Consider the following 265,245-nt stretch of genomic DNA (forward strand, 5'->3'; position numbering starts at 1 on the left):
AATCAACCAAGCCTCCTTTCATGAGATATTTAAAATTTGTATAGTTTAAAAGAGTGTTTTTCTACAAAACAAAGACTCTTTTTCTAATTACTCTTCTTGAAAAGCATTTCTAGCTAAAACTAGTAGAGTCTAACAAATCGGTCAACCCATATGACCCCTTAACAGGATATTTTTGCTTCCATGTGGAGAAGTAATAATCCAGGATTTTTCCTTAATTATATTCAGTTATTATCATTTCATTTATTTTATGGTTTCTCATAATAGATATATTAAATCCTAAAGTATTAACTTTATTTATTTATTGAATTTAGAGGGAGGAAGTGAGGGAGAGAGAGACATCAATTTGTTGTTCCAGGAATCATTGGTTGATTCCTGTATGTGCCCTGATCTGGGATGTAGCCCACAACCTTGGGGTATGGGGACGACACTAACCAACTGAGCTACCCAGCAAGGGCCTACAGTATTAACTTTAAAAGCACTACAGAGTTATAAAGAGCTTGAGAGAAAGAATTAATGAAGGCTTATTCTACCCACAAGAAAGTAGACCTTAGTTATACTGTCATCATTTTCCCAGGGCAGCAATTATCACATCTGCCTCATCAATATCAACTGTTTATCTGCATGACCAGTAATCCTGCCTATGGTTCTAGCTTTTGAAAGTTTTTCCTTGTTCCACACATCCTTGGTCATTAATTTCTCCTTCTAAAAGCTGGACAAGCTACAGTCAAACAGGACATTCACCTTCTGTGGAGTTCAGGACTCTTTTGCTCTCTCGTACCTGCCTCAATCTATATATTCTGAACAATGCCATTCACTCACTCATTCATTCATTCATTCATTATGTTTGCTTAATACTATTCAAATTTATTATTTTACAATTCTGGAGGTCAGAAGTCTAAAATGGGTCTTTTGGGCCAAAGTCAATGTTTTGGCAGAACAATGTTTATTCTGGAGCCTCTAGTGAAGAATCTCTTTCCTCATCTTTTCCAACTTCTAGAGGCCGCCCATATTTCTTAGCTTGTGGCTGCTTCCTCCATCTTCAAAGCACGTCACACCAACACCTGATTCTGTCTTCTTGTCTCTCCTCTGCTTCTGACTCTCCTGTCTCCCTCTTATAAGGACTCCTGTGATGACATCAGGCCCACCCTGGTTAATCCAGGATAATTTCCCGATCTGAAGATCCTTAATAACACCTGCAAAATCACTTTCATCATGTCCTATAGGCTGGTTGTTTGTGCCCTCCCCCCAATTATTCATATGCTGAAACCTCATCCCCAGTGGGATGGGGTCAGAATGGGGCCTTCTGGACGCGATTAGGTGATGAGAGGGGAGCCCACATGAATTTGGAGCTCCTATAAAAGAGCTCCCTCACTGTTTCTCCCACGTGAAGACTCAGGAAGAAGACAGCCGTCTGTGAACTAGGAAACAAGTTCTCCGAATCGGCCAGCCTCCAGAACTGTGAAAAATAAATTTCTGTTCTCTGTAGGCCACCCAGCCTATGGCATTTTGTACAGCAGCCCAAACAGACTAAGACACCATGTAAGATAATATATTCACAAGTTCCTGGAAGTCGGGTGTACACTTCTCTGGCGGACCACTATTCAGCCTACTACAGTGAGATTTTATACTGTAAGCTACCTACAATAATGCTTTTACAAATAAATAGAAAAGGCAATTTTACTTCCAGTCTTGATATTATTAGCTCAGCTCTTGTTGCCCAATTTGGCCAGAGCTAACCAGTCATGGGAACCTCCGAGAATCTGCAAATACCCCCTAGGACTGAGATGCATAAATATCACTTGAAAAGTTAAAATGGATGCCACAGCCTCTCTGCTCTATGAGCTGAGCAAGGCATGGCTTGCTTACTTCTCTGGGATGTTTCCAACTACACTCCCAGGATCAATCCCAAGGTCATCAGAGTCTATAAGGGAAAAAAGAAACTATTATAATAAAAATGATAGTCATCTTTTTATAGCCACCCCTGTGAAAATAATAATGCCTCAAGGTAGAATGCCATAATTTATATTCTAGCTTGCATTGCTTTTAAAGAAGTATACAGAATTTTAAAAGCTACCATATATATAGAATTAAGCAAGTATAAATTTTTTTACATTTAGTAGTTTGCAGAATAGATTATTTCAAATGTAATAGAAACTGGAAACATTTCTATAAGACAAAGATAAATCGACAATAGAAATGGGCTATCTGAACTCAGAGAATTTGGTAATCTCCATCTTTAGATTGGAAATACATTGCTTAATAGTAGAGGAAATAATACAGGTTACTTTGAACAATACCTTTACCCAAAAGCCCCGAGGCCCTTTCCAAGTCAGTGGATGTTATTCTATGCAACTGAGTGAACAATGACTGTAGGTGCTTTTGTGTTCCAGGCATGCAGATGTCACAATCAACTTGTTGCACCACAGTATTTGTGTAAATGAGCTCTTTTCAGTGAGCTCTCACCTAGATATGAAGCAATGGAAGGGTAGAAGGTAGAAAGAGTAAGACAGGACATCCACCTGAGGCAACTAAGATGTATACCAAACACCTGTGTTAGGTGACGGATTGCCTACTTCTGACTGAGTAATATGGTGGAAAGGTAGTCCTGCATTATGGTCCCAGCTTTTCAACTGAAAACTCATCATGAGAGACACCTGCTTAATTTCTCATTGGCTACTTCTTTAACTGAAAAACATCAGTAAGAATGAGAAACTTTGAAGCTGGGTGAAAAAGGTGAAGAAATTAAGACGTACAGAATGGTAGTTACAAAACAGTCACAGGGATGTAAAGTATAGCATAGGGAATATAGTCAATAATACTGTAACAATTATGTATGGTGCCAGGTGAATACTAGAATTACGAGGGGGATTACTTTGTGAATTATGTAAATATCTATCTACTGTGCTGTACACTGGAAACTAACATAAAATAATAATGAATGCCAACTGTAATTGAAAAAAAAAGGAATGAGAAACTTGACCAGGGAACATTGCTCACCTTTTATTTGGAGTTCTAAGTTTGATTTGTTAACAAATGACTCTGAAACGGGGGCTGATGAGGTGGATACAGAAACAAAACATAAAGAGAGTAGAGAATTCAATGAGTTCTTAACAGGCAGCAGCAAGATTGGCTGCAACCCAAGTTGGGTGTAAGAGAAGAGGTACCAAATTCCGTCTTCCTAAATTAGAAAGTAAAGATAGGTAAGGATGAAATCTGAAAGATGACCAAAATGTATGATGCCCTGGCTCAAGAAATTCATAATGAACTCCAGTTCAAAGATGTGGAGTTGCGAGCCAGACATGGAGAAAGCCCTGAGCTTGTCCATCGATGGTTTGGTGGACCCAGGTCCCTGTGCTCTGGCTGCCCTTCTTGGCCAACTGCCCTGAATCACTCTCGGGTGTGGCGACAAGCTGGAGATGCTTACCCAGCTCCCCTTAAATGGATAAATTAGGCCCTGGTGGGGTGGCTCAGTTGGTTGGAGCATCATCCTGTGCACCAGAAGATGGCGGTCTCAGTCCCTGGTGAGGGCACATACCTGGGTTATGGGCTTAATCCCCAGTTGGGGCCCATGTGGGAGGCAACCAATCGATGCTTCTCTCCCCCCCGCCACACCCCTTTCTCTCTCTCTCTAGGATCAATGAACATATCCTTGGATGAAGATTTTTTAAAAAAATGGAAAAGTGAGTTTGCAATCCTAGAAAGGCATAAATAATAAACACATAGATGATGAGGAAATAAAGTTTTGGTATAAACTGTGTCTACCCTGATGTGAAAAGCTGCCTAATCATTGTACTTCTTTTTATAGGCTTTATTCCATTTTCAGCGATTTGAATGAAACTTGTCAGATAATCTGATATACTGGAGAATTTAACATATAATTTTAATTGAAATCCTTAGAATGGTTTAACTAAGTGCACGGTCAACATTTAAATGCAGAAAAATCTGATTTTCTAAATGTAGATGTTTGATTTTTAATGTATAGTAATGTTTTCAGATTTTTATCGTACTAAATATATATTCTGATTTATTGAACTTACAAGTAATCTAAATCCCTATCAAGATTTTACTGTTAGATTTGTAAGGTTCTCTCTTAGATGCTTGCAATATTCAAATTTAAGGAAAGAGCTTAACTTTCCTACAAAAGCTATATCAGAGAATAGTTCTTTATAGAATACTGGCCAGTGAATACAGAAAGAATGATAGACTTGGAATAGCATCCTTCTGCAAACCCTAATAAAGTAATGATTCTGGGCAATGACCCTCACCTGCCAAAACCATCAAGTGAAAAGCTGGGCATTATATTAACAATGGATGCATCCGGCTGATGAAACCTGAACCCATGATCATTCTTCACATCACGACAAGGGAAACAACCAGGTATTATGTGTCTCCTGATGGAAGTACACAACACGATATTGAAAGTATTCTTGCCAAATCCAAACCTGAATGTGATTAAGTTTCTAAATTACAGTTGCCAAATTTAGCAAATAAAAATACAAGATGACCAAACATTGCATGAAGCATACTTACTCTAAAAAAATGTGCATTATTTAGTTGAAATTCAAATTTAACTTGGGGTCCTGTGTTTTACCTGGAAACCCTACTCTAGATCTAACTACCATTTCACAGAAAATACATAAGAATGTTATCAGCCAAATCTAGAATGGAAAAACTCTACAAGACAAATGTTCTTCAACAAATACAACTACAAACAATAGCTTATTAGCTAATTGGAAGAAAAAATGACTTGCTCTTTGACAGATAAGTTGCAAGAATGAAAAAAGGGGAAACCCATAGATCCTTTAGATGAAAAGAGACTAGAGGCATAGCAATAAATCTGATGTGTGGACTTGGATCCCCATCCCTCAGTATCTGCGGGGAACCGGTTCTAGGATACCAAGATCAACAGATGCTCAAATCCTTTATATAAAATAGCATAATACTTGGATATAATCTATGTACATCCTCTCATAAATCATCTCTAGATTACTTACACTATCTAGTGCTATGTAAGTAGTTGTGATGCTGTATTGTTCAGGCGATGACAAAAGTCTGTACATGATCAGTACAGAAGCAATGTCTGACTACATAGTATAACACTGTACAGCAGCAACAAACAAACACCTTTTTCTAAATATTTTTGACCTACAGTTGGGTTGATTCTGTGGTTGGGGCCCTAAATGCACTAACTGAATATTTTAAAATTATTGTTAAAAGTAGTATCATGGTTGTGCTTCACAGAAGAGTTTTTATCTTTTAAAGACACATTCTGAAGTGTTATGGATGAAATGATATGTCTGAGATTTGCTTCAAAACAATCCTGTGAAAGTGGGATGGGAAAGGTGACAGGGATAGAGATAAAATGAGATTAGCAGGTGTTGACAACTGTTGAAGCTGGGTGAGTACGTGAGGGTTCATTATACTAGCCTATCTTTGTATGCAGTTGAAAGTTTTAAAAGGTGGGTGTTTAAGAAAAACTAAGGCTTACATGTATAATTTAAATAGAATATTAAGACCCAATGAACTATAAATTTGCATGCCTCATACTAATTGAAATGAATGATAAATTTAAGTTATAGTTTAGTGAAAATAAATATACTATATATTTCCCCATCTGTTTACAGACCTGTTTAATCTACCCAGGGACACCTCTGGAACCCTGAGTGTCTCAGATTAGGAACTCCAAACTTGAGCAAACAAGAGAAAGATCTTGGAAGGCCCCAGGAATGGAATTGAAATGTACATGAGTAGAGCCAACTTAAAGATGGGGGTACTAAGTGGAAAGAACATTATGGAAACAGAAAAACTGATTCCCCACATTCTTTAATTTCACAATGGCTAGAAAATACACACCTGATGTCAGAAGCCTACTAGCACTTGGTGAGAAAACTTGAAAATAATAAGAGCACACTATTGGTGCACCATCACACTGGGTTAAAGAACAATTTAGCAAATATTACAGATCACGTCCCACAATGTTTTATTTCTGATACCGTAAATTATGTATGATACATAATGATGGATACGTTACTATACATTTGTCCAAACCCACAGAATGTACGCCACGAATGAACTGGAAGGTAAACTAAGGACTTCAGGTGGTTATGGTGTTCAGTCCAGGTTCACTGATTGTCACAAACGTACCACTCTGGTGGGGGGTGCTGATCATGGGGAGGCTGTGTAGGTGTGGGGGAAGGAGGTATATGGGAACTCCATCCTTTCCATTCACTTTGCTATAAACCTAAAACTAAACTCTATTGTTTTGAAGTGAGGTTCTCTTTGATCACCACTGCCAATCTTGGTCTCCCTGCTGCTCTAAGGTAACCATAGTTATTGGGTTAATGTGCGTCCTTCCATTATGTTCTCTATATACTTATAGATATACACATGTACCACAGAAAATGCACAGCATCATATTGTGGGCTTCTGTTGGCTTGTCCTGAGTCCTTTTCTCACTGTCGTTCTTGTCGTTCTATTGTTAATTAACACTGATTCAATATTAAGTGATTATTAAGCTACTGACTGACAACACTTTGCTCTATGACCCTTTTATACATCATTTGCTGAAAACAAATTGACTCTTAAGATAAGAAAGACTACCAATATGCTAAGGATTTGGTGGCATAGATAAAAACTTGCTGTTACTTTGAAAGTGGCATTAGTCTGACAAAATGGGTCGTACCTGTGGGTGAGACAGAAGAAAGCAGGGTCTGATGCCCAAAGGCTGGCCTGGCACCCTCGGCCAGGTCTGGCTGTTCTCCTTGTGAACAAAGACAATTTCACAGGGCATCAACATCAGACAGGGCCACTCTGAGACCAAGATGGAGCAAGAGGGAAACAAGACTACTTGGGAATCATGTCTGAATGTAGATAAAACCTAAATACCATCCGAACCACAAAATACCAACCATCCCTCTCTCCCAGCCAACAGGCGTAAGTGCTGCTTCTTTACCAATTACAGCTGTAGCCCCACTCTGGCCTCCCCTTCCTGTAATTCCGTTTTATTAATATATCCAATCATAGAATTATCTTCACTTCCAACAGGAACATAACATCCAACCCAGATCAAACCTCCAGTTCCCTAAACCCACACCAAAATGACCCAATGCCAGCGCAAATCCTGTAATAAGGTCCTTGTAGCACCCTCTCACTGAGACACCCCAGGTTCCCCCGTGAGTCTTCTCCCTCTCTGCAAGGAGCAACAAGCCTGACTGTTCACCCCGGATGTGTTCCTGGTGATCTTCACCTAGGCGGTCTTGACAGGAGTTCTCTTAAAAACTTGAAAACCAACAGATCCTGTCCCCAAACACTCAAAGGTCAACCCTCATTCACAATCGCTTCCCATAGTGGATTTATGTTCCATTTCTCTGGTAATCACCACTAATTTCATTGTGCCAAATAATGGCCCCTCACTCAGCTTACCTGTTCAAATCCTTGGCTTCCAGGGGTCCCCCAGATTCAGATCCTCTGCACGGGGCCGGGGTAGACATCCTCTCACAGGGTGCCCAGGACGCCTGCACGGCCCTCTGAGCTGGCTGCCACACACCTTCCCCATGGCCCGCTGCCCAGGTCCGCACACACGGAGCAGCCCAAGGCCCTCAGCAGCTGCTCGAGGGGCAGGCGGGCTGGAGTTGGAAACGGGATTATTATTATTATTCCATGATTAAAAATGTATATATGCAGAGTTTTTGTTTTACAAAATTGAAATACTAACATAAATATAAGTTCTTTCCTATGCCTTTTTAACTTAATGTATTATCATTATTTGCTCCAAATTGTTCCAAACTTCTTGAAATTCAAATTTCATGAAATGGTCTTCAGCTAGCCAATTTGAGGTAAAATCTCTTCTTTACTTTTTTTTAAAAATTAATTTATTTTTATTGTTTTTCAGTTACAGTTGTCCCATTTCTCCCCCATTGCTTCCCCCACCCGCCCATTCCTTCTCCCGCGGTCATTCCCCACCCCGTTGTCCATGTCCATGGGTCATTTATACATGTTCTTTGACTGACCCTTCCCTTACTTATCCTCCTTCTCTCCCTCACCCCTCACCCCTGATAACTGTTACTCTGTTCCTTGTTCAATTTTGTCCATTTGTTTGTGTTGTTCATTAGTCTCCTACATTAGGTGAGATCATATGGCATTTTTCTTTCATTGCCTGGCTTATTTCGCTAAGCATAATTCTCTCTAGTGCCATCCATGTTGTCACAGATGGCAGGAGTTTCTTCTTTCTTTCTGCTGCATAGTATTCCATCTTCTTTACTTTTTATAATTGTCTTTTGAGACTATTGGAAGAAGAGTCAAGTTTTCTTGGTGGCAATATTATTCCAAGGACTACATAATATATACATAATGACAGAACTCTTTAGGGAAGGACTTTTAAAATATGATTTTAATTGTCACTACCTATTAACTAAGCTTCTAACCTTAAAGTAATGACAGGTTGATTACTTCAGACCACAATGATGTCACATCTGAAATGTAAAGCACACCCATAAATTTACCTAGCCATAAATCTGTTCAATAAAACTCTAAAAATATGAATACATATCTTTGAGTATATGCTTTTTTGACTCATAAACATTTTGCAACCCTGTTTAAAACAAAATTAAGGAAATAAAGTAGTTTGCACTCAGCTGCCTGCAAGACACAAAATTCTTCTCAGTCAAGCACTGAGCAGTCGGCAAAACTTCTTCACTTTATATTGTTAAAAAAGTTGTGCGTTTTGGCAAGGACACCTTACAACATTTAACTAGTTCTTTTTACATTGAAAAGTCAAAGCAACGTATTTAAAACTCAAACTACAAAAAGTTAAAATTACAAAATAAAACTATTTTCCACCCCAAACCCCTCTAGGCCTGTTCTCCAGAGAACATTCCTATTAATACTGTATCCTTCCAGAAATTTTCTATGCATTTATAAATGTATATGTATCATTAAAAAATAGTTACAGGGCCACACTTTATACAGTTTGTCAGTGTGTTCTTTCACTTCATATACATGGCGGCACTTGTAATCGGCATCCATGTTCTCCACTGTGACATAATATTCCATTGCATGAACACACTAGTTTATTTCATTAGTCCTCTATTTATGAACATTTAGGTTGTTTCATTTTTTCCTCTATAATAAGTGATATTAAAGTAAACAGTCCCATACAAAAATTTTTGTGCATTTGTGTAAGTGCATCTGTGGAATAGAGTCAAAGGGTTGGGTACTGAACAGTGTGAGAACTATTGCCAAATTCTTATATAAGCAGTCTGCATCTACAATGTGTTTTTTCCACATTTTTACCTTTGCCAGTCTAAGTGGAAGATGGTATTTCCTCTGTGTGTGTGTGTGCCTGCACATGCTCTTAGTACCCAAGGAGCGAAAGGTTCCTGCCATTTCTGAACACGGTGACCCAATTAAATAAAACCAGGGAGAAACAGCAATGGATACTATTTCAAAAGTGTATTCTTATTTCTAAGAATGATTAATTGGCTTTTCAGCCTAATTTGGAAAGCTTAATTATATACTGGGCAGTGCTTTAGTGGCACCTTCTGACTACTCCTTGATCTTAAAATGTCAAGCTAAGAATGAAGGGATCTCTCCACATAAGGAATAATTACAGTTTTGACTCACTTATTTAGAAATGTCAGCGCATGTCATTTGAAATCTTGATAATGAGGACAATTCATATTGTATGTTTATGTGAAAAAGGCAGTGTCAAGGACAGGCTAAGTGGAGAAGTGAGCACAGCAAATCTTCAACGTTTTCTTACCTCTTATGAATAGCTTTGGAAGTTATTACTACTGCCACTAAGAGAAATTTTAAATCCCTTACTGAAATACATTTAAATAACCTTTTTATTTTAGAAGAGTTTTAGACTTATAAAAAATTACAGAGTACCAACTGTTCCCACGCACTCCACACCCAATTGCCTTTTGTATTAACACCTTATGTTATATTTGCCCCAATTAAAGAACCAATATCGATACATTGCTATTAACTAAAGCCCATACTTTATTCAGATCTCCTTAACTGTTCCCCACTGTACTTCTTCTGTTCCAGGATCCCGTTCAGGATGCCACATTACATTGACTTATAACTTGGCTCCTCTGAGCTGTGACCATTTTCCAGTCTTTCCTTGCCTTTGGTGACCTTAACAGCTTCAAGAAGGACAGACCAGGTATTTTGTACAATGTCTGGGGTTATGGCTCTGGGGGAGGATGACCCTAGTGGTACAATGCACTAGTTATCACATCGCATCAACTCTCGTATCACACTGTCAATATGACTAATTACTGCTGCTGTTGACCTCGATCGCCTAGCCGAGTGAAATACATTTAGAAACTTCCTGTGTTGACAGAAGCGAAGATATAGGACATGATGAGTGGGGACCTCGGGGTTTCCAAATAAACCCTTTGATAGGTGATAAGGGGGCAGGAGGCCCCTAATTCTCCAGCAGACGCTGTTAAGGGAGCAGTAAGGACTCTATGCTGGAGCAGAAGAAGCTTCGAACCAACATCGGAAACTTTGAAATACCTTGTTCAGGGGATGTAAAGTACAGCACAGGGCATACAGTCAATATAATGGGATAACTATGTGTGGTGCCAGGTGGGTACTAGGCTTACTGGGCAGATCACTTCATAAATTATATAAGTGTCTAACCACTGTGCTGTACACCTCAAACTAATGTAAAATAATACTGTCAACTGTAATTGAAAAAATAAAAATTTTAAAAAAGAAATACATTGTTCAAAATAACCCCGTTGCGGTAAGTACTGTTACTCCTACTTTTGAGAGGAGGACAGGGAGGCTCAATGCAAGGGACACGGGCAGGCTGACATGTGATCCACGGGGTCTGGCCAGGGGGCCAGGCTCTCACCACGGGCATGCTGCTGCACCAATGCTGTCTTTTGTGTTCCCTTGCACTTCCCAGATTACTAGTGAGATTGGGCTCCTGTCCCTCGGTTTATTGGCTATTACTTCTTTTCAAGACCACAATTTGAATAGGTGATACAAAGGATGGGCAGTGAGAAACAGATTTAGGGTGAGACTCCAGAATCACAGCTGGGAGAAGCCTGGGGTGGGGGTGGGGTGCGCCTTGCTCAGAGTGGGGGCTGAGCGGCGTGGCTCGTGCCAGCAGCAGGGTCACCTCAGGGTATAATTTAGGCATGACCCTTGGCTGGGTTGCCAGGTTTAGCAAATAAAAATACAAGACCCTTACATAAATTTGAGCTTCAGATTAACAACAAATAAGTGTGCTCCAACTGAAATTCAGATTTACTGGGGCGTCCTGTATTTTATCCGGCAATCCTCTCCCTGACTGTGTGAGCCCCAGGGCCTGACTTTCCAGCCCCTGCTAGAGTTTCTGAGTTACTTTTTCATAAATCTCGTTCTGCTTAAAATAGTAGTGGTGGAGTCTGTTGTGAGTCACTAACACCCCTCACACTGTGACTCTATCAGTGTGGGACGATGAACAGAAGATCTTGAAGGTTGTGTTTCAAGAAAAAAATGGGATTGAATACAATTTGCTGTGTAAGAAAACAGTGCAATGTGCTTAATGCAAAATGTCTTTCTAGAAAATTCCCCTTAAGGTATCATAACGTCTGCTTGCGTCATGGCCTTATGTTACATGCCTAAACTTCATCTGCTTTGGAGTTTGCGACATGTGGAGGAGTGTGAGCCTTTGCTTCGCATATGAGTAATCAGAGATGCACAGAGGTGCTATGCCTCCCCGAGGGTCACATGGCAAAAGCTGGGGTGAGGACAAAGGTCTCCAGATTCACAGATGCTACTCCCACTACTCCAAATTCCTAACCCAGCAAGCCCTCGTTATAATAAGCTTAGTGCCCACTAAAATGTAAGCTCATAAAATGGTAGGAACCATGTTTAATTAACAAATGTGTCCCTACAAAGGGTAGGCACAATGCCTAAAAATGAAACAGATACCTGTTAAATGGACGGACGGAAAAGTAGAATCAGATGTATAAAAAGGAATCTGTTATTTGAGTATTAATGTATAAAGGCACATTCAATTCTTGCCAACTCAAAGTTGATCTTTGAATGAAAGCACATAATAAGGCAGGCAGAGGGAAAGGAAGTGAATTTCACTCATCTGGACTTTTATAGTTCTTCTGGTGCAGCCTCCACCAATGCAAGAATCCCCTCTACAACACCTTTAACACATGCTAGTGACAGGGAGCTCACTATCTTATGCTGGACAATTTTAAGTCTCCCCTAGTGTGATCCAGACATCCCCAATCCCTCCATCTTGCTGAAGTCACCTTTCTCTTGAATATCTACGTAAGGCAGTTCTGGGCTGCTTCCCCCAACATTCTCGTGGATTTCCTTGACACCAGTATTAATCTAGGCAGCCCAGGCTAGAGTTTGTTAGCTCACACGTCAGCGTCCACATTCACTGTCTTCCCTTACTGGTCACTTCACACCATCCTGAACCTTATTCCTCTTTTCATTCTCCTAAGACCCTCAGGACAAAGTCACTGTGTGTGGCAGACTTACTGCTGGGTTAGTGGCAGCTTAGGGCATTAATAGCACAGAGCAGGAAATAATGTCAAATTGAACGGTAAGGATCACTGCTCCGAGAAATTGGTCAGCCATTCCTCACCTTAGTCTGTTTCTCACGCAGGTGTCCCACCAGGGGGCTACATTTCCTGCCAGGTTGCTGTCCCCCAGCCCTCCTCACCTTTCTCCCTACTTCCCATAGCTCTCCAGGGCACGTAAAAATCCCCCTCATCTTATTACAGAGGAAAATTGAGCTGTATTTTTTGTATCTTCTCTCTGGCCACACCAGAGGCGGCTCATGTTTCATACTCAAAGAAGCTCATCAGAGTTATTTTCCTACATAGAAATACTCTAAGATGAGATATGTAAATTAGTAATGTCATTACAATCAACTTTTTTTTTCTTCTAACACCGATACCAAGCTGAATTCTATTTCCTTGTAACCTGTTTCCATTAATCCCACTTTTCACTTCTGGACCTAGAGAATAAATCTAACTTACTTTTAGCCTTTATAAGTCAGTGTTTCATGTTTTCTCTATAGCTTGTCTTTGGCAGGTCAAACCTTTTCAATTTTTATAATTCTTCACTTTATACAGTCTCCAAACTCTTCGCCATCTTTATTCTTTGAACACCGTTTCTGTAAAAAATGCCCCAGAATTGAACAAAATGGTCTATCTGTGGGCTGATGAAGTGACAAATAAGACTATTAACCTCTCTCCATCCGAACAATAAAGTCTAAGAGTTCATGGCCTCTTTGGCCATAAATGCACATTGTTGGCCCATATTGAGCACACAGCTAAAATTTCTAGGTCTTTTTCACATGAACTCCCTCAACCTGAACTCCAGAGTGAACTGCTTCTAACTACAGACTTTGCATTCATCCTTCATAAAACTTATCTTTTTTAGTCCAAGTCCATGACCATAATTTGCTGAGTTTTTTAAGATCTTGATTTGATGCAATTATCCAACATACAAATGACCCATCTTAGATCTGTTTTATCGACCAATCTTACATGGACATGTTTAGTGAGCCATCCGTGAGGGATATGCCGTACATTCTTCCTGGTAAAACAACATGATACAGTGAATCTCAGGCTAAACTACAGGAAATCCAGGTTCCAGTCACAGCTTTGTCATTCTTTCTGTCACCTTGAGCATAATGACGCAGAGCCTCAGTCTCACCAACTGTAAAATGGGCTGTTTCCCTGGTAGGGTCACGTGAAGGTCAATGGTGAAAATAGTAAAATTACATAAAAAGACATCTACCTGACTTCAACTTAACGTTTTTACTTTATTTTCTCCTTTGTTCAGCTTCTGCCTTTCTCATTCGCTTCTAGAATCAATATTGGTAGAATCCTCTGAACCACCATACTGACCAGGTTCCTAGATGTGACCTCATCTGCCTTCCTTATTAATAACTGTATTTTAACTAGGTTTCTCATTTTAAAATACAATTTAAAAGTAATGTTAAAAGCTCAGTTATTGGCAATAACGTGAGACATGTTCATACTTAAGAAGATGAGGCACAGGATTTCAAAGGGCTTTGCTTTTCTGATGGTACGTGTTTGTTCAGTCACTGGATCGATGACTCTAAGGCGAATTACAAGTAGATCTTTCATTTCACAACTAGAAAAACAGGTGCAGTCTGGATTAACCTTCATCCTCAACCTCATTTCAAACTGGGAAAAACAAAAACAAACAAACAAAAAAAACAACTATCAGGTTCACCAAATCTAGATCTCTGCTGCCACCTAGTGTAAATAATTCCTCAGTTTTAAAGATGTAAATGTTCTGTGCTCTAAAAATTCCACTTTGAGCTCCTTAGGCCATTTCTAGTTCAGGATTTCCAACTCTGTCGCAACACAGAGTATGTCTTCTAGTTGTACCGCACAAATGTCTAAGATCTGTTGGATCAAATGTGTCCAAAATGTTTACAGAAGAAAAAAAGTTTGATTTCTTTAAGGTACAGATTGGCTCAAGTCTTCTAAAGCCATCAAGCACCAAGTTTCTGGGGCATTCTGCTGATGGGAAAGAAAATCCACCTATTTTAGACACCAACGTTGATCTCTTCTCCCTTTCTTCCATTTCTGATCTCCATTAGGAAAAGAAGAATAAACAGGAGGCAGTCTTGAGGGTGCTCTCCATCAACAATTCTCTCTCCATTAAGAAAGTGAGAGAAGCAAGCCATGTCTGGGCTGGCCCCGGCCTTTGACCCAGTCATTCCCCACGTGGACACACAGGCACCAGAGCGTCCAGCAGCACGGGCCAGCACATGCCAGCAAAACCTTCAGCCTTCTCAAAGCACAGAGGGCGAGAGAGTGCTTTCCTGAATGGCAATCTGGAGCCGTGACAGCACAAAGCTGATGTCCATGAGAAGAGAGATGTCGTTTCTAATTGTTTTCTCATCCTTTACATCTCGGCTTAATGTAGCAAAGTAAAGGTAGTAGTTAGAGATTGTCTGAGGTTTAAACTACTGTAAGGGAAATACCTTCACGATACTCGTGTCTGTGCTTTTCTTATCTTTTTTCCTATTAGTCAGTCTGAAAGAGTTTACTTGTGGGCCTTCCCAGGTACAAACAGGCATCTCTCTGGTGGCAGCACTGGGGACTTGTGGCATCTGGGTTGGGAGGTAATAACCAGTCTCCCAAGACTGTATATTTTCAAAGAGATTACAGACAATCACAGGTGTCATCTACTCCTGAAAGTTTTAACTGCTTTCCAACCACCAGTATTACCAGAAAATAATTCCAACCACCACAGGAGACCAGAGTAAAAAGATTAAAATTGGATGAGAAGTAGCCATTATAAGTCCATGTCTCACGTCTTCTCTGTATCTTCTCTTTGCCAGGTCAAAACTTTCCAATTTTTGTAACTCTTCATTTTATATAGTCTCCAAACTCTTCACCACCTTTCCTATTCTTTGAACTCTGTTCTCCAGCTTTACAATTTTGTCATTTCAAGAGTGGGACAGAGTGAGAATCATACAGAATGTAACCTCTTGGGACTGACTCTTTTCACTCAGCATAATTCCCACGGAAGCCATCAGGTGGTTACGTGTATCCCTAGCTCTGCACTTTATTTAACCACTCACTTTTTGACAGACATCTGGGCCAATTCCAGTTTGGAGCTACGACAAATCTGACATTTTGGTATTTGTTTTCTGTTTATTTCCTCTCTTCCTCTTGTCTTGGCTTCCTGTGGGTTACTTGAAGATTTTTTAGAATCTTGTCTTGATTTATAGTTTTTTCTTTCCAATTTTTTATTGTGGCAAAATACATATACCATAAAATTTACTATCATAACCATTTGTAAGTGTACATGTAGTTCACTGGCATTAAGTGCATTCGTATTGTTATGCAATCATCACCATCCACCTCCATAATTCTTCATCTTGCAAAACTGAAACTATATCCATTAAATAATACCTTTCCATCCTCTCCTCCTCCCAGCCTCGGGCCACTTTCTGTCTCTATGATTTTATTTGTTTGTTAGAGGAAGGAACAGATGACATTATTACTGGGCATATCTTTAAAAGCACAGCCAAATGTTGCAACGAAATGGGACTGAGAATCCAATTATTGCTTTTTCAGCCTCTGAGAAATGTGCTCATTTCTTGCCCACTGGACAAAATGGTGAATGAAGTTTTCAGGGAAAAATCTCTCCATAATTTATTATCCATATGTAAATAATGTCAATAATTTTATAATCAAAATATCAAGATTATCAAGAGACTATAGACAGAAACACCAATTAGTGTTCAATAACCACAAAACACTTGTTCATATCTTCAGTGACCTGTAATAATGAGTTTGGGATTTTCCTACTTAACAGGGAAAAGAGAGTAAAAATTAAAATAGAATAGACATGGAACCTTACCTATCCTTTATGTTATACATCATCAAACCAAAGATACAGTCTTCGATGATGGCTGGTGAGATTGATTTAAACACTTCTACTAGTGATTTAAAAAAAATTAAAATTGGTGCTCTGTATTTGTGCAGAATATCCCTTAGGCAGTCAGTAGATAATAGAAGACTGAGAAGACCTGGCTCACAGGTCAAGCTGTTCGGGACCCACTGTGCTCTGGCTCCGGCCCTGCTCCCCAGCCTCAATTTCCAGCGCCAGCCCAAGCTTCCCCTGTAAGAAACGATGCACACTGCTTCCAAGTGCCATGCTTGCCTGTCCGTCCGTGGCTTAGCCCCTCGCATCCTTGCCTTTCCTCTCTTCCCCACCTGAAGAACATTCACCCTTACACTCAGCCAAAGTCTCTTCCTCTGTTCAATATCTGCCCTCAGTGGAGTTACTCCTTCCTTCCCATGGAGGCCAAAAGCACACCAACGTAAGCAGTTACGTAAACACTTAAACGCTTAAGTATAGTCTGCACTCGTAACAGGGTGGAGAACACATTCTTTATATTCACCTTTGTCTAAGGGTTCATCTCATGGTATATACTTGATGAATTAAATCAGACCTTCTTAGATTTAAGGAGAAATATCAAATCAGTAATATTGTGGTGAAATAAATGTGCCAGTATTATGGAATGACACATATATGAATGATATGACAGAGATGGTATGACTTTAGGTGGTGGACGCAGTGCACTATACAGATCGAGTTAACCAAAGTCACCCCAATAAATTTAATTTTAAAAAGAAGACATAATGTTTTAAGCTTTCAAGTTCTTCATACCCATTATTAAGGTTTTTTTCAGTTTAGAAGACAAGGTTTCTGCAACAATAAACTAAGACAATAAACACATCTACTTCTTGATGGGGAGAGATAGGGACATATTTTTACATTAGCCTGAACAGTGGGGAACAGGGGAAGATTGTTCTCTGCAAATAGTGTGATTTCATAGAGGAACGCAACAGATCCTTTACCTCAGTGAAACTGGTCAATCTATTCTGCAATTGCCATGACAGCAGCGTCAACACAAACAAGTGAAAGGCAAAGTGTGAACAAATTCAGGTTTCCTGGCTGCCTCCTTTGTCAGCCCCTCAATGTGCCTGCTGTACCTCATTATTCAGTTCACTCTACGCAGACACTGGCATCTGACCTCAGATCAGAGCCCAGGGCTGAATCTCTGCTCTCCCTGTACAGGACCTAGACTTTTCTTATGTCATGTTGTTTTGCGCGCAGTAGCAAAGGGATAAAGTATAACCTCATCCAAAACAGTGTTTTGCAAATGATTTGACCACAAGCCTCAGGAAGAAGTGAATTTACATTGTGATCCACTATACACGCATGCAAGTGTCTGCATACACACTCATAAACAAGTTACACAAAACAGTATTCGCCCTAACTATGTATGGTAATTCTGATAATTTTTCTTCTACTTTCATTTTTTTCATGCTGGTTTTTATCCACTAAATTGATTCTGCAACCCATTAATGAGTCCTGACCTGTAGTTTAAAACACACTGATGTACAACTCATAGTGAGACATGTAGCTGTATTTCTTAAGTTAATCAATTTGAAAGGTAAAATTCTAAGAAACAAATATAAATTTCAGTAGCACTAACAAAAAGATTTCTTTTTCCTAGCACATATAAAATGCAAAGCTTTGAAAATGATTCTGAAGAACTGGTGTGTATATCTGCCTCATGACCGGTTGGAACACAGATAAACATGGCGCAAAGCTTGTGAAGGAGCCCAAATGCAGAGTGAAGGAACTCACCAGAGCTCAGCCAACCTGCAGAACAGCAACGGAGGCTCACATCGGTGCTGTGATGCCACCTCATTTTCCTTTTGCTGAAAGAAATCATTAAAAGATGCTTGGAGTTGAGAAGAACCTTAAATGTCAAATTCTATTTTCTTCTGCCAGATGACAAAAGTCAGTCAGCATTTTCTTTGAAAATCTGAACGCCGACTTTGTTCCTGTCCAAGAGTTAACTTCAGTCAGAAGTAGGGTAAAAAAAAGATTCACTAAATCATTGTTCAACTTCCTCTTTTTTAAAAAACAATTACTAGAATTTTATTAGCCAAGGGTGAGCAACTGGAAGAGAAATAACAAACAAGAGTACATCTTAAGAATCCTTACATACATCATATATTTACAATTTAAGTATATCTTAAAAAGACCACTGTCCATCAGTTCACGAAATGTACCAACTTATAGCATAGGCCCACTTGTCAACTAAATTAATGTCCACTGTCCTTTGGCTCAGGAGACTGTCCTTTGCATCTGACCTTGGTCTCTGTAATGGCATCAGAAAGGATGCTTGCTGTTCAGTAGTTTAAGGTTAACACCTTTCAAGTTAACACGGCTCTGGAGGCAGGTGGTTTTCTTCAAGAAAACTTCTACTTCACTACACAGCTCTGCACACCTGCCCTCATCCACCTCCAGTGACACCCATGCCACCACCAACCAAACTGAAGAGAAGGCCAAGGCTCGTGCAGCTACTGCTGCAGTCTGTGAGGGGAACACATCGCAATCTAGTTAGGAATGGCTTCTGCAGCCTCTCCCCCAGCAGAGAGCTTGTCGTCCGGCACTTGTGGGGTCCTCTGGGATTTCCGAAAATTCCCACGGTCTGTAAGTTCAGAAAGTGCTTTCGAGCAGGCAGTGACAGCCACACCCGGTGGGACACACCTCCTGGGTTCGAAACCACTCCATCATGTGGCTGGTATGGCCCCCATGCCCGCAGGTCAGGCAGAAATTGGACGATCCTCGAACCGCCACGTGGCAGATGGCGCACTGGAACGTGAAGCCTTTGCAGATGGTGCACTGCGTGCCGCGAACCTCGCTCCGGCAGTGGCTGCAGTACACGCCAAACTCTGGAAGCGGTGGCGACGGCCAAAACAAGAGACATCATCAGTTTAGTTCTGCAAAAGCAAACTGGGCATTGGGAGCTAAGGAAAACCAAGGCATCTTAGGACTCTGTAGGATCCTGTTAGGGCAACGATTTTCAATTTTCTTTTTTAACCTGCAGAATGCTTTCTTTTACAGTCTCGGTAAGTGTTAGAAAGAGGAGTTGCTGCACGCACAGCAGGGTGCGGGCAGTGGGTGCGGCAGGTGCCTGGCTCTCACAGGTCCTGGTCCAACCCCCAGTGCTTGCAGTGTCTCGTTCCCCTTCCCACCCCAACGGCTGCAGGGGCCTGGCACACAGAAGGTGATGAAGAACAAACATGTGTTGCAAGAACAGAAAGAAGAACTCAGTAAACACTCAGAAGAGAGCTAATTGGTCTTCTAATCTCTTCCCTACCTGCCTGCCGATGCCCAAGCAGCAGGTCGGGCCGCCGCTGTGCCCCCCACCACTGGGGAAGCTGTCAGGACCCATCTGCTGTGACAGTTCCCCAGCCTCCTGGAAGAGACCCTGAGGGCTAGTCCCACCCCCACGCATCCCCATCCCCCAGGCGGCCCATGCTCACTGCCCACTGCCCCAGCTGCTCTGGAGGCCCTTCCGCCCCTCCCTGGCCTTCCACGGTGCAACCTCCAATGCAAACCTTCGCATGTGCTCTGTGTACTCTTCCCAGAGGAGCAGGGCAGGAGCATGGGCACCGTGTCCCATTGCTGCCTCCATACTGTCACTTTTCTTCTGGAGGCTAACGCCACCTGGCTTCACCACCTTTCCTCTTTTTCTCAGCTGTCACCTACTGATAATACTTCCAAACACTGAAAATTTCTGCTCTTGGTTATCAGTCTTCTCTCCACCTTAATTTTCAGCATGATCCTTGGTGTCTTCAAAATTCATGTCACTAACCCTCTGCACACCGGGCCTCCCAGGTCACAGTAACTGCCCTCTCACCTCAAGTCTACCACCTCCACTTTCACTTTCATCCCATCGGCCCCCTTCTGGCTGCAGTTACCCCACCCCCCAAGGCCAGCCTGAATTACGTGGTCCAACTTCATAGTCACTTTTTGGCAAGTATCCTCAACTCCTTTGCCCTTCTCTCCCTCCACGGCACTACCTGGTGAAACTTCAACCCTGGCTGGCCCCTATCACCTGCCTACTCCATGTCTGCCCCCGAGCGGCGCTGAGAGAAGGCCCACCATCCCGACACACATCTCATGGCGCCGTGCCATGGTCTGACTCTGTTTCTCTTCCACTCCCTGGGTGGCCACTTCATACCTGGGCCACATTCTCAAAACGCCCCCCTCCCACCATTGCTCCCCTCTGTCACCTGGGGCCTCCTCTCTCACTTCCTTGAGAAAACAAAAGCCTTCCAAGAGGAGCCCTTCATTCCTCTGCCACCAAATCTTCAAGTCTCCCTTGGTTTTCTCCTCTTGTCTTACTTTGTGTAACAGCCAGTTCCTCTGCTCCAAGACAACTGGCCCCTCATAAAAAAGCACCAATACTTTTTAAATACACAGCGACTTCAGAGAAAGTTTTATAGTAGTCCTAGTTAAGGTAAATTGTGAGGCAAATTAGACTGGTTTGATAATTTCGGTTTAAAAATAGCTATGCCTTGTCCTGACCGGGTGGCTCAGTTGGTTGGAACCCCTCAGGTGCACCAAAAGGCTTCTGGCTCAATCCCTGGCTGGGGTGCATTCCTAGGTTGTGGGTTTAAACCCCAGTTAGGGTGCGTGCAGGAGGAAACTGATTGTTTCTCTCTTTTTCCTTCTCTCTCTCCACTCCCCCCCACCCCCCAAATCACTAAACATGTCCTCTGGTGAGGATTTAAAAAATAATAATAATAAAAGTTGAAAATAAAAATAGCTATGCCTTCTCTCTCTAAGCAAAACTTTTTATATTATGTAAGACTTCAGTTTATATTCTCATGAAAAGCCTAATTAGTTTAAATTTCCTAACTTCCTTTTCTGCTTTTATTGGGATGACAAGATTTAACATTTAAAATTATAATATAAAAATTGTATGTTCAAGTAAATGAAATTAGTGACACGTCCTTTCTTTTATTTTTTCCATTACCATTTACCTTCCCTGTACCTTCTTCCACCTCCACTCACTAATAACATGTCTTTTAAAGAGTCATTCTTTGCCACTTGAGATAACTGTAAATGTAAACTTGATTATTCTCCATATCTACCTGGAAAAAATTACTGAAATGTCATTTCTCTGAAAAACTCAACATATCATTAGTAACTGTTTCTCTACAGTGTGTCAGCTTAAACATAAAACATCCTTATTAACTTTAAGACCTTGAACTAAATTTTCATTTAGTTAATTAATGAATAATCTTCAGGGGTGTGTATAATTTCTAAGTGGATATCAGTTCACAAAGATAGAATACTCAAAAACACTAAGTCACTGAGCATTACTTTAATACTTCTCTTGCCTCTTAGTGTTACCCATAAGAGAACGGTCATTTGTTAACAGCTGAGAGGGTGCGCAGACACATCTCTCTGGGCCATGCTGGTGTACATGTTAACTTTCTTCAGTTTAGGAGATACAGAGGGACATGGAGTGTGTTCAAAAATCACAAAGCTGTCAGGCATCTTTTACAGGAACACTGACAAACTTAGGGATCTCAGGAAAGAAGATATACAATCACAGGAACAGGCTTTGCAGGTGAAACCTGGTGGCAAAATGGCTCATTCTTGGTTCCTAATAGACAAAGTAAAAAGGCCATAAAGATATTCTGGCAAAGCCCTGACTGGTGTGGCTCAGTGGATTGAGTGGCAGCCTGTAAACCAAAGAGCTGCTGGTTCGATTCCCAGTCATGGCATATGCCTGGATTGCAAGCCAGGTCCCCAGTTGGGGTCACATAGGAGGGAGGCAACCACACATTGATGTTTCTCTCCCTCTCTTTCTCCCTCCCTTCCCCTCTCTCTAAAAATAAATAAATAAAATCTTTAAAAAAAATATTCTGGCATAGAGAATAATCAAATTACAATTTCTGAAGCTTTAGGAAACCTCCAGAATAAAGCTAACTCCAAAGGTTTAGTGTCACATGACTAGTTTGTTAACCACACAGAAGAGCTGTGCGTATTAATTAACATCACCTATTACACAAATATAAATAAAACCAGCCACACAGAGACTTTTATGGTCAAGATGAAGGTGTAGGTAGGCACACTTCACCTCCCTATGCAACCATAAGAAGGATCACACCTAACCTCAAAACAAAAAACACCCAGAACTGCCAGAAAATCGAACTGTGTGGAAGTCAGACAACCAAGGATTTAAAGAAGCCATACACATCCAGATGGGTATGAGGGGTGGAAATGGGAACCCCAGCGGAGAAGACAAGGTGTGGTGGCAGCAGTGGCTGGTGGGTAGAACAGGCAGTCCTACATTCACGTATGGTGGATAGAAATTGGGAGAGATACCTTGGGAGAGAGCAATCCCAGCCCCAGTATCCCAGAAGAGTCCAATTAAAGGACCCACATGGCCCTAGAACACACACAAACCCACCCACTCTGGGAACCACCACCACCAGGGCAACAGCTATAAGGACACCAGTAGCATATGGCAAGAAGGTGAAGTGACTAGATATGGAGTAAGTGCTGAGCAAGCCTCCAGCCACCAGGCAGTGTCACTGCCCCCTCTCTGACCCCTCCCCCATATACAGAGCCACAAAGTGGTGATGTGGGTTGCCCTGCCCTGACAAATACCTAAGGATCTGCCCCATACAATATAACAGGTGCACCAAGACAGGGAGTCAAAGCAGCACTACCCAATACACAGAAACAAACACAGGGAGGCTGCCAAATTGAGGAGATAAAGAAACATGGCCCAAGTGAAAGAACAAAACAAAACCCCAGAAAAAGAACTAAACAAAATGAAGACAGGCAATCTATCAGATGCAGAGTTCAAAACACTGGTGATAAGGATGCTCAGAGAACTCGCTGAGTACGGCAAAAGCATAAGGGAAGAAATGAAGGCTACACTAAGTGAAATAAAGAAAAATCAAAGGGAACCAACAATGAAGGGAAGGAAGCCAGGGTTCAAATCAATGATCTGGAACATAAGAAAGAAATAAACATCCAATCAGAACAGAAAGAAGAAACAAGAATTCAAAAAATGAAGAGAGAGTAAGAAGACTCTGGGGCATCTCCAAAAGTGCCAATATCCGAATCATAGGGATGCTAGAAGGAGGAGAGGAAGACCAAGAAATTGAAAACTCATTTGAAAAAATAATGGAAGTAAACTTCCCTAATTGGGTGAAGGACATACAAATCCAAAGCACAGAGAGTCCCAAACAAGGTGGACCCAAAGGGGACCACACCAAGACACATCATAATTAAAACATCAAAGGTTAAAGATAAAGAGAGAATCTTAAAAGCAGCAAGAGAAAAGCAGAGACTTAGCTACAAAGGGGTGCCTATAAGACTATCAGCTGATTTCTCAAGAGACTTTGCACACAAGAAGGGACTGGCAAGAAGTGATGACAAGCAAGGACTTACAACCTATTCTATCCAGCAAAGCTGTCATTTAGAATGGAAGGGCAGATAAAGTTCTTCCCAGACAAGGTAAAGCTAAAGGAGTTCATCATTACCAAGCCTTTATCATATGAAATGTTAAAGGGACTTATTTAAGAAGAAGAAGATCAAAACTATGAAGATTAAAATGACAACAAACTCATAACTATCAACAACCAAATCTAAAAAACAAAAACAAACTAAGCAAACAACTAAACAAGGACAGAATCACAGATATGGAGACCATTTGGAGGGTTATTAGCTGGGAGGGGGAAGGGGGCGAATGGGGAAAAGGTACTGGGATTAAGAAGCATAACTGGTAGGTACAAAATAGACAGGGGGGATGTTAAGAACAGCATAGGAAAGGGAGAGGCCAAAGAACTTATATGCACGACTCATGGACATGAACTGGGGTGGGGGGGATTATTGGAGGGAAGGGGGTACCAAGCAGAGAGGGGCAAAAGGGGGAAAACTGGTATAACTGTAATAGCTTAATCAATAAAATATACTTTTATAAAAACAGCCACATAAGGCAATAAATTAATCAATCAGCTGAAGCAGAAAATTGCTGTACAAAACTTAGGTGAACAGATGAGCACCTGTGGGCAAGAACCAGGGGAGGGGCTGACAAAGCAAAGCAATCACCTTGCTCAGCCACCATTACAACCAAGAGCACATACTGCAATGGAAGAAAGAAAAACAAAAATCATCTCATTTTCAGAAACTTTAAAAAGAATACTCTGTCTAGCATTATTGCCTCAAAATAAATGAAGCTTTGAGTCCTTTCTATAAATTTCTAACCCCCTAAACGAAAACAATTCTATCCCTCAAATTTGCTACCGATACAAGATGGCCCTGCCGATGTGATAAGCACAAGAGGAAACTGCTGGATTTCCACCCTGAGGAGACCAACAGTATCCGCGGTAACCCTGACGTAATTTTCTTTCAATATCCCCTATTTCCTGTATTTGGGCCATCTGACTCTGCCAAAGAGTAAAAACTTTAAGGATAAAAATATTTTTCTTAATGTTTCTATCTGTGAATCTATCTTTCAGAGTAACCCCCTTTCTAAATCTTCTAATAGTGTTTGTAAGGGCATAAGGACATATTACTCATTCTCAAGTATTATTTAAGTATTCACAAACTAATGTTTTATCTCTCTGATTATATCATAGACTTCCTGATGCCCCCTACCCCCATACCATGTCTTATAGTTCTTTGTACAGCCCACAGAACACTGCATGACGATTTATAATAGCAGGTGTCATGAAGAGTATAGCTGACGGATGGACTAATACATCAGTTACATAGCTCTGTGGTTCATATATTTTCCTCAAAATTAATTTTAAAAGACAAAATTACCCTGGGTCATAATTAATCTCTCCTTGATATACTTTCATGCTTTTAGATGCTCTGAAAAATACACTGTCCACATAGCCTTTTGTGTCTACATTTCTTCAGGTATACACACAAAATAATCCACGTTAAAGTAATCTTTGTTATTCAATATCTGCATCTATGTATTACTCTTTTTCTACTTGTTTTTTAAACTGAAACCATATACACACACATAACTTAAAGAGCCAACTATTCTATATACGATGTCATTTTACCAAAACCGGCATTCCCTCCCACCCCCACCACTGGCCCAGGAAAATCCTTTCAACTCATTTAACTGTTTCTTTTGTTTGTACCTCCCTATCTCTAAACAACACGTTTATAAAGCTACTTTTTAGTTTACATATCTGAGCATTATCTATTGACTTTCTGCAGTGGAAGCTCTTTCACTCCCCAACCACACACACATACCCCATGTCCCTCATCTGCCCCAGACGGTTCTATTCCCATTTGGTTAGATCGCTATTCTGTTTCTACACTATTCATCTAAGTAAACATTATTCAAGCCACATACCATAACAACTTCTCCTTTCTTGCACATTTTATTTTTCCTGCAGTTGGTATCTGTCTTGTTCTGTTCATCTGCTTAGTTTGCTATGTACTGATCAATAATTCATCTCTAAACCCTCCCTTAAATATCTGAATTTTCTATAAAGACACTGAACACTGAAATACACTAGATATTTCTTCCAATTTCCTCTTCTCGGAGACAACAGTCTGAAAACAACACTCCAACCTGGACTGGTCCACCTCCAGGTCTGCCATGTAGATCTCCCCTCACCGTCATCCCAGCTCCCAGTTTCCTGGATTGAATCTATTCCTCCTCCTTAAATAGGCTGAACATTCACTTTCACACCTGACTGATAATTTGGGTATAGAATCCTAAACCAGAAATCGTTTTCTTGAGAATTCTGAAGGTACTGCTCTGTTGTCATCTAGCTTCCAGTGTCCAGGTCACTGCTTCTGGGAAGTGTCCCTTGTACGTAACCTGTGTTCTCTCTCGGGAAGCTCCTGGGGTCTTCTCTTTATCTAGGTCTTTCTTCATTCATTACACTAGGTGCTTGGTAGGCCCTTTTGACCTAGAAATGCATTTACCTTCTCTGGGGAATGAACTTCCAGTTCATCCTTTTTGTTTGCTATAAAATACTGATCACAATTTTTAATTACTTAATTTTTCTCCCCCACTAGTCTGTGAGTCCCATGAGAAGAAATGTGTTAGCTCTGTGCCTAAGAGGAGTTTGATAGATCTTAGATGAATAAATGAATAAATATTCTGACTTCCAATCAATATCTGAGTATTGTATATAAAACTACTTCTATTACAATTAAAATTTACTCTTGTCATGAAATGCAAGGATTTTCAGAAGCTTAAAATGGACTCAAAATGCTTCAGAAGTGTCTGCTTATAAACAAGAAACTAAAACTTCACTCCAGGTCTTATGTTTTGGATAAGTTAAATTATAGAAGCTTTCAGATAATGACAGGAAAAGAAAAAATGCACACTCACCAATTCCTTTGTGAGGATCAGGGGGGCAGGAGACAAACTTTAGAACTTCAGCTCGCTTCTCCCGCAGACCCCAGCGATAGAGGATTTCTCCATAGCATTTCTTAAAGTCATCAAATTGCTGGGTATTGGCGGGGTCCAGGAGCCTGGATGAAATTGAAAAGATTTCCTGTCAGTTCCTTCAAGAAAAAAACGAGCTTAACACCAAATGGCACTTCATATACCTTTCCGAAGGCGGAAGTCCTGCTTCCGGAGAATGTAAGCACTATGAAATGACAGCTCTCACCTGGGAAGGTTGTTACCTCTTATTTTTATCATGCTGGTCACGTTCTCGCTCGCGAGGATCACTGTAGGGCAGACTCCCAAAGCGGATTTCTTCTGGTGAAGACTCTCCCCAAGGTGAAGATATATGTTCTATCTCTCTCCCTGCTAAAGAAAATCAAATGGGAAGGGAAAATGAAAATCAGAGAAGGCATGAAAAACATCTAAGAACTCTCGTAAAGCAGTGCGTGTCCAATTTATTCCCTCCCGAAAAGATAAGCTAAGTTGAAGATCCTGAGAAATATAACTACAGAGAACCCTTTCCTAGCCTAACTTTTTTGTCTAGATATTTATTATTAAGGTAACCTGATAATTAAGTACACACATAATGATTAAGCAAATTATGGCACAGTGATACAGTAGCATATTAGGCAGTCATTATTTAAAAAGACTTTTTTAAAATTTAATCTTCATTGTGTTTCCCATTACCTTTTAGTCCCCTAACACCCCCTACCCCCAGCAATCACCACCCTTATTGTCCATGAGTCCTTTTTACTCAACCCCTACACCCCTCTACTCGCCCCTCCCCTGCCAGCTGCCATCCTGTCCTCCATTTATAAGTCTGTCCCCATTTCCCATTAGTTCAGTTTTTTCATTGGATCCCACATATGAGTGAAATCATATGGTGTCCGTCTTTCTCTGACTGGCTTATTTCACTCAGCATAACGTTCTCCAGGTCCATCCATGCTGTCACAAAAGGGATGTCTTTTTATTTTGTTGATGATCCCCCTCTGCTGTACAAAACCTTTTTAGTTTGATGTAGTCCCATTTATTTATTTTTTTCCTTTTGTTTTCCTTTCCCCGGGGAGATATATCCGACAAAATATATGAACAATGTCTGAGATTTTGTTGCCTCATTTTCTTCTAGGATTTTTATGGGTTTGGGTCAAACTTTTAAGTCTTTGAGCCATTTTGAATTTATTCTTGTGTGTGGTATAAGAAGGTGATCTAGTTTCATTTTTCTGCATGTCTCTGTCCAATGTTCCCAACACCATTTATTGAATAAACTATCTTTAGCCCGTCGTATGTGCTTGTTTCCTCTGTCAAATATTAATTGACTATGAAGGTGTGGGTTTATTTCTGGACTTTCTATTCTGTTCCATTGATCTATGTGTCTGTTTTCATGCCAGTACCATGCTGTTTTGATTACTATGACCTTACAGTATAGTTTGATATTAGATAGCGTGATTCCTCAAACTTTATTCTTCTTTCTCAAGGTTATGCAAATTATGGTATAGTGATATAGTAGCATATTAGGCAGTCATTATTTATAAAAGCTTAAGTGACATGAGAAAATACTCATGATAAAATGAAAAGCAGAACACAAAGTCACAGATACAGAATGAGTCCTCCTCCACCCCACATACACAAAGATTAGAAAATATTCTGGAATATTAACAGATGTTATTTCTAGGTAGAACAATGAATGATTATCATTTTCTTTAATACTTTCTGCTGTGTTTTTTTTTCACTGTGCATGTATTTCTTTTATGATCAGGAAAATGGAGATCATCTTTAAAAAGAAATTTTAAAAATCCAGAAAACAAATACTCATCAAACAGATCTGTACGGTCAACTGGCATCAGACTCAGCTGGCAGATGGCCACGGAAGGGGCATGTGTGATGGAGAAAAGACAGGGTTAGGTTTGGGGAGTGAACGCTGGGAAGTCTCACTGTCAGTTTCTCAAGGTCATGGGATATAAGGCAACCAGAAAGGCAGAAAGACCTTCCAGGAACTGGCCTGTTCAAACATGAAAGTCCAGGCCCTGCTGACTACAGTATCACCATCCTACTAAATTTAAATTAAAATGAGAAACAAAAAAGGAAAGGGAGACTATTCAACAACTAAAGATTACATATTATTAACAATTCACATGCAGCTTTTCAAGAACCAAACATCCAGCGTGGGCTAAGTCAGTTCCATACCAACCTATGTTCCAGCCGCCAGTGTTGAGCCCTGGGTCTGACATGCTTGAGCAGGAACCAGAGGAGGTAAAGCTGGGCTACAGAACAAACAGGAGCAGCATCAGAATACCATTTCCTGTGGAAGTGTACCTTTAAGAAAACTCAGACACAAACCAGAAAACCGCAAGCTTACGTATCGACTGTGGGACACCACAAGATTGGATGAGCGGCTGGGAACGGGCCCCAAAGGGTTTGGTATTCCCTGGGGGCGGGACTGGGCTTCAAACACACTGCAGAGCATGGCCAGTGTCTGGACATCCCGGAGTTGGCAGTAATGAGCCAACCTGGAAAAAAAGGTGTGATGAGAGAAAACAGGTCAAGAGAAGAGATGGAGGAAGGATACTATCACAACCATGGAGGGCTTTTGCTTTAGGAATAGAGAAGAGCGGATGCTTAATTCTTCCTCAGAAACCCCTGTCAGGGACCAGGGCTTTCTGTAGACCCAGAGGCTTGATCTACTTTGAGTTTGGCTGAATTTGCTTTGTAATAGGATATATCAAAGTATTACAAATGACCTAGGAAACTAATCTGAAAGCTTCTGGTTAGCATCAGGCATGGGCTCAGACTTGAACACAGCTTCTCCAAGAACTAAGTAGACTAAACTAATGTCTGAATGAGGCCATACATGCTTCCTCCCAACTCCAAGGCAGAATCACAAAGCTTTCTAGAGGTTCCTCTAAACTTCAAGCGTATAACCTAAAGCTAGATGATAGTGCTCAGAGAACACTGTACTACCAGTGTGGCGAGAAGGCAACAGACTCAGGAGATGGAATGAGGGCTATGAGCTATTAAAAAAGAACAACAAGGAATAGTTTTACCTTTTAGGTACTCATATCCCCTTTGCTCCTCTGAGGACCACTATGCTGGAAAGCAAGGTAGGGACCAGAGGGATTTGGCCTTGTGATGGAATAATATTGATATTTTCCTGTCAAGCAATGTCTAATATTTCTTAGGGTGTTTCACACTCACTATCTTATGTGAGCCTTACATGAAGTGTGTAAAACAAGCATCATCATCCCTGAGTTACTCTGAGGCAACTGAAGTGTGAGTACATGAGGTCCCAGGTCTGGCTTCAACCAGTAAGTAAAGCAAACCTCCACCTGAAAAAAGCAGCTTTTCTGCTTCTCTGTCAGGACCTGGGCCTCACTGTTAGGGAGATTCAAGTGGCTTAGCTGGCTGTAAATCATTTTGGACACTATATTTCCAGTGTGCCGTATTTCAGTTCAATAAATCAAATACAAATTCAATGTTTTCATAGATTGTCTAATAGGGTGAAAGCATCAAGGCCTTTGGAAAACATAAAAGCCAACACAGAATTCTCTAATCTGCTCTCAGGGGCAAAACTCCATAGCACCCAAGAAATTTGCCAACTCCTGGGTTCAGGCTGATGTGACTTATGGGCTAAACGATAAAAAGACACACTGAGTCTCAAATCCTTGTTACAGAGGACAAATATGGTATAGTTCCTTCTGCTATAAAAAGTTAGTTGACACAGAAATTACTGCAGCGCAAAAAGGGAAGCTCTCATTTCCACCTCTCACGCCGCAGGCCTCTGCACTTTCCTCTCAGACAATAACCTTGAAAGTGGTGACAGACCTAAAATTCCCATCACTCGTTTTCCTCACTTTCAGCTCTCAACACCTACAGTGACTCCAGCAGCTGTCGCCCGAACGGATGTCGAGCCCAGGGTGTTTCCAAATCTGGATCAGACTTCGGACCAAGGCAAAGATCTGTAGCTACTGTGGCCAGAGACCAAACCTGGACAAATCAAAGAGAAACACGCAAACTCAGACTGCTGTGGACAGAAACAGGAAGCGTGAAAGAACCCCGCCTCTCCTCCACACACATTCCACCCTTGTCATTCTGAGAGCCACAACGCTGGGAACTTACTGAAATACAGGAGTTCAGGCCTCACTCCAGACCTACTGAAGCAGAAATGGCATTTTAACAAGATTCTCAGGGGACTATAACATTTGAGGAACACTAGCCTAATAAACTTGGATTAATAAACGTCAGAGAAATGACATTGTGCAACAACTTCAACAGGCTATTTAACCACTAACTCATGTGACTTTTTCTGCTGCTTCACTGGTGAATAGGCAGGGAGGAAAAAAGCATTCTGTATCACATTTAAAGATCTGTCCTGCTTTAGCAAATAATGGAAAATCTGCTGCTTTCCTTACAAAAGTTTCAGTATACTCCCTGAAACTACAGAAAAATAGGCCAAGACAAAGTAGAATTAGCTTTCTTTTTGTTGACACCAAATCTAAGGAGTATCTCCCTCAAAACTTGAAATCTCATGGGGCTTGGTGTCATCAAGAAGAAACTAATGTCTTCTAAGTGTCTATTAAACCTGAGATTTAAACCCTAGCTGGTGTGGCTCAGTGGATTGAGTGCCATCTTGCAAACCAGAGGGTCACCAGTCTGATTCCCAGTCAGGGTACATGCCTGGGTTGCAGGCCAGGTCCCCAGTTGGGGGCGTGAGAGAGGCAACCACTCATTGATGTTTCTCTCCCTCTCTTTCTCCCTCCTTTCCCCTCTCTCTAAAAATAAAATAAATAAAATATTTTTAAAATAAAAATAAAAAATAAACCTGAGATTTAGCACACGCTAAATAAATTGTGCCATCAACAGAGCGATTCCCCTCCATAAATTTAAAAATAGAATATACTTTTGGAAACTCTTTCTCAGTACAATGCATCATTGTATGTCCACTAACTGGAAAACACTATATCAGACTCTGTGAGAAACTTGAAAAGAATAAGTATAGACTTTAAATCAAGGGGTTTAAAATCTAAGAATGAGCTAAAAAAAATACTGAAAAACAAGCAGAGAAACACATCAGATGTGTAAAAAATTTAATTAAATTATGTGGCGCCAGTATTGTGAAATAAGGCACACAAGTATTGGTTCAAATGAGAAACCTAAGGTTATGTTCAGCTCTGTAATAAATGACCCACCTGCATGGTTGCCAAAGGGACTGGATAGGGTGCTTCCTACCCTGGCTGACACTCACGCATGTCATTTCCTCACTTATATTACACATTTCCTAATAGCTTCAACAGAAACAGTTGACATTCATGCTTATTTCTGCAACTCATTGCAAAATAGCAGGCACATCATCTTCAACATGTGCATGAAGAATATAAAAATATTTTTCAACCATTTGCATTGATGTCACTTCTGTTCCATGAGACAGTGTCATACCACAAATGATGGTGATAATTGCAAGAAGAGCAGTAGTAATTCTACTATTTATTGGGTAGGTACTATCTATTGGTACCTTATAAGTATTATTTCTGTTTTATAGTCGAGGAAACCGAGGTTCAGAAGGAGGAGGGGGCTGCCTGGAATCATGTAACAAAAGACTAACAGAGCCCAGATTTAAACTCAGGTCTGTCTAAACTCAAGGGAAGGGTCTTCCCACTTTACCCTGGACTAGCCTGACCCTCCAAATCAACTTAATAAAAACGTTAAAAATACAGCAAAACACTTTAGGAAGTCATTTTTCCTCAGGGACTGTTTCTCAGAACACAAACGTTGGGTCTGCCTTAGCATTGCATTTCCCAGTCTTCTCACTGACCTGATGAGGTAATTATCCTTACGGTTCCCATTTCACAAACAGTACAGAGACTCTGAGAGAGTCTTAAATAATTTGTCCAGGACCACACCACTGGGGTGCTGAGCTAGACCTATGCAACCTGTTATATATTCAACAATATTTCTACCACTTTATTTTGCTTCATAATGTTCACAGAACTTTGGGGGGCTGGGTCCTTATGGAAACAGATTACATTCATGACTTTAAATTTCACCTAATAGCATTTGACCAAAAGCTTGACAGTATTTATTAGGAACAAATGGAAATCCTAGGGAGATATTACGAATGGAAATCAAGGGAAGGCCTTAGCTCGAGTCATTTGCAGGGTTATAAGGGGGAAAACGGGGTGAATAGGGTAACAGCTAGTAGTTTCCACTGCTCAATCCAATCCTCACACTAAACACTGAAGGTGTAATAGACAGAGTGGATTAGTGGTCGCCAGGGGCTGGGTTGGGGAAGAAGGGATTGAGAACTAAGGCGTATGGGGTGTCTTTTTAAAGTAATAAAAATGTTCTAAAAGTATCTGTGGTAATAGTTGCAAAACTCTGGGAATATACTAAAAGCCACTGAATGGTACCTCTTAAATGGGTGAATTGCATGGTATATGGACTATATCTCAATAAAGTTGTTAAAAAACAATAAAGGAGCAGCTTGTTTTAATACATTGATGTATTCCTGCAAAAATGAAGATTTAAATTTTAGTAAGATCACATCATATTTTAAAACTGAACCTGTCTACTCTAAAGGAATGTTTTAGTAACCTTGTTATAAAATGAAGCATTATTTTTTAAGAAAAAAAAAAAAAGAATAAGAATTGAGAGTATAAAGTGTAAAAATACAGATACCCAAATTCAGGTATGTAACAATCACCATGGTACTGAGAAGAAAAAAGATGCAATAAAAAATACAGTAGTCCCTCTCTATATCACGGTTCACTTATGGCGGCCTCACTGTATTGTGGGATTTTAAAAAATATTATATTTAATTATTTATCACAGACTTTTCACTATATCACGGGATTTTGCAGTACTGTATACATATGTTGTTAGTTACGTAGCTTCAAGAGTGTAGAATATGTTTAAGAACATAAGTAGTGTTTATAGAAGTGTGGAAAAGGTTAATAAGGGAGTGAGAAAGGTTAATAAGGGACTGGGAACAGTTTATAAGTGTGTGGAGGGTTTATAAAGCCTTATTATATATATAAATACTAAAATAAATGTAGGGTTCCTACTTCGCGGATTTTCACCTACTGCGATAAGTGAGGGAATACTGTACTTAGTAAATACTTTTGGATTCTCCCAACTAAGTACTAATAAGAAAAGCATCCCAGAGACTCAGAAAGCTGCTCTAGCCCTGTAGTTTGGCGAAGAAAATGGGAGAGAAACTGCAAAATAGGAGACACATCTTGAAATGTCACTAAACCATAACTATAGAGTGAAAACAACCTGCTCAAAAAGAAAAATCCGGATTCCAGCAAAAAGGAAGGACAATACCTGGACAAGGTCCTTCCGTCCAACAAGCAGGGCAGAAGTGGCGTTCTTCTGACACGTTTCTTGAATATCATTTACATTTAGTCTGAAATTTAAAAAGAATTAAAAAGTTTCTTTCTAAAAAAAGAAATAATTCCTTCTAGTCTAACTTTCTAAATCAATTATTCCTGGGTTAACAAACAGACAAAAAACTGTCTCTTTAGTTGTCACCCAAAATGTTTTATTTGCATTGGCCTAAAGATCCCTTTGTACGCGACATAAAGAAAATGCTTCACTAACCAGCTGATGTGCTGTGGGTTCAGGCCCGGGGAAGGTGAAATCACTCACCCCTTTGAAGCCCGGAGAGGACAGACTCAAAAACCAATTTGTCAACCTGCTTTTCTGGGGAGTTCCCCAGGCTTGAGGGTTGAATAAAATCGGATCGAAATACATACAACAGTATGGTTTCTAACACAAAAAGTAGTATGCTGTGTATATACTACACAATCAATAGTGTACTTTTTGTTATGTGTTCAAGTTCAGGAAAAAGGGGAACCACAGGCCGGTCTCCGTATGCTTGTCACTCACCTCCCAACTCCCTTGAACCAAAGTGGCTCTGCTTTATCTGTTTTACAAATTGGGCTTGGGAGGCAGAATTCTGAGACTGTTCCCAAGATTTCTGCCCCCTGCTGTAAGTACCTTTTAAAATTCCCTCCCTTTAAAGTGGGTTAGACCAGTAACTACTGATGGGATAACACTCCCATGATTAGGTTATTATTAAGCAGTCATCTCTGAATTTGTCATAAGGGAGATTATCCTGAGTGAGCCTGACCTAATCAGGTATCTCCTTAGAAAGAAGGTGCAGTGACAGTGAGACACTCCTGCTGGTCTCAAAGAAGACGAAATTCACCTGGTTCAATGGCTGCAAGAAACTGAATTCTGCTAACAATCTGAATGAGCTGGGAAGAGGACCCTGAATATTAGATAAGCATATCGCCTGCTCAGCTCCATGACTTCAGCGTGGTGAGAACTGAGCAAGACCCAGCGAAGCTATGCCCAAACTCCTCACCCATAGAAATTGTGAGATAATAAATGCACATTGTTTTAAGCCACTGAGTTTGTGGTAATTTGTTATGCAGCAATAGAAACACTGGGCTTCTCCTCAAACTGCTTTCGAAGAAAAGGTTCCATCCAATACTTAAAACAGAACAAAACAAAACCAGTGATAGGCATGGTATACTTGAAATTTTGAACATACATGTACAGTTCTCCCAATGCCTTGTGAACAGGAAGAAGGCACGCGATATCCTGGATGATAACTTTTCCAGCAGCCTTGATGGGTCGATTGCCTGAGTCCAATCCCTCGCGCTTGCTTTTCCACCTCCTTGATTTCTGGGGGAGATGACAAGATATAACTAATGGGGAGTTTGTTGAATGGAAACCTACAGTTGCAGAGCACATCATAGTTGGGTCACTGGTAATTTGCAGAGACTTTGCATTACATCATGCCCACAATTACATGAATCAGCATCTGTAGGAAATAAAAGGATAACAGAGGGCATTGAGCGCTTGGTCCAAAAGCCTAACAGGAAAACATGCACCTACTGCAGAACTGTATGCATTCTGCAGGTGCTCAAAACAGACATCTTGAAGCCAGAATTTAAAAAAATAAAGATGAAAAAGAACAGCAGGTAAGTTAGTCAAGACCACAAAAATGTGGGAGAACAACTTTTAAGGCTAGGTTCAGTGCTAGGTTCAAAGTTCTTGCTTGAAACTAATCAAAGTTTCTTTCCTTCTAAGAGAGTTTTTATAGGATCTGTTGAGAATTTAATCCAGATGTAGTATGGACTCTGCAAACTTTAATCTATGGCAGGCAGACAGAAAAACTTAGTAGCTCAAAGAGAATTATCCTGTTTTTCCTAGTAGACTTGAATTATTTCTAAAAGTAATCATTTTATAATGTCGAAAACACTTGAGCAGAAGGGCGTGAGTAATGGACATAGAAGATCACAAGCAATTATCTTATTCCCCCAGAGCCTTGCCTACAAATGGCTATGTAGGAGCCCGTATGTGGGAAATGAGAGCTATCTTAAAAATGAAAATTATTAGACAGTAGCACCATCTGGTATCTTTAAAATGACAACCAGCCAAGGGAATGGTATTCTATTTTATTTTATTGCCAGAAATTAAAAAGGGGGCCACCAAAGGGACTCAACTCAGGAAGAAGGAGACATGTTTGCTAACAAAGGATGCAAACGGAGCTAGGGAAAGACCTGCCATTCGGAGTCAGAAAACCAAGGTTTACTGGTCTGTTTGCCATGTGTACTGGTTCAAGGTGACCTTGGGCAAATTACTTATTTGCTGTGAATTTAGTCTCATGTCACTCTCTCTTCATTCGCTGATAACGTGTGACTCAGAAGGAGCTCTGTTGTTCCAATCTCACAAGGTTAATAAGGGTACAATGAAAAGGAACGTGTAAACTCTATAAGTTGAAAAAGTACAATTTTAAAATCTATAATTTTTACAAATGTGTAGAAACCTTCAGAAATTTAGATCAGATCATTATTTAGATGACTCACAAATTCATTTTCCACAAGTGATTTCTATATAATCACTCTTCCATAAATCAGTCATGGTCTATATTCTGATGTCTTTGACCCCTGATGTCTCAGCTAATTCCCAAAGTTGCTCAAAGCATGTAATTTCCTATGGGATTAGTGTTATTGGACCTACTAAATCCAGCACACCTGGACTTAGTTCAGGAAGGTAAATGAAGAAGTTTAGCTGAAATATTTGAACTGCTTTCCATAACTGGTAACTACATATGCTTCATTATCAATTTGGACCTTAACCCATTTGCTCTTAAGAAGCAGTTCAGTTACTATTTATCTATACACAAGACATTATTCTGCAACATAAGAGGAAGCTTAATCTATTATTGTGGGGTAGCCCTTCAGTTCTCTGCTAGCCCTGATTACTTTCTAAATTTGAATTATGTGCATAGTAACAAAAAACAGTACTCATAAATAACCTGACGTGGATGCAAGTAGGGGGAGAATGTGCGAAAGAGCAAACAACCTGTCAGAGTGGACTGGAGCCAGGCAGTGCTAACCAACACAGGTGATGTCATCACGTGTGCGCTGGTGGTATGACATGACTAGTTTTAGGAGGGAGGGCAATTTGGCAGAGACAGGAACCACACAACGTCGTTAACTAGAACAGGGAGGGTGTAAGTACGCACATTCATTTCACTGTTATTTTCATCCAGGTTTCCAGGAGTTTAAAAAGCCCAGGAAATGATAAACTCACAGGTCCCACATAACTGGTGATCTCACATGAGATTCAGAGTACTGGAGGAAGGAAGGAGAAGAGAAGAGAAGAGAAAATGGATCTACACTAAAAATATTCCACCAGGAAGGGAATATGATCCATCTAATTTGGTCTTCCAGGCTTCTAAAACACTGTTCTAGGCAGTGGCTCTGGTTCCTTATTACAAAGAGAAAATGAAAAGCACTTGAACAATTGAGCAATAAACTAGCTGTTTAACTAAGTAGGGGTAATAAACAGAGGCTCACAAGGGATGGGGTCTATAGCTTTCAGACCACAGTGAAAACTACCACGATTCCCTGACTTTTTAAGCAAACCCAATGAAAATACAATATTAAGACCCATGTGCTGGAAGTGGTTCATCTGCAAATAGACTAGCTCATTTAAAAATGCTCTTTGTAGCAGACTTGAATTGTTTCTAAGAGTGATCATTTTAGAATGTCAAAAATACTTGCACAGAGGGACGTGGGTAATGGCCATAGAGTATCACAAGCAATTATCTTAGGTCCCAGAGCCTTACCTACAAATGACTACACAGGTGCCCGTATGTGGGAAATGAGAGATGTCCTGGACATAAGTCCAAATGTGGAGACATTTGGCTTAGGATTTAAAGATTTGCCTGTCATTAGCAACTTCAGCTCCTGTCATAGACTACTTACTATGTGAGCATTAGCCTTGCTACTGCTCTCTCACAAAGGGGTGTGGCCTCCATTACTTAAGGCTACACTCATTAGAGCTGAGATTCGAATACAGGCCTGTCAGGCTACTAAGCCCATATTTGTTAACCTGTTTTTAAGAGCATAATTTTAGATTGAAAAGAAAAAAAATTTAAGTCCTAAGTTACCTGTAAATATGTAAATAATTTGATCTACTTTTAAATGAACCCATTGCTGCATATAAGGGCAAGAGCATCTGATTCTAATGAGGCCTATCAACACACCAGCCTCTACAATTACCCACTTCTACTGTTACTTCTTCGCCAGGCCCTGTAACTGTGTTCCACTAAGCCAGAGCAGTGTGCTGCAGATCGGCAGAGGCTAGCAGCTTCTGCACTACGTGGCTTCACATTGGGCATGCCACACTCAGACCCAGGTGCTATATTTCAGACCAGGTTCAAGAGCCTGCATCTCATGCTGTTTAACCATCTTGATGGATTTCTTAGGATTAGATGTATTCATGGAGAAGACTCAGAGCCCAATGAGATGTCTTAGACTCTTCCCCCACTTGCAGTCTTGGGTTACAGAGATCAGTAGAAACAAACCAACGTGAGTCATCAATAAGTAACTGATGAAAATATAAAGACAGTGGTCTTGGACTACTATCTACAATTATCCTTAACTGAATTATGGGAATCACATTCTGTATTTCCTGGGACTTCCTTGTCAATTTCTTGAGAGACACCAGGCTTCTAGGTGCTTCTCAGTTTGATCTGTTTGAGGTATAGGCGATGTTTTATGAAACCGCAATAAGCTGCCTTTCAGCCTATAATAGGAGAAGCTTCCCCAACACAGACAACCTAATTATAGCTGCCACTGAGAATCAAACTATTAAAGCAATTATGGGACAGCAGTATTTATTCATTTAATCCAGCAAGGAATACTTTATCAAACATCTTTAAGCAGTCACAAAAATTTCTTTTTATATTTGTTGGTTGCTGGTTTTAAATTATGAAATATCTTCCCTTCAGTCTACAGAGGTCACCCAGTAAATCTGCCTAGTGGCCAATGACTCTGGGGATTCAAATAAAACAAGGCTGCCTGAATGAAGATATTCTAACGCTCAAATCCTTGATGCTCCCTACTGAGCATGGACAATTTTTCAGGGTGTTTCTTCTAGAGGTTTGGCAATAAAAAGGGTTCACATTCTATTTACACTTCCCCAAGACTTCCCATTTTAGGAGTCTGTTATCTGTACAACTGTCAGGTGACGACAGGCAGAGCACAATGACACACCAGTCTGCGTGTGGCTGATCTTTCCATGTGCGGGGAGGGCACTATGGCCTAAAAGCCCCCTAACCCTACTGCATTGCTCCAGTCTCACTCTGACGGGCTAAAACACAGACATTTTTCTGCACAGTGAAATCAGTATCCTGGGAAGCAAAGGACCCTGCGTTTCGCTTAGGTCTTCTCAATGCCCCATCAAGAGAAAATGCCTTCGCCACAGATATAAGCAGGGGACTGAGAAAAGAGAGACAAAGCAAGACAGACAATTATCACATAATGAGCACTGGGATGCTCCTCTGAACATACCAAGAAGGGGTTCATGGAATTACGGGAAAGAGGACAGGGAAGAAACGAGTTGGGTGGGAGGGAGAGGGAGCGAGGCATTGGTGTAAATAGCACTGAATGACAACCAACAGCCAGCTTGCGACTGTACCACCAGTGTTACTGCTACAATCGGAGGCAACATCAATGCCAATAAATGGGTTAAATGTAAAAACAGCCCAAGAATAAGTCACCAACTGCTTTGCAGCAACCTCATCAACAATGCATAATCAGCGGAACGGGCAGTGAGTCCAGATGAATTCCTGTTGAAATAGTGGCAGGAGCAGGCACTGCCAGGAAAAATCAGTGAAAATCCAGCAGTCGGGTTGGCTGGGACAGACGTTTTGAAGAAAGGTGTCCACACTGGCAGATCCACCTGCAAGCTGCTGGCAGCAGTGGTACTTGCTAATCAGTGCTCCTGATTTCAACTGGTTTTTATATGAAGAGGCTATAACTATCCCCTATTTTTTACACCAAATGAAATTTACGTGAAAGCCTCACGGCTGCCTTGCACAGCCTGAGGTCACCGTGGCACTACTGACACATAAAGGGGATGGGAGAGGAAGACAGAAGAGGGGAGATGGTCGACAGGAAGAAGAAAGGAAGAAGGGGAAGGGAGGATGTCTGTAGCACAGGTTTTACTGTCAGTGCAAAATACTGATGGTAAGGAAAATAATTTGTTACAGATAATTCCCAAAGGAGAAAAACTAGCTTACGTGTCACACCAGGGAAGCAGATGGGCACTTCCCTCTTTGAATTAGACCAAGAAGATAAAAACAGACAAAACAGTGGAAGCCTCTTGTATCTTCCTCCGTTTCCCCAAGGCCAAAGGCAGGCTTTTGAAAGCTCTGTGAAATTATACACGCGCTCCAAATGAAATCAGGTGAGCTAAAGGTTTACAATTGGGGTTCCTTGGAAGGAACCCAGTATTGAGCTTCATTTTCAAAGAAGTCCAGTCAAAATCCTTAATGGTATTGGTCTTCACCCCTCTGAAACTGCCAGGAACAAGGAGACAGTCCTTGGCACGTGACTCCCAAGAATGGAAATTTATTACTGCTGATCCTGAAACCCAGCCAGCTGGTCATTTCAGGTTCCTTAAAGCCAGGCAGGTGGCATTTTATTCTTGGGCCTTTGGGCAGAGACAGGATTAGTCAAGGAGAGCATTTGCACAGCGCACAGTACCGGGAAGTCGTTAATTGCTTGTATGGACCAACGTCGCCGGGCAGAGCGAGGAGACATCTGTGCGTGAAAACGTTACACCCAGGAGAAGGGAAGAAAAACACCAAGAAAATTAAAAGGGAAAAATATAGAATAAAATGAAAGCTTCCTACTCATCTGATGGATTTAAAGGCATCATAATATACTGCAAAATCAGGATTGAAATAACTATAAAATCTGAATGTAACATAGCAATAGATAGATTCCCTCACCTCCCACCCAACCCACCACACTCCAAACCCAGCTCCAATGTCACTGTTCTTCAGCCCAAAACACATTCCAGGATATGAGGAGGCTGACGTGCAGATCGCTCTGACAAAGGAACTATGATCAAGGTTTGTGGTTCTCTAACAAGGATTAGGATCAGAGGGCAAGTGACGTAATAGTGGAGTGGGTATGTGCAAGATTCTCATTCCTAAAAAGGAAGTTCTTCCATACACTCAGTACCACATTTTTTTAGTGCATGGCTAAAGGGCATTGGAGAAATTAGAAATCTTGACCTTGGGACTGTAGGACTATTTTTAGAGTGAGGCCATGGGGAAGCAAGAGCCCCAGAGAAATGCAGGGGAGAGGGAGCTCCGGCTAAGGTCATACGGTCATCCTTGCTAACAACATGAGCATCAGTGTGAAACTGGGAACGCAGACACTGTTTATGGAAATCAGAAGTTATTCTAGCAACTTCAAGACCTCCCCAGTTATTTACATTAGATCTATTTTAATAACATAAACTGAAGCAAATGTGGGAGGTTGCAAAAATTTTTAAATGTTTATAGGGTGATGCCTAATGTTTCTCAGAGATTCCGGGCCTTCCTCGACCCTTAGAATAAGCAATATTTCATCAACTATTAATAGTTGGTCCACCTACCAAATGAATGCTAGCATCTCTCTGTGGTTTTGAACCTCCTATAAAAGGTGTCTCACATTTTGTTAAAAATTTTGGGAGCAACCTTGGAATTCCATCTGGAAACACTGGCTTAAATATAACAACATGACCTCAACAGGGCAGGTTAAAAACACAAGAACAGGAGAAAGGGACAGTATCCCTCAATGGCTCTCAATTTTTTTGTAATTGTCAAAATATGCTATAATACCTTCATTGCTATACTTTAATGCAGTTGTATTTGTTCCCTTTATTTTTATTCATTTAAAGATCTCAGGGACAGAGATCTAAAAGAGAAGAGAAATATGTAGGAGAAAGAGCCAGGCTGAAAATAAAAACAGAAATTTTGTAAACTGGAATCATTTCCAGAACCAAAGTAATGAAAGTGATATTATTTGACCCATGAAACTAGTACTTCTTAAGGCACAAAAGCATATTGCCGTCCATAAGGAAGATAAGCTGGCCTATATACAGTATCATGACTTTATTTCATCTCTTTAATCCTCCCCCTCTACCCAATGTAAATGGGATGAACATGAACAAGCTTCAGTGAGAGATGAATTCCAGTGGGAACCACCCCAAACTGAAATACCACAATCCTTCCTTGGTCTCTTTTTAATTATGGTTTTTGCAGTAAAAAGAGGCCAGACCATCAAAAACATGAATGTAGGAATTGCAGACACTTCTGCATTAGGAGAGATACCAACTTGCAACTAGAGTTATTTTGACTGGACGTGGCCTTTACACACTGTCACAGATTCAAAAGTGCTAGTCCATGTATTTTGCACAATCTGAATCCAAGCATGAGTAGCACATGACATGATCTGAGGGAATTCAGAACTGCGTCTTTCGCTAAAAGACTTCCTCAGCCTGGCCATGACACTACAAAAAATTCCCGTGTTTATCCAACCATGAGTCTGTGTGGCTAGCATGCATGTCGATTAAAAAATGCCTTAGTTCCCATCAGTTAATCAAATCAACCAACCAGTTGCCGGCTAGCATGCATTAAAAATTTTTTTTAATGTAAAAGATTTGGAAAGATATTGTGTTCCAAGAAGGTCTGTGATAGCCAGAGGAGTGTAATTAATTTCAGCAGAGATGTGTAGAAGGGGATTATAGAAAGTCTGGCCAGAAAGGCAACAAAAAAATCATTGTCCATATTGGACTGAATGGTTTTGCTCAACTCTGGTCATGTCTTAAGCATCAGTTACTGCCACTCATTTCAGATGACAAAGTCAGAGATGGTCAACTACAGTGTGAACCAAGAAGGTAAGACAGTATACTGCAAACAAAGTGAAGACACCTCCAACACTTACTTGAAATTGGTTTATTTAAAATAATTCAATTAAAAATTTTTAATAAAAGGCAATTCATCATTTCCTAATTAGTGGAGGAAAACAACAAAGAATACTTAAGAACTGAGTTTGTGAGTAGCTCAAACATCATGTCAGTTAAAAGCCTATTTAAGCCAGACTCTCAATCTGACAAGAAAGAGTTCTCAGAGTCCTTCCTATGCTCTGCCAACATTCACTATATTGTTGTCACTAAAGGCTTCTGACAGCTTAATAGCTACTTTAGGGATGATGAGTTCTTTATGAACCCAGGAACAAAAGGACATGCTCAGGTGATTTTTATATAAAATGGTCCATTCAAATGGGTACTTCAGTGTAGACCTAGGAAAATTATAAAACCTCTTAGAGATCAACTTTAAAACTTCTCACATATACAAAGTTCCAAATATATAAAGATCCCAAACCTTCAGAAATACCCATTAAGTTGTTGATGAACATCAGAATACCAAGGAAGATCTGAAGCTAAATTCTTCTATCTGAAAAAATGAGAATCAACTTAATGAATGGGGATTACAAGAATAGGGTTAAACGGAGCTCTCTCTATGGATTATAAGAACTAACATTCCCCTCACATACAATTTACAGCAGTTAAAACCAATGGAAAAGCAAAAGCAATGGTCTTTCTTTAATAAACTACGAAGGCAAAAAACTAAAGGGGATTACCAATTCAGCTGCTGTGTGTGGCAGGCAGGGAGACAAAGAAGAACCCAGGGAAGGGATAAGAACCAGGGGCCATGGCTCCACTGCTTACCCGCTCCTTGTAGTAGAAGGAGCTGATGGAGAGCTGCTCTTTCTCACTGCGAGTGGGGCTCCCACTGTACAAACGAAGGTTCCCAGGGGCCTCTGTGCGGATCTTCATTGGCGCAATCAAGCCAGTATGATAAGCAGACAAGGCCGAGAGAGATCTGTGAAAATGAAACATTATCCATACTGACTTCAATCTTCCCACATTTCTAAGTAGTGCCATTCTTAGCACTTGATGAAAATAAGAGACAAAGATGGAGAAATTGGAGAAAAATGGAAACTCTAAGAAAGAACCAAATAGAACTTTCAGAACTAAAAAATACTTTATCTGAAGAAGTAGAGAATGTTTCTATGATTATATACTCATACATAGAAAATTCAAAGGAATCTGCAAACTACTAAAACTAATACGTGAATTCAGATACAAGGTCAATCTATACAAATCTACTGTATATCTATATTTTAGAAACAAATATTTGGAAAATAAACAAAGAATAGGGGACTTGGGGGGGTGACAGCTAAAGGATATGAAGTTTCTTTTTGGAATAAAAACATTCTAGAATTTGATTGTAGTAATGACTGCACATATCTGTGAATATACTAAAAGCCACTAAATTATATACTTTAAATGAGTCAACTCTATACTATGTGAATTATACCTCAATAAAACTACTAATAAATGTTTTTTAAGTAGTAATAATAAGAAATGCAGTCAGAACAGTGTTCTAAATGCTTTACAGGAACTAACTCATTTCATCTTCACAGTAAGTAAAGGAGGTCGTCGTAGGCAGCCGTCCGTCTTGAGAGACGATGGTGTAGCTTCTTAAGAGTCTATCTGCACCACCGAGAATGGCTGTGCAGTCCGACTCGGGAGTGACACGGTATCTGTCTCCTCCCGTGTTGAATCGACATCTTGCGATGACACTGAAGCTACAGAGCCTGGGCAGGGTAATATGGAGGGTCTGCTGTTGCCCATGCAGCAGACCCCCCCTCTCTTCGCAGCTGAAGGGTCCAAGGGAAAGACGGAGTCGATACAGCTTGGGTTCAGGTGCGCCGCAGGAGTTGCCGGTGTTGACTACAACGTCAAACCGCCTTAGGGACTCCGGCTCCGGATTTTCTGTCGGGGTTTACTCCCTTAGCCTTTCCCCTGAAGAGGTATGCCGCAAGGCAGCGGAGGTTTTTTGGAGTCAGAGTTTTCCTTCTCTGATGTACCCTGACTGGAAGATCGAACCAGCGACACTTAGCTCGCAGGCCGACGCTCAATCCACTGAGCCAAACCAGCCAGGGCAAGGAGGTAGGTGCCATTATCATCCCCAAGTTATTGTTGAGGAAAATCAAGCACAGTCCTAAGGTCATAAAGCTACAGGGCCACCCTGGCCAAGTGGCTCAGTTGGGTGGAGCATTGTCCCATACACCAAAAAGTCACAGGTTCGAGTCCCAGTCAGGGCATATACCTAGGTTGCAGGTTCAGTTCCCAGTCGGGGAACATAAGGGAGGCAACCAACCAGTGGTTCTCTCTCACATTGATGTTTCTCTCCTCTTCTCTCTCTAAAGTCCATATTCCCACTTGCTACACTACATTGCCTCTCAAAAAAAGAAAAAAAAGAAAAAAAAGGTAGAAAAATAATGAAGACTAAACAGAAAACACACACACTGAACTGTTAATAGTGGCTTTCCCTGGTATGTGTAATTTAAAAAAAGAAAGGAGAGCTTTCATAATTTATTTTAAAACTTCCTTATTGTTTGAGTTTTTCCAACATACTACTTATACTTGTATAGTTAAAAAAAAAATTAAACACATTGCAGTAATTCTAGAAGGGCGTGTTACTGTTGTGGGACTGCAGATGACTAATGTTCAAATAGTGCTTTAGCAATAGAGGAAAAGCACATTAAAAAGAAACTTGCCTTGTTTTGACAACAGCTTTTATCAAGCTATTCCTTCTAGTGGTTTGGTTGTAATTTCACAGTAGAAATCTCAGCTTAGTTGCAACTTAATGAATCTGATCTTTCTCAAATAAATCTAATAGGTATTCACTGAAGATAAAATAAATTGTCCAAAGACAAACTCAGTGGTCATTCCTAGCTGTCTGCCTACTTCATGAATATAGCTTACACCTATAACTACAAACTCACCTCGGTGTAGGTTCCGTCGGAGACACTGCTCGATGCATCGTCATAGGCCTTGTGAAATACACCAGATACCCTGACAAAGAAGACATCACATGTGCACATCAAGATCGATGAGCTAAATGTGGGATATCCTAAAGCAGCATTGGTCAATCTTTTGTCTATCTCAATATACCTGAAGGACAGGACACATTTCCATGAGGTGCAAAACCTAATGACTGCAGCCATACTTAACAAGGACAAAGGTCAGAACCTCCAGGATCTAGGAGACACAGGATGTATGTGGTTTGAAAAAAGTCTTCACAATACTTTATATCAGCCAGCGAGGGGACCTGTCCCCTGTTGAGAATCAGGACTCTGAGTAAGACTCAAATTCACACTCATCAAGGCCGTAATTCTGGTGAATATTTGTAGGATATATCCACAGACAACAGCCGGTGTCAGACCATATAACACTACTACAGAAGTCTCTCGAGTTCTCAGGAAATAAAAACAAAGGAAAATTGTTCTCTCAAAATCTAGAATCAGAAACCAAAATGATTTTATTAACTTCTGGTCAAGATGGAGGTATAAGTAAACACACTTCAGCCCCTCGCACAACTACAGCAAAAATTACAACCAGATCTCAAAACAAATAACACCCAAAACCATCAGAAAATAGAGCAGTATGGAAGTCTAACAAACAAGGATTTAAAGAAGCCACATTCATCCAGACAGGAGGGGCGGAGACATGGAGACGGGTGGAGAGGTGCGGAGATGTGGTGTGGTGCAGAGAGACAGCAGAACAGGCGGTCCCACATTCTCATGTGGTGGATAAAAATAGGGAGGGGTACCTCAAGAGCAAAGGATCCCAGCCCTAGGCCAGACCACACACACAGCTGAAGGGAGTCCAGCACCAGGAAGATAAATACCCTGAATTTCTGGCTGTAAAAACAAGTAGGGGCTAGGGCAGCAGAAGGCACTGCCAGATTTTCAGGAGACTCTGCTAAAAAGGCCTGCACAGACTTAAGACTGCATGCAGATCTACACACTCTGGGATTCAGCTCCAGGGTAACAGCTAGAATGGTGCCAGTCACATACAGGAAGTGTGTGAAGTGACTAGAAATGGGGTGAGTGCTAGGCAAACCTCCAGGAGCCAGGCAGCATAACTGTCCCCTCTCCAAGCCCTCCCCTCACACAGAGCCACAAAGCAGGGAAGTGAGCTGCCCCACCCTGGCAATTACTTAAGGCACCACTACACACAATTTACAGGCACCTTTGCTACAATGGGCCATGCTACTAAGACAGGGAGTAAACGCAGCTCTACCTAATACACAGAAGCAAACACAGGGAGGCTGCCAAAGAAATATGGCCCAAATGAAAGAACAGAACAAAACTCTGAAAAAGAACTAAATGAAACAGAGATAACCAACCTAACAGATGTAGAGTTCAAAACACTGGTTATCAGGATGCTCACAGAACTCACTGAGTATGGCAACAAAATAAAAAAGACTCAGGAAGAAATGAAGGTTACAATAATTGAAATAAAGAAAAATCTAAAGGAAACCATCAGTGGAGGGAAGGAAGAGAGGATTCAAATCAACAATTTGGAACATAAGGAAGAAATAAGCATTCAACCAGAATAGCAAGAATAAAAAAGAATTATAAAACCGAGGATAATATAAGGCATCTCTGGGACATATCCAAATGTACCAACATCCAAATCATGGAGATGCCAGAAGGAGAAGAGAAAGAGCAAGAAATTGAAAACTTATTTGAAAAAGTAATGAAAGAGAACTTCACTAATTTGGTGAAGGAAATAGACATACAAATCCAGGAAGCACAGATTCCCAAATAAGCTGAACCCAAAGAGGACCACACCAAGACACATCATAATTAAAATGCCAAAGCTTCAAGACAGAGAGAGAATTTTAAAAGCAGCAAGAGAAAAGCAGAGAGTTACCTACAAAGGAGTTCCTATAAGACTGTCAGCTGATTTCTCAAAAGAAACTTTGCAGGCAAGAAGAGACTGGCAAGAAGTATTCAAAGTGATAAAATGCAAGGACCTATAACACAGATTACTCTATCCAGCAAAGCTATCATTTAGAATGGAAGGGCAAATAAAGTGCTTCCCAGACAAGGTAAAGCTAAAAGAGTTCATCATCACCAAGCCATTATTACCTGAAATGTTAAAGGGACTTATTTAAGAAAAAGAAGAAGATCAAAACTATGAAGATTAATATGGCAACAAATTCACAACTATCAACAACTGAATCTTAAAAAAACAAACTAAGCAAACAACCAGAACAAGAACAGCATCACAGGTATGGGGATCATGTGGAGGGTTATCAGCTGGGAGGGGGAAGGAAGAAAAAGGGGGATAATGTACAGGGAATAAGAAGCATAATTAGTAGGTACAAAATAAATGAGGGGATGTTAAGAACAGTGTAGGAAATGGAGAAGTCAAAGAACTTATATGCATGACCCATGGACATGATCTAAGGGGGTTGAGATTGCAGGAAGGAGTAAGGTTACCGGGAAGAGGGGGGCAAAGGGAGAAAAACTGGTACAACTGTTAATAGCATAATCAATAAAATATATTTTTCAAAAAAGAAAACCAAAGAGAGACCAACCTGCTCCACAGAACCTGGCCCCTGAGGTCCTAGGAAAGGGAATATTGGCATCCTGGTATGACCCATAGGCAGTGGTTACCCGGGCAAACGTGGGTAAGGGTGGTGTGACAGAGTTTGGGAGTGCAAAGGGGTTGCTGGAAGCACTGTCCTCTTGATTCTGAAATTTAAAAATCAGCAGACTAAAAACCACAACCTGCCTCAAAGCTGAATTACAAAATAAAGAAACATTACCTACAAAATTGGGTTGCCCAGGAATTAAGGGAGGATGAAATGAAACAAAACACCAAAACACAGGTTGATGTAAGAATCTCACCACAAAAGACTCAAGACAGGAGACGAGCTGGCGCAGGCAGGGCTCCAAACAACTCTGATTGCGTTTCACTTTTTGCAGGGAAGTGTCTTTCAGGATCTGGAAAAGCCACGAAACAAAGTCAAGAATAGCAACATACTTTCTCCTGATTCCCTTTCATTCTTCAAAGCAGTGAAGATGCAGGGAGAGTGGAGTGTGGCTCTGCCTGAGGCTTCCCACACGACATCCTACTTCCCACCTTCTCTAGAGGCTCAGAGAGATTCATTTCTGAGCCCACTGCCAGAAGCCCTTTCCTTAGCCAGGGCAGCAGGCACACAAGCTGGTTTTGAGAGGGCACATTCCTAGTAATGGAACGAATATTCTTTATATTCACTATATTCCTCATCCCCTACGCTACCCCACTTCATGAGAAATGTCAGAAGTAATACCCTCTGGGTTAAACTGAAAATTGCTCTGAGTGATACATACAAGCCAGGGAGAAAAGATTTCATTTTAATGAAATTTTTAATGTATCCTTTTTTTAATTCTTTAAAAATAAAATCCCAAATCATTTTAAGGCACAGGCTGTACATGTCAATTGACATACACATACTGAAGACAGGCATGTAAACTAGACCAGGGCTGTCCAATATGGAAGTTCTTACCCACATGGAGATACAGAGCATGTGCAGTGTGGCTCTCTGGACTGACATGTGCTGCAAGTGTAAAATTCATACCAAGTGTTGAAGACTTAATCCAAAACAAAGAATGGAAACTATCTCAATAATGTTAATTTTCATACTGATTACATGTTGATATGCTAATACTTTGGATACAATGGGTTAAATAAAAATATTATTGAAATTAATGAACCTTTTTTTAAAAGATTTTATGTATTTATTTTTAGAGAGAAGGGAAGGAAGGGAGAGAGGGAAACTTCGGTGTGTGAGGAATACACTGATTGCTTGCTTCTTGCACGCCCCCTACTGGGGACCTGGCCACAACCCAGGCATGTGCCCTGACTAGGAATAGAACCTGTGACCTTTGGTTTTGCAGGCTGGCACTCAGTCCACTGAGCCACACCAGCCAGGGCTGAACCTCCTACTTTTAATTTTTTTGTGTGGGTGGCTACTAAAGATTTTTAAATTACATGTGGCATGTATTATATTTCTATTGGATAGTGCTGAATTCAACCTTCAAACATTCTTAAAATTTTATTTATTTTTATACTCACCTGAGAACATGCTTATTGATTTTAGAGAGAGGGGCAGGAAAGGAGAGAGAGAGGGAGAGAAATATCAATGTGAGAGAGGAACATCAATCAGTTGCCTCTTGTACGTGCCTGATTCAGAGACCAAACCCACAAGATAGAAATTTGCCCTGACTGTACCGCGACCTTCGCAGTTATGGGACGATGCTCCAACCAAATGAGCCACACTGGCTAAATCCAACCTTTGAAGATACTTCTTAATCCTATCATTTTTATAAACAAAAGAAAAATCTACTTTTGTGTATGTCTAAACAAGACAATGAAATATTCAAATTCCAGGTAGAAAATGTCAAATGCCACAAAAGCTGAGTAATTAGCATTTCAGAGATCCTTACAATATTTGAAAAATATCTTGATTACTTAATTAGGTATGGTGCCAGAGGGGTACTTGAAGCATTAAGGGGGAACACTTTGGGAAGTGTATGATTGTGTAACCACTATGCTGAACACCTGAAACTAAAACAAAATAATAGCAAATATAAACTGTAATTGAAAAATAAAATAAAATAAAATAAGCATTTTATTACAGATCACACTCCAAGTAGATTAAGTGCATATGAAACAAATTAGGCAAAAGGTGAAGAGCATTCAGGTCAATTTGGTTTTGTCAGGACAACCCAGTTACTTCACATGTGATGTCGCTCACACTGAAAATGGTGTATCACCCCCACCCATGGGGCTTTCTGATGGGAATTCTGCCTGATTTGCTTTGCATGCACTGACAAATCAAGCTTCTAACCTGTATGGTAAAGACCAGGTGCCAGGCTGCCCCTTCTCTGCTCAGGCACTGCCGTCCTCTCACACACTCAGCCTCATTTGAGAACAGCACTGTCTCTTTTCATGGAACAGATTTTTTTAAATGACCTTATGCAGTTTTTCCCCTGATTATAAAGTATCTTTTATTGCCCTGGCCGGTGTAGCTCAGTAGGTGGAGCATCATCCCATAACCTAAAAGTTATAGGTTCAATTCCCGGTCAGGGCACAAAACTGGGTTGCAGGTTCATCCCTGGTTTGGACGCAGATGCGTGTGACCCCCAGTGCAGACATGTACGATACCTAGTCCTACATGGATCCTTGATCTGGGTGTGTAAGAAGGCAACCAATCGATGCTTCTCTCTCTCCCTTCCTCTCTCTAAAAACAGCAAATGAGCCCTGGCTGGTGTGGCTCAGTGGATTGAGCGCTGGCCTGTGAGCCAAAGGGTTGTGGGTTCGATTTCCAGTTAGGACACATGCCTGGGTTGTAGGCCAGGTCACCAGTTGGGGGGGCATAAGAGGCAACCACACATTGATGTTTCTCTCCCTTTCTTTTTCCCTCCCTTCCCCTCTCTCTGAAAATAAATCTTTTAAAAAATTAAATTAAAAAAAAATAAAAAGCAAATGAAAATGTCCTCAGATGAGGATAAAAAGTTAATAATAAAATAAAATATCTTTTATCTTCAGAATACATCTTGCCTATTGTTTCCGGATAAATGAAATTGTATTGCAAGGCTCTTAACTTGGAATTAATATTTAGTGATATCTGAGCAGATTATATATAATTATAGAACTGCATATTATTCACATGCAATATTTCTGAAATTATATGCAACGTTTGTGCAGGTTTTTCTGGGAAGGGTTCATAGTTTTTAGACCTTCAGAGTGTCTACAACCCAAAAAGGCCAAGAGCCACTGTGCCAATGTTTTCTACACGGAATGGACAGCATGTGTTAACATTGCAGTATGTCAGGACAAATGACTTCCAAATCTTATCTATCAGAGTTTTCACTCAACTTTACTTACTATGCAACTCAGTCACACGCATGAGCAGAGCTGTCTTACAAACATCAAGGAGAACATGTAAATGCAGGTCCCCACCTTTAGCAGCTTAGCTTTCATTGTGGAGGTGATGGTTGTGGGATTGATAAACTGGAAGGAAGGGGCGGCGTTGTTTGGATACTGCGCAGGGAACTTCACCAGCATCTTGACGCGATGGTTGCTACAGTGCACAGACACGGTGCAGCTCCTGTCCGCTGCGTCCATCTGCAAGGGACAAATGGACAATTGTTTTGGAGACAAACCAGAAAGGGTGTTTAAATGCAAAAGGATTTAAATTAGCTAACTGAATGTGCTTAGTTCCTGAAATCTCCAAAGATGAACAGAGAAGCCTCAAAAACAAATTAATTTGGAAGATTTGGACAACTAATTAATTTTAGCTCTGATTTATTTTCTTTTCCTCTTTTTTAAATCCTTTTTTTTTCTTTTTTTTTTTTATTGTAGTGTTTCTATTTTCTTTTACGGCCCCATACCTTCTGCCACCTCCACCCACCCCCTTAGCATTGATTTAATAAATTCAAAGTATTCTGACTTAAAAAGTTTCATCCTAAAGTTGTGAGGTAGACTGAAACATATTTATTTTGAGAAAGGAAAATAAAGTGGGAAGAAGTTAAATACCTGACTCAATTTAAAAAGAACTCCTTGTAAAATCCACAGAAATGGGCAGATGAGTGGTTGCCAGGGGCCAGGGAGAGTGGGAAATGAGGAATAACTGCTAATGGGTATAGGGTTTCTTTTGGGATGATGCAAATGCTCTGGAATTAGTGGTAATAATTTCACAACTTTTTGAATACAGTAAGAACCACTAAATTATATACTTTAAAAGGGTAAATTATGGTATGTGAATTAATATTGCAATAACTTTTAAAAACCATTCCTGGGAATGGAATCAAGATTTCCTTCTTAAGCTATATCACCAGGTATCCACACTGTTTTCAAGTGGGACAAAGGTGTATAAACTAAGCTGATATAGGTAACCAATTAACCTAAGAATTCTTTTTCTGTATTGATTTCTTGTGCTGTCAACAGGAAAAGATGCCTAGAGCAGAGCAAAAAGAGCCACATGTGTGGGAATTCTGGAGACCTGGACTCAAATATTATCTCTTCCACCAAACAGCTGCTCACCTTAGACAAATCATTTCATCTTTTAGTATCCCCATTTCTTCATCGGTAAAGTGGGGATAAAAGGCACTTATTGAAGAGTTGTTTTAAGGGCCGAATGAGATAATTTTTAAGTGTACATAGCCATGCCCACTGTTAACTGAATCTGGGCAAAAGAAAAACTAATCAAGTTTTCAAACTCCTTTATAAAGAGACTCAATTCTCTGAAGCAAAGAATTTCGGTATCTGCTCAAAAGGAAAAGAGTAAACCTCTCCACATGTGAAGTGAACAAAGAGGTTTGGTTACCTTCTTACATGAATCTAAATCACCAAAGGTAGAACCAGCTGTAAGGGAAGATTGGACAAGAAAGCACAAAAAGCCTTGGTGAGTCAGGCGGCTTGGCTTCCAAACTCAGCCCTGCCATTAACTTCACCAGCAACTTTTGCCAAATCATTAAGCCTTCCTGGATCTAAGTAAATTGTGGTGTTGGAGCATCTACGATTTTACGACACATGAGCATCAGTTTATCCCTTAGTTTATCTTATGAGAAAGTAATATGGTTAGAAAAAATATTTGCATTTGTAAAACACCAATTTCTTTAGAAAATCTAGGAAATAAAAACATAAGAGACTTCTCTGTTAGAGCAGTAAAGCTATTTGCTAGCCGAAATCACAGCTGACACAGCGCCCCTCCCAACAGCGGCCATCCGCAGCATGAGAGACAATTCATTAGCTAGCAGTACCTCCACATTGACATTCCGGATCTGCACGTTGATCAGGGAGAACTCCTGTTGCAGAGTCTGAGGCAGTCCTGGTTGATCTGATTTCTTCTCTTCCAGGAGATTGCTTGGCAGGTCTTCCTTTAATACTGGCAAGAGAGAGAGGTTCAATTGTTGGCAAACATCTTTAAAATCGAGCCAGAGAGCAGCTCGAAGGTGCCTTCTACAACTCTGAAATGTGCAGAGGGTACCTCCTCTAAACCACCGGTTTGACCAATTACCTTCCTCCTCTCCATGGCTTGAGCTGTGCTGCTGATCTGTGTCTTGAGTGTGAAGGATCTTCTCTGGTTCCGGCAGAAGAGAGATGCTCTCGATGAACTCATCAACACCATCTAATATGTCATTTGTACAAAGCTGCAACAAAGAGTAGAAGATCTAGGTCTAGAGAAGCCAGTGGAAATGGTCATCATGTGTGGCTAAGAGTTCAGACTTAAAAACGGGAATCACAAAGGATAGAGATGCCAGTCAAAAACTGATATAATCAAAATAGGTTTCATCCCTCGCCAACCCTCCCTGGTTAAATATATGGGAGAATAGACTCCATTACCCTACCCTGGAATTTTTTCACCCTGTTCATAGTTTATGCAAGCCTCAGAAAACATTATTTTAAATTCTAAGCCTTGATGGAGTTATTCAGCTAACCCCCAAAATATCATAACCTTCAGAGCATTTAGAGCAAATGGCACTTTTTAGAACAAATAGATTTAAAAGGCAGTAAGGTGACGATTATTGATCAAAATGCTCAAGAATGACTTCGTACTAAGCAGTGCTGCAAATTTTACCCAGTATTTTCTCTCCATTCTGTACAGAGTGCTGTGGGGAAGGCGATACAAGTGACACATGGTTCCTGCCTTCAGAAATGTAGTCACTGAATGAGAAGACAGAACCCTGAGATGAGACAGAGCAAAGCAGTTCATACCAGGTACGGCTATGGTTCATATCAAAAACAGATACCACCTATGGGGCAAAAATTGGAAAAGGCTTCACAGAAGAAGTGCCACTGATCGACACAGAAGGGTCTAAACATTGAGTAAACTTCCTAACCCATTTAGAAGAGAAACAAAGAAGCCTACAGGCCATTTGCTCAGGATGGTACCCACACCCTTTTATACCAGGACAAGAGAAAAGACATCCAGAGGTTTTTCAGCCTTTAAGTGCTGAATACTGAAGTTGGCTCTTTGAAGATCTCAAAGCCTCAGTGTGGCACTCACAAGCCACTTGGCCAACCAGCAAGTATGTATTAAATATCTGTCACATGTCTGCCAACTTCCACAAATACCATATTTTTGTATTTTTTTTAGTTTCTAATGTATCCAGTTATATTCCTCCACAACAGCAATGAATACATACCCTCTGCATCTGGGAGTCCACCCGCCACATTCTCAAGGTCTGATCTCGGGACCATGTAACCAGTTGGTAGTCCTTGGACCCTAGAAATCACCAAATAAAAATCCTGGAAATTTTTCTGGATTCAATGCCAATTTTGCTACAGGTTGCAATGGAATGAGATTCATTCATTCATCCATCCATCCACTCAACAAATATTTATTGAACATCTATATACTAGACACTGTTCTAGCCACTAGGACTATAGCAGGAATACAATAACAAGTCTTTATAGAGCTCACATTCCAATGGAAGAAATAAACAAACAAATATATAATAAAATTTCCGGTAGTGATAGTGTTACTAAAAAAAAAAAAAAAAACCCACCACAAGTTAAGAGGACAGAGACTGATGGGGGAGCTATTTTTAGACAGGATTCCCTAAGGAAGTCACATCTGAGCAGAAACTTAAATCAAGTGAAATAATAACTGGCAAATTAGCAGGTAAAGAGTGATGCTGGGCTTTAATGTCACATTAAACTTTAACCTCTACAGAAGTTCTTCTTTTATACGCTCCAGAGGAGCTGGGGATGAATACAATTTTTGTAAAATGAATTGTTTTAAATGCATCATGACATTTTACTGTTTAAAATAATTTGTAGTAAAAAGATGCATGCATCTCTTTATAAAATAAATCTTTAATGTTTTCAGTTGACTGAATTATATTTTCACATATTAGGTCTGGTCAAAGGGAAATTATTCTGAAAGGCTCAGAGTGCTTTATGAAAGATCAGGACATGTCAGAGTAATTATCTAGAATCTCCTTCACAGCCTATTCAGAGAGCAAAGAATTTAGAAGTAATTTCACCCAATTCCACCCCCCCTTTTTTTTTCTAATTCCTTCATTTTACAGATGGGGAAGCTAAGGAAACAGAGAACACGATCTAAGGTAATAAGGTGAGTAAGGGACAAATTTCCTTTCCTTCTCTGTCACTGCCTTCAATCAATGCTTTAATATACCCCTGAGCAAACCTAACAAAACAGAAACTACTCTGAGCTACGCCTGTTACGAGTGCCACCATCTAGACTCATGTTCACATCAACAATTTTCTGACTTCCCATTTGGCCTCTTTTCATGTCCCCAACTATGAAGAAAAGTTATACCTAAGTCCTTTCTAAACCCAACTCCTCTGCTTGCGCCGTTGGCCCTACTCCATCTCATTTCCAAAGGCCCTGCTGTCCCACATACTCTCTTTCTGGTGTCTTCTCCTTGCCTTCAAACAGAGAGGGCAACAGCCTCTGCCAATCAACCTAGTCTACTCCTTGCCTTTGAAGGCTACTTCATTCACAGAACCAGTTCCTGCTGTCTCCGTTTAGCTACCTTACAGTCTAGCTCTATCCTCAATCTGATTTTGGAACTCCTCTCTTAGTGATCATGTGGCTTCCTATGTGTACAATTAAATGCTGTTCCCTTATTCTGCATGTTAATCCTGCTGCAATACCTGAAACCAAGGACTGCCACTTCCCTCATGAAGTGCCCCTTTCCCCGGGCCACAGCATTCTGACTCTCTTCTTCCTCTCTGAGAGCTCGTGCACCACAGTGAAAACCAAAATCAAAGCTTGAGGTGGTCCAATAAAAGCTAAGAAGACACGGCCGTAAAAATAAGAAGTAAAATACAAGACTACGTGAAGGATGATGACATTCAGAAAACGTTCAAAAACAAGCAATTTTGAAGAATGCAAAAATGAGTGGTAAAACTAAAAAGATAAAACAGAAATCACTATCATGATAAGTGTTAGGATAGTGTTGACTTCTGGGGAAAGCAAGGGGACTGTAATCACAAAGCTTTTGGGGTTCTAGCAATGTTCTTTTTCTTGACCTTGGTTTAGTTACATAGATTTTCACATAATTATTTCTTTACACTGTATGTGTTTTATGTAGTTTTCTAGATGGATGATACAGTTCACAATAAAAAGGACTTAAAGAAAAACACCTATAATTTGTACTCAAAACTTTACTACTGGCTTAGTCCCAATTTCCACAATTCACCCTTCTGGCATACAGACACAGAAACTGAAAATTGGTTGCTAAAAACTTTTTATTTCAATCCAAAACTAGAAGCTAAACTCTCCCAGCCAGACAGTGGGGAAACCACATCATCTGTTCACTAGGACAAAATGCACAAGAGTAAGTTGAAAGCCAAAGTCATAGATGCAAATTAATGGGGTCATGGTTCTAGAAGCAAGAGAGATTACAGAAATAAAGATGGAAAAATTAAAAGGATAATCAAAAGAGTCCTTTCAAAAACAATCCTGGGTGTCAACAATTAACAAAAAATAATAATAAAAATAAAGACATAGTGGCTGTTGTTAAAAAAAAAGAAATCCTGGAAGAGGCTGGGGTAAGGCGATAATTGCTCTAACCCCAGGGCTGCCAGAGACCTTGCCTGTGCTCTGGACAAGTTACACCACTCCACTGCCTGGCTTTCCTTCTGTCATGGGAAGACCAAGAAATATACTTCTGTTCTGCAAAACATTTAGACAGCAAGGCAGGAAGATCTCAAGAAAAGAGGTTGCGACTAAATTCGCATGGTGAGTTCATGGAGAAGCCGAGGCCAGGGGCTTTCTCACTCCCATTTATTTCTGACCCGCATTAGTGAGGGCTGGCTGATTAAGCTGCAATAACAAACAACCCCATATCTCAGTAGCTTTAATGCAAGAATTTCATGCTCTCTCCATATCTCTATCTCATCCTCACTCCTGACAGCAACATTTCCACCCGGAGTTTCACCAGCTGCCACGGCAGAGGCAATGAGAGCATGTAATTGCACACTGACTGTTAATACTTCAACCCAGAAGAGACTGCATGTTTCATGTTTCAGGTCCAAAGCATATCACTTGACCAAACTTATCTTCAAGGGGATAGAAGGTAAAATACTACAATGTGGGACTGGGAATATGTGGTGGGCAGTGGGAACATGTGGTTGGCAGTGATGCTCTCTGGTCTCCCTCATCAACAGAGCGGCAAGGGGCAACTGCCAGAAGCTTCTGAGAGTAGTGACCCCAGGGTTTTCAGCCCTAGAAATGACCCAACAGCAAGTCCATCAATTTCTTACAGATCTCTTTCTCACAGGAGAGACTACCCTATACTGAAGAGAAGAAGAGGAAACTCAGGAAAAGAATCACAGCCCACACGCCCCTTTACTCGTCTGTGATTAAAGGCGGCAGAGCCCTGCTTCTCTCATTCCTAAAACCCAGCCCCATTTCTACGCCCTCCTCATTGGATCACACAGCCGCCCCTGACTGAGCTGTCTTGAAAAGGGCTCAAAAGGAAATTAGGAGGTGGTCCTGTCTCCCACTCACCTTCCTTCTGTTTCCTCCATTGGAACTCCAGAACCACGTCATCGTGCCCCACAAAGGTATGGACTGGGGTGTTCAAGTCAAAGACATTCCACAAGAGAAGACTATTCTCCCTCCGCAGCTGGGGAACCATCACAGTCACTAATCCATTGCTGAAAGGCTACGGCAAGAAAGGGAAAAGCGGGTGATTGTTCCAGGGAACATGATCTCAGTACAAAGTTGGAATCCTTTCCTGAAATAAATTGAATGATGGAAGGTCCCAACCCAACTGGGAAAAATGTTTCCAAATACTGTAAGTTGACCATCGCATCTACTTTTCTTTTCCTTTTTCTTTGCTTCAGGAAGGGACCACATCAAGTAAAAAAATAAATAAGTAAAGCAAGCCAATCACTTAAAGAACTTTAAAAATCTTTAAAATAAGCAAATGGCTCTGTTGCACATGGATCCCACTGTTTCACATCCCAGCGCTCCCTCTATGAGTTACTGAGCGCTTTCCCAGAGTGAGCGCACAGGCGCCGTGGGGGAAAGCCCGGAGCAGCAAGCATAATTCCTGTCTCCTCAAAATGCATCAGGGGCACAAATCCACATGAGGCACAAACTTCCCACTGCCCCAAATACCACAGCTATTCAAAAAAACCTTCCAGTTAGTTTGAGGTCTGACAGGTTTTACTTATCAACACCCAATCTGCTAGGCAGCTAAGGAGCCAATGATAATTAGACACTGTTCTCTGAAGAATAAACCATTATCACCTAAGAGCCCATTTATCGACACCTCCTCTCCTGGCAGCACTCCTGGACTTCTCTGTTTATTTTTTTAAAGCAAACATATTAATCCAGAGAAGTATTTCAATTCATAAGAACGAGAGCATTATGCTAAGTGAAATGAGCCAGTCAGAGAAAGACAAGAACCATATGATTTCACTCACATGTGGAATCTAATGAACAAATGAACTAACAAGGAAAATAAGAGACAGACTTATAGAGAGCAGGCTGACAGCTGTTGGGGGGAAAGGTTGGGGGGCTAGGAGGGAGATAAAGGGATTGAGCAAAAGAGAAAATAAAGAACAACATCTATTGTTGACAAGTGATCCTGGATGCCAAAGCCACTTAATACCCAAATTATCCTCTATGCTCCACAATGCCCCAGGGTGACAGCTTAATGTATAAAAGTAGCTTTATTCATCCCTGTGTTCCCTTTCAAAATGACACTAAGAGAAATATATTACTGATCAGCAGCTATCAATTTAGCAATAGAAAAACTGTTGGAAGGTTGATACTAGCCTACGCCCTATATCTATAGCATTTTGTGGTTTATAATATATGATTTTTTCTAAAGGAAGGCCTATTGTACACGTACTAAATGCTACTGAATTGTTCTCTTTAAAAGGGGTTTTATCACAATAAAAATGGAAGGTATTGTAAAAATTATTATTCATATTTTACAAAGAAGAATACCACTGCTCAGAAACATCAAGTTGCTTGTCCAAAGTCACACAAATATTAAATGTCTCATTGCAGTATTATTCACAATAGCCAAGATATGGAAACAACTTAAGCGCCCATCAACAATGAAGGGAAAAAAAAGTGTGTGTGTATACATACACATATATACATACACATACACACACACAATGGAATATTATTCAGCCAGGAGAGAGAAGGAAATCCTGCCATTTATCACAATGTAGATGAGCCTTGAGGGCATTATGCTAAGTGAAATAAGTCAGAGAAAGACAAATACTGTATGATATCACTTACATGTGGAATCTTAAAAAAGCTGAACTCAGCTCTGGCTGGGCATAGCTCAGTTGGTTAGAGCATTATCCCGATACGCCAAGGTTGCAGGTTCAGATCCCGTCAGGGCACATACAAAAATCAATCAATTGATGCATAAATGTGTGAAACAAAAAATTAGTGTTTCTCTCTCTCTCTCTCCTCTCTCTGTCTTTCTTCCCCCCTCTCCTTCCCTCCTCTCTCTCTCTCAAATCAATAAATGAAAAAAATTTTTTAAATAGCTGAACTCATAGAAACAGCAAGTAGAATAGCAGTTACCAGGGCTGAGGGGTCAGGGAGAAGAAGAGATGTTGGTCAGAGGGTACAAACTTCCAGTTACAAGACAATTAAGTTCTGGGACTCTAATGTACAGTACAGTGATTAAACAAAATAATACTGTATTATATATTTGGAAGTTGCTAAGAGAATAGATCTTACATGTTCTCATCACTAAAAAGAAATGGTAATTATGTGACGGAGGTGTTAGCTAACACTATGGTCATAATTGTTTTGCAACATGTAGCAAAACAATTGTACACTTTGAACTTACACAATGTTATATGTCAATTATAGCTCGATAAAGCTGGGGAAAAAGTCAAGTGGCATTACTGCCCCCAAAGCCCAAGTCTTCTGAATCTAAAACCACAATCTACTGATGACAAGCCTCAACCCTCAGCTGCCACTTCACGTTCTTCCCTGCCGTTAGTACCACCTTCACACTACCTAGCTCTCCAGTCTATGGTTAGCAATGCTCGTACAAATTCTTACCCAACATGCCAAGGGCAAATTTTTCAGTACAATATATAACACCCTTTTATGCCACCATGCCCACCTTTGTCCCACCCCTAAATCAAGACAGAAAGAGAAAACAGCCTAATAGAGTAAATAAGAAATGGCCCTTGAGCCCTTGGCCTGGACCACCAAGACCGAAGGTTCCCAGCATGAGACAGGTGTCACACTCACAGTGTATCTGGCCTTCCAGACAGGCACCTGGCAAGGGAGAATATTGAGGTATTTCCGAGGCTGGCGGTAATCCCAGAACTGGAAGAAAGAAAGCAGGATAATTGTGAAATAAATGCCATTAAAAACTTAACTACTGCCCTGACTGTTGTGGCTCAGCTGGTTGGGCATCATTCCGCAAAGCAAAAGGTTGTGAGTTTGATTCCTGGTCAGGGCACATGTTTGAGTTTTTGGTTAGGTTTCCAGTCAGGGAGCATACAAGAAGCAACCAATCAATGTTTCTTTCTCACATCGATGCTTCTCTCCCTCTCTTTCTCCCTCCCTTTCCTCTCTCTAAAAATGAACACATAAAATCTTTTTTAAAAAAACCTCAACTATTGAAATAAGAACAGCCTTTTAACTCCATGTGTTTTGTCCTCTAAAGGTACATTTCAGAACTTACCATCAAGATGGAGGCGCACAACCACAGAAAGACTTACAACTAGACCTCGAAACAAGTAACACAGCGAACTGTCAGGAAATCGAGCTGTTTGGAAGTTCAACAACCAAGGATTTAAAGAAGCCACATTCACCCAGACGGACAGGAGGGGCAGAGGGGCAGCGCGGCGCAGAGGCAGCGGTGGTGGTACAACGGATGGCCCCACTTGCACGTGTGGTGGATGAAGGTCAGCAGGGATGCCCTGGGAGCCAGTGACCCCAGCCCCAGGCCAGACCACACAACCCAGGGTTCCAGTGCCGGGAAGATAAAGCCCCTCCCACTAAATAAATAAATAAAATCTTTAAAAATATATAAATAAACAAAATGTCAACAAATTCACAACTATCAACAACTGAATCTAAAAAAATAAGGTAAGCAGACAACTAGAACAGGAACAAAATCATAGGTATGGAGATCATGTGCAGGGTTATCAGCTGGGAGGGGGAAGGGGGAGAATGGGGAAAAGGTGCAGGGATTAAGAAGTACAAATTGGTAGGTACAAAATAGACAGGAGGATGTGAAGAACAGTGTAGGAAATGGAGAAGCCAAAGGACTTTTATGCACGACCCATGGAAATGAACTAAGGGGGGATTGCTGGAGGGAAGGGGGATACTGGGCAGAGGCAGGCAAAGGGGGAACAATGCGACAACTGTAACAGCATAATCAAGAAAATCTATTTTAAAAAATAAAAAAATAAAGGTACGTTTCAATAGTGCATTTCAGTTAGCCCCCACAGCCATGCTACTGTGACAGAGACAAAGAAAATCTCCATTTCCCATTTATAAACATTACAGGAGAATTTTTTATTTCATGAGGAGCCCCCTGGGGCAGATTCCTGTCAGTCTGCCTATTAAACATGATTCTAGCTGAAAGGTAAGAATGACATGTTTTCAACCTGTATCACTTTTACACCAGTAGGGTAATTTAACTAATAACAACAGCTGAAATGTACTGCCTACTTATTGTACTTTAGATAAATGTTTAGAGCGTAAAGTTTTTTATCCCATTTAATCTTTACAACAACCATATAATGGGTGTTATTCATCTTTTTTGCAAATGCAGAAGCTAACTTGCCCAAGGTCACAGAGGAAAAGGTGGCTGGGCGACAGTCCGCATGCCCACCAGCCCGCTCACGCACACGCTCATTCACCCATGCCTTCATGGAAGGTGTGGAACTTGAAGCTGCAGGTACCCAAAGGTGAGCCAGATACAAGCCCTACCTTAGAGATGCCTATGCTCTCAATGGAGAGACAAATACACTTAAAGAGTTCAAGCACCTGTCATGAAAGCTGAAATGGCACAGCGCCAAAGGCAGGGGGACCAAGACTGAAACTCTGAACTATTAAGTTATTAAGAAATTATTTTCACCCTGGCCAGTCAGCTCAGTAGGTTAAAGCATCATCCCTATATGCCAAGGCTGTGGGCTCAATCCATGGTCAGGGCACACACAAGATCAACCAGGGAATGCATCCATAAGTGGAACAAATCAATGTCTGTCTGTCTGTCTGACTGACTCTCCCTCGCACAAATTAATTAAAAAATTTTTTTTCTAAAACATGCCCTCGCTGGTGTGGCTCAGTGGATTGAGCGCCAGCCTGCAGATCGAAAGGTCGCCAGTTTGATTCTTGGGTTGCAGGCCTGATCCCCGGTTGGGGCCATATGAGAGGCAACAGATCAATCAATGTATCTCTCACACATTGATGTTTCTCTCCCTCCCTTCCCCTCCATCTAAAAGTAAATAAATAAAATCATTTTTAAATTTTTAAAAATAAAGTAAAATGAATTATTTTCAAAAAGAGACAGAAGCCACTCTGGAAGTTTGGCAGTTTCCTTAAAAGTTAAATACTCACCTACTTACTATAAGACCCAGCAATCCCACTCTTACATATTTGTCCTAGAAAACTGGAAATTTCTATTCACAAAAAAATCTATATGCATTGTTTACAGCAGCTCTATTCACAGTCACCAAAAACTGGGAACTGCCCAAATGTAATGCAGCAGGTCAACAGATAATAAATAGTAGTATATCCATACAATGGATTACTACTCAATGGTAAAAGGTATATGAACTACTGCTTCTTAAAACAACTTGGACAAATCTTAAAAGATGTTATGCTGAATGAAAGAAGTCAACCTCAAAAAGTTACTGCATGATTCCGTTTTAATGACATTCTCAAAAGACGAAAGACTATAGTGATGGAGAACAGATCCATGGTTGCCAGAAGTTAGGGGCTGGAGGAGGGAACGCAATAATTCTTGTTTCTTCTGACAACCCTTTTTGCCCCATATTGAAAATTATAAAATTCTGAATACTGCTTTTGGGTTTCCAAGATGGCCACAGGGTAAACTATAACTTACTCCATCAACTTACCAAAAAAGGGGAACTAGGAATAATTAGGTATGCTTGGCATTCTCTAGATATTTAATTAGCTCATATGTTTTCCTGCAATAAAGTCCACCATATGTGAAAAACTAGCAAATAAAACAGAAGTTAGTTCAACCTCCCTGGGTTAATTATCTACAAGTAAAACATTATTAGTATGAGTGCATTTCAGTTGTTGACTTTTCAGGTTAGAAAAAATTATATCCATGTTCATTTACAAAGACTAGCATGACAGTTAACAAAATTAACCTTTTTTAAAAAAAAGGATAGGGGTATTGGGACAAAAAATCTAAATCCAAAACAAGTAAAAAACCCACTTCTGACACATAAATATAAATTACAACCCTAGGGGATTTACAAACCTCAAGACAGAAGTTAACTTTTAAGCCTTAGTGTATGACTCTAGTTTTGCTAACCATTCCAAAAAGAAGTACATGCCTATTTAAATAAAACAAAGCATTACATTAATGGTGCTGAATCACAAAATTGCTAAGCAAATTTCTGTGGTCAAATCTCTTGTCCTTCTGGGCAGTACCGGACCACAAGGAGGAACTGGAGAGGGAGGCTGAGTCTTTGCCTGCATCCTTTCCAGTAAGGAGGGACATCACATCCCCCAGTCAGACAAGGAAAGCAAACAACAAGAAACACTACACTCTGAAATAAATAAAAAATAACAGGTCATCAAAACATATAAAACCTTAAGCATTTCCTGAAAGTTAGAGACTCTCTAATAAAACAACCCTATTTTGACTTCTGCAATGCTGATGTTTGAAGATGTCACAATTTTACAGATATAATATTCATGCTGAGAAAATTGGTGTTTTTCCATCCCAGGTAGACTAATCATAAACTTGGTAACCTTTACAACTCTGTGGGCTCTTCTTCTTTGCATATATATCTGTCGTGCTGTTGTTTTTTTGTTTTGGGGGAGTTTTTTTTTGCTGAGCCAGTCCTTCTGAAATCCGACTTCCTGGCAACTTTTCCTTTAAATGCTTTTGTTTCTGACTTCCTTTCACAAGGAGAAAGAAACTAAGTCCAGGAGTCATATCAGATACATGCTAACACATCATTCCTGCTGGTCTACTTACCTAGGTGTACTTGCTCAGCTCCCTAGGATGTACATGCACCCCTGAAACACCCACATAATGCTAACATCCTGTAGCTTTCCTTCAGAAGACAGTGCTGCCTCCCAAACATAGCTCCCCAACTTCCCCACTGGGGTACCACTCACCTTGACAGAATTGTCTTGACTGGAGGTAGCAAGAATGTGCTCGCTGTCTGGGTGCCAGTCCAGGCCATGGATTTTGGAGAGGTGAGCTGCTAGATATTCCACTGCTGTACTGGGTTTCTGCAAAGGATCAGCACTGAGTATTGTCAATTTAGAAAAACTCACTGAAACGTCTAACATGTAACAGTCTGCTGGGTGCTGAGTGGGGATACAAAAATAGTACAGATACTTTACCTTTAAAAAAACCACTTTGTTTTGTTTACAACAAACAACAATACGTATCCAGCTCTCATTCATGCATGCTCTGTATATGGGCCTGGGAGCCTGACTTCCTTCTGCTCCCACCCCTGTATGGCTTTAATGAAGGATCTGAGATAATGCGTGCTTTTGCCCTTTATTATTATGGTCTGTAATTCTTGCTCCCCTTCCTCATAATCACCTAAGGAAAAGAACTGTGACATGCAAACAGATCCAACCTCAATCCTAAGGCTAAAACTACCAATCTTAATGTAACCAAGACCCCAAAAGAGAATGAACACACATCTCAAAAGAAAATAAAGCACAATTAGTAAGCATATGAAGTGAATAAACTCAAAAGGAAACCACAGAAAAATACATTAAAACATTAAAAGTTATTTTAAGCTATCAAATTAGAAGATATCTATAAATAATACTAATGCAGTAAGTCTGCATTTATCACTAATAGTGTACATATAAAATACCATAACCTCTTTGGGAATAAAATTTGACAATTTTTATCAAGAGACTTAAAATTTTCCTTTCTTAAGGGAATAGTCTAAATTCACAAAAGCTTTAGATACAAAAGATGTTCATCTTGGTATTATATGGAACACCAGAAAACCAGAAACAATACAAATAGTAAGTGGGGAATAATTAAAAATTTTAAATCAATTATAGTACAGTACAGCTATCTGATACAATATGATGCTGCTGTTAAAAGTTATACTTAGAGCCCTTGCTGGTGTAGCTCAGTGGATTGAGCGCTGGCCTGCAAACCAAAAGGCCACTGGTTCGATTCCTAGTCGGAACACATGCTTGGGTTGTTGGCCAGGTCCCCAGTCAGGGGTGTGAGAGAGGCAAACAATTGATATTTCTCTCACACATAGGTGTTTCTCTCTCCCTTTTTTTCCCTCTCTCCCCCTCTCACTGACAATAAATAAATAAAATCTTAAAACAAACAAAAAAAAGTACAGTTTCCAGAACCAGCCTCCCTGAGTTAAAATCCTAGCAACGAACTGTGCCTCAGTTTACTCATCTGTAGCATAGAGATAAAAATAGTGCCTACTTTAAAGACTAGTTATAAAGAGAAACAAACTAATTCATGTAAAGTTCTTAGAACAATGCCTGTGCGCAATAAATGCTTGGCAAACGTTTATTATCAGTCACACACGAGCTTGAGTGAAATCCTGCGTTACCACTGATACTGCACTTTTTGAGCCTCTGAGGTTGCTGCCATCAGTGCTGCTCTGACCCTAGAAAGTGCCACAGAAGTAAAACTAAAGAGTTTTACAATCCATCTGAGCAGACGTCCTACGTATTAACAGCCAAAAATGAAGTTAAAACCTTTTAAACAAAACAGATAAAAGGCTTGCTAAGGGAAGTCAGGGTGATGAGTGGCCCAGTGAGAAGGGGGGGAAGGAACAGCTTGCAGCACCTACTGCGAGATAAGGAACACAGGTACTGTTTCGAAAAACAGGTACTGACAATTGCTTTGCCTATGACTCTGAATACAGCCTATAACAAATAGGTATGCACTGCAATTAACCACACTTCTAAAAAAACTGTTTACTATATGTAAATGCTATGCTCGTGACAAAAGGAATAAAACCAACTGCCAATTTAAGAAATAAGGAGGATAGAAGAATGGCTATTACAAACTGCACTAAAGGGACAGGGACAAAAGCTAACACAGGGAAGATGCGCCTGTCCAACTGCTACTTATAAAATCCCTTCTCAGTAAGAGCTGCCTGAGGCGGAAAGCTTCAGCCAGCACACTGCTTCCCCAGCAGGTGTTCGCACCCAGTGCAGCAGACCCCCAATCTCTGCTCCACTTCCCTCTCTGCTCTACAACTGAAAGGCTTTATTCCCTGCTAGGCGGGAAAGGAAGCAGGGCAGCCAGAAACAAAACCGAGACTTTCCAGTCAACACCCAAGTTGGGACAGTCCCTGAACAAGTTTCAGGAAAACTCCAAAGTGGATGCTCCCCATTAAGGCTGAGGATCTCCAGCCTAGGGTTTCACAAAGCAGGAAGCAATATTTAGACCCCAAATCTTACAGAAGCCGCCTGTTATACAGATTATTAAGCCAATCGTCTAGCAGTTAGGTACGGGGAGGCCCTTTCCCTGCATCGTTACTGTCACTGACATCAACGTACCAAACATCCAAATGCTTTCCACTACAACGGCCGTCTAGGACCCCGCGCCTCTTTCATGCTGGTCAGTTACACGAGGGGTTCAGGGAGGATGTATGGTCTGCAGGCTCTCTTGAGGCTGATGGGACAGCTAGACTTCTAAGGGAGGATTTGTGCAGCTGAGTACCCTGTGCCTCAGTGGTTTACACCAGAGATATTCAGGGTAGCATATGTCCTAGAGCAACCAGTTTTCGCTCTGCCATCTGGGACAGTCGACCACCCTAGAACAGCATCAGGTCCCCCAGGCCTGCCCTCCTCAATGCTACACTCACTATTATCATCTTTCCTTTAAAGATAAGGAAACAGAGGCTTGGAGAAGTCTAATGACTCACCTGATATCACACTTAGGAGGTAGCAAAATGGGACTAACCTCAGCCAGGCCAAGTTCATTTTCTTGTCCACTGACCACAATGCCTCACTTCCCTATTGTCCTTCAACACCAGTTTGAAGAGGAAGCAAACATCATCTGGTACTGCGATCTTAAAGTGGCAATTTACCACGCTGCACAGGGCACCCTAAACTCTCAAGACAGGTCCTGCTGCCCACAACAGCCTCTTCGTACCCTCTGGGAGGGAGTAGAGCCCAACTGGGGGGAAAGAGAGACTACTCACCCGCTTGTCCCATATCCGCACATCCCCATCGTGACTGGTGGCAAGGCAATTAGCATTTTTCTTATTCCATTTGACCTGTGAGGCACCCGCTGCAAAGAAAAATCAGGGGAAGAAAGCTGCTGTCTCAGCACCTTCAGAACCAGAGGGCAGCACATCCAAGGGGGCGGGAGAATGGGCTCTGGTTGAAATAAAGACAGAACCCTTCAAGTTTCTATAACTGCACCAACTCCACCATGAAGTGAAAATCCAAGAAATAAGCAAATTAAATAACACATAGGAAGAGGATCAGAGTCAGTGAATTGAGGTAATAACTTCACGTGGGAAAAAATCTCCAGGTTCCCTTCAAGTAGCATCAGCAGGAAATGCAGTTTCTTAGGGAGAAGTTGAACGTGGCTCTGCTGGTGGTAACTGACCCATCACACAACCTGGCTCCTCATCACCTCCCATGACCACACTTGCACTTCCAACCATAAGAGCCTCAGCTCCATACCTGTTCCTTCTCTCTCTCTCTCTCTCTTTTTAGAAACAATGTTGGAAAAACAAAGCCCACAGCTATAACTCTGATGAAAAATAAGCCCCAGTGTTGCCCCATTCTGCCCTCAGAGGGTTATGTGCACCCCCCACCTCCCCAATCATGGGTAGACATGGCCACTGGCTCTGCACTGAATCAGGGAAAGGGAGCGCCCAGGCACAGGACACAGGCCTTTCCCACTCTGCAAATACAAAGAACAACAATGACAAAAAGAGTTACTATTTAAGAGAGGAGGCATATTATAAGATGACAGAAGAGATGAGAAATGTGGAGAACTGGGATGTAACAGCAATTACACCTGACTCTTAAAAATAATCAAGTTAAGTTAAACCAGAACCAGACAATGGTCCTCCTTCCCACCTCTGGTGGTGCTCTGGCTCAGAAAACACACGATGTTTCTGCTTTGACATCTCTCCCTTTGGGTGGATGTTTATTATTGGGACACCACAGTAGATCTGGGGGATGCAGACAAACCTGATCCAAGAAGTCTGGAGAGCATGACAGATAAAGCAAAGACTTAACATCTAGCAGGAAATAGAGTTAATGCCCAGGACTCATCCTTGCTTGGATTTGGTGAGGGTATTTGTTTTTTTGTTGTGTTTTTTTCCTTGAGACATAGGGCACCGTAAGTCATCTAAGAGCAATTGGTGGAGACCCCTTTAAATAAAGAAAGGGGGTGTATTACTTAGTAGACCCAGGTTTTTTGTTTTGTTTTGTTTTGGTGTAAGAAAGCATATCAGCTAGAGAATGAGTAAGAAAAGCCTGCTCCATCTCCTCAAGACAGTTACTTGAAAAGTTCCCAGAAAACCCCTGGCAGGGTGGCTCAGTTGATTGGACTGTCATCTTGTAAACCAAAAGGTTGCAGGTTTAATCACAGGTCAGGGAACATACCTAGGTTGTGGGTTTGATTCCCACTCCAGACGCATACGAGAGGCAACCAATCGGTCTCTCTCTCTCCCACCCCCTTCTTTTCTCCCCAAAAATCAATACACAATCAAATAATTGTAAAACAGAGAGAGAGGAAGGGAGGGAGACTATTGGGGAAATCTGATACTGCTTAAGTGTATGATGATAACAAAGAGGTATTGTTAATATTTTTAGGTATGTTAACAGTTGTTGTTTTTTTTAAGAATTCTTCTCTTGCAAAAAAATTCTTACTAAAGTATTTATTGATGAAATGATGGGATACCTGGGATTTGCTTCAAAATAATCCCAAAGAGGATAGGGGAGAGTTGGGCCAGCGGGTGGAGATAAAAGATGAAATAGGATTGGTGGTATGTTGACAACTGTTGATGCTGGATGATGAACACAAGGTACTTCACATTCTTCTATTTTTATATACATTTGAAGTTTTCCCAATAAAAAGTTTCAAAACAAATCAATTTGGCACTTGTCTTTGCATTGTGAAGTAAGTTCCTGATCACGATTCAACAGTAGTGACTCTAACTTCTAAGAGCAGCCTGAAGCAAGCCCCTTGCAATATGGGATTTATAACTTCACTTAGCCATGATGACCCATGAGGCATAGGACAGTCAATGTGAGAGCAGAAATGGAAGGGATAGAAAAAAAGACAAGCCAGGGGAGTATACACTCACCTACAGCAGACAGTGCAATGGTAGGTTTCCTTGTGTCTCTGAAATAGAGAAGTCAGAAGTCAAATGCCCAATTCATATACCATTATCCACCTGGTGCTTTTCACCCTTTGCACTTTCCTTTCAGTAGGTACTCGGAGTTCAGTGGGAATGTGAGGGCCTTAAAAGAACATAAAGAGAAGCTTGTCTCCTGCCCTGGAGCATTGTCCCATAGACTGAAAGGTCGCAGGCTTGATTCCCAGCCCGGGCAGATACCCAGGTTGCAGGTTCAATCCCCAGTGGGGGTGTGTACGAGAAGGCAACCAATCAATGTTTCCCTCTCACACCAATGTTTCTCTCTCCTTCTCTCTCTAAAAGCAATGGAGCCCTGGCTGGTATGGCTTAGTGGGTTAAGCATTGGCCTGTGAACTGAAAGGTCAGAGGTTCCATTCCCAGTCAGGGCACATGCCTGGGTTGCAGGCCAGGTCCCTAGTTGAGGGCATGTGAGAGGCAACCAACAGATGTTTCTCTCCCTCTCGTTCTCCCTCCGTGCCTCTCTCTCTAAAAATAAATATAAAATCTTTTTAAAAAAATTTATAAAGCAATGGAAAAATGTCCTTGGGTAAGAGGAAGCTTGTCTCCCTCTAGGTAGATGAATTTTATCAGTCACTTCAATTGAGGCTGAGACTGATTTTCAAATCATACAGCTGTGTCCACAGAAAATGAATTACATAATTCAGTATGGCTTGGGTAACCCGAATGTTGAAGCAGAAAAAGCCAAAAAAATACCTTCCTGATGTCATTTCTCCTAATGGAACAATGGTACAGCCATGAAGGCATAACTGCAAGAACCTTCCTAACAGCATTTCACAGGTGGAGTAAAACACTACTCTGATGTTCACAAAAGCCAAGTGGAAGCAACCAAACTCCCCATCGACTGATAACTGGATACAAAATGTGTTATATACATACAAAGGCCTTAAAAAGGAAGGAAATCCTGTCACATGCTGCAACATGGATGAATGTTACGGCCATTGTGCTAAGTCAAAAAAGTTAGTCACAAAAGGACACATACTGCCTGATTCCATTTACATGAGGTCCCTAGAGCAGTCAAATTCATAGAGACAGAAAGCAGAATGGTAGTTGCCAGGGGCTGGAGAAGGGAGACATGGGAAGCTGTTGTTTAACAGGAACTAAGCTTTAGCTTTGCACAATGAAAAAGTTCTGGAGATCTGTTGCACAACAATGTGAATATACTTAACACTACTAATTGTGCACTTAAAAATGGTGAAGGTGGTAAATTTTGTTTTGTTTTATAACCACAATTTAAAAAGAAAAGAAAGAAAAAACCTACTCCTGGCCCTGACTGGTGTGGCTCCGTGGGCTGGGTGGCATCCTGCAAACCAAAGGTTGTTGGTTCAATTCTTGGTCAGGACACATGCCTGAGTTGCAGGCCAGGTCCCCCATTGGGGGCATAGGATAGGCAACCAATCAATGTCTCTCTCCCTCTCTTTCTCCCCCCTTTCCCCTCTCACTAAAAATAAATAAATAAATATTTTAAATAAATAAACCCTACTCCTGGATACAAAAGGAGACTCTTGGAGAGAGAGGCTCTCTCTACAAATGGTAAAATGACAGAACTGGGCAGTGCCCTAGGGCTGGGAGGGCCAAACAGGGAAAATCTGAAGCTTACACTTACTATCTGGAAAATCTGAAAAGGAATCTCAGTTCACTGTCTTTTAATCTTCAGGTTATGAAAACAATTATTTCAAGGTTAGATAAAGGAATACTCTAAGCTTGCCCCAGAGCTCCCTGGGGGTTCTGTCTCATTTCCCTGGATTCTGGGCTCCTTTTCTCCGTCTGGGGCTGCAGTAATCTGCTTGGAATGCAGGGAAGTCAGCTCTACACACCCTTACTTTCACTAGTCTGTCGAATTTGTCAGGCCTCAATACCTGGCTTACCTTTACATACAGTCCACCTTTCAGTTTAAAATATCACAAAACCACTGCCATTTGGGAGCTGAGCAGCCCTGTGAGGGGAAAGTGTCCCATCTGGGGGACTCTACAGATACCACTGTAAGTCACCTCTAAGTGTTACAGCAAAAGGAACTTTGCTCTAAAAAGGAAAAGGAAAATAGAAGTTTATTAAGAATTTAAGAGACTCATGGATAAAGAGCAGGCTGACACCTCTGGGCAGAGGGTAGGGGGGTGGAGGGATCGAGCAAAAATGAAAAAAAAAGAGGAAGAATTCATGTACACGGACAACAGAGTAGTGACTGCAGGGGGGAGGGGGAGAGGTGGAGGTAGAAGAGGGCATGGGGGGAATAAATGGTAATGGAAAAAATACAATAAAAATTTTTAAGTTTAAATTTAAAAACAATAGAATTTATGAGGTGCCGGGCCCTAGGATGGTGCTCTTTACCCCATGAGGAGTAACCCTACCAGGCAGCTCTCAGTCCCTCTTACAGATGGGAAACTGAGCCTCACAAACAGCAAGTAAAGGGCTGGGCACGTGTGTCTTGTAGAACTGCCTGCTGTGGCAGACGTGTGTCTGTGCCCGTCAAAATTCCCTCACCGTCACTTGCCACTTCAGTAAACTTCAGCCAGACTTTCAAATGCCAGCACCTGTGTTCTTTGCCAAAAGAATCTCCCTGGCTGCTGCAGCCCATGCTGAAGCCCATTTTGCAAGCCATTGTGACAAGACTGAAGTGCCAGAGAATTGAGGCCCCTGGGGACAACTGATGACTAACAGTGCACAGCACCCCCACTTGCTCAGCCCTCAGGTTGGGATGTTTCCGAGGAAGAAGTTTGACACGAGCACCTAGCAGCCCCCAATAAGGCCAAGCCTCACTTGTTCACAGCAGTACACATGGGTAATGCGCCGTCTGCTTGTGGCCCTCCCCATCCCGCCTCCTCTCCACCCATGGCGTTTCTTTCACCTCCTAAATAACGTACCTGCAAAGTATCCTTGTCTCCGGTCTGCATCTAGGGGGCACCAAACTAAGATACCTGATCTCTGAAACGAAGGTACCAAATTATCCCACAACCATGTGGTTTTGCCTCTTAATTGTTCTTACTTGATATCCCAAATGTAGATGTAGGTGTCCACAGAGCTGGTAACTAGGAGATCTGGCTCAAACACTGCCCAGTCCAAGTCGCTGAGAACACGGAAATAAACAGAACAGTGAAGAGAAAAAAAAATTACAGAGTCTGGTTCCAAAGCACTAGCAGATTTAGTCTGTAGTGGCTTCAGAAAGTCACTGTTAATGGGCCTCTTAACACTATTTAGGCTGGGAATCTCCAGAGTTCTTTGGGAATGAATAAGACTTAACTGAGCTCCGAAAAAAAACTTTCCGGTCCTTCCCCTTGTCATCTCCAGCTATAGTAAATGTGCTCCCAAAAAAGAAACGGAGGATTTCAGCTTAAAACACACACACATGTAAGCACAAATTGTACAGACAAAACGAAGGAAAATTTTTGACTTTTCATTTTCTAAATCAGATCCAACCACAGGTACGCTGAGTAAACCCAATGCCTCTTCAAACAGTGGCCACTGCCATGCCGCCACGCAGCTTTCACGGAGGGCAAGTGAGCCTCTGGGCCCCCTCCTCATGCCCTCGCTCCTAGAAAGGCAGGTACCACATGGACAGTTAGCACGGGCAGGGGTCAGGCCTTTCCCGCCACTGCCTAGGTCCCCTTTACCACCTTTATCACCCCTGCACTCCCTGCTGCTACTTCTCACAACACGTTTTCCTCACCCAGAAACAGGGACCCAGGGAAAGGGCAGATCAAGGAACACTCCGGAAGCCAACTGGAAGACCACGAGTGAAAGGCAACTGTGTGTGTGGATAAAGGACTATGATTCAGGAGCTCTCTGTGGTGACTCACTATGGCAGAGAAACAGCAAAGGCTGCTCCCTGACGTCTCCACTCGGCGGCACCGCCGACTGCGACCTGAGGGATTCTGCTGGCATAACTTCTCCCTCCTGTGGCAAAAATCGGCTCCAATCCTACTCTGTACCTGCCTAAGTATTTTCTGGGATAGGGGTTAACACTACATGGATGCTGGTTCTTAAATACCAGCTGTTCTTTGCTGTGAAAGCCATCACCTCAGTACAAGCTAACGACCTAACAGCCACCCAGGCCCAACACAACACAATCAAGCTGTGGGAGGAGGGGGTGTTTTCATTTCACTCCTAAAAAAACTACAACAAAGCGAGACAGCCCAGGGAGCAGCGGAGGGCAGGTGCCTACCTGATTACGCGAGTGTGGCCTTGTAAGGTTGTGCCCACTTCCCCACTGCCGTCTTTCCACTTATAGAGGTCGACCCGTTGGTTACTCTGAAAAGAAACAAGGGAGAGAAGGCAGCGGGTGGACATCAAATATATGCTCTCACCATGGTCTCCCAAAGGCCAATGAGGGGAAGCCATGCAGAAATCTCAGCATGGCAAAGATCCTACAGACTGAGCATGTGAGTCATGGGTAACGGAGATGTCCCCAAACCACTTGAGGAACCAACCTTCCCCCCATTCTGAAGGTCACATACATCTCTCCCCAGGGGCTGTTACACCCGATTGTTTTAGCTCACTCTTCCCATTATCAAGTGCCTAAAGTTGATCTACCACACTTTGAAAACACAGATGCATAAGAAAACAGAAACACCACCAAAAGGGAGTCCTAGAAAGCAGAATTATACAAGACTCCTTAAAATAGGCCTATATCAAATTTCTTAAAGACTTAAGCAGAAGGTCACAGAGAAAATGCACCAGAAGAAACAAAACTGTAGTTTTGATCAAAAAGCTTTGATTAAACAGTATTTCACTTAAACAGAAAACAAATCAGCAAAGACTCCTTTACTATCATGAGCTTATGAAACACACTAACAGTGAATAAAGGTTACTAATAGGCTGTTTAATAATTTCTGAACTGTTGGGTATATGACTAATTTTCATGTTAACTCAAGCGTCAGATGGATGTATAATGTTTTGAGATTTTTATCCTGAAATGCCTGATTCCAATTCTAAATTGGTAAGATTCCTGTGAAGAAATTAGGATTCAAAATAGCTTCCAGCCCTGGCTGGTGTGGCTCAGTGGATTGAGCACCGGCCTGTGAACCAAAGGGTCTCCAGTTCATTTCCCAGTCAGGGCATATGCCTGGGTTTCAGGCTGGGTCCCCAGTTGGGGGCGTGTGAGAGGCAACCAATAGATGTTTCTCTAGCACATCGATGTTTCTCTTTTCTCTCTCCCTCCCTTTCTCTCTCCCTTCCCCTCTCTCTATAGTTAACTAAATAAATAAATATTTTTAAAGTTCAAAATAAGAAATTCCCCTCATCTTATAACATTTCCAAAAGGTCTGCTAGTACCATCCCCTGAACTAGGCACCTTAACAAACCTGTCCTCTGCTCCTTTCCACCACATTATACACTGGGTGTCATCACCCATGTCTCATATAGATGAGGCAACTCAGGCTCAAAAAGAAAAAAAGAAATAAACTGAATTTCATTAAAATTAAAGTTTTTATGTATAAAAGGACATTATCAAGAAACTGAAAAGACAATCTGCAGAAGTGGAGAAAATATTTGCAAATCATGTACCTGGTGAGTGTCTAGCATCAAAAGCATATAAAAAACCATTACAACTCAAAAGCAAAAACGTAAACTACCCAATGCAAAAATGAGCAAAGGAATAGCATAGACAGTTTTAAAAAACAGAAAAGATATATAGGAGGGGAAAAAATATACATGAATCGCAGGCGCATTAAAAGATGCCCAACACCATTAGTGATTAGGGAAATGCAAATCGAAACCAGTGAGGTACCACTCTACACCCACGAGGATGGCTATAACTTCATTTAAAGAAAAAACAAAAAAAAAAGGATGTAGCAAATTTTGTTGACAATGTGAAGAAACTGGAACCCTTGTGCATTGCTGGTGGGACTGTAAAACAGTTCAGTCACTGTAGCAAATAGTGTCATGGTCTTCAAAGAGTTAAACACAGACTTACCATGTGACCCTGCAATTCCACTTCTTATGTATATGCCAAAAAGAACTGAAAACAAGTACTCATGGGGGGGAGCAATGGAGAAAAAATGGGACAACTGTAATTGAAAAGCCAAAAAATTAAAATTAAAATAACAACAAGTACTCAAAAAAAGTACATGTGCACACATGCTCATACCAGCACCACTCACAAAAGCCTGCCCAAGAGTCCATCAGTGAATGAATGGATAAACAAAATGAGGTCTGTCCATACAATGGAATATCATTTAGCCTTAAAAGAGTGAAGTACTAATACAACATTGATAGTGAAGCCAGACACAAAAGGTCATGTATTATGTGATTCCATTTATATGAAATATCCAGAACAGATAAATCCACAGGGACAGACCACAGACTGGTGGGTGGCAGGAGCTGTGAGGAAGGAAGAGCAGGGAAACGCTGCTCAATGGTAAGGGGTTTTACTATGGAATGACGGATACTTCAAGTAAGCAAGATAGAGGTGGTGGTCACACAACACTGTGAATGAAGTCAGTGACACTGAATTTTCACTTTAGAATGATTGTCTTTAAAGAAAAAAGGAGGGGGCTGTCTTCCTTGCCACTCCCAAGCAAATTCAGTTAAACCACTTGGACTGAGTACTGAGGGGTCAGCCTACACCAGTGTTTCTCCATCAGGAGCGATTTTGCTTCCCAGGAGACGTTTAACAATGTCTAGAGATATTCTGGGTGTCACAGTGAGGGGGGATCCTGCTAAATCTCCTACAGTGCACAGGCAGCTGCCTGTGCACTGGCCTCATTGGTCAGAAGTGTCAAGGTTGAAAATCCCTGGACCAAATGATCAGGGGCTGTGAGGGTGGGAGGGGAGCTTAAGGGCCTCAAGGCACAGGCCAACAGAAAAAGCATCCTTCCTAACGCATGTCCACGGTTAAAGTCAGGTAGTCAGATTCTATTTTGGAAATGATGGGGAAGAGCAGCGTTTGACTCTTCTTTCTCTTCTCGGATGCTTTCTTCTCAGACTGTCATTCCTGATGAGAAATGGCCCAGACAACACTGTGAACTGTCACATCCCCTGGACAATAAGAAGCGTTCCTTTAAATACTGTCCTTCCAGTCCAGTGCAAAAGGAGCCAAAGGTCAAGATCCTTAAGTGTCCTAGGAGAACAGAATGCTGATAGAGGAAAGATACCAGAATCTTTATTCAGTCATGGGTTCCTTGGAAAAAACTAATAAAATGTACGCATCTTTTCCATGGAAAAATTCATATATAAACAGGCACATAAAATTTCAGGGGGTTAATGCATCCCAAACAAGAAAAAACCCCTTCTTTTAAGTGGAAGGGTGTATGGAGTCACCTGATCCCTCTGAAAGCAATGAAGGTCAACCACAGATGAGCTCACCAGTTCCCCCTGAGCACGTGTTTCAGAGTCACTGGCTGGTTCCATTGCCGCTAACGAAAACGGGTTCTCATCACACACAGAAATGGAGGCATCTACCCATTTCCCCAGCATAACCTGGATTCAGTCCTCAGAAACATAAGGTCTGACACCTATGGTACCAATAAAACCTTTTCATACACTTTTTTTGGTCTGTATAGCCTCCTTTTAAAACCACCCACACCTCTTTTCCATCTAAGAAATGAGGGTTACGTTCTTTTCTCCACAAAGGACATATACTTCTCAGCCCCAGACCACACATTTATTTATTTTTAATATATTTTTTAATTTAAGATTTTATTTATTTATTTTTAGAGAAAGGGGAAGGGAGGGAGAGAAACATTGATGTGCGAGAGATACATCAGTCGGTTGCCTCTCACATGCCCCCAACTGGGGACCTGGCCTGCAACCCAGGCATGTGCCCTGACTGGGAATTGAACTGGTGACCTTTCAGTTTGTAGGCTGGCACTCAATCCACTGAGCCACACCAGCCAGGGCCCAGACCACACATTTAAAAGCCTTTTCCCCATACTCCTTAAATAAACTCACAGAAGCTGCAAAGTAGTGCGCCGAGCTGTCATGAGGGTTCCACTGCACAGCTCCAATATCCCATTTGCTCTGGCGAGAGATCTTCCGGTGACCTTCGAAAGGGGCATCTAGATTAACGATGTATAGGAACCTGCGTCTAGGGGAACAACAACAGCATGATGACAATGTCACAGCATTAGCATTAAGATAGAAAAGCACATTTAGATTTGGTGATTTGCAAGCAGTGCTCAAAGAAAAATACAACCTCACATATATCTGACCATTAATCTACTCTGAAAGGCATACAAGTGACAAGAGTAACTCAAGGTGGCTGCGGAACACAGAAGCCATATCCCTGTGAGAGTCTACCCCTAGAACCTGTCTCCCCTACCACATCCATGGAAGTGGGACCTCTTCCCAGCGGACTCAGCGCCACCTCTGCCCTTCCCTCAGCCTCTCCCAGCCCCCAGCAAAGACAGTGACTGCTTCCACATTACTCCCAATACGAGGTCTGCATTCTAGCTCCAGCATTCATCTCTGCAGCAGAACTACTAATGTTAAGGCTCTTGTCCTGACCCAGCTGACTGTTGAGTATGGACCAAGTCTCAAATATCTTTGTATGTTCAGAATCCCTAGGCACAGTGCTTCACATTCAACAAATACGTGTTCAGTTAAACAACTCACTTATCACTTAACCAAATATCCTGTAGAAAATCTCAAATTCCCTTGCAAGTCGTCTACTTGAACAGGGAACTAAATGAAGTCTATGGGGGGGGGGGGGGATAATAACAAAAAGAAAGAAAGAAAAGAAAAAGAATGCTCTCCCTCTGGGGAGCATGCCTATGCTTTTCCCTTTCCCTCCTCGCCCCCCACTCCAGGCGCCTTACCTTGGCCTTTCCCTCTCCTACGCTGCAAGGGCCCTTCTTTTGCTTCTGTAACTTGTTTCCTGGGCCTATGAAGCCAGCTGGCTCACTTCTGCTACCTCTGTAACTTTCTAAACAAACTTTCTCTTATAATTTGAAAAAATAATAAAAATAATGAAAATAACATATTAAGTGTCAATGTTCAAGGGACTGATGAATATAAAAGAACTGAAAACAGGGATGTCCTGTGTTCACTTGTTTTCTGTTTTGTTTTTTAATGAAAAAAAAATCCTTTGTGTGTGAATTAGCATCTCAGCAGACATCAGCTATCGATTCATTGTTAGAGAGCACTATAAGCTCCTGGATATCAATGCAGATAGGTAGGCTCAAAAATGAAGAAAAATATTAATAGTCACTGCTCAGAAAGATAGGAAATGAGAAGTTAAAATGGCATGGAAAACTCTAGCAGAAACCCTAGGAGGGATGGTTAAGGAAGAAGAATGAATGCATAGGTAATAAGACACCAATTCACAGATCTTCTGAAACTTCTAAAAAGTTGCTGCAGAACAAAAATCTAGAACCTGTGGCAGGCCTGCATCTTGCCATTAGAACAAAAAATGGAAAAACACTAAGAGCTAAACATAGGGGGGCATGTCAGCAGGGGAGTTCAGAGACATGCCAGAGCAAATACAAAACAGAAAGTGGGCACTTCAGGAAAAACATGCCTGATTGAACATCTGTGCTATCTTCATTCCTCTCTAAAGACCCACTGAAATAAGAATAAGAACATAAAAGACCGAAACCCACAGAGACAAAGAAAATGAAAGAGGAAATGAAAAGCCAATGGGCAAGTGGTCATTGATCTGGAGTGAAGAAAGCTAAGGCCCGAGCACCTGCAGAGAAGCCTGCAGAGAGGTGCCTGCGGAACCAGCTGATCCACGCCTCCAGGACTGCTCAGGAGCTGCAGGCTTCTGGCTACCAGAAAGGGGAAGGGGAAGGGAGAGGGAAAGGGAAAGAGAAAAGGAAAGGGAAAGGGAGAGGGAAAGGGAAAGGGAAAGAGAAAGGGAAAGGGAAAAGGGGAGGGAAAGGAAAAGAGAGAAGGAGAGGGTTGGAGAACCAAAAGCAGAACAAAACCAAACAAGGAGAACTGTTTGAAAGAACTAAGGAGAGTAGTTCAAGAGCACCCGGAAGAGCTGGCATCTCCACCTCTCCCCCTCCCACGTGGAGGGTGGGTGATGTGCTTCAGAGGAGCCCGGGCCTGGGACAGGAGGCACAGCAGAGTAAGTGAGAGGGGCTCTGCTCAGAACAGGACGTGAAGGCCCTTCCCCCTACTCAGCACTCACAATGCTTAGCTTTTAGTCTTCAGTCACTAGTGACAGGCTTCTTCTAAGAAGGAAATGACCAGCCCAAGAAGCAAACACAAATAACAACAAACCCCAGAAGATAATGACATTTAGGGCACGCTCCAACAAAAGGGCCTAGTTCCCACCTGATCTCCCTACAGTGAACCCCACCACCACCCATGTGGAGAGAGATTCAAAAACTCTAATATTAACAGAGAGCCCAGGAGCATCAGTCACCAGAGGAAACCTCAACGACAGAGACCAACATGATCCAAAGAAAGAAAAAGGAAAGAGGGGGGTGGCGGGTAGCACAAAGGAAAGAAAAAACCTGGAGTTAACATTCTGAGAGGTAAAAGAAGACAATGTAAAGAACTAAGACCAAGAAGGAAGTCTTGGAAATTAAAATCATAGCTGAAATAAAGAGATCTGATAAAAGGGTTGGAAGTTAAAGTTAAAAAAACAACTCCCAATGCAAAAAAAGAAAAAGAAAAAAGACCAAAAGAGAATCCATACAGGATACTCAACTAATAGTAGCTCCAGAAAGAATGAGAAGAGATAATAAAGGAGGAAATTATCAAAGACATAATGCAGAAAAATTTCTTCAAACTAAAAGACACAGATTTTCAGACTGAAGAGGCATTCAAGGGTTCTAAAAATTATTTTGTATCTTAATTGGAATGTTGATGACATGGTTGTATATATTTGTAAACTTATTTGAGCTTTTCACTTAAGTATACACTTTACTACATATATTTTAAAGTTCCATATAAGGAAATGAAGCCCTGGCTGGGTTGCTCAGTTGGTTAGAGCATCATCCTGATACACCACGGATGCAAGTTCAATCTCCTATCAGGACACATACAAGAAACAACCAATGAATACATAAACAGGTGGAACAACAAATCGATGTGGTTTCTCTCTCTCTCTCTCTCTCTCTCTCTCTCTCTCTCTCTCTCTCTTCCTCTCTCCCCCTTCCTCTCTTTCTCTCTCAAATCGATCTTTAAAAAAAGTTGCCCTGGCTGGTATGGCTCAGTTGTTTGAGCGTCGGCCTGAGAACCAAAAGATCGCCAGTTCAATTCCCAGTCAGGGCACATGCCTGGGCTGCAGACCAGGTCCCCAAATGGGGGTGTGCAAGAGGCAACCCATAGATGTTTCTCTTGCATGTCAATGTTTCTTTCCCTCTCTTTCTCCATCCTTTCTCCTCTCTCTAAAAGACAAATAAAATCTTCAAAAAAAAAAAAGAAAGAAAATGAAATGGTGAACTTCAAGATCATGTTGAAAATAATATGGTTGTATACATACCTAAGAACACACCATAACAGGAACACTTGCATATTTCCATTTACATAACCCCATTCTTTCCTAGAATGCTGCATCCACATTAGTGAATGTTGAGAAGTCTAACATTTGAGAGACAGATAGTCCAGGGCATCTGGGAGTATTTTGTGAATTGTTAATATAGCAACATGATGCCAAGTGTATGTTATGATTCTACTGTTTAGGTAAAACAAATAATAAAGTAATAAAGGGCAGGGGAGAGCCCTGTAAGTGCTCATTCATGAATGAAAAAAGCCACACACAAAAGTAATCACAATGAAAATTTCATACCCACTAGAGATAAAGATAATACTAGAGACAAAGATAGGATCTGAAAACTTCCAAAGAGAAAAAACAGATAACACGCAGAGTCCAGAATCAGAATGGCACAAAACCTCTAAACAATAACTTAGAAAAGGAACCCTAAATAACAATTCAACCCAACAATTGTTATAGGACTATATTAGAAGAGGGGGGAAGGGCAGGTATATATATAAGGGACTCAGAGCAAAGTAAAAGTGCTAAGTCTTAATCTTCTGCAGTAGTGAGTCAATTTGCATGTCTACAATAGATAAATCAAGATATAGCAGTATATGTATACTATTTGGAAAACTGGAGGCAATCTGAAAGAAACAGCTAAAAATGTCTCAAGTAGTTGCTTCTGGTGAGTAGGATCAAGAGTGGTAAAAAGGTGAGATTGGATGCTACTGTCTGACAATATAAGCCTTGTAATGCTACTTGACTTTTTAAACTCAATTTAAAAAAAGCTTAAAAACTGAGTATGAAATTAATATAACATACCATTGAATTGTACACTTTAAAATGGGTGAATTGTATGGTATGTGAATTATAGCTCAATAAAGTTATTTTTAAAAAAGTGAGTAAGGCCCTGGCCAGTGTGGTTCAGTTGGTTGGAGTGTTGTTCTATAAGCCGAAAGGTCATGGGTTCATTTCCCAGTCGGGGCATATACCTAGGTTGTGGGTTCGGTCCCAGTAGGGGTCTGTATGATAGGCTACTGATTGATGTTTCTCTTGTACATTGATGTTTCTCCCTCTCTCTCTCCCTCCCTTCCCCTCTCTCTAAAATCAATAAGCATGTCCTCAGGCAAGGATTTAAAAAAATATTTATTTAAGTGAGTAGTGAGGGGGCAGAAAAGAGACATACCAATTACCTATGTATCCAATGTGACACAAGAAAATGGTATTGATAATTGTTCCTGGGAAGGGGAGTCAGAGGAAAAAGGAAAACTTTTCTTTCATTGAATACCCTTTGGAATTATTTAAATGTTTGCTATGTGCTTTTTTTAAGGTAAATTAAAACATGATTTCAAAAGAAGATAATGAGGTTAACAGAAAATAATTCATTGATTTATAAATGCGTTCATAAACAACTCGTCGTCGTCGTCGGCAGCCGTCCGTCTCAAGAGACGATGGTGTAGCTTCTTAAGAGTCTATCTGCACCGCCGAGAATGGCTGTGCAGTCCGACTCGGGAGTGACACGGTATCTGTCTCCTCCCGTGTTGAATCAACATCTTGCGATGACGCTGGAGTGTCCTCTCCAGTGAAGCTGAAGCTACAGAGCCTCGAGAGACGATGGTGTAGCTTCTTAAGAGTCTATCTGCACCGCTGAGAATGGCTGTGCAGTCCGACTCGGGAGTGACACGGTATCTGTCTCCTCCCGTGTTGAATCGACATCTTGCGATGACGCTGGAGTGTCCTCTCCAGTGAAGCTGAAGCTACAGAGCCTGGGCAGGGTGATATGGAGGGTCTGCTGTTGCCCATGCAGCAGACCCCCCCTCTCTTCGCAGCTGAAGGGTCCGAGGGAAAGACGGAGTCGATACAGCTTGGCTTCAGGTGCGCCGCAGGAGTTGCCGGTGTTGACTACAACGTCAAACTGCCTTAGGGACTCCGGCTCCGGATTTTCTGTCGGGGTTTACTCCCTTAGCCTTTCCCCTGAAGAGGTATGCCGCAAGGCAGCGGAGGTTTTTTGGAGTCAGAGTTTTCCTTCTCTGATGTGCCCTGACTGGAAGATCGAACCAGCGACACTTAGCTCGCAGGCCAATGCTCAATCCACTGAGCCAAAACAACTAACTAAATGAAAATACATCTGTATCTGAGAGGTACCACACTGGCACAATGTGAGGGTAATTGGCAAATTCAGGGATGGCCCTTAACTGTCAGAACCTTAAAATTTTTGAGCCAGAAGACTATAGAAATTAGGTAGTTCAATTTATTCATGCAGAAATCGAATTCCTTCATGAGAAAACTAAGTCCAGGGAGGCCAAGTGAAATGTCCAAGGGATCATAATTAATGGCACTGCCAAACGAGAGCTGGGATCCCTTCAATCTTAGTAACTACCTATTAAACTATACCAGCTGGCACCCTTCTGAAGAGTCTGTGCAGTGAAGAAAAAATTGCAATTTCAAGACCAAACTACCAGTCACTAAGATTTCAAAGGAATTTTATTGCTTACCTGTTAGGGCAGAGACAAAAATAACTGCACATAATCCCTAGAAGTATCCCTGAGGTAACTGAAGTAGCAGAACCCTTAAATATAAGACTATTTTCCAATTTCCCAGAAACCTCTTAAATCTGCTAGTTGTTCCCAGAAGTCATGACAGACAAGTAACAAGATCACTTACCCGGAAAGAACTGCATGCTGCCCCAGACAGTCCACAGACATTGCAGTTGCCTGTGAGAAAGAAAACAGATTCAGTTCTGCTAGCAAAGCTGGCTCTGGTTGGAGATGACAGGCAGGTAGTCAGTCTCCATGGGATCTTCCTCTTCCCAAGGCCAAGGTAGTCAGTCCCCAGCCAGCAGGTATCATTAGTTCTCTACAGTGGATACTTTAACCCCCTGCTAGTTCTCATCCAAATCTCGCATCTCACATTTAAGCCCCTGCCAGGAAGTTCAGTTGGTTAGCATTGTCCCAATACACTGGGTTCAATCCCTGGTCAGGGTACATGTAAGAATCAACCAACAAATGCATAAATAAATGGAACAACAAATGGATGTTTCAATCTCTTTCTCTGTCTCCCTTTCTCTCTAAAAAAATAAATAAATATGACTTTTTTAAATTAAAATTTTTTTAAATTTAAAAGGTGTAATAAGACAAACTGGCATTTCACAGAAGGAACAAAGTGCCAATTAAACATATGAAAAGATACTGATCTTCATCAGTATCAGGAAAATACAAATTAAACCAAAAAAATGACAGACCATTTCATATGCACTAGATAGGTGGAAACTGATTAGATGTAAGGGCAAGAGCTTGATGTGGACAGGAATTTTTGTCTGTGTTGTGCATGGTTTATCTTAATCCTTTAAGGCTACTATAACAAAATACCATAGACTTGATGTTTCTTAAGGTACAGAAATTTTATTTATCACATTTGTGAGGTTGGAAAGTCTAAGATCAAGGTGCTGGCAGATTTGGTGTCTGGTAAGGACTCTCTTCCTAAATTGCCTAGCTGTAACCTCACATGGTGGAAGCAGAAGGGAGCTTACTCTGGGCAAAGGGCACTAATCCCATTCATGAGGGCTCCACCTCATGACTTATAATAACCTCTCAAGGCCCCACCACCTAATACCAAAACCTTGGGTTTTAGGTTTCAATATATGATTTGTGAGGGGATACAAATATTCAGACCACAGCACTGCTATATCCACAGTACCTGTTCTACATACAGTAGACTCTCAATAAAGAACTGCTGAAAGGATGAGAAATATAACATCTGATAACCCCAAGGCTTATGAGGATATGGTCCAAGAAGAAATTTTACAATACTGCTACTATGAGTATAAAATCTCAACCTCTTTGGAAAACAACTTGGCATTTGCTAATAAGGCTGAAGAATATGCACAACCCAGAGCCCAGCAATTCTATTCCTGTGCAAATACCATGGTTATACATCATCATCTACAATAACCAAAAATTGGAAACAACCCAATGTTTCACGACAGAGAAATAAATCGCCTGTGGGACATTTGTACAGTGGAACAGTACTTCATAGCAAAATTAGTAAATGACAGGCATGATAGTTGACATGGATGAACTTCAAAAACAATGTATAGCAAGGAAAAAAAAAGAAGTCACAGAATTCATCCCATATGACTCCACTGAAGTAATGGTCAAAAACTATCAAAATAAAACCAAGCACTATTTACATTTACATGCATGTGTGGTAAAACTATTTTTAAAACCAAAGAAATAATCCAAAATTCAGGGTAGTCACTGATTCTAAAGGGCATGAAGACAGGGATATGTTTAAAGCCTGAATTCTTTAAAAAATAACTAAAATGGCCTATTCCTTTAAGGTGTGTGGAGGGTAAATTTTATTATTTTTCTTTACATTACAATATCACTGATATATTTCATAATAAATAATTTTTAAATCTATGTTATTGACTATGCTATTACAGTTGTACCAATTTTTCTCCCTTTGCCCCCCTCCACCCAGTACCCACCTTCCCTCCAGAAATCCCTCCCCTTAGTTCATGTCCATGGGTTGTGCATATAAATTCTTTGGCTTCTTTATTTCCTATACTATTCTTGACACCCTCCTATTTTGTACCTACTAATTATGCTTCTTAATCCTGGCACCTTTTCCCCCATTATCCCCATTCCCTCTCCTAACTGATAATTCTCCAAATAATCTCCATATCTATGAGTCTATTCCTGTTCTGCTTGTTTGCTTAGTTTTGATTTTTTGGGGTATTTTTAGAGAGGGGAGGGAGGGATGAAAAGAGAGAGAAACATCAATGTGTGGTTGCCTCTCACACACAGGCAGGTGCCCTGACTGGGAATTGAACCAGTGACCCTTTGGTTTGCAGGCTCAATCCACTGAGCCACACTAGCTATGGCTTCTTTTTTTTATCAGATTCAGTTGTTGATAGTTGTGAATACAGTCATTTTAATATTCGTGGTTTGATCTTCTTTTTCTGAAATAACTCCTTCTAACATTTCATGTAATAATGGCTTGGTGATGATGAACTCCTTTTGCTTTGCCTTGTCCGGGAAGCACTTTATCTGCCCTTCTGTTCTAAATAATAGCTTTCCTGGATAAAGTAATCTTGGTTGCCTTGCATTTCATTACTTTGAATACTTCTTGCCAGTCTCTTCTTGCCTGCGAAGTTTTTTTTGAGAAATCAGCTCATAGTCCTATGGGAACTCCTTTGCAGCTAACTCTCTGCTTTTCTCTTGTGGCTTTTAAGATTCTTTCTTTATCTTTAACCTCTGGCATTTTAATTATTATGTGTCTTGATCTGGTCCTCTTTGGGTCCAACTTATTTGGGACTCTCTGTGCTTCCTTGACTTGTATGTCTACTTCCTTCACCAAATTAGGGAAGTTTTCTTTGTTTCTTCAATAAGTTTTCAATTTCTTGCTCTTCCTCTTCTCCTTCTGGCATCCCTATGATTTGGATGTTGGTACGTTTGGAGATGTCCCAGATGGTAGGAGCCATGTTCTGTTAAAGTGGGAGTTAATAATAAGCAAAGAGTGGAGGCCACAATGATCCATGTGAAAATGGGTTAGTTAAAAGTGTAAGTATGAACTCATGTTCAGCTAGAAATAGATCTAAAAATGGCTACAGAAATATTTAGATATATAACCCATGTGTGCGCATATATATATATATACATATATATATTATATATATACACACAAATATATATATATATATATTCATGGGTTAGTACACATATATATTTCTTGTTTTGTCAGTTGAGGGGACCTAGAGGCAATGACACCCCAATAGCAATGAGCACATCTAGCACCAGATGTTGGTTTCTAACATAATTCTCCAACTAAAGACACCAGAGCTCCTTGGAGAAGTGGCTAATTTCAGGACTGGGGCAGGAAACATACATGATGAGACATGAGCACCTTATGGTGCCAGAAAGTATTAATATATATATATATATATATATATGCGCTAAAGAACCATCTAAAAGAGCTCCCAGTGGTGAAAGCTGGAACAATTTGGGCAAGAAAATAATGGGATTATAATCCAAAGTATAAAATAAATACTTATGAGTTTACACTGATATAAACAAACAACTCAATAAATAAATAAATGGGGGAGAATAACTACCCTCTCCTGAAGTATGGGCTGTATGTAGAGAGTATTTTCCAGAGTACAGCAGTTTCCCCCTTATCCATGGGGGATCTGTTAAAGATCCCCAGTTGATGTCTGAAACCATGAATGGTACCAAACCCTCTATATATACTATGTTTCTTATACATGCACACCTATGACAAAAAAAATTAACTTAGGCACTAAGAGAGTACAGCACTAATAATAGAACAGAACAATTATAACAATATACTCTACTCAAAGTTATATGAATGTGGTCTCTCACAAAATATCTTATTGTACTATGCTCACCTTCCTCTTGTGATAACATGAGATAAATACAATGCCTACGTGATGAGATGAAATGAGGTAAGTGACCTAGCATTAGGCTGCTACAAGGGGTACCTGAGCACAAGCACTGTGGTACCTCCACAGTTTGATAACAAGAGGGCTACTACTTACTAACAAGCAGGTAGCATATCCAGCATGAATACACCGAACAAGGAATAATTCACGACCCAGGCAGGATGGAGAGGGACAGAGTGAAATTTAAACATGCTACTCAGAAAGCCACAGATTTTAAAGCTTATGTATTTTTTATTTCTGGAATTTTCCATCTAATATTTTCGGACCACTCCTGACCACAGATAACTGAAACCCTGTAAAGTGAAACTGCTGGTAAGGCACGGGGGCTACTCTACAGTACCTAGACAAAGATCAAAGAGAGTATGTTTATGGTCGGGAAACTGGACAAGCACTACCTCAGCCAGGTGACCAAGTCAACATCAACAATGGTATGTGATGTTCACAGTATGTACGCTTGATATCATGCGATGAGAATGGCATTTTACAAACCCTGGGGTATTATCCTCCAAAAAACATAACCCCAGTCTAATCATGAGAAAGGCGTAAGACAAATTCCAACTGAGGAACATTCTACAAACTGTCAAGGTCATTACAGACAAAGAAAGTCTGAGAAATTGCCACAGCCAAGAGGAGTCTGAGGAAACATGACAACTAAATATAATGTGGTATTCTGGATGGAATCCCAGAACAGAAAAAGGACATTAGCTAAAAACTAAGGATCACTAAGTAAAGTATGGATTTTGGTTAATAATAATATATCAGTATTGATTAACTGCAGAAAATATACCATGATAGTGTAAGATGTTAATAATAGGTGAACGTGAGTACAGGTATATGGAAACTCTGTACTAGTTCCCAATTTTTCCGTAAATCTAAAACTATTCTAAAATAAGAATTTATTTTGAAAATCTAAATACTTCTTCCTAACTCTACTTACTAATTTAAATAATCGATTTTTTAAAAGATTTTATTTATTTATTTTTTAGAGAGAGGGGAAGGGAGGGAGAAAGAGAGGGACAGAAACATCAAAGTGTGGTTGCCTCTTGCATACACCCCCGACCAGGGTCCTGGCCTGAAACTCAGGCATATGCCCTGACTGGGAATCTAACTGGTGACCCTTTGGTTCTCAGGCCAGCACTCAATCTACTGAACCACAACAGCCAGGGCAATTTATAGATTTTAGAGAGAAAGGGGAGGAGGAGAAGGGTCAATTTGTTGTTCTACTTATTTATGCATTGGTTGCGTTTAAAATTTTTTTTTTATTATTTTAGAGAGAGAGGAGAAGGGAGGAAGGAAGAGAGGGAGAGGAAAAGAGGAAGAAAGGGGGAGAAGGGGAGAGACACACACACACACACACACACACACACACACACACACGTCAATTTATTGTTCCACTTAGTTATGCATTCATTGGTTGCTTCTTGTATGTGCCCTGATCAGGGATCGAACCCGTAACCTTGGCCTATTGGGATGACGCTCTAACCAACTAATCTACCTAGCCAGGGCTTTTAATTTAATTGATTTTTAAAATGTATTCATTCAACAACCATTTGTTGAGTGTTGTTGCATACCAAGCACTATTTTAGACACTAGGGTTACGGTAGTCAATGAGACAGTCTCTACCCTCAGGGAACTTACACTGTAGTAGGGGAGAAAGATGAAAATAAACAAATAGTGAGTGAGGAGAAAGTGGTACAAGATGTAATCTGAGGAGGCAGAGACCAGCACACAAAACAGTCTAAAATAAGGAACTTCTATTCTAGGTATAAGAGGAAGCCACTGAAGGATTTTCATCAAAGAGACATGAATAAATTCATCTTAAAAAATTCACCTTGAAGAAAAAATAAATAAGAAAATAGTAAGAACACCTCCCCTGAAAAAAGAAAATCACCTTGATATTTATCACAGCTTTAATCCTAATTGTCAAAACCTGGAAACTACCTAAATGTCCATAAACAGGTGAATGGAAACACAAATTGTGATCTATCTACACACTGGAATACTACTGGGCAGTAGAAAGGAATGGACTGATATATTCAACAACATGAGTGAATCTCAAAAGTACCAGGTTAAATGAAAGAAGCCAGACTCAACAGGCGACACACTATACTACGTTCCATTTGTTACAGAAATCACATCGGCAAGCTGTCAGAGGGTGGGAGTAAGGGAAGGAGGCTGGCTGCACAGAGGCACAAAGGAGTTTTTAGAGTAATGAAAATGTTCTGTATTTTAATTGTGGTGGTAGCTACATGATACAGGACCACTACATACATTTGTCAAAACACAACAAATTATACACACGAAAGGGTAAATTTTATTGCACATTAATTATACCTCAATAAACCTGGATTTTTAAAAATCACTCTGGCTATGTGGAGGACGTACTGAAAGAGGGCAAAAAGCTGGGATCCAGGGAGAGAAGTCCCAGAGTATGTCCAGCTACTTCGGATACATTGAGTTTGAGCTACCTCACAGACGCTGAAGTGGAGACATTCAGAAAGTTGCTATGAGTCCACAGTTCCTATCATCATCACTATAGTCACATCCTGTAGCATTTTTGCACTTATTGTTAAGAGACCTGTTAACTGCACATTCTGCCACCTTACCTCTCTTTGAGAGTGCAAACTATTCAATCTCTACTACACTTACCAATATTACAGCCAAGAATCACAAGTGGTTATTTAAATGGCAATTAATTAAAATTTATTTTAAAATACAATATCTGGGTTGCACTAATCCCATTTCAAGAATTCAGTGACCGCATTTCCATCATCACAGAAAATTCTACTGCACGGTGTTGCCCTAGAAGACTATCTCTAAGTTTTCTTACGGTGTTAACATAAATTGATTCCAGGGACCACTTCAGAGTAGTTGCCAAGCAGTACTGGTTCTTCATTATTAACTGGTGATAGTAACATCTCAAGGGATTGTTTTATAAAGTGAATGATGCTTGTATAAGCTTTTAAGAAAAAGTTTCACCTTTCAGACTGGGGTCTTTCACTGAGAAATCTAAAGGCTTAAATTTTCTTAAATGAATTTTAAAAGAGGTGGGGTGTTTTGAAAGTCTGTTTGGCCTTCCTTTTCAGAAAGACAATATTAAGAGTTTCAACTTTTCAGACAATGAGGATTTCTGGCCAAGATGGGGGCCTGGACTGGCATGCTCCGTCTCCCTCCATGACTAGGAAGGAGTGCATCTGCCACAGGACCAGAAATAACCAGAGGTTCCAGAAATTAAAGCTACACGGAAGTCCAACATATGAAGTTACAAGGAAGTGGTGCTCGTCCAGACAGGTAGAAGGGACAGGCAAGAACTATCCAAAGTATGTAACGAAAAGCAAAAACCTACAACCATGATTACTCTATCCAGTGAAGCTGTCATTCAGAATAGAAGGGCAGGGAAAGTGCTTCCAGGACAAAGTAAAACTGAAGGAGTTCATCACATCCAAACCACTGTTATATGAAATGTTAAAGGGACTTGTTTAGGAGAAAGAGGATCAAAACTATGAACATTAAAATGAAAACTGTATCACAACAACCAACAACAGAAGCTAGGGAATCGAAACAAAGGCAAACTAAGTAGGCACTGAAAGTGGAAAAAAGAATTATAGGTATGGAGAACATATTGGGGGGAGGTCAACTGGGAGGGGGAAGGGGGGAAAGGAAGGGAGATGGTACAGGAGTTAAGAAACATAGGAGGGAATGGGATAGGAAGATGTTGAAAAGAACTATATGCACAGCCAATGGGCATGAACTAAGGGGGGGAGCAACTGGAAGGAGGGTAGTCAGTGGGTGGAGGGGAACAAAGGAAAAAGAAATTGGGACAACTGTAACAGCATAATCAATAAAGCATATTAAAAAAACACACACACAATGAGCTATCATCTTACAACTGTCAGAATGACTACCATCAATAAAACAACGAACAACAAGTGCTGATAAGGATGTGAAGAAAGGGGAACCCTTTTGCACTCTTGGTGGGAATGCAGACTGGTGCAGTCACTGTGGAAAGCGGTATGGAGATACTCAAAAGATTAAAAATGTATCTGCCTTTTGACCCAGTGATCCCACTTCTGGGAATATATCCAAAGGAACCCAAAACACCAGCACCCCTATGTTCACTGCAGTGTTACTTACAATTGCTAAGATATGGAAACTGCCCAAGTGTCCATCAGTAGATGTGTGGATAAAACAACTATGGGACATTTACACAATGGAATACTAGTCGGCTGTAAAAAAGAAGACAATTTTACCCTTTGCGACAGTATAGACGGACCTGAAGAGCATTATGCTAGGTGAAATAAGCCAGCCAGAGGAAGACAAATACCATGTGATTTCACTCACGTGTGGAATCTAATGAACAAACTGAACAAGGAAAACGGGGACAGACTCATAGATGGAGAGCAGTCTGACAGCTCACGGAGGGGGTGGCTGGAGGTGAGGGCGTGGAGGGATTGAGCAAAAAGGAAAAATGGCTCATGGACATGGACAGCAGTGTGGTGATTGCTGGGGGAGGGGAGTATAAGGAGACTAAATGGTAATGGAAAAATACAATAAAGATTAAATAAAGAACACAAATAAATGAAGTTTCAATTTTGGTTTCTACATGAATGAAATAGTTAATAAAATGGGTCCCTACCCCTCCCAATTAGCACCAAATTCAACCACAAAACCATGCCAATTCATGCTAAGATGTATCCTTCCAAATCAATAGAAAAATCAGAAAGAACATAAAGTCCCACAAGGCAGTTAAATTACTCAATTTACTTTGTCCCCTTACTTTGACAACTGCTGTTTTGGTTTAATTATCTGACACTACTTCATAGCACCCTAATATATGTGTCAGCACCTTCTCTGCAGGTTCCTTCAATTACATTTCTATCAAGAAGTAAGGGTGAGACTGCCTGGGTTTCTATGAGAATGAAAGGGTTTACAGACTAGTAAATTCCAAATTAGCAGGCTCACAGGTACCACATATGATTTTATTCTTGGTCCCCAGAGAAAGCAATTAACAAGGATAACAGGAGGAGTCTGGCGCCTCCCTTGCGAGAACTGGCCTCCCAGAGACACCATGCTGACAGTGCAAAGTGCTTCAGGAACCTTTAATCAGAACGCTGCTACTCAAATTCTCCAGGGGAACTATGCATCAGAGAGCACGGCAGGGCAAACTGGTCGGTGGCTCCACCACACATGGTCTTTATGGCAAAAACGGGATGGGGTTTTAGAAAGAAGACGCCACATCACCCCCTCATTGTAACCCAAATTTCCCCTCAGAATAAATCACCTGAGTATCAACACAGTGCCAGGCACAGTGGACGCCTTGCAGAAGAGCTCAATAAATCCTTGTGAAATAAATGAGTGGAAAACCTGGCACACAAAAGGTATTCCAGAAACATCTGTTGAATAAAAAGAGAATCACCCAGCTCACTCTCACCTCAGGAGCTTTCCCTTCCTCCCCTTCTTCCCCCAGGCTGTTACCTTGGCCTTTCCCTCTTCGAAGCTCCACAAGGGCCCTTCTTTTGCTTCTGTAACTTGTTTCCTGAGCCTCCACTGCCCAGTTGGTTCACTTCTACAACCTCTGTAACTTTCTAAATAAGCTTTCTCTTATAATTAAAAAAAAAAAAGAAAGAAAAAAAAAAAAAAAAGGAAATCACCTATACACTGTCCTAGATGCTGGGGAAGGGGTGGGTGAATATAATATGTTTTGAGGAACAACTATAGGATAGGTTTGTACAGTAGGAAGCACGGTAGGATAATGAGGCCAAGAAGCGTCTTGGGGACAGAAGCCTGAGTTCAAATCCCAATGCAGCCACATACTGGGAGGCCTTGGTCAAGTCACAGGATCAGCCAAACCAGGATCAGCTTCCCTCTTCGGAACAAAAGGATAGCATCTACTATCTTGCGTAGTTCTTTCATGAATTAGAAAAAGAAAATGTAGGTAAATGACACCACAGCATATGAAAGACAGGAAGTAGAAAAATGGTAAAAATCCCTAGTAAGTGCTAACGTTCATTGAAGCTTACTATGTGCCTGTCACTGTGCTACACATTCTAAATGTATGACCTCAAAATTCTCACGCCAACCCTACGTGGTAGGAACGATTCACACTTTCTTACAGGTGGGAAAAACTAATGCACAGAGGACTATGACATGCTGGGATTCGAACCCGGGCACTTTGTGCAGCGCACACTTCTATTCACTCAATATACGGTATTTTCCACTATTCTAGTGTCAGCAACCACTTAAATGCTTCGCCGCTGAGCAGGCACTTCGCATTCAGTTTTCTATCAACTCCACCCCAAAATCCTGTAAGGCAATGTTAAGTCCCATTGTTGGAGCCCAGAGAAGTTCTGCGAGTTGCCCAAAGTCACTAAGCGCAGCCCGGGCCGCGAAGAGCAAACACTGCCTCGCTCACCACCCTGGCCTTGGGAAGCGACCCCGCTCCCCTCAGCTCATCCCTCACTCGCGCGGAATCCCTGTTCTTGGGTGTTCCAGGGCAGACCCCACTCCCCGCATCCCCGCGGGTAACCCCGAAACTCTGTTCATGCCTGCCCCAATCGCCAACGGCCCTCAAGAGTCCCCTCACACTCTCGAGTCTGACCGCTCCGGGACACCCTCTAGTCCATTACCCCAACGCTAGCTGGGAGGGGTGGCCCCCGCCGCCCCCGAGAAGGACCCGGCAGCGTGGGGGAGGGGAACTCGGGAGGGCGCATGCCCAGAAGGTTCCATTTGGTCCCCGCCTTCACCTGGGAGTCGCGGAACTCCACTACCACGTTCTCGCTGCTCCATCGTGCCGCCATGTCCCGCCAGGGTCAGCCCGGCCCCACGCCCGCGCGTTCCTACCACCCACACTTGCGTTCCCGGCTTCGGAGAGCCCCACGCAGCCGGCAATTGAGCTCTGCCACGCCACGCCCCAGCTCCGACTGACTGCAAACCATTGGCTGGCCGAAATGTTGGCTCCACCCCCTCCTCAGTTTCTCCAATTGCGGACCACGCCTAACCGAACAGACACGCCCCCTTCACTTCCGTCACTCGGCTTAAGTCACCCACCGGGTCTGCGGACACGCCCCTGCCGCAAGATCTGCTGGGTGTTGTAGTCCAAGGTCGAGTTGCGCGTGTGTAACCCGGGTAAAGCTCAACTAATACGGAATAAGGTTTGGCGAGGTGAGCGGTACGTTATCCTCCCTGTTTCCTAGCTGGTGTCCCTGGCAAGGCCCAGGATGTTTACAAACTAGAACCCAACATTCGTGCAAACCAAAGGTTACCTCTTCCCCTGAGGTGTGCAGTAAAAGCATTGAATGCTCGATTTATTGTTTCATACAGTATAGCAGCACCTGCCAAAGTGTTCAGGGACCCCAGGGGATCTCCACGACCCTTTCAAGGAGTTTCCGAAGGCAAAACAATGTTGATAATCATACGAAGACGTTATTTACCTTTTCACTTTCTCTCACCAGTGTACAGTGGAGTTTTCTAGAGGCTACAAGATTGTAACAGATTGAACAGTAGAAGCAGATGTGAAAATCCAAAGGGTTTTTTTCTGTTTGTTTTGGTTTTTTTTTTACTTTTATAGAAGTTTATTTGAGCCAAACTGATGACATATGTCAGGAAGCAAGATCTCAAATGCTTCTCCAGTGTTTGTTTGTTTTTTAATTATTAAGCCAGATTTTTTTTAAATGCCACTTTTCCTACTGAAATATTTTTTTTTCCTACTGAAATATTTTTTTTTCCTACTGAAATATTTTTAAAGATTTTCTTTATTTATGTTTAGAGAGAGGAGAAGGGAGGGAGAAGAGAGAGAGAGAGAGAGAGAGAGAGAGAGAGAGAGAGAGAGAAACATCAATGTGTGGTTGCCTCTCGCATGCCCCCAAACTGGAACCTGGCCCACAACCCAGGCATGTGCCCTGACCATGAATCAAACTGTGACTCTTTGGTTCTCAGGCTGGGACTCAATCCACACCAGCCAGGGAATGAAATTTTTTTTTTAATTGATTGATTTGAGAGAGAGAGAGAGAGAGAGATAGAAACATGGATTTCTGTTCCACTTATTTATGCATTCATGGGTTGATTATTGTATGTGCCCTGACTGAGGATCAAGCCCCCGACCTTGGTGTACCGGAGGATGCTCTAACCAACTGCTCTACTGTCACTGAGCAAAGCGAAGCTCATTCATGTGGCTTCTTGGTGTATGATCGAACAACCAGTGCTGAGAAAAACAGGTCTTTATTTACAATATTCCAACCTGGGAGGGGCTGGGAGCACTTCAGCTTAGAGCCCTGTTCTCCTACAAGACCCAGCCTTGCCCTTGCTCCCCAAAAGGCTAGAAGCCAAAATCAAGCCCAATAGTTCCCCATTCCTTATCTGTCAGCTCTCTCCTTCAGGATCTGGGGTATGCTGTCTTCACCCTCCGTATAATAGTCCAGGAAAGCATGTGCTGTGTTACACTGGATCATGGTGAAATTCAGGAAAGGCACAAGTCCTAAGAGAGTGTCCTTTCCATATGTTCCAGGTTCCAAGAGTCAAGATAGAGTCCAAGTCTGTAAGGCAGAGTCCTTGGGGGCTTCGGAGTCAGCTGGAGCAGGCACTATCAAAGCAGCAGCGTGCCTACTTTCTTACTAGTCCAGGCTGCATGGCCAAATCCTGACTATAAACCACATAGCTACTTCTAACATGACTGCTACAACCTGGTGCTCCATCATGCTCCTCCAGCATGCTGCTTCCATGACGCTTCTTCTCATGGTGGGCGGGGGCCCTTCTTTATGCTTTCAGATAGCATGGCCCCCTTCCTTATGGCTCTTCCCCCCTTCTCATGGCTGGCCACCCTAATTTTTTATATGCTGACCGGAAGCACCATACCTCATTGTTATGAAAGTTTCTTAAACTGTATCATCCATCCTTTTACTCAAGTGGCAGCACTACTTCCCTTCAGGAAAGGCTTGGCTACCTCCTTGTAATTGATATGAAAAATATCTTAAATGCTGTACTTACTTCTTCTCAAAACCATGAGCTGTGAGGACTTTGGGGATCACCCCCACCCCATTACACTACCCCAGCAGGGCCCCACTGAAATGTTTTTGTTTTGGAAAATACAGTTATTTTTAATTTACAAAATTTATTATTAATGTTAATGTGCATTAATGTTTAAGTAAAATCATAAATAAATGTTTTAAATTTTCCTTTTTAATTTCTAATCATTACTATCAGTATATATAGCCCACATAAGAATATGGAAGGGGGGTGGCGGAGGGTCTTTAATAATTCTTTTTTTAAGATTTTTATTTAATTTATTTTTATTTTTAAATATTTTACTTATTTATTTTTTGAGACAGGGGAAGGGAGTGAGAAAGAAAAGGAGAGAAACATCAATGTATGGTCGCCTCTCGTGCGACCCCAACTGGGGATCCAGCTCGCAACCCAGGCATGCGCCCCCACCAGGAACCCACCCTCAACCCCCTGGTCACAGGCCGGCACCCAATCCCCTGAGCCGCACCAGCCATGGCTATTTTATTTTTAAAAAGAGGGGAAGGGAGAGAGAAAGGGAAGGAGAGAAACATCAATGTGTGTGGTTACCTCTCACTCGCCCCCAACTGGGGACCTGGTATGCAACCCAGGCATGTGCCCTGACTGGGAATTGAACCGGCAACCCTTTGGTTTGCAGGCTGGTGCTCAATCCACTGAGCCACACCAGCCAGGGCTAATAATTCTTAAGAGTGTAAAAGGTACTGATATCGAAAAGTCTCAGAACTGCTGTGATTGCATTGTGACAGGTGATTAGGGTTCTCCTCTTTTATCCCACCTTCTCAAATCCTGGCTAAACTGCTTAGCTTCAATTTTTTTATAGAAAGAGGAAATTACCTGCTTCATTTATTCAGTTGTTTTACAAGTTAAGCACAGGGTCTAGAATGTAAACAACACTGAAGTGTAAACTATTATTATTATTGTTAATATTATCACTATTTCTGTGTGCAAGTCATTGAATGAAGAGATAAAAAGGCTTTCTTTCCCTTCTGGAGTGTTGAATATAGTAGGAAAGACAAACTTATCAACAGTTAGGGTGACCAACTCATCCCAGGAAACCTTTTCAGTCAAGACAAACTGGAACAGTTGATCACTAAACAACAGGTATATACTTGACAGATGAATTTGATTTTATAAAAGACTTACAAGCAATAACCTAAGAGAGGACAGATTAAATGGGGGAACCTGACAGAGCATAAAGGTGACATTTCAGTTTCTCAGCATATTAGGATTTTGATGGAGTGCACTATCCAAAAAATACTTCAGTACTAAAAGTGTGAACAAAGATCCTGAAGTGTGAAGAACAGGACACACTCCAAAGACATAAAGCAGTTCCCCAATTAATATTCATGGCATTGTGCTGCTTTCTTTCCTTCAAAATTCATCACAATTTGTAATTCAATATTTATTTGTTTATTTCATATATTTAAGCTGTGCAAGGACAGAGACCAGGTCTGTCTTGTTCAGCCCTGCATGGTGACTGCATAAACAAGGCACTCCATTAATATTTATCCAACGAATGGATGTGGAAAACATATAGTCATGTCTCCAGAGTGCTGTATAAGTCAAAGGAAACCAAAAAGTAATTTTTAAAACTATTCATGGTCTTTACTTGTAATTCTTTACACCCAGAAGGGAATACAGAATCACCAATCACCCCCCTTAAAATTCCTTTGCTTTCTTTCTCATCTATCAGCTATTCTCATAAACTGCAGCCCTTAAAAAAACTTCTCTGATCCTGGCCTCCACCCTCCTGTATTGGCCTTTCTTCCTGCTTCCCAGTTTCCTCCCAATTCTCCATCACAAAAGGTCAAAGACTGCTCTGGGGAGAAGGATCTCAACTCAGAAAACCAGGAAGAGAAAAAACTGCAAATCAGGTTCAAGGGCAGGAAGAAGGAAAGATAACGAATACTTTCTATGAATGCTTATGCCATCACATAGGAATATATTGTCGACGTAAGTAACATTCAAACATGTAAAGAATTTCTGTAAGATTTTTATTTGAGCCGACTGAAGACAATTTCCAGGAAGCAAGATCTCAAATGCTCAGGAGAATGACAGTTTGGCAGGGATTTTAAAATTTTTATTTGTTTTATTTATTTATTGTGTGCATTTGAGATAAAGGAGGGAAGGTAAGAAAGATTACATAAAGGTGGGAGAAAACAAGTCAGGGAATGAATTACAGGATAGTTAATAAAGTTATGTGCTTTCTTGATGGTGGTTACCCTTACTTCAAAGGTGTGTTAACCTAGATGCCCAAAAACAATGGACAGGGCTTCCTTGAGGCAAAGATATACCTTTTACTAAAAAGGTGATATGCCTGTGGTGTGACTACCCATCATAACCAGCCCTATTAGAAATTTACAATCAGATCACCCTGTGAGGTTACTTTCCATAGAATCATATTATTGCCCTCAATATGAATTAATTAATTCATCTAACACACCATATTCTTATTTGCTTATTTGCTTATTGATTGGGTTGTCCTGGGTGCTCAATAAATATCCACTGAAGGAGTGATTAGCAAATTAGGATATATGGCAGGTCGTAGCAAGAAGTACAGCTAGAAAAATTGGAAAAAGCTAATTAAGAAGGATCCTGCTGATACACTGGCTGGTGTAGCTCAGTGGATTGACTGCTGGCCTGACAACCAAAGGGTCGCCAGTTCAATTCCCAGTCAGGGAACTTGCCTGTGTTGTGGGCCAGGTCCCTGGTTGAAGGTGTGTGAGAGAGGCAACCAGTAGATATATATCTCTCACACATGGATGTTTCTTCCTCTTTCTTTCTCTCCCTCCCTTCTCATCTTTCTAAAAATAAATAAATAAAATATTTTTTTTTAAAAGAAGGACCCTGCTTAGGTATTTTTTTATTTTATAGATGTAGATATGATTGTATTCCAAAGCATGTATATATATGCAATCTATATCCCATTAAAACCAATACAATTGCCTTTGTCTGAGCATTTCTGCAACCCTCCACCACTCCCACCTCTTTAGTTCATATTTGCCTAGCTCTCAAAATTTGCTTGTCATGGTTCATAGGCACAGAAAGTACTTTGGGTTTCAAATCCTTGGTGCTCTGTGTTCTCTCAATGTTTCCTTAAATGTGAAAAGAGCCTGGTAAATTTTTTTTTTTTGAGCCTGGTAGAATTTTTAAGAGAAGGTGCATGACCGCCTTTCAAACTGCTTCTTAGGACCCTTCCTTGCCATCTCCCACCCACACTGTCATCATGAAGGAGTGGGGACTCTGGAACTAAATTCAGAGCTCTCCGGTTGCTGCTTCATTGTTGTGTACCTCTGAGATCCACATATGAATATCCAATCTGAATCAGAGACTGGGAACCATTGGGAATCTCTTGTCAAGTAGACTTCAACTTGCTGACCAGGCCACAGGGCTCATATCACCAAAGAATGTCTTTTCAGAAAACTAACTTGCTAGGAAGGCAGGATATGTGGCCAACTACAAACCCAGGGCTTTGGCAGCCTCTTATCAGCAACTAGCCTTGCAGATTTGAACAGGACCCTTTATCTTTCTAGCCCTCTGTTTCCTCTTCTGCAGAATGTGGAGTTAGCTGACCCTTCCATCTGTTTGCCTCTGGGAATACTGAAATCCTGCCTTGAGCCCCACTAGTAATTTCCCTCTCCATCAGTCAACAAAGATTTGTGGACGTGTCCACATGCTCAGGCTCCTTGCTAGGTGCATTAATTTGCCCATTATCCTGATTTCTCTGTTTAAGTTTTCTCTTTTCAAGCAAAACAATAACAATGTAAAGAGCTCGGAGAGGTTTGGGAGGAAGTTTCTTACTGGGAGATATTTGCCTACCCCTAGAGAAGGTGCTGGGTACTTGTGCTCTGAAGCCATAGGAAGCCCTCCCCACCCTCTGGCTTATGGAGGCAGAGAGGAGGCTAGGGGGGTTCCCAAGGCTTCCTAGGAATAGTCCTAACAAGCAATTTTCCTCATTTTCTGAACCCTTTAGGTCCCAGACTTACATTCTTCCAGAGATGTCTAAAACTGGGCTTCGCAGCATTGTTATGCACTCCTTTTTGAAGGTTTTGACAATACTTTATCAGGTTTTTCTCCTGACTGTTCTGGTAGGTGGAGTCAGTGCTTTATTAAACCTGTTTCACAGCTGAAGAAGAGTCAAGAAGCAGCTCACCCAGGGTCAGTGAGAGGATGAAGACATGAAAACTAAAAAAAAAAAAAAAAAAAAAAAAAAGAGTCTCAAATCTAGCTAGGGCCATTTCTATATCCTTGTATTGAGAGTGTCCAAAAATAACTTGACACCTCCCCAGACCCATTAACCTTAAACCAAGAACCCACAGGAGAAACTTGGAGCAAAACACTTATTGGACTCTTGATGTAACAAATGACAAATTGAAAGTAATCTGAAGCTGCAGGTCTCAGTGGATGCTTGTCGCTGTGCCTTGAGTCACTCTCTCTACGAAGTGAAGGGTAGAATCAAGCTACTGAATAGAGAATTTTGTATCTTAATATTTTTATTTCAAAGGGGAAATTTGTCATTTGAGTAAGTGCACAAGGAGATAACAAGGGCAGTGCCTGAGACAGGCTGCCATTCAGGGTCCCACAGGGTGCCTAAATTTAGTGCCATCACATTGCAGAGAGTAGAGGCTTCATCTTGGCGTTCAGGCTCTCAGCTGTTCAGCGAGATGTGAGAGGGACTGGCTTATGACAACTTTAGACTGGAATATAAACTTGAAGGGCAAATTATTAATTTACAAAGAGAAATATATCCATTAAGCAAATCTATTATTTTTTCAGTTCATTGGAACTCCTACAGAGAAAATGAAATTGTCACCCCAAATCCCTTGATGAGCATGCTCACTGTAAAGCTTTGAAATGCAGCTCTGCTCTTACCAGCTGTATGACTTTGTAGTGTGCGTGTGGTGTATACTTTATATATACCTCTACCTCTCTACCTTTCTCTCAACTTACATGGCTCAAACACAAATACAAAATGGTATATAATGAAAGGATATAGTTCTCATCCAAGCTGTCACCCAACTCTCCAGCACCTGCTGCTCATCCCCCAGGGGACTACATTATGTTGTTTCATGTTCCCACCCAGTATCTTTATGAATATATAAGCTAATAAAACATAGACCTTTATTTGGAAAGGAGGCACCTTCCGTGCTCATTCATCATTGGTCATTGTTATTTTTAATGATAATGATGTTGATAAATCTTTCCACAGCTCCCCGTCCCCTCAGGATATGATCCAAGGCTTACAGGACCCTGTTGTCTGCCCTGAGGACCAGCTTCATCTTTGGCTCCCACCTCCTTTCTTTGCGGCTCTTCAGCATCCTTCAGTTCCTTGAAGATGCCATGTTTTTTAGGCCTTCAGGCATGCTGTTTTCTTTGCTTGGACCAGTCTTCTCTTCCTGAAATACAGTTCTCCCCTTCCACCTCACTCTCCAGCTAATCTCCAACTTACCTGTTAGGCTGTTAAATCAAAAAAACCACAGGCCCAAAATGTCATCACTCCTGTTCAAAGCGCATGAATCCAAATTTGGTTTAATACCTGATTCTAACTGCAGTTTCAATCTCTCCCAGAAGCATAATCTTAATCCACCAGTCTGGAATTTCCTGAGGAATACTAGTGAGTCATCTTCCTGATAAGAACCCCTGACTTTTCCTAACAGAAAGTGTCCGTACCTGAAATAATCCAGCCTTTGAATGTCTTAGTCCTACCCTCATCCACTTGTTTTAATTTCTTAGTCCCATTCTTTTTCTGCCTATAAAAACTTTCTTTTTGTACAAGTCATGGGAGATCCTTTTTAGTTGCTAGATGGAATGCTGCCTGATTTATAAATTGCTTAGTAAAGCCTATTAGATGTTCAAATTTACTTTGTTAAATTATGTTTAATTTAACATAACATTCTTCATTGTTTTCAGGGAGAGAGAGAAACACTGATTGCTTGCCTTCCATACGCGCTCAGAGTGGTCTTTTGTGATTGGCTTCTTTTACTTAGTATAATATTTTCAAGGTTCATCCATGTTGTAGCATGGATGTATCAGCACTTTATTTCTTTTTATGGCTGAGTAAGAGTCCATTATATGGATATAGCATATTAATTTTATTTATTCATCAGCTGATGGTCACTGGTTGTTTCTATTTTTTAGCTATTTTGAATATTGCTGCTATGAACAATCGTGTACAAGTTTTTCTGTGGACATATGTTTTCATTGCTTTTGGAAATATACTTAGGAGTGGTATTGCTAGGTCATATGATAACTCTGTGTTTAATTTTTTTTAAATCTCTCTTTTTTTGCCCTGACTGGTGTGGCTCAGTGGGTTGGGCATTGTTCTGCAAAACGAAAGGTCCCCAGATAGATTCGTGGTCAGGGCACATGCCTGGGTTGTGGGCCAGGTCCCTGAGTGGGGACATGCGAGAGACAACCAATTGATGTCTCTCTGCCTCTTTCTCCCTCCCTTCTCCTCTCTCTAAAAATAAATAAAATATTTTTTAAAAATTCTTTTAATTTATTGATTTGAGAATGAGAGAGTGAGAGAAACATCAATTTATTATTCCATTTATTTATGCATTCATTGGTTGCCTCTTGCACATGCCCTGACTGGAGATCCAACATGCAACCTTGGTGTATTGGGATGATGCCTTAACCAGCTGAGTTCCCGGCCAGGACCTAAGTTTAATCTTTTTTGAGAAACTGCCAGACTTTTTTTTCACAGCAGGTATACCATTTCATTTTCCATCAGCAAGGTACGAGGGTTCCAATTTCTGTACATCTCACCAACACGTTATTGTCCTCTTTGGTTCAGCCATCCTCCTGGGTGTTAAGTGGTTCCTCTGAAGCTCCATGGGAACAAGGACTCCTTCACCTGTCTGGTTCACCACTGTATCCCAGAACTTAGTGCAGTACCTGGCACTTACTAGATATTCACATTTTGTTCAATACACTAAAAAGTATTGAATGAATAGGTAAATCAAAAGCTAGTTGGATGGTTACAATACTTATTGACTGTAGGAATGTAGGAAAAAACAAAATGTTCCAATACCCAAGAAATTATCTTTAAGTGCCTAAATGAGGAATTTACGCGCACCTAAGATCCTAATGAGTGACCTGAAGAAAAACAAGGAAGCCTTTATCTCCCCAATAGAGATCTCTATTTATCTCCCCCAGAGAGGTCTGTCAGGGGATCTAGTAGTCTTTTATTTTCCGCATAGTGCTAAACCACCCTTTTCTGTTAGCATAGACTTCTTTCTTTCTTTCTTTGACTGTCTTTCTTTCTTTCTTTTTCTTCCATTACTGTTAATGCCCCTATAACTCCCACCCCCTTCTGTTAGCATAGACTTCTTTCTTTCTTTGACTGTCTTTCTTTCTTTTTCTTCCATTACTGTTAATGCCCCTATAACTCCCACCCCCTTCTGTTACCATAGACTTTCTTCAGGATGGAAATTGGATTAAATTTAAGCTTTCTTTTTTTCTTCAGATCATTCATTAGGATCTTAGGTGTGCACAAATTTCTCATTTAGGCACTTAAAGATAATTTCTTGGGCATTGAAACATTTTGTTTTTTCCTATGTTCTTTTCTCCTACAGAACTCTTGACTTCCTTCAGCAGGGCTTTTTGCTCACTCCCAAGCACTCCAGGCTTGCAAATAGCCTTCCTCCTGTTTCTTTCCAAACCAGTTACACTGGGACAATCAGTGCCTATGACAGACCAGCACTTTTTGTTTGTTTGTTTTCTTTCAATATTTCTCTACACCCTTGTTGACCTAAGAATAATCCAAACCTGTAGAGAATTTTTATGAGTTTATTTGAGCCAAACCGATGACAGTTCCTGGGAAGCAAGATCTCAGAGACACTGGAGAATGTTTTGCAGTTTCTTTTTACACATTTGCAATTAAGGGAGGAACATAAGGAAGATTACATGAAGGTGGGAGAAAATAATGTATGGGATAGTTAAGCTCATGTGCTCCCTTGAGGATGGCTACACCTTCCTTCAAGGGGTCTGAAAAAGAGGCATTACAAAGGCATGTTAACCTAGATGCACAGAAACAATGGACAGGGCTTGCTTAAGAGAAAAATAAAACTTTTTAGTAATTATTTTTATTTTTATTGTGTATGTAATTACAGTTGTTTCTGCTTTTTCTCCCTTTCCTCACCTCCACCCAGGGAAAGAGAACACTTTTACTAAAGAAACTATATACCTGGGGTGTGATTACCCATCATGACCTGACCAGTCTGGAATTCATGGTTAGATTATACTGTGAGGTTACTTTCAGTTAGATTTAGCACAGTACTCCTTTATTTTAACACACTATTTCAGCTCCTTGATTTGGAAGTCAGACCAGGGACTGAGTGATGCTTCTTTTAGCACTCAGTACTTGAGAAATAGTGAATGAATGAATGGGAATAGAGGTGTATGTGAGAGGGACATATTGCAAAATGCAGGCTTAGTCAACAGATATTTATTGAATAACCATTGCATCCCAGGCCCTGTGGTGCATGCCCGGATAAAAGGTCAATGAAACAGGAGACCCTTCTTGGACTAAGGAGTTTCTAAAACAACAAGTTCTGATATATTCTATTTCCACGTCTATATCTTTTCACCTTTTGTCACACAACTAATGATTTTCAGGATCACATTTTAGCTAAGGAATCTACTCATTTACTTAAGTCCAAAAGAAGTTTTATTCTGCTGTCAGCAAAATATGGACAATGCCCCAGTGCGCTGTTCACCTCCGAACAGCTAAAAATCCCCCAAATGCTAAGCATCCTGATCTTTGGGGTCCTCGAATGGAGAAGCTCGTAAAGAGCGAACAGAGCGTCCAGCAGAGGGTGCTGTGGGGGCAAATTTGAGCCCGGAGGGGAGCTTGACCAGTGACCCTCAGAGCCAGGTAGGCGTCTTGAGTCATCTTTAGTCTTCCTTGTATTTCCTTTCCACCCTCTTGAGCTATAGCCGCCCCTCCCCCATAGGAGGTCTCCCTGAATAATTAACCACTTTCAGGGACTTAAAGAGTGCCTTCTCTGAAAAGACGTCTTCCTCCTGTTTCTGACGCCCGGTACTTCAGGCCACTCACGCCAAAGGCCCGCGAGGGCTGGGTGGCTGGGTGGGGGCCTCCAGGGTGTCAGCGGCCACGCGCCGCAGGGGCCTCGAAGGGGTTAAGCCGGCGGGGGGGGAAGGAGAGGGGGCGCGGGCCGCGCCTGCGCTCTGCAGCCCTCCATTGTCTCCACGGCGGCGAGGAGCGCCGGCGATCGCAGCCCGGGACTAAGCGGGGCGGTGCGGCTGGCCGGGTAGGCAGCAGCTGGAGCGAGAGCGCGACGCGACGCGACGCGACCGCGGCTTCCCGAGCTCCGCTTGGCCGCCCAGCACCGCAGCCCTCCCAAGGCCGGGAGGGGTCCGGGCCGCCGTCCACGGTCTGGGCGTCCTGAGACGGGGGACGCGCCCAGCGCCCCCAGACCTTCTTCTCCTCCTCCTGTCGGGCCGGCGGCCTCCTCCGGCGTCTCCCCACGCCCGCCCGCCGCCTCCCTCCCTCCTTCCCTGCGGTTCCCCCAGCTTTCGGGAGCCCGGGGGCGGCCTGTGGCGCGCCGAGCCTGCGCTGGACTGCGCCTCTTTGGACCTTGAGGGGAAACATGCGCTTGGCTTGGATCGTTTTAAATTCTTAGTTTGGGATCCCCGCCCGCCTGCCTCTTCCGCCCCGTGGGCTTTCTTTTCTTTTTTCTTTTTTTCCCTCCCGATCTCCTTTTTGACTCCCAACCCATTTATGCTCGCCCAACCCTCCCCCTGCTGCTGAGAAGTGGGGGAGGGTCTCGGCCTCCAGGTTCCCGCCCCATCGGGGCTCGGGCGAGCATGGGGGGCAAGCAGAGCACGGCAGCCCGCTCCCGAGGCCCCTTCCCGGGGGTCTCCACTGATGACAGTGCCGTGCCCCCGCCGGGAGGAGCGTCCCACTTTGGGCACTACCGGGCGGGCGGCGGGGCCATGGGGCTGCGCAGCCGCTCGGTCAGCTCGGTGGCGGGCATGGGCATGGACCCCAGCACGGCCGGAGGGGTGCCCTTTGGCCTCTACACTCCCGCCTCCCGTGGGACCGGCGACTCCGAGAGGGCGCCTGGCGGCGGAGGGTCCGCGTCCGAATCCACTTATGCCCAAGGCAATGGTTACCAGGAGACGGGCGGCGGTCACCATAGAGACGGGATGCTCTACCTAGGTTCCCGAGCCTCGCTGGCGGATGCTCTACCTCTGCACATCGCACCCAGGTGGTTCAGCTCGCACAGTGGTGAGTCCGCGGGTGGTGGAGGCCTTGAAGGGTGGAGTGCAAAGGAAGGCGCGCGTGCGAAGGGTTTGAACGTAGAGTCCGTGACCTGGATCTGTCTGTTTTCCCCTTGGTTCCCGACGCCAAGGGACGAATGGGATACCGACCCTCTAGAAAAGACGCTTTCTTCGAGGCTGTGGACTTCAGGCATTGGTTCACTTGTGGATGGGCACTGTGAAACCTGCCTATTGAAGTCCCACTTATTGGCATCACCATCCTCAGAGAGGTCTGGCCTGGCTTATATAGGGTCAGCCTCTGTGCTTGCTTTCCCGTAACAGCAACATTGTGCCTATCTCACCCTCACCAGACAGATCCAACTTGACCAAGCGGTGTATTCCAAACAGAGAGTGTGAAAAGAAGCAAAACCGGGGCCAAGTGGTGGTTGGATTAGGGCTCTCACTCTAGCTGAGAGAGAGAGGTGCTGAATTTTGCCACCCTGCTGGAGGTCGGTTCGAATTGTTTAAAATGGAGCAGCTAGCAGGCTGCTGGCATAGACAGGTGTGGCATGCTGAATGGAGGCCCAGCCAGGGAGCCTCCTCCCAGGCTTTGCAGGACGAGGGCTGTGGTCGCCCGTGCTGCATGCGGTAGGCTTGGCTTTCCCTCCATCTTTTTTTTTTTTTTCTTTCCTTCCATGCTAAGTGCTTGGTTTTCGGTTAATATGCATCTTTTTGTAATGGAGAGATGGGATGTTATTGCCAGGCAATTGGTACATGATAGGGGAAGAGGAGGATTCAAAGAATCTGGATGAATTCATGTTGTGAACTTCTGGTGGCCGGCCAGGCAAAAGCTGGAGGAGGATTTCCCAGGCTCTGAGTGGCAGGAGCTTCTGGAGGAAAACAGGTCTGTCTGCTCAGCTAACCTGAGAAGCCAGGCTAGGCGTCTAGAAAATTGGTCAACAGGGGTGTGTGGCCGCTATTTACTAATTGGTCTTTATTTTTGGGAATAGTGTGGATTTTTGTTCAATTCTATAAATTTATGAAAAATATTTGTATGGGGAGGATAATAACTGGTTACAGGTAACACTTGAAAGTGTCTTTTGAATCGCTGGGATGGGATTTTATTATATGTAGAGGTCTCTAGATATCATTGAAGCTTCTCTGACTTGTATCAAACTCTGCCCTGAATGAGATGCAAGGTGTCCACTGCCTTTGGCACTTGTAGAGATTTGATCCTAAAACAGATCAAATAGACATCTTGAACTTAATAATCTTTCTTATAAAATTTGGTCCAGAAAGAATCAGCTGTATTTGTGAGATGATGTGGTTAAGTTTTTAAAAGAACTGTTATTACTAGCTGATTTTAAATTGAAAAGCACTATAAGAAGGTTCTCTAAAATCACAGAATTTTGTGTGTTGTAAAACAAATTAATCAGAGGCTTGTCTGGAGAAGGAGCTCCCCATTTGCTAAAATTGCTTGTATGTCTTTTACTAGAAACTTCTTTTTCCTTATTCCACCACCAAGTTTCATGCTAGAGTTGTGAGTTTACAATTAGATTCCAAAATTTCAGATTCCTCAACTCTGAAATCTTAGTTTTATTTTTTTCTCACCCAGTTGTGGTGAGGGTAGGGAGAGACACTGAGCCATGAGAATAAAGGAAAAGTTGGAGGATATTATTAGTCTCTTAAAGGATTAATATTAAAGCATGTGGTGCGGGCTGCTATTGACATTTTTAGTAATAACTTTCTTTATGGGACCATCCCATCCTTTTGAAAGACATTGAGCATACCTGGCCCTGCCCACTAAATGCCCTCAGGAATTTCCAATTGCTCTTGATGGAAGTGTCCTGAGGGTACCACCCAGATTGAGAACCAATGCTCTAGGAATTCATTCTTTTGCACTGGCCTGGTAGCTCAGTTGGTTAGAGATCTTCCAATACACCAAGGTTGTCAGTTTAATACCCAGTCTCTGGTCAGGGCACATACAAGAAGCAACCAATGAATGAACAATAAATCATTGTTTCTCTCTCTAAGCCCTCTCTACTCCCTCTCCCTCCTGCTCACGCTCACCCTCGCCCTCACCCTCTCCCCCTCCTCTCTCCCACCCTCTCTCTCAAATCAATAAATAAAAATTTTAAAAAGAATTCATTTGTTTACTCAAATAATTAGTTTTTTCCTCTGCAGTTTATTTGAGGTGAACCTTCATATTTCCACTCTTCTGCAGTGGTGGTTCTATCTCCCTTTCTGGAACAGGCGAGGGATCTTCCTTCCAGGACATCCCTTTCCTCTCTTGTTCATTGTTGTAAGAAGAGACTCATTTTTGTTTTGGAGCCTATGAGTAAGGTCTGAGCAGTTTTTGCTCTTGCGTTGTAAAAGCATAAGGGTATAAGCTTAGATTTCAGTGCACAGTTGACCAGGTGCCTAGAAGTTGATGTGATACTCTTGCCTGTGTTTTCAAGGTGCTTTGGAACTCTTCATGGCATAGAAAATAGTTGTCAGTAAAATAAATGGGGGTGTTCAGTATGCAGGAGGCTTCCTCGAAGGGAGTAAGCTGATGTTGTATCAGGGGATAGAATCTTGAGGTCCCAGCTCCTCAGAGTAGCTGTGGCCTCAGGTGAGACATACCTCTCTTGAGCCTCATCTTTGTTATTTTAAAAATCGATGTTTAATACTCAACTGCCAGTCTTGTAAAGTTGTTTCCCAAATCCTGTGAAGATTCACAGCAGTCACATTTGTCTTCTCTTGGTTCCTACACTTTCTTGGGCTCTGATCCTCGCACACTCTGTTCCCCATGCCAGGGTGCAGGATAGATATTATCTCAATCTTACAGGTGAAGAAATTGTGACTCTGCTCTGGTCAAGTAGCTCAGTTGAGTAGAGCATTGTCCCATTATGCCAGGGTTGTGGGTTCAATCCCCAGTCAGGGCACATACAAGAATCAACCAATGAATGCATAAATAAGTGGAACAACAAATCAATGTATCTCTTTCTCTCTCTCAAATCAATAAATTAAAAAAATATATACATCCCGCTTGCCTTGTTGGGTCTCCTGATACAGTGTTTAGAAAAGCCATATAACATTCAAAAGGGGAGTGATGTTCCTTTAGGGGCGCTTCTTCTATAACTCTCTGCCTTCTTTCATCTTAGAGTTTCCTGGGCATTGAAATTTAGAATTGCGTGAACTGTTTCCCCAAAATGGAAGTGAGTGCTCTTTACTGAAATCTAACCTACATTGATGGGCCATTCATAATAATGAATGCTATTAAGAAGAGCTGCTTTATAGGATTGGAGTTAAAGAGTCCATCCTTTTCCACATTAAAATGTAAGCTTTCCTGTAAGATGTTTAACTTCTGATAGTATCCTGTTTATCTCCAAATATGGATTTCTAGATGTGGGGAAAAAACAATGGTGGATTCACTGTTGCCTATTTTCTGGGCCCTGCTATAATAAAATGGCTTGAAATGGCTTGAGGGTTTCACTCTAACTTGTTAGTCACATGTATGTATACACATGCACATTCAGAAAAATCTAAACTATGCTCTGATGTCACCAAGCCATCAATTGGGTCTGATAGAAGGTGACTTTTCATAAGTCTTTAAACATGCTAGCAGGATATCTCATGGGTTCTATTTTGCTGCCACTCTAGGGTTCTCAAATGATTAAATTTTCTGTATTCTTAAGTAATTAGGGAGAGTTGCCAACTCCATTGGGGTGGATCCGAAAGCCTTTTTGTGCCTCACCATAGATGTGCTAGAGATAATTGTCCTTTACTTGGTTTCTGGAGAAGGAAATGCATTCTGTGTTCTCCAAAGAGCATGATGGGCCCCCTGCCCTGCAGAAGTTCTATTTTAATGAAGTTTTTTTTTTTTCAAGCAGAGTTTTCAGTTCTCTGTTAATCATGAGGACTTATTTTCTATAAAATAAAAGTTCCTTTGAGGAGAAAATAATTCTTTTAAAAGATTTTATTTATTTACTTTTAGAGAGAGGGGAGGGAGGAAGAGGGAGACACACCTTGATGTGGGAGAGAAACATCAATGTGAGAGAGAAGCATCTATCTGTTGTCTCGTGCACACCCCCAGCCGAGGACTGGGCAGACAACCCAGGCATGTGCGCTGACTGGGAATATAACCGGCGATCCTTTGATTCGCAGGCCAGAGCTCAATCCACTGAGCCACACCAGTCAGAGCAAGATAATTTCTTGAAGGTCACAGTTAATTCTTACTCATTGGGGTTTGAAAGAGTGTTGCAAGAAACAGGTTTCACTCTTTGAAGGGTTTGTTTTATGGGATGTGTACATTTTGCTACTACACAAAGACACAACCCAAATATGTCACAAGGGATACTCTAAGCCAGACCACTGTTAACCAAAGAAATGCAACTCTTAATTCCTTTTGGGAAAAGTAACATGCTTTGTATTTTACAAATGTGATATTCAACCCAAGCTTATTGGGCACCAGCATTTTAGTAAACCCAATTCTAAAACTAAACAACTTTGACAGTTTCAAAATTGGTAAAAACCTCATAGGGAAGAAGCAATAACTTAAATGGTTCCTGAACCTACTAAACCTTAAGCAGGGTTGTTTTAATGACAGTGGGTCACTGAGGTTGTGGTACTAGAATCTTGAAGTTAACCCAAAACCTAAATCCTAATCTCAGTCTTTTAAAATTATGGATGAGTATAAATTTCCATATTTCTGTCTGTTTCTTTTTCCAAGCTTCATCATGGTCTAGCCTGAATCAAATAGTTCCTAGTGACTACTATGGGTATAGGCTTGAGTATGAGATAGGACTTCATAGATTCAGCTTTTTTTCTTTTTCTTTTTTTAATCCTCATTGGATATTTTTACTGATTTTTAGAGAGAGCGGAAAGGAGAGAAAGGGAGAGAGAAACATCAATGTGAGGGAGAAACATTGATGGGTTTGCCTCCTGTGTGTGCTCGAACAGGATTGAACCTGACGTTTTTGGTGTAAGGAGGACGCTCCAATCAACTGAGCCACTCAGTCCGGGCTAGATTTATCAGTTTTAACTTCTGACTCTTATGTTCTCATCAGCTCACAAGTTTGTTCTTGAATCTAGTAGTTGAGTTCCTGATTTTGATAAGGGGTGAGTTGTGGATATAAATTAATAACCTGAAGACCAACCCTCAAGTATGGAGCAAATAAAGAACTGAGTTTTATCTTAAAGGAGCAGCTGGTGTAGTTTCTAGACTGATGGAACTGTCTTGGAGTTGTTAGAATTGAGTACCACCTTCCACTATCGGGAATAAAGAGGAAGAGGGAATTCACTGGGTCCCTGTAAATGCCCATGTTAGAGGAGGCATGGTAAGAATTTCTGATGCAGTCCTGGATCTGCAATAAGGAGGCACATACAAACAAGAGTGATTCAACGGGTTTTCAAACTTGACTCTGCCCAATATTTTCTAGGAGTCTTGTTAACAATGCAGATGACCAGACTTCACTCCCAGAATTCAGTAGAGCTAAGGAGAGATCCAAGAATCTGATTTTGCAAATGGTTCTGAAAACATAGGACCATCTATAGCTAAACGTCAACTCTACCATAGATAGAGCTTTTCTCACGCACAGAGGAGGAACTCTGATTTTTTTGGTGCATTCATAGCATTATTTTCAATATTACTAAACCAGGCAGATCTCTCCTAACCCGGATCCATACAGATCTTTTCATTTGCTCCCAGAGGGTACAGTCACCCAACAAGAGCATTGTTCATTATTTGATGGTTTTCTTTTACATGAAACTAAGTATTTTTCTCCTAAGATTGGCCTAAGCCAATCTGCCTGGGTCCTGAGAATTGAAGTTGCTCCAAACAGAAGTTAATTGTGGCAATGTCCCTTTTCTTTCTGTGCTTACCTTCCTCCTGACTTTCCTTTTAAGGCACAGTTGCCTTTAGCTACTTGTGCTGCAGAGGGGCTTACTAAGTTATATATCCTCTTTTAGATATTCCCAGCCAGCAGCTAGACAAGTCAAGGTGTTAGAATGAATCCAGACTTTTAAAATGGACAATATGGATTGAGTATGGGAAAGGGGGGAGGTGGGCAGGGCAGGGGAGAGCAATGGGGGGAAAATGGGGCAACTGTAACAGAACAACAATTTAAAAAAAAAAAAAAAAAAAAAAAGGACAACATACCTCTTACCTCTTTCCTTTTCTCCTACTGACCCAAAAGTATGAGACTTTTTGTGTATGTGTGTGATCTGTTGTGCTAAGCCATTCATTTATTCAACTGGTATTTATTGAGTGTCTTCAGTATTCTAGGACCTGGGCTAGGTGCTGGGAAAATATATTTATTAGAAGGATGATTAACATTACTTTGTTCATTCCATCGACCTGAGGATGTCCAAACCTGTAGAGAATTTTTATAAAATTTGTTTGAGCCAAACAGAAGATACACCTGGAAGCAAGATCTTACCAGACTGAGAGAAATGCTTCCAAGAAAAGATAGTTTGCAGCTTTTATGCATTTGGAACTGATGGAACCTTAAGGAAGATTACCTGGACGTGGGAGAAAGCAAGATGGGGATCAGATTACAGGAGAGTTAACTAGAGTGTGTGCTCTAAGGGTGGTTTTAGAAGGAGGGGTCTGAAAAGAGACACTTCAAAGGTGTGTTAACCTAGATGCACAGAAACAATGGACAGGGCTTGCTTAAGGCAAAGGCAAGCCTTTTACTAAAGAAGTTTTGTGCCTGGGGCCTGACTACCCACCAAGACCTGCCCAGTTAGGAATTGATGCTCAGATCACCCTGTGAGGTTACTTTCCCTTTCAGGTCCACATCTGTAAGAATCTTTGCTTCCTCAGTCCTTAAGAGAGTCTGAATATTGCAGTTTGTGTAAAATTTTACCTTCTTCCTCAGTTCCTCAGTTAAATAAACAAACAAAGTCAGGGTTTTTTCCATGAGGCAGCTACATGAATGCTATTTCCTCTCTACTCTTCACTCAACACTGTTCTTTCCTAAACCCTAGTACTGAGCTGGGCAGGTGATCTTTTCTTTGTAGTTCCTAGAAATTCCTCATATGTCTCAATACAGGTGGTCCTCTATCTTCTCAATGAGAATATCAAAGGGTTGTTGTGAAATTAGTCACATCTGTACGACCTGTATGGTATCTTTTAAGGTTAAAGGTGGCTTGTTAGCAGGTAGGAGAAACTTATAGCTGGAGTCACCCATATGATCTGGGACAAAAATAGAAGAACTCAAAACCCTAGACCCCAGCTGGCTGGTCATTTTGCCCACATTTCTCATCTCTTTGGAGAGCTTTTTATTTGTTCCCATCTCAAATAACACACACCCCCCTTTCTTTTTCCTGCTGAGAAGGTGTTTTTCCTTAGCTAGAGCTATTAAGATTTGTTTATCTCGAGGCCTGCCCAAATACTCTGGGAATCCTATGAAGACTTGAGGGAGTCCAGCCTAAACCAGTGAAGTACTTGGTCTACCATAAATACAAATTGGCTTTCTATAATATTATTCTGTACTATTTAGATCATTTACACTTTTAATGCCTTCTAAGGTATAATACCATCTAAATCAGCTTTTCAAAGAAACTTTTATAACACTGCCCACTACTGTAATGAACATCACCGAATACCCATGTATACCATGTTAGTAGATTTCCTCTGTCCTGGTCAGATAAAGCTGAACCAGTTATACCATTGCAGCCAGTTGCCCTTGAGAACTATGGGAGGTCAAGACTTATGATGAGGGTTCACTTGAACGCTAGCTGCCTTCCATCCTTTTTGTTCTTTCTTTCTTTTCTTTTTTTTTTTTAATCCTCACCCAAGGACATTGTTTCACTGCTTTTAGAGAGGAAGGGAGAGAGAAAAACATTGATGCAAGAGAGAAGCATTGATCTGTTGTCTTCCATATGTGCCCAGACTGGGGATCATACCTCCCTGACCCAGGGATTGAACTCGCAACCTAGGTATGTGCTGTGACTGGGAATCGAACCCGCAACCCTTTGGTTACGGGATGAAGCTCCAACAAACTGAGCCACATCGGCCAGGGCTGCCTCCTATCTTAATATCTGACGAGCCCAGTTGTGTTGGCTGTGTTTAATTGATCCATTTGCTACCTCATCTCTCAGCTCAGAGGCCAAATGCAGCATAAAAGGGTAGTGAATCTAAGCATCTCCAGTATTTTGAGGTATAGGGATCTCCTATGAAGTAGCAGACCTTTGAGAAATAGTATTATGAGCTGTTCTGTGTTTGCTGTGGCTTGGGAAAACCTTTGGATTCTTCTACTGCAAATCTGTTTGAAAAAAAATATCTTTTTAATGAAACAGTGTGAGTCACAAAGCAGGCACTCCTTCTCATAATAGCATTTCTCACCAGGGGCATTTTTGGTAGCTGTTGGGGGAGGGATTTGAGTAGGTTGTGGATGATAAATCCCTCAGTGGAACATAGTCAGAGGCTGCCATATCAGAACTCTGGTGCTTTCCACGCTAACTGGCTGACTTCACAGTCCAGGACAGCAGAATAGAACGGGATGCCTGTGCTCTATGAACTGCCTCGGTAGCATGACCAATGAGATCGGAGCTTCTACAATCAAACTCAGTTCATTAAAGCACCATAGTATTATAATAGGATCATGAAACTGAGGCCTTGGGTCAGAAGGCCTGAGGCCATTTGCAGGAAGAGCATCATATTTCTGGATTAAGGGATGGCTGTGGACCTAATGATGAGAATTGCAGAATCATGAGTGTGCCTTCTTTTTCTGTATTGTGAAACAGTGTCACTGTGCTTGACACTGGCCATGGGACTTCTTTACAGAGAGGATTCATTCAAGGTCGTTTGTGCTCTTTAAGATTTCAGGTCTAATAAAGCACTTAGAATGACACCCAAAGTGAACATCACTCAGTCTCTTTGTAGGATGGTGAAAAGGAAATGCTGGAGATATTAAGAGTTTAGGGCAAGCCAGGATTATAATGTCAACATCCAGAAATGCCTGTCCTCAACCTCTCTGCACGCCCAAACCTGAGTTTTGGCTGTTGCCAACTTCAGTGACTTACAGTTCTTCCATCCTCATGTCTGAACCCCACTGTCTTATGTAAGCTACAGACAGAGGAAAGTCTGAAAGGTTATTACAACTGTGTTAAGATTTGCTTTCCTTTGGAAAGTCATAGCTGTCTCCACTCTGTGTTTTCCTGGCTTTGTACTTTTCTTCAAAGCCTCTTACCAATTCCAAGTCTCCGGAGTTCAATAAAGGGGAACAGAAACTTGGTGTTTGATGCCTAAGAGCCAGCAATAACTAATAAGAGGAAAGGACAGAAGCACAGAACTGGGGGGACAGTTCTGGGCCTTGAGGTGTAAGGCTAGTAGTATTATTCAGACATCCTTCCAAGATGACTTCAACCAGCTCTTTCAAACAAGGAAAAAGCAATAGGAATCTCTGTTCTGAGAGGACTGATTTTCTTAGGTTATATAGTGGAAGCTCAGCATTTTTAACTGATGATATAATCACAAACTATCTTGCCTATGGAGTTCAAAACACTTTTAAAAAGTGATTATCTTTTACAGAATAGCAGGAATTACTTCCCTGCCTCTCTTTTCCGTGAGGGGCCTCAGTACGTCCTGTCATGGGATCCAGGCTGGAGCCTGACTCTTCCTTTTCCTGTCCGTTCACTTTTATGAGTTGAATTCTAAATAGTTTTTCAGTGCTGTGATGGCAGAATGGGAAAGTCACAGGGATTTGTGCTATTTCAAATTTGGTTTCACTTGTACATTTCAGGAAATCAGATGGTGTGACTCTGAGTAGGAGCTCTGGTCTCTTGAAATCTTTTCCAAAAAATGAACTCTTTCAGGCATTCAAAAGAGATAATGTACTTTACCTACTAAGCACATTAACAAATAAAACATTACAGATGTAATCGTAGGCACCCTCCCCAATTCCCATTTTTCTCCTTCCTTCCCCAAATGTAACCGGTGCCCTGACTGTCCAATTTATCATGCTACATATGTTCATGTTTTTACTGCATGTTACTCTCCAAAACAGTATTCATTTAATTTATATAAACTATCATAATGTCTTTATCCTTTCTTATCCATGTATGTATATACCTCAAAAGGGGTTTGAGATCTGTAAATCCATTGTACTACTTACTCTTCTACTACATTTATTTTTGCTGCTTTACTCTGTTATATATGAATATACCACAAATGTTACCATTTATGGATCCATTATCTATCAATGGGTATTGAAGTTATTTTCAATTGCTTTGAGTATGTTTTTCAAAAAGTTCCTTACATACTCGAATGAGAGTTTTTCTAGGGTACATCCTTAGTCAAGAAATAGCTGGGTCAAAGGGTAGATACATCTTCAACTCTTAATTAAATATTGCCCAGTAGATCTCCAATGTGCTTGTATCAATTTACACTCCCCAAATAGCATATTTTCATTTGCTTCATGTCCTTGCCAAAACTTGATATTGCCATAGTTTAATTCTTGTCAAGCTGTGATGATTGTGAAATGGTATATCATTGTGATGTTATTTATATTTTTGATGATGAGTAGTTACATAAATTAATGTATTAATATTGTATATTTAATCATTGTGTTTCCTGTGAAATGCTTATTCAGGTCTTTTACTCATGTTTATATCGGATGGTTCATCCTTTTCTTATTGGTTTATAGGGATTTTTGTTTTTGTTTTGTTTTGGGAAAATCTTTGTCATATGTAATTCAGGTGTATTTCTCCCAGTTTGTGGATTATCTCTTTACTCTTTTGTGATTTCTTATGGTTAACAATTTTAATGTAACTGAATATTTCAGTGTTTTCCCTTGTGACCTGCGTATTTTGTGTCTTTTTAATTTAATTTATATTGTTTTTCTATTACAATTGTCCCACTTTTTCCCTCATTGCTACCCCTCACCCAGCCCACCCCTTCTCCCACAGTCAATCCCCATCCCTATTTTGTGTTTTAAGGAAGATTTTCTTTTCCTGAGGTTATAAAGATAAAATCTTACATTTTATTCTAAAAGTTTTTAAATTTCGCCTTTCATATTGAAATCCTTAATCCGTAGAGAATTAAATTGTAAGGTAAGGATATATTTTCTTTTTTCCATACAAATAACCAGCTCTCTCAGCAACAAGTGAGGAATGTTAAGTAACTTCTTTTCCTACTGATTTGCAAAGCCACCTCTATCATAACCAAGTTTCCCTCCAGGATGGATTTGCTCCTGGGCTTTTTGTTCTGTTCCAGTGGTCAATTTGCCTATCCTTATGCTAATACCTTCTTAATTATTATAGTTTTGTCTTGCTGTGTAGAAAAGGGCAAATCCTTTCATCTTGTTCTTTATTCTTTTTCAAAGCTCTGTTGTCTAAATGGAGCTTTCTAGAGGATAAATAGGAATCCGGATAGAATCAACAAAATGAAGTACAAAGTACTGGGAACTGCTTTGTTTATAGCTGGTATTCTTAATGACAGGACATCTGGCAAACCAACCCTAATGGGCAGTTTCAATTTTTTCCCCTACTATAGTGCACAAACAATAGCATTTCCCTATTTCTTTGTATTGCAAACAGCAGAATAAACAGTTCTGTATATTACAGGCAACAACAATAAAAACAAAAACTGGTTAGCTATTTGGAGCACATTTTGCTTCCAGATAAATTTTAGAAACAGCTTTGTCAACTTCTCTAGGGAAAAACCTGTTAGTATATTTATTAGAATTAAATTGAATTTATTAATTGCCAACTCTAAAATTCAGTCTACCTATGAACCTGATGGGAGTAGACTTACAGATATAAGAGCCCTGGCCAGGTAGCTCAGTTGGCTAAAGGGTTGTCCCCATACACCAATGTTGTGGGTTCGATCCCCAGTCAGGGCACATATAGGAATCAACCAATGAATGCATACATAAGTGGAAAAACAAACCAATGTCTATCTGTCTCTCTCTCTCAAAAATCAATAAATAAAAATTAAAAAGAAGTGTTGTGTATTTTTGGTAGATAATTTTTTATTCACCCAAGGATATGTTTATTGATTGATGGGCTTCCTCCTATATATGCCCCCCAACGGGGGATTGAACTTGCAACCTAGGTATTCATATGTGCCTTGACTGGGAATTAAACCTCCAGTCTATTGGTATATGAGGATGACACTCTAGCTGAGAGCCACACTGGTCCGGGATGGCCAGGGCTTTATCTAACTTCTTGAGATGGACCCTATGTTAATGACTTTTCAGTCTCCTTTTCTAATGAAGGCATTTAAGGCTCTAGAATTTTCCTTTGAGTACTTTTTTGAACTGTAGTCCATGATTTTTGATATTTGTGTTTATTACTTAATCCTAGGTATTTTATAATTTCTAGCATTTTTTTGATTCATGAGTTATTTACAACTATATTTTTAAATTCTCGAAACATTTTTTAAGTTGGCTTCCAGCTTAATTGTATTATAGTCAGAGAGCATTTTGTGTGATAATGGTTTTTTGGTTTTTATTGATATTTGCTCTTACTACATGGTCAATTTCCATATATGAGATCTGTCCAGAAAAAATCCAGCCATTGTTAATATAACGAGAACAGTTTGTGTACATGGAACCTGGCAGCCAAGGAGAGTGCACTGGAATGCGTGAACAATGATGACTTCACTGTACTAGTCAGTGGGGCGGTAGATGCCATTGAGTGAGCCCGTGTACTGTGTAGCTGTCGCATTCAAAATAACTGAGCCAGTAGAGCAACAGATCTGCATCAAATTTTGCTTTAAGCTTGAACATTCCTCCGTGGAAACTATTGAGATGATTCAGAAGGCCGCGGCTGTGGGCAGCTGGTTGATTGGCAGCTTCATCACAACATCATGCCTGCTCATGCATCACATCTTGTGGGGAGTTTTTTGGTGAAACATCAAATAACCCAGGTGACTCAGCTCCACTACAGCCTAGATTTGGTTCCCTGTGATTTCTGACTTTTTCCAAAACTGAAATCACCTTTGAAAGGGAAGAGATTTCAGGCCGTCAATGAAATATAGGAAAATATGGTAGGGCAGCTGATGGAGATTGAGAGAACTGTGTGAGGTACTAAAGTGCCTATTTTGAAGGGGACTGAGGCATCATTGTCCTATGTACAGTGTTTCTTGTATCTTTAATAAATGTCTCTTTTTCATATTACATGGCTGGATACTTTCTGGATCGTATATATTATTTGTGCTTGAGATTGTGTTCTAATTGTTAGGTGATATTTGATTCTGTATATCCCTAGGTCAAGCTTATCAGTTTTGTTGTCAAAATCTTTCATATCTTAGTAAGTTTTAGTGTTCTCTATCTACCAAATGCCTGAAAATCTCTATGACTGGACTTGCCAACCTCTCTTTACAATTCTGTCAAATTTTGCAGTATATAATTTGAAGATCTTTTAAGTGCACAGTTGTTTAGAATTGCTTATATGTTCCTAGAGAATTGTTTTTGTAGAGAGCATTTTTACCCCTAATAATACTTTATCTTGATCTGTTTTGTTTGGCATTAAGGTCAACTTTCTTTTTGTAAATATTTGCCTGGAATATTTTCATATCTTTTAACTTTCAACCCCTATGTCTTAGATGTGGCTCCTGTAAACGACAGTAGGATTTTTTCCAGCCTAACCTGAGACTGTCTTTTTTAATTGGCAAGTTTAGTCCATTTTAAAAGTATGGTGGTTACAATTACCACTTAATTTAATATCTTATATGTTATTTAATATCTCATTAGATATATTGTTATTTAATATCTTGTTTTGAGCTATTTACCATGTGTTTTATTTTCATTTTCCTTCTTTCCTGCCTTCTGTTAGATAGCTTGGATTTTCTTTATTTCACATCTTCACCCTTATCTCCCTTCACTCCCTTTCTCTCTCTTTAAAAAAATCAATAAACATATCCTCAGGTGAGGATTAAAAGAAAAGCAGGTTGTGACTAAAAACTTTAAATAAATAAATAAATAAATAGATTTACCACAACCACTGAATGATGATTTAGCTGGATATAAAAATCTGGATGGGTTGGCGGTTATTTTTTCTCAGCAATTGCATGATTCTCTGTTTCATTATCTTCTGGTTTCTAATACTGCAATCAAGAAGTCTGCTTAGCTCTTAGAGTTCATCTGTTTTCTATTCTAGCTGTTTTTTAAATCTGCTCTTTGTTGTGCCCTGCAAATTTACTGTTGTTAGTTCAGCATTTGATTTATTTATCCTTCTTGCTATTTGTCCTTGAACCTGAGACTTCATGTCTTTCAAAGTATTTGAGAAATTCTCAGCCACCCATCTCTTCAAATTTTGCCTTTTATTCTCTCCCATCTTTCCTTTTGGAACTCTTTGAAGTTATACCTTCTTATTCTATCCTTCATATTTCTTAAACTCTTGTATTTTCCAATTCTTTATCTCTATATGCTACATACTGGGTAATTTCTTACCTCTACCTTTCATTACACTAATTCTTTCTTCACCTGCTCTTCAGCCCATCCATTAAATTTTAAATTCTATTGAACGACATTTTGATATCCTTGGGATAACCTGGTGGTTGTTTACTTAGCCTTTGGTTGTGTAAAAACAAACAAACAAAAATGAGTAAATCACCTGTTTCTATTATTCTACTTTTCCTCTTTGGGAAAGTAAGTGGGGTTGACTAATTGCTTTCTTTTTCCTCCTGTTCAAAAATTCCATGAAGCTGTATCACTGGTATTATAGTGCTGAGCAAATAAGCAGTATGAACAGGGAGGCAGGAAGCTGGAAGCCCATCATCATTTTGTTCTCTACTCACTGAGGAAGAGCTGCTCCTGAGTCATGTAGGGAAACCTTTCAGCACTGTACCTCTTGCGAGCTCACAGCTGTGGCAAGGACCTGTTTCTATAGCAACAGAAGGCTTAATCTTTTTCTGTACTCAGGATATGCAGAGGGAAGTTAGAGGATAAACTTTTACAGCTTTCCAATTTCTCAGAAGACTGGATTTATTCTCTTCCAGACAGCACCAACTCAGTAGCAACTAACCACATGTGGATATTTAAATTACAATTAATTAAAATTTAAAATTTAGTTTCTGAGTCACACTAGCCACATTCCAAGTGCTTACTAGCCACATATTGCTAGTGCCTAGTATGATGGGACAGCACAGATAAAGAACGTTTCTGTCATTGCAGAAAGTTCTCTTGGGCAGTGCTGTTCCGAACTCTTCCACAGTATTCTCCACCCCCTCCCCCCCGCCACAATGTTCTTAACACTACATAGAGAATTGATAAACGTGTAGTTCCAGGAAATGGATGAAGTGAACTTGGTGATAACCCAAATCTAGAAGGCTTTCTATAGAGTTACTGCTATTCTGCACCATCTGATTGCAGGAAGAATTCTGAGAGGATAGTGCATTCTAAGAATGATTTATTGGATGAAATGGTGAACCCAAGCCTCCTTGCATTACCTAGAATCTGGTGCCACGGGAAGAGAGGAAGCCAGTTAGGTAGAAAGGTGAATGAACGTCCGTCGGGAACATGAAGAAAAATTACTGCATGGGTATACCGATTTTATGCAGTTTAATTAAACTGAATTGGGAGGATGGATTTGTGAGGTGACTGGAGAAAACCAGCCCAAGGTCTTACTGCTTGAAATCTGACTCAGGCTGGAAATCCCTTGTAATGAAATCATCTTTGTCCACCCCCTTAAATTGCCATCTCATTCTCCTTTGAGCTTCTGTAGGGCAGTTACAGATTCTCAAGAAAAGAGATGCCTTCTTCCTTCCTGCTACAACGTAACACCCACCCACACCTTCTTCAAGCACAGCGCACTTGACAGCGACTGGACCCCAACTCACCTGCAAGTCAGAACAATGCGGGTCACACCAGCCCTGCCCCACAGGCCATGCAGAGACGGAAGAGCCACTGACCCTGACCTTGTTCTCTGCCCACTCTTTTCTTTCTTTTTTTTAAATTAATTAATGTGTTTGTTTGTTTATTTTTTAGAGAGAGAGGAAAGGAGAAAGAGAAGGAGAGAAACATCACTGTGTGGTTGCCTCTCCCTTGCACCCCCAACTGGGGACCTGACGTGCAACCTAGTTATGTGCCCTGCCTGGGAATCGAACCAGTGACACTTGGTTCGCAGGCCAACACTCAATCCACTGAGCCACAGCAGCCAGGGGTTTCTCTGCCCACTTTTTGTTACGGAGTGCTACACATGCTCAGAATCCCTCCTGATGCCTCGCTTCAGCTGGAGTGGGCGTGTGAGACTCGCCCTGGTCACTGTTGTTTGCTGTGGATTTGAGGCTTGGAGTGTGCTGTTCAAAGAGACATTGTGCTTGTTGAGAGCAGAGTTCCTATTATGACCCAAATGTGTTTGAGAAAAAAATTGTAAAAGCCTATCCTGAATATGTATGGCCCACAGTACAGAGTAGTTCCCTAAATAAAAGTGGGTCAATGGAGATACACATGAAAAAGGATGGTAATTTGGGGGATAAGGATAAAGGTAATTTGTTCTGGAAAAGGGTTTAATACTTACTTCATTCTGGTGATTTTTGTAGGGTTGGCAAAGGTAGCTTGGAGTTGACTTTCTGGAAGAAATTAACCTGAAAGAAAAAGATGGCTTATAAGATGACTGGGAGAGATTTAGAAAGAATCCAGAGGCCTCATCTGTAGAAGGAAAAGGAAGAAGTTGTAAAAAAGAAGAAAAATAAAAAGAAAAGCCCTACAGCATGTGAGCATGTGAAGGGATTAGAAAGGAAAACTAATAAGTGCTCTGCTGAAACACAAAGTTGACGGCCTCTGTGGTTTCTCAGTCAGAGGTTTTTTTGTTTTTTAAGCAAATCTGGAAGCATGTATTTTTTTTTTTCCCTCATCACAAAAGTAATTAGAATATTCATTATAAAGATTTCAAACATACAGAAAGCAAACATTTCCCATGATCCCTTTGGTATATATTTCTCCATATTTTTGCCCCTGTGTATGAATGGATGTGTAGAAAACATTATGCTTATATCATTTTACAACCTCTGTTTCTTATTCAATGTCATTCCATGTGCTTGTGTGGATTTTATGTTGTTTGGGGGCTTTTGAGGGTTGGGGGCCTCTGTAATTTCTAGTAACTTATTGTACTTGAAAGTGGTACCTGTTCACAGCAAATCACCTCCTACCCATCCCCAGCCATTGTGCCTATTTAGGTGAAGAAATCATGATAAAATAATAATAGACTGTCTATGAAGTTTGCCCAGAAGTGTTTTCACCTGTTTATCTTTTTGCCAGAGAGACCATAGCTACTATTTGGGCAAAACTTCTCTGTAAGTTGTTATAAGAATACCACAGGGAGAGATCACAAAGTCCCCTCCTGTAAATTTAGTCTGTTCTCATAGAGTAATTAAGTAAAGATCCGAGAGCTCAGCCCCACCTGCAGAGGACATTTGGTAAATGAATTACACCAGGCAGTAAGATTCATAGGAGCCCTTGGTTAGGTCTCTCCCTGACTTAATTTCTGAAGCAATGCAAATGTCTAACTTGCTCCAGAGTTCACGGCTCCTTCCCATTTTTCTTTCTGATGGGGTGATTGCTTCTGCCATAACTAGACTTAGAGCCTAAGACATTTTTATCTTGGACTTACAATATGAGTCACTCTAGAAGAAAATACTGAGTGGGGACACAGGGGGTGGAGACATTTCAAGCCAGGCCTGTAAGAGGCAGCTAGTCATGGCTCTACATTAGCCAGGGGCTTTTCCTTCCTTGGGGTGCTGCAAAAATACTCAAAACAGGCAGCCTACTGGCGGGGCCTGCAGCAGTCCCCTGGGACCTAGACACTCGCCTGAGATCATATCCCACAGGGGAGTCTCGTGGGCTCAGTTCCCACAGCCCCATAGTCTGAGTGGCTGTCAGGTGACTGGCAGGCGCTGTCTGATTCTCCTCTCTCCTCCTGTGACCTGTGGGTAATAAAACAACCAATAACAAAGCATCTTACTTGAAGTGGAAAAGAAGTCTAGCCTGTTCCTAAATGAACATGTGAAATAGTCCTAAATTTAAGAAAGCATCCTCTTAAGGTGTGTGTGTGTGTGTGTGTGTGTGTGTGTGTGTTTTAAGGAGTCGTTATTCTATGTAAATATCTGAGCTAACTGTGGGTGGGAAGTAAAAGTGCTGGCATTGAAGCTGGAAATTGAGTTTAGGATGAATTTGAACCCATTACCCAACCACGAGGTCGATGTTGATAGAGTTCCTGTGAGCTCACAGCCCTTCTGGATGGCACTTGTCATTTCTCCCCTGCCCCCAGAAAGTGGAGAAACAGGAGCAGAGTGGCACGAGTGCTTGGAAAATATCTGTAATGATTTGAGTCTCAGCCACGTTTAATACTTGAGTCTTTGAACTCTTCACTATTGAGACTGTTGCTTTTACAACAATCTGTTTATCTTTTAGAAATAAGAAACACGCACAGTCTTAAACAGTAGCCTAAAATAACAATATTTCTAATTGCAGACATTTATTTATCGCTTACTAAGTGCCAGGCACAGATGTAAATGCTTCTTTCATATTAACTCTCAATTCTCACCGTGTGAGGTGGTTATTGTTACCGTTCTCATTTTACAGATGAACAAACTGAGCCCCAGCGGTGAGGGAATTTGCCTAACATTTCACAGCTAGAAAGTGATGTGACTCTAATAACTGGTATCCCTACTGCTTTTAAATTGTAATCAGTTTGGCCATCAAAAATTAAATTTCTGGAATCTTTCAGCCCTATGTCCTTCTTCCCAGTTATGAGCTAATAGCATTCTTTGTAGTTTTATAAAAATGGTGGAGAAATAAAACACATTTTCTTTTTTTCTTTCGTTTTAGTTTCCTTTCCCGCTCCTTGTGCTAGCCACTTTTTCTTTTTTAAGATTTCATTTATTTATTTTTAGAGAGAGGAAATGGGAGGGAGAAAGAAAGGGAGAGAAACATCACTGTGTGGTTGCCTTTCACACGTCCCCAGCTGGGAACCTGGCCTGCAACCCAGGCATGTGGTCTGACTGGGAATCGAACTGGTGACCTTTTGGTTCGCGGGCCGGTGCTCAATCCACTGAGCACACCAGCCAGGGCTAAAACACATCTTGTTATCTCAACCATTAGAGGTGTCACCCGTGGCTGCATGTTTCTGCTCTTTATCGTAACATCAATCCTCTGGACAATCTTTGATTCCAACATTGATCCTGTTTCCTTCTCCCTGTCTCACCCCCTTGTTGCCCTTGTTGTTTCTTTAAATAACTTAAATTCCAAAGTCAGTCATTATAATGACTGCCTCATGTAATACCCTCTCACTCCTCCTCCCCTCTTTTGCTTTGTCACACTTACTTGGCAAACCACAGCTCCTGCTAAATCCCAGACTGCCTGCTCTGTGGGTGTACTCCTGGGCTGGAGGAAGCACCCGGCATGTTCGCTGGCCTCACTCTCAATTCGTGACTGAGTGAAATTTATGAATAAATTTGGGGAGAATTAACAACTTAGTACTGCAACTTCCAATCCATGAAAGTGGTATTTCTCTACATTTATTTAAGTGAATTTTACAAACTCAGCAATGTTCTATAGTTTCCTAATAAAAGCCTTGCACACATTTTAAAACATTTACCTCTAAGTATAGTATTTCATGTTTTTAAAAATTATTTTAAATTAATTGTAGTCAAGTTCTCATAACAAAACTTACTATATTCACACTGTTGTGTGACCAATCTCCAGAACTTTTTCATCTTGCAAAACTGAAATTCTGCACCCATTAAACAACTCCCCATTTCTCCCTCCCCCAGCCTCTGGCAACCACTATTCCACTTACTGTTTCTAGGAGTTTGACTATTGCTGCCTAGTTCATATAAAATCATATGGTATTTGTCTTTCTGTAATTGGTATTTCACTTAGTATAGTATGCTCAAGGTTTATCCATGCTGTAGTAAGTGCTTGAGTTTCTTTCCTTTTTAAGACTGATTTATATTCTATTACATGTATATACACCATGTATTGTTTACCCCTCAGCAGACACTTGGATTCTTCCATCTTTTGGCTACTGCAAATAATGCTGCTGTGAACATGGGTGTACCACTATCTCTTTGAGACCTTGTTTTCAGTTCTTTTGTGTATATACTCAGAAGTGGTATGGCTGGATCATATGATTGTGTTTTTAATTTTTTGAGGAACTGCATACTCTTTTCCATAGTTGCTGTACCAGTCTACATTCCTACCAACAGTGCACATCCTCACCAGCATCTCTTGTCCCTTGTATTTTGGGTACTAGACATCCTAACAGGTGTGAGGTGCTATCTTTGCACTTCCCCAATGATTAGTGATGTTAAGCATCTTTCTTTGTGCTTGTTGCTATTTATATGTCTTCATTGGACAAATGTCTATTCAAGTCTTTTGTTCATTTTTAAATTGGATTTGTCGTTGTTGTTTTTAAGTTGCAGAAGTTCTTTATATATGCTGGATGTTAACCCCTCATCAGGTATGTGATCTGCAAATATTTTCTCCCATTTCATAGGTTGCTGTTTCATCCTTTTGTGTCCTTTGATGCACAAAAGTTTTTAATTTTGGTATGGTTCAATTTATCTGTTTTTACTTTTGCCTGTTTTTTGTTTTTACATCGTATCTATTGATTTTTGTTTTTTTACTGATTTAATAAAGTTTTATTTTTTAAAATACACAGCTTGTGAGACATGTTGTTCCTGCATCTTCACCAACAGCCGGGACATCCCCACCTTTGGTGTTTCTGGTGTAAATTACTTGAGCTCTGTGCTTTGAAACTAGTTTAAGTTAATAAGTCCTTTACTAAGGAGCTCCTGAAGGGCTGTCCTGGCCAAGGAACCGTGGATCTTCAGTTGCTCAGAGACAACAGCTGGGATTATAAGCTTGTAGTTGGGAACTTCCTTACAGAGTTTATCGTATGTTGCTTTGTCAAACCAGACTAGGTTATTGAGTTTGTCCCGAACTTTGCCTTTGGACCACTTCTTCTTTTTGGCTTGCCCCCAGATTTGTTCACTGGGTCTTTGTCTTTCTTGGCTGACTTTCCAGCATCTTTCTTCTTGTCGTCCTTGGGCAGCATAGCGAAACTCCTGGAGTGGCTGCTATCACCGTTTCTGAGATGTCGGACGAAAAGGAGATGGTATTTTTTAAAACTTCTTTTTCCTATAGTTTGTTTCTAGTCTGTGTAAGTACAACTGATTTGGGTATATTGATCTTGTATCCTATGACCTCGCTAAATTAACTTAATTGGTTTGCTAGGTTTTGTGTAGCCCATATAACTCTACATACATAATTACATTATCTGAAAATCAAGGCAGCTTTGCTTCTTTTCAAATCGGAATTCCTTACTTCATTGCACTGGTGAAGATCTCCCTTACAATGTTGACTAGAAGTAGTGAGATAGATACCCTTGGATTACTCCCAATCTTAGGGGGAAGCATTCAGGCTTCTATTATTAAATATGATGCTAGCTGTAGGTATTTTATAAAATTTCCTTCTATTTTAAGTTTTCAACGGCTGTTGAATTTTGTCAACATCTATTGAGGTGATCATAGGGTTTTCTTCCTCATTTATTCAGATAATATGATGACGAGTTACATTGATTTCAAAGTGTAAACTAGTCCAGTTGGTCATGACCTATATTTATGTGTGTGTGATAAAGAAAAGGCGTCTATTCACAAGCTACACAATTTTGAAATAACAGTTTTCCACATGCATTATTCACTTAAGCCTATCAATTGAGGCTAAACTGTTAACACCTGAGTTCTCCTGTCATTTCCCCCTATTAATTTTTTAGTTACCTTATTTCTATAGGATTAGTTTACAAACTAAAACAACATAAGATACAAAAGCTACACAATTTTGGAAGAATGGCAAGCTTCTGCCTCAGAGTCCATCCCCTCTAGAACACCCGAAGAAGAATAACCCTGTCACCATCTGCCAGGCCAGCCTGATCCTAGGCTGTGCCCGGAGTTCCTTCCTATCCAGAATACCTTCCGTTGGGAAATGTGGGCAGCTGGAACACGATCATCCGGGCATCCTCAAGGAGGAAGAGAGCATGATGTATAATTGTTTTTACATGTTATTTACTTCGGTATGTTAGAATTTTGTTAAGGATTTTTGCTTTTATGTTCATGAGGAATATGTGTAATTTTCATGAAATATTTTTGTCTTGTTTTGGTATCAGTAATGCTGGCCTCATACAATGATTTGGGAAGTGTTTCTTTTCTATTTCTTGGAAGATGTTGTTTGTGAAGTACTTTCTTTTCATTCTTCTTTTTTTTTTTTTTTCCATTCTTAATGTTTTATAGAATTCACCAGTAAAGCCTTCTGGGCCTGGAATTTTCTTTGTGGAAAAGTTTAACTAAAAATTTTTTTATAGCCCTTGCTGGTATGGCTCAGTGGATTGAGCGCTGGCCTGGGAACCAAAGGGTCGCTGGTTCAATTCCCAGTCAGGGCACTTGCCTGGGTTGCGAGACAGGTCCCCAGTTGGGGAAAGCAAGAGGCAACCACACATTGATGTTTCTCTCTCTTTTTCTCCGTCCCTTCCCCTCTCTCTAAAAATAAGTACATAAAATCTTTAAAAAAAATTTTTATAGATATAGGGCTGTTCAGATTATTTCTTATCAAGTAAACTGTAGTTGTTTTTTTTTTTAATGTAATTTGTCCATTTCATCTAAGTTGTTAAATACATTAGCAAAAAATTGTTTGTAATATTTCCTTTTCCTTTTAATGATTGTAAGGAGATTTAGAGATGACCCATTTTTCATTCATGACATTGATCATTTGTTCCTTCTCTTTTTTCTGATTAGTCTGGCCAGAGGTTTATTAATTTTATTAATTGTTTCAGCAAACCAGCTTTTGGTTTCATTGATTTAATCTGTTGTTTTTCTGCCTTCTGTTTTGTTGATTTCTGCTTTTTATTTCATTTTCTTTCAGTTTAATTTGCTCTTTAACAATTATTTATTGATTAATTGTTTTGAGAGAGAGAGAGAGAAACATCATGTTGTTCCAATTATTGATGCATTTGTTGGTTGATTCTTATTGGTTGCCTCTTGCACATGCCCCAACCTGGGACCAAACTCACAACCTAGGCATGTGCCCTGACTCAGAATAAAACCGGTGACCTTTTGCTTTGCGGGACAACACCCAACCAGCTGAGCTGCACTGGTCAGGACTGTGTCTTCCTTTTTAAAGTGGGTTTCTTAGGGAAAGCATACAATTTTATATATACTTTTAACTGGAATATTTGTATTTAATTCAGTTATTAATGTGATTGAATTCAAGTTGACCATCTTGCTTATTTGTTTTCTCTCTGTCTCTTTTTTCACTTTTTCCCCTCTTTTCCACTTGGACGAAGAGAATTTCTTTAATTATTTTATTTTATCTTTACTATGGATTTATTAGCTTTTTACCTCTGACTTTTTTTAGTGGCTGCTGTAGGTTTTACAATATACATCTTTAACATATCACAGTGTACCTTCAGTTAGTATTATATTATTTCACGTATAGGGTAAGAACCTTGAAACAGTATTCTTTCATTTATTTACTTTTAGCAGAAGATCTCTAAGTCCTTTATCACTGTCCCAATTTCAACCACTGTACCTGGGAGGATGTGAATGAGTAGGCCCTAAATAATAGCATTCAGATTTCACTTCATATAGCAGACATTGTAAGATCTTGAGCAAATAATATCAAGCTGAAACTTGAAAACCCCATATTATCTCATTTTTCTGGTTCTGTGGTTCAAGTGGCTAAAAGAGTGAGGGAAATTGCAGTATAACAGAAACAGGTGAAGACTGAGCTATAATTAGTAGGAGGTTGCCATTATCAGTTTAATGCCAGTTAGAGTAGACGATTCAACTTACTACCTTATGTAAGAATCAAGAAGGCTCACACACACTGAGAATTTTCAGTCTCCCTAAACCCTCGCAGAATGAAGCTCCTCTGTCAGCACCTTTTGAATATGTAGACTGTTTGCCGTGTTTCAACCAAAGCTCTCCTCTCTCTCAAGCAGGAGGCTCAAGGACGGACATGGTACTTCCCAGCGCTTGAGTGCTCACTAGCCAGCTCTCAGTTGGGAGTTGAGATCACTAAGACTTGCATAGCTGCTTTGGGCTCAGAGCTCTTCTCTGTAGTTCTCCTTTTAAGGATCCAGCTGTCGACAAGCACGGCCTGTTCTCTGGCAGGGAAGTTATCTGCTGTCTCATCCAAAGACCTTTGGACAACCTGTCCAGAACTATAGAAGCAACTTGATTCATTTTCTTTCCTAGATGTTGGAATTTTAAACACTTTAAAGGGATGATAATACCTGTATCGTACTTGGATGAGTAGGATTTGTCCAGTGCACCTGGGGGATACATATTTATGTATATATACATATGTTTAATTCCCCTAAGCGCTGTGAACTGAGCCATATGTAATTCATTTTCTTCATTGTGTTTGCCTAGAGCACATTCAAAAAAATCCTTGGGCTATGCAACACTTTATAGGTTCAGTGGCATTGATTTGGGAGGAAGAGAGATGGGAAACATGAACTTGACATTTCTTGTGTGCTTGTTCAGTGCTAGGCTTCCCATCTACAGAATGGGAAGTGACAGAGACAGAATTTCAATCTGCCTGACTCCAGCATCATCTTTTGCAGCCTTTGTGATGGGTGGCATTTTAGATGTGACTAGGTTTAAACTCTCATTCCTATTACAAAATTGACAGGAGGTGCTGCTGTGTAAAGGGAAGAGCAGCGTGGATGATACTATTGAAATCTGCATCTTCAGGATCTTTTGTCCCTTCTGTTTCAGCAAACTCTCAAGGGTGGAACCACATTGATAGGTTGGTGTGTAATGACAATCCTGTGCCTCATTTGGTTTACTTATTTATTTATTAGTTTGGCTTTTAAAAATTTTTTATATTTTATTGATTATACTTTTACAGTTGTCCCGATTTTTCCCTCTCTACCCCACCCTCCACCCATGCACCATAGTTCATGTCTGCGGGTCATGCATGTAAGTTCTTTGGCTACTTCATTTCCTATGCTATATTTTACACCCCATGACTATTCTGTAACTACCTATTTGTACTTCTTAATCCCCTCACCTCTTCACCCATTCCCCCAAACTCCCCTCCCATCTTGACAACTATCCAAACGCTCTCTGTATCCATGAGTCTTTGTGTTCTTCTTGTTTGCTTAGTTTGTTTTTTAGATTCAATTGTTGGTAGATTTTTATATATTTTTTGTCATTTTATTGTTCATAGTTTTGATCTTTTTATTAAATAAGTCCCTTTAACCTTTCATATGATAATGGTTTTGTGATGATGAACTCTTTTAGTTTTTTCTTGTCTGGGAAGCTCTTTATCTGCCCTTCAATTCTGAATGACAGCTTTGCTGGATAGAGTAATCTTGGCTGTAGGTCCCTCCTTTTCATGACTTTGAATATTTCTTGCCAGTCTCTTCTAGCCTGCAAAGTTTCTTTTGAGAAATCTGCTGGTTGTCTTATGGGAACTTTCCTGTAGGTAACTGACTTCTTTTCTCTTGCTGCTTTTAAGATTCTCTCTTTATCTTTAACCTTTGGAACTTTATTTTTATTATTATTTTTTTAACTTTTGGAATTTAATTATGATGTGCCTTGGAGTGGGCCTCTTTGCATCCACATCATATTTGGGACTCTTTGTGATTCCTGAACTTGCATGTCTATTTCCATCACCAAAGTGGGGAAGTTTTCTTGCATTATTTTTTCAAATAGATTTCCAATTTCTTGCTCTTTCTCTTCTTCCGGTACTCCTATGATGCAGATATTGGACCTCTTGAAGTTGTCCCAGAGGTTGCTTATACTATCCTCATTTTTTGGATTCTTTTTTCTTCTTGTTGTTCTGATTGGTTGTTTTTTGCTTCCTTACATTCTATATCATTGATTTGATTCTCAGCTTCATCCATTCTACTGTTGTTTCCCTGTAAATTGTTCTTTATTTCAATTAGTGTATCCTTCATTTCTGACTGGATCTTTTTTATGCATTTGGGGTCCTCACTAAGTTCCTTGGGCATCCTTATAACCAATGTTTTGAACTCTATCTGATAGATTGATCATTTCATTTTGTTTACCTCTTTTTCTGGAGTTTTGATTTGCTCTTTCATTTGGGCCATGCTTCTTTGTTTCCTCATTTTGGCAGCTTCCCTGTGTTTGTTTCTATGTATTAGGTAGAGCTGCTTTAACTCCATGTCTTGGTAGTGTGGCCTAATGTAGTAAGTGTTCTGTAGGGTCCAGTGGCACGGCCTCCCTTGCCACCCAAGCTGGATACTTGAGATGTGACCTTTGTGTGAGCTGATTACATCCTCCTCTTGTAGTTGAGCCTTGGTTGCTGTTGGCAGATCAGTGGGAGGGATTTACCCAGGCCAGTCAGCAGCAAGGATTGGCTGTGACCACTTGCCATTAACCTCCCCACGTCTGTGGAGGATCAGCTGTGCAGTGGCAGGGTGGCTCAGACAAGGGACAATGGCCTCTGTTCGCCTTGATGCCAGACACTTCAGTTTCTCCCTGTATGCCACTGTTGCCTTTCAAGCTGCTGCCCCGGTGCTGGGACTTAGAGGGAGTGAATCTGAGTCAGTGTGTGGGTTTTTAAAGAGGAACTGCTTGGGGATCCAGCAGTTTCTTCCACTGACTCAATCACTGCAGGTTTTTGCAGCCAGAAGTTGTGGGGACCTAGCTTCCTGGCACTGAAACCCTGGGATGGGGGGCCTGGTGTGGGGCTGGGACTCCTCACTCCCAAGATATCCCTCCCGAATTTTTATTCACTATACATGGGTGAGGAACCAGCCCATTCTGTGTCTGCACCCCTCCTACCAGTCTGGATGGATGTGGTTTCTTTAATTTCGTAGTTGTCAGACTTTCATTCAATTCGATTTCTGATGGTTTTGAGTGATCGTTGTTCTATATTTTAGTTGTAATTGGTTGTGCGAAGAGGTGAGCCATGTCTGCCTATGCCGCCATCTTGACCACAAGTGCCTCATTTGGCCTTTAGAAAGGACATAGAACATTTATATAACTTGTTTCTTTGATATAAAATTTGGAAAGCAACCAAAACTTTGCCAACAGATCTGGAAAAGTCTATAATAAGGAAGTAAATTGGGTTTGGCTTGTGAACACTTCTTTCCTCTGGTAGCTAGACTTCAGGTTCCTCCTGTCCTTGAAGTGTAAAGACCAAGTCCATACAAGTTGACTACAATCTGCATATAATTTACCTAGAAGAATGTTCGAGAGCAGACTTGAAACCTTTTTTTGGTGTCTGTTGCTAAGTCATGAAACCTATTCCACAACTTAGTGGACCGGAGCCATTAATACATTTGCTTAATTCCCGTGACTCGGGAATTAAGGCAGGGCTCAGCTGGTCATGTTTTCTCTGTGTGGCCACAGCTAGGACATCTCATGAGGTTATGGCAGTCAGAAGTGGGAGGCGGAACATCTGAGATGGCTTCACTCGCACATCGGGCGCCTTGGTAGGAACAGCTAGGAGGCAAGGACCTCTCTGTGTCCACATGGCTCTCTTGCCCCTTGCAGCTTAGGTGTCATTACATGGCAGCTATGTTCCAAGAGGTGAAAGCAGAGCTGCCATTCTCTCAGAATTACATGCTGTCACTCACTCCACATTCTGTGGGTCAACACAAAAATCCAACTGCCCCGTGACAAGAGGAGGGGGAGGGCAGAGGAGCCCGTGGGATGGAAAATATTGTTGCAACTGACTTTAATTTTTTTTTTTTTTTTAGAGGGGAAGGGAGGGAGAAAGAGAGGGAGAGAAACATTGATGTGAGAGAGAAATATCGATTGGTGGCCTCCATATGTGTCCTAACCTGGAACCAAACCCGAAAGCCAGACATGTGCCCCTACCAGGAACCGAAGAACAGCCAAACTTTCAGTTTGCAGGCAGACGTCCGGCCAACTGAGCCACACCAGCCAGGGCTGCAACTATCTTTAGATGCATAACCTACCATAGAATCCTTTACTTGGAGAGCTTGGGCCCCACCCTGGGCCAATTCAGTCAAAATCTGAAGAAACTGAGGCACTCTTAGGAAAGGCCTGCGTGTGTACTCTTCTAAGCATGTTCCCATTGAGGTCCTCAATCTGGCTCTTTCTGGTTCATGCAAACATGGAACCAGTGTGTGAAACCACTCCCCCCTCTCTGAGACATTGGTAAGAGAAATTGAAAATAATTTGTACTGTGACATTTTCTTCTAGGACACAATCCTGCTTCTATAAAATTTTCCCCCACCTGCTCCTGCATACACTGATGTTGAATACTATTGTTTGTGTGATAGTAAAATGTATAGTGACTTCCTTATTAGAACTGGGTCTTCTTCTGCATCTGTGTCTTCTGTAATAGCACAGCATTAGACTCCAGTAGGGGTATGGGAAATCATTGAATTGAACCATTAAAAATGGCACTGCTGCCCTGGCTGGTGAGGCTCAGTGGATTGAGTGATGGTCTGCAAACAAAGAGGGTCACCAGTTTGATTCCCGGTCAGGGCACATGCCTGGGTTGCAGGCTAAGTACCCGATTGGGGGGTGCACAAGAGGCAACCACATCGATGTTTCACTCTCTCTCTTTCTCCCTCCCTTCCCCTCTCTCTAAAAATAAATAAATAATACCTACCTGGCAGGGGAGATACGAAGGTGGGAAAGATCATGAAGGTGGCTTTCCCAGGGCTAGGCTTGTCCCTTGCACTCTGGATGTGCTGACCCCTGCGATTTCCCCACATGCAGGAAACTCGACTGCATGGTTTGTGGTCGTGGGGGACTGCGTTCGCGCGCTCCCCTGGCCAAAGAAAATAAAGAAACATACATACATACAAACAAACAAAATCTTTAAAAAAATACCTTCCCTCACTTAAAAAAAGTAATGGCACTGCTGCTGAGTGTTATCCAGTGCCTGTCAGAGCTGTGATCCTACAGAGCAGGCAGTTACACATCTCTGCTAAGAATTTAGAAAAACATGTGATCTTGCACTTGAACAGATTTAAAATTAGGTTCAACTTAAAAAGTGGCCTAAACATTTTTAAAGGAGAAAATATTTTTAAATGTGGAAGCATATTTAAAATACCTTGAATAAATATCATTTACTTCCCTGCAAATTACTTTATTTAAAAAGGCCTAGGGCCGAACCCTTCAGACTTTGAACCATTTAAGATGTAGGACATTTATTTTGTCATTGTCAACATAGGAAGACACAAATTTTACTCTTGAAACTACTTATTAAATCATTGGAGCCCTGGGTGGGGTGGTTCAGTGGATTGAGCACTGGCCTACAAACCAAAGGGTTGCTGGTTTGATTCCCAGTCAGGGCACATGCCTGGATTACGGACCAGGTCCCCAGTTAGGGGCATGTGAGAGGAAACTGCATATTGATGTTTCTCTCCCTCTCTCCCTCCTTCCCCTCTCTCTAAAGATAAATAAATAAAAACTTTTAAAAAATCATTGGTGTTAATAGCATTATAGCTCATGGAGTGCTAACCATGAGAGATTGATCATAAAATTCTCATTGTATCTGTATGAAGTATAGATTCCAAGGCCCTCGTTTTCTAAAGATGCAATATCATAGTCTCTGGTGGGACTTTGTAATTTGTGTTTTTGCTAAATGTTTCTGGAGTCTTTTAGAAGTGCAAATTAATGAGCCCTGTCCCAGGCCTACTGAATTCATATCTGAGGTTGGGGGATGTCTGGGGTGTCTGTGTTTAACAGGTTTTTCAAGTGATTCATACATGTGCTAAAATTGGAGAAACACTGTTAGAGAAAAATCCATTTTTTAGTTTTCTGCCTGAAAACTCTATTTCTACTAGAAAGTATCCCCCAAAAATTTTCACTGTGTATAGGAATCTACACTTAGGGACCCTCTAGGTAATGGGAGTGATGTATTTTTTTAAGCCCAAGTGTAATTTACATGCCATAAAAATGATCTATTGTGTATAATTCATTGATTTTTAGTAAACATACAGTTGCGCAGGTGTTACTAAAATCCCACTTTATAACACTTTCACACCCCCAAAAGTTTCGTTATGTCTGTTTGTAGTCAATCCCTGCTCCCACCCTCAGCCCCAAACAACCACTAATCTGCTGTCTCTGGATTTTGATTTTCTGGAAATTTCTTTAAATGAGTACAGAATATGTGGTCTTTTTCATTGGCTTTCTTCACTTAGCCAATGAGCTTGTTCCTTATTATTGTTAAGTAGTATCTTGTTGTATGAAATTATCGTATTTTTGTCTATCCATTCACCAGGTGACAGACATTTGGATTGTTTTTAGTTAACGGCAGTTATGAATGTTACTGTTGTGAACATTCACATACACGTTTTTGTGTGGACATGTGTTTCCATATGGTAGGTCTATGTTTAACCTTTGAAGAAATCAGCAGACATTTCCAAAGTGGCTGTATATCTCACTAATGTATGAGGGTTCCAATTTTGCCATCCTCACAACACCTGGTTTTGTGTCAGTCTTATGAATTATAGCCATTGTGCTAGGTATGTAGTGGTATCTCGTGATTTTAATGTGCATATCTCTCACGACTAATAATGTTGATCCTCTTTTCATGTGCTTGTTATTAGCAATTCATATCTTTGGTGAAATGTCTATTCAACACTTTGCCCATTTGTTTTTTATTTGTTGTTTGTCATCTTATTGAGTTGTAAGAGTTCCTTATGTATTCTGGATACAAGTCTTTTATTGGATAAGTGATTTGCAAATATTTTCTCCCAGCGAGTGGCTTGTCTTCTCATTTTCTTGTGTTTTTTTGAAGCGTAAACATTTAAAATTTTTATTAAATTCAATTATTAATGTTTTTCTTTTATCATGCTTTTGGTGTTTTATAGAAAAAAATCTTTGTCAATTCAAAGTCACAAAGACCTTTTCCTATGTTTTTATTTAGAAGTTTTATTTTTTGTTTTTAAAGATTTTATTTATTTATTTATAGAGAGAGGGAAAGGGAGGGAGAAAGAGAGGGAGAGAAACATCAGTGTGTGGTTGCCTCCCACATACCCCCAGCCGGGACCTTACCCGTACGTAACCCAGGCATGTGCCCTGACTGGGAATCAAACTGGTGACCCTTTGGTTCACGGGCTAGTGCTCAATCCATGGAGCCACACCAGCCAGGGCTAGAAGTTTTATAGTTTTAGCTCTTAACATGTCTGTTCCATTTTGAGTTACGGAGTGAGGTAAGGGTCTAAGTTCCTTTTATTTTTATTTTATTTTTTTACACATTCAGTTGACTTAGCACCATTTGTTGAAAAGACCGTCCTTTCCCGCTGAATTCTTTTGGCAAAAACAATTGGATATAAATGTGAAAGATTATTTCTGGACTCAGAATAGTTCTATTGCTTCATATGTTTATCACTATCTTGGTTACTTATAGCTTTATAGTAAGTTTAGAAATCTGATAGTGTTGGTTCTTCTTTTTCTTCCTTTCTTTAAGTAGTTGATTTTTTAATTGTATTTTTTTTTTCATTACCATTTATCTCTCTTATACCCTCTTCCACCCCTCCACCCCCCATCACCACACCGTTGTCCATGTGGGTCTTCTTCTTCAAAATTGTTTTGGCTATACTAGGTCCTTTGTATTTCCCTCTAATTTAGGATTAGCTTGTTGGTTTCTACAAAACTGTTGTCTGTGTTTGAATCCTGATGTTTTTCACTCAGGAGTGTTTGTGACTTTTCAGGGAGGAACTGAAACTGACTCTGCTCTGTGAGAGGCTGTAATGAAGGGTTCCTGAGAGGCACAATGTATGGGCATTTCTCCAGCTTAGCCGTGTTACATTCCACAGCTAGAGGAACACAGGCCAAGGCCGACTGCGGAGCAGCAGTGGACTGGGGTGTCCCCCCTCACCCTGGTAGTCGGCACACCATACCTACTTAATAGGAGTGAGAGAGCATCTACAGTAAAGAACAAGTTGAGGATGATGCGTTTAGTTTATCTTCCCTTTCTCTTTTTGATCCTTCGTTATTTTAAAGCCACCTTTGTACCAGTGAGTTTTGATGCAGCCTGGCCAAGTCTGGTTTTCTACTCACTGAGGCTTCTTCATGGTTCATTACTTTTATCAGATTTTTTCACCTGTTCTCGCTTAAGCCTTTAACACATTATCACTCAAACCAGATGTGCTTTTTATCTTTACAGAGGCTTGTGAGGGGAAACTGGTGCTTCCCTTCCTCAATTTTACTCAAAGAACATGAATGGTTGGCTGTTCATCTTTCCATGTTTTAAATATGTATATCTTTTGAACAGGCTGCCTTCCAAACTGTGTAGTTCTTATCTTCCTTCCGCTTCACCAGGCCTTTTTGTGCTGAATTCACTTGTACCCAACTAATAATTTATTGGGCATTTGACTGTATGCAGGGAATCATTTTAGGCCCTAATAGATGTGCAGAAATGGATAAAACATGGTTCTTGTCCTCGTGGAGGTTACAGTCTTCTCAAAGAGACATGTGGTGTAAGTGCACAAACAGCTATAGAAGGAAGCATGTAAGAGACTAGGAGGGGCTCCAGGTTGAATGGGGTACTGGTTTTCCAAGGACACTGCTGTGCATCAGGGCCACTTTTGCTTCATATTTCAAACCAGGATCCTGACTTTCAGAATTTAATCCTTGCAAATCTCTTGCGGTTGTTTAGCTCTCAGCCTTGCTGACTGTAGGACAGACAGAGTGCCCAAATTGCAGGCCTCCTCTTCCTGTTAACACACGCTGCTGCCACTGATTTTACAAGGCTCTAGAATGCACTTTTAATGAAGTTGTTTGATGGCTGGTGGTGTTGTGAGAGGCTGCATTTGACTTCAGTGAATTTTTTTTGAAGACTCCTTTTCAATGCATTTGCCTATTTCACGAAGGGTAATGTACAAGCGTACCTGCCCACACCGCACTGAGTATTCAGCAGTTTTTGACCAAAAACGGCATGACGCCCATGCCTCATCCTCTCTACTCACCGGGTCTCTCCCCAAGCAACTATTTTTTGTTTCCCTGGATGAAAAAAGTCCTCAAAGGGAAACATTTTGCTGATGTCAAAGAGGTGAAACAAAAAAAACATCACAAGTACTAAAAGGTATCAAAGTCGACAAGCTCAAAAATTGTTTTGAGCAGTGGAAAAAAAAATCTTTATAGGTGTGTTGCATCAAATAGAGAGTACTTTGAAGGTGACTAAAGTTTAAACATGTAAGAATAAATACACAACTTTTTATAAACAAATTTCGGGGATTTTTGGGTCCCCCCTCATATAACCAATGAGCTAGAGTGACGTACTTAAATGCAATAATATAATATTTTACGTATCTCACCTGTTACTTAATATATTATTCCCCAAGGGGAGCTTGGTATGGTTCTGTCACCTATGAGCTTCTTGGAAGTGGGATTCTTTTCTCTAACATTGTGTAATATACTTCCACCAGAAGAAGGAGGTAGCAGAGGAGTGAAATAGTGATTCCATTAGCTGCCTCCACTGTGCTGGTCTATAACCTGTTTTTAGCAGAAATCTCCTGTAGGTGTCCTGGCTGGATCAATGGGCATTGCTTGTCTGATGGCCTCATGGATCCCATTAGGGATGTGTTCCTGTTCTTTGTTTTTAATCTAACCCACACCCATGCAAACCAGGTTCCCCATGCCGATACCAGAATAACCCTGGCCAGGGCTCAGGAAAAACCTGGTAACTGACCTAAAGTTAAATGCATGAACTCTGCCTGCCCTTTGCATTATGGGTTTTTGTTATGCATTATTGACTGTCCCCCCAACCCCGCCTTAGGAAAAGGATGGGAAATAGAAGTTCGAGTCATTATTCTGGTATAGAGAGAGAGGATGAATGAGTGGGGAAGGTAACTGCTAAAAAGCATAGGTGGGACTAGTGCACATTTTACTGGATCTGAGGGTTTTTTTTTTTACCCAGCAATAAAGATCCCATGATATAATCAATCATTGGCTCTTTCCAGGCGATCCCTATTAGAGTCTTAACTTGACTTTGAACTTGAGCCATATTGCATCTGGTGCCTGTAAGCCTGCTTTACTCTTTTGACTCAGCTAAATCTTCTCATTAATGATCTCACTGAGCACTCCCAGGTGGAGAGTGTGGTATATTTATCCCTGACACCTTCCAGATTATAGAAAGCCATGAAAAAGGGGCACTGTCTAGCCCTGGCGGGCAGCTCAGTTAGAACATCGTACTGATACACCACAGTTGCTGCTTCCATCTCCGGTCAGGGCACATACAAGGAGCAACCAATGAATGCATGAATTAGTGGAATTACAAATCGATGTCTCTCTCTCCTTTCATCTCTAAGATCAATAAATTTAAAAAAAAATTAAGATTATTTCTTTATTTTTAGAGAGAGGGGAAGGAAGGGAGAAAGAAAGGGAGAGAAACACTAATGTGTGGTTGCCTTTCATATGTCCCCAACTGGCGACCTGGCCCACAACCCAGGCATGTGCCCTGACTAGGAATTGAACTGGTGACTCTTGGTTTGCAGGCCGGCATTCAATCCACTGAGCCACACCAGCCAGGGGAGAAAAAAAAATTTTTTTAAGAGGAACACTACCTAAAGGTGGTTTTTATTCTGACTTAAAAATAAGCATCTTGGAGTTGCCGGGGGTGGGGGTGGTGGTGTTGGGGCCCTGGATGAAAAAGATGAAGGGATTGAGAAGTACAGATTGGAAGTTACAAAATAGTCACAGGAATGTAAACTACAGCATAGAAAATATAGTCAATAATATTGTAATAACACTGTGTGGTGCCATTTGGGTACTGAAAATGTTGGGGGAACACTTTGTAAAGTATGAATATCTAACCACTATGCTATACACGTGAAACTAATACAAAATAATATTGACTATAAACTGTAATTGAAAAAAGGTTTTTGGAAACCAAGTGTCTTGGAATTTCTGTCATGTTCTTATCTGGTTTTATCTTCCTGCTGGGGTGGAGGTAGGGTGGGAGTGAGCTTAGTGTCCCCTAAAAAGCATGCGTGTGCAGATAGTAGCGAACAGTATTGTGGGACTTTTAAAAACATTGTGAACCCCTTAGAATTTAATGTTTGCATTTCTCTAGACCTTATTTTTACGAAAAAATGAAGAATTTCAAATATACAGAACAATATGGAAAATAATATGGCAAACATATATGTGCCTATCACCAAGATGAAATGTTCATACATATATTTTTTATCATTCCTGTAGATTCGTCTGTGCTTGGACCACTTAATACCCATGATTTTGTGTGTATGTTAAAAATGAATATAATGTGTCTTTGCAACTTGTTTTTGTTTTGTTTTTAATTCAGGTATGCTTTTGAAATGTATCTATGTAGATCCGGCCCATAATCAGGACCTTGATCATATTGGATTAGGGTTCACCCTGATAACCTCATTTAACTTTAATTACCTTTTAAGGCCCTGTCTCCAAATAGTCACATTCTGGGGTTAAGATTTCAACATGGGACTTTTGGGGCACACAGTTCAGGTTTAAACATTATGCTGTCTCAGCTATTTAATTCACCACTGAATTAAATCATTGATGGTGTGCATCCTTGGTTTGTTCCTGACCATAGAGGGATTTTAAAGAAAGTGTTCTTAAAGTCTCACTACTGAAGTGATTGTTGCTGTGGGTTTGTAGACAGTTTTCACTGGGCTAAGGAAATTCCTTCTGGCTCCGGCCAGGTAGTTCAGTTGGTTAGAGCGTCATCCCAATATGCCAGTGTTGTGGGTTCAATCCCTGGTAAGAGCATATAGAAGAATCAATCGATGAACACATAAATAAGTAGAGCAACAAATCAGTGTTTCTCTCTTTCTCTCTCTCTCTGTCTCCCCACTCCCCCGCCTCTAAAATCAATCTCTCTAAAATCAATCAATTTAAAAAAAAAGGTTAATATAATCAATAATATACACTTAAAAAAAAATCTTAGCACTTAGTACCATGGAAAATAATAATAAGCTTTCAGAAATAAAACATTTCTTAAAATGAAAAAAAAAAAAAAAAGGTTTTCTTTCTGTACCTATTTTGCCGTTAGGAATAAATGTTGGAAACTTTCCAACCCCATGAGCCCTGCTTCCTCAAGTTAAAGCTCAGGAAACTTAAATACCTGACCTTCCTTGCTGCAGGGCACAGAGAGATGACCTGGGCTCTCTCCAAAGACTAATTTGGAAAGAGCAGCTGAGTAGTGGAGACTGCACATTGAAGGGTCAAGTTCTACAGGGTGATGTGATGCTGGTCTTTCTCTCCAGGAGGGCTGAGGGAGGGTCCTCATCGGTCCAGTTTTGTGCCTTGTCCCTAGAAGCTTAGCTTCTGGTCCATGTCACTCTGCACCATCCTTTTAATTAACATTTTTTTTCTGCCTAATCACCATGGTTCTTTCTTGCTGGTTGCTGTGAGAAAGCTTTTTCAGCTCAGTTGTTCTCCCTTCCACTCTCTGGGTGCGCTTTCTGGTTCCTCCTAGGACACTTGGAGTTGGACACTGATGAGTTCCCCTTATCTTACGTGCATTTTTCCAGAATGTTATTGAGCTATAATTCACATACACTTCACCCATTTAAAATAAACAATTCAGTGTTTTTAGATAGATCCACAGTTGTGCAATCATCACCACGGCCAATTTTTGAACATTGTCATTAGCCTGGAAAGAAAATCTACAACCTCTAGACATTTCCCATTTCCCCCAAAGTCTCCCAGTGCTAGGCAATCTACTTCCTGTCTGTATAAATTGCCTCTTCTCTTTTATGCATTTTTGCTTCCCACTAGGTTCTGCTTTGCTGTATCCCACAAGCTCCTTTTAATCAGAGAGGAATTATTTTTTATTCCGTTTTCTTGCTGTTGTTTTTCCCCTAAAAATTACTTTTATTTTAATATAAGAAGCCTTATGCTAATTTAGTATTCAGGAATCATGGCTATAGAATATATCATGAAATTATTATTTTTATATCTTTTGGTGAAGTTGGCAGTTTCATTTCCTTAGATGATCCAGTACAAATTTGTAAGTGTTAATCTGCTCTGTTTTAAATGGTATGGAACCAAAATCCCCTGAAATAAATGAACGAATTCTCCATTAAATGATGTCTTGGGGACTTCCTTATTGATAAAATTTAGTTAGATTGGAACCATATTAAATCATTAAGTACTTCCATTTGTTTCATTCCTTCTTTTTTAACCCCCACACTCATTACCTTTTTTTTTTTTTTTTTAAGATTTTATTTATTTGTTTTTAGCGAGAGGGGAAGAGAGGGACGAAGAGAGGAAAAGAAGCATCAATGTGTGGTTGTATCTCACACGCCTCCACTGGGGACCCAGCCCTCAACCCAGGCATGTGCCCTGATGGGGAATGGAACCAGTGACCCTTTGGTTTGCAGGCTGGCACTCAATCCACTGAGCCACACCAGCCAGGACCCATTACCATATTTAATTGTCTTAATACACACACAGATTTTTGTGTTTATAAATGTACAAGATGTATTTTCCCTCAAGTTGTTTTGAAAAATATTGGTCTTACAGAAAACTTGAAAAAATAGGACAACAAACACTTACACATACATTCACCTAGATTCAGCCAGTTAACATTTGCCGTATTCGAACTTCTCTTCCCTTTCCCTATCTCTCATATTTCCTTCTGAACCATTTAAAAGTAAGTTGTAGCCCTGGCTGGTGTGGCTCAGTGAATTGAGTGCCAGTCTGCAAACTGAAGGTTCATCGGTTCGATTCCCAGTCAGGGCACATTCCTGGGTTGTGGGCTGGGTTCCCAGTTGGGGACGCTTAAGAGGCAACCACACATGGATGCTTCTCTCCCTCTCTTTCTCCCTCCCTTCGCCTCACTCTAAAAATAAATAAGATCCTTTAAAAAACTAAAATAAAAGTAAGTTGTAGACATAATGACATTACCAATTATTTTTATGTAACATTTTGTCCTTATCGAAATTTCCAGTTGTCCCCAAAATGTCCTTTTTCTTTTTCTTTTTTATCCCAAAATATCCTTTGTCTTGTTTACCTTTTCCTTTTTCCCTCCCTCCCTCCCTCTCCCCTGTCCTTCCATAGTATCTTACTCTTTGGAATTTTGAGTCCTTTTGTAATTTTAATCTTTAAATATATTTATTTTACAGGATTTGCTAGATTATACTGCTTTCAGATTCCTGCCTTAGTGGATCTGGCCATGTGTTGTAAATTTTGACTACAAGCTCATCACAAGCAGGGCATAGGAGGCGCACGCCCATGGCTACAGGCCCAGGGAGAAACTTGGCTTTCCTCTGTATATAACACAGGCAGACAAGCCTCTTTCCCTACCCTCGCTTTCTCTTTTTTCTTCTTTTTTTTTTTTTTTTTCCAGTTTTCTCTCAGTTTCTGGCACTTGGGGGTTTCCAGTTCTTTCTTGTGTAGCAATAGGGTTTTCAGGTTTTCTAGGCTGTCGTATTACCATAACTGGAAGTTCCCCTGATTTTCATTTTCGGAATTGAGACTTGGCAGGTCAAAGAATTTTGAAGGCTTAGGTTTAGTGTGCTGTGAACCTCTAACGAGTGACTAAGGTTGATCTCTTTCTCACAATTTAACAAGTCCTGGAATCTTAGCTTCTCTAGTTATTATTCATCCTGATTACAAATATTACAATTTATCTTTTTTTTTTAATGATTGGGGGTGGGAGAAAAGATGGGGTGATGGGAAGTAGTAAGGGAGGATAGTGAAGTTCTTAAGTTGTAGAAGCCACTGTTGCTTCTTCTTTTTAGTTTTCTTAATCTTTCAGTTCTTAAAGGCAACAGTTTATCAACATTGAAATGTGTCATAATGGTTTCCTTTTCAATATGATCAAGCTGGAGCAAAGTTATTTCATTTTAAAAGATGAAAAGAATCATGGTTCACTCCCCTGGTGAGGTTGTAGTTTGAAGGCTTTATGACTTTTTAACATTTTCTTTCTTCAGACAGGATCTTATTTTCAACAACACGGATGGAAACAGCTGTCAGAGCATGTTCCCTCATGTTGCTTATGAAGTTTACTAGCAAATAATAAACAGTGTGGGAGCTCTCAAAGCTCTGAGAACCCCATTTTGACAAACCCAGACTTGGGTGTGATGGGTGTGAAACACTTAAAAAAAAAAAACACTTACCTATAATTTTCAGTTCTCAAATTTGCAATAGTCCTGATGTAATTATAGAAAGCATCCATTTTATTTTCTCCTTTTGGCCCATTTGATCTACCTTCCCCTCCCCTTGCCCCGCCCCCCACAAAATTACCTATTTGGATGGTCTCAATCCTAGTATTTCATGTAATGCCAAGATTGCTATCTCAGAGAAGGAAGGGATGATATCTAGGCATAAATGGCTCAGAAATATTAGTGAACATTTTCCGTGCTTAATTTTCCTTTAGTTTTGGAATTAGAAAATGAAGGTTTCTATGATTAAGAAACCTCTATGGATGTTGGTTTATTTCCTTTTTTTGTTTTGTTTTTTTTCCTCTACAGTAAGTGGTTACATTAGATTAGTAGTTCTTAACTAGGGAAATGTCTTGGCATCATCTGAGGAACTTGTGTTTAACCTTTTACTTTGAAATAATTATAGATCCCCAGAAAGTTGCAAAAATAATAGAGTGGTTTCATTTGCCTCCACACAGTTTCCCCCACTGGTGCATATTCCATAACTATGGTGCAAGAGCGAACGAGGAACCTGAGATTGTCGCCTTTGGTACGACCCACAGACCTTATTCAGATGTCACCAGTTTCATTCAGCCATTTGCGTGTGTAGTTCATGCAGTTTTATCACGTGTGGAGGATGGAGTATCCATCACTGCAGTAAAGATGCAGAGCGTCCCATCAGCACAGAGATCCCTAGGGCTTCACTTTATGGTCGTACCTATGCCCTGCCCCACCCCGAACCCCTGGGAACCACTGGTCTGTTCTCTATCTCTGTAATGTTGCCATTTCGTCAGTTCTATATAAGTGGAATCATCTAGAGTGGAACCTTCAGGATTGGCTTTTTTCACTTAGCACAATTCTCTTTCCAAGTTACATACCTCTATAGTTCACACACCCTCCTTTTTTTTTTATGCTAATTTATATTACATGGTATGGCTGGTCAGGTTTGTTTAACCCATCTGAGGAACTTCTAAAAAATACTTGTCCGTTGGGACAACCATGCCACCACCTCTACCACTACCCATCCCAAATACATCATTTTTTTACTATGTTTTATTGTCATATCTTTCCATATATCCACTCATCAATCTTATTTTCCAACTCATTTCAAAGTGAGTTGCAGACATCTGTATGCTTCCCTCTAAATATGTCAACATACAGGGGTGGGTAAAAGTAGGTTTACAGTTGTAATACAAATAAATAATACAATAATTAAATAAAACAAGAATGAACTCTGTGTTTCACATACAAATGTGGACCTACTTTTGCTCACTCCTGTATATACCATTAACTGGAGTTCAGTATTTGTTCACAGTTTCTCTTGATATAAGATTTGCACACAATGAAGTGTACACATTTTAAGTATATGTTCACTGACTTTTGACACATGCATACAGAAGTGTAACTTAAACTTCTGTCAAAATAAGGAAATTATATCACTCTATCAACCTAAATTGTGGGCCATTAGTTTTACGGTGAGGCCCAAGCATGAGTTGTTTGTAAAAAGTCCCTAATTTTTTTAAACTTTCTTTTTCAATTATAGTTGACATATGCTATCATACTAGTTTCAGATGCACAGCCTAGTGATTAGACATTTCTATACCTCACGAAGTGATCACCTCGATAAGTTTAGTATCCATCTGAAAGGTCCCCACTTTTGACGAGGCTGATTCTGATGCACACCCTTGCAAAGAACCCTTGTCACCCGAAAAGCCTTCTTCAGCCCAACAGGCTTGCTGAAGTTGAGGCCAGGTTTTCTGTCTCAGGGGTATGAGTGACAGCCACACTCCTGCAAGGCCACCTCCATCCTCCAACAGACAGGTCTGCCACAGACAGTAAATTGAGAGAATTGTGCAGGGAACATTCATGTAACCACCACCGAGACCCGCCAATCGACATTTTCCCGTAGTTGCTTTATCACAGACGTCATCGCGGCAGCCCTCCATTGACCCATCTTACCGTTTCGATGCATTTCACCGGAAGCAGTTTTAATCTCGCCATGATCTCCTTTGTGATTTTGCTCCTTTGCAGCACAAACTTACAGAATTAAAGCAGAGCTGGTGACCCGTGTGATAGTGAGGAGAATCTGAACCTGCAGACAGGAGAAACATTTTTGTTGGCAGCCGATAGGGGTATGTCGTGTGCATTCCCAAGGCTAGACCTCCTGTGGCTTAGCTCCATGAGGCGCCTGTACTGGGAGTGACGGAGGAACCTCTCGAAGAAATGGACTCTTTCTTAAAGTCCTGCCCTTGGTAGGCTGACTGCCTTCCAGAGGCTCTCTGTATAGACCCCAGAGGAAATGGAGAGGATTTTATCTCATTCCTGACCCTTCCTTATAAATTAGTTCAGTTGGGTGGTTAGAATCTTAACATTAAACACCAGTTCTCTAAATATACATGTAAGGTGGGAACGGAGGGGCAGAAGAGAAGTGTATTCTCCAACCCGAGGACTCCAGCTGGAAAGATAGAAGTGCAATACCCAGGGTCTGCAGCCATCCAGGTCTCCTGGTGAGCCTGGAGTTTTTCTCGTGTAGCCGTAATTCCCGTCATAGGTGTGCCTCGTGCCGCAGAACCCGATCCACATGTTAAATAAGCAGACTTGACTCATGTAAATAGTTTTCCTCATAAGCACAGATTATGTCTCTTCAGTTTGTATTTTGGTATGACATGTCACATTTTCAAGGAAATCTAGATTTCAGAAAAGAACCTGTAGGGTATGCCCTATTGGTCCTGGGTCCCCTGTTCAGGTCACATCTGCTGTAGTGTCCCCTGGCTTGTTTGGCTCATCCTGGTGGCTCAGCTTCTTCCCCTGTATTCCCTTTGGCGGTCATTGTCTTCCCAAGCCCAGGTCAAAGGTTTGCTTTTGGTTGAATTAACAATGTCTCTTCCTTCAGCTCGCAGATTTGCTTCCATTTTAAATTATTTCTTCCCTCCTTGTTGACAGTTCACTTTGTGCTCCCCCTCCCCCGAGCAAGGACCTTTAGTTTCCTCTGGCTTTGTGGTTCCTGTGGAAATGGCAGGAGCCCATGTAGAAAATAATGGGCCAGCTGTGTGTGTTTTTAACAGCATAGCATTTTTACGTGCGCTTTTTGTCTTCCGGAGTGAAGGCCTTGTTAACTATGTTGATCCAGAAATGTGGCTCCTGGTTTGGAGAAAGGAAATAAAACCCAGCAACTTGTTGTGAGAGCCGGGCACTCTGGGGAGTCTGGTCCGGAAGTGCAGTCATGGTAAGGGGTGGCCCTGCTGGGAGCAGTTGATACCTCTTGGCCTTTCTGATGCCCCAGGGTTCTGCTGCCTCACTCTGACCTCTGTGAGTCAAGAGGCAAGCCTGTCACTGGCTAAGGGTCTCTAGTCTAAGATCCTGGACAGATTTCCTCTTAGGGCCTGAATGAAGGGGAAGAGTGGCAGGTGTGTGTGTGTGTGTGTGTGTGTGTGTGTGTGTGTGTGTGTGTTGGGGGTTGGGGGGACCAGCGGTGGGAGCAAGCACAGAGAAGATCACTGCGAGCTTCTCAGGTCTCATGTGACTTCCAGCCTTGACTCTGGTCTCTGAGTCAAGCACGTCTGATTAAGGATCTAGAATCATTGCTTTTTAGTTTAAGAAGTGATTTAATAATTTACCAGTCGGTAATACTAGTGCTCTCTGTGCTTCCCTGACCATCTCCTCCATGTGGGTTCTGGGGTAGCGTTACTGTATCACCAGTGATTTCTGTCCTGATATTAACTCCACTGGGGGACTGGCCTTACCTATTCATGTGGAGCGTGAGACCGCTCTGTGGAGATGGTTTTCACTGGTCCCATCAGCTGAACAATCTCGGCCCCTCCCTGTCTCTCACACCTGGCCTTTCATACTGGCTAAGTCCAAACAGGAGGGTCTGACTCTCTTCCTGGTCTGTTCTCCTATGTAGCTCTTTTGTTTTTGAGCAGTAATTAAAAGAGCAGGGTGTCTGGATGAACCTGTTACTGTGATCTTATCACTTTCCCAGAGCAAATGGAGAAAGACCTTTTGTAACAGGCAGAGTGGGTGGATCCATGTCATTTGTAGATTGGGGCCTTCTCTCTCCAACAAGCAGGGCTGGGCATCGTCCCATGCTGCACTGATGCAGGAAGGGAAGTGAGAAGTGTGGGAACATCACTTGGATTTTTCCCCTTGCTCTCACTTTAGTGTTTTCTCAAGGAACTCTTTCTCTGGTTTAAATAAAGTGGCAGCACTAGCTAACTAGAACTGGGAACCACCCCTCACTTCGTGCGTACTCCTCTTTTCCAGTCCCTGACCATGACTTAGAACGTCACCTTTCTTTTACAGAACCAGAGTCCTGATTTAAGGTCTCGGGTGTCTCTTATTGGGAAAGAACTTGGTCCCCAGCACTTTCCATGCTACTGGGCCAGGAGCCGGTTGTGCTGCAGGCTTGCTGATGAGCACCGGTGGTCCCTCTGGGAGACTGGGAGAGAGATCTTTCCCTCTGCCCACAAAGCCAAAGACATTGTGGGCACACCAGCTGTGTGGAGGGGGGAGGCATCAGAGTGCCACATGGTCGACCTCTTCAAGTGAGCTTGGAGACAAGGGACTTTGATTTTACAGAAGAAAAACAGTTTAAATATGCCGTCTTGTGGGGATGATTGATGCCTTTCCAAGTGAAATGTGCTTTCCCTGGGACAGTCAGCCTCGCCTCTAACTGGACCAAGAGAACGTTTCTTGCATCACAAGCTTCAAAGAAAACAAATAATGCTTCTGCTCCAGGGTTTCCTCAATAATGACATTTGTTAGGCGATGACCTAAAGCCATCCCTGAGCTGCTCAGAATTTAGATCCATTTCTTTGTGGAGCTGGCAGTTTATAATGTATATTTAATTGGGACTATTTGTTGTTGCAGAGTATTCTGAAAACTGCAGTCATCTTAGCTATTAACAGCTCGCTGATGGTTATCTCCATAGGTCCCTCTCCCCATACCACCTTAGAAATCATCATATATACATTTGTGTGTGGGTGTGCACACACACACACACACACACACACACACACACACACATACATATATAGTTTGAAATATAAGAATCTATAAAGATGGCCTGGAATCTTCCTCTTCAGAGGTCAGGGCTTAAGGAAATTGACTGTAAAAGGATCCATTTCCTCCCATACATCTCAGTGGCTCTGTTCCATCAGGCAGCTCTGGCCAGTGGACCCTGGGAATCAGATATTGGGCTCAGGATTCCATCATTTTGAATTATAATACTGCCCAGAAGGTCTAGTTGTCATGATTGAAACAGGTTTGAAAGTCAGGCATAGAGTTCTATCTGATGTTGGTGTTTACCATTATTGGTTAAAGAATAAATCTGGCATTGGCACACTTTAACAAGAATGCGGACTGTATGCTTATACAAGACTTAAAGACATCAAAATTCCTCAGTAGTGTGTGGGAGAACAAATTATCATGGAATTATCTCATGAAAGAGACTTTTCAGACCACTAGGTTCTACCACCCACTGTGGGAATCCCCTTGAGAAGCAACCAGAAAACTCAAGAGTTCTCTGGCTTTGGCCATTTTATTATCAAAAAATAAGGCAAACAGGATTGCAATGCGTGGACGTCCTGTGTTTTCATAGTTCACCAAAGTGAAAGTGAATCAGCATCTGTCTCGTTGTGTATTGCTTTGGTAATCAATTCATATCCTTCCATGTGTTCAGGGGTAAAACTTCCCAGCAGGCATGTCTGTGCCTCTTGGGATGACACTCCACCGGTGGAGTGTGTCAAGTGTTGCATCTTGGAAGGGCAAGTGAGCATTCCCTCAGACGCCCTTGGACTAAGCTTTCTCCAGGGTGGTGGCGAAGTCGGCCCTTGGCTTTTACCGAAACGTCTCAGCTTTCTCAGGAAAACTTACCTCCCCCCCCCCTCCAATGCATTCATTCAGTCCTGTGGCATGTTTCGGTTCAGTTTCTTGGGTTGTTGGAACTCCAGATTAAAGATTCTTGTTATGATGACATTTCTCCTCAGAGAGTCATGCTGTTACATTTTATTTCTGATTTGTTCACCATCTCGCGGGAGTGTTTCCTCGTTCAGAACCCACTGGCTCCTGGGCTTCTTTGAAAACCTCCACCCTGCCAGCCTCCTCCCCCAGTTCCCTGCTCCTTTGACTCCTGTGTAACTCAAATACTTGTTTTGTGCCTATTCATGCCAAGCAGATTTCTGATCTAAACGGACTTCAGTGAGGTTATTCCAGTACAAATAGAGATGGCGACGGAGTTTTGTTTTCTTATTTTGCTCAGCAGGAATCACCAGGTTTGAGCAAAACCTGGAGATTTTTAAAAAATGGTTTAATCTGTCCTGGATTGAGAAGGGTTTGAGGAAGACCAGCTCCACCAGTGCCGAGGCTCCAGAGCCTTCCCGTAGCCGGGGGCTGGCTGGTTTCAGGCAGCAGGGTGACCAGCTCCCTTCTGTACTTCCCTGGGCTTGCTCTGGGTCACTGTCACCTTTGAACCTTCCAGTTCTACTTACAGAGTCGGAGAGGTCTTAGAATACAGATTGAAAATAACTTCACAGGAGAAAATGAAAGCTTCATACACAACCAAGTGTTCCATCAACCTTCATCTCAGCGTCGTCAGCAGCGGCTGCTTCGCAAGGAAGTCAGTGGGGTTGGTTCTGTCTGCCTCGGCAGCTGGCATGCTGGCAGTGAGCTGCGTGCAGACAGGGTCGGGACTGTTGTAAACCCCTCAACACGTGCGGGGCTGAGAAGGCCAGACTGTCCTGTCCCTCTGGTCCTATAAATACTCTGATGCTTCACCTTCTCTTTCCCTGAGGAGAGTCGGGGACTGTCCCGTTAGGTGGGCTCTTCTTATCAATGGTGCTCAGCTTCTTCCTTCTTGGCTTTCAGCAGCATTGCAGCAAGGGGCCCTCTGAGAACGACACCACAGGGACAGTGACCTTCGGGGCTGTTTCCCCACACCTGCTGGCCCAGCAGCGCAGCAGGTGGTAGAACTAACAGGGAGGGAAGCAGCCATGGCCTCGGAAAAGTGAGAGAAATCGTTTGAGATGGGGACAGCCCGAAGGGGTGTTGGAGCCCTGCTGGACAGTGGGGATCCCCGCCCTCATGTTGCACTGGGGCAGGAAGTAAGCTGGTCTCATCCCGTTGCTTTGGAAAGAAGTGTTTGGATTGCCAATAAGAGGTTAGATAGAGGTAGCGTGAGTAGCAGTTACACTTGTTTTGGGTGCAGCTTTGGCTCTTCGGGTCCAGAAGAATTATTCCACATGGTCCTTTTCCTCTTCTTCAAATAATTCAAGCCTCATCACCCAGAAGATGCACTGGGCTTCCTGCACAACTCGGTTGAGAGTTTTCAACCACATTGGTTTTTTTCTTGTTCTGGCTCTGAGCTGCTTACCACCATCTCAGGGGGCTGCTACCTGCTAGGCTTTTCATGTTTGAATATAAATGACTAGTTACTGGGCTTGATCTCCAGCTGCACGAGCATTTGGGAGCTGTGAAGGAAGCCCTCAAAGGGTTCCAGACCTGCCTGCCATTGGAAGAGCCTGCTATCAGAAATGTCTTCAGATTAAATAAGAGAGCTCATTGCAGCTAGTTAACCTTTCCCCATTGCACTCTTGGCAGCAAATGTCCGTGGAATTTTAAAATGAGCAGCATAATAAATCAAGATCAAGCCTAACAAATCTCTGATGCTTTGAGGCTATCAGAGAAAACTAGTCTTTTTCTTTTAGTCTGTGGTGAAATGGCTTGAATGGTGTAGGAACCCATCTTTGTGCCATCAGAAGACTTGTCTTTTGAAGTCTGCTCTGTCTTATTTGATCCTTTTATTTCTAGATGTGAGCAAAGAAGTATTTGAAGCAAAAGTGAGTTTTTTACTCCACTTATAATAGTTGGAAGTTGCATAAATTGAGTTAAAAAGTGGACTAAAGGCCTTAGGCTAAAAGATTTGGCCTCTCTTTCAGGCTGACTTTGTTCATTGGACCCTTAGAAATCATAATTTTTATAGTCCTTCATCTCCCTCACCCTTCATTTCTCCCTTTACTCCTTTGCACTTAAAAAAATCTGGAGGATTGGGTAAAGTTTGGGTTAGGTTATATGACAAGACATTCTGGTTTGATTATTTAGTACAGACCAGGGTAAGAAGGTCCTCTCTCAATTGTAGGAAACTCAGAAGCACTGAGACTGGCCACTGCTAAACCAAGGTGATGAGGCTGTTTCCTGAAATAAGGTGGTTCGACCTTGCCTGCAGCAGGAGTGGGGAAATAAGTCCTATCTACACATTTGAGGACCAGGACCATGAAACCCACTCTAGCATACCAGCCTCAAAGGAGGGATTAGAAGTCTAGAGACCTGGATTTTAAATGTGGCTACCTCCTTGATTTGGGGGAAGACTTCAAAGTTCATCTCTTTATTTCTTCTCGATACTGTGAGGGTACTGGAGTTTCTTAACTGCATGAGGAGGAGGCCAAGAAAACGAGGCAAGAAATCTCAGTAAGGCTGCCCATTGGTGCCTTCCCTTCAAGGGACACAGTGGATGCAGACCCTGCCGTGAAGCTCTGATGTTCTTGCTGGAAGGTTTTGTAACGGCTTAGTCAGAAGTGACCAAGGAAAGAGCCTATGAAGAGAATGAGACTTCTCAATTGATCCCTGTACTCCAGTATAACTTTCACTCCACCAGGTCTTTAGGCAGAATTAATCATCTTGTCACCAGCTTGGTTTAAAGTGTCAGTTTGAGGAATCAGCTTTGTAACAGCTTCTGACCTGGCTGAGGCTTTTTAATGAAAATTGGTGCAAGTGGAGTAATACTGAGAGGCTCCCTCTCCCGAGAGCCTGACTGCTGAGGCAGTGGAAAACGCAGGTTTATATTGTATTTCGCTCAGGCTAATCTGTGAAAGAAACTTAAAAGTAGGTTACACTTTGACTTGACAATGTATCAGTGTTCTTACTGTTAGGCTGCTTAGAAGGATCTAAGCAAATGGCTGTTCAGCGACTTCAAAAGAATCAAGACAGTCTAAAGAACTTGCTATGACAGAGCTGTTGTATCTCATTTATAATAACAATGTTTAGAACCTTTTCTGTTTAAGAGCATCTCAAAAGAAGGTAATGCTTCGTAGTTGGCCCATTGGCAAGCTCTACTAATACTAAGCACAACCTTTGGGAGGTTAGGGACATCCTAGATCTCTCAGAAAATGCATTTCTTAGTCACAGGAAATACTTCTCCCTCCTTAGGACCTCTTGAGGCCTATTTGAAGCCTTATCTGAAACTGGAGATGTTTCTACCTAGGGAGGCTTAAGGTCAATGCTATGACCTTTTGCTAAAGTTGAATTTATTAGGAAGAGTCTATTAAAAGAGCTAAGTAGCCCGGGACGGTGTGGCTTGGCGCGTTGGAGTGCTGTCCCTTAAACGGAAAGGTCATGGGTTTGATTCCCGGGCGGGCACATGCCTGGGTTGCAGGTTTGGTCCCTGGTTGGGGCACGTGCCGGAGGCAATGGATCGGTGTTTCTCTCCCTCCCTTCCCCTCTCTAAAATCATAAGCATGTCCTCAGGGGAGAAAAAAAAGAAAGAGAGCTAAGTAAAAGGGCGTGCAGATGTGGAACGTCTTTACCTTTTTGTAGCAGCTTTGGCCACACACACCTGCGTTTACTTTGCCACCTGTGTTCACAGCAGCAGAGGGTAACAGTGTCATCCAGTCTATTCCCATATTGGTCTCCTCTAGGACTTGAGGCAAGGTGAAGGTTACTGCTGTGCTTCTCAATCTTGAATCTCTGCCTCTTTTTGCGGTCACTGCAGGTGATGGCGGCTTTGTGTGGGGTTGGGGATAGGACGCTGCACAAGTGGTCCCAGGGGAGGTGTCTGCAGAGGGACAGGAGGAATCTCCTGAAGTTTGACAGTCAGAGTGTGAACAGCAAGTATCCCCTTGCCTTTTCTAATAGAGGCTCTTAAAAAACAAGCAAACAAAGAAGGGTATCAATTCTGAAAATGTTTTAGAATATTTGCAGTGTGTGAGGCAGGGGGCAGGGGGTGTTTCCCAATTCTTTTCCTTCGCCTGGGAATACTACTGACTTCTTAAGGGGCAGAAGAACCCCAGGTCCTCTCTGAACTGTAGGGGACCCTCAGAAGGGGGAAACGCCACAGTAATCCCCAGTTCTAAATCTGTGAGCCTTAGAATTAGAAGGAATCTTAGAGGCATAGGCCAGTCTCCTCACTTTGGGTGAAAATGGAGATTCAGAAACACTAAGATTTGTCCAAGGTCACACAACGGTTAGAGACGGACCCTTGATGAGAATGCACATATTTTTAGCTCCACGCTTAATCCCTTTTTCATCACGCCACAGCAAACAAGCAGCAGGCTGGACACTTGGAGCCCGAGCCAACCAGGAGTGCCTTCCGGGAGGCTGGGAAGGGTGCCTTCAGCCTGGTGTAGGGTGGGTATGTGCATTCCTTGAGTCCAGGGGTAGATTCTGGCCTAGACAAGACAGCCAGGCTCTGCCTGCTTTTACTTTTACCACATCCCCCTTCATCTCTAACCCTCCCCGCGCCACCCCACTCCATTTGGAGCCACGATCCCAACCCAGGCAGCATTTGCCTTGGACAGGTGTTCGTGTTATGCAGCTTCATTTAAAAAATTGATGGTAGCTTTTCATTTGTATGTTTTAAATTTTAGCCCAAAGATCTTGATATATTCTTGAAAGTATTTGAATTAATAAATGAATGAAGATAATGTGCTCGTGGTTTTGAGAGTGAGTGATGAAGTTTGTGAAGTCACTGTGACGTGGGAGGTTCTGCAGCTGTCAGAGGTGAGTGCTTGTGAGCACGTTGCAAGTGTCCCCATCACTCGTCGGTTCAGGTGATTAAAGGAAGGACCCGTTTCTATCAGAATCAGAATGAGGAGGGAGAACATTACAGGCTCAAACAGTCACTGGTTTTGTCCTCCAGAATAAATGAGTAAAGGTGGGGAGCAAGTGGCTTTCCTTTGAATTGGCTGTGACCTGCCTGCCTGTGTTGGCCTCTGTCGTGCCAGGTGGGACTAGAGAGGGAGTGAAGGTTGTCTCCCAGCTCGTGCTTTTTGTTAAAATACAGGAGTCCATTCCCTTAATAGTTTTTCCTATATATTTCTAGATCACCCAAAGGAGTACAGGAACATTATACGGGAAATATCTCTCCTATTTTGAGTCTCACATTAGTTAATTTTAGAGATAAGGGCCTGATTTTAAACCAAAATTCAGTTGCTCTGATCTTGATTGAAAAGGAGGAGCAAGCCCCAGTTTGGGCCAGCTTGTTTTATTCCTCCCTCCCTCCCCATCCCTCTTCTCCATCTGGTCCTTTATGTCGTCCTGAGGTCAGGCTGCCTGGGTTGGGATCATGGCTCCAAATCACTCATAACTGACCTTCACGTTCCTGTGCCTTGACTTCCTCATTTGTAAAGTAGAAATAATAACAGCGCCTAGCATGAAGTTCAAGGGATTAAATGCAGTAATGCAAAGAAAGCACCCAGAACCCATGCCTGAAACGGCGGCGTGGCTCCTGAAATGCAGGCTACTCAGCCCCCTCCCACTGTCCCCCTGGGTGGATGGAAAAGCTAAATGAGCAGCAGACTCAGGGCTGCTGTGGCAAGAGAATTGAGACTTTTTCTGGCTGTTCTTGGCTGTTCCTGCAGTTCTTAGCTCCCGCGTGTCTTGCACTGGTGAGCGCCAGAGGGGCTTTAGAGAAGGACTGACTGTCCGGCCCTGCCCTTGGCTTGTGTGTCCTTCCTCGGTGGCACATGTGCCTGTCCTGTGCCTCTCAGAGGACCCTGCGAAGGGCAGTGTGGAAGACCAGCAGCTGGAGTGCTGGGCTCACGCCTGGTCATGCAGGAATGTGGTGTTCAGTTTATTCAGACTATGAGGCTGCTTTTCCTGGGGGTTCAGGGGTTATTGCTCACCTTAACTTACATGAGGGCTAGGCCATGTCCCTGTGGCCCTTGCTCAGAACCTCTCGTGCCTTCAGATAAGGAAAAGGAGAATGTGCCTTCATTCTCCACATCACACCAGTCCCTTTGCTGTGGTGATTATAGTATCACATGTGCTAAACAGTGGCAGCCAGAGCTGAGCATGAAGAGGGAAGCGAAAGTGGCGAGGAGGCCCGGGAGAGGCTCTGCACACTTAGCCCTGGGGCCGGCAGGGCAGCTCAGTGATGAGGACATGGCGGGGCTGGGAGTGTGAAGCAGCTCCCTGCGGGGCTGGCCCTGGAGTAGCCACCGACTGCCAACTTCCCCAGGGCTTTTCAGCCAGGCGTTCATCCGGGCCCAGACTGGTGGTTTTGCCTTCTTGGTAAGTAGCAGTCTCAACCGCTATGATTTCTGTCAGGATCCGGGGATAATTGGGGTAGGCTTAGGTAGTAGGAGGACTCAATAAAATGTCTCTTTTGGTTTTTGTAATTACGAAAGTAATTTGAGTTCATCACAAAAACTTTTTAAAAAGCAACAGAGTGTTTAAAGTAAAAGGTTATTTCCCCCTCCCGCTCAGCCTCCTTGTCCGCGGGTAACTTGGTAGCCACTATGAAACACAGTTTGCCTGTGCGTGTGCTTCCTCAAGCACATGTGGGTTGTGTGCTCTCTAAGGGTGTCACACTCTGCATGTGGTTGTGCAACTTTCATTAAACATTTCAGTTTGTGGGCAAGTTAGTCTACAGAAGTTTTACTGTTATTTATTTATTTATTTTGGCTTTCCAATAATAACCCATCATATGGATTACACAGATTATTAGCCAGACCCCTGTTAACCTTGAAAATAAGGGGGGCAGTGTGAAAGTCTAAATAAGGAGCCACTTGTATCTTCCCCATCAGGTGACTCTCTTCTCCCAGCCCTGCAACAGTTGGTTGTCGAAACTGAGCAGGAGTTTATGGCCTTGGCCAAGCACCAGCAAAGGGGAGCTGGAAGTGAGGCGCCACACCTGGGGCAGGGGGACCGGACAGGGGTCTAGTCTGTTCTGTGAGGCTCCGAACTTCTTTTCCTGTTCAATTCCAGGAGTAGAGACGAGAGTTTGGAGGATGTTTCTTTGAAGAAACTCAGCTACTAAAAGAGCTATACATACCATTTGGTCACAAATGAAAAAGCTCCCTGGCCCCTTTATTATCAAAATTCCAAGAAAAAGATTAGCTAACCAATTCAGTAGTGTATTGAGAACATATACATCACAAGTACTGTTTTCCCCAAAATATAAGGATGGTTCAGCATCAGAAAACCTATCATATCAATGGACCAAAGGAGGGGAAGATATGATGTTATTTGATATAGAAAAAAGGTTGATAAGTTTAGTGACATTTTATGTTTTAAAATTTCAGTAAAATAACGATAAAGGAACTTCTATTAACTTGACAAAGTTAAGTAACAAAAATCTTAGCATTCTGTTCAACCAAAGAAACTTTAGGTAGTAGAGGTCTTAATCAACAGGTTAAGGAAGAAAAAAGAAATTAAATGTAAGAACTGTAAGGAAAGAGATGACACTTTTTATTTTCACATGATATAATCAGAAACAAGATGAATCTATCAAATCAATTGTATTTCCCAATGCCAGCAACAAGGACTAGAAATACAAGAAATAATAGCAGAAGAAGCCATCAAGTTTCTGGTATTTAACTAAAACAAGAATATGTAGAACCTCTGTGGGAAATCCAAGTAAATGCAAAGACATTCTGTATTCTTGCATGAGGTGTAATATTATAAAGATTATAATCTTCCTTTCACATTGATTTATAACTTCAGTGCTGTTTCAATGAGAGTGAAATAATGCTTTACCCCAAAACTCAGTAGCTTGCAAAAGCAATAATCTTTTTCTCTCACAAAATTTGGGAGCAGCTTATCCAGGCACAGTTGGCTTTTTGACCTCTCATAAGGTTGCAGTGGACTGTGCATGGGACCCTCTCAAAGGATTTTCACTCACATGCCCTGTGCTTGGTCTGGGAAGACTCAAGCCATTGGGGGCTGGGATAGCTGGAGATCCTTGGGCATCTCTGCTTATGTGCAAGGTTCTGAATGACCTCAGCATGATGCCTTCAGGGTAGACTTCTTATACCTTGGCCCAGGGCTCCCTTGTCCCTTGTCCCAAGAGAGAACCAGGTAGAAGGCTATATGACCTTTACTGATCCAGCTTTGGAAGTTACCCATTGTTACCTTTGTACATTGTCAATTGAGGCAGGTGTGAAGGTCACTCTAGGTAAAAGGAAAGGGAACACAGACCCCATCTGTTGATAGAAGAATGTTAATATCACATTGTAAAAAAAGCATGTGGGATGAGACATATATTGGTGCAGCTATCTTGGGAAAATACAGTGTGCCAGAAATGCAGTTTCATTCAGAATTCTAATTGGATTTTTAAAAACAGAACTTTTATTCTTAAATGCATTTAAAGTTAGAAAGCCAACATTTAGAAAGAGAAGAAAATGCTATGTGTCCTTAGGAACAATCCAGAATAGGAGTTGCAAACATACACAAAAAATATTATGCAAGACAGACTGCAGTAAGTTCCATTAACTGGTAGAAACAAAACTCTATAAGGACACAGGGCAGGGAATCCTTGGTTCCTCCTCCTGCTCGAGCATGTTGGGGCAACTGCTACATTTTCTACCTAGTCTTAACCCAGTTCCCAACGCCATCCCAGACCTACCAGTCATGGAGGAGCTAGACACCCCACCTACTGCGGCAGAGCTCGGCAAAGCCATCGACCGCCTCGCTTGCGGGAAAGCACCAGGAAGCGACGGAATCCCTCCAGAAATCCTAAAGAGCGGGAAACCAGTCCTGCTACAGCCGCTCCACCATCTACTCTGTCTCTGCTGGAAGGAGGGTTACATCCCCCAGGATATGAGAGACGCCAACATTATCACCATGTACAAGAACAAAGGAGACCGCAGCGACTGCAACAACTACCGGGGCATCTCTCTCCTCAGCGTCGTCGGCAAAGTATTCGCCCGGGTCGCTCTTGCCCGCCTGCAGACCCTTGCTTCCCGCGTCTACCCAGAGTCCCAGTGTGGCTTCAGAGCTGGCCGATCAACAGTGGACATGATCTTCTCCCTACGCCAGCTGCAGGAGAAGTGTCACGAGCAGCATAAACCACTCTACCTCACCTTTATTGACCTCACGAAGGCGTTTGATCTGGTCAGTCGAAGCAGACTCTTCAGCTTGCTACGGAAGATTGGCTGTCCACCACATCTGCTTGCTGTGGTCATGTCCTTTCACGACAACATGCACAGCACGGTGTCCTACAACGGCGCAACCTCTGAGGCCTTCCCAGTCAGCAGCGGAGTAAAGCAGGGCTGCGTCCTCGCGCCTACGCTGTTCGGAATCTTCTTCTCCATGCTCCTCCAATACGCCTTTAAGGACTGCAGCGAGGGTGTCTTCATTCACACCAGATCCGATGGCAAGCTCTACAACCTGGCCCGTCTACGAGCCAAGACCAAAGTCAAAGAGGTGCTCATCCGTGAGATGCTCTTCGCCGACGACGCAGCTTTGACATCACACTCCGAAGAGGGACTCCAGCAGCTAGTCACTTGCCTTTCCCACGCATGCAAGGAGTTCGGACTAGCCATCAGCCTGACGAAGACGAATGTTATGGCTCAAGGCACGGGGACTCCCCCATGCATCACCATCGACGGATACACCCTGGAGGTTGTCAACGACTTCACTTACCTCGGGTCCACCATCTCGAGCTCTCTGTCAGTCGACTTGGAGGTCAACCGGAGAATCGCCAGGGCAGCCACAGTTATGGCCAGACTGAACCGGCGAGCGTGGAACAATTCCAGCCTCACTGAGAAAACCAGACAGCGCATCTACCAAGCCTGCGTACTCAGCACTCTCCTCTATGGCAGCGAGACGTGGACCACCTACGCAAGGCACGAAAGGAAACTCAACAGCTTCCACATGAGGTGCCTGCGACGCGTCCTGCATGTCGCCTGGCAGGATAAGGTCCCCAACACCGAGGTGCTGAAGCGAGCCAATATGAGCAGTTTGCATGCAGTTCTTAGCGAGAGACGCCTCAGGTGGCTCGGTCATGTCAAAAGAATGGATGCAGGCCGTATCCCCAAAGACCTCCTCTACGGCGAGCTAGCAGAAGGCAAGAGGATGACAGGGCGCCCAAAACTGCGGTTCAAAGACATCTGCAAAAAGGACATGACACAATGCTCCATCAATCTCAACACATGGGAAGTTCAAGCAGACGACCACCTAGCCTGGAGGCTCGCGGTCAGACAAGGTACGTCACGCGCAGAGGCTGCGCGCAACGAGGAGGCGGTCCAGAAAAGATCGAGGCGGAAGCAGCGTCAATAGCAGCAACAACAGCCATCTGCCTTCACCTGTACCAAGTGCGGCAGGGATTGTCACTCCCGAGTCGGACTGCACAGCCATTCTCGGCGGTGCAGATAGACTCTCAAGAAGCTACGCCATCGTCTCTGGAGACGGACGGCTGCCGCCGCCGCCGCCGCCGCCGCCGCCAACGATTAACCCAGTTCCCCCTCTGCTCAGACCTTAGAATGATTCTAATTTGAGGGATACTTGGCTTTAGGGAGACCCAAAATATGTATATTTTACACAACTTTATTGATCTAAGATCTAGTCAAGGCTCATACATTGTATTTGCTTGGTCTGTTTCTTTCATTTCTCTTGATCTGGAACTGTGTGTATGTGCATGCATGTGACATGACTTCTTGTAATGACCAGGACCAGCTGACTTATAGATTTCTCTGCTTGTTTCCTCGTGGTGTCATTTAACCTGTTTGTACTATCCCCTTGTATTTCCATAGAAACTGAAGGCTAGGTCTAAAGGTTTGATTAGTTTCAGTTTAAACATTTTTGACAAGAATACAGATTAGGGTTAGGTGTGCTACATACTTTGTATTATATCATGTAAGGAGACGTGTAATGAATGTCAAGATTTTTCTACCATTAGTTCTATTAAGATAGATCATTTTGTTAAGATGATGACTGCTAGATCTTCCCATTGTAAAAGTACTTTGATCCCCTTTGTAGTTAGCCAATTACATACAGGGTGACTCACAGGTGATTTGCAAATATTCAGTTCTCCAAAAACCAAATGATTTTAGCATTCTAATGATAAAATCTAAGAGTTTTAATATTCAGTGATGATTCTTGCCTGAATCAATTATTCCTTTGGTGGGTCACTTCTAAACTATTAATGTGTAAAATTGTGTGATGCTGTCCTATATGTTGATAGGAATATTACATGAAATTGCCTTTCTTAAGCCTGGAACATCAGAATTCTAAACTCCTGGCTCCAGGATCTTCAGATAAGAGGTTATAAACAAGTAGGAAAAAATGCAGAGTATCTTTGTGTCACAAGTACAGGGAAGGACTTTTTGAAGTACAAATAAGACAGAAACACACAGGTGACACTTAAAGCCTCGAGGGTCAGAGGGGAGAGTATATAGAAAGAGAGTAGTAGAGCCCTGGCTGGAAGGTTCAGTTGGTTAGAGCATCATCCCGTGCACCAAAAGATTGCAGGTTTGACTCCTGGTCCGGGCAAGTATGGGAGGCAGCTGATCTCTTGTCTCTCGCTCTGCCTCTCTCTCTCTCTCTGTCCCCCTTCCCTCCCTCCCTCCCCCACCCCTTCCTTTCTCTCTAAAATCAATGGAACTATCCTTGGGTGAGGATTCTAAAAAAAAGAAAGAATAGTGTGGGGTCAGGTCTAAGCCTTAAGGCACAGCTTTATTGAGGGGCTGGGAGGAAGAGGAGGAAACGGAAAAGGGAATTGAGGAGCAACCAGTGGCCTAAGAGGAACACCGCGGGAGTGCAGTATGTAAGCCAAGTGAAGAAAGTCAGTCAGAGAGGAGGCAGTGATGACCTGCCCCCACCCCTGTGAAGGAGCAGGTAGCCGGGGACCACAGCTGGCTGTCGGCGGGGACCACAGCTGGCTGTCGGTGGAGCCACAGGGGCCCTGGTGACCTTGCTGAGCAGTTTTGATGGAGTGGCGAAGCCTAAGGTCTGGTCGGAACGGGTTTAGGGTGAAAGAGAAGAGGCGTTAGCGAGTATAAACAACCTTTTGGAAGAGTTTTGATGCAAAACAACGCAAAGAAATGGGGTGATAGCTGTGAGAAAGCAGAGCCAAGAGAAGCCCTTTTTCCAAAATTGGAGAAACAGCAGCATATTTGTTTGCCGATGGGAGTGATCCAGTAAAGGACAAAAAAGTCACGCAGCCGGAGTGAGAGCCCACACTTTGCAAGCACACCTGTGATCCAGAGGATGCACATCAAGTACATTTAAGTGGTCTTCTGGAGAAGGAGGTCTGCAGGGAGCGGGACAGAGTGAATGACCCTGGGATGAAAGGAGCAAACAAAAGAAACTGAATAGCTCAGCCCTTGCAACAGAGGATAAAAGCAAAGTAAGAGCAGCCCGGTGTCTCTGACAGGTTGCAAGGAAACAGCCAGTCAGCCAGCCCAACCCACAGACCAGCGAGCGTGGAACTAAGAAGTTTGCAGGGTCTCAAAACCTTCCCCTACTCCAGATAGCTGCTGGAGGGTACACTCACTCCTGATGAGGGCGTAAGCCAAGAAAGAGGAAAACCTACCTGGAATCCAGGAAAGGGCTGGGTAGCAAAGCAGATATCCGTGTACTTCACGGGACTTGACTTTTCCTTTGCACCCTTTTATAGTATAATAGTAGTAGTTGTAGAGTATCTGCACCTTAAGTAAAGAGTTCTATTTTGTGAAATTAGGGATGAAACCGGACAGTGCCCAAGAGCTGCCAAGATTCATTGTAGCATCTAATATTAAACAACTGGAAACAACCTAAATGTCTATCTATAGGACATTAGCTAAGTGAATTGCATCTCCATACAGTAGGATACTACGTAAGTGTTTCATAAAAGAGATGAGGAATATTACATTATTTCGTGGAAAGACAATGTATTTTTAAATGTAAAAAGCAGATTTCAAAGTAGTGTAGATGTAGCTCTGGCTGGTGTGGCTCAGTTGGTTGGAGCATCATCCCGTAGCCAAAGGGTTGTGGGTTCGGTGCCTGGTCAGGGCACACGCCTAGGTTGCAGGTTTGATCCCTGGTCCTGTCCGGGTGCCTGCGACCCTGATCTGGGTGCCGATTCCCTGTCTGGGTGAGTGTGGGAGGCAGCCAACTGGTGCTTCTCTCTCGCATCAATATTTGTCTCTCTTCTTTCCTTTCTCTGTAAAAGCATTGAAAAAAATTAGTGTAGATGTAAAAAGAAAGAATTTTGGTCTAGAAATATATTTTTTTTAATAAAATTATTTTCTACACTGGAGAAAAGAATAGTCACATAAAAAATGGCCTCAAAGTTTAGAGCCAAGTGCCAGTGTCGCTCAAGAGTGCAGCACACTTGGAGGGCCTGGAGCTGGAGGGAGGTGGCAGTTAGAACTGGTGAACATTTTGCAACGTGCTGACGCAACTGGGGAAACCCCCCAAGCATTATGCCATCTCCAGGAGTGGAAAGAAGGTGCCACTAGCAGGCCAGGGGGGTGGGGGGCTGAGCAGCCGCACACAGGTGACAACAAGTCCCTTTCTCTGGAGGCCTCGTTGGGTTCTAATCCATACCCACTGTTCCTTTTCACGGATTGTCTAGTTGATTGGTTTTGCCCATTAAAGCCAAGAAGTTAAAGCCCCAGTGATCTAGTTTTGGGGTGTGATCTCTGGAGGACGATTCCCCAGGTACGCGTGACGGCCTCCAGCACCAGCTGCTGCCTGAAGGAGGTCCCGGCTGCTTCCGCACTTCCTGCCAGGAATCCTCCTTCCCTCCCGGTGTTAAATGTAATCTCCCTAATCCAGGTTTAAAATCTGACAGCGGTGGCCAGAGCTGGACATGTCCCTTTTCGCCGTTTCCTTGCTTGTCTGAGCCGTTCTCCTCTCCTGTGAAATGGAACCAACCAAAGCCACCTCACCAAGTTATTTTGGGTGTACTCAGATATGTGAGGGTTTATTTCCTCCTCCCTGGTTTCATTCAGCAAATGGATGGAATCAAGCTGATGCCTGCGGAGAACCAATGGGGCAGAAGAAAGACAGAAAAATGGTACTTTCTGCTGTCTTAGCCAGAGGGCTGAATGTCATTTTAAAGATCTGAGTTAAGTTTACACTATTGTTTTTCCAGAAAAGAAAAAAAAGAACAAAAAGAAAGAAGGCAAGAAATTGCTTTGCAGATAGGTATCTCTCTCTAGTTAGGGAACTTTTTTTTTGTTCTAAGTCCCAGGAATACATGCTGTAAATATTATTATTAGCGGCTCGCTTTTACTTGTCAGTAACTACATTTGCACTTTGTTTAAGTTGTCCATTAACTGTTATTTCCCTTCATAGCTCAGACTAGGATCCTTATATATTCTCCTGGAGTGGAAGTACCTATTTCCATGGCTTTTGTTTGTTTGTTTGTTTTAAAAACTGTTTCCAGCCCTGGCTGGGTGGCTCAGTTCGTTGGAGCATAGTCCTATAACACCAAAATGTTGCGGGCTTGATCCCTGGTCAGGGCACATGCCTGAGTTGCAGGTTTGATTCCCCTGGTAGGGTGTGTACCAGAGACAACTGATAGATGTTTCTCTCTTATGTTGATGTCTGTTTGTCTCTCTGTCTCTTTCAGTCTCTCTCAAGAGGGTCAATAAACATCCTCAGGTGAGGATTAAAATTTTTGTTTCTAGCCTAATTCCTATGTTCAGTCCAGATTTTCCCTCTGGGCCTCAGCTCCTTACATCAGATACTCAAATGCCTCCACCTGCTCGTCTCTCTGATTCCTCGTGTTGGTTGTGTCCAGGACTGCACCGTCATCTTTACTCCTACCCCCCTCTGTAACCCATTCTTTTTCTAGGAATTTGTATGTCCACGAAAACCACTATTTACCCACTTTCTGAAGCCAGAAACTTGAACATCGTTGTTAACTTCTTCGGCACCCATTCCTCTGACTTGGAAGATAACAAATCCAAGAGAATGAACACTTTATATATTTCTTAAGATTTTATTTGTTTATTTTTAGAGGGGGAGAAAGAGAGGCAGAGAAACATTGATGTGTGAGAGAGAAATGTTGATCGGTCTCCTCTGGCACGCACCGCAACCAGGGACCAAACCCACAACCCAGGCATGTGCCCTGACTGTGGATCGAACCAGTGACCTTTCAGTTTGCAGGTGGCTCCCCACTAACTGAGGCACACTGGCCCTTGAAAGAAAATCTCTCTTCGCTCCGAAGCCCTTGCACATGCTGTCACCTCTGCTTGGAACCCTCTTCTCCCTTTCCTTCCTCTCCCCGCCTGCGCCTCCACCCTCATGGCCTGTCTGGCTTTTGCGTGTCCTGTTGTCTCAGCAGAGCCGTCCCTCCTCACAGGAAGCCTCCCTCTCCGGATATCACTGCCACCCCAGCCCCGGCCCCATCCTCTCACTGAAGACTTCTCTCCCAGTTCCATTTGACACCTCCTTCTGTCCCTATCATAACAGTGCTTATGAGGCAGTGCCCGAGCTTGTATGCTCGTGCGTACCCCCATCAGAGCTGAAGCTCCGTGAAAGAGTTCTTTCTGCCTTGAATGCTGATCAGTGCCTGGCACTTAGTGACCCTCAGTAAAATGGAGAAAATGGATTCAGCCTTCGGTGTCCACCCACTAGAGACAGTGACATATGCGCAAAACTGAATATTAACACAGTTTGAAACAGAATTAGCAATGTTGTAGGACACACACACACGCACACAGGGGCAAGCACCAGGTATTAGGGCAGGGAGCAATTTCAGGGTTAGATTGTCCCATCAGACCCCCTCTTTCTGAAGGTAAGAAATGTAAGCAGAGCTGTGACATGAATCACCCAGCTGGAAGCAGGTACCTCCAGGACCAGCACTGTGAGGGGGGGCGGCGTTCCAGTGGATGAGCGCCCCACCCCCTACCTGCGCCTCTGAATTGCAGGGACTGTGTTGGTCCAGTGATGACGCCCCGATACTGCCATTCATCGTACCCTTCCTGTGTGTCAACACGAGGAATGAGGCAGCCTCCTTTTATTTATTTATTTAAAAATTTTTGAAGATTTTATTTATTTACTTTTAGAGAGAAGGAAAGGGAGGGAGAAGGAGAGGGAGAAAAACATTGATGTGTGAGAGATTGCCTCTCACACGCCCCCAACTGGGGACCCAGCCCGCAACCCAGGCATGTGCCCTGACCGGGAATCAAACCGACAGCCTTTTAGTTCACAGGCCGGTGGCACTCAATCCACTGAGCCGCACCAGCCAGGGCGAGGCATCCTCCTTCAGTGCTCCTTCTCTTTCCCTCCCAGGTCCTGGACCATTTGTCAGCCATTTAACTAGTTGGACGAAACAAAGCACTTAAAAAATCAAGGCCAGGTTTCTTTTCACTAGCATTGATCATTTGCTTGGCTTTTATTACAAGTAAGCTTTTTTTTTCTTTTCTTTTCAGACCTTGCTGTGGGGTACAGTGTTGGGTTAATACTACTCCTCAGTTTGTAGCATATTATCATTGGTCTGGGCAAGGCCGTTCTCTCAGTTTTATTCATTTGTACATTTACTACCTTTTACTCCTATTCTCCATAGCCAACCACATAAATGAGCTTGTATTCTCTCATTGGTATAATATGAATTGTTGCCTGTGTGGATATGGGGAGGTTTTTCTTTTTTTTTAATTGTTCTTAGATTTGAACTTTAGTTAACCGCATGCGTATGTTTTTCACTTAAGTAAACGGCTTGTTGCCACAGATGCTTGTTTATTTTTAACTCGGCACTGTGTTCAGATCTATCCTGTGTGCAGGGTTAGTCTGTTGCTGCTGCCTGCTGCCTGCTACTTCACAGTGTACGTGCTCTGTGTGGTCTCTGCCCATTCCCTGTTCATTATCTGGGCTGCCTGCCACTCACTGCTTCTCCGCTCAGCCCCATGCAGCCTTCTGATTGGCCTGTGGGAGAATTTCTCTGGGAAACGTATCCACAAGTGGGCTTGCTAGATCACAGACCAATGAACTTTCTAGGATTATTTCTTCTGAGGTCTCAAAAGAGGTGATTGTATCCCATTTTTTTCCCTATTTTCTCCCAAGTGCTAGGAAGGCAGGTTGCTTAAATTGCCCCAGCCTTTAGCCTGGCTCTGAAATCTTGCAGTGATACCACCCAGCAAAGCAGAGGGAGAAGTTGGGGTTTTATTCTCTGTGAAGTTTGAGTTGGATTCTTCAAACTCAAACTGCTCCTTCTGTGTCCACATATGAAATGAGTTGCAGCCATGGAGGTCTGGCCTGGTGTCCTGTTGTCGGTGACTGATTCTGGATTCCTGTATGGAGGCCACACGGTGTCTTGGAAGGAGACTGACCGTATGGAGCAACCAAGCCGGCATAGGTGCACGTTGGGCTTCTTCACACATATGCCAGCCCTCTCCATGCGCTGGGGTCACATCATTGGCCCACATGCAAGTGTACAGTGCTGGGGGCCATTCTGACACCCCCCTTCCTGGCTCCGTGCCTATGAGACATGAAAGCTCCCAGCAGCAATGTTGGGAGGAACATAGTGCTTCACAAGTTGGTGTCTAAAAGGTGTTGAGCTGAATGAAAATCTTCGGTATCACATCATGAGATATTTACAGATGGATTTATGTCTGGAATTTGCTTCAAAATAATCTGGACACAGAAGGAAATTCGTGGGGGTATGATCAGGTGGACATATAATTTGTGGTCCAATCCCAGGCATGTTTGAGACTGAAAGAGGGAGTTCCTAATTATACCAGAACAACAAGCTTAAACCAAGATTGTCCAGGCAAACCAAGACATGGGTACCCAGGAGAACATGAGCTAGAATCAACACTGCGTTCATCATTGCTGAAGCTGGGTGATGAATAACTAGAGGCTCATGCAACTCTTTTCTTCGTTTGAAAATTTCCATAATAAAAGGTGTGTGTGTGTGTGTTTAAGGAACTGTATCTATCAGACTGCTGAGGCATTCAGAAGTCCCCACTGTCCAGGAAATAGCTATTGGGTCCCTAGGCATCACCCACCTGGGGTCGGAAGCCCAGGTCACCCAGTACTGCTCTTCCACCACATCCGGGCAGGGGGCAGGGGGCAGGGTGGGGAGGACTAGGGAGGGAGGCCCTGCCTGTCTGCTCTTGTTGGTTGAGCATTGGGGTAGGGCTGACCTTTTTCCTGCCACCAGGACTTTCAAGGCCTGCCCAGGTGTTAACCAATGCAGACTTCTTCACATCCACTACACACCACATTGCTGGTGGCAGGGGTGCCTGCAGTCTGGCACATGTGTGTGCACATGTGATTATTATCTGCACCCATAATCAGAATCATGGGTTGGGCAGGAAGCAGCATGACCACAGCAGGTTTTTAACCGACATTCTGTCTTCTCACACACTGTACCATCCTGCTTAACTCTCACAGTGGGATGGCAGTTGCTGGAGTGTTGAGAGATATAAGGTAGCTTCTGCTGGGAATGGACTCAAACAACAGCCTAACACACCCTTAATTTGTTATTTCTTTTTGGCTGTGCAGTTGGGCCTTTCCATACAACTCCAAAGTGTGATATTTACTCATCCAACAGATATTTATGAGAGCCTATCATATGCCATGATTTGGGGATACAGTAAAAGCAAAAGACTCTGCCTTCAAAGAGCTTATATTGTAATGGGGGTGACAGACAGCAGGTGCAGTGGTGGTGAGTGCTAAGAAGAAAATTAATTGGGTTGTGGAAGGGTGGGTTGAGAGCAATGGCTGTTTTAGATGGGCTGTTTAAGGAAGTGAGAGGGAACTAGCAGATGTGAGGGGTGGGCGTTACAGGGACCAAAAAGCAAGTGTAACAATGCAGGGGTGGGGGGCAGTGGAGGAGGATCACCTTTCTTAAATGCTGCTGATTGTTGGAGAATTGACTTTAGGATGCGACTATGTGGAGGTCACTGGTAACCTTGGAAAGGGTAATTTTGGGGATTGGAGCCATTCAAGAGGGAATGGAAGAAGAGGAAGTGAAGGCCATTGCAGACAAGTCTTTGCATGGTGCTTTCCATTGTAAATGGAGCAATTGCTGAGGGTGTAGGTGGGATTGGGAGTGTTGTGTAAGGAAGGGACTAGTGCACATATGCTGACTCATTAGAGGGGGAAAATGTGTTTAATGGAACTTGTTATAAATGACCCCTGGGTGTTATAGCAACTATTGAATGACCCTGATCATGAGGTAGAGCCCTTGAGAGTCTAGTTCAGTTTTCTTTTTCCCTTGGAGTTTCCTCTTCTCCATACTAAAAGTAAGTTTTAAACATTCGGACTGTTCTCAAAACATCTGTTATAACATGCTTTATTATTCTATCTATAATTTGTTTTGTTTGTTTAAACAATAGAAATTTATTTTCTCATGGTTCTGAAGGCCAGAAGTCCCAGATCACGGTCTGGCAGTGACAGTACCTGGTGAGGGCTCTCTTCTTGACTTGTAGGTGGCCACCTCCTCACAGTGCCCTGATCTGCCATGTTGACCAGAAGTTTTCTAACCTTTCTCTTGTTATACAAATGCTCCTGAACTTTTGGCTTATAAACCCAAACCCTTTTGACAGTCTAAACCTATAGATCCAGTCTCTAGAAAAATATACCTACCATAGAGCCTGGCATATTACTTAAATAGGTTGATGGATCCTTTGACATCCATTCCAGGAGTGTCCAGGCCAAGAAGCTGCATGTCAGATATGTTCACTCGACAGTTACTTAAGGATATGATAATAGTGAAAATAATGAGAGGTCTGTGATCTTGTCTTCTCCTCATTCCTAATTGATCCTCAGTTCCTTGAAAGCAGAAATTATATTTAATGTTTTGCTATGTTTCTTTACCACTTAATAACTGTAATAAAAATGAATGGACAGGCAGACTGACTGACTTGTTTGCTCATCCTACATGAGTGTGGCGAAGAGCTGTACAATTTTCAATGGTGCCTCAAGAGAGGATGCCGTGCTTCAATAATTTTTAGTAGAGCCACAGAATCCCAGCTACTTCCTCTGTTTAAATTTCGATTCTTTAGGAAAGTAATCATGTCTTCTATACCATTTTGTATTGGTATCTTATTACTGCTGTAACAAATTATCATAAATTTGACAATACAGATTTTTTTTCTCTTACATTTTTGGTGAAAAGTCTGAAGTGATCTGATTGGGCTAAAATTGATGTGTTGGCAGGATTGCATTTCTTCTGGAGGTTCTAGAGGAGGACCCATGAACCCTTTCCCTTGCTTTTTGCAGCTTCTAGAGGCTGCCCGCTTACCTTGGTTCATGGCCCTTTCTTCTATCTTGAAAGCCATCAATGTAGCATCTTCCAATCTCTCTCTGACATTTGCTTCCCTGACTGTTTCCCTATTTCCTCGTGATTACATTGGGTCCACCTGGATACTCTGCCGTTTTTAAATTCTTAATTTGTCACGTCTGCAAACGTCTTCCCCACTCCCACTACAAGCTAACATTCACAGGTTACAGGGGTTAGGATATGGACATCTTTGGGGGATCCTTATTTCACCTACCGCACAATTGTGTAGTTGTTTACACACATTCTCTCATTTAGTGGCTAGTTTGGTAAAATTATTCTTGTTTTATAGATGAAAAAGTGGAAGCTCAGAAAGATTAGGTGACTTGTCCTTGGGCCACATAAACTTGTAATTTGAATGCTGGGATTCTGAATCAAGATCCATGGTGTTTCATTATGTTGGGCTGCTTGCTTTTTAATTCTTTTGTTGCCCAAGGATTTCAATAAGCAGTATTTGTGAGTATGTAGGTTCCTGATGCCAATATTCTGGGAAGTCGATGTGCTGGCTTAAATGGGGGTATATCAAAATCTATGTAAAAATAGTCATCGAGGCAAAATATTAGACTGAAGAAGGAATTCCCAGTTTATGTGGCCTTTCCATTTCATAAGCATTTCTGTTGATAAAGTCCAGTACAGAGACTGCTTACTGGCTTAATATTTTGTCCACTGACATAGACTTGATTTTAATGTTGCATCACATCACAAAACTTTGCTTGCCAGCTAACTAGATTACTTCTTGTCCATCATTGGGAGACCCCTGGTTTCTTAACTTTGGAATCATTGTTACGAATAAAGATTTGTGAAGTTTTGCCACCTATGTTCGTTCCCCCTACCTTGTTGGAGTTTCTTCCTCTTGCTTTCCTGCTTTTCCCTCTCCCATTTTTGTCTACCAGACTTGAAATAATCTGAACCAGAAATGAAGAAAACCAGTAGAGTAACATACTCTGTGAGTCTTGAATAGAGATCATTCACTCTTTTAGGGAACTTAGAATTGTTGACCCTTTTTGCTCACGCTTTTGTTCCCAGAGGGTCTCTGGGAAATCCTTTTTAACTCATTAGTCAGTAGCTCATAGCTCTCTGAGTTCTTTCCATCTCTTTCTGTACGGTACTCAGCCGTGGATGACAGAAAAGGAGTCCTGAAGCATTAAGGCCTCCCTCCTCACACCCGTGGGCTGTTTCCTTTAATAGGACTGATCATTCCACTGCTGTTGAGCTCTCCACAATCCTATTCTATTCTTTTCACTTCTTCCTCTTTAGAGTTCATTTCAAAGCACAATTGTGGCCTATAGGACCATGTCCTCCGAGTTCCGCCTCCAGTTTCTTCTGTGTTGGAGATACAGCTGAGCAGAGTACGCCCTGCTGAGACAGGGCCAGGGCTAGGCCCGGGCAAGAAGCCAGCCCACATTCATTCTGCCAAATAGCCAAGCTCAGCCTGCAGTGTGGCTGCAGCCAGAGCCCAAGCCAGAGCTGATAGTTTTTATGACGGGAATACAACAGTATGTTCTGCACCCCGAGCTTATATGGTGAGGCTTCTAGCAGACCCCCAGTGACATGAAGGCCAGGGCTGTCAGCATCAATAGATGCAAGTTCCTCAGTGCCCAGCAAATGGCATTTTTCAATTTGAGCAGTCACTTAGATTTGAGTGACATGTCTATTTGCCTGTTGAGTCAGATCCTGGCATTTTCCTTCTTGCAATTGAAAAATCCCCATCATTCATATGGACATTGGTGTGGACAGTGCCTCCGGGAGCCCAGAAATGAACTATTGGTCCTGTATAGATTTTATGTGAAACTTTTTTCTTTGTCCTTTCCCCCTTCCCTAATGTTCCTTTCCTCCCCCAACCCCACCTACAAGCACTCAAATGCACATGCACGCACACACAACGAAAAAAGCGAAGTCAGTTAAAGACTGGAATTTTTAAATATATTAATAAAGATCCCAGGACTTGGAAAAGAGTCTGTATCCAGGGGAGAAACAGGCAGCAATAGAGAGGTTCCAAGCAGTCCTGCTTCTCCAGGGAAGTGTGCTGAGGGCCCTTGCAGAGTGAGACTAGACCAGGGTGGCTGGTGTCCTGCTCGCACAGCAGCGCCCCCAGAACTGGAAGTGAGGTTTCCTTCGGTTGCTAGTGTGGAGGCAGTCCCTCAGTCCCCTGGGGGATGGTAACTTCCTCATTTGCCTAAGAACCAGATTTTATTGTCCCTCTGACTCTTTTGAGGGGAGATGGTCCTTGGCCCCCTTCCTCACTGTTGAGTTTGTGAGAAAAAGGCTAGGGAATTTCACTTTTTCCTAAGAGTGTGCTCCAGCATTGCCCAAACGCTGGAAAGCCCACTCCAGAAGCTGCTGTGAGGACGGGGGCATAGGTGTGCAGTGTGTGGGGTGCTGGAAGGGGGGACAGCCTTTGAGGGGAAAGCATGGTGTTCAGCTCAGTAACTAGGCATTGCCTGGCCAGACCTGGCCAGACCCATCTGTCCTATTGCCTAGCTTGTATGTGATCCCTAATGTCTAAGAATTTAAATAAATTCTCACTTTGGATACTTGACAGTCTTCCTCTTTGAACAGATGGTCTATCCTTTAAATAAGACATCTCTAAAATAAAAGCCAAATGTTGCTGTGGAGGCTACATCCACACTTTTTTGAATCATAATTGCATGCTCCTCAACTTGCCCAAGCATGGTAGCTAGGTGGCAAGGGGTTATAATTTGGCATTCATCTTTCCTAGCCAGTAGCTGGGGACTTGATCCCATGTTGAGACTTCCATCCTTTTCTGTACTTGTACCTACTCAGGCTCAGGTCATCGGACTGCCATGTCCCTACACCTCCCTCTCCCCATCATCACCCCCCTAAACATTCCTCTCTCTGAAGAAATGGGTTAGAGAGTCAAAGGGAACAGGACCGATTAGTAGCCGTGGTTTCTGCTCCTGGCAAGTGCTTTCCCCATTTTTCACTTGGCTGGAATGCTGTTGCTGGGCTCCACCTGCCAGGATCGCAGCCTGGACTTGCTGTAGCAGCAGGATGGCTTGGATGTCCCCAGGCATGCATCCATGTGCACACCCTGCCGTTCTTCCCTTTGTGCCCACTGTGGATATCTTCATTGAGCCTGTTCGCCTTTGTAGTAGATGAACAGGAATAAACATATTGGTTTTGTGATTGGGATTCAGCCTCTATTTTTAAATGTCCATATATGTATTTTTCATATATTCATTGATTCTAAGGCCACATACATTTCACAATTTAACAACTCTAAAATCAAGTTGTATCATATCATCACATCTTAAAATTACCATTGGCAGCTTCTTTTCCCCTCTGTCTCTCTCTTGGAGGTTCTTAATGGTGCCTATTAAAATTGATGGCATCTTAAGAGTCCACAAAACACAGTATGTAAGGTCAGCTCATTTTTCTTCTTTGCCTGAAGAATTTGTGCATTTCCTCAAATAGGCAATTTTATCAACAAGTCTCAGTGTATTTGAGTTGTACTGAATGCAAATAAACTTGCACTTACCCTGGTAAAATGGCCGCCCCACATTTTACATGCTTTGTTCTGTACAGAATGCTTTCACATCATCTTTGGTTGGGCTTTAGAACAATACTGCAGTAGGCGGTAGGCAGGGACTATGCAAATATTGCTAAGTGGCTTGTACAGGTCACCTGGCCTAGTGATTGGGAGAGCCTGTTTCTTCTGACTCCTACTATGATTCTCTTTCTTCTAAACCAGTCAAGCTAGAATCCAGAAAGAGCAAAAATATGTTGGGGGTGGAATATACCAGGCTGAGAATGGATATCACTACTGCATTTTTTTAGTGGGTAAAGATTGGGAATCCCAGCGTCCACAGAAGAAAATAGCTAAGCACAACATATTATCACTATAGCATGCATAGACACTGCAAATGACAAGTATGTGTACTGTGGCTGATGCAAAGAAGCATGTATACTTAAAGGGCAGAATGTGAGTCTCCAGGCAGAGAGGACTCTGGGAAGGCAGTGGCTGCAATGCATGTCTTATTTCTTTGATCTCTTCCAGTGCCAAGCGGGGGCAGGCAGGCAAGGCCTAGAAGGAGTTAGAAAAGCTGAGTTCCTGAGAAAATGCTCAGGTAGAAATTATAGAGGAGAAGATAAGACACCTGGAAGATGGAATCAAGACATTTGATATATAAGTAGCACAAGTACTAGGAGAAAAAGGCAGAGGAAGGGTGTATCAGTCGGTACAGACTAGTAGAACTATAATGACAAAGCAGTCTATAAACTCAGTGGTTTAACTCAACAACTTTATTTTTCTCCACGCTGCAGTATCCAGTGCAGGCCAAGATTAGGGGGCTCTGTTCATTGTTACTCGGGAGCCCAAGGTGATGGAAGCTCCGTCTCCCTGCAGCAATGCAGGTAACATGGTGAACCATGAGCTAGTGCTTAATGTCTGCTTGGAAGTACATACATTACTTCTGCTCACGTGTTACTGGCCAAAGCAAATACAAACCTACCTTTAACTTCAAAGAGAGCAGGCAAATGCAGTCCTACCATATAGCTGGGAGGAGGAAAGCTGGAGATATTTAGTGACTGGCACTCATAACTTGCCACTACAGGGAATAAGTAAGACACATCTAAGCATATTCTGGTCAAATTGCTGAACTCTAAGGATGAAGGGGAAAATGTTTTAGACTTTCAGGCCAAAGGAATATATTATTTACAAAGGAAAAAGAAGCATCAAAAAATTGTGAGAGCTAATAATCTAAAGTCAGTAAAGTCAATGAACTGTTAAGAAAATTCCATATACAATAGTATCAAAAAGAATAAAATACTTAGGAATAAATTTAACCAAGGAGGTGAAAGATCTGTGTACTGAAATCTGTAAGACATTGAAAGAAACTGAAGAAGACACAAATAAATGGAAACATATTCCTGAGTTCATGGATTGGAAGAATTAATATGGTTAGGTGTCCATACTACCCAAAGTGATCTACAGATACAATGAGATCCCTATCAAAATTCCAGTGACATTTTTCACAGAAATAGAAAAAAAAAATCTTAAAATTCATGTGGAACCACAAGACCCTAAATAGCTAAAGCATCTTGAAAAAGAATAAAGCTGGAGGCATCGTACTTCCTGAATTCAAACTATGTTACAAAACTGTGGTAATCAAAACACTATGGTATTGGTATAAAAACAGACACATAGACAAATGGAACAAAATAGAGTCCAGAAAAAAAAACATATATGGTCAATTAATTTTTGCAAAGTCACCAAGAACACACAATGGAGAAAGGATAATCTCTTAAATAACTGGTATTAGGAAGACTGAATATCTACATACAAAAGAATGAAGTTAGACCCTCTAGCTTAGACCATACACAAAATCAACTCAGAATGGATTGAAGACTGGAGCCTAAAACCTGAAACCATAAAATCCTGTATTATATCATTGAAATTTACTGAGATGTTAAGCATTTTGGCCCTCCACCTCCCAGGAATGAGTAACTATGTGACATAATGGGTATGTTAATTAACCTGATTGTGGGAATCCTTTCACAATTTATACCTGTATCAAATCATCATGTTGTGCACTTTAAATATATTATAATTTTATTTGTCAATGTTACCTTGATAAAGCTGAAGAGAAAAAAATTCTATAGTTAGACAAGATATTCATTCAGCTGCGAGAATAAAAGAAAGGCATCTGAGCATAGACAGTCAGAGAGCCCAGAGCACCCGCTGCCTTAATACAGTCCTTACGCTAACTGTGCCTAGTGACTTGGCCCTTGCTATTCCTCTAGCACATCAAGGTGTCTGCTTACCTGTCGCTCCTTCAGAGGGGCCTTCCCCGACCACTAGCAAACTTAACACACAGACACATCTCACTGCTTGACACTTTCCAGTGTTTTATTATGGAAATTTCAAACATACAAAAATGTTGAAAGAAGTTTAATTTATAGATCTTATTTTTAATGTATTTTATTTTTAATGCAGACATCAGTTGCGCCTCCCTCTAAATGCTTCATCATGTTTATCATTAACTACAGGTGAATATTTGTTTATACTTTTCTGTTTGAGGTACAATTTACAAACAAGGAAATCTCAAATCTTAATAGTACAGTCATTGAATTTTGACAAATGCATGCATATGTCTAACCCAAATCCTCCTTGTGATATAGAACATTTTTATCACCCCAGAAATTTCTCTCACCCCTTTTACAGTCAACCTCTGCCCCAGCTCCTACCTTCTAGAGATAGCCACTGTTGTATTTTATTTCTACCATAAATTAGATTTCCCTGTTCTAGAACTTCATATAATTGGAATCATAATGTGTACTTTTTTTTTTTTTTTTTTTTTTTTTAGATTTTATTTCTTTATTTTCAGAGAGAGGGAAAGGGAGGGAAAAAGAGTGGGAGAGAAACATCCATGTGAGAGTAACATCAATCAGTTGCCTCTGGCGCACCCCCATCTGGGTACCTGACCTATAACCCAGGAGTATGCCCTGACCGGAAATCAAACCAGCAACCTTTTGGTTCGCAGGCCGGTGCTCAACCCCTGAGCCACACCAGCCAGGACAATATGTGCTCTTTTGTGTCCTTCGCCAGTATGTTCTTTAATATTCATCAGTGTCGTTGCATGTATCAGTAGTTTGTTGCTTTTTATTGCTAAGTAGTGTTTTGTTGCATTAATGATTATACCACAGTTTGTTTATTCATTCTTTTGAAGGACTGTTGGGATGTTCCAGTTTTTGCCTGTTATGAATATAGCTGTGATGGACATCTTTATACATATCTATTTGTAGACATGTTTTTATTTCTTTAGGGTAAATATTTAGATGAGGAATTGCTTGGGTTAGGCTAGGTGTATGTTTCGTTTTATAAGGAACTACTAGATCTTTTCCCAAAGTGACTGTGTCATTTTGTATCCCAGCAAAATGACAGTTTTAGTTGTTCCACGTTTTCACCAACATTTGGTATGATCAATCTTTAAATTTTTATTATTTGGCATTTTAATAAACAAATATATTAGGGTTCTCGAGAGAAACAGAACCATTGTGTGTCTGTGTGTCTGTGTGTGTGTGTGTGTATAAAGAGAGATTATTTATTATAAGGAATTGGCTCATGCAGTCAGGGAAGCTGAGAAGTCCCATAACTGCTAAAAAAGCCAAGAGAGCCCTTTGCCTTTAGTTCTAGTCCCAGTCTGAAGCTTGGGAACCAGGAGAACTGATGGTGTAAGCCCCAGTCTGAGAGCAGGAGAAGACCAGTGTCCCTGCGCAAATAGGCACAGAGCCCAAAATCTATTCCTCCAACTTTTTATTCTATTCAAGTCTTTAATGGACTGGATGATGCCTCCCCACTTTGGGTCCTCCCCAGTCTGCTTTACTTAGCCTACCAATTCAAATATTAATCTCATACAGAAACACCCCCAAAAATAATGTTTAACCAACTATCTGAGCACCCAGTGACCCAGTCAAGTTGATGCATCAAGTTCAGTCACAACAGATAAAGAAACATATACATATATGAGCGGGGGCCCAAAAAACTGGGATTTACTTATTAAAAATTGTGTACTTATTCTTGCATGTTTAAACAACTCAGTCACCTTCAAAGTACTCTCCATTTGATGCAATACACCTATCAAGACCTCTTTTCCCCTGCTCAAAACAGTTTTGAACTCGTCTATTTTGATGCCTTTTAGTGCCTCTACCGTTTTTTGTCTCACCTCCTCCACCTCTGCAAAACATTTCCCTTTGAGGACTTTTTCATCCAGGGAAACAAACAAACAAAAAAGGTTGCTTGGGGTGAGATAGGGTGAATAGGGAGGGCAGGGCATGGGGGTCATGCCGTTTTGGGTCAAAAACTGCTGAACACTCAGTGCTGTGTGGGCAGGTGTGCTTGTAAGTCACCCATCATGAAACGGGCAAACACATTGAAAGAGTCTCCAAAAAAAATTACTGTAGCCAAATGTAGCCTCTCACAACGCCTGCTGGTGCACTGATACAGATGGATTCCTAGAATACTCACCTGGGGTGGGGGTGGGGGAGCCTGTACAACAAGGGGTCTGCCCTCTAGAAGATAATTCCTGGTTTGGGGGTCTCCCCTTGTATGTGTACACACACACACACACACACACCACTAATATATTAATTGCTTTAAATTGTCAATGTGGCTCTCTTCTGATGTCTGCTTATGAGCATTTTCTTGGTTTCTGGGAAATAGGTGATCCCCAGGTGCTAGAACAGAAATCTGGAGGCAGAGTCCAGGAAAGCAGTGCTGAAAGAGGCAGAAGTCAGAACTGCTGGGCGTTTCCCTAATCCAGAATATTCTCCAGGAGAGACCAACCCACACCTCAGCAAATCACAGACCACAGTGATTTCCAGTGATTTCTTAGAGAGAAAGGGGTTGGGGAGGGGAATGTGATACCTTTAGCCTCTGCTCTTGGGGACATGTCTCGGCAATAAAAGAAAGTCATCCTGTGTTACTTCCAGCTCTAACATTTGTAATAAATCCCACTGAATCAAATTATTTAGTCATGTCTCATTTCAGGTCTCATTTTTATAGACACTAAGCACCACCCGGATGCAAGAGGGAAAGGTACAGGCTGGAAACCAGATGCTGGAAAGTAGGGACGTGTTGTGGGGGGTAGCAGTCTCTGAGCCCCTAGGTGAGAGGAGTCACATCCAGCCCTCCTCCCTGGGACAAGAGGTCCTGCCCGGATGGCACAGCTTCATTTTCCCTGGTTACTTCATTTGATTCTCTGTTTAGGTGATCCCAGAGACAGGCAGAACTGGGGCAGCGTTAAAATAGCGCATCAGCATAGGAGGGAGGGTCAAGGAGGGAACTGGGGCAACATGCAGAGCACAGGTCCCGGGAAATCAGGTCTTAAAGGAGAACGTTGCAGGTTTGCAAAATGAGAAGTATATGGTCCCCAGGGCACAAAAACTTTAGTTTATATCGCAGGGTAAATGTTGAAGAGCATTGGGAGAGTCGTAACTTGAGCCAGTTGCCCCTGTCCTTCCTCAGTTGCCCTGTCAAATAAAGGGCCTGGGTGAAGTCCAAGGGACCCAGTTCACCCAACCCAGGAAGGTGCTAGATATACGTGACCGTGTGCAGGTTCCTGGCATCACTGTGGGTTTGCCCACCAGGGGGCTTACCCTTTGACCTGGCAGTAAAAATGGGTCAAGACCCTGCACTGGGTGGCAAGAGCAGGCTTGTCGTCTCTTGGGAGCTCTGTCCCCTCGTTGCTGGTCCAGCTGAGGACCCTCCACTTAGTCAGGACACTGCTGAAAGACAGAAGGCAGCTGGGTTCAGGCTGATCACACTGTCCTTGGCTCTTCCAGCTGCGTAACCTTGAGCTGGGCTCTTGGTTCACTCCCTTCACTTCGTCCATGGAGGACAGTAAAGACAACATGTGCAGCACACTACCTCTGAAAGTAAATTAGGTTGAAGAGAGGAAGGCAGCTGGGTGAACTTATTTACTTAACCACGTGTTCACCTGGCTTCCAGGGCGACAGGCAGGGTCTAGTCTCAGATGCAGTGAGGGGGTCTCCTAGGGACTCCACCTGTCATTTTTCAGGGAAAATCAGGCATCTCTTACACATTCTTCCTGGGTGCTGATGAAGGTCTCATGAAACTGAACAAAATCATGTCAGTTGGACGACTTTGCAGACCTTCGGTTTATCTTTGTTTGCAGAGCTGATTTTAATTTGATTTGGCCTTTTCTCCCCCAAAATGGTACCAATTTCCTAAGTATCTTAACCTTTAGATAGCTCATAAAAACCACAGTATTTATCATTCCATACGGCTGTTGGTGCTGAATCGTGACGGTACAATTACAAGAAAAGATTGGGGCGTCAGAGTGGTAGGGTCCATCTTGATCACCAGATGACCTTTCAGGAAAGAAGGCGGGAAAGACATTCGTTTTTTTCCCCCGTGGCGCTCCATATTTTTCCATTTTCTCACCTTATGTCTTTTAATTTCCACTTAAAAGGTTATTTCCAAACTCAACATCTTACAACTGGTGCTGTAAAGTGAAAAGTGAAAAGCAGAACTCTGCCCTTCCATATTAACAGAATTCCCAGGAAAAAGATATTTATTGTTTCAGTTTATGGGATTACCCAGGGTCGTGGGTACTTCAAGAGAAATCGGGACAACATGGGATATTTGAAATGAGTATTTAGTAATGAATACTTGTGCCTGTGGCGTTTAGGTTGTCTCTCCTGTGTAACTTCTCTTCCACTCCTCACACAGCTTGGCACCTGAGGTCCACACTGGGCAGCTGGACTTCCTGGGTGCTGGGTGCCGGCTCTGGCTCTGGCTGGTTACCTTGGGCAAGTGACTTACCTTGATGTCCTCTTCTGCAAATAGAGTTACCGTTAGTGTCATACTATGTAAACGAGAAGACACGTTCAGCCCAGTGGCTGCCCCTAGTGATGACTCAATAAACGTGACCCGTTACCATCGTGTGTAAGAGTGGGTGCTGTAGGGGTTAAACAGGGACCATGGTTCCACATTGGCTGTATGGAGAGTGTCATACAAGGTGTTCTGGAAGTTCAAAGGAAACAGAGATAGGACTGGCAAGGAGGGTTACTGCCTACCCCCTAGCATACATTTTTTCCCCAAAGATTTTATTTATTTATTTTTAGAGAGAGGGGAAGGGAGAGAGAAAGAGAGGGAGAGAAACATTAATGCATGAGAGATACATCCATCGGTTGTCTCTCACATGCCCTGAACTGGAGACCTGGCCTACAACCCAGGCATGTGCCCTGACCGGGAATCGAACTGGTGACCTTTAAGTTTGCAGGCCGGTGCTCAATCCAGTGAGCCACACCAGCCATGGCCCCTAGCACACTTTACATAATTATGGCCTATGTGCCCTGTGCTTTATCACCCCATCTCTCAGTCCCCAGACCTTCCTCCAGCCCTCTGTTCCTTCCTCCTGCCAGTTATGCCATGTGTGATGATGAGGGTACCACATACATACATTTAGTTAACTACTTTTTAGCGTGCTTTCAGGTTTCTTATCTCATTTGCTTCAGATGAGGAAACTGAGGTCCAAAGAGGGTAGATTATTGCCAAGGTCTTCAGGCCAGGAACCCCAGGTCATCTTGGCATTTCCTACTTAAGTAATAGGCTTTGAGTTATCTGAGCCTTGCCCCTCCCCCCAATCCACTAACCCTGCTTTGGCTGGAATGTAGGTCTCTTCCTACTACTGTGGCACTCCCTCCCTCACCACCTCTCTCCTAAAATCCTGTTCTGAGGTATGTTTTCCCAGCACCACCTAGCAATTAACTCAATTCTGAAACTACCTACCTGGAGATAGTATCACATCCCACAGGTTAAGGGCTCCTCCGTCTTACAAGGCTGCCTCCCCCGACTTCAGGCACCATTCACAAGTCCAGGTCCTCTGTGCTTCTCTGCGACAGGTTGTTAATCAGAGGTTCCCACAATCCCTTCCTCACTTTCACATAATGTAGTAGAGCAGCTTACAGAACTCAGAGAAACATTTCACTTCTGGACTACCTAGTTTATCGTAAAAGGCTGTAACTCAGGAATAGCCAGGTGGAAGAGGCGCATAGGACAAGGTGTAGGGAAAGGGCTCAGAGCTCCTATGCCCTTTCCAGGGCGACTGCTCTCCCTGACCTTCTCCAACCTGGAAAGCTGTCTGAAACCTGTCTTTCTGGGTTTTTATGGAGCCTTCAGTACATGAGTATGATTAAGTCATTGGAATTCATTGGTGGCTGAGCTCAATCTCTCCCCTCCCTAGCGGTGGGGGCAGGGGTGGGACTCAAAGTTCCAATCCTCTGATCAGCTGTGGGTTCCCCTGGCAGCCAGCCCCTACTTAGTTTACCAAGGGACTTTCCAAAAGTCGCCTTGTGCGTATAAACTCTGGTGTGTCGAAAAGTCTTGTTATGACTAACACGACACTCTTTTCACCTTATGGCTCTGGAGTTATTTCCGGAACTGACGACAGAAGACCAGTTGTTATTGATCTTAGGATGTTAGGAAATTCCAAGGGTTTTAGGAGCTCTGTGCCAGAAATGGGACAAAGACCAAGTATATATTTCTTATTATGAATCACATAAAGTTGTGAACAAATTTCCTCTGATGAAAAGGGACTTCAGGTTGGGAGCCAAGAAATCTGATTCTGGTCTCAGCCCCGCTCCCTCAGTTTGACCTGATGGCCTCACTGGGGCCTCTTTCTTTATCTATACAACGAGAGCTGATTCAAACCTTTGAGTCTCGATTTGTTTTTTTATAGGAGAAATGTTCAGTGCCATTCCCTTGTAGGTTCTGTTGGGTGGCTTACTTCCCAGCACCATAGCTATAACTTGCTCGCCTCTCCTTTACTCAAGGAATCACGTTGGGATGCGGGGATTGGCAGATGCTTCATACCGATAACCATGGATCTGTTCTGCGTCATCAGAAAAATGGAGAATGTGTGAGGTGCATGTGTCTAGATTTATTAGTAACAGATCACTTTAGCCCCTCCCAGTGACTGTGTCAGGGTCTGGTCCAGAGCACAGCACATCCATGCGGCCTGCCAACAGCCTAGGACCCTCAGCCTGCAGATGGAGTGCTGACTTAGCAAGTTTAAAGCAGAGGTGTTCTGCGATCACTTACACTGTTGCCAGACCATGGTCTTTTTAATCAGAAAATAAGGTGAACCGGTCTCTGAAGAAAATGAGACAATCTTGTAATGGCTGGTCATTCTGTGGAATGTTATTTCATATAAGTATAGGTTTATTTGCCGGGCACAGGCATGAGGGCAGATCCTAGGTTGGATGTGAGGACATCTTCATTCTTTAAGACTCAAGTTTATTTCTCACCTCTCTACCACATGTATAGCACGAGCTCTGAAGGCTTCTAACCTGGATTAGGAAAGAATCAGCCTGGCACATTGGAGATCCAATTTTTCCAGAAAACTGGGGGTGGGTCCTTCCCATCATGTTTCTTTCCACTCTTCTGGTTTTGTTAATAATGCATTCGTAGCCACACAGAAATCAGAAAATATAGCACTTTCTCAAAGCTTGGCCGGGGTCCTTGGGTTGATAGCACCTCTAAGACTTTTCAGCTGAGATGCTTAGTTGAGAAAGATCTTGGAGGAAGGGCGTTGGGTACAGGTCTATGTCACAGATTCCAAGGCCCACTCTGTCTATATTAAACCAGACCCTGCACTTTCTGTCTGGTCCTGTAGTTCATAGAGTTGTCACTGAAGAGAGGAGGGTTTGGGGAAGACTGTAAGCAAAGTGCTCGTGGCCTACGTGAAATATGGGAATGGGCTTGCTTCCTGTCTTGGCAGCACCTGCTGTCAGTGTCCAGGGCTTTGCGCACAGCGTGAGCCAGACTGCAGGAAGCGAGAGACACTGGCAAAGGTGTGGCATTCTGCTCTGTCCTGAGAGCAGCTGACAGTCAGCACAGACCTTCAGCCTTTTTATCTGTTTCATGAGAAATGTTGCTGATACATTTTACCAGCATCCAATAGAACTGTGCATGGAACATTTTGACTAAAAATTAACAGAAGAGCCAGTTTTTCACAACAATAACTATTTAATAATATTGGATCTTTTTGGGAGAATGAAAAAGAATCCATTTGGAAATAACTTCCGTAAAAGTAAAATGGGGGAAATTGGAAATAGTTTATCTGTGTTTATAAAAAACAAATCAAGGGACTGTGTAAGCTCAGTGGAGTTCAGCTCAGAAGAGTCTGAACTGAAATCTCCAATACAGATAGAATTGTGATGAAACCCCTTGGGTGTGTGAGCAGTCCACACTTAGAAACAGAGCCCCGTGTTCGCCTGGCATTGTGAAACAGCTGTTAACTGTCAGTGGCAGGTGGCCAAGGCACGCGTGGCATTTGGGGGCGCTCTGGCAGGCCACCCCTCCGCTTGCACACTATCAGAGGGCCACTGCCTTAGCCACAGGGAGGAAAAGGTGCTCTGAGTGAGGGATGGAGGTGCAGATGACAGTAGGAATTCCTTCCACCCAACCAAGTGGTTTCAGGGCTGCGAGGTGGAGGGGTGTTCAGTGCCTTGTTGTTCAGATTATTTAGCTGCCTGCATTTGATGCCCGCCTATTCCCAGTGCTCCTTGGGCCTCATTGGGAAAGGGCCTAAAAGAAAACAAAACTCAAATCAGCTGTCAGTGACTTCTGATAAACTTCAACGAGAGGCATATGGCTGGGAGAGCACTAGTGAAAAAATGGGAGTTTTAATAAAATGGGAGTTGTAATAAAATACAATATTCCCTCACTTATGGCGGGTATTACGTTCTAGACACCCCCGTGAAATAGGAACCTTACATTTATTCTACAGTCTTAAACCTACGTAACTTTAACAGCCTACGTATACAGTACCACAGAATCCTGCGATATAGCAAAAAATCCGTGATAAATAATTAAATATAATATTTTTTAAAATCCTACGATACAGTGAGGCCACGATAAGTGAACCACAATATAGAGAGGGACTCCTGTAACAAAATTCTGGGTGAGTTAATGAAGAAGAAATCAAGTTTAGGATGTGTCTAGATTTGAATTCTCCACGTCGGCTCTGGCCCCACGTGGCCATAGTTATTTAAGAGTATCTGCATTTATTTTGAGTATACTTAGTTTGGAGAAAACATTTCATCATGTTTTCCTCTTTTTCAGGTTTCAAGTGCCCCATTTGCTCCAAGTCTGTGGCTTCCGATGAGATGGAAATGCACTTTATAATGTGTCTGAGCAAACCTCGCCTCTCCTACAATGGTAAGGGCTTGGCTGGGAGCCTCTGAGGGGAGGTCTTCCCTGCCTCCCATGGCTCTGGGCAGCATTTCCACCTGCCTTCCGGAAGAAATGCCCTAATGGTGACGGGAAACCTGATTTCAGGAAGCCTTGCTACGCCAGTCGCCAGTCGGAGAGGAAGAGGAATGCAACAAGAAAGGAAGGCCCAGGGGTCAGGTCCCTGGTACCAGGAAGTCTCTTGGGTCATTCAGTCCCTCTGCCCTTGCTTCGGACCCCTTGGTTCCTTGGACCCCTGGTTGGGTGATACAGCTTCTGCACGTTCTCACGCCTGACAGCAGAGGTGTGCCATCTCTCCCTGGGGGACAGGGAGTTTATGCCAGCAGCTGCTTGGAGTGCTTAAGCCCTGACCCCGCAGCAGAATAAGTGCAATATGTGGACACCCTTCAGGGTATAAAAGCACTGAGCTGCCACCTGGACGCTCCACCAAGGCCATGCTGCCCCCTGCCCTGGTGGCTGCTCTCTGCCATGGCAGCTGCCTCCAAGCTAAGCAGTGAATACTCAGGGGGCAGGAAACCAGGCCAGGGAGTCCATGATGCCCAAATTCCCATAATATGGCACCTCTGGACAATACCAGGGTCAACATCTGCCTGGTGCACCATGGGTAAGGATTTGGAGCCTGGCTGATCTAAGTTCAAAGCCTGCCTCTACCATTTACTGACTATATTATCCTAGACAAGTTGCTTAGTTTAGCAGAATCTTGGTTTTTTGGTCCACAAAATGGGGATATCAATACCCAATTCATAGGGTTTTTGTCAGAATAAAGTATGATAAGTATTTCATGTAAAACCCTTCAGCACAGAGCCTGGCACATGGTCAGTACTCAGGGAGCTGCAGTAGCCCTGAAAGGCGACGCTGTCCGTGGGTTTCTTCTCGTCATTTTGCAGAGTAGACCGACCTCTAGTGCTGCTCACCCTGTGCTGCTGGCGGTGCTCTGGTTTTCCGTTCTTATGTGCTTAGTGTGGTCTTCAAGCCACGTTCATCAGAGAGCTGTCTTCTACAAGAATAGGCACTGGATCTGAGTGGGGTGCGCCCCGACCCCGGTACTGGGCCCACCTTCTAGGATTAAAGTCACAGCGGTACTTAGGAAAAAGAGTTCTGTGATGTCTCAGAAAGTCTGAGGACTGGACGGGAGGTGAGCCTGGATTGCTTTGCCCCCATCCTGATGGTGAAAGTTTCCTGGGTAGACTTTTTACAGACCTGTCCTTGGGCTCCTCCCTCCTCAGTCCCCCATGTGTTCCTTCCCCCAGCCAGCATCGGCCTGGGGAGGCCTGGGGAGGCCAGATTTTTCCTGTGATATGCACCTGACAATTCTGATCCACTCGCTTCTCCTGAAAACACATCCTACTATTGTCTCATCTCTTATTTACTTGCTCAGCCAGACTCTGGGCGTGTGCGGGCGGGGCGGTTACCTCCTGTCGCAGCTACACACAGCCTGGTAACCTTTTGCTCAGGTTAGAGGACCAGCTGCAGGGAAGACTGGCCTGTGTCTGCGCCCAGCGTTTCTCTCCCTGCACGTTCTTCTGGTGTCCAGGAAGCCCTCTTCCCCCCAGTGGACACCCTCTCCCTGTCCTGGGGACCGATGAGCTCTGTGTCCAAATCTGTTGTCACGCACGGTCTGGGCTTCCCGGGAGACTTGTCAGCGTGCGTCCCTTGGAGGCTGCTCCAGCTCCACTTTGTTCAGTTCCTCGTCTCTGCCTGGGACCACAGACAGAGGCGTCTTCTCCCCGACCATGGCTTCATACACTGTGTTTGCTTATTCCCCACATTGTGCAGAGCCCTCATGAAGACCGCTTTTTGTCCCGTGGGCTGCTGAGAGAGATCTCTGTAGACACTGCCTTATGTCATAGGAGCACAAAGCAGTCTCAGAGTGGGCTCACCCAAGAGGACTGGGCTCTTGGTGTCATCAGAGAGAACTTTGCAAAGGCAGCTGTGGAGGACAGAGTGCTCTTGAGGCCACCTGAGAACTGAGTGCCCACTGGCCCCATTTAGAGAAAGGGGAAGGGCTCAGGCTCTATCCCAGAGGACTGCCTGGTGCTGCCCATGGGGGAAGGGTCCTCCTTTCCTTTCACTGTCTCCTCCATAGGAGAGCAGGCTTGGCAGCCCAGTCTGAGCACAGGTCACCTGCAGAAGCCACACTCAGAGGGAGAGTCCCCTTAGAGGATGAGGAGGTTGGCCAACCAACCTGAGGCATCACTGTGGCTGTTCTCCTTCAGGTCCCATATTTTCCCCTCTTCTAATTGTAAACTAGAGACTTTAAAAATATATATATATATATATTATTTATTTATTTTTTAGGGAGAGGGGAAGTGAGGGAGAAAGAGAGGGAAAGAAACATGGATTGATTCCTCTCGGATGCCCCAACTGGGGATCAGCCTGCAGCCCAGGCATGTGCCCTGACTGGGAATCAGCTACAATCATTCGGTCCACAGGCCAGTGCTCAATCCACTCAACTACACCAGCCAGGGCTAAACTAGAGACTTTGAACTCAAGGATTTCCTTTGCAAAAGTCAGCCCGTTGCCACCAAAGGCAAAGAGAGGGCATGTTGCATGGGTCCTATCTGTGGAATTTGTCATAAGGTGATGAAAGTGCTTCAGAAACAATGGTCCGGCCCCTCTGTGTGCACAGTTAATGTGGAAAGGAGGCCTCGTGGCTGGACTCCTCATATTGTCTTTCTTTTCCAAAGACACCTAGCCTTCCAGGTAAGAGGCGGTAACCACCTGGGGTTTGTATATGGAGTGAAAGTCTCTAGGGCTGGTCTAGGTTCTGTTCTTCAGATAAAAGCACAGGCCTTTGAGGCTCCATAGGCCAAAGTCAGACCTCTAGGTATTTATTTTGGTTTTGTCAGTAACATATTTTACCCATGATTTCTTATCCCAACTTCCTGCTTCGCTTTATCTTTTCTACTTAAAAAAAAAAAAAAAAAAAGTGAGGGACTAGCATCTGTGAAGTACAGAGTTCCCAGAATCTTCCTGGAAGGCGACAGGATGAGCGTTTCCTGTGGATGGAGAAAGAAGTGCTATTTTCTTAGGAAGATTTACTAGAACTCCTGGTCACTCCTCTGGAGATTCCCATCTACACACACATACACACGGACATACACAAACTTTCTGTAATTGCTGGCACCAGTTGGGGAATTTTTAAGAAAATTTACAGCGGTTATGTAAGATGAAATTTAGTTAACCACCAAAGGAAAAAAAGTAGAAACCTCCTAAATGAGGCAGGAAAGAAAGTAGTATTTTTCTTATTATAAGGGTTGGCCTGAGCGTGGGTTGGAAGGCCTCCAGTAGCTGTCTGCCAGATTAAAAAAAACACACGCACGGACATTTAGGAAAGGCAAGACTTGTCCAACTGGTCGGCCCAGAGCTCTAGAGAAATGCGAAGACGAAGACCAGCAACCTGCGCTCCCAGGGCAGGCACACCCCTGCTGAAGGGGCAGAGTGGGCGCCAGACCCCAGAGCACTGGATGCCCATCCTTCCTTCTCCTTCCAGGGTGGCTTTGGAGCCAGGAATCCTAGGAGATAAGGAAGGCGTTGGGGGACCTGTCTTTGTGGGTAAATGTGGTCAGCTCGAATGTGCCTTTAATTTGTCTTCCTTTCCAACATCTGTTTGTGGTTCTAAGACTGGGAGAACTCAAGAACATGCACTCAAATTTTGACCAACAAATTGCTCAGCTAGCAAAGTGAGCCTTGAGGTGGGGGACCTGACTTTGCTACAGTACAGGGGAGGGGAGGTGCAGACAAATAACCGACCGCGCACTGAGAGCTCAGGGGGCCCTGGTTCCAGGACCAGCCAGGGGCTCTTGGCCCTGGGAATTCTCGTGTGTGACAGATTCCTTTTCCAACTGAATTAGGAGAGCTTGGTGGTACTCAGAGCAGCTTCAGGAGATTCTCTCTCCTCAGCTTTCTCTAGAGACACAGACCCCATGCCCTGTTTCTTCAAGGTCCTGACTGCCCTCCCACCCTATCTGCCAAAGGTCATTGTCCCCAACTTCAGGGACAATGGCTCCCCTAAAAGCAGGGATGCCTGCTGCTAGTTTACCCCTAGCTGAGCTTGCAGACCTGAGTAACTGGTGTTTATTTGGCCTGTGCCTCTACTGAGACCCTGTATTTGGGATGGAAATGCCTTTTCTTGGGTCTGGAGGAGCCAGGTCCTGATCCAGGAGCTGTTAGCTGCAGTAGCAGTTGCTGAGTCTGGCTGCAGAGGTATCTGTCCTGGTATCCCTCCTACGGGAAGGAGGGGAGGAGGGTGTTCCCAGCAGCTGCTGACTGGCAGGCCAGGCTGCTGGGTGAATGGAGAGTGGGTGGGAGGGAAGGAGGCCAAAGGAGGGGACTGAGTGGGGGTGCTGCGGGGAGCCTCTGGAAACTGAAGCCCCCTGGGCCTGAGCTTTAGTGGCTCAGTCCTCTGGGCAGAAGTGAGACAGTTAGATCACACCTCACAGTCCTGGGGTACTGGGCTGGGGAAGCGCTCTGCCTAACGTCTCCCCTTTGCCTGGGGATTTCCCAGGAATGGAGCCAGCAAGCCCAGGTGTTGGTGGCACTGCCCCTTCCTGTCCCCCAGTAGACCAGACCCTCTACAAGAGCAGGCTCTCCCACACCTAGGCTGGAAATGAGGCCACGGGGTGGGGCCTGTGTCTCTGAGTCATTTGCTGGGGGTTCTCCCTCTGGCTCCCACCTCCCTTCCCACCAGGCACAAGAGGAAATGTATTATGTACAGTCCCACGCTCAGCAACTGGTTGCAAGCTGCACGATATCAGCCTTCCCTCTTGGCTGACGGCAGAAATGTGTCTGCAGCTTTTTGGGCTTCCCCACCCCCTCCTTGCCATCAGCCTCCCTGGGGGTCCCATTTTGGCTCTAGAGGACATTGCCTGCCACACTGGTTTGGTTCCCTGGTCCAGTTGGAGGGACAACATTGGCACCATTTTGCCCCACCGCCAGCCAGGCCAAACACACTTCCAAGTTCCCCCTTGGCTGGTGACATTGGCCTCCCTTAGGGCATCAGGATGCTCAGAAGGGGCTTGCTGGGAAGGCAGAGGGAGAGAGGAAGAAGGCGCAGCTCTGTTCCTGTGTTCTCATCAGCAAGCAGTGGTGGAGCCCCCTCCTCTGGGGACCTGGGGATGCCAAGGGACATTTGAGTCCGTCTGCAGAGTGGCCTCAACTTGGGTCAGGTCCTTGGCTCTGTGCCATGAGGTCTTCCCACAGTGGGCAGCAGGCTCCCGTCGGAGAGTGTGGAAGCCTGGTAGGAACCGGTTGATAGCCAAGCCTCAGCTACAGTCATTTCCTCTCCGCTGCTAGACTCCCAGAGACGTCTGGGGCCAGCTGGTTACCAGGGCCCCAGGGAGTGGGCCAGGAAGTTGTCCTCAACCCACTCAGGCGAGTTCCTGCCTCCCACCATGGGCACTGTGCTGGGTGTGGACACTGCTGGCCTCCCTCTTGGTCGGGTTCCAAGCCCCATCCCAGGAACCTTCAGGCAGCCTCTGGGTTAATGGACAGAGAAGATGACCCCGGATTGTCCGGTAGCCAAGAAGCTGAGGATGACTTCTCTCCCATCTCCATGTGCGTAACTCATGTGCATGGGAACTGACGTACGGAATCAGTTTTATCGTGGACTTCTTCCTCAGAGGTCCTGGCGAGGGGCCTTGCGTCACCGTAGCCTTCTAGGTCATGAAGAATCCTCATGTTGTTGTCCCAGGTGTTTCTCTCTCCACCCAAGTAATCAGAGGGCACAGAGAAACAGCCGTGGAGGAGGACACCAGTTAGAGGGTCCCAGGCCTGCACGATCGTTCATGAGCCCCCTGACTTAGGCACGATGTCTGACTAGTGGCTTCAGTATGTTCGTTTATAAAGTGGGAACAGCACCATGTGCCCTGCCTAGCTCCTAAGATTGTGAGGCTCAAGGAAACACCCTGGTGCATGCGCATGAAATGTCAGTATGGATCCTGGACAATGTTAATGAACAATTAAAATCTTAGTAATAGAGAATTGACCCTGTTTGAAAAGCTTTCCTTTCTTCTGATCCATAATCTTGCTCTTGGTTCTTGTCCTGTGGCTTTGAAACCTGGGTAACCTTTGCTTACTTTACCTCTTTCACCGACCTTTCAGATATTAAGGTTTGTATTCTGCCTTTTTTGTATTTCAGTCTAAACTTTCTCCCCAGACAATCACTTTATGTCGTATCTACAACCTGTCACCTACATCTCTATTCTAAACCCCAAATGTAGACTTGAAGGGACTCCTAGAAATTTCCCTCAGCGTGTCCCAGTGGAGATGCCTGGTTGGCACCTCCCACCCAGCTCTGAATGCATCGCTTCCCTCCCATGCTTCTCTTTCTGCTGGGTCCCCTCTCCTAGTGACAGGTGCCTGCCATTGGCCCAGCTGCCCTCATGAGTGCACCAACCCTCCCTGCCTGCCCCGACTGCTAGTGCAGGCCTGAGCTCACACACCCTGCATTGTTGTGCTGACCTCCAGAATGGGCTCCCCATCCCTCGTGGGCTCCTCCAGTCCCTTCCCCAGCAATTTCTGGAGACCAGATGTGATCAGAGTGGGTCTCTAGGACCTCTTGGTGAACCAGCTAAAACCCAGGTACCACAGCAGGACATGGGTTTGGCCGCATGCTCCTCCCCCCTGCAGCCCTAGGAGTCTACAAACCTCCTGCAGTTCCCAGGAGTGCAGATATTGTTCCCTCTGCCTGGAATGTCCTTCCCTAAACAGTCCCCACCCTGATCAGGCATCTTCCATACCTCCTACCTGGGCCTATATGTATCGTAAGACTTCCTAGAAATTCCTGTGCTGCTCACTTCCATTTTCTTGTTCTACCTCTCCTGCTAGACTCTCAGGCTTCTTGCACCATGAGTCGGTAGCTTCTTCACTGAGTCACCAGTGCCCAGAATGTCAGAGAAATTTAGTAAAGTACTGCTGACTTAGCTGTGTTCTTCTGTTCCGCTCACTTTTCTGGTCATGACTTTGCTGGGGCCTGTGGTGTGCAGTAGCTTCCTTCTGTTCATTCTTTTTTGTGTGGGGGTGGGAGGCCTCTTTTTCTTTTTAAATTGAATTTTACAATTTAGTAGCATTTATAACATTCACGTGATGTTGTACAACTACCACGTCTATCAAGATACAAACATTTTCATCACCTCCCAAAAACCTCTCGTTGATTTTACTTATATATGATATTTAAGATAGTCAACCTCATAGAACCAGGGAATGGAATGATGGTTGCCAGAGGCTGAGGGGAGAGGGAAATGGGAGTTGCTATTCGGTGGGTATAAAGTTTCAGTTATGCAAGATGAGTAGGTTCTCGAGATGTTGTACAACATTGTGCCTGTAGTTAGTTAAGACTGTACTGTGCACTTAAGAAGGTAGATCTCATGTTAAGTGTCCTTAACACAAAAAGAAAAAACCCTTACCATTAAATAGTCGCTCCTCATTCCCTCTTGCCCTCAGCCCGTGATCTACTTTTTGTCTATGAATTTGCCTATTCTGGACATTTGCTGTAGTGGAATCATATAATAGGTGGATTTTAGTGTCTGGCTTCTTTCACTTAGCATAATATTTTAGAGGTCCATCCATACTGTAGCATGTGTTGGGTCTTCATTCCTTTTCATGGTTGAGAAATATTCCCTTGCATAGACATACCACATTTTGTTTATCTACTCATTAGTTGGTGGACATTTGTTTCTACCCTTTGGCTATTGTGAAAAGTGCTGCTATTGACATGCACATGCAAGTATGTACAAGAGTACCTGTTTCTTCCATTCCTTCTTAACCTCTTCCTGCTACTATACTACTTTCGCCATCACCGTATTTTTCCAACCAAAAATCAATGCACTTGGTCTGTGTGCACGTTCAGGGGAAAAGTCTATTCAGGAAAATAGTTTGCTTCCTGCTACCTCTGCTGCACATCTATCCGTCTGCAAGCCCCCTAACTCTAACCCTGGGCGACTTACTGGTAATTAATTCCATTTTGTCTTTGCATAATTAATGTGTAATATGCATGTCTTGTCTCTGCAGTGAGGACCTTCAGGTCCAGGTCCGTCTTTGCCTTCTGTGCCCCCCACAGTGCCTTGCACACTTTGAGTGAGCCAAGCAGTCCCGACCAGTTCTAGACCTGTGCCTGCTTTGTGCCACCTGTCTGCTCGTGACTGACCCTCTCCCACTCTCCCCTGTTCCCCTTCACAGATGACGTGCTGACTAAAGATGCGGGTGAGTGTGTGATCTGCCTGGAGGAGCTGCTTCAGGGGGACACGATAGCCAGGCTGCCCTGCCTGTGCATTTATCACAAAAGGTACGAGGGGATAGCAGGGCCACATCTCAGCTCCCAGAGGGCTCCTTCCTTCACTGTGGGCAGGAAAGAAGAGCAGACCCTCATAACTAGCCATTCTGTTCCCTTTGGTTGCGGGACAACTCCCACCTCTCCCCTCCGCCTGGGACGGGAGTGGGGCTAAGGCAGAGGCCAGCAGGAGTGCTGAGTACAGGGCCGAGCCGAATTGCTGGAGGTTTTGCTCTCAGTTGATGGCCCACATGGATAGTGGGCGATGATGGGGAGCCCTGTGGAGCTCCACAGGATGGAGGCACTTAGGATCCCACAGAGTCAAGGATTCCCTTCTTTGGAAGGTTGATTCTTCCTCCATCTCCCCAGGCCTTTTTTTCCTCTGCGGCTGGGTGAGGCCCCTCATTTGTATGAGAGAGGCAGCATGGAGGGGTGTGCTTGCTGCCCCCACATATGCCCCTTCTCAGAGAGCCAAAAGACAGGAATAGCCACTACCTGTGGGATCATACACTGAAAGCTGCTATAATTAGCAGAGCCGAGATTTGTCCTCAGGCTCCAGAAGGAGCCTCGTTCTTGTTTCCAACTGGAAAGAAGACACCTCCCTACTCAAGACGGGAGGACGCTCTGTGCGGCCTGTGGCCGCCACTTGTTCTTGGCTCCCCGGCCTCAGCCTTTTTCTGACACACAGGCTTTTCCAATGTCTGATGCACAGAGCCACTGGCCACAGGGGAGGCTTCCGGTGGGCCTGGAGGAGGGGGCTTGGTCTGGGCCCCGCACAGAGTGCTTCAGCATTGTGGCCAGGCACCAACCAGAGCCAGAAGCAGGGATCTTTGGCTGTGGGGAGAATTACACAAATTACCTGTTTAGATCGTGTCTTTAAAAATACCCAGGTATTGGTTTACAAATCAGAAAGCCGTCTTGGAGCGATCTCTGTTCCCTCTCTGATTCAGACAGCTCTATCTGTAAACGTTGGAGACCAGGGTTTCACTGTCAGCCTCCTGTCTGGCTCTCCTTAGTGATGTCACTAAGCCAGAGGGCCGGCCCTCTCTGGGAACAGCTCTAAGTTGTCTGCCAATTACAGCCAAGCTGAACCAGGTAGCTTAGGGGCCTCCTAAGAAGTCACCACCTGGAGAGGGCGACTTGAAGCTGGTCCTTTGACCCAGGAGAGAACTCTCTCAGGTCCCCAGAGTCTGGGTCACCTTTCAGGTCTTGGATCCCACTTCCTGCTCTTCAAGCCTTAGGGATAGCTGACCAGCTGCCCTGTACTCTTCCCCACACACTAGTAGCTGTTGCCATCCTCCTGGGCTCTCTATATAGGTAAGGTCTTGATCCCTCTCAAGGCCACCCTCCCCACTTCCAGCATCCAGATCCACCCCAGTCCTATACCCACCATGCCAGGTTGGCTGCCTGGGCTCAGCCAAAATCAGCCTTGGTGTTCTGCCTTCTTCCTACTTCAGAAAGTGGGTATCTGGGGACACGCTTGTTTTCCCCTGGGGTCCTCGCAGGCGAGAGTTAGGAAGCCCCTGCTCAGAAACCCGACCCTTGAAGCGAGTTCCCCAGGGAGCGGCCTGGTCAGCGGTAACGTGTCTCCCCTTGCCGCCTCCCGCCTCAGCTGCATAGACTCGTGGTTTGAAGTGAACAGATCTTGTCCAGAACACCCTGCGGACTGACCCTGCCGGGCTTGCTTGCTGACTCCTCTCACAGGTGAGCTGGTGGCTGGGGGTGCTCCGGACTCAAGGCTTGGGGCCAGGTCACTCGGGGACCTGGGGGCGGGGGCGGAGGTGAGCACCTTATCAAGTAGTGGTTGTGTGGCAGGGGTGTGATTCTGGGAAGGCTAGGAGACGCAACCTTGAATAGGTATGAAGAAAAACCTGCTCAGTACAGTTGATTCTTTGGGGAAAGAATAGTTTATTCCCGGCGTCCAGGGCAGCTCTCCCCGATGAAGGCTCAGGAAGAGCCCCGTGGAACGGGCCAGGTGGGCGGAGCTGCCGAGTTGGACCCTAGGCTTGCACCTGCATCACGCTTGCTGAGCAGACAGGGCAAGTCCTCGCTCCTCGTCCCCATACGGACATCACACTTACTAAACGAGACAGTCTGTGGGGCAGTGTGTTGTCCCCTGCGGTACTTGTCAGCAATCATTCCACTGCTGGGTCTTCCCACCTCAGGCCACCTTCCTCACGCACGCTGCTAGCTGATCCGAGACCTGTGGGCCAGACTCAGCCCACCCGCCCCCCAGCACTGGTCACTGATTCCACAGCTGGCCAGGCAACTGTCTTCCTCCCCAAAATGCATACACACACCCCTTCTGGAACCTTCCATGTCCTCCCCAGGGCACCCTGCTTTACAGCTGACTATGCTCTCCTGTCCCCCACCTTGCCTGTCCCTTCCGAGTTCTGGGCTGGCACTTTCTTTTTCCCGGGAAACAGACAAACCCCCAGGGAAACCACAGCCCTTACCCGACCTCCTCCCACATCCAAAAGTCTTCTCTCCCGCTGTCTTGTTTTATTGTTTCCTTTTGTTCTTTGTTAGGTTTATTTTATTTATTCCAAGTAAACTCCCAGAACAGCTGGTGATGGCAGACAAATCAGGGACATTTGCTCTTTTAACCTTCACCTCAGAAACTGAGGACGTGGGGAGAAGAAACAGCGAGGGTGAGAGTGAGGCAGAGGGAGTGGAGCCTGGCGCCCGAATGCGAGTTCAAATTCCCGGCACGGCGTCTGCCTTCCCAGGCCCAGACTGGAACCGCAGGCCGGATGCACGTGGCTGGCTGCAGCCCCATGGGAGCACGACTTACGTATTGTCCCCACAGGGACAGCCAGCCTTGTTCCTGAGAGGAGGCTTCGGACTCTGGGGCAGAGCTGAGCAGGGGACACCAATGGGAACAGGGCACCCCGACCACACTGACTTCCAGAGAGCGGCTCTCCCTTTCTCCCTGAGGATGCCAAACTGGATGAGCCATGAGTTTGAGAGAAGAAAAGAATTGACCGCCATTCTTCCCCTCACCCCTCATCCCAGGAGGGAAAGGGCATTTTCTGTTTCACCTTTGAAAGGCACTGTGGGTCTGTCTCTAAAGTGTTTACAAAAAAGAAAAAAAAAATCATAAAAAAAAAAGTCTAGTGTCGACTGGTGTTTTCCCCTGTGATGTTTACAGATTGCTGTCTGCTGCCCAGCTAGAACCCTCTCAGTGACAGAAACAAACAGCCAGGTTCGCGTTCTGCTGGCTTGGGAGCCCGCTCGCTCGGTTCTCCTGCGCCTGGTGCCCCGTCGGTTCGGCCCTGTCCGTCACCAACCAGCCACTCTGCCTTCGTTTTCTTTGTCCATTTTTCTGGCTTGGTTTTGCACTTTCCTCCCCTTGGGACCCTGAGATCTTTACTTCATTGCCAAAAAACAAAAACCCATGGAAGAACTTCCCCTCCATTCCCAATTCTTCTCCCTTCTTCCCTCCTGGTTCTGGTCAGTTCAGAGGACTTAACAATCACAAGTGTCCTGCAAAAATGCCTGAACATTTTTCTTAGACTCTTGTGGATTTTTTTTCCAGGAAACTGAAACAGACAAACAAAAGACTTATTAAAGGAACATGTACAGCTACCCGTTTTCGGGCACTCTGTTTGAGAACATTGTAGCCATCGATGTTCACATGTGGCATCAGCCCATGCAAGATAGGTTTCTGTATTTATATATTAAAATACAAAAAAAAAAAAAAACCTTACAAAATGTTTAAAAAAATGTTTGAAGCTTGGGGAAAAGCTTTCTTCATTAGTCAAGATGTTTTGATATGGTATTAAAATAATGTCTAATAAAAGCTGCATTGTGTGACTTTATTTTAATGATGGTGTTACACAGTCAGGAAATGGAGGCTGTACACCCTGTCTCCCACTCCCTCCCCTGCCTTCTTAGTCCTCCTTCAGGGTACTATTTGGTATTACAAGTGTGACGGGGTCTCAGAGCAGTTGTGCCTGGGTCGAGGGAATATGGCAGGTCCGTCCCCAGTCCCACAGGTTTACTAACCCTCTCCAGCATCACAGAATCAATCTGCCATCACCTGTGGCATGGTTGTGACAGAACTCTTCTGCAAGATCCACAGAGGCAAAGATCTTGCAGCCACTGGAGGCTGGAAGGATGTGGGTTCTAACAGGTGTTGGCCCAGTGCCCCCCCCTCCACCCCCCCCCCCATTCTCCGCTCCCCATCCCCGTCCCAGGTCCCGTGTCCTGCCTGCCTGTTGCTCAGTGCTGACTCATGGGCGTGCTTCAATGAAGCCCAGAAACAGGCCCTGTTTTGGGACTAAGCCAACTTAGAGCCACACAGGGCTCACAAGAGTTGGCACAGCTCGTGCTGGGCAGGAAGCTCGGGGCAGTGGGTAACAGTGCACACCCGGCCGCTGTCCCTGTGCCAGGCAGGCTCCCGGAGCAGCATTCCAGAGCCTCCTGCAGAGCCTGTGAAGGAAACCTCTGGAGGGAGACGACTCCATACCTCCTCTGCGCTTCTCAGGCCTTCGTATGCTGTTACCTCTGTGGGCGCTGACCCCGCCAGACCCTGGCTCTGCAGCATCTCTGTCAGCTGCTTCCTGAAGCACCTACTCTGCAAGGGTGTTGCAGGCCAGTGGGCAAGTGTGAGCTAAGGTGCAGGCACATTGAGCACGCTCAGAGAAACACCGAAGAAGAATATGTGGGTCTGAGCCTGGGCCTTGGAGTCAAACCTGAAGCAAAGACCCTGGGGACCAGCGATCACCATGGTGGCCAAAACATGGGCTCTAAACCGTCGGCATGTGGCTCCTCTGCTTCTTGGCAGAATGGTCTTGGGAAGTGACGTCATTTGTCTAAACTTCAGATTCCTTGCATGTGAAGTGGGGACAAAGTCATGCAGCTCAAAGGTCACTGTGAGGGTCAGAAAGTCTGCCCAGAAGCCCCTGGCACATGCCTAGCAGGCTCCCTTGTAGCTTCGTCACCGCAAAGAGCATTGTTCTATTCACAGCACTGCCTGCTTCTGCCTGGCAACTGTGTCTCCCTGTTCTATATTTAATTCCTCCAGCAAAGCTGGCCCTGAAGGAGATCTCCTTGCCTGACCCCTGGGCCTGCAGGCAGAGGGCTGTATGCCCACCTCAGCTGCTCAAGCCTGGTGCCCTTGACAGCATCCTGGGTGAACCGAGTGGTTGTGAGCCAGGTGGGGCAGGGCTGGAGCCCATGCCAGGTGCTATTCCAGACTCCTGGGGCTGATGCTAACCCCCCTCGCCACCCCCAGCGACTTTCACTCCCACCTGGCACATTGCAGTCCTAATTCAGACCTCGATCTCCAGCTCCTGGGTGGGGGTGGGACAGGGCTTTTCAGGCAGTACTGGTATCTGTCATCTTCTCTCCAGACAGCTCTTGGCTCTCAGGAGCCAGGAAGTAGGTACCACCCACTCCTCTGTGGGGCTTCCTGGACAGGAGCACCTCACTAGTAAAAACATCATCTAGTAGCATTTAATGGTAAAGATTTTGAGAATGTTCTTATTCTTAGGAGACAGATGGTGAATTATGTAGGTGAATGATGTCAAGAAATATGTTCATTTCAAATGGGTTTCTCCAAAATACACACAGCAAAGAGGACAAAAGTATTCATTGTTGAATCTTCGGTGACTGATATATCAGTGAACAGTGTACTTGTTCTTTCAACTCTTCTGTATGTTTGGAATTTTTCCTAATAAAAAGTTGTGGGGAAATGGTCACTTGCTGAGCACTACTAGTTGCCAGGCAGCGGAAGACATATCGGAGAAGAGCCCTGCCTCGGAGGGGAGCACCCTGCTCCTGCCCAACGGGGTTTGGGGTCTAGTGAGCTGTCTGCGTGGAATGCACCGGGCTGGCCTATATGGGGTGGTTTGGGGAGGGTACAGCTATTGCTCCCCATCCAGGGCAGCTGGGGGACAGAAAAGTCACAGAGGAAGGGTTCCTGGAACCAAGGACTGAGGAGTCAGTGGGCTGCCTCTGCCTAGGGCCTGAACAGCAGATGGGAAGAGGTGAGGGGGGTGGGGTGGGGTGGGGGGGTGGAGGCCAGGAAGGAGTGCAGAGGTGACTTGGGATGGAGAGTGAGGCGATGAGGGTGCTACTGCTCGGCTGGCCAAGCCCTTTACCTAAGTGGCCAAAGGTTGGGGGAGTTGGGCCCACACAACAGGACCCTGGGACCTGCAGCGGCTTGGAGATTTGAGATTGGCTTGCTGGGCGCCACTACCCCAGCAGATGCTGTGGTGTCAGGCGCCCTCTCGTGGGCTTATGGGGGATGACGGTCAGGTAACCTGGACCGGAGCTCTGGCCTGGGAATCCCAGGGCTGGGGGTGGAGGCGGGGGGGGGGGGGGGCACGCCACCTGGTGGACAGATTCTGACTTTGAGAGCAAAAGAGCTGGGGATATAATGTCATATACCCTGGAGAGGCTTGGTACGAGAATAACTTCACTTCCGTTTCCCATGGTTGGTAGCAGCTGCTTAAGGAATGTGTTCACAATGTCCTAAGGCCCAGTGGGGGCTCAGTGGGGGAATCTGCCATAAGTGATGTTGGCCATGGGCAAGTAAGTCCTCAGGCCCTGGGGTTCCTGTCAGCAGAGCAGTTGGGACAAGGACCTGGGTTCCTGTAGCCTGAGCATTGTCCCCTCCCCAGTAAGTCAGAGAACAAGTCTGGAATAAGGGATGAGGGTGTCATTGGCCAAATGACCTGGGGGGAGCAGCGGCAGGCGCAGGGGGCCATTCACAGGTATTGCCTACTCATCTCCAGACAGTTCAGGTTTATTTGGGGGCCTCAAAGAGAACTATCAAGGTCCCTTCCCACACAGAAAGGAGTGTGCCTGTCAGCAGGCAGATGGAGTACGACTAAGGGTGCTTTGTTTCTCAGGCTTCGTCCAGGCTCCCGGCAATGGGGAGGCCTGGATGGAGGGGAGTCATCTTAGTCTTTGGGGAGACCCACACCGCCAGAACAGGACGTGGAAGAGAGCAAAGAAGAAGCAGCTTCACCAGGAATGACTCTGAGCCATTTACTGAACCAAAGGCTCCTGGGGACAGCCAGGGGCCAGGGAGGAGCCAGGTCTACAGGCTTCTCTCCCCTCCTCTGACCTCAGACTCCAGATAGGAGGCAAAGGCAGAGCAGTTCTGTGGCATGAAGAAAGAGTCCAGTAGTCTGGGGGCTTGTGAGCCAAGTGCTCAGAGCCCCTCACAGCACCTTGCCTGGGTTCATGAGGCCTCGGGGGTCCAGTGTGGCTTTGAGCTGCCGCATGGTCTCCATGCCCACGGCGCCTACCTCCTCCTGCAGCAGCTGCCGTTTGCCCAGCCCAATGCCGTGTTCCCCAGTGCACGTCCCATGGAGCGCCAGTGCTCGCCTGGGGAGCAGTGGAGAAGAGACCATCAGCTGGGTGCTCCCCGAGCTCCTGTCGGGCTCCCCCAGCCTCCCTGGCCCAGGCTTTGCTCTTGCCTGCCCAGCTGGTGTGCAAAGGCCTCAACCCTGCGGCGCTCCTCGGCGTCCTCCGGGTCTACCAGCAGGAGGCAGTGGAAGTTGCCGTCGCCCACATGCCCGACGATGCCTCCTGGGGGGCCCAGAGGACAGAGCAGCTGCCCCTAGTCCAGCCTCCCACCCTCCCCTCCTCTGCAACAGCAGTGGGCGGGCAGAACCTGTGATCCCTGAGGCCTTCAGGTCCTCCTTGGTCTGCACCAGGATCTCTGGCAGCCGGGAGATGGGAACACAAACGTCAGTGGAATAGCCCTGGGACAGAGGCAGGCCTGTGAGGTTCTCCCCTCACCCCTGCCTGGAGGTAAGGGGGTTTGGCCTCTCACACATAAACGCCTGCCCTTCTCTAGGCCTCAGTTTCCCCTGTACAACAAGATGATGGCTGGGACGACTTCTCCAGGCACTGCCAGCAGAGAGTTCCACAGCTCTCTCCTTGCTCCCCACCCTCACCGGTATTCACCGCCCACCCCCACCCCCCGCCACGTGCCACACACGCCCCCTTCCCTGTGCCCACAGCCTGGCTCAGTGCAGAGGCTCCCTCCCCAGGGTTTGACAGATGACTGCTTTCCCTCTAGATAGTGAGACACAGCTAGGTGAAAGCAGTCCTGCCCGCTGGGGGCCTCAGCCTGCTGCTCCGGACACCAGCATAGTGGGCGGAGCCATGGGCCTTACCTCCCCCCTGCCCGGCTCACCTTGCAGCCTGGCCGCAGGGCCAGGGCCGCATACCAGGCATTGTGCCGGGCAGCCCAGAGCTGGCTGCGCTCCTCTGCCTCCTTGGCCCAGGAGAAGTGGGAGGCTCCATTGTCCTGGGTGATCTCCTCTGTGGGGGACGGGAGAACTGACACCAGGCCCTACTCTGGGCAGCCTGCACCCCCGCCCGGCAGCACCTCGCACACCTGCCCGCTGCAGCTGCTCTGCCAGCGCCTGCTCGGAGCCATGGAACTCGAGGAAGAGCGTTGGCGCCACAGAACAGTTCAGTTTGCTGTGCCTGTTGCAGGCTTCCATCATGACCTCATCTAGGAACTCTGGGGCCAACGAGAGGGCAGGTGAGATGAGGGCTGGTCTTCAAAGGGGGCCTCTTCTGGGCAGCCCACCTGGACTACCCAGTTCCCATCTCACCAATGCGGGCCACGGGTACTGCAGCCTGGAGGATGTGCACGGTGCTATCCACGGCTGCCTGGACGCTGGGGAATGCACAGGTGGCGGCCACTGTGGACTCAGGGGCAGGGTGCAGGCGCAGGGTGGCGGCTGTGATGAGGCCTAGTGTACCCTCAGAGCCCACAAACAGCCCGGTGAGGTTGTAGCCAGCTGCGCTCTTCCTGAGCCCAGGGACATAGGAGGTAGGTGAGTGCCCAGGCCACATGACACGGGTTTCCAGTCAGAAGCCTGGAGCTAGAAGCTGGGGCACTGTCCCCCAGGGCCCTCCTGGGTGGGGTGCTGAGCCCGATGTCTGAGCTGGCCCCCTCAACCCAGACTGCCATCAGGGCAGATGTTTCCTGGCACAGCCCATGTCGGCCTTGTGCAAAGAATAATCCCCACTGCCATCAGCTTTGTCCCGTGTGACAGTTCCAGAAGCCTGGCCCACCTATGGAGGAGGCCCTAATCCCCGTGGTAGAGGATGCTCACCGGAAATGACGGCCCTGGCCCGCAGTGTGAAGCACCTGCCCACCAGGCAGCACCACCTCCAGGTTCAGCACGTTTTCCCGAATGGTGCCGTAGCGCACGGCGTTGGTGCCTGAGGCCCCAGTGGCTGCCATGCCACAGAGGGAGGCGTCTGCACCTGGGTCTGGAGAGCAGAGGGCAGAGAGAAGGCTGCCTGGGGCAGGCGCCCAGGGACAGAGGGTCCCCTTAAGCCCCAAGAAGAGTCTTGCCTCCAGGGAGCCCTCGGGGCCCCAAGGAAGGGCACCCAGCCCCAGCCTACCCACAGGAAACCAGAGGCCGCTGTCGCGCAGCTGGGTGTTGAGTGCTTTGCGGGTGACGCCAGGCTCCACCACCACAGAGAAGTCTTCTGGATTGAGCCCCAGGATTCGGTCCATGTGGGTCAGATTGATGCAGACACCACCCTGGCAGGAGGGGTGCCAAGGGGCCGGCTGGCCTAGTTTTTCTGCCAGGCCATAGCCCCCAGGACCCCACCTTGAAGCAGACCTCCCAGCAGCCAGGCCAGAGACTCAGAAAAGCAGGCAAGGAGGGTCGGGCCTGGGCCCAGCTGTGTGTGGTGGAGGGGGCACCGCGAATGTGACAAGTGTGGCGGGACCAGAGCCCGGCCTGGGAGGGGCCGCCATACCTGCACGGCACAGACTCCGCCCTCCAGCCCAGTGCCTGTGCCGAAGGGGATGATGGGTGCCCCGTGGCTGTAGCACAGGGCTGCCAGGCGGCTGACCTGCTCCACGTTCTGGGGCCACACCACGACGTCCGGCGGTTGGCACCTAGAACCACAAACCCTCAGCAGTTGAGGGGGCCGTGGGACACTCTGGTCCTGCTCACACTTCAAGGATCCCCGAGGTATTACAGGGCCTGGGGCCGCACAGTGGGACCAGGGTGTGGAGGAGGCAATGCCAGAGTAACCCGAACAGATGGGTGGGGAAGAAGCCCGCCCGGAATGCTCCCTCCCAGGGGCCAGGGGCTCTGACGGGAGGGGAGCCCCATACCTGTGTAGCGACTCATCATGCCCGTGTTGTTCGAGGACTACAGCAGCAGTAGACACGTGGCGGCCGCCCACAACGGCCTCCAGAGCCTCCACGAAGTCCTTGCTCAGTTTGCCCTGCAAGGAAGGAACACCTTGCCAGGCCACTCACAGGCACCTGGGGCCACAGGCCAACCCCGGCGGCAGGTGGAAAGGGTGGGGCTGGAGCGGGAGAGGGGCTGCCAGCATCTCTGGCCTCCTCTGTCCCCACCAACTGACTCCACCTCGAAGGCCCAGGCCTTGCCAGTGGGCCCCCCAGAAGCAGATCCACTTTACTGGCATTGCCCTTTCCAAACAGAGCCACGGGAGTCAATGTTCCACTTCAGAAAAACTGCCACCTGGATAAAAAGAGCCAGAGTCCCTCTATAAAAAGGGCATCAGCAGAGCCCCACAACGTAGCCAGTGCTGCCTGAGAGACTTGGAAAGGTTGCTCATCTCTGTCCTTCTCAAAGGCCAGCCAGGCACTACTCTAGGCACACCAAGGACACAGCTTGATAAAGGAAGGACAGGACACAAAAGCCCTATTGTCCCCCAACCGCAGTGACCCCATCCCCACTCCACCTCACCTGGGGGCCTGTAAGGTTCTTAGAACTCTTCTAGAAATTTCTCCCCATTTTACAGATGGGGAATGGATGCAGCAAGTCAAGGACGGCCTGGCCTAGAACCCTAGTCCTTGCCTCCCAGAACCCAAGTCTTTGCCTCCCAGAACCCAAGTCTTTGCCTCCAAGACACTCTTTCAAAAGGTATGTGTATAGTTGGCCACCCCAAAGGGGCACCCTGCAGCCCACAAACTTTTCATTTGCCCCCTACCCCAAGCCCCACTTGTGACAGCTGTGGGAACTTTGGCCCATCTCACTCAACACCCACACTTGACACACCATGAGCCCATTGATCCTCGGCTCAAGGTCACATGGAGCTAAGGCAGCACAGAGCCTGGTGGGAACTTGGCATGGAAGGGGAGCCACCCTGCAGGGGGCTTCCCCTGCCTACCTGCCTTACCCTGGAGCAGTAGCCCCTCCAGGGAAACAGCCCCCAGGTTGCTGCAGCCCGGAGCAGACTGGCCATAGCTGGGCAGTGGCTAGACAGGAGTGGGCATTTAAGCTGCACCAACTCATTGGCTGGGCTCAGGGTGGAGCTTGCTTAAGGTGGCACTCCTTAAGGTGGCCCTGCCAGACAGTGCTGAGTCAGGTAGGTCTGCCAGGACCAGTATTTCTAAAGGAGGGTGAGGCTTGCCTAACACAAAGAGAAACAGAATAGCAGGGCTTCCTGTGGTTCTTCAAAGTCAGACTCCTTGCCTTAAAGGTTCTGCCAGTTCCTGCTGTCCTCTCCCTCTACCCCACTTCCTTTCAGTCTCCTCCTTTGCCTCAGAGCTGCAACTTCATTTTCTCTTCCTGTATGTATACCTCTAGCTCCAGCCAGGCTCAGGGCCTTGACACACATGCTTGTCTTTCTCACCCTGCAAGCCTCAACTCCAGTGTCACAGAGTAGCAAAATCAGGGCCGTGAGGAGGAAAAGTGCAGGGGATGAAATGGAGTGGGGCACTGAGGCAAGCCAGGAAGCCTTCCTGAAAGAGGAAGCTAAGGATGAGCAGCAGTTCACCAGATAGGTGAAGGAAAAGACTGTTGCATCCTTTTCATCTCCACCCTCCCAATTGGGCAGATCTGAGGACCATCCTGGAGTGATGTGGCTTCTGCTCTTGAAGGTATTTTCAAGCTCAGTTTTCCTCCCACAGCAAATTTGATGGAGCATGTTGCTAACATTACTGAGATAAAACAATTCCTAGCTTTGTTTTTCTTTTAAACTAAGTCAGGAATACAAACACCTACTTAGGCCCTTCTCCCCAACCACATTCGAACGAGTTCACATTTCCACTCTCACTATGTTGTTTAACTGGCTTGTCTCAAAAAACACCTCTTTCACAGTTGGTTAGTTCAAATCACAATTCAGTGAAAGTCCACAAAATGCATGTGTTTAATGTCTCATAAGTTTCTTTCAATCTGCAACAGTTTCCCTCCTGCCCTTTTTTTCCCATGCCTTTTGTTAAAGCAATTGGGTCACCTGTTCTATAGAATTTCCCACATTCTGTTTTTGGATTATTGTATCCTTGTGGTATTGTTTCATATATTTCTCTAATCTTCTAATTCTTATAAATTGTTAGATCTAGATATGATGTTCTCCAATACAACTTTCTGTGCTGATGGATATCTTCTGTATCTGTGCTTCCCAATATGGTAACCATTAGCCCTATGCAGCTAATGGTATTAGAGCTATCTACCCATGGGAATAAATGCCAGGTAGAGAGTGTGGCACAGCCTAAAAGAAACACAGTGTAGATCCCTAGGGTTCTGGAGCAGAGCCATGACATAGTATATAGAGAGCTATACACTATTTTTGAAATTGACCCTGGCCATGGCTGGTAGGCTCTGTTGTTGGAGCATCATTCCGTAGACTGAAAGGTCATGGGTTTGATTCCCAGTCAGGGCACACACCCAGGTTGTGAGTTCAGTCCCCAATCAGGGCATGTATGAGAAGGCAACCAATCAATGTTTTTCTCTCACATTGATGTTTCTTTCTCCCTGTCCCTCTTTCTCTCCGTCTCTCTCCCTCCCTCCCTCCCTCTCTCCCTCCACCTACCATATCTCTTTTAAAAAAATCTTCAGGGTGAGGATAATAAATAAATAAATAAATAAATAAATAAATAATAAAATCGATAAAAAGCTGCGCCTGGCCTACTACTAGGTCCTGGTTAAGATGGTGAATGTGACCCCAAGACATCAAGTGACCTTGAGGCCAAAGCTGGCCACCATGAGATGCATTCTATCAGACCTACCAAGTCATAAAGTCAGGCAGGTCCAAAACAATACATTATAGATGAAAGGGGAACAAACAAAATGGAGCACAGGCAGGGCCAGAGGGCAAAGAAAGCTGCATGAGTAGGCAGCCCAGACCCCCATGTCACCCACCATTGCTTGGCCAACACTTCTCCCTCCACTCACACCTATGGCCATATGGGGGAACTCTTGTGACCAGCAGATAGAGGAGGAAAAGTTCAAGTTGATTCATGAATGGGTTGGCTCAGTATGAGCATATAAGCTGAAAAGGGACTGATGCAGCACTACAGCTCCACTTAGGGGTAAACCTGGCATCCTCCCAACTGGCAAAGCTCTAGGTCATGCACCTGGTCGCCCCCTTTTGTAGAAAGCAAAGTGGCCTAATAAAAGAATATATACAGGCCCATGGGCAATGGTGAATGGCTTGGCTGGTTGGTCTGGGGGCCTATGAGGAGAAAGATTGGAAAATTAGGGTGAAGGAAGTTTGGAAAGAGACACGTAGTTGGAGCTATAAGAGTGGGTACAAAGTGAGATCTTTATATCACGTGTATCACGTGTTAACACCCAACAGAGAACATCTATCATGCAAGAGACTAAATGAAGTAGATGGCAGGGTTCAGTCAGCTGTCCTCAGCCAAGCTCTGTCAATAACCACCCCAATGATGGTATAATGATAGTAAGGATACAGACTAACAATGTGCCCACCAGCATGGGCACCCAGTCACTAAGGCTGAACTAGCTACTACCACTGCTGTGGGTCTACCCTACTGCGACACTGAATCACTGACATGGTACCATTCCTCGGGGAGAGCAACCAGTCAAGTCACCTGGTAACAAGTTGATTACATTCCACTTGGGAAGGGGAGCAATTTATCTTGACTGAAATCAACACAATGCATGTTAAAAGTCTGCCTCTCCTGGCTACATGACCTCAGCCAGCCCTTCTGTCTGAAGGCTCCCAGTATTTGATCCACCTACACAGTATAGCACATAACATCACCTCAGGCAAAGTGACTCACCTTTTTAACAAAGGAGGTGTAGTAGTGGTATTCACTAGTGATCATGGGGTTCACTAATTCCAATGTCTATTGAAAGGACAAAGCAGATGCCATTTGCCGAGCAGGCCTATGACCTTGTTAAACATGGCTGCCATTTTACTCTTCTGAGTTTATGTCCCCAGAAATAGAAAATTACTGGAAAAGCAAGAACAGAACGCGACTAACTACTCTCCACAGCTACAGACAAAAGTTAACATTGGCGCAAACTGCAGCTTACGCAAAGCCAACCGAAATCTCCTGTATTACAACGCCCCTGACAGCCCAGCAGCCACACAACAGCAGCCTCCTCCCCTGCCTCTTAAAATCCAAGAAGAGCGCAAGACCCCAGCCCCTCAGGGCTGGCGCATTTCTCTGCACCTAGCCCCTTTCCTCCCTTGGAAACTGAATAAAAGTGTGCTCTCTGCATTTTCCTCTTTTTGTAAATTCCTTCACAGCCCCGCATCAACTGCCACCCTAATATCTACCTCACAGTGTGGAGCCACTGATCTGACAGAGCAATAGAAGGAATGGCCTTTGGAAGGTGCCGCTAAGGCACCAGCTTAGAGACGCATCTAGTCATCAGTAGTGCCAGAAGAAGAAAACTTCTATACCAATAACAAGTAAAGGGTGAGTATCCATGTCATTTTTAACATTTGATTTTGCAATGATCTTACATTTACAGAAAAACTGCAAAAATACTAGAGGATTCCTATATACTCTTCACTTAGTTTTCACTAATGTTGACATCATAGGTAACCACAGTACAACTATCAAATCTAAGAACTGGTAAAATACTAATTCGTACAGTTAGAGAACTGGGCACAATACTAAACTACAGATTGGATTTCACTGTTTTTCCACTGACACCCTCTTGTTGTGGTGGGGGAGAGAGTTTGTTTGTTTGGTCCAGGATCTTAGCCAGCATCACATACTGCATTTAGTTGTCTTTGTCTCCTGCAGTCTGTGACAGCTTCTCAGTCTTTCCTTGTCTTTCTGACCTTAACATTTGCAGCACTATTAGTTCCTTTATAGAATGTTACTGAATGTGGGTTGTCTGGCGTTTTCTCATGAGATTGAGGTATTTGTTTTTGGCAAGAGCACCGAAGAGGTGGTGTGCCCTTCTCAATGTATCATATCAACAGTATAAAATGTTGATATGTCTTATTATTGTGCCATTAACCTTGATCACTTGGTTTAGATGGTGTCTGTGGGGTCAAGTTACTATTTTTCTCTTTGAACTTAATAAATATATTGGGAGAGACACTTTAAGATTTTAAGACTCTGGCCAAAACAAGTCGCCAAGCCAGCCTCAGTTGAAGAGGTGGGGAAACAGATTGCACATTCTGATAAGAAAACATGCAAAGTCATGGTGCAGAGGTGTGGAGACAGGTGGGCCATTCATTGGGGCCACTTCTTTTTCATAATGATCTCCAAATCCTACTGAGATATCAAGTTCTTCTGATACGGAAATAAACGTCCTTCATGATGTTTGGCAAATGTGGCCAAGAGTTGGACACAAAGAAATAATTGTGTATAGGGAGGAGAAGATAGATACTACCTCAGTGTTCTTAAGTATTGCTTTTCTGGAAAAACAAAACAAAATAAAATACAAAACCAGTTTCCCATGGCAAAAGAAAACATTGTGTTATAGGTCATTATGCATTAATGGGTTAACCAAGCAAGTCTAGGGTCTCTAAACCATGTACCTTATGAAGAAAGGTTTATCCCTGGCTGGTGCGGCTCAGTGGATTGAGTGCCGACCTGTGAATCAAAAGTTACTGGTTCAGTTCCTGGTCAGGGCACAAGCTTGGGTTGCAGACCAGGTCTCCAGATGGGAGCATGCTGGAGGCAACCAATTGATGTTTCTCTCATGCATCAATGTTTCTCTCCCTCTCCTTCTCCCTCCCTTCTCTCTCTAAAAATAAATAAATTTAAAAAACCTTAAATAAAAAGAATACTTTCTTTTAAAACAAAGGAAAAAGAAAAGAGAAGAAAGGTTCAACTGTTGCCCAGCTTTTGGGAGGTAACCTCTTAAGCTCTTGGAATATCCTACCTGATGAAAGTGTCTTTCTTCACCTAGAGGCTTTGGATCAGCCAGATGGTCTACACTAACAATGTGATTTATGCTGGGGGCATTGGACCACATGATATCAGCTTGACCCCTCAGGGATTAAGATCAGCCAAATGGACAGTCAGACATACCTATATGACCAACCTCCAAAAAACACCCTGGACACCAAGACTCTGGTGAGCTTCTGATCAAGACTTCATATATGTTGGCATACATCATTGCTGGGAGAAGGGAGAACTGTCTGCGTGACTCCACTGAGAGAGGACAACTGGAATGTTATGTCTGGTATTACAGGACCTTGGCCTTTGTGCTTTTTTCCATTGTTGATTTTAATCTATATCGCTTCACTGCAATAAACTATAACCAGGAGTATAACACTTTGCTGAGCTCTATAGTCCTTATAGAGAATAACTGATCCTGAGCATGGTCTTGGGAACACTTGGACACAGTCATGTTATCCTTTTGAAACTATAAACCACTTGTCTTTGTCAGAATTAAAACTTGTTTACTTCTCCAGGCTTTAGTTTTTCCATTTGTAAACAGGTATTTAGACTAACAGACCCCTGATCCTTTCTATGTACACATAAAGTATGGGAAGCTTTGATTCAGCTGCTTCACTTTGTAATAATACTTTGAGCAACAATACTCATGCCCATGTCTTTCTGACCTATATGAAATTTTCTTTAAATCCTCTATAAAAAAATACATCCAGTACTAAAACTTATTCAGAGTGACTATGACTTTTTCCTTTCTTCTCCAATGTGGAATAGGTAGGATATTCTTTAGGTGTCTCCCCACAAGGAGCGGACAGAACGAGGACCTGGCTGGAGTACTTTGCAGTCCCAAGACCTGGCCAGCAGGAGAGATGGACTGAAGGAACAGCTGCCTACCCTGGCACTATGCAGCACCGAATAATTGAGCACTGGTGGTACTGCCCACTCCAGCGGGATGCATCGGCAGCACTTGGTACACTCAGGTGGACAGGACGACGTGACTAGATGAGACTGGTTTCAAGCATCTTCAGTTCCTGCCGCAGTCATTCATTCATTTCTCACCTGTGCCAAGCACAGCGCTGGGAAGGCAGAGATGAGTGAGACAGCTCTTGTATGCCCAGAGGATCCTTGGATGAAAACTTTCTAAGCCATTGGCCATGTAAGAATCCTTCATTCATCACGGAGAAAGAGAGATTTGTCAAATCCTCAGTAAATAACTGAATTTTGTAAGGTTAAGGCTGTTTTGTTCCCCGGAGTTAATCTATATTAAAAATAAAGGAAAAGAAAACATGAGATATTCACTTTACTCCATATCAGGAAAATTTTTGCAGGCTTCTTACCTTGTAATTTTGCCATGAGAAAAATAGATTGGAGGCCACTTATTAGAGCCCCAAATGAGGAGGGGAGAGCCATGATTAGGTATCAGCCCTTCCCATCATCTCAGGTATAAAAGAGGGAGGCAAGTCAACTTGCTGGGAGGAATTACTGATTAGGTGGAGTGGTGTTATCAGATTTAGGAAATAATCCAACGAGAGGAACACCTGCCAGTAGGGATCTGATTAGGGATCCTAATGTCTCATTATGGAGTCTTGGCTCAAACCTTACCTGCTCAGTAAAGACTTCTCTATCCACTCTATTTAAAACTGCACCTCCCCCTGCCAGCACCACGCTGCCAGCATGCTGTATATTTCACTTAGTGCTTATCGTCTGTCCTCCCAATTAGAATGTATGCTCACAAGGTGCTCACAGCTGTGCCCCAGCATAGTGTCTGCCACCCAGAGGATGCTTGACAAAATTTTAAGATTATATTTATTTATTTTTAGAGAGATGGGAAGGGAAGGAGAAAGAGGAGAGAAATATCTGTGTGCGAGAGAAACTATGGGTTGCCTCTTGCACACCCCCAACTGGGGACTTGGCCCACAACGCAGGCATGTGCCCTGACTGGGAATGGAACCGACAACCTTCCAGTTTGCAGGCCTGCGCTCAATCCACTGAGCCACACCAGCCAGGTCGCTTGACAAGTCTTGATCTCAGGATGTTGAATAAGAGAGTAGGAAATAGCCCTAGCTGGTAGTTCAGTTGGTTAGAGCATCATCTTGATACACCAAGGTTGTGGGTTTGATCCCTGGTCAGGGCACATATAAGAATCAAGTAATGAATGCATAAATAAATGGGACAACAAATTGATAATTTTTTCTCTCTCCCCATTCCTCTCTATCTCTCTAAAAAATCAGTAAATAAAAAAATTTAAAAGTAGGAAATAAAGAGGGCTTGGGGAGAAAACTGAACCCATTACTCATTTTAAGACCTGGCAAGGAGTGGGGAATTGCTGCAAACCTTTGGCCAAAATTCTTAAACATTAACCTTCTCAAGTTCAGAGTCCAGATGAAGAAACAGAAAAATTGATAATTAAAATGTAATATTATCAGGAAAATCCAGACTGCCTGGAAATTCTTCAGAATAAACACAGTATTTTCAGCATATAAATAGCAAAGAAAGAAAGGAACAGAGGGGGATCCTGTGTGTTAAGAGTCATCAGTCACAGGATCTGGACTCATTTGGATCTTGAGTTTTAAAAATTTGAAGAAACGTATAATGCTTATGATTGTGTTTTAAGTGATCTGAAGACCTCTGGGTTTTCCAAGGCACTTGCAGGGGATCCAAAAGGTCAATATTATTTAATAATAATAGTAATAATACTTGGACATTATTTTTCCATTTCATTGAGTTGATATTTGCACTGATGGTGTAAGAGCAGTTGGTGGGGTTGGCGCCACAGCGAGAGTCCAGACAGTGGCACCAAACTGACCTGGCAGTCATTGCATTCTGTGTTCTCATGCAATTGCAGAAAAGAAGTGTTTGTCTCACTTAAGAATGATCTTAACGGAACAATAAGAATTATTCATTGTATGAGGCCTCAACCTTTGAGTGCATGTCTTTTTAATATTTTGTCTGATGAAATGAAAAGTATGCACAAAGTACTTCTGCCACACACAGAAGCATGAAGGTTGACGCCAGGAAAATCACATGTGCCGGTTTTTGAGTTCTGAGCCGAATTAACTGCTTTTCTTATGGAACACTATTTTTACTCAAATGGCTGACAGTCAAATGAAGGATGAGTGTTTGGCGGACATTTTCTCAGAAATGAGTGAAGTGAGCTGTCACTTCAAGGAAAAACTGACTCTGTTTTTTGCCCATGAACTTCCAAGTGAAAAGTAGAATTTTGGCCAAATCTACTTCCCAGTACTTAAAGCTTTTCTGATGAGATCAATGGTGATATTATTGTGGTCATTTGATACTATGTAATAAATTGTCTCAACATTTAAAAGATGTTCATGATTCAGCCAGTATTTTTCAAATGACCATGCATGATCCCACAGAATCATGCTTAGGTAAACGATTCATTCAGAATACAAGAAAGACCAATGTATTTTAATATAACAGAGTACAAAAGTTCATTGATGAAGTCACATGCTGTGATATATGAACTATGCCCATGGCAATGTCATTTGAGCAAGTAAACAAAAATAGAAGGTTTGTCAGCATCTGTGAACAAGCCACACTGTTATTTATATGCTTTGAGACACTTGCTCCAGTTTAAATAGTTACTATTATTACAGTTAAAATCTCTTCACATCCTTTAGCTGTACCATCCAAGTATGTACTTAATATTGGTGCCAGTGCTTTTGGGGATAGAAGTTGATATTACAACAGGCTTGGAAGATATGCCAGGTAGCTGACTGAGAAGCAAGCACTCTGCGAAACCTTAGTGGAAAGTAAAAAAAATTAAAAACAATATTTAAATTAAAATATGCAATATTTTTTTCAAAACATTATCTACACTTTTCCTGTATTCCTAAGGAGAAGTTAATAGAAAATAATGTAGTTTTGAATTTTTCAAGGTCTTTTGAAACATTTTTTGTACATTTCAGTAGTCTTTTCAAAATACACATAATTTTTACAAAGCTGAGATCACATTTTATCTACTCTTGTGTGCTCTACATTTTTTACTTCTGAACATTAGACAGCTACTCCATGTAGTTAGTATACATTATCATTTTCACTGTCTTTCCAAATTCTATTTATAGATGACACAATTATTTTACTTATATCTATTAAAAGATATTTAGATTATTTCCAGTGTTTTGCAAATATAAGCTGCAATGTGAGGGTGTTATGTACATACATCTTTGTACAAAATTAAAGGTTATGATAATTAAAATTTTTGATGCAGTGAAACCTTCAGAAAGATTTTATGTATTAAAGTTCTACCAGGATTGTATAAAAAAATATTCTTCCAAATTGTCCCAACCCTGGATATCATTATATTGGCCAAACTTATAGGTCAAAATGATATTACATATGTTATAATATTGCTCTTCTTTGATTTTCAGTAAGTAGAAACATTTTTGATAAATTTATTGTTCTAGGTATTTCTTTTTTAACTTGGCTATTTATAACCTTAGCTTATTTTTCTTATTGGGGTTAAATTAACTTTTAAGAGTTTATAAATTAAGACTGCCCTTTCTCTTGCATACATGTACCACATATATTTTCCCATTTTGTCTTTAACTTTGTTTATAGAATTTTTTCAAAATCTAATTTTCCCAGTATTTGAATGTGTCAGGCATTTCCTTTAGAAATTCTGCTGTTGATGTCAGACCCTGTCACTCAAAGAATGTCAGAAACATTCCTTTATAATTTCTTTATAATGACTTTGATAATTTCCACTGTAAAATTTAACTTAATTGTTCTAATGTACAGTCTTAGAAATCCACTTTGTTTCCCTCCAAATTGTTAGTTACCCAAGAACAGTCGTGGAATACTCCAGTCTTTCACCAGTGCTGTGAAAACAGACACTAAATTAATACATACTGATAATTCCTTTTAAAAAAACTTTCCTTTTTTAAACTTACTGACTTTTTTTGAGAGAGAAACATCTATTTATTGTTCCATTTATTTATACATTCATTGGTGGATTCTTGTCTGTGCTCTGACCTGGAATCAGACCTGCAACCTTGGTGGTGTATTGGGATGATCCTCTAATCAACTGAGCTACCTAGCCGGGGCCACACTCCTAAGTCTTTATTCATTTACTTATTATTTTCTGGAGCCAGTAGAAAAAGTTTTCATTGTTGTAGTTTTGTAATACATTTTTATATCTTATAGTTATTAGTATCTCTTTTTAAAAAATGTCCTGAGGATTCTGTTTTTCTTTCTGATAAAGTATATAATTACTTCATCAAACAAAACAGTGCAAACAAGAAATAACAAAAATACGTTACTGAGACTTTGATTTTTTACTGATTTACAGAATTATGCAACCATCACTTCAATCAAGCTTATTATTTTTAAAAATTCTGGTGAAATACACATAACATGATATTTACAATTTTCTTAAAATTAATTTATCATTCTATTACATTTGTCCCATTTTCCCCCATTGCTTTCCCCTGCCCCGCTGACTCCATCCCCTCTCCCACAGTCAATCCCCACCCAGTTGTCCATGTCCATGGGTCATTCATACTAGTTCCTTGACTAAACCCTTCCTCTTCTTTCCTCTTTTCTCCCCCTCCCCGCTCCCCTTTGGTCACTGTCAGTCTGTTCCCTGTTTCCACACATCTGGTGAAATTTACCATTTTTAAGGGTGCAATTCAGTGGCATTAAATGCATTAACAGTTCTGTATAGCTATCACCACTATCTCCTTTCAGAACTTTATTATCATCCCAGACAGAACGTTTTCATCATCCCATGCCTCCCTCCCCTCAATCCCTGGTATCTCTATTCTACTTTTTCTTTCTATGAACTTGCTGTACATGGAATTGTACAATATTTGTCCTTTTGTATCTTGCTTATTTCACTTAGCATATCCTCAAGGTTCACCCATGGTGTAACATGTGTCAGAACTTCATTCTTTTTTTGGCTGAATTATATATATCATATTTTATTTATCCATTCCTCTGTTCATGGGTTGTTTCCATCTACCTTTTGGCTATTGTAAATAATGCTATGAACATTGGTGTACAAGTGTCCCTTTTTTTAGATAAGAGATTTATATTTTATTTCTCCGGTGACATATTAACAATTGAATATAAACTAAAGGCCTGCTTGTGCACCAAAGCCAGGTCCTTTTTGTGGTTCAGTCAAAGAGGTGAGACCCTCAGCTGGCTCACAACAGAAGTGTCCACTCCTTGGCCCAGGTTTTGTAATTTTGCCAGCCTTGAGCTCCTCAATAGCTTCTTCAATATCATTGGGTGTCAGATCCTCAGAGTAGCTGTCATTTATTTGAACCATTGGTGCATTTACACCGGTCCCTAAACATTCCACCTCTATCAGAGTGAAAAGTTTTTCAGGTATAGTCTCCCTAACCCTTATTTCAAGATGCTGTCAGAGTTTTGAAGCATGCAAGATGTGGTAGTACAGACCTGAAGGTGATCCTTTCCAACTGGCCTTGGATGGAGTATACATTGTATAAAAAGTTGCTACTTCATATACTCTCATTGGAGGTACTCATAAAACTTCTGCAGCCTTGTTCCTAACAGAGTTGGGCAGCCATCCATTCATTCTGTCTTTGGGATAAACCCAGGACTAGAAGCACAGCTGCTGCTTTATGCCCTTCTGAATCGTTTTTTACAATTGCCTTTATCCTCTTATGGTCTGGTGTGAAATCAAATGGAGCATCTGAGTTATTCTCAGGTGTATCTCTGTGCACGAATAAGGCTCCTCCAGTTCCATTTTGCACAGCTGTCTTACGCCAATTCCTTATATGTCTTCCCCACTGGGTGGTGAGGCCAGCCTTCCAGGCCTGGAGCACAGTGGAGAAGAATACAGGTATGTTCTTGAGACTATATATTGTTTTAATTAAAAGCTAGTTGCTACCACCATACACCTATTCGAATGCCAAAATCCACAACATTGATGTCACCAAATGCTGAGAAGGATGTGGAGCAACAGGAACACGCATTCTTTGCCGGTGGGAAGGCAAAACGGTATGGACCCTTTGGAAGACAGTTTGGCAGTTTTTTGTTTTTTGTTTTTTAAACAGAACTAAACAGATTCTTACTGTGTGGTCTAATGATTATGATCCTTGGTATTTACTCAAATGAGTAACTTACTTTCTGTCCACACAGAACCCTGCACGTGGATTCTTATAGCAGCTTTATTCATACTTGTTAAAACTTGAAAGTAATGAAGATGTCTGGTAGGTGAATGGATAAAGTGTGGTACATTCAGACAATGGGATATTTTTCAGTGCTAAAAGGAAATGAGCTATCAAGCCCTGAAAAACACATGGAGAAGCCTTAAATGCGTATTACTAAGTGAAAGAAACCAATCTGAAAAGACTGCATATTTTATATTTTATATCCTGGAAAAGGCAAAAACTGAAGAAAATAAACAGATCAGTGGTTGCCAAGGAAGGGCTCAGGCAAAAGGAGAGAGGAATGAATAGATGGAGCACAGGGGATTTTTAGGTTAGTGAAACTATTCTGTACTGTATTATAGCGGTGGATACATGTTATTACTTATTTGTCAAAACTCATAGAATGTACAATGCCAAGAGTGAACCCTAATGTAGACTATGGACTTTGGGTGATGTGTCAGTATACATTCATTTGTAACAAATGTTCCACTTTAGTAGAGGATGTCCATAGTGGAGGAGCCTCTGTACATGGGTGAGGGCAGGTGGTATATTGAACTCCGTACCTTCTCCTCAAACTTGACTGTGAACCTAAAACTGCTCTTAAAAAATAAAAGCTAGTTGCGGCACATAATATGTTTATGGCCATATTATTTTAAGGGTGTGAATTTAAACACATTTATCTAGAGAGTGAGACTATGGGTATTTGCTTACTTTTGTTTTATATCATACATACATTTATTTCAAATACAGATATCATAATTACCTGCGTAATCTTTAAAAGGCAGGTTTTTGTATTGGGGGTAGATAATGATTGGAAATCATAACCTGGTCTGAGAGAAATGAACAGTCTAAACCAAGGGATTATCTTGGTCAGGGCTCATCTGAACCACTAAACAAGGCGAAGACTTTCCTGAGAGTCCCTACGGCATGGCCCCGCAGGCTTATGGGAAACGTAGTCTCGAAGACCTGATGGACCACTCCTCGGAGGACCCTGGGACAGGGAGCAGCCACTACATCTGCGCATGTGCACGGCGGTGAGCTTGCCGGTGGCCGCCCTTCCCCCACGTCCAGCCGCTAGTGGGTTACAGGACCCCGGTTTACGTGCGTCCTCGCTGCCCAACGCTGTGACAGTGCCTGACACTGAGCCACGAGCGGAGACTGCCCCTCTAGGTATGAGGGGGACTGCCAGGCAGCCCCGCGAGGCTGGGGGGCAGAGTGGAAGGAGATGAAGGATGTGCTGGTGCCCGCTCTGGGTAGCATCCCAAACTTCAGCGACTCGTTGGAGGCGGTGACCCTCGGGGCGGCGTCCGGGGGCCACCCGGCGCTATCCTCGGCGTGGTGTTGGGGGGGCCCGCCGGGCTGGACGGGAGAGGGCGGGGACGGCGGAGTGGGAGGGCGTCTGCGAGTCTCGCCTTCCTCCCTTTGTCCGGAGTAGTGCTTCCTACTGGCGGCGAGGGTCCGGCTGGGCTGGAGAGATTCCGGAAGTCCGTCCGGGAGCCCGCTTTACTAGGCCGGGCAAGTGCCGGGCGAGGCCCGGGGCGGGGCCGGACACACCTGGCCGCACTTGGATGCCGCGTGCTGCGTCCTCGGGCCTCGCTGGGTGGAGGGAGAATTGAAAGGCCCAGCAAGTTTTCTGATCCACACGGCGTTCCGAATGAATAAGAGTTCCGACCTCTTTGCAAGAGCCTTTTCTGTTAAGTGTTCGCGTAGTCCTCACACCTATCCTGGGACTTCACTGGTATTGCAGTTTCAAGATAAGGAAAAACCGACGCTCAGAAAGGTGATTTGCCCAGGTCACGCAGGCAGCTGGTACTTTATGTTATATGAATGGCAAGTATGTTTTCGTTTGCCTTTTGACGTTGCTCAGTGGTAGTTTTTGCCATGCAGGCGTTTTGAATTTCTCCAGTTGAATTTACTGCTCTTTTTTTTTGTGGCAGGCAAAGGCTTCACTGCACACTTTGAGATTATATTGGGTTGACCGAAAATTTCGTTTAGTTTTTTTCCTTAAGATGGCTCTAGTAGTGCTTAGCTGTCTTTAACTTAATTCGAAACAATTTTGTTAGGTTGTATTGTGACGTCTGTCATATCAGCATGCATTTAAAAAAAAAAACATCAAAATTTGTGAATTTTTGTGCAGCCATTTTAATGTTGAAGATAGAAGAACATACGTAATATTTTCGGTGTATTATGCTTTATTATTTTAAGAAAGGTTAAAAACTCGAAACAAAAAATTTGTGCAGTGTATGGAGAAGGTGCTGTGACCAATGGAATGTGTCAGAAGTGGTTTGTGAAGTTTCTTGGCTTTTGGCCAAATAATTCTTTGCTGTGGGGCTGTCCAATGCATTGGAAGATGTTTAACAGCACCCCTGGCCTATACCCACCAGAGGCTAATAGGGGGAGACAGCCAACATACTCAGAATATCCAAATCAATGAAATTATTGTTGAAAATGAAAAATGCGTCTTTTCTTTTACGGAAAAAACTAAATGGACTTTTTGGCCAACCCAATACAAGTTTTCTGATATTTCCCAGTGGTACTTAAGAATGGTATATATTTTTTAATTTGCTGGTACTCTTATTGTGATCCCATTAATGGTTACATTAAATTGGGAATGTACACCTTTATGATGTTCGCTCTTACTATAGGCCTTCCCATTTGTTCATGTCCTTTTTTGTTTTGCTTCACACCAGCAGATTTTATAATCTTCATAAAACAATTGCATTTTCTTTAACTTTATGTAGTATTTTACTGCTGTCGAAGATGGGATTTTTCCATTATTTTATCTTTTTTCTCTTGTATTTGATATTTCCCACTTTTTAATTTTGTATATTTGAGATTTGTCCTTTTTTTCCTTAGTGTAGCTAATGGTTACCTATCTTTATTGTTAAAGAATAACTTTTAAATGTCTGTAGTGTCTGTTGTAATGTCTCCTCGATCATTCTTGATATTTGTTATTTGTGTTCTCATTTTTTCCTTGGACAGTTTGGCTAGAGGGTTGTCGATATTAACCTTTGAAAGTAACCAGCTTTTGGTTTCATTGAATTTCTCTATTTTTCGGTTTTCAGTGTCATTGATTTTTTTCTCTTACCTTTACTGTTTCCTTTCTTATGCTTGCTTTGGGTATAATTTACTTCCATTGGTTATTTAGAATTCTGTTGTTTAATTTCCAGATATTCGGGGATTTTCCAGATCTCTTTCTATTATTGATTTCTACTTTAATTCTGTTTTTCAAAGAATATGCTCTCAAATTTCAGTTCTTTAACATTTATTGGCATTTGTTTTATGGTCAAGAATATGATTTATTTTGGTGAATGTTTCATATGTACTTTAATGACTATTGTGCTGTTGCTGGTGGGTTTTTATAGAAATACTAAACGGGTCAGGGTAGTTGATATTGTGATTCAATTCTTTTGTATCCTTAGTGGCTTTCTGTGTGTTCTAGGACTGTGAAAAGAGTATTGAAGTCTCCAACTATAATTACGGATTTATCTCTTTTTCCTTTTTCTATCATTGCCTCTTGTATCTTGAAGTTCTTTTCTTAGGTACCGATATATTTAGGATTGTTATGTCTTCTTGGTGATTTGACGCATTTACTATTATGAATTATCACTCTTTATCCCTGTTAATATTCCCTCTGAAATTTACTCTCTCTGGTAGTTATATAATCACTCTGCTTTCTTTTGATTAGTGTTTGCAAGGTATATCTTTTTTCATCCCTTTACTTTTGACCTAGCTATGTTTTTATATTTTAAAAAGACTGCTTATATACAGCACATAGTTTGGTATTGCTCTTTTTAATCCAATTTGACAATCTCTTGTCATTTAATTGGTAATGTTTATACCAGTTATTGATGTGGCTGGATTAAAATCTACCATCTTGCTAGTTTTTTTCTACCTTTCCCTATTTTCCTCTTTTTCTGACTACTTTTGGATTTTTTTAAAGTACTTTTAATGATTACATTTTTTTTTTCTCACTGTTGGCTTATCATTTATATGTCTTCTAAAAAAATTTTTGTGGTTGCCCTAGAGTTTACAGTAAACATATTGAGTTAATCCAAGTGGACCTTTAAACAATATGCTGTGTAATGTAAGATCCTTAGGACAGTGTACTTCAAATTTCATTACCTCACATTTTGTGCTATTATTTATCTTTATTTTCAACCATCCTGGAGGTCTTTATTCCTTTGTATAGATCCAGGTTTCTGTCGGGTATCATATTCCTTCTGTTTGAAGAACTTATTTAAATATTTATTTTTTAAAAATTACATTTTATTGATTATGCTATTACAGTTGTCCTAATTTTACCCCCTCAGCACACCTCCACCCAGCACCCCTAACTCTCTCAGGCAATTCCCATACCATTGTTCCTGTCCATGGGTCATGTGTATAAGTTCTTTGGCTACTTCATTTCCTATACCATACTTCACATCCCCATAGCTATTTGGTAACTACTTATTCATACGTCTTAATTCCCTCACCTCTTCACCCATTCCCCCACACCCCCCTCCCATCTGGCAGCCATCAGAATACTTTCCATATCCATGATTCTGTCTCTCTTTTTGTTTGCTTAGTTTGTTTTTTAGATTCAATTATTGATAGATATATATTTATTGCCATTTTATTGTTCATAGTTTTGATCTTCTTTTTCTTAAATAAGCCCCTTTAACATTTCATATCATAATGGTTTGGTGATGATTGAACTCTTATAGTTTTTTCTTGTCTGGGAAGCTCTTTATGTGACCTTTAATTCTAATGATAGCTTTACTGGGTTGAGTAATCTTGGCTGTAGATCCCCACTTTTCACAACTGAATATTTCTTGCCAGTCCCTTATAACCTGCAAAGTTTCTTTTGAGAAATCAGCTGATAGTCTTATGGGAACTCCCCTGTAGGTAACTAACTTTTCTCTTGCTGCTTTTAAGTTTCTCTCTTTAACCTATGGCATTTTAATTATAATGTGTCTTGGACTGGGCCTCTTTGAATCCATCTTGTGTCGGACTCTCTGCTTCCTGGACTTGCATGTCTATATCCATCACCAAAGTAGGGAAGTTTTCTTTCATTATTTTTTTCCAAATAGATTTCCAATTTCTTGCTCTTTCTCTTCTCCTTCTGGTCTCCCTGCAGTGCACATGTTGGACCTCTTAAAGTTGTCCCAGAGGCTGCTTAACTTTTTTTGGATTCTTTTTTCTTCTTGTTCTGATTGGTGGTTTTTTGCTTCCTTATGTTCCAAATCATTGATTTGATTCTTGGCTTCATCCTCCCTACTTTTATTTCCCTGTAAATTTTTCTTGATTTCAATTAGTGTATTCTTCATTTTTGACTGAATCTGTTTTACACTGTTGAGGTCTTCACTAAGTTCTTTGAGCATCCTTATAACCAGTATTTTGAACTCTGCATCTGATAGATTGTTTATCTCCATTTTTTTTAGTTCTTTTTCTGGAATTTTGATCTGTTTTTTCATTTGACCCATGTTTCTTTGTCTCCTAGTTTTGGCAGCCTCCCTGTATTTGCTTCTGTGTATTAAGTTGGGCTACTGTGACTTCCTGTCTTAGCAGCATGGCCTAATGTAGTAGGTGTCCTGTTGGGTCCAGTGCACAGCCTCCCCTATCACCCTCTGTGAGCTGAGTACATCCTCCTCTTGTAGTTGAGCCTTGGTTGCTGTTGGCAGGTCAATGGGAGGGATTTACTCAAACCAGTCACCTGCAAGGACTGGCTGTGACCACTGGACCACCAGCCTCTGCTCTCTGTGGAGGATCAGCTGTGCTGGGGCAGGATGGTGGTGCTCTGACATGACCTATAGCTGTCCACTGGGTGCAGAGGACTGGTGTTTCCCAGGTGGTGCAGGCCAAGTTCAGCCACCACTTGTGTTTTGCTCCGGCCATGCTGCCTGAGCTATAGAGCAGTCTGAGATGGCTGCTATTTGTGCTCAGCTTGGAGATTCCCAGGTGAAGCCAATCTGTGAGTCTAGGCTGGCTGCTGCTAATGGCAGGCCTGGGGCCACTTAGAAGAGGTACAGGGGCTGGGTGCTCACTGAGGCCAGCTGTTGCTTGTTTGAGAGAATTTAGGAAGTTATGAAGCCTGAGCCAAGACCAGCCATTCATATGGAAAAGTCACGGTTAACAGTTTGGGTGGGACGGAGTCTCAGAAAATCTCCAGGGTAGGGCAAACAGTGTTAGCCAGGTTGACAGAATCTCAGATTTAGCACCTGCCTGCGGGTTCTGTGACCCTTTGCGGGGAGAGCTCAGAAAAGGGACAATGGCATCTGACTGCTTATCAGTCTGGGAGAAAGCTGTCCTCCAGCTCCTCCTTTGATGCCAGCACTTCCATTCCTTCCAGTTTGCTGCTGGTGCCTTTCAAACTGCTACCCTGGTGCTGGAGCTCAGGAGGAGTGAGTCTGAGTAAGTTTGTGTGTAGGTTCTTTAAGGGGAACTGCTTGGGATCCCAGAAGTTTCTTCCACCGATTTAATCTCCATTGGTTTTTGCAACCAGAAATTATGGGTACTTATCTTCCTGGTGCTGGAACCCTGGGCTAGGGAGCCTGGTATGGGGCTGGGACTCCTTGCTCCTGAGACGTCCCTCCTGAATTTCTACCCACCACATGTGGATGTGGGACCAGCCTTTTCCGTGTCTCTGCCCCTGCTCCCAGTCTGGATGGATGTAGTTTCTTTAATTCTGTAGTTGTCACGCTTGCATTCAACTAGATATCTGATGGTTCTGAATGGCGATTGTTCTATATTTTAGTTGTAATTTTGATGTGGTTGTGTAAAGAGGTGAGCCGTGTTTACCAATGCCACCATCTTGACCGGAAGTCCCTCTAAATATTTCTTATAGTACAAGGTCTATGGTAATGAATTCTACTTTTGTTTGAAAAGGTTTTTATTTTTTATTTTGAAAGATATATTTGCTGGGTATAGAATTCTGGGTTGATAGGGTTTTTTTTGTTTTTCTTTTTAAAGGTACTTGAAAGGTGTCAGTACATTGTCTCTGACTTGTATACGTGTATTTTCTGATGAGATGTTTGCTGTGATTATTTCTTCCTCCATATAGAATATGTTTTTTTCCTCTGGCTGCTTTCAAGACTTTCCCTTTGACTTCGGTTTTCAGTGATTTGACTATGATGTGTTCACATGTATCTTTGTTTTGCATTTTGGGCTTTAGCCTCTTTGGATAAAGTTTCTGAACTTCTTGGATCTGTGCTTTGATATTATTCATTATTTCTGGAAAAGTCTTGGCCATTATGTGTTGAAATATTTGTCCCATTTTTTCCTCTTTTTAAAAAAATCTTGGGGGAGAGAGAGAAATATTGATTTCTTGTTCCACTTATTTATGCATTCATTGGTTGCTTCTTGTATGTGTACTGACCAGGGATTGAACCCACAACGTTGGCATATCTGGACAACACTAACCAACTGAACTTTTTGGCCAGGCCATCCTTTTGGTATTCCAATGACATGTTTCTTAGATCATTTGATATTGTGCCAGAGCTCTTGGATATTTGTTTGTTGTTTGTTTTCCATCCACTTTCTCATTGTATTTCAGTTTGGGTCATTTCTTTTGACCTATATTCAGATTTCCTGAAAATTTCCTTAGCTTTGTTGAGTTTAATAATGAGCCTGTTGAAGGTATTTTTTCAACTTCACTGTTGTACTTTACTTTCTTTTCTTAGCATTTCCATCTGATTTTTTTCTTGTGTTTCCATCTCTTCTGAAATTCCCTATTTACTCATGTTGTTCATCCTTCCCATTAAAGCCTTTAATATATCAATTGTAGTTATTTTAAATCCCCATCTGATATTTTTCATTAGTTGAGGCTTCTGTTGATTGCTTTTTCTCTTGATAGTGGCTCGTCTTACTCATGCCTTTTCGGGTGTCTCATAATATTTTATTGAAGGTGAGGGATGCCAGTATGATCCTTTCTGCTCCTTTTGAAGAGGCAAAGTAACTATCCCAGGAGGTGTTTTTTTCCTAGGTGATGTGCAGGGATTTCTAGGAGTTCTGAGGCAGGTCAGATCTTTAATAACAGTACCTTCCTTTTTGCTTTATTCCAGGTCTGCTTTCATATCTGTGCCTTTACGTAAAAGCTGCAGAAAATGAACAAATCCCAGGTGAGTTATTTCCAATTTTGTTTTTTCAGTACATTTGAGGAAGCTTATAAGGATCTAGAATATGAAACTGAAGTATAAATGAGTAAAACTCAAGAAATACACAGTAAATATTACTGATCAATACCAGCAGCTGAAAAGCAAACCAGGTTAATTAAGTGCCTTACATGGGTTATGAATACCATTTTCTTGGTTGTCTAGCATTAGGTCTGAATCAATTTTATGGACCTGCATTTAGATTGTGTTTTGGACAGCATCTGCAGAAACAACCCAAGTTAAAAGCATTCTCAATTTGTCTGTGGTTATTTCATATAGCATTCTTCAGTGCAAACTGCAGGATCTTATTATGTGTGTTTTATTTTTCTAATCAGATAACATGATGCAGAGAACTCAGTAAACATTTGGTGTGTATTTAAATTCTCCTCTAACCTCCACAAATATCATTGTTATTACTTTCTTGAGTAGCTTTCCAGAGTTTATTTGTACATATTTATAAAGTACAAGTACAGGTTATTATAAGATAGCGTATTAATCATACTGTTCTGTTTATATATGTTTTGTTTTCAATTAATAGACTTCATTTTTTTGAGCCGTTTTGGGTTTATAGAAAATCTGAGTGGAAAGCACAGATTCCCATATACTCCCTATGTACGCACACAGTTTCTCTTATTAACATCTTACATTAATATGGTATTCCTGTTATAATTTGAGTCAATATTGATATTTTACCTAAAGTCCATAGATTACAGTGGATTCACTGTTGGTGGTGTACATTCTGTGCGTTTTCACAAATACATAATGCCATGTATCCACCATTATAATATCCCACAGAATAGTTTCTCCACCCTAAAATCCCCTGCGCTCTGTCTATTAATTCGTCCCTCCCTTTCCTTGAGCCTGTGGTAATCACTTCTATTTTTTGGACAGCAATTATTATTTCTATTTTACAAGTGGAAACTGAAGCCCTGAGTAGATAAATGCTTACCGAAGATGGCAAAGTAATTAGGAAGGTGTGCAGTCTAGCACTTTGAAGTTACAAGGGCCTTTTCCAAGCCCAGTTTCTCTTTTTAATTTCTTCCAACATCCATATGGGTTAAGAATTACCCTGTAAAAATGAAGAACCCGAGTCTTGAGATAAGCTGCTTGCCCAAGGCCAGGCCTGCAGCACACGGGTGGGTAGGGCTGGGCCCTCTGTTGCCTGGCTTACCCGTGACCCCATGGGCCCAGCACCTTGTAGCAGACTTCTTTTTCAGCTCCTTGGCAATGGAGTCATTGAGCTTCCTCTCAAATTGCCCCAGAGGGTCTGCATAGTGTCCATTTCCACCAAGACAAACGTCCTGGCCCATGCTGGGGGCTCGCACACCTACACACAGCCAGCAGTCACACGACTCTCCCACTGTTCTTTTTACTGCCTCCATTGTTATGCTTTTCCAGAATGTCATAGAGTTCAAGTCATACAGTATGTAGTCTTTTCAGATTGGTTTCTTTCACTTAGAAATATACGTTTAAGATTCCTCCATGTCTTTCCATGGCTTGATAACTCATTTCTGTTTAGCACAGAATCATACACATAGTTCATTATACGGATGTACCACCATTTATTTTATCCATAACCTCTTGAAGGGCATCTTGGTTGCTTCAAAGTTTTGGAAATTGTGAATAAAGCGTTATATAAACACCATGTACAAGGGTTTGTTTTCCATCTGTATATCTTCTTGGGTGAGGTGTCTGTTAAGGTCCTTGCCCCCTTTTTGTTTTGTTTTTTTAAGATTTTATTTATTTATTTTCAGAGAGGGGAAGAAAGGGAGAAAGAGGGAGCGAAACATCAGTGTGCAAGAGAAACATTGATCGGTTGCCTCTCCACACCCCCAACTAGGGACCTGGCTGGCAAGTCAAGCATGTGCCCTGACCAGGAATTGAACCAGCGACCTTTTGGTTCACAGGCTGGTGCTCAACCCACTGAACCACACCAGCCAGGGGTTCTTTTTAAAATTTAATTTATTTTATTGAACTTATTAGGGTGACCCTGGTTCACAAAACCATACAGGTTTCAAGTGTATGACTCAACAAAACATCACTTGCTATTTGTTTTTGAATCCATCTGTGTGCCCTTTTCCTTTGTGTATATCTTTCTTTTATTTTTTTTTTAAAGTGGATTCTCTAAGGATTACAGTTTATATACTTTACTATCACCTTGAAGTAATATCGTACCACCTCAGTACAATTCAAGAATGTTATACAGTATATATCAGTGAATTCTTGCAGCTTTTATCTGTGCTTTTATTTTTCCTTCATTTTGAAAAATATTTTCCCTGGTTATAGAATTCTTGGGTTTGTTTTTTCTTTCAATATTTTAAAGATGGCATTCTGCTTTTGCCTCACTCCTGTGGTGTTTGTTAAGAAGTAAGTCTTCATTTTTATTCTTATTCCCTGAAGGGAACACATTTTTTTCTTCTGGCTACTTTTAAGGTATCTTTTTCTCTGGCATTTAGCAATTTGAATATGATGTATCTTTGTATTTATTCTGCTTGGGCTTTTTTGAGTTTTTTAGATTTATGGTCAATGTCTTTTATCAAATTTGAGAAATTATCAGTTATTATTTTTTCAAATACAGCAGTCCCTCTCTATATCGCGGTTCACTTCTCGCGGCCTCACTGTATTGCGGGATTTTTAAAAATATTATATTTAATTATCGCGGATTTTTCGCTATAAGGTTGATAAGGGACTGGGAGCTGTTTATAAGTGTGTGGGAAGGGTTTATAAAGCCTTAAAAAATATATAAATACTAAAATAAATGTAAGGTTCTTCGCGGATTTTCACCTATCGCGGGGGGTCTAGAATGTAATACCCGTGATAAGTGAGGGAATACTGTGTTATTCCCATCCCATTTTTAAATCTCCTCTTCTGGAACTACACATCTACACATTATCCTTTTCTTTGTTTTTTTTCTTTCAGCTTTCTAAGCAATAATACATTAGATTTTTTTACCAAGTTTCACATCTTATGTTTTTCCCCCATTTTTTTTCTCTGTGCTTCAGTTTGGATATCTTTTGATCAAACTGTATTTGAGTTCACAATTCTTGTCTTCTGTTGTGTCCAGTCTGCTATTAAGTTTACACAATGAGCTTTTAATTTCATTTACTACATTTTACAGTTCTAGAATATACATTTGCTTCCTTTTTGTAGATTCTGGTTCTTTGTTGAACTGTTCTCATATTTTCATTCACATTGCCTATCTTTTTCTCTGTATTCTTTTACACATTACAGTTAACCTGAAGTCTTCGTGTGCTAATCTAATACATGGCCAATAGCATTCTTTTGAGCTGCTTAATCTGTTGATATTTTGTCTTTTGCTTTTTTACATGTCTAGTAATTTTTGTGTGTTGGACTTGTTGTATGATACATACCCTCCTCTAAAGAATGGTAAGTTTGTTCCTGCCAGTTATTTAACTACTTGGCAGAACAAAACTGCTGCTCTTTGGTAGTCATTCTGGAGGCTTGATTTCCACCTATGCATATTAGAAACTGGTCTGAAGATCTGAGGTGAAATTTTGTTCAGCTTTTATTGTTGTTTTTCCTTAGAATTCTGAAGTCATAGCTTTTTAGTGTTATCAAGGAGTCCAAAGGCCTATCTACATATCAGAACGTGACCTCTTCAATTCTCTCCCAAAACCTGTAGGCTTTTCTCTTTGTACTCAGTGTTCTAAAATTTTTTGGTGGTTTGCTTTTTTCTTTCTTGTTGTCTGATCGTTAGTAAGATACATTTTGTTTTTTACTTTTTATGTTTGATTTTGTGAAGTATGGAAATGCACAGAAACACAAAAGCATATTAGGTCGAGAAACACAAAAGCATATTAGGTCGAGCTGTATAAAGTTGCTCGTTTTGTGTGTCAAAACAGTTGAATATCATCAATTTCAGTATGGCTCAACCTAATAACTATCAACCTGTTACACCACCTAGTAGTCAATACGTAACATCTTATTTGCTTCCACATATTATGTGCATGGAAGTTTTTCTCTTTGTGTCAAACAATTTGTACATAAATTTCTATTCTCTCTTTCTCTCTGTTGTGGATCTGCCCTCTCTATCGTACTGCTGCTCTTGATATTAGGTCACCTCACTCAGTGCTAAAATGTTCTTGATCATTAAAGCCAGTCTCTTCGCCCCAGGCATAGCCAATATTAAAAATTTGGTGTGGGTATATCAGATCCCCTTTTTAAAGATTTTTGTGGGCATTAAGTAGAATTTATTAAATTTAGTGGTTACGGTATGTGTGTATATTTGGAATTCTGTTTTAACCAATTATTAATATTTTTCTGCAAGCTTTTCTGTGCCTTTTATTTTTAGGCTTTGAGTTTACCTCTTGTAAAAAGTATGGGTTTTTTAAAAAAATAAACTTCTGAAGGTCTTAATCTCTTATATTTATTTCATTTTATTTTGATTACTGAGTTTTTTGACCCACTTTTATTTTTCTACTGGTTTGTTAGAAGCTATTTCAATCCTTTTAAAGGTTTATTTTACTCTTCTAATGCTTACTTAAATGTTTAAAGTTAATCACAATTTATATTTTCCTCTCAAACAATACTTTCTCTCTGCCACAACTCTCAGTCCCTTCTTGCCTGCAAAGTTTCTTTAGAGAAATTAGCTGAAAGTCTTATAAGCACCACATTTGTAGGTAACTCTCTGCTTTTCTCTTGCTGCTTTTACGATTTTCTCTTTATCTTTAACCTTTGGTATTTTAATTATGATGTGTCTTGGTGTGGTCCTTTTTGGGTCTAACTTGTTTGGGACTCTCTGTGCTTCCTGGACTTGTATGTCTATTTCCTTTGCCAAATTTGGGTATTTTTCTTCATTATTTTCTAACATAAGTTTTATATTTCTTATTCTTCCTCTTCTCCTTCTGGCACCCCTATGATTTGGATGTTGGCACCTTTAAAGTTTTCCCAGAGATTCCTGAGCCTCTCTTCATTTTTTTCAATTCTTATTTCCTCATTCTGTACTGGTTGACTGTTCTTTTTCTTCCTTATGTTCCAGATCATTGATTTGAAACCTGGTTTCCTTCCCTTCACCACTGTTTTTTTGTGGATTTTCCTTCATTTCATTTAGCATAGCTTTCACTTCTTCCCTTACGCATTTGCCATACTTAAGGATATCTGTGAAGTCTGTGGGCATCTTTATCACCAGTGTTTTGAACTCCGCATCTGTTAGGTTGGCTATTTCCTATTTTGTTAGGTTGGCTATCTCCTTGTCGCTTAGTTCTCCCACTGGAACCTTGATCCGTTCCCCCTTTTGGGTCATACTTTTCTGTCTCCTTAACTTGGCTCCTGTGTTTGTTTGCCTCTGTGTCTTAGGTAGAGCTGTCACACCTGTTATGTTGTAAGGGGAAAAGCCTTAGGTATTTGTCAGTACAGGGTGACCCATTTCACCACGTTTTGGCACTGTATGTGGAGGAGGGGTCTGAGAGGGAACAATGTCACTTGCTCAGCACTTGCCCCTGTTCCAGGTACTTCTCCCACTTTCATATGGGTCTGGCACCTCTCTAGCTGTTGCCCTGGCTGTCATTCCCAGAGTGGGTGGGTCTGCAGACGTTCTAGGACCATGGGGGCCCTTTAAACAAGCAGACTCTGCTGAGAGACTGGCAGTTTCTTCCTCTGTCCCACCCCCCACTGGTTTGTACAGTCAGAAGCAATGAGGGTCTGTTTTCCCCGGTGCTGGGACCGTGAGCTGGGCAGTCTGGCCTGGTGCTGGGAGCGCTCCTCAGGTGTCCCTCCTGACTTTTTAAAACATGGGACTGCACTTTCCACCAGCCTGCCACTGCTGCCACCACACCGTGTCCTCTCCGCCCCTCTTACCTGTCTGGATGAGTATTTCTTCTTTATATCTTGTTTGTTGGACTTCTATGTGGTTCGAATTTCTAGAACTTCTGGTTGTCTCTAGTTTTGAGGTAGTTGTATTCCTTCTTAATTGTGGAGGGAGACACAGCATCTCTCTCTAGGCCTCCATGCTGGCCATAAGTTCTGACATCTTATTTAAGGCTACTGTATCAGAATTGTGTTTTATTAACAATTTTTGGAGCAGTTCTTTGTATAGAGTGTGGAAAACAGCATTCTGAGAAAAAGTATTTTTATATTTGATGGCAGAGTCATTTCTGAGTCATTGTGAATCGAGCCTCAGTGATGGACCACAGGTTGATACCCTTGTTGGTCGGACAGCGATGCCAAAGTACTTATCATGTGGCAAAGTGGATGCAGATGGTTTTGGAAGTTATCGAGGGGTCTTCGGTATTTTTTCCTTATAACTTCTTTCTGGTTTTGATCAAATGCTTGGTTTTCTTTTCATATTTATGTGCTTCAGGATTTCTTTTGTTCCATGGGGATAAAGTATCATATGTAGAAGACTTTAAAATGTACATGTAATTTATTTTATATAGATATATGCACACACAAACCTATGTAGCCACCATTTAGGCTAAGAAATAGAAATTAGCCAGCATTCTAGAAGCCCTTTTGAAATTTTCCCTGTGTGGCTGGAATTAGTTCATTTTCAGTGCTTTATATTACTCAGTTGTTTTAATATTCAAGAAATTAATCCATTGATGAACAGTTGTTTTGGGCTTTTATGTAAAATGGTGCTGTGAACATAATTTTATATTGACTTAAATTTTTATTTTTTAAACCAAGATGTAATTGACATATAACATTAGTTTCATATGTACATGATGATTTGCTGTTTGTACATATGAAACCACAATAAGTCTAGTTAACATCCATCACCAAGGTTTTTTTTTCTCATGATGAGAATATTTAAGATTTACTCTTAGCAGCTTTCATTAATGCAATAGTGTTATTAACTATAACTGTCACGCTACACATTGTACATCCCCATGACATATTTATCTTATAACAGGAAGTTTGTACCTTTTAACTCCCTGCCATCACCCTCCCATTCACAACCACCAATCTGTTCTCTGTATCTATGAGCTCAATTTGTTTGATTTCACATATAAGTGAGGTAATATGGTATTTGTCTTTCCCTCTCAGACTTATGTCACAGCATAATGCCTTCAAGATCCATCCATGTTGTCTCAAGTGGCAGGCTCTACTTTTTTATCGCTGAATGTTTCTAAAGGCATCCATATGCCTGCGCGCATCAAAGCCCAGTAAGACACGAACACGGGTATGCAGCAAAGAAAGGAAGGGTTTAGTAGTATTCCACGCAGCAGCGTGGGTGGAACTGGAAAGCATTATGTTAACGGAAATAAACCAGTGAAAGACAGACCTACCAAGTGATTTCACTTACATGTGGAATCTAATGAACAAAATAAACAAAATAGAAATAGACTCATAACTGTCAAAGAGGAGGTAGTAGTGAGGCTCGGTGAAAGTTAAGGGATTAAGAAAAAAGAACAACCTCACAGACAGACATCAGTATGGTCATTACCAGAGGGAAATGGGGGTGGGGGCAGGCAGGAGAGGGTAGAGGGGGGATAAATGGTGATGGAAGGAGGCTTGACTTGGGGTGGTGAACACACAATACAATATACAGATGTTGTATTATAGAATTGTATCCCTGAAACTGATATAATTTTATTAACCAATGTCACCCCAGTAGGTTCAATTAAAAGAAAAAGTAAGGGTTTATTTTCAGGAAGTGGCCACCTGGAGACAGGTGAGCTAATGGTAAAGACCTGGCTTCTCAGTGGCTGCCAGGGGATGGGTTATATGGGGTAAAGTCACAAAACATGGTGAGTAAGGAAGGTAGGGTCATGATCAGAAGCAAGGACTCTTATTCACTGGTCAGCACTCGAATAGGAGGTCATTGATCTGTGCATCTGGCCCTGGTGTCAGTCATGGCGTTGCTCAGTCTGGTTTCACCGCTTTTCTGGGTCTGCAGGTGAAGCAGAGCTGATGCCTAGATGTTATCTCTAGTTTGATGAAACTGTCTTTGGAGTCAACAGACCCCAGGCTTTGTCTCTAAGATTATTTGATACCAACCAGAACCTTACTCTCCTGAGGGCTTAATAATTAAGGGAGTTGTTGTGCAAGGGAGGAAGAGCCAGGTGAGTCAGGGTGCTGGACAAGGCCAGCTTGAATCAAACAGAAAGGAGAAAAGGTCATGTTAAAGAAATGAAGTTCCATATGATTACACGAATAATATTCCATTGTGTACTTATATTTCATCTTGTTTATCCATTCATCCATTGATGGACGCTTAGGCTGTTTCCATATCTTGGATAGTGTAGATCATGCTGCATTGAACACGATGGTGCATATATCTTTTTGAGTAGTGTTATTTTCTTTAGTTCAATACCCAGAAGTTGAATTGCCAGATCACATGGTAGCTCTATTCATAATTTTTTGAGGAACTTTCATGCTAGTTTCAGTAGTGGTTGTACAATTGACGTTCCCCCCAACAGTGCACATTCTTTTCTCCATATCCTTGCCAACACTTACCTCTTTTCCTTTTTATAACAGGTGTTCTAACATGTGAATTGAGAATTATTGTGGTTTTGATTTGCATTCCCTGAGTGGAGATACTGAACATCTTTCATGTACCTGTTGGCTCTCTGTATGTCTTTTGAAAAGTGTCTGTTCAGATCCTCTCCTCTTTAGTTGGGTGTTTGGTTTTCTGTGACTCAGTTATATGAGTTCTTTATAGAATTTGGATATTAACCCCTTACCACATAAATGCTTTGCTCAGTTGTCTTATTTTATTGGTTGCCTTTGCTGAGCAAAAGCTTTTTAATATGATGTAGTCCTGCTTGTTTATTTCGCTTTTCTGTCATTTTTATGACTTGGGTATGGTAGGCAGATCTTTATGCCTAATATGTCTTATAATTGGAAGTCCATCTTTTGCCTTTAAATATTCAAAGCTGAAAAGCGTTCCTAGACCCACTTCCCAGACACCAATAGGATGTCTGAGAATTCAGCTCAATTCTGACACTCTCTGCCCAGAATCAGATTCCATAGGCTAAGGGGTCAGTCCTATAAGACTGCTACCCAACCCCCAACTTCAGTTGCCAGTCAAAAGCCTGGGTTGTTACCAGTGCTTCTAACCAACTGGCTATGAATTAGAGTGCTTCTGATTGGCTATGAAACATAGGTTCCCAGAACACCTCCTTGGGTCCAATTATTTTTCTAGAGCAGCTCACAGAACTCAGAGAAACATTTTACTTAGTAGATCACCAGTTTAGTGTAAAAGGATATATCTCAGGCACAGGCAGATGGGAGAGGTTCACGGGGCAAAGTTTGGGGAAAGGGTCCAGAGCTTCCATGCCCTCTCCCAGGTGCCACGGTCTGAGGAGCGGCTCAGTGTCCACCAGCCCAGTCCTCTGAATCCACTGACCGACCATCTCTTCTTTGCAGAGGTCACGGAGTGGGACGGAAAGTTCCAACCCTCTAATCACAAGGTTGGGTCTCCTGGTAATCAACCCCCATCCTTAGGTGCTTTCCATATGTCACCTTATTAACATAACACATCTTTGTCGCTCTCTTTTTCTCAGGAAAGTCCAGGGGTTTTGGAAGCTGTGAGCCAGGAACTGTGAATAAAAATCAGATACATATGAGAAACACGCTTTGATCATCTGAATGACCAAGCATTTATTTCCTATAAATCACAATATCACAGTCTGCCCCTGATCTTCAAACACATTCTCTTATAGTAAAACAATCATAAAGGTCAAAATATATTAGCACATTATTTTGAATCCCACTGAGTTATTAATAACTGTCCAGTCCATCATCATATTGTACGAAAACATCTCCCAGGGCATGTTCACTCAGGTTTGTAGGCTTTTGTTTGAACTTGTCAGGTTCCAAAAGCTGGATTGGTCTCAACAATAGTTTCACACTTTTAGTAGTTGGGGAGTGAAAATTTCTCCGTTCTTCTAGGTTTTTCTGGCTGGTCTAATAATCAAATTGACATGAGACAGATTAGCAGGAGAAATACAAGTTAAAGTTTAATAACATGTATACCTCCTGTATAGATGAGAGAGACTCAAGAAAACTGAGTAACTTGTCAAAATGGAGACACCATCCCCTTCAGCTGAAGAGGAAAGATGTTGGGGGAGGGGGTCAGTTTGGGGAGGTTACCAGGAGGAGCACAGAGAGGGAGTGAAAGTGAGAGAGGAGAGACAGGAGAGAGAGAGAGAGGAAGGGGAGCGTGAGAGGAGAAAGGGAGGGAGGGGGCCGTGAGAGGAGCATGAGGAGTGAGGAGGAGAGGGGAGTGAGGGCAGAGTGAGAGGACTGAGAACGAGGGGACTGAGTGAGAGAGTAGAGCGGATAGAAGAGAGGGAGAGGGAGCGCGAAAGGGAGGCGTTTGAAACAGGAGACCGGACGGAGGGAGGAAGAAAGAGTGTGTGAGGGTTACTAGGGAGTCGCCGGGACTGAGGTGTGAGAGGCCAGCAGAGGGAGGGAGGAGAGAGGGACAGGGGAGTGAGAGGTAACAGAGGAGAGAGGAGAAGGACAAGGCATGAGAGAGAGGGGTGAGGGGGCTGGGAAGGGGAGAGAGGGGGCAGAGAGAGGGGAGACACAGGACCGGGAGGAGTAGAGAGGAGACCAGACACAGATGGAGGGGGGTGAGGGAGAGGACTGAGAGAGGATCAGAGATGGAGGCTGGTGAGGGCGGTAGGGGCAGGGTTAGGGGCGAGACAGCGCCGAGAGCAGTTGGAGAGGGGGATCGAGGGAGTGCAGTCTACGCACTGGAGCGGGGTGTCCACATGCTCTCCGGGTGCCGTCGCCCACACCTGCACCCACCAACCAGAGGTCCCCTGGAGCCCTGTCCTTTTGGATTTGTGGGGAGTCTTTATTAGGTAATGGTGATTGGTTACATCGTTTACCATGGCATTTGTCACCCTCCAGCCCCTCGCCTCTCCTCATGGGTCACAGAGTAGGACTGTAAGTTCCAGCCTCTAATCACAGGGGCAGGTGTGCTGCCTTACATAACTTTCAAAAGTCACCTCATTAACATACACAACAAAATCCTTTATTACACAACAAAATCCTTTATTACACAACAAAATCCTTTATTACTCTCAATTCTTAGGTAATTCTAGGGGTTTGCAGGCACTTGTGAGCCAGGAACTATGGACAGAGACCAAATATATTTCTTATAAATCATATCAAAACAAGTTGACCTTATTCTTTAATACTGTCTTGTTTGGTACCACGACAACAGTACCTAGGTAAGCACCAGCACCGCACTGGCTACCTTAGCTGCTGCACGCTGACATTACTACAGCACTTGTCCCTGCGTACATCTTTAGAGGAGACACGTGCTTTATAATCTTAGATAACATGCCACATGCAGCGGTGCCAGAGATAGAGGGGAATCTGAATACAAGCTCTCACCATTATACAAAGAGTTGACAAAACAGAGTGAAAATGTACAGTTGGTGTCGTGTGTAAATTTTTATGGTGAATGACTCTTACAGCAATGTGATAAGAATAACTTTTCATGTATCCTTTCTGTATCACCAAGTGCTCATCATTCCAGAATGAATAGCAATGTGCCATTTCAGGAATCAGTCTCATTCACGGATGTGACTGTGGACTTCACCCAGGAGGAGTGGGAGCAGTTGGACCCGTCTCAGAGGATATTGTACATGGACGTGATGCTGGAGAATTACAGCAACTTACTGTCAGTGGGTAAGGACAGCCTTCAGGGGAACCCCGTGTTCACCTAGTAGTGTTATGTGCTTCTCAGTTACCAGAAGTTATGAGCTTCTAAATAACTACATGGTTTAGGCCTCAAGCTTCAGGTGTTAAAGCTGAGAGATAGTGAAGACCCTCAGGTTCCAACAACCAAGCAGTTAGGAGCTGTGTTCTGTTAGCAAGTTCTCTGATATTATCAAACCAGCTATGATTTTTCAGTTGTAGCAACAAGAGTTGTGACCTGCAAAGTTAGAATTGCTGGTTGAGAACTTTCTGGGACGCTGTAGAGTGAGGGGCGGGGGGAGGGAGGGAGGGAGAATCAGAAGCCACTGGAAGTAACCTTCTAAGGATCATGAATGAGCTGGTGTCTATGAAAGGTTTTTAGGACTTTGTGTTTCAAGTCCCGAAACCTTTAGAGATGGCCGCACGCAGATGGCCGGTAGACCTCAGGTGTCGGAACATTTCCTAGTTTAGCTCAGGGTAGTTGGTGCAGTGGCCTCAGGGGACGTGGGCTTTTTCATCGTGATCCTGGACACAGATGGTAGCAGGGTCACAAGAGCGGTGACCAGTAATGCACAGAGGAAGGTAAAGGTGATTCAAGGCCTGGGAGGAGGCTGGGTAATTTGATCCTTAGTATGCCTTCAGATAAAAGTAGGGACCAGGTTGGTTTGGGGAAGAAATAGGAAAACGCAGTGAAACCAGCAGTAGCACCAACTATCAGAAGCGTCTGGGATCGTCAGATCAATTTTATATTTCCTACAGAATACATGAGTTTCTTGATCTTGCAATTCATTTACAAAAGTCTTACTTTAAAGCAGTGATTTTCAACCTTTTTCATCCCGTGGCACACGTGAACTAATTACTAAACTTCTGCAGCACGCCAAAAAATATATATTTTGTCGATCTGACCAAAAAATAGGGATAATTTTGATTCATTCACCCAGGATAGCTACTGCTTCGTTGGCTGTTAGTCACTTTTATTTGACAGTCTAAGGTCGGTGCCCCTGCTTAATGCTTTCAGGTACTGCCTGTTTTAAGAGTTTGTGCAGCACACCGGTTGGCAATCACTGCTTGAGAGGCTTGGCGCCCTGCAGTGGGATTGTGTCTGCAAAACTGAGGGCTGCTGCCCGCAGGACGTTACTTGGTGCAGATGAGCGGAGGGGGCGGTGTGAGAGCCTAGAAGCACGGAGACGGGGTGCTGGGCCGACCACAATAATTCAGAGTCACAGTTTGGATTGCTCAACTCAGGTCTGCCTCTGTCTTTTCCTTTACTATCTTCATGGGCTTATTTTCTCAGTCTCTGGGCCAGCTGTCCAGTGTCCTTGGGGACACTGCACATCTCCTTCGTCCCTGTAATTGCCACCTTCCCACATCCTGTGCTTCCTGTTGGCTGCCCTGTGTTATTTCACTTCACCCCCCCTTTTAAGGTCATTCTTCTGTGTTCCTTGTCAGCTTCCAGTTTTTTTTCCCCTTTATCTTTCACAGTTTAAGAGCTAGGAAAATCTGCACTGGGGACTTTAATACTGGAAGACTGGGTCCCCAACTAAAAAGGCAGCCCTACAATGGAACGTTTGAGGAGGCATCACATTATAGTGACAGGGTTCACAAAGTGCATTTTGTGTGCTCTTTCCTAGAGGTGTGGAAGGCTGATGACCAGATGGAGAGGGAGCACAGCGACCCTGAGGAGCAGGCGAGGCCGTTTATAATCTTTAAGAACCAAACCCCAATTGAGGAAAGACGTGATCTCTTTGGAAAATCATTCAATCTGAGCACAGACTTTGTTTCTTTGAGACAAGTACCCTATAAATTTGACTTATATGAAAAAACTTTGAAATATAGCTCGGACTTACTTAACAGTGATAGCTATGTAAGGAAGCAAGCTGATGAGTATGATGGATTTGGAAAAGCACTTCTCTACCTAAAGCAAGAGAAAGCCCATCCTGGGATGGAATACATTGAATATAACAAAAGTGGAAAAGCCTTTGGCCATAAAGAAGCCATTTTTAAACATCAGAAAATTAGAAATTTGGTACAGCCTTTCATTTGCAATTACTGTGACAAGACTTTCTCCTTTAAGTCACTCCTTGTAAGTCATAAGAGAATACACACTGGAGAAAAACCTTATGAATGTAATGTATGTAAGAAAACCTTCTCCCATAAGGCAAACCTCATTAAACATCAGAGAATTCATACCGGCGAGAAACCCTTTGAATGTCTTGAATGTGGAAAAGCTTTCACCCACCAGTCAAACCTCATTGTACACCAGAGAGCACATATGGAGAAGAAGCCATATGAATGCAGTGAATGCGGCAAGACATTTGCTCAGAAGTTTGAACTTACTACACACCAGAGAATTCATACAGGGGAGCGACCCTATGAGTGTAATGAATGTGCAAAAACCTTCTTCAAGAAGTCCAACCTCATTATACATCAGAAAATTCACACAGGGGAGAAGCGTTATGAATGCAGCGAATGTGGGAAATCCTTCATCCAGAACTCACAGCTCATTATACATATGAGAACTCATACAGGGGAGAAACCCTATGAGTGTACGGAATGTGGCAAAACATTCAGCCAGCGGTCCACTCTCAGGTTGCACTTGCGAATCCACACGGGGGAGAAACCGTATGAGTGTTCTCAGTGTGGGAAGGCCTTCAGCAGGAAGTCCCGACTCAGTGTCCATCTAAGAGTTCATATAGGTGACAAACCCTGAGGTTGCAGCCCGGTTGGACTGTGCAAAACCCTTCCACCAGAACCCTTCCAGCGGGCGGAAGCCTCCTAAAGTACTGAGGAGCATGGGAATTCATACTGAGATACCATTTGTTGACTCAAAATGTGTAAAAATAGGGTCCCCTAAGAATAAATGTGCTGAATATTAGATATGATACTCAACTAAAGAATACATATCAATATATATCTAATTGTAAATAGACATACTTAACCGTATTACATTGAGCTTTTTAAAATCTCATGTGAATTATTCAAGAATGAAATATTCTGGGAAGCAGCAGAAAAGAGCTACAGACAATACCTAGGACTTTAGTGGTTGTGTGTGTGATTATGCCACACACACAAAAAAAAACACACACAGAAATATATTTTAGATAAACACATGTGATCTAAAATTTGACACAGTCACTGGAAATTTGAAATCTTGTCCTCTAATAATTAAGACACATCAAACAAGATTTTCCATATTAAATATCACATGTGTTTTTTTAGCAGCTTTACAACTCAGTAAGCATTCCAAATGAACTATGGAACAGATTTAAAGTAGCATGTAACATGTTTTCTCCTACTGCTTGCTTGCTTATATAAGTTGGTATGATCATTGCTCTTGAGCTGCTTCTTAATTAACAGAAGACAGTATTGAAGTTTTAACCTGCTTCTGGACTTGAAGATTTTCTAGGAGCATTACTTACATAAATATGCAAATATGACATAATTAGGGAGGAGGCAGCTGTGGGCTGTATTGCTCAGTATGAACCACAGAATAAAAATGGGCTAGAGGACATCCACATCCATCATGCTGTTTTTTTACTCGGGTATTTACATACCAATGCATGTCAGTTACCAAAATGTTGTATAATCCAGTAACCACCTGAATTTTTATATGTTTCCCTAGTTTCTCTTAATATTTTATGAATTATCTTGTAAAAAATGGTAGGGTGTATATGTAGTGCACAAATGTTACGTTCGAGACTCTAAAGGAAAAATAATTTATTTTAAGAAACAATCACATGTCTTATTGCTTTTAGAAATTTCCATGTGCATAATTCACTTCAGGAATAAGTTTTTGCAGTTTTCTGTTTAGGAGAGGCGTTTCTACTTCCTTGAGTTTCACTATCATCAACCGAAAGCATTTCCCTTTGGAATCTGACTTAGTATAATTTATACCTTTACTTTAAAGTTTCACAAACACCTTAATAAATTAGCCCTGTTCAGTGATCTCTCCATATATCTTTGGCCTACAAAAATTTATCTTTCTTTTCATAACTCAAAGATACGCCATTTTAGGCTTGATTTCAGATTCACATTTTCCTCCTTTTCCTGCCAATCACAAACCACGCCTTAGAACTGTAAATGACAACCGTGAACTGGCTTTTTTAAATTAATTTTTGAAGATCATTGACATGCTGTAACTATATATGAATGAGAGTGACTTTCTGAACAAATTTACTAGAACAGCCATAGTCCAATAAGTCTTTAGGTTGTCTCATTTGATCTGCTAACAAAGGAAGCAGAGGGGAAGGTGAATTTCATACTCTACTGTTAGAATGCAGATTGTGACACCTCCTTGGCAGTCATTGTGACTCTGTCTTTTAACGTTAAGAACATACGTACTCTTCAACCCAGCAGTCTCATTTCTGGGAACCTATCCCTAAGAGAAAAATAAAGTGCCAGTACTTAAGATTATGTTTACCAGTGTATGTTGTATTTTTTGGTAGGGATAAAAGGAAACAATGTAAATGACCATCAGTAAGGGAGTGATTGAATAAACTGCAGTAAAAACATACCGTGGTTGATGGTATTCTGCAGAAAAGAATATGGAGGAGCAACACCTCCAGGTCAGATGAGGAAAGCAATACAAGAGAGAATATACACAAATTTTGTAAAATAAAGACCTAAGAATCATGTGTGCGTGTATTTGTACATGACTTTATGGGCCTGGAGAATAGACTTAGAAGTAAAAAATATAATTGCCATTAAGCCTAGTGAAAATTTTTCATGCATTCCTTAGTCCCTAAATTAACACCCATTTACACTAAAGACAACACCATAACCCATTACAGTGGACAGTTTGTTGAATACCATTAGTTAACACAGCACGATGTAAGGCAGGCTCTCGCTCAGCTCTTGTGGCTGTGAACACTTGAGCCCGTGTTCTCAACAGAAGTACATATTTGACGTTAATTGTTTATGCAAAGGAAAATTTTTTTTAAAAGGAAAATAAATGCAAGGAATGCCAAGGTTGTTATTACTATAAATTATAAATTACAACTGTGTTGAGAAAAGTTAGCATACCACCTTTACAAACTGCAAAGGTCATCGTAGGGATGACAGTCCTCTCCTGAGCTGTTTGCTCCCAAGGCCCTAGGAATCCAGATCAGAACCTCTCACTTCTAAACGTCTTATAATCATAAACCAAAATGGGTTTAGATAAAACCCCCTCTAGAGTCAGATTCTTCTAGCCTGACCACAGACTGTATTCCATTGCTCCTCTCAACAAGCTAGGAGCCAGCAGGCCAAGAAGCAGCGGAGGGTACACAAGAAAACCCAGCTGGCAATGGGGGTTCTGGAGTCCCACCTCCACCTGTCTGACCCCAAAGCCCACACCTACTGCATTTGGTCTTGTGACCTGTTCTTATTCCACTGATGCTTCATTTTGGAGATTTTGTTTCCATTTCCATAGATATGGATTTCATAACAAGTGCTTAAGTATTTTTACTTTTTCACATTGTTTTATGTTTTATAAATCTACAGTTGGGGATTTATCTTCTTGGCATACATGTCATGTGGATAAATGAATTGGTGACACTACTGGTAAATCTGAGGATTAGTCATGGGGGATAAGGTGACAGAGTCCTAGGCAGGAGGCACAAAGCTCACAGAGAAGCGGAAATGTGAGATGCCAGGTCCTTGGGGTGGGGGGCCTTAGTGGCATGCAGCTGAAGGTTCAGTCCAAGCCCCATCACACTGGCCACCTTTGACTGCAGTCGCCTCGTTCTCTTCAGGTGAGTGATCAGCACAGTCCGGTACTCCCCCACCCGCCCTCAGGCAGTTGGTCTGGGCAGGCAGGAGCCTGTGCCATCCCCTGGCCGCCTTTGGCTCAGCTGGTTACCTGATTGTCCTATCAAGTCCTGCTGGCCAAAGTACAGTGGCCTCTTGGGACCTGGTCACCACTTAAGTCTTCTGACTACACCCAGTCTGTGCTCTGGTGTTTGGAAAAGGAAACTCCCATACCTTCCTGATGAGCAGTAATCAGTGGGACCCCTCTGCCCCATTTTTGAGCTCTTAGCTCATTGTTGGTGACCTTATCCTCAGGTGGTATCTCTGCTCCTGTCCCCAGAGAGGCTGCCCTTCTACCTCAGGCTCACACTTGAATCATTGGTTTCACAGGTTTGAATAAAGAAGAACCTACTCTTGGTTTTGTAAGGGCTGTCAGGATGTTAAAATACAACAAACCAAAACACGCCTATAAAGGTTAGCTCGTGAAAGAACCCAGATGGGTTCTGAAGAACAAGTTATTGGAGAGGACAGAGCACAACATCCTGCGAGAAGGCCAGACCATGGCTGTTAGCCCCAGCCCCGGCCATGGATGTGGGACCTTCCTTCCAAAAAGACATCTTGAGCACCAACCAGAGAACAGGCACGGTGGGCTGCGGGTGACACCGCAGTGAACAGGTTGTGACAGAGGCTCCTGCCCATGGGTGTCCACATATTAGGGGAGCATCTCAGAAGCGAACAGAAAACCTGGGCCAAGGACAGTCTACATGATGAAGCAGGAAACAGGTGGGCTGGGTCTGTCGCTGTGAGAAAAGTTGAAGCCACAGGAGGAGTAGCATCATCTGCTTTTCAAAAAGTGCATGAGCCTAATGCTAACTGGAACAAGAATTTAGGTTGAGTTGCCCAGAAACAGAAACCCCCATGGAGGAAGAGGAGCCAATTCCAAGACCCCATTTCAGTTGCTCTCAATAAAACTCAGCAATCAAGTGCCTCCTTCTATCTGTTACTGAGTGTTGACAGTTGGTAACAAATCATCTTGCAAGGATCTAAGTTCACCTGACTTCCTTCTGCTTTCCTAGAGCTGTTCCTAGTGTCTTCTGGTGCTCACCTCCAGCCCACCCAGACTCTTGAGACTCACCCACCTCCACCCTCAAAATCCGGGAATCCCACAACCCTAGAAACATTCAGGGTAACTGCAGGTTGTCTAGGGGCAGGGCCAGCATTAGCACTTTAGCTTGTCCGATGCTGAAAGTGGGGAGCAGTTATTAGAGGCCTGTGTCCCTGCAGTTTGCTGAGGCCAAGTGAGAAAAGGAGGGGCAACAGATGAGGGTTGATGCCTCTTAGGGAAATGAAGGGAAGAGAGGAGGGACACAGAGGTGTGGGGAGGCCTGTCATGATGGGAAGGATGCATTTGAAGGTAGTGGGAGGCCTGTGGGACTGTGGCCTCATCACTTAGCTCAGGACAACAGATGCTGTAACGTTAAAAATAAAGCCAGACTTTGTCCGTAATGAGGACCAGACTCGGGGCAGGGCTGGGACTGGCTGCAGTCAGCTAGCTTGGTTGTACTGGGTACAGGAGCAGCCTGAAGAATGGACACAGGCCTGGGCCAGGACGGGGCAGCTGAGGGGCACCCTGCTGTGACAAACTGTCATTGATGGAACAGACCATCTAGAGGAATGGTGGGAGCACATGACCTCAAGCTAGTGAGCATGCTCAGTTTGGCTCCCCTGTGGCCTCAGGAGGTCAAACACTAATAAAAACGTTTACCACCAGTAGTAGTAATAGTAACCACAGAACTGCAATAGGTGATGATAGTATATAGGTATTGCTTGCTTGTTCAGCTCTTGGCGGTTATGCTGTCATAGTCAACCCCTGGGATAAGTTTATTACTCTTGTGTATAAATAAACTGAGGTTCAGAGATGGAAGGAATTTGCTCAAGTTACATGAAGTGGTACAATACTTAAAGAGTATGTAAAGTTAAGGTTGTATATTGTAATCTAGAGCAACCACTGGGGGAAAAAGTCATGGAAAGAGGCAATAGATACGTTAAAAAGTTAAAATGCTTTTAACCCAAAAGCAAGAAAGGAGAGCGGAACGAAGAAAGGGGTGTGGGGAAGGACAAACAGAAAACAAATAGTAAAGTGGTAGACCTAAAATTCAACCACATTAATAAAGGCAGAAATTGCCAAATAGACTTCTTTTAAAGGCAAGATCAAACTATGCTCTCTAGGAATCATTTTTAATATAAAAACACAGATGGGTGGAGAGTAAGTGGATAGGAAAATACTGCTTGTAACCAGTAAACACAAGAGGCTTGGAGAGGCACTCTTAATATCAGATAGAGACTTTGAGACGGTACTACCGGAGATGAATCATAATTGTGCTGATAAAGGGGTCAATTCAAGAAGACAAACATGTATGTGCTTAATAAATTTCAAAATAGGAAAAGCAAAAGCAGGCAGATATAAAGGAAGAAAAGACAAGCCCATGACCATAGTGGGACATCTTAACACCTCTTAGCAGATAGAACTAGATGGAAATTCAAGAAAGAGAACATATGAGCAACACAATGAACCACCTTGATCTAATGGATGGAACACTCACCAGCAGCTGCAGAATACACTCTTCCAAGTGCACACAGCACATTCACCAGGATAGACATGCTGAGCCACACGAGTCTTAATGGGTTTAAAAGGATTGGAGTCAGAATGTCTTGACCACAACAGAATCAATCAGAAGTCAGTAACAAGATAGCTGTAGTTGTTTTGTTTTGCTCTGGTTTTTAATTGTGATACAAGTGCCTGACCAACTTTTGATTGCTGAGCATCCACTTCTAACAGGAGTTTGAATGGACACATTGACAGCCCCACAGCTAAATCAAGGGCCAGGCTTCTGTGCGCCCTGCCCCACCAGCAGCTGCAGAATACACTCTTCAAGTGCACACAGCACATTCACCAGGATAGACATGCTGAGCCACACGAGTCTTAATGGGTTTAAAAGGATTGGAGTCAGAATGTCTTGACCACAACAGAATCAATCAGAAGTCAGTAACAAGATAGCTGTAGTTGTTTTGTTTTGCTCTGGTTTTTAATTGTGATACAAGTGCCTGACCAACTTTTGATTGCTGAGCATCCACTTCTAACAGGAGTTTGAATGGACACATTGCCAGCCCACAGCTAAATCAAGGGCCAGGCTTCTGTGCGCCCTGCCCCTCCACAAGTTCCTTTTGTTTTCAAGAGCTCTGGTTTGACCACTGGTTTTCCCTTACCCTGCTTTAATTCCTTCTCTCTTAAATTCACTAATAAAGAGCGAGCCCCCCAAACCCTAGGCCTCTACTCAGCCCCAATAACAGCAGAACTCCAGGTCCACACTCGGTCTCTACCCACAACCTCACCATGGGGCCCCAGGCCTGCAGGGTGCCCTCCAGGACCTGTAAGTAATAACCCTTGTTTTTTCTCTGAAAGTTTCATGATTTTATTGCTGAGGGCATCTTGCAATCGTAATCATAAGAAGAACCACAAGGGCCAGTCCAGGCACAACGTTGGTTCTGAAAGGTCTGTGGGGGCTCCATGCACGAGGGTCCCCCGACCTTTCCAGCTGATGGCATCACTATCAGTGGGTGGAGACCAACACAAAACAACTGGCGTAGTGACTGACCACTGTGGCGGGCAGCTCCATCTGGGAAGGGGACACTGCTTGCTAGAAGTCTGTCGCTGGCTATGTGCTTTCACATATTGCCTCTGTCACGTGTTGCCTGCAGTATCCATCCCCAGATGTCACTGCTGCCATAGTAATCTAGTGCTGCTCCCAGAGCAGTGTGATCAAGGCCATATGGTCTAAATAAGGTAATTAGACCACAAGCTATAAAGGTCTTAGTTGACACATGCGTGCGGGTCCTCCAGGCCTCAAGGCCAAGGATAGCTGAGGAGGGTAGACTGGATGCGAGGCTATTGTCACCACCCAAGGAGAGGCTGTGGTCTATAGGCAGGGGGAAAGGAGCTCCCACAGGTAAGGAGAATGGGAGACCCCCACCTGCGACCACTGAGTTGTTGGGTCGTGCCTGGACTACGTGTCCTAACCCAGACTGGTGAAATAGCCTTGTGACAGGAAATCAATGACACCACAAAGGGGAAAATGAGGCAGAGGCCTGTGATCTCTGTGTCGCTGTATCGCTTGCTACTGTCATTCTTCCTCCTCTGATAGGATACTGTTGGTCTAACCCTGGCACGGTGTTGCTATAATATTAACGGGCAAATATAAATGTCCTGAACATCCGGTGCCAGCACCTAAGAACCCTGTGCACATGCAGCAGCTCCTGACATATGCAAAAACCTTCTGGAAGCCTCCTGGGCGCTGCTCAGTGCCGCAGCACATAAGCGTGCCCAGGCTCTGGTTTGACACTCCAGACGCTGACGGGCTGTTCCCAAAGACCCATGAGTGTTGCACTGGGGAAGGCAGAGCCCCAGCCCAAAGAGGGCATGTGGGACACCCTGGAAAGGAAAGCACTGCCTGCAGGGAGGGCTACAGGCATGTCATCCACAGAGTTTTACTGTAACAACACAAGTAGCAGGAGGAAATAACAAAGGAGAAACAGATCAGAAACCATACTACTGAAATTCAAACCTGTCTTAAAGATCTTGTGCAGCAACAAAGAAAGAAGCTGATTGGCTGTTAAAGGTTTTTGGAACATGCTCTGAGTACCCAGCAAGGATATCATTTAAAATTGAAGGAGAAATAAAGACAGAAAAGCTAAAGGAGTTCATTAGCACCAAACAGCACTACCAGAAAAATTAAGGGGACTTATTTTAAGAAAAAAATGAAAGAAAAAAAAAGAGGAATATAGTTAGAGAATAAAATGACAGCCCTGGCTGGTTAGCTCAGTGGATAGAGCACCTGCCTGCGAATCAAAAGCTCATCAATTCAATTCCTGGTCAGCGCACAGGCCTGGGTTGCGGGCCAGGTCCCCAGTTGGGGGTGTGCAAAACGCAACCAGTCAATGTTTCTCTCCCTCTATCTCCCTCCCTTCCCCCCTCTCTAAAAATAAATAAAATATTTTTAAAAGAATAAAATTACAATAAATACATACCTATCAATAATTACTTTAAATGTAAATGGCTTAAATGCTCAAATCAAAAAACAGAGTAGGGGAGATCCAAGATGGTGGAGGAGTAAGTGGAAGCTACACTAACCTCCTCCCAGGACCAATCTGAAATTATAACTAAATTGTAGAAACCATCCTGAATAACCAACTGAACAATAGCTGGAGAGAAACCTTATAACCACAGACAGACAGAAGAAACCACTTCACCACAACACAAGAGGGCTGGCTGAGCTTCACAGGTGGCGGATGAAGAACTGAAGGGATATTTCAGTAGCCAGGGGGTTCTCCCTGAGAAGTGTGGGGCCTAAACTCCCAGCTGGGCTCCCCAGCCTGCAGCACCAGAGCTGGAAAGGAACCCAGATACCATCCAGCTGTGAGAAGCTGCAGGGTTTCTGTCTGCCAGGGAGAGATGGCTGGAGATGCAGAGAGCCTGTTGAAGGGCTAACACAAAATTTTGTTTGCAGCCACTTACCCTGGGCTCAAGCAGAGTGAGAGCAGAGTGGATTAGAAACGCTTGAGAATAGTCTGGGGTTGGTGGCTCTGGGGAGAAAACTGAAAGAACAGTCGCCAGGATCCCTGTGATGAGTCATTCCCCATACTACAGAAGCCATCTTTCTCAGGTAGAGTTCTCCTCTCCAAGTGGCATCAGCAAGAGGGAAAGCAAGAACCCCACCCACCAGAATTACTCTGCTCCCATCCTGTGGAGCTTAAGACAGGCTGCTGATTATAGCTTGATTAGTTTAACAACTGATCGGTTTAATGATTGCTTAGTTCAACAACTAAGGCAGAAAATACAAAGCAGCAGCCAAAATAGGAAGACAAAGAAACAGACCCCAAATGAAAGAACAAGAGAATTCTCCAGAAGAACTAGATGAAATGGAGGCAAGCAATTTATCAGAGAGAGTTTAGAGTAATAAGGATACTAAAAAGCATGAAAAAAGACATAGAAACTATAAAAAAGGACCAGTCAGAAATAAAGAATGTAGTATCTGAAATAAATAATACACTGGAAGGGATAAACAGTAGGTTAGATTAAACGGGATCACATCAGTGATTTGGGAGACAAGGTAGAAAAAAAAAAAAAAAACACCTAGGCAAAAATAATTTTTAAAAATAAGGAGAGGTTAAGAAACATTTTGGACAACATGAAGTGGAATAACAGCCACATCATGGGAATACCAGAAGGATAAGAGAGCAATCAAGGGATCAGAATCTATTTGAAGAAATAGTGACCAAAAACTTTCCTAATCTGGTGGAGGAGGAAGACATACAAGTCCAGGAAACTCAGAGTCCCAAATAAGTTGGACCCAAAGAGGCTTATACCAAGACACATCATCATTAAAATAATAAGGCTTAAAGACAAGGAGAGAATCCTAAAAGTTGCAACAGAAAAGTAGGTAGTTACCTATAAGGGAGCACCAATTAGATTGTCATCTGATTACTCAACAGAAACATTTCAAGTCAGAAGGGAGTGGAGTGAAATATTCAAGGTTATGAAAAGCCAGGGCCTGCAACCAAGGCTACTTTACCCAGCAAGGCTATCATTTAAAATCTAAGGAGAAATAAGCTTCCCAGACAAAAAAAAAAAAAAAAAAAAAAGCTAAAGGAGTTTGTTAACACCAAACCAGCACTACAATAAATGTTAAAGGGCTTGCTTTAAGAAAAAGAAGAAGACATACAAGTCCAGGAAGCACAGAGAGTCCCAAACAAGTTAGACCCAAGGAGGACCACACCAAGACACATCATCATTAAAATGCCAAAGGTGGAAGATAAAGAGAGAATCTTAAAAGCAGCAAGAGAAAAGCAGAGCATTACCTACAAAGGGGTGCCTCTAAGACTTTCAGCTGATTTCTCAAAAGAAACTTTGCAGGCAAGAAGGGACTGGCAAGAAATATTCAATGTGATGAAAAGCAAGGACCTACAATCAAGATTACTCTGTCCAGCAAAGCTATCATTTAGAATGGAAGTGCTTCCAAGACAAGGTAAAGCTAAAGGAGTTCACCTTCACCAAGCTATTATTATATGAAATGTCAAAGGGACTTGCTTAAGAAAAAGAAGATCAAAACTATGAACACTAAAATAACAACAAACTCACAACTATCAACACGCGAATCTAAAAAATAAAAAAATCCAACTAAGAAAACAAGAATAAGAACAGAATCATAGGTATGGGGATCATTTGGAGGGTTATCAGCTAGGCGGGGGGAGGGGGAGAAATGGGGATATGGTGCAGGGATTAAGAAGCGTAATCGGTTGGTACAAAATAGGGGGAAGTTAAGAATAATATAGGAAAGGGTGAAGCCAAAGAACTTATATGCAAGACCCATGGACATGAACAAGGGGTGTGGGATTGCTGGAGGGAAGCATGGTAATGGGCATAGGGGAGCAAAGGGAAGAAAAAAATTGGGACTACTGTAACAATATAATCAATAAAATATACTTTAAAAAAGAAGGAAAAAAAAGAGGAAAACAGTTTAGTAAAATGGCACTACACACATATTATCAATAATCACCTTAAATGTAAATGTCTTAAGTGCTCAACAAAAAGACATCAGGTTGCTGAATGGGTAAGAGAACAAGACCCAATATATGCTGCCTCCAAGAGATCCATCTCAGATCGAAAGATACACACAGACTAAAAGTAAAGGGATGGAAAAAGATACTTCATGCAAATGGAAAAGAAAACAAAAAACAAAAAACCTGGGGTAGCAGTACTTATATCTAAAAAAATAAGACTTTAAAACTAAGGCTATAGTAAGAGATAAAGGACATTACCTAATGATAAAGGGAACAATCCAACAAGAGGATATAATCCTACTAAACATTTACGCACCCTATAGGAGCACCTAAATATACAAAGCAAATCTTGATGGACATAGAAGGAGAAATCGACAGAAATACAGTCATAGTCAGGATTTCAACACACTACTGACTTCAATGGATAGATCTTCCAGGCAGAAAATCAACAAGGAGACAGTGGCCTTAAATGACACACTAGATCAAATGGATTTAATTGATATCTTCAGGGTATTATACCCCCAAACAGCAAAATAATACATATTTTTCAAGTGCACATGGAATGTTTTCTAGGATAGACCACATGTTAGGACACAAAACAAGTCTCAATAAATTTAAGAAGATTAAATGACCAGTGGACATGGACAACAGGGCAGGGATTGACTGGGGAGCAGGAATGGGGTGGGGTAGTGGAGAGTAACGGGGGGAAAACTAGAACAACTGTAATAGAATAAAATAAACTTAAGAAGATTGAAATCATATCAAGAATCTTCTCTGACCACGATGCTATGAAACTAGAACTCAATCACAAGAATACTGGAAAACACACAAAGACATGGAAAGTAAATAACATGTTATTAAACAATGAGTAGGTCAGCAATGAGGTCAAGGAAGAAATCAAAAGATACCTTGAAACAAATGAAAATGAGAACACAACAATCCAGGACACTGGGAGAGTAATCTTAAGAGAACTAAGAAGCCTCATAGCATTACAGGCCTATCTCAAAAAAACAAGGAAAAGGCTCAAATAAACAGTGTAACTTCACACTTAAAGGAACTTGAAAAGTAAAAATAAATAAAAGCCCAAAGTGAGTAGAAGGAAGGAAATAATAAAGATCAGAGCAGAAATAAATAAAATAGAGTCTTAAAAAAAAACAATACAGAAGGTCAATAAATCCAAGAGCTGGTTCTCTAAAAAAGATAAACAAGACTGACAAACTTTTAACCAGACTAATTAAGAGAGAGATAAAGGACTCAAAATGAGAAATAAAAGAGGAGAAATAACTGACAAGGAATACGAAGGACTGTAAAAAAACTATTATGAAGACCTATATGCCAATAAACTAGACTGCCTGGATGAAATGGGTAAATTCCTAGAAACATACAATCTTCTAAAACTAATTCAGGAAGAATCATAGAATGGGAATAAACAGATTATACCTATTGAAACTGAAGCAGAAATCAAAAAGGCTCCCAACAAAAGCCCTGGACTGGATGGCTTCACAGGGGAATTTTACCAAACATTCCAAGAAGAACTAACATCTCTGTTTCTTAAACTATTTCATAAAATTCAAGAGGCAGGAAGACTCCCAAAATCATTTTATGAGGCCAGCATTATCCTAATTCCAAATCCAGATAAGGACACTACAAGGGGAGAAAATTATAGGCCAATATTTATGATGAACATAGATGCTAAAATTCTTCAACAAAATATTAGCAAACTGAATACAGCAATGCATTAAAAAGATCATACACCACGATCAGGTGGGATTTATTCTGGAGATGAAAGCTCGGTATGACATTTACAAATCAACAAATGTGATTCACCACATAAAATAAAGGATAAAAACCATGTGATTGTATCAATAGTTGCAGAAAAAGCATTTGAAAAAAATCCAGTACCCATTTATGATAAAATCTCTCAGTAAAATGAGAATAGAGGGAACATACCTAAACATAATAAAGGCCACATATTACAAACCCACTGCCAGCATCATACTCAATGGGCCAAAACCATAAGTGTTCCCCTTTAGATTGGGAACAAGACAGGGATGTCTGCTTTCACCTCTCTTATTCAATGTAGTACTGGAATTCCTAGCCACAGCAGACAAGAAGAAGAAATGAAAGGCATCCAAATTGGAAAGGAAGTAGTAAAATTGTCTTTAATCGCAGATGACATGATACTGTACATAGAGAACCCCAAAGATTCCACCAAGAAACTACTAAAACTGATAAATGAGTTCAGCAAAGTAGGATACAAAATTAATATCCAGAAATCAGCTCAACTTTTATATGCCAATAACAAACAGAAAGGGAAATTAAAAATCCCACTCACAATTGCTTCAAAAAGAATAACATACCTAGGAATCAACCTAACCAAGAATGTAAAAGACCTATCCTTGGGAAATTATAAGACACTGAAGAAAAAAATTGAAGATACAAATAAGTGGAAGCACATACCATGTTTATGGATAGGAAGAATTAACATCATTAGAATGTCCATATTACCCAAAGCAATCTATAGATTTAATGCAATTTCCATCAAGATTCCAATGATATATTTCACAGAACTAGAACAAGTATTTCAAAAATTTATATGGAACTACAAAAGGCCTCATATAGAAACAGCAATCCTGAGAGAGAAGAACAAAGTTGGAAGAATCATGCTGCCTAGTATCAAACTATACTATAAGACCATAGTAATCAAACAGCATGGTACTGGCATAAAAACAGACACATAGATCAATGGAACAGAACAGAGAGCCCAGAAATAAACTCACACCTTTATAGTTCATTCATATTCGACAGAGGAAGCAAGCACATACAATGGGCTAAAGATAGTTTATTCAATAAATAGTGTAGGGAAAATTGGACAGATACCAAAAAATGAAACTAGACCACCTTCTTATACCACACACAAGAATAAATTAAAAATGGATCAAAGACTTAAATGTTAGACCTGAAATGTAAGCAGTAAAACCTCAGACATTGCCAAAGCAATTTTTTTTTTTATCGGATATATCTCCCCAGGTAAGTGAAACAAAAGAAAAAATAAACAAATGGGACTATATCAAACTAAAAAGATTTTGCACAGCAAAGGAAATCCAACAAAATTAAAAGACAACCCACAGAACAGGAGAATGTATTTGCCAATACAACTGATAAGGGGTTAATATCCAAAATTTATAAAGAACTTACAAAATTCACCATGGAAAAAAATAAAAAACAACCCAATTAAAAAATGGGCAAAGGACCAGAATAGACATTTCTCCAAAGAGGACATACCGATGGTCAATAGACACATGAAAAAATGCTCAACTTCACCAATCGTCAGAAAAATGCAAATTAAAACCACAACGAGATACCATCTCACACTAGTCAGATGGCCACCATCAATCAACAACCAACAAGTGCTGGCGAGGATGTGGAGAAAGGGGAACCCTTGTGCTCTGTTGGTGCTGCAAAAAAATTAAAAATTTGAACCAGCTATCCCACTTCTGGGAATATATCAGAAGGGACCCAAAACATTAATTCGGAAGAACATAAGCACCTCTGTGTTCATTGCAGTGTTATTCACAATCGCCAAGATATGGAAGCGGCCCAAGTGTGCATCAGTAGATGAGTGGATAGAACAGCTATGGGACATGTACACAATGGAATACTACTCAGCCATAAAGAAGAAGAAAACTTGACCCTTTGCAACAGTATGGATGGACCTGGGAAATATTATTCTAAGTGAAACAAGCCAGCCAGAGAAAGAGAAACACTCATATGATTCCACTCATATTTGGAATCTGATGAACAAACTTAACAAGGAAAATGGGGACAGACTCACAGATGGAAAGCAGGATGACAGCTGGTGGGGGAGGTGAGGGGGTGGAGGGATTGAACAAAAAGGAAAAAGGACTCATGAACATGGACAACAGTGTGGTGACTGCTGGGAGGAGGAGGGGTATAAGGGAACTAAGAGGTAATGTAAAAACAATGAAGATTCAAGTTCTGGGGGGAAAAAAAACAGTAGCTGAATGGGTAAGAAAACAAGACCCACATATATGCTGTTTACAGGAGACCAACCTCAGAATAAAAGATGCACACAGACCAAAAGTAAAGGGATGGAAAAAGATATTTGATGCAAACAAATTTTAAAAAACTGAGGTAGCACAGCTTTTCAAAACACAATAAAGACCATATATGGCACACCCACAGCCAACATCAGACTCAATGAGGGAGAAGACTAAAAGCACTTCCCTTAAGGTCAGTAATAAGACAGGGATGTCCACTTCTACCACTCTTAGCCAACATAGTCCTGGAATCAGACTAGAAGAAATAAAAGACATCCCAATTGGAAAGGAAGAAGTAAAACTATCATTATCTGCAGATGGCATAATACTGTATATATATATAAAGTTTTCACCAAAAACTACTACAATTGATAAATTCAGTAAAGTAGCAGGAAACAAAATAAAGATCCAGAAATCAGTTGCATTTTTATTCACCAATAATGAACTATCAGAAAGAGAAACTAAAAAAAAAAAAAAAAAATCCCATTTACAATTGCATCAAAAAATTAAATACCTAGGAATAAATTTAACCAAGAAGGTAAGAAACCTGTGTTCAAAAAATTATAAGATACTGAAGAAAGAAACTGAAGATACAAATAAAAGCATATACCTGTTCATGGATAAGAATTAACATCATTAAAATGTCCATACTACCCAAAGCAATCTATAGATTCAATACATTTCCTATCAAAATACCAATGGCATATTTCACAAAACTAGAATAAATATTCCAAAAATTTATATGGAACCACAAAAGACCCTGAATAGCCCCAGCAATCTTGAGAAAAGAGAATAAAGTTGAACGCATCATGCTACCTGATATCAAACTATACTACAAGGCTAGAGTAATCAAGACAGCATGATACTGTCATAAAAACAGACATATAGATCAATGGAACAGAGAGCCCAGAAATAAACCTACACCTTTATGGTCAATTAATATTTCACAAAGGAGGCAAGAGGCAAGCTATTCAATAAATGGTGTTGGGAAAATTGGACAGATACATGTAAAAAATGAAACTAGACCACCTTCTTACACCATATACAAGAATAAGTTCAAAATGGATTAAAGAATTAAATGTAAGACTTGACATCATAAAACTCCTAGAAAAAAACATAGGCAGTAGAATCTGATATTTCTCTTCACAATGTTTTTTCTGCTATACCTTCTTGGGCAAGGGAAACAAAAGACAAAAAACAAACAAATGGGACTACAGTAAACTAAAATGCTTTTGCACAGCAAAGGAAACCATCAACAAAATGAAAAGACAGCCTACAGAATGGGCAAAGATATTTGCCAATGATGCATCTGATAAAGGGTTAATATCCAAAATTTATAAAGAACTCATTCAACTCAACACCAACAAAACCCAAAACAATCCAATTGAAAATGGGAAAAGGACCTGAATAGACACTTCTCCAAAGAGGACACACAGATGGCCAATAGGCATATGAAAAGATGTTCAATGTCACTAATCATTAGAGGAATTCAAATTGAAAGCCACAGTGAGATACCACCTCTCACCTGTCAGAATGGCCATCATCAATAAATCAATAAACAAATGTTGGCGAGGATGTGGAGAAAAGGGAATCCCTGTGCACTGTTAGTGGGAATGCAGACTGGTGCAGCCACTGTGGAAAGCAGTATGGAGTATCTTCATAAAGTTAAAAATGGAACTGCCGTATAATGCAGTGATTCCACATCTGTGTATATATATATGAAGAAACCCGAAACACTAATTCAAAAGAATATATGCACCCCTGTGTTCATTGCAGCATTATTTACAATAGCCAAGATATGGAAGCAACCCAAATGACCATCAATAGACAAGTAGATAAAAAATGTGGTGGTACATATATACAATGGAATGTTACTCAGCCATAAAAAAATAAAATTTTACTATTTGTTACAGCATGGATGGACTTAAAGGCAATTATGCTAAGTGAAATAAGTCATACAGAGACAAATACTATATGATTTCACATATATGTAGTATCTAAAGAATAATATAAACAAAACAAACAGACTCATAGATACATAGAAAAGACTGATCATTTTCCGAAGGGAGGGGGGTTAGAGGGCTGGGTGAAAAAGGTGAAAGGATTGAGAAGCACAGATTGGTGGTTACAAAACAGTCACGGGAATGTAAAGTACAGCATAGGGAATATAGTCAATAATACTGTAATAACTGTGTGGTGCCAAGTGGGTGCTAGAAATATCAGGGGGTACACTTTGTGAAGTATATGATTGTGTAACCAATATGCTGTCTATCTAAAACTAGTACAAAATAATATTGAACATAAACTAATTGAAAAATAAATAAAACTTAAAGCTACAATGAGATACCATCTCATGCCTGTTAGAATGGCTATCATCAACTAGACAAGTAATAGCAAGTGTTGGAGAGGTTGTGGAGAAGGGACCCTCATTCACCGCCAGTGGGAATATCAGCTGGTACAGACACTATGAAAAATAGTATGGAGTTTCCTCAAAAAATTAAGAATAGAGTTACTATATGACTCCTCTCTGGTTACCTACCCCCCAAAATTGAAAACATTTATTTGCAAAGATACGTGCACCCCTGTGTTCATTGCAGCATTATTCATGGTGGCCAAGGCATGGAAACGACCAAGTGTCCCTCAATAGATGACTGGATAAAGAAGATGCGGTACATATATACAGTGGAATACTACTCAGCCATTAGACGAAATACTGCCATTTGTGACAACATGGACGGATCTTGAGCCCATCATGCTAAGTGAAATAAGTCAGACGGTAAAAGTCAGATGGAATAAGTCGAGAATCATATGATTTCACTCATATGCGGGATATAAAACTGAAACCAATAAATGAACAAGATGAACAAAAACTTCATAGACACAGATAACAGCATGGTCATTACCAGAGGGGAACGGGGGTGGGGGGAGTAAAGGGTAAAGGGGGTCATATATGGTGATGGAACGAGATTTCACTTTGGGTGGTAAATGCACAACGCAACATATATGTGGTGTACTATAGACTAGTACGCTTGAAACCTACATAATTTTATTAACCAATGTCCCTCAAAAGTTTAATAAAGTTTTTTTTTAAGTAACTTGAAAGCAGTCAGTGCCAGAAGGCCACCTTGATCCTCCTTGTCTCCCTGAATTCAGGAAGTGAGGCTCCCATGAAAGGTGCCCCCCGGCTCCAGGTTGAGACAACCTTGTCACTAGAGCTAAGAGATCCAGGGTGGAAGAGCCTGTTGCCCGTTTATTAATTTACTGTAGATTCCTTGCAAATAAATAACCAAACGTTGCTTAGATTCCTTTCTAACAGCACTAACTTTTGGGGGGGGTCTTTTCAATTTCTCAGATTTATTGTGATAGATGTCATTCCCACTCCCGCCCCCCCAGCAGATATAAAATGCTAGCTGGTTCATCATTTCTCTGAGCATCATCTATGAACTCCTGTGCACAAATGTTGTTTTTTCTTCCTTATGTTCATCTGGTTTTGAGTTTCTTTTAGAAACTGAGGCCCTAACCAGCCTCTACCCAGTCCTGCACCTAAATATCTGGGGCCAGAGACACTGCTCAGCAAAAGCACTGCACATGCTGGCTCCTCTCTGGTGAAATGGAAATGGTACCTTCAGCAGAGGGCTAATCCTACTGTCCAGACTATAGGAGAATGTGACTGCCCCATGCCTGAGAGCCTTGAGGAAGTGATAGAGGTGGCCTTACTTCCTCCTCCTCTGACTACTTAGGGAGCCTGGGGACCTGCTCTCTGACAAGAATAGGCAATTGGTGTTCTTCACTGACAGGCACGACCTCACACACATAATGCAGCTCCCCGGAGGGCAGAGGGCCACGTATCCCTGCCTTAGCCACCTCTCTCTAGTGGAGGTGGGCACTCCTGACCCACCTCAGTTGGCAGGACCTTTAGCTGTTCACCTAGCCCCTAAGGAGGCCCTGAACAGGGCAATCACACTGCCACAGATTCCTGGGCTGTTCCTAAAAGCCTGGATTTGGTCTGGCCCATGGCTAAGAGACAGTTTCCTCATGCAAGGCAAGCCCACCTGGGGCTCCCAGATATGGAAGGTATTAGACGGCCCAGTTGCTATCATTGTTCCTCGTGGTTCCACACACCCTCGCTGCTCTGCACCAGAAGCAGTATTCAGTGATATCGCAGACTCCCTCCCTGGGCCCTCTACGCACTGTCCAGGATGCATCCTTCTTACCAGCTTGTGAAATGGGCCACACAACCTCAGGTCGTCAGGGATCACGGCAGCCAAGGTTGTGATAGACAAGTACATTTTCTGCTCCCGAACCAAACAGTAGTGGCTCTCCAGATGGGGGCACAGTCCCCAGGGAGACCAACCGTACTCCTACCGGCAGATTGATTTCCTTGGCCCACCAGCCCCTTCTGCTGGGGCTTCCAGACACGCTGCCACAACCGTCAATACCTACGTGGGCCTCTTGGTGATTCCCACCTGGAACTCCTCCTCAGAACAGGTCCTCTGTCCTTACAACATTGACTCTTGCTCCCTTTGAATCACCAGATATTAGGGACTCTGAGGTACTCACTCTGCCTCTCAGGAGGCTCCACAGTGGGGCCTCTGACACCATATTCCTCAGAACTTCCACCTAAGTCGCCCCCGCCAATCGAGCAGCTGGCCTCGTCAAAGGCCAGAACCAGCTTTTTATTTATTTAGTTTTAGAACCACCTTTTAAAAAGATATTTTAATTTATCTTTAGTGAAAGGGGAAGGGAGAAAGAAAGGGAGAGAAACATCAATCAGTTCAATCAGTTGTCTCTCCCACGCCCCCAACCAGAGATCTGGCACATGCCTTACGTGGGAATCAAACCAGTGACCCTTCAGTTTGCAGGGTGCCGCCCAACCCGCTGAGCCGCACCAGCCAGGGCTTAGAACCACCTTTTTTTTTTTTAAAATAATGTTTTTTATTGATTATATTGTTACAACAGTTCCAATTTTCTCCCCCTTGTTCCCCTCCACCCACCACCCCTTAGAACCACCTTTTTAAAGAGACTCTCCTTAAAGTTACTTTTGGGCAAGTGGTCCCCTAAATGGATCAGACTCTTGCCCTAGGCCCTCGTCTTGCTTCCTTCTTGCTCCCTGGGCCTTTATATTCCACATACCAATTATTACACACACCCCAAAATTCCACTTTTGGTCATCTCTGGCAACCCTCAAGTTTTTCCCCTCCAAGATGCTGTTTCTTATTTTGTCCTGACTCCACTTCCCCCTTCCGCTATGATTTTCCCCATCATCTCACCATCTACTTCACTCTGGTTCCTGGATTGAGCGTAGATAGTTCAATATGATCCCCTCGCTCTGAGAGGAGCCACCCCCATGCTGGGCTCTCCCCCCAAAGGTAGTGGCAACAGGAGCTGGCTAACAGAACTCCACTCCCTACTAATTTACAGGAAGTTGAAGTCATCATCCTGGACCATTCATTTAGGGTGTCTGAAAGAGAAAAAGAAACTACCTGGTAGATGTGAGCCATATTAGTAGATGAAAGCTACGAATTGTGGTCTTACATTCAACTAAGAAAACTGAAATAAACAGAGCCATTTTAAAACGGAGTGGGAGCAACCCCCCTTCACCCCCAGAGGAGGGGTCCTGCTCGTCTTGTTCCTTGAACTTCTGGAATGTTTGACTTGGGCAAAGTAACCTTTGCACTGGGCCAAAGCAGCACCGTCTTCCCAACAACTGTTTGTAGAGCTGAGAGGAAAGCAGACGTCCTGACTACAGGGACTGATAATTACAGACATTCTTTAGAGTCAACACAGTCACATATAGCTAGAGCAGAACTTGGCTTGTTAGCATCAATACAAATTTCTTCCTTCTATTTATGTAACTACTTCCCTTTCTCATAAAACCGCTTGCCTTCACCCCCTAATTGGAACGTTATCTGAGTTTCTGCCTGAGCCAGTGCTTCCCCAATAGCTATTATTTTATCTGTTCTTTATTTATAGGTTAACAAAACCCACAACTTTCTTCCTGACTCAGAGGTTATTAAACAAATAGCTCTCAGCTGGAAGGAACCCAACCCAAGGTCATTAAACGGCAATGCTCCCCGTGGGTGTGGCTATTCTTATGGCTTTGCAGGGCCTGGGTGACAGGGGACAGGTAGAGCCCTCGGACCTGGCCCCAACACAGATCAGTGCCGGAACAGTGCTGTTCTGGCCCACAGTTGCACCACAGGGTTGACACTGGGGAAGGCTGAGAGCCCTGTTGGAAAGGCTTAGGCCAGCATGCCACTGAGACTCGGCAGCAAAGGGCCCTCTGGAAGCCATGTCTAAATGACGTTTGCCCCCCCCCCCCCCGATTTCTGTACATCAAACATTGCTACAAGCTGACTAGCCCTATGACTGCTCCTACACGAAACCCAGCTGGCCCTGGCTGGTATGGCTTAGTGGCTTGGGTGTCATCCTGCAAACCAAAAGATTACTGGTTCAACTCCCAGTCAGGGCACACACCTGTGTTGTGAGCCAGATCCTGGGCTGGAGATAAGCAAGAGGGGGCAGACTGATGTGTCTCTCCCTCTCTTTTCCCTTCCTTCCCCTCTCTCTAAAAATAAATAAAGTCTTTTTTTTTTTTTTTTTTAAAGGAAAAAACCCATCTAGTGTCTGCCCATTGTCCTCGCTGTCTGTCCCAGGAATGCCTAAACAGCATCCATAAGACCTCCCTTGGCCTGGGATGTAAGCGTGCCCAGAATCATTGTGTGTTTTGGATGTGCTCCTCCAGGAATGAAAGGGCAGCCACCCGATCTGTCGCTGAATGTGCCTCTGGTGACTCCAGAGAGCTCTCACTGTGTCCCGCCAGCAGCCGCCAGCCAGCTCAGTCCTCAGGCAGTCTCCTGCCCCAGCCCATGACCAGCACCCCAGCACCCCACCTGTTTAGCTATATGGACAGTCACCCTCCCCTCTCTAAAAATTAAAATTAAAATTAAAAAACCACCATGCCCATCACAGGAGATGAAGAGCCAGGCCGCCATCCCCTGAAATTTCCTGTTCAGAGATCTCTGGTGGACTCGGGTAGCTAACTGGCCACTGCTTCTTACTCTCTGCACTTTAATTCCCACACAGATGTTTTACATTCACTGATAAAGAGAGAACTGGTGAGAAACCCTTGGCCCCCACCCTTGACCCCCAATAAAAGCAGAACCCCAGGCCCATGCATTGCTACCAAGCTCCCAGCAATACTGCTGCTGGGTCGAGCACCCCACTTTTGAGAACCCCCACTTGGAGGGGAACAGCTCCTATCCCGTAAAGACCACAATCTATAATAGTTGGAGATGGTAGAGGAAACAGGTGAGCCCAGTGGAGTGCAATTAGTGTCTAACGGGATACTGGGTGCCACATGGGAGCAGGGAAGAGGGAGTGTCTAACCCTGGTTGAAGCAAAAAAAAAGAAAAGAAAGCCTGATACAAATCTGGGGTGCTGCAGAATGCGGGTTGTTTGCTGAGGCAAGTCAGCCTGCTGGTCACCTGGCCTTGATTTTTTTTCTTCTCTTCTGCCCCAGTGTTGCCGGGCACTAATCACCACGGTCCTGACACGTCAGGGCAGGACCCCAGCTGCCACTCATAATGGCAACTGCAGCCACCTGGGCCCGGTAGCTCAGGCGCCCAGCACACTGCGTCTCAGCTCTGTAGTGCCTCCTACCAACCGCCCGGGCCTAGAGCAGGGAGCCTCAGGTGGCCTTCTTAGCGGTCCGGGGGCTCCTCTCACTGGCGCAGCCCTTCCTGCGTTGGTAGGTGGGTGCCTCTTCCAGGCCTGCCTTTGGAAGCCACCCTGGCGTCCTGCCTTACCCAGCCCACCCACTCTCTGTGCCCATGGCCCTGAACCTTACTCCACACAGTGTCCGACACAGTGACTGGTGTTTCTACCTCATTTACTGTAGCCCAGGGCTACCTATATGCTTCTCGGAACTATCCTGGCAACAGGCGGTCACCATCCCCTGGGGGCCTGGCCAGGGTGAGTGCGCCCAAATCAGTGAACTACCCCTTATCCATATTAGGTTCTGCCCTGCCTCGATTGGCCGTGCTCAGCATCCAGTCCCCATCGTGCTGTTACAGAAACAGGGGAGTCCAAAAACAAACCCCAGAGTTTGCAGCTGGGAGATAGGGAGCAGGAAGCAGCTTTCAGGATGCCCTTGCATGCCTGGAGCTAGTGGCTGGATACATTGTTGCAAAGATCCGCTTTACTTCCAAGACTCAGGAAGATGGGAGGGATCTTGGACTGTGGGCTGGTACGGAAGAAGCAGAGAGAGCCTTCATAGGGTTCTGTGAATGGTCAGAACTGTTTGGAACACCCACTGTGTGAGAGGACGCAGGGAGGAAGAGAGAAGAAGCTGGAGACATTTTGGGCTGGCTCTAGCTCTAGGAGGCTCTCTCTGGCCCTCACGCCCTCACTCTCTGGCTCTTGTGGGCTCCCTCCATCTGGCTTGGAGAAGGGATCTCCAGGCTGCTTTAAGAAGAGGCTCTTGCCAGACTGCTTGGAGAAGAAGAGGAGATCCATGCGGTTTGCAGGAAGAAGACAGTTTACAAGGAGGCTGAGAATCCAGGCGGTCCTGTATTGAGAGCTGGAGGGCACCACAGCACAGAAAGGACCTCACCAATCAGAACTGAGTGACTGGCAGCCGCTGGTAAAGTGAACTGTGCCTAGGAAGTGGGGAAACGGTGTTTCTGACTTCCCTAAGACTGGTCAGGTCTGGGAGGGGGAGGCAGGACTTTGTGTAAATAAACAATTCTTTTTCTTTTCACCAAACTCTGGTATTCAGAGTTATGATTCTGGCGGCGGGCAATCGGACCCCTAACTAAACAGCCCGTGGGTTCTGTTTCAATCGGAGCAGCCCAGGGGTTCTGTTACAGTGCTATTGCAGCCCAGCCAGCACCTGCCGCCCAGGCCCTGCAGCTCCCTCGGCAAAGCTTTCTCCTCTCACTCCAGAGACC

General features: G+C 42.8%; 4 protein-coding genes and 3 pseudogenes across 9 annotated transcripts; 3 read left to right on the forward strand and 4 right to left on the reverse strand.

Annotated features, from left to right (window-relative positions):
* Positions 1-18,457: 18,457 nt before the first annotated feature.
* Positions 18,458-95,330, reverse strand: WDR59 (WD repeat domain 59). 2 transcript variants are annotated; one of them, XM_090260235.1, is made up of 27 exons: positions 95,175-95,330; positions 84,633-84,682; positions 78,488-78,623; positions 74,763-74,848; positions 73,587-73,667; positions 70,535-70,572; positions 68,408-68,496; positions 65,370-65,486; positions 61,281-61,358; positions 58,548-58,704; positions 55,210-55,289; positions 54,081-54,213; positions 53,824-53,948; positions 52,022-52,186; positions 48,922-49,017; positions 48,609-48,765; positions 46,003-46,072; positions 43,877-44,030; positions 40,858-40,914; positions 35,343-35,476; positions 34,109-34,190; positions 30,660-30,772; positions 29,148-29,298; positions 28,980-29,052; positions 27,031-27,157; positions 26,732-26,874; positions 18,458-19,280 (listed from the first exon to the last, which is right to left on the reverse strand). In XM_090260235.1, exons 1-27 carry the CDS (start codon positions 95,226-95,228, stop codon positions 19,045-19,047), a joined length of 2,982 nt encoding a protein of 993 aa, XP_090116361.1. In that variant the 5' UTR covers positions 95,229-95,330; the 3' UTR covers positions 18,458-19,044. The 2 variants fall into 2 exon arrangements, with proteins under 2 accessions (XP_090116361.1, XP_090116362.1); XM_090260236.1 differs by lacking the exon at positions 40,858-40,914.
* An 11,425-nt stretch (positions 95,331-106,755) lies between these two features.
* On the forward strand, positions 106,756-199,616 carry ZNRF1 (zinc and ring finger 1). Of its 4 annotated transcripts, none has more exons than XM_090259756.1 (5): positions 106,756-107,701; positions 187,515-187,610; positions 195,822-195,927; positions 197,525-197,616; positions 198,442-199,616. In XM_090259756.1, the coding sequence occupies exons 1-4, from the start codon at positions 107,278-107,280 to the stop codon at positions 197,580-197,582; spliced, it is 684 nt and encodes a 227-aa protein (XP_090115882.1). In that variant the 5' UTR covers positions 106,756-107,277; the 3' UTR covers positions 197,583-197,616; positions 198,442-199,616. The 4 variants fall into 4 exon arrangements, with proteins under 4 accessions (XP_090115882.1, XP_090115883.1, XP_090115885.1 ...); XM_090259757.1 differs by having other exon boundaries at positions 198,531-199,616; XM_090259759.1 differs by having other exon boundaries at positions 198,642-199,616.
* Positions 128,256-128,664, reverse strand: LOC149994226 (small ribosomal subunit protein eS25 pseudogene; annotated as a pseudogene).
* Positions 136,216-136,388, forward strand: LOC149994227 (U1 spliceosomal RNA; annotated as a pseudogene).
* Positions 199,617-202,645: 3,029 nt separating the features above from the next.
* On the reverse strand, positions 202,646-207,158 carry LDHD (lactate dehydrogenase D). The gene is made up of 11 exons (XM_090260256.1): positions 207,052-207,158; positions 206,027-206,139; positions 205,663-205,804; positions 205,300-205,441; positions 205,005-205,164; positions 204,498-204,697; positions 204,275-204,403; positions 204,071-204,198; positions 203,543-203,633; positions 203,346-203,457; positions 202,646-203,253 (listed from the first exon to the last, which is right to left on the reverse strand). Exons 1-11 carry the CDS (start codon positions 207,124-207,126, stop codon positions 203,088-203,090), a joined length of 1,458 nt encoding a protein of 485 aa, XP_090116382.1. The 5' UTR covers positions 207,127-207,158; the 3' UTR covers positions 202,646-203,087.
* Positions 207,159-218,090: 10,932 nt separating this feature from the next.
* Positions 218,091-220,064, reverse strand: LOC149994229 (NADH dehydrogenase [ubiquinone] flavoprotein 2, mitochondrial pseudogene; annotated as a pseudogene).
* Positions 220,065-220,149: 85 nt separating this feature from the next.
* On the forward strand, positions 220,150-242,573 carry ZFP1 (ZFP1 zinc finger protein). 2 transcript variants are annotated; one of them, XM_090259766.1, is made up of 4 exons: positions 220,291-220,305; positions 227,181-227,237; positions 238,754-238,880; positions 240,521-242,573. In XM_090259766.1, the coding sequence occupies exons 2-4, from the start codon at positions 227,223-227,225 to the stop codon at positions 241,597-241,599; spliced, it is 1,221 nt and encodes a 406-aa protein (XP_090115892.1). In that variant the 5' UTR covers positions 220,291-220,305; positions 227,181-227,222; the 3' UTR covers positions 241,600-242,573. The 2 variants fall into 2 exon arrangements, with proteins under 2 accessions (XP_090115893.1, XP_090115892.1); XM_090259767.1 differs by lacking the exon at positions 238,754-238,880 and having other exon boundaries at positions 220,150-220,305.
* Positions 242,574-265,245: the final 22,672 nt, after the last annotated feature.

The sequence above is a fragment of the Furipterus horrens genome, unplaced genomic scaffold (genome assembly GCF_987537825.1).
Source record: "Furipterus horrens unplaced genomic scaffold, mFurHor1.1.pri manual_scaffold_13, whole genome shotgun sequence".
In the NCBI taxonomy this organism is placed as follows: domain Eukaryota; kingdom Metazoa; phylum Chordata; class Mammalia; order Chiroptera; family Furipteridae; genus Furipterus; species Furipterus horrens.

Bases quoted from the DNA above. Each gene is read 5' to 3' on its own strand.
- WDR59 (XM_090260235.1), bottom strand. From the start codon at position 95,228: ATGGCGGCACGATGGAGCAGCGAGAACGTGGTAGTGGAGTTCCGCGAC. The intron at 58,705-61,280 runs GTGAGTGTGACA...TTCTTGCCGTAG, and splicing joins TCTGGAAGGCCAGATACACT to CCTTTCAGCAATGGATTAGT. The intron at 30,773-34,108 runs GTATTGTCCTTC...TGATTTGTCCAG, and splicing joins GACGGAAGGACCTTGTCCAG to GTTTGGTCTCTGGCCACAGT.
- ZNRF1 (XM_090259756.1), top strand. From the start codon at position 107,278: ATGGGGGGCAAGCAGAGCACGGCAGCCCGCTCCCGAGGCCCCTTCCCG. The intron at 107,702-187,514 runs GTGAGTCCGCGG...CCTCTTTTTCAG, and splicing joins GTGGTTCAGCTCGCACAGTG to GTTTCAAGTGCCCCATTTGC. The intron at 187,611-195,821 runs GTAAGGGCTTGG...TCCCCTTCACAG, and splicing joins ACCTCGCCTCTCCTACAATG to ATGACGTGCTGACTAAAGAT.
- LDHD (XM_090260256.1), bottom strand. From the start codon at position 207,126: ATGGCCAGTCTGCTCCGGGCTGCAGCAACCTGGGGGCTGTTTCCCTGG. The intron at 204,199-204,274 runs GTGTGCGAGGTG...CGTCCCCCACAG, and splicing joins AGAGCAGCTGCAGCGGGCAG to AGGAGATCACCCAGGACAAT. The intron at 203,254-203,345 runs GCAAGAGCAAAG...ACTGCTCCCCAG, and splicing joins TTTGCACACCAGCTGGGCAG to GCGAGCACTGGCGCTCCATG.
- ZFP1 (XM_090259767.1), top strand. From the start codon at position 220,158: ATGTGCACGGCGGTGAGCTTGCCGGTGGCCGCCCTTCCCCCACGTCCA. The intron at 220,306-227,180 runs GTATGAGGGGGA...GCTTTATTCCAG, and splicing joins AGCGGAGACTGCCCCTCTAG to GTCTGCTTTCATATCTGTGC. The intron at 227,238-240,520 runs GTGAGTTATTTC...GCTCTTTCCTAG, and splicing joins AGAAAATGAACAAATCCCAG to AGGTGTGGAAGGCTGATGAC.